The sequence below is a fragment of the Canis lupus genome, chromosome 20 (genome assembly GCF_011100685.1).
Source record: "Canis lupus familiaris isolate Mischka breed German Shepherd chromosome 20, alternate assembly UU_Cfam_GSD_1.0, whole genome shotgun sequence".
Lineage (NCBI taxonomy): Eukaryota > Metazoa > Chordata > Mammalia > Carnivora > Canidae > Canis > Canis lupus.
Window position 1 is genome coordinate 57,175,107 of NC_049241.1, and position 271,714 is coordinate 57,446,820.

A 271,714-nucleotide genomic window follows, 5' to 3' on the forward strand; every position below is an offset into this window, starting at 1 on the left:
GAAAACAGATGCTCGCACACCCATGTTCACAGCAGCATTATTCACGGTAACCAAAGTGTCCACTGGTGGATGAAGAGATGAGCAAATGTGGCCCACCCATACGATAGGGTAGTAGTCAACCCTAAAAGGGAGGGAAATTCTAACACCTGCTACAACATGGATGGACTGAGGACTCTGCTTGGAAATAAGCCGGTCACAGTAAGACAAATCCTGCAGGACCCCACTCCCAGGAGGTCCCCAGAGACAGAGAGGAGATGGTGGGAGCCAGGGCAGGGGGTGGGGGGTCCGTGTGGGGTGATGGAAGGTTCTGGAGACAGTGGTGGGAGTGGGTGCCCTGAGCTATGCACTTAGAGATGGTTACCATGGTGAATTTTATGTTGCGTGTACCTTACTGCAATTAAAGAAAAACTGTTGCGGGAAGTCAGCAAGGAACGGATAGAGCAGGAGTTTGTGCCTGTCCTTGTGAGTGTGAATTCCAGAAAGAGGGGTGTTCGGTGCTGGCTCAATGCTCCACGGAGTAGAGAGCAGTAAGGCCGTGGAAACAACAGCCTGGCTGGGAAGTGATTATAAAGTACTATATGGACACAGTCTAGAGAACTTTCTAGACCCCTGTCAACTCCTTGAGGACACACATGCACCTTCTGTAAAGCCTCTGCAAACAGTTGGCACAGACAAGGCATTTGTTGCTTGAGGGAAAAGCTGACAATTTGCCAAGGAATAAATTGTCAGTGTGCCTATATCAGCTTTGCAAAAAGTCGGCTAAAGACCCCCAAGTAGCCTCTCTGGATTGCTTTATATTCCATTTCATGCTGAGAAACAAACGCAGAAGGCCAGACTGATGAGAGGCTAATCATCGTCAGTCTCCAGTCATAAAGTTGAGTCACTTTAAAACCCAACTTTCAGGCAGCCCCAGTGGCTCGGCGGTTTAGCGCTGCCTTCGGCCCAGGGTGGGATCCTGGAGACCCGAGATCGAGTCCCATGTCGGGCTCCTTGCATGGAGCCTGCTTCTCCCTCTGCCTGTGTCTCTCTCTCATAAATAAATAATCAATCTTTTAAAAAAATAAAATAAAACCCAACTTACCCCAAACACTCATATTTCGAAATTGAAGTAGGCTTCTGGCCAAGATGTGAAGTTCACTAGGACTTTATTTATTTTCATTTAGGACTTAAAAAACAAATCTGCCAAAAACCAAATCTGCCTGTTTAGATAGATCTCAGTTTCCACTGAGATGTAATGGAGACAAGCTATCTTACACAAGTGGGCAGCTTACTTAAGAGAGAAGGTTCCAGAAGAACCTTCACACCCTTAATCTCAGACTACAAGATATCTTCTAGAATGTATTTTATTTTTTTATTTTTTGCGAAGATTGGGGGTGGAAGAGAATGGATGACAAAAGCTGAGTGCAACGAGGGAAGATAGCTGATTAAGAGAAAATAAGAGAACACAAGACGGCGATTGCTGGCTCACACAGTGATCTTGAGCTGAGAGAAACCCCTTGACAGGATGAGGCAGAGCTTATTATTTTTTTTTTTAAGAAACGGAGGATAAGTTACCACCTGCGCTCAAGAGATACATGAGAACACCCCAGACAGATCTAAAGAGTGAGTGTGCAGTTGTAAAATAAGAGGAATGAGCAGGCAAGAGACTTGCTGTTCCCAGTTACGGGAATGATTGGTAGAAGCTTCAAGAAAGACCTGCACCGGCTCTAAGGTCTGCAGTGTGCACCACGATAGAGGGAAGGAAGAGCAAAGGGTCTCTGGGACGCACGACAACAGCCCAGAGCATGCAGAACGGAGTTGGGAGCCGCGAACTCTGGCGTCTCCAACTGGACCCTGTGGCTTGACCGGCATCCAGCTCAGAGCATTCTTTGGCCCAGGCCAGAGGCGAAAGGCCTGACACTCGTCCCAGCTCAGCAGTGATGGGGTGACACTGGGCAAGTCACTCCCGTTTGGGGTGACCAGTCATCTCAGGTCACCTGGGACTGTTGTAGTCATAAGCTGAAATCAGGACACCTGGCCACCCTACTCTCCGTCTGCACCTGCCAGGAGGGTCTGGAGCCTTTCGGGGCTCCCCAAGGGAGTGCTGAGCAAGAAGACATTGCAAGCTGAGCCATGCTGGGAACAAGGCAGGGACAACCGCCTCCAGCCTCCCGATGATGCCACGGAGAGTCTCGGCTTAGGGCCAGCGTGTCCTTAATGCTACTCTAACCCTTGCCAATGACTGTTTTCAAAAAGAGGGCGTGAGCTGTGGGCGCACAGCCTTCAGGGAGGATACCCAGCCCAGGGCCTTGGGTGAAACGATCGGGGTGCTGGCCTCCAAGGCAAAGTTTAAGAGGGACACCTAAAACCTCAGTCAAGATCAATATTTTCACACAATCTTTTAAAAATATAAACATCAACACCAAAACAAAAGAATCCATGAACAGCACATTGACATCGGACCCGAAGACAGGACCCGGACTTACACCTGCAGGACCATCTCCCCGACCCGCCTCCCAGGCCTGTCGAGGCTCATCTTTGTTAAAATGTTGATATGGGGGCACCTGGGGGGCCCAGCGATGGAGCATCTGCCTTTGGCTCAGTGTGTGACCCCGGGGTCCTGGGATCGAGTCCTGCATTGGGTTCCCTGCATGGAGCCTGCTTATCCTTCTGCCTGTGTCTCTGCCTCTCTCTGTGTGTCTCTCATGAATAAATAAATAAAAATCTCAAAAAAAAATAAAAGATTGATATGTTGCTTGTCGGGAATTCCCCTGCGTTCACTTGATATTTGGGGACATTGCACTACAACGTTATTTCCTGCAGTCACTGAGAGTCCTCCTGCCCGTCTGTCTGGGGTGGGTTTCCTTCCCTGTACGTATTTATTCATTGTCACTCACCTCCTTTTGTTTTCTACTGTGTGTTGCAGTGACTAAAAAAAAATTTTTTTTTAAATAGACCATTTAAAGAAGATTTAATGAGTGTCCTCGTGGCCTCCCTGCAGGTACGTGCCCTCCCCTCCGCGATGCCATCCAGTCTTGCGGTTTTAATAACATCCCTGACGTCTCCCAGCCACACTCATCTACTGAATTGCAGACTTGGGTCCAGCTGGCTCCCAGGACCTCCTTCTGGGTGACCCAGGGTGACCCGGCGGGCCCTTAGCGCCTGGTGTTCAGAGCCCTGGGCAGCCTTGTCCCCCCTCAACCCCGGAGTGACTTGCTTCTTCTGCCCAGTCGAAGGCTGCAGGCCTGTCCCTGCCGTGACTACTGCATGATGTAAGGCTCCGTCTTAGCAGCCTGGAGCTAACGACCCCCTCACGGCCTAATGAACTACGTGGCCATCGAGGAGAAGCCCAGATGTCCCCTAGGAGCCGAGCATGGCCACCAGCTGGCCGGCTGCCAAAGCCAGGCCCTCCCTCATCTGCCGGCGACCCCAGTGAGCCTGGAAGCAGGGCCTTCTGCGGTCTGGCCTTCAGTTGAGAACGCGGCCCAGCCAGCACTCGGATGGTGGCTTCGCATGACCCTGAGCTCGGGGCCCCACTAAGCTGTGCCCAGACCCTGGACCCGCAGAAACGGGAAGGTGCTAAGTGCCAGCTGTTCCAAGCCCCACATTTGTGGCGATTCGAGGGCAGGGGAGCTGCTCAGATCTGATGCACGTCACTGAACCCTATAGCTCTCTCAGCCCCTGCACACCAGCTCCCCCACAGCTTCCCCGCCTCGGGCAGCACCTCCCAGTTTGTGTCACTCAGACCCTAACCCCTGGGGTCCACATGACCCCTTGGCACCATCCGAGTGCCTGGAAGTGCTGTCCCCCCACTGCTTGCCCCGGAAAGTATCCAGAACTGGCCCACGCCTGCCGGGCACCACCCAGGCCTGGTCACAGAGCTTGCTGCCTCCGTGCACAGCAGCTCAAAGCTGAGTCGGGCCGTGTCCCCTCTGCTCAATCCTGCCCACGGCTTTCACTTTAGGGCAAGATGCCCGCGAGACCTGATCCCACCACTCCCCGCTGTCTGTCCTCAGCTCCTCCTTCCTCCCTTGCTCCAGCTCCTCTCTCCTCAATCACGCAAGGCACGATCCTGCCCCAGGGCCTTTGCATCTGCTGTGCCTGCCGCCTGCCACGCTGATCTATACCCTCACGGCAGATGCCTCCACTCGCCCTTCCACGTCCCCACTTTATCTGTTTCCTCCTGGATTGTGCAAGCTGCACCCCCGGCAAGGCAGTGCAGGCCGGCTTCTGCCAAGGTGCCGAGCCTGGACTTCCCTGGGTCCCTCTGGGAGACGTGGAAGCCAGGGAAGAACACCTGGCGCGTTCTCTTCAATCTTTAACCCAATCCTGGCCGAGCGAACAGTCCTCTCGCTCCACAGGCCGGGCCCACGGCAACGGCTGGGAGGTCGCTCCTCAGAGGACCGCAGATCGGCTGGGAAGACGCCACCAGCGAGGAAACAGCATTTCCCACGGGGCGGGCGCCGCGCTGAACGACAGTTAGGTGCACTGTCCCATTTCTTCGACGCACGGCCCCAGTCCGCGCCCGTCGGCTCCCGGTGGGGCCCGTCCTCCTCCCTCGGCGCCAGCCGGCCTCGACGTCTCGCTCCTAGCAGGCGGACCGAAGCCTCGGCCCTTGGGGGGGAGCAGCCGCGGAGGGTGTGGGGTGCATGGCTGCCGCAGGCTGAGTCACAGGCCGCCTGCCGTGAGGATGCTCCAGCTGTGTCTCCGCTAGCGGGTGGCGGAAGGCGTTTTACACGCGGCCACGCGGGCTGACTTCCCCGCTGCTACTGTCACCGGAGACCCCGAGCCGGACTCCCCGAACGAATTACCCACAGAAACGATGGGATAATAGTGTGTATGTTGTTGGTTTGTGTTTGCTTGTTTGTTTGCTTGTTTGTTTGTTTTAAAGTACACCCTAGCCCCAGCGTGCGGCTCGAACTCACGGCTCCAGGATCAAGAGTCACACGCTCCACCTGAGCCCGCCAGGCGCCCCGACACGTTTTGATTTGCTCACTTCTAGAACAGTTTGCCACGCAGCATCCATTCGCTCCCGTGCAGGCCCCCGCCTGTGGGGTGTTGTCCGCCCCCTGGCACCAAGGTTTGCTGTCGGTGGCCCGTCCGGCCTGCTCCTCATGCCCCTTGGCCCCTCATCCTTTCTGCAGGGCCACCTGCCCGCTGCAAGTGCTCCCTCCGGCCGCGGCCGCTTGCACCGAAGTGCGGGTCCAGCCTCCGGGAGGAAGGGAGCGCCGGGTCCACCGCGGTCAACCGTCCACGGAGGTGAAGCCCCAAGGGCTCCCCACCTCGGACCCTCCTCTCTGCCCCCCTCCCCCGGCCCTCAAGAGATGCCCCCGGCACCCGGACCCTCGCATTCCAGCTCCAGCCTGTGGACTGCAGCATCCCTCGTTCCCCCGCAGCCGCTCCTGGGGCCACACCCCTCCCCGCCTGCCGCCCCCACTTCGTGAAATAAATCGCTCAGCGAGCCTGTGGGAAATTTAATAAGCTCCGGCTCTTCTTTCCCCCCTTTTTATCTGTGGACTTTTTGTTAGGTTTTCATGGGAAGAGGTGTTTGTGAGAAAACTATCTGCAGTGATGATATCATGTCCTCTCTTCATTAGTAAGACCACAGGGGAACGGGGGGGGGGACCCCGTAGGGCGCTGGCGGGGGGAGCTGATACACGCGGGTGATACCCGGGAAAGCGGATAAAGACTCGCTGATTAAAAAAAGAAACCTCCCACGACTTACAGCTTGTGTGATGTAAAGTTGATACAGGTCCTAAAATGCCGGGTTGGGGGGTCCCAGGCTGGAGCCCCGAGCGCTGGGGGGCCCTGAACAAGGCCACCGAGAGCGCCGTGGCCACGCCACCTGTGCTCTGCGCCCTGGCGCTGCGCTCCCGAGGGCCTTCCCACGGGGGAAGCTGGGTGCGGCGCGCCTGCGGACCCTCCGCGCCGTCTTTGCAACTGAAATTATTCCAAGATCGTGGTTTTTAACGAGGAGAGGTAAAGCAGGGGAAGCGACAGAGCCGAAGGCAGGCATGAGCCAGTGCCCCAGACTGTGTTATCCTCCGCATTTAGAGGCACGGATGTTAAACCACAAGGCTGGGAACAGCCGTGTCCCCGTCTCTACTTCTGGGAACGGGGTGAGCTTAGGAAGAGAGGAGCAGCCAGGCCTGATACTGGCCTGGGCCTCCCAGGGACCCCCGGCAGGGGAGCGGCGGCATGAGGACGCCCATCTTCTAGATGAAGAAACTGAGGCTCGAACAGACTCCCTGTCTCCTCTCTGCGTCTCTGCCTCCCCTCCTTTCTTCCATACACACACGGTCCTTAACATTCCAGGGATTTCCTCCACTTTGCTGGTGGCTCCTTGTCATGAAGTGGGCCACTGCCCCCCATCCCAGGACCCTGCTGTCCAGGTGGGGCAGGTGAGCCGCAGAGACGGCACCAGGAGCTTGACGCCCATGCCAGGGTGCAGGCTCAGCTCCCGGGGCCCCAGCCACCCCAACCTGGCCCCGTGAGAGCCCATGTCACAGAACCCCACAGCCGCGTCCACATGCACCCTGCCCGTTTCTCCTTCCTGGGCCCACGCGCATGAGAAGGAAGCCCAGACGTGGGCACCCACCTCCCCTGCCTCTGTGCTCCTCCAGGACGGGCAACGCACCCGCCTCTCCCTCTGGGTGCCTCCCGGGGCCTCGGCTCGGCCACCGCTTCAGGCTCTCCACGGACAGCCGTGGTCACAGGAGTGGTTTCCTGTCTTCCAGCCACTCGAGGCAGGCGGTTCCCACGAGGAGGCACCAGCCTGAGCAGAGGGCTGCCCAGCACCCTGTCTGAAGACCCTCCAGCTCAGTGCTGCACACCCTGGGCGTTCACAATTCTGCAGACTGTGTGGACTTTGCACAACACACACACACACACACACACACACACACACGTGCACTCTCGCCAGCCTGGGGCTCGGCGCCAGAACGAGCTGCGGGGTTCACTGGCTTCAAGTAGGCGCTGCCGTCGGACCAGCGCCAGGGGCATGACTTCTCATTTGGTGGGACAAGGGGCCCGCAGCGTGCTCACGGGGCCTCCTGTTGTGCCCCAGCCAGATCTGCGTGCGTGGCGGTGGTGGCGCCCCATCCTCCAGACAGGGGAACCCATCAGGAGGAGTTCCCACCCCCTACCCTGTGCACAAGCTCGGACAACGGCCAGCAGGAGCTCACACAGGCTCCCAGTGCAATTGCAAATGCAGACACACACAACCTCACACGTGACACACACCCGGTGGCACGACCATGCACAGTCACGCGCTATTGCCTTGCACCCTCACACCTACGGTCGCACGGTGACACAGATGCACCATCCCGCACACCCGCACCTGCCCGGGGCCGTGGGGTGTGCGTGGCCACGTCCTGCCGCCGGGATGCAGAAAACACGAATCCACTTACCTGCGGGTTCCCGGAGTCTTTCCCTCCAAAACCCAGCACGTACTCGGGCTGGAGGGCTTGTGCTTGATGCGAACACAGTCCCCAAAGCTTCCGGCACCGCCAGACACCGCGCCCCCACCCCAGGGGGCCCAGGGCGGTCAGGGTGGCCCTGACATGGGGGTGGCGGAGGGTCCGCCCAGCCGTGCTCCCCACCCGCCGCACAGCCCTGACGACAGCCTGTGTTGGTGGCATCGTGGAGTCAGAGGCCCCCTCGGCAGGCACCCTTCCCTGTCGGGGACCCCGGCACCCCGCCATCTGTGCTCCCGGGCACTCGGATGCTGGCGGAGGGCGGGGGAAGCAGAGGGGCTCCGGGCCGGCCCCGCAGCCCTCACGGGCTCTGCTCCCCGTGCTCCCCGCGCTGCGCCGCCCCCAGGCTCCCCCCACAGGCTCCCGGCCCCGTCGGGGATGGAGCATCCGGGGCCGGAACGCGCGCCCCTGGGCTCCGCTCCACAGCGGCTGCGGCCGCCCCCGCCCCTTCCGGAGACCCCGACTCACCTCCGCGACCCGCCGAGGCCGCCAGCGGAGCCACCTGCGGAGCTGGAGCGGGAGCTGGAGCCGCGGGCACCAGGGAGCCGGGGCGGGGCCGGGGGCGGCACCTGGCGGGGCGGGGCGGGTGGGGGCGGGGCCCTCGGAGCCACACAGGTGCCCCCGCACAGGTGCCTCCGCACAGATGTCAGGGGAGGCCAAGGCCACGGGGCAGGGGCAGGGGCCGACGCCGGGCAGACAGCTCCCCGAGGGGTGTGTGTGAATAACCGGATAGTTTAAAAAATAAACTTGCTGTGGAACAGCTTTAGATGTACAGGGAAGGCTGAGGATGGTCCCTGGGCCCCCCGAGCTCCGCCCCGTTCCCACCCTAACGTTAGTGCCACAGGGTCACAACCAATGAACCGACAGGACCCGTTATTGTTAACCAACATCCACACTTTATTCAGATTCCTGGTGTCCCTGACACACGTTCTGTGCCCGGGGCCCTTGGGGCGGCGGGTTTGGGGGGCCTCCAACCTGATGCGGGGCGCAGTCGGGGGTCGGCGTGCTTCTCATGGTCGGGCTGGGGCAGTGGCCCGGCCTCTGCTGGGACGCAGCCTCCACAGCCCGCGGCCCCCCAGCCTCCCCCTGCTTGCTTCCCCGCCCTGGCCCAGGAGAACACGCCCTTCGTCAGAACCATCATCTTTGCTCACTTTGGGGAGTTTTTGAACTGTCTTCAGGGACCAGCTGTTTTACCACCATTGGTGGCAACGTCCTCATGCCCTAAGTGCGACCTTACTCTTGTGGGAAGCACTGTGAGCCTTGGGGAGCCGAGCACAGTGCTGGAGAGGGAGCGATCCCTCCGGTCCCAGCTGCCCACAGCGTGGTCCCATTTCCTGAGTGCGTGTAGGGAGGCCGTGCAGGAGCAGCTGTCACACCTCTTGGCTGAAGATGCAGTTACAGCCCCAGAGGGACGCCAGTGACACGACCAAGGTCACTGGGTGCCAGCATGTAGGCCAGGACTCCAGAGCTGTGGGCTCTTCCCGCTGCCACGCCCCTGCTTGAGCCAGGACAGTGGGGAGCAGCCGGCCTCCTCTCCCCAGGGCAGCCAGCGCTGGGACCTTTCTAGGACTCTTGCCCCCTCACCTCTGGGTGACACCGGCCACACCTTCCCCACGTGGCCAGCGACCCCTGGCCCTCCCACCACCCACACTCATCTCCTCACTAAAGGCCCCACCCGCCTCCTCCAGGTGGCCTCCCTTGATGCATACTGTCCCCGAAGACAGAGGCAGGCATGGACTTGTGGCCTGTCCTCCCTCCCCAGGCTCAGCCACCTGGCGCAGGTGGGGCCGGGGGCCTGGCACACAGTAGGCACTGGACGAAGATGGACGGGATGAACGCTTAAGGAAAAACAAGTAAGCTCTGGAGCTCGTAAAAGAACACCACCGTCCTCACAGCACCGTTCCGAGCCCGGAGCTCACACGCCGGCGCGCAGCTGTGCCCGCTGCAGAGCAGGAACACGGCCCCCCCAGCACCGACTCCTGCTCCCACCCCCGCTGTGAAAACCAGCGCGTGGGGCCCTCCCCTGGGCACCCGCTGAGCCCACCGCCAGTCCAGGGGGAGGGGGACTGCCGGGCCAAGGCGTGTGCCCACCAGGGCCCGGCACCACCCGAGCACCTGGGCCCAGGGCTGCCTGGGAGGAGTCGCTACGTCTCTGAGTGTCGGCCGGCCCCACGCAGCCAGGTGGAGTGGCCTTGGAGCCTGGCCTTCTCTCCCGTGGACGAGAGGTTGGTGGCCGCCACCCGACACCATGGGCGGCAGGGCCAGGGGCCGGGGGGCTGCCGACCTCTGCAGGCCCTCGCTAAGAAAAGGCTTCACCTTTTTGACCCCTTGAAGAATAAGAGGAAGCTATTTCACAACCTGTGAAAACCACACGGAACCCAACATCCCCGCGGCCGGCAGTGTTGGCCGTGGCCACGCCCATTTGCCATTCGCTGTGACATCTGGGCTGCAGCAGTAGGGCCGACAAGTTGTGGCAGTGACCGGGTGGCCTGGAAGACCCTGGACACCGGCCAGCCGGCTTTTCACACGACATCCGCGGGCCCGCAACAGGCGACTCCCCACCGCGCATCTCAGATAATCACGGAGGAGCTAGCGGTACCCGAGACACGGGGGCAGACGGAGCTCCCGCCAGGCTTCCTTCCACTCTCAAACGCCGTGTGATTCAGCACCCCGGCCCCGCACGGCCGCTGGCTTCATCACAGCCCAGCTGAGCGCTCTGCGGCAGGCGGCGTAGACTGGCTCCCACACCTTGGGGCACGTGCCCCGCCGCAGAAAAGACGAGGGCTGAGCGGCAACTATCAAAAGCTGTGTTTAATTGTAAGATTCAAACAGAAGCGAGGCAAAGACTGCAAATGGAAACTTCAGGAGCGAACATCCGCCTTCGAATCCCTTGATGTTTGTTTGTCAAACACGGAAAACGGAGAGATCCTGGCTCTACGCTGTCGTACAAAATGGCTTAGAGTAACGCGCGGGTCGATGTGGGAACGGGTCCGCTGAGACCCTGTGTCCCGGCCTGGCCTCCAAGTTGGAGGCTCTCAGGGGGGCCGGCAGGTCCAGCTGGTCTTCCAGAACCCAGGTCACCTGTTTTTTTAAGGGACACACATAAAACAGGCGGAAGACTTTTTTTTTTTTTTTGAATCAACATCATTTCTCCGTAGAGCAGCATGGCTAACAAAGGCTGTGAGTCTGTCTGGCGCTGGTATTTTTTGGAATGGATCATGGCTGACCCCGAGCCTGCTGTCTATAACTGAGAGCAGACAGACGGGGACAGAGCTGGGACCGCATGGCAGGGGGAGGGGTGGTGGTGGTGGTGTCTGTGCCTTCATTTCACGTCAGTGGAAACATCTTTCCGAGCTCGAGTCTGGAGGCTGCATGGACAGGCGTGTGCCACGGCATGGGGGCCACTGACCTGAGGCCAGTCCTACTGCAGCATTTCCATCGTGACGTTCCGAGAACCCTGTCAGTGAGGTAGAAGACAAAATGCCAGTTCCAGAATATTCTCCACATTCCAGAAGCTCCCAGGGTTTAAATCGTAAGTGCGCTCGCCTGGCCGGTGTTGTTCCCAGAGGCCGGGCTGGGGTGGGGTGGAGACGTGCAGATGCCGTGAGAAGGGTGGGCTCCCCCCCCCCCCCGAGTCCCTCTAAGCTGAAAGATAAAATGGAGCCCACAGGAAAGCCACAGCCGCTGTGCAGGGTGCGGCCTGGCGCCCAGCTGCCCCAACCAGGGTGGTCCCAGAGACTCACACCCAAGAGGCAACACTACCCCGAGTTCAACAAGTCGTGGCCGTTAATTAGCAGGCGGAGAAGCTGGAGCGCAGGTCCGGGCTGATGGAAGAGGCGGGGGGCCCACCGTGCGTTCCCGCTGGGGCGGGCGCTGCCTGCGGCCCCTGCTGGGCCAAACGCAGGTCTGACCCCGGCCAGCCAGCCTGCAGCCTGAGCGTGGCCTGAGTGCGGACGTGGGGGTGCAGACCACCCGGACTGCAGAGGCTCTTGCTGGCCAGCGTCCGTGGGAAGGCTGCAACCTCAGGGAGGCAGACCCCGCCCTCCGGCCCAGGCACAGCGCCGGCGAGAACCTGAGGGAAGCGGCAGCGTGAGAAGCACCAAATGTGGGCAGATCTGCAGCCGTGGGCGGTCGTAGGTGGAGCTTCTTGCCCTTTCCGAGGAAACTGAGTCGATGGCAAGACCATGGAGCTGGGCACTCGCGTGACGGTGACCTCGTCGGCTGGGGTGGGGGCACGAGGGGACTCGTGGCAGCCACGCGAGCTGGGAGCAGGGCTGGAGAGGGTCCGGGGTGCAGCTGGGCTGGGCTCAAGGAGGAAGAGCGGGGGCGTCGGCCAGACCGGAGCACCAAGTTGGGGGGCCGGGCAGGTCCTGCGTCAGGGTCTCTCGGTGCAGAGGGGCAGCAGCGAGGCCCTTGAGTCTGCGCCATCTCCTAGGCCGAGGTGCCTACCACGCTCGTGGGCTCAGGGGCGTGGCCCTCTGGGCTCACAGGCTCCTGGGGGGATGCTCCGGCCCCAGTCTCCTCGGGCACAGACAACTCCGGGGGCTGCCCGTGGGGCAGGGGGCATTTGGCCAGTTCTTCACCTGGAGGCGGCTGGGAGAGGCCAGTGTCTGAATCCTTTCGAGGCTGCGGGCTGTCGGCTGAAGATGGAGCCCAAGGAGACTGAGGTAGATCCTTCTGTAAGAGAAGAAGCCCCAGTCAGGTGAGGGACGGGGCCAGGGAGCCTCGGGGGGGGCAGCCTGGGGCAGAGGAGGGGTCACCGTCCCTGGGGTCCCAGCAGCAGACGGGCCACAGGACGGCTACCCGGGCAGAAACCCCGACGCCAACATCTCCAGCTGGGCCCCACCTCCTGAACCTCCCAGAACCAAGCCACCTGCTCCACAGCGAGGCCAATGTTCCTCGGGACTGAGACCCTGTGAGGGTGGTGGGCTGTGAAGCTTCCCCGAGGGCCCAGGGGGAGGGCGCAAGGCCCGTGATCGGGTCACGTCATCTGGTTAATTATTCGGGGTGACCTGGAGCCCCACGCTGTTGAGCATCGCCGGGACGCAGAGGACACGCATCTCAACTTCCATCAAACTTGACACAGTCACGCCACGCTCAATGGGCACTGCCCTGGGGGCCGCGGGTCACGCTCGGAGATGCCAAGGGCCCTTCGAGCTCCCGGGTTCACTGGGGCAGAGGGAGGCAGCCGCACCCCTGCACCGCAGGCCAGTGCCGTCCCTGGGGCACGGTCACACGTGACCGTATCCCTTCACTTTGAGTGCTCTATGCTACGTTAAGAGGGACCTCCTCACCCCCCTCTCCTGTCACCACACCAGTAGCAGCCACAGAGCCGGGAGCCGCCCGTGCGGGCAGCGTGCTGAGCCGAGCAGCTCTGTGGGGACATGCCCGCTCTCAGGCCTCCCTGCCCTCCTCCACCCGGGCCCGAGGACGGCTGCACCCCGCGCCGCAAGGAGAGCTCCGGCGGCCCCCCAGGCTCGGCAAGGCATTCCCGATGGCGGAAACGGCCAGAAGCCAACGTCCAATCAGACGGTGCTACTGCCCCTTGGGGCTGGCTCCCTTAGAAAGGGCTGCTAGCACCGTCCTCGAGCCTCGCCCGAGACGGCCACAAGCACGTCCCCTCCGCTGGACAGCTCTGAGCCATCCAGGCCACATGGACACGACACCAAAGCAAGACCTTCTGGGAACAGGGAACGCTGACCATGGGACACAGGCTGTGGGGCTTAGTGGTGAAACTAGGAGGTTTTACTCAACTTTAATTCTAGTTAGGGCTTATTAGGTTATTACTGCTCGCAGACAGTCATAGCAAACTGGTATTCACCGCAAAGCCGCTGCCCGTCCAGAACATGCCCAGCTCCCTGCGCCAGAGCGCCAGGGCGCAGCTTGTGATCAGTGTGCAGGGCACCAGGTAGAGGAGGGCGGGCTGGCCGCGCTGCATCAGGGCCAACGCCATGAACGTCACCAGGAGGCCGATGCCATAAGCTGGAGAGAGACGGGCATGGTGTTACCTCGGCGGCGGCCCCGCAGCCCCACACCGGCAGCCCCACACCTGCCCGTCACAGGAATGCCGGTGGACAGCAACGCAAGGGCACGGGGTCAGGGAGGCAGTGTCACCGAGGAGCGCTCGGGGCGGGCGGGGGAGTCGGTGCCTCCGCACACGCACAGACCCACTGGCTTCTTCCAGGACGCACGCTCCGCCCGCCCCACTGGGGTGGTCAGGCAGGCGGGAGGGCAAGAGCGCCCACAAGGCATCGGGCAGGAGCAACAGGGCAGCCAAGGGGAGGGGCCAGGTGGCAGGTGCACCCGGGGTCTGGGCCCGCAGAGGCAGCTCGTTAGAAAGGTGATTCTAAGTAAGAGCAACACGTGAACAAAATCAGAAAAATCTGAGCTTCGATAAGGGAACTGTGATCGTTCAGAAGGACGTTCCCGCTCTCGTGAAACAGCTGGAGAGGCTCTGCAGGCTGAGGGGTCCGCGGCCTGCTCCCTGGGCGGCACGAGTGCTGACGCACACACAGCCCGGCGTCGGCAGGTGCCACCCCGTGGGCAGGACGCAGCCGCTCCTCGTCCTGGTCCTGCAACCGCAACCTGCAAACACCTCGGGAAGCAGCTACAAGCCGGTCTCCAGCGCCTGCTTCCGCCCGTGGCTCCTGTCCGACCCTCACCTCGGGTGCCCCAGTGGAAGGGCCGTGCGGAGAAATCTCTAGTCATCACTTACCCCGCGTCCTAAAGAAGCGGCTCGACAGAAGCAAACTACGGAGGGATAAAGGCTGGCTGCCTATAAAAGGTCGGCAGTTTCAAGGTCGAGGACCACAGAAACGATCTCAACGGCCGGTTCTCGCACACAAAACCCCCACAACTGCACCAGGAGGAGGCTCAGGGATGGCGAGTGGGGGACAGACGGCAACAGCCTGATGGTCAGCTGGGTGGCCCTGGGGCCTCCTGTCCGCTGGGCTGGCTGTGGGGCCTGTGCACACTCCCCCTCCCAGGGGCAGATGAGGAGTCACAGCGCCTCTGGCCTGGGAAGGGGAGGGGGGCCCGCGTGCGCAGGGACAAGCGCCATCGGGCCAACTCGCGGCCCCTCCCGAGGCGCTGACCAGAGGCAGGCAAGCCAAGAGGTTTGGGAAACGTTAGGAGCAACCGGGGCTCCAGGGGAAGGGTCACTTCTGTGTAAATGGCTTTGGCCATCAAGGTAATAAGCAGGAGACAAGGACAAAAACGGAAAGATGTGGAAGGAGAGTCGTGGGGAGGCGCAAGGAAGGGCGCGATGCGAGCCCACGCCTGGGGCCGGCCTCGAGGGCGCTTACCCACAGTGCAGGCCACGAAGTAGACCCTGGACGACTGCACCTGGATGTCGAACCTGTGGCAGTACGCCACGAGCAGCCCTGCAGGAGAAAGGCCGTGGGCCGGATGCCAGGCCCGAGCCCGTGACACCACCGGCAACAGCGGCTGCTCCTTCAGGAGGGCCCCGCGGAGGCGGCTCAGGGCTCGGAGGAGGGGTCGCCGCAGGTGCAACCGCAGCAACATGGGAGCCCGGGGGGCTGCCCAGCTCCCCTGCTCCCAAGGACCCCCCACCCCAGTGTGCCCCCCCCCCCAGTACCTGGCACCAGGATGTCCCCGAAGCCCAGCAGGGAGAAGGGCCGGTCACACAGGGCCAGTGGCGAGGCGTTGAGTCTGGGCACCTTCAGGACCATGGGGAGCTGGGGGGGCAGAGAGGCAGCCGTCTCGGGGACCTGGCCAAGCCCACCACTCACCTCGGGGCAGTGCCTCGGCCACGGGCCCACTCCCTACCTTCTCGTGGGTGGCCGAGTCCGAGGGCCCGGTCGCCACCTCCACCATGATACTGTTCCCGCTCTAACAAAGGGGAGGACGAGTCAGGGAGGGGGCACGGGAGCAGGGGGTGCAGCAGCGGGGCACGGGCAGGGGCGCCCACCTTGGTCAGGAAGGGCGTGATGAACACAAAGAAGACGTCGTAGACAAAGAGCACCAGCAGCAGCAGCGTGCAGGCCTGGGGGGGGGCGGACGACATCCTGATGGGCCAGGCGGCGGGCCAGAGAGCCCCGGGCGCACTGACCCCCAGGACGTGTCCCACCCCGCACACCCCCCCGGGGCTCAGGTGGGCCCACTGGGACAGAGCCGGGTGGGGGAACTGAGCAAATCCAGTCCCGTCCCCGGGACCACAGGAGACGAGCCCTGGAAGCTGCTCCAGGCCAGGCTGTTAGGTTCCTGGGACAGGGACGCCGGGAGGCGCGGGGCTCAGCGACACACACCGTGCACCCCGTCGCTGTGGGTGTGGGGTGATGAGCCCGTCACGTCTTCCCGCGTACTTCTCAGTCCCGTCCAGTGGCCTCGGCTGGCTGCCCACACCCGCTCGTCCATGCGTGCGCTCACCCCGCAGCAAGTTAACCGCGGCACAGCGGCCAGCCCCGGGAGGAGCCCTGGCCTGCAGCGCCCCCAGGGCCAGGGTGCCGGGCATCCTCACAGCCTGGTGGTCACTGGCAGGGCCGCCATGTGAGAGGCAACAGGAGGGACGGAGGCACCCAGACCACGCTGCCCAGGGACGGCCAGGGACGCCGCCCGCCCACGGCACGGTCCCATCTGCACACCCCACCCCCCAGCCAGTGGGCCCACATCCTCGGGACCCTCACCTTGAAAGTGGGGAGACGGATGGTTTTCAACATGTAGAGACAGAAGGCAACGCCCAGCGCGTCCTGAAGGACCCAGGCCCACCTGGAAGGCAGAGCAGCGGTCACCCGCTGGGCAGGGACTCCGCCAAGAGCCACGACCCGCCGGCCGCTCCTTCCTCGGCCACCTCAGCTGCTGAGTTGCCCGAGCTGTCCGGGCCGGGCCCCTCGCGGCGCTGGGCACAGGGGGGCAGCAAGTGGCAGGGGCAGGGCTGCAGCGACCCCCCACCCCGACACCGGGGCAGCTCTTGCACCCACATCACAGGGTGGCACGGGGGCATCGTGCAGCTGCTGGACTCAAATTTCTCTTCAAAAATATTTTTTGGACAATTTACAAAAGCAAAACTCTCGCCCAGTCAGATTCCACATCCAACCTCTGGGCCCCTGGAAGGCGGAGGGGACGCAGAGGCAAGTGCGTGACCCCAGCACCACCAGGGAGCCACCACCGCGGGGCCACATGCATCGCGCAGGCTTGCCCGGGCCGCCCCCGCCTGCCCCGGGTCACTCATCAAACCGGGACGAAAACCCCTCCCAGCTGGGGCAGCCGTGAAGAACAAAGAGAAGATTCGCAGCCGCCAGTGGGCGCCCGGACGCGGCGGGAACACGGCCCGCTCTGAGTTTATAGACCGGAGCAAGTCTCCTGGCTGGAATCTAGCTGTGAGAGCTCGAGTTCTCTTTGTGTACAAAGGACTCAAAATATTTTCACGTTTTCCTTCTGCCAATTAAATCTGTCGCGGCTCCAAACGGCAGCGCAGCCAAGAACGGTTAACTGCCTCTGCAAAGGCTCAGAGGGAGCGCCAGATGGCGTGAGGGGCGGGCGGCGGCGCGGCGGCCTCCCGGCACCACCCGGCGCCCTGGGCGCCATGGCGGGGGCAGCGGCGGGGGCAGCGGGGCAGCAGGTCCCACCCAGGCGCCCGGAGGGCCCCGCTCGGGGTACCCGGGGCCGGGAGAGTCTGCGGCATCCCGGGCCCAGACGCCCATCACCGCCGCTCACGTGGCAGCGGGACAAACCCAGTGACACGGGATGCGGGCGGCCCCACACGGCCCTCGCTCGCAGCCCGGGCGGGGACAGGGAGCGTCTGAGGACAGCCCGCGGAGGGGGTGGCACTCACTGGTCCTCGTTCCGGAAGATTCCCCACACCACGCTGACGGCCAGGCAGAGCAGTGCGAGCAGCAGCATGCTGACCCGAGGGCGCTTGTGGAAGTAGGGCAGGCTGTTGTCGGGGACCCTGGGGGGGCCATCAGGGGCGTCATCGCAGCCCCTGCCCCCACACCCGGGCTCTGCTGAGGAAGGGCCACCCTGCCCTGCCCCTCCCTCCACTGCCCCTTCCCTGTTAACACTCCTCCCTTCTCCCCCTTACGGTGTTTCCAGAAGGGACCCCCAAGGGCAGAGCAGAACGGAGCGGGGGTGGGCGCTGCTGGGTGGCGGCCCCTGCCGCGGACCCCGGGGCAGCAGCTCACCCCACGGGCACCCGTCTGACTTTCGGCGTTGGCCACCGGCCCGTGAGAACCAGACCGGGCGTCTGGCAGGTGAGCCACCCCCAGCCCCGGCCTGGACCACCAGTGCGTGCGGCCATGTGACCCCGCCCTGCACCCCCGCCCAGGACCGACAGGCATCCACGCCGTCCCCACGGGGCCTGGGCTGAACGGGACGTGGGGAGACGGAGGCCGGGGAACCACAGCCACTTCCCCACTCGCCCTGCCCCCCAGGCCAGGAGCCCAGCCTGACTGGCCACAGGACGGGGGTGCGTGGCCCCATGGAAGCAACACTTAAGAGCTTCAGGGGCCGGAGGCCGGAAACCAGTGGGGGCGGGCCAAGGAAAGGCAGCGGGGTGGGGTGTGAGTGAGCAGAGCCGTGGGTGCAGGGCCGGGCAGGGGCCCGGCAGGGGGGCTTACCTGCACCTGCCGAAAGGCAGCCTCTGGACCAACGGTGCCAGGCAGCTATAGAGGCCCGTGGACGACGACAGACAGAAGATCCCGATGATCACATAGACTGTGGGGAGGGCAGGCACTGAGGAGGGGGCCGCCTGGGGTCCCCCGTCCCACCCTGAGGAAGGGCTTCCCGCCCACAGTTCGCTAGGCTCCCCTACTACGGTGGACTGGGGACCTGGGCCTCAGTTTCCCCAGGGTGAGCCAGGGGACGCACCGAGTTGGTCGTAGAAGTAGTAGAGCAACACCAGCATGGAGCAGCACATGACCACGAAGACACAGATCATGACGGGGGTCACGTCCACCGCCTCATCCTCCTGCTTCTCGGGCCCATCGTCCCGCTTGTGTTTCATGTACCTCCTGGGGAGGCACAGATGAGTCCAGGGAACACCCTCCTGGCCGGCGCAGCACCCAGGCACCCAGGGCCCGGGAACGGGGATGGAGAGGCAGGGCCGAGGGGCACCCCCTCCACACCCACTGCATGTCCTGGCCGTGCCCTCAACCAGAGCCTGCCTCGGCCCCAGGGACCTCACGAGAGCGGGTGCTGAGGGGCCGGGAAGTGCGCCCCCAGCCCCGAGAGCCAAGCTGGGACGGCCGCTCTGATGCACAGCGACCGGAGCCCCTCATCCAGCACTGGGCCACCCGTGGACCCCCCTGTGCTGGGCACTCACTTCTTCACATCCCGGCTCCCAGCCCAGTAGCCCCCGAGCGCGACGGTGCCAACGGCCATGACGAAGATGATGACCATGTTGTAGTCCAGCATGGGCTCGTTGGGGGCGTACAGCGCTGCCCTCACTGCTCGGCCAAAATTCTGCATCAGAGAATGCACCAGAGCTCAGGGTTGGGGCCACCGTCCCCTGCCCCCCGTCACCCCAGAGAGCCGAGGCCCGCCCACACGTGGAGCGGGGCCCACAGAGAGCCTGTCCGGGGGGCCTCCGAGCCCCATGCCTTCACCCGCCACTCCCACCCCAAAGAAACCAACTCTGGTGGATCTAGCTTCCCACGAGGTCAGGCGGAGGGGCCCCTGCATGTGGGGGACCCAGCCCTAAAACTGGACGCGCGTGTGTGCCTGTGGGAGCGTTCAGGTGGCCTGGGAAGCATCTAGTGGGCCCAGTGGTTCTCTGGGGAGAGCTGTGAAGGCTGCAGTCAGGATGGAAACGTGCAGACGCTTCCACAAACACTGAATATTCCCCTTCTGCTCGTGTCTGGAAGCTGCCAGCCCCTGACCTGGCTCCCCAAACCGTGGTGAACACAGGCCTCTGGTCAGACAGGGCCGGGCGCAAGCAGGGCCGGCCAGCCTGGCCCGGGAGCCTGGGCGCTCTGACCTCTGGGGCCGGTTCTCCGTCCCCGCCGCTCGGTGGCACCGCCTGCCCTGTCACAGGAGGCTGGTGACCGGTGGTGGCAAGAACCAAACACCCGCCAGCCCCGGTGGGCGGCCTCGCTCCTGGGTCCCCTGCCCACCATGGACTCACGGCCCTGGACCAGCTGCAGGCCGGAGGAGGCAGCAGACCCCACCTTGAAAATGTCCAGCATGTCTTTGTAGCTGAGCAGGGCCACGGGAATGCCAATCTCCTCATACTGTGTCTTGTTGCCTCCTGGGGGGACCTGGGGGCCGAGGAATGCAGGAGGGACGTCGTGGCTTACCAAGGCCCACCCCGACCCCACGGCCTGCAGAGCCAGCCCTTTTGGAGGGCGCCAAGGGGCTGTGTGTGTGTCTGTCTGTCCCTCTGCTGAGGGAGGAAAAGCTCTCTTCACTTGCAGGCCTGGGGACAAGTCGCTTAGGAGCCAGCCCACCCTGGGCAGCCACCTGCTCCTCAGGAGTCACCCCCCAGAGCTCCGCCCCGAGGCCCTGGAGGACGAGGACGGGATCCAGCATCCCCAGAGCCCCCAGGACCACTCTGGGATACGCCCCCCACCCCAAGAGGCCTGAGTGCACGGCCACGAGGCCATACCAGTGTCTCCTTGCTGACGATGAGCAGCCCGCGCGCCCCGCCGCCCTGTGCCAGCCGCACTTTCTCATAGAAGGTGCAGTTTCCCCGCGCCACCAGCGGGATCTGGTTGCTGAAGCCTTTGGTGGGGAGGTCGGGCGGGGAGCAGAGCACAGAGGCCGTCCAGTCCCGCAGCTGTAGGAGAGACTGGAGAAGGTGGCGCTTACACCAGCTGATCTAGAAGAGTCCGTGGGGGGGTCGCCTACACACACATCCGCACGAGCCCGTGCACACACCCAAGTGCAAGGCTAATGGGGGGCGGGGAGGGGGAGTCCGTTGGCAACCCTCCCAGCCTCCATGGCAGGTGGGAGTGGTGGCCACAGGGGGACAATCACCCGCCAGCCCAGCCCCACCCCTCATCCCTGCAGGACCCGTCAGCCAGTCAGCCCCAGCCCAGCACGGGGGGCTTGGCCAGTGACCCCTGGCGGGGGCCGCTCAACAATACCTGGACATCTTTTGATTCTGACCAAGGAAGCCAAGGCCCAGAGAGGTTAGGAGGACCAGAAGCCCCCTCCCCCCCACCCCAATGACTTCCCAGCTGAGGCCCTTGCTCTGTCCTCCGAGGGGGTCCCTGCAGGATGAGACTTCTAGAGCCCCTCCAGAGACCAGGCTGGGGAGCAGAGGGTGCAGTCAGTCAGCAGGACAGAGCCGACCCCAAGTGTGGAGGGCGCACCCCAGAGCCCCTCCAGGCCCGCCGACCCCCACAGGGAAGGGCCCCAGCGGGCACTCACCGCTTTGCTGAGGTCGTGTGGCAGGTGGGCCCACTGTGGGTTGTAGAGGATGCAGTAGTCTTTGCCTCTGGGGCCCCCTGTCTCGGAGACCACGTGCACCATGCCGTACTCACAGGCTACCTGGAGCGACAAGGCAGCAGTTGGAGAGCTGGGCACGGGGCTGGACGCCCCAGGAGCAGCAGGGTCCGAGGCAAACAAGGACACCCCACCACGCCCAGGGGTTGGGCTGGTTTCCCTCCTCCTACAGGACAGAAGGGACACCACCATACACATCTTCTGGTGGAGAAAACACGGCAGGGCAGCAAGCGCAGGGCCGAGCTTCCCAGGGAGACAGGTGCGGACTGCGGTCCTGCCAGGTCCCCTCCCCGCAGCTCCCATGGCAGGACAGCACCTCCCCACTGGGCCCTCCCAGGATCGACAGGACGGGCAGAATGAAAACCCTGCGGCTCTGTCCCGATGGGGACACGGTGAGCCAGCAGATCCATCCCCAGGCCCTGGGTGGTGGCCAGAGGCCAGGGCCACAGGACGAGGCACGAACTTCCTGCACCCCAGCAGGTTCGGGGTTGCCCTTGACCCACAGGCTCCTGGAATAACCACCCACTGGCCACTGGCTGGTGAGGCCAGCCGGCTCCAGGCCCCTCGTGCCACACCTCACTTTCCAGGGGGGCCTCGGAGCCCAGGGCACAGGCCAGTGGGATCTGGGTCCGGGCTGACCCCCCACTCGGGGCGTGGCAGGAAGTCTGAAGGGGGAGCTTCCTTGGGGCTGGGCACTCTGAGACTCGGCGACAGAGAAGAGTCCTGGGGACGCCACCAGGGCGCGGCCAGCACCCCCCGCACGACCCCGACCCAGCAGAGCCCGTCTCCGCGGCCGCCGCCCGGCTTCTGGGCCCAGGATTCCGAGGAGGAGGAAGGAGGAGCTGGCAGCCAGGGTCGTGGTCGCCCTTCCACGCCCCGCCGGGCAGCAGGCTGGGGAAGGGCCGTGCCCGGAGCATCACGCGGACCCAGCAAGCTCTGTGTGGACGCAAAGCAAGGCACAGGGGCAGGAGCCAGAGTCCCCGAAACCCCGACACCCCTCAAGGTCAGTGCGGGGCCGGCGCCTGGGACGGAAGGGGCAGACTCGCCTTCTTCCTGCCGAACATCAGCTTAATCTACGTGAAAAACCATCATTTCCCACAAAGCCGCCCCACTCCCTGCTCACCTACGTCTCCCGTGGGGGCCACTGCGCCCTCCCCTGGAGCGGCTGCCGGGCTGCGGGCGGGCCGGCGTGCAGGTGGCCCTCTCCCGCCCCCTCCCCTATGCTGGGCTCCGGCCGGGCCGCAGAGCCCCCCACAAGCACACCTCCCAGTCTCAGGAGGACTTCGTCCATGGCAGGTCACACAGCATCTGGGGCCCAGGTCTTGGCTGCTCTGCCCCCGGCCGGGCTCGCCCCAAGTCTGAGCAGCTCCTGGGGCCTGCTGAGTGCGGACGGGTCTCAGGAGAGCAGCCGGGTGCTAGGAGCCGAGGGCGTTAGTCCGGCCAGCGCACCCCAGGGGGCCCCACACACCTCGGGCTCCCCTTAGGCTGCAAACGCCTCCAGAAAATTCTACTCCTTGGAACCCCTAGAATCTGCCAAGGAGAAATGCCTATAGCCGCTTGTCTGACATCAGATGCGTGATGGGGTCCAGCCGGCACCGCAAGGCACACCCCTGGCCATCGGGGCCCAGGGTCCCGATGCCTCACGGCTCCCAGCACCAGGAGGGGGCACTGACGGGCTTCCGTTTGGCTAGACCCTCGGTGGAAGCACAGCAAGGCCCCAGCTGCTCCAAGAGCTTCTCGCCCCGGCCCTGGGCACCTTGTGGTGGCGGCAGCAAGGAGACCCCAGGGCACCCGAACACACAGCCCGGAGGCTAACAGCGGGCACCGAGTGCACGTCTTGCCCTGCTCTGGGGTCCCTGAGCACCACGCTTCCAACTGGCACCGCTGATCTGACGCTTCGGCCTGGCGCCTCGAGTGAGGCACTGAATGCCACGCGGACGGCTGGGGGTGCACGGAGAAGCCGTGCTTACGGGTGCTGAGCTCCCAGGAACCAGGTTCCTGAAGGCAGGGCTGGGGGCTGCCCAAGGCTGACCCGAGGTCTCAGAGCCCCTCGCTAAGGCCGTGCTCTACCCCCACCTGCCCTGGACAACCTCCATGCGCCTCACGTGTCATTTCCTCCATCAGGGGCAGTATTAGGAGCCCTCTCTTCCTGGGGATCCCCGAGTGGCTCAGCGGTTTAGCGCCTGCCTTCTGCTCAGGGTGTGGTCCTGGAGACCCTGGATTGAGTCCCGCATCGGGCTCCCTGCATGGAGCCTGCTTCTCCCTCTGCCTGTGCCTGTGCCTCTCTCTCTCTCTCTCTCTCTCTCTCACAAATGAAAAAAATCTTAAAAAAAAAAAAAGGAGCCCTCTCTTCCTTTCTCCCTGCCAAACTGTCTCCCAAGGGCACCCCTCAACCTGGCTCTAAGTGCTGTGCCTTCTAATGAGTCACCCCATGCTCAGAACCCCCTGGCACCTCCTTACCATAGATGAATGTGGGGAATATAAGATCCCTCAACCCACAGGCCTCATGTACCCCACCTGTGCATCTAAATAAAGATTTATTGGAACACAGCTGCCCCATTCTGCATGCAGGGCTTCTGGCTGGTCTCAGCTACCACTGCAGAGCTGCGAGGTTGCAAGGGAGACCGTGTGGCCCACAAAGACAGGAATAATCGCTGTCTGGCCTTTTACAGACACGCTTGCTGACCCCTGTTCTGTGCGGTCCAGGTTGTGGATGAAAAAGTGTCATTTGTGTAAAACGGGAATGAGTAGAAGCTGCTTCTCTTTTAAAAGGTCATTTGAAAGCACAGAAGCCCACCTCATGGACCTCTCCCCACAATCTGCACAACCCGCTTCCTGCCAGGAAATCAGCCCATACACACGTCAAATGCCAGAATACAGTTTCCTCCCCACGGAGTTAAAGGAACCAGAAGTTCTTCAAAAGGACCCAAGGCTGCACATGCCCGTCAGTCTAGCATGGCCCGTCCCCATCTGGGGAGCCAGAAATCTCTGGGATTACCAGACAGGCCATTTTCTGACACATCACAATCACCAAGCAGGTTCAGGAACTTCTAGAGAAACCCCACTCTGGGGTGACCATGAAGGCATTCCACATCTGGGGGTTTGAGAAAAGCTCCTGGGTTCCGGCTGGAAGCAGTCATCCTTCGAAGACTTGCTAAGTTCCCTAAGAAGATGGAGAAGTGAAAACCCAGGAAGTTTGGAAAGAGATGTTGAGCCAGAGGAGGAACAGGTGGAGGAGGGGAAGGCAGGTAGTAGAGGGAGCAGGCGGAGAAGTGGGGGGGACAGGTGGCAGAGGGCAGAGGGGAGAAGTGGAGGAGGAGTGGGGGGGGCAGGTGCAGGAGGGGGAGAAGAGAGGAAGGAGGAGGTGAGGGCACTGACATTACTTCAGATCTGCTGAGTAACAGCCCCCCCTCCAGCCTTTATGTACCAGGGAAATGTGTACATTTAGGGGATTCCTCATCCAGGGTCACAAAATGGTAGCAAATGAATTTAGGGCTGCCCGCAAGCAGCGTCCCACGCAGTGGAAAGCTGGTCCTATTCCCAGGCACCAAGACCCAAACTTCCACAAACAAGCACACCCACCCACCACAATGCCATCTGTCCTATCTTGGGGCAAACAAACACACAGACCCAGGCCCTGGTCCATGAAGGGTCAGCACGAGCGCTCTCACTGCACACCTGGACGCTGTCCTCTGCTCACGCACAGGGCAAAGTTCAAAACCCTCAGCCTGCCGGGAAGAAAGTCCAGACACCTGAGCACCGTGAGCCTTCCACACCTGCCCCTGACCGCCCCGCCCGGCCCCCAGCCCAGGGAGGCCACAGCTTGGCCTGCCCCTCACCCTTGGCCTCGGAGCCTCGCCTACTGCACAACCCCCTTCAGCCGAAGAGGAAATCCCAGCCTCCCTCAAGCACACCTGAAGGGTCTCCTTTGGGGTGTCATCTTTCTCAGGTCGTAACCATTAAACCACCCTACACACCAGCCAGAGGGGACTCTCCCCCTGCTCAAAATAAGTCATCAGCTCTCACCCCTGCTCACGCTGCTCGTCACCAGCAACACCCTCCCTCTGCCATCCGGACCTGGCAACTCCTCTTCACCCTCCAGAACACCCCTTAGGTGCCACTGCTTCTGAAACGCCTTCCCAAGCAAACTGGGTCCGTCCCTCCACGGTGCTCCCGTTACCCTGCGTCCACTTCTCACTTTGCTCTCATTCAAAACGTCCCCGCCCTCAACTTGCCGAGAGAGTGCTGAGGAAGATGATGGAGCAGGGCCTGGCAAACAGCGGGGGACGGGGCCTCCCAGGGAGCCTCTCCGGAGGGGGGTGGGGGCAGGGAAGAACTAGGAAGGATGACCAGGGGCATTCCGGGGAAACGGGGAAGACCAGACGGAGGCGGAGCGCCTTCAGCAAACTAGGAACAGGAGGGGAAGCGTCCCAAGCCGCCCAACCACAGAGGCCTCCCACACGCGCTGGAAGCCGAGGGGCGGCTCTCATCTGGATGCAACCAGACCTGACACACTTTCAGAGACATCCCTCCTGCTGTGCCGCCCATGGACTGGGGGGTGTGTGAGACGCAAGTGGCCACCGGAGGCTACAGGAGAGAGATGGGGACCTGCGGCGGGCAGCTCAAGGTTAATGGGACACCACTCCCTGAGCTGCATCACCCAGGGAACCGGGGAGGGAGGACCTGCAAATACAAAGTGCGCTTAGGAGGATGTCCACCCCCCGGCTGGCAGCAGGCCCCCCGCTGGCCCGGAGACCTCTGACCCCAGCTGCCCGAGGAGGAGCACGCTGCAGCTGTCACCCCATGAGCATCACCGCCGAGTCCTCACTGACGTCTTCCTTTTGCAGATGAGCAACTGACGCCCGAAGCTGGGGCCTCCCTTGCCCAAGGTCACGCAACAGAACACGGGGCGGCGGTTGGACCCCACTCGGGACGCGGGCTCTCGGCCGCTCCCTGTGGGGAACCGGGGGCCACGCCGGACGGCTTACCGCAACCACGCGGGTGGGCGCTAACCTCGCGCGGAAGGGGAAACTGAGGCTGGGGGCCAGGCGGGGGGCGTCCCCGGCGGCGGCCGGGGGCCTCGGGACGGAGCAGGGCCTGGGGAGCCGGGGGGCCTCCCGGACTTCAGACCCAGGCGCAACTGGGCGACGCTGCGGCTGGGGAGGGCTCCGGGGGGGGCCGGCCCGCAAGGTCACGGCCCGGCTCCCGGCCCGCGGGCCACCGCGCGGGGGGCGAGCAGACCCGAGGCTGGCCCCCAGGCCAGGCCGGGCGGGGCTCCCGCGGGGCGCGGGGCCCGGGGCGGAGGGACCGGGCGCCGCAGCCGGCGGGGCCGGCGGGGCCGACGCAGCCTCACCTGGGTCGCGAGGAGCAGGAAGGCCGCCGCGAGCCGCGCCAGCGCCGCCGCCGCCGCCATGTCAGCCGGGTCGAGCCGCAGGCGTCGGCAGATGTTTCCCAGCAACGCCCCGGCGCGCCCCGCCGCGCCTGCGCCGTGTGCGCTCCGCGCCTGCGCACGGGGGCGGGGTCAAAGGGCGCGCGGCGGCGCCTGCGCAGAGCGGCGCGCGGCGGCAAGATGGCGGTGAGCGCGCGGCGGGGCCGGCTGGGCGGGCGGCGTGGGACCCGGCCGCGCTCTGCGCCTCACGCGCTCTGCTTCCCCCGCAGGACAAAGAGAAGAAGAAAAAAGAGAGCATCTTGGACTTGTCGAAGTACATCGACAAGACGATTCGGGTGAAGTTTCAGGGAGGCCGCGAAGGTGAGAGCCCCCCGCCGCCCGCCGCCCGCCCCGCCGCCCGCTCCCCGTCGACGGCTCCGGGAGGCGAGCAGGGTGGCGGATGCCCGGGCGCAGGCCGGAGCGCTTTGCTGGGAGGACTCGCGACGGCCTCCGTCCGACGCCGTGCACGCGGGGAAACTGAGGCACGGGAGGAGCTGCAGACACCCCGAAGCGGCCGAGGCGCAGGCGGGGTCCTCGCTCCGAGGCAGCCGCCCCCGCTGGTCCCCGCTGGTCACTGACCCCCGCCCCGGCTCCTTGGGCTCCGCACTCGTGACCCTGACGCCAGCCAGATTGTTCGGGGCTGTCGGGGCGCTGGGGGGAGGGGAGCAGCCAACCCCCGGATGCCGCCAGATGCCAGGACATGCCTTAGCTTGGGCACCCCAACCAGGCATCTCCCTTGCCGAGCCGCGGCCCGGTGTCAAGGATGGTCCAGAGGGGCCTGTTAAACACAGGTGGGCCCTCCTCTGGGCCGCCCGGTCCCTCCCGGGGAAGGGGCAGCCTTGCGGAGCTCTCAGCTGCCACCAGGCTGTGACGTGCACCCGCCTGCTGGGCTCTTACCAGGCTTAAAACACAAGGCTTCTCTGGGTGAATGAATTTCAAAGATCTCGGGAGCTTTCTCCCACTATTCACGAGCCAGGGAGCACCCCACCTAGGAGACGGCGCAGAGCCCCAGAGGGTTTCGTAGGCAGAGGGTGCAGGAGCAGACGCTGGATCGCTTCCGGCAGGGTCCCCCTCCTCTGGGGGATGCTGGGGGTTCTTTCAGGAAGACTAGCTCGGGAGGGCTGACCTGGAAGTTCCAGGCTGACTGGTGGAGATTGCATTCCTGGGAGAGCTGCAGGTGCGGCCAGGTTAGGTATGAGGCCGCGGTGGGGTGGCCGGGGCTTGGCACGAGTGACGCCGTTGGGAGTCTCTCTTTCTAACTCCAGGTTAACTCCACAGTCATTTTTCTGCTCTCAGCTCAGGATTCTTGTTCCAGGAAGCCTTCCCTGATCCTCCACCCTGGGCCCCACGCCTTTGGTGTCAGCTCCTGGTACCGTCTGTCACCGTTCCCCGCTTTACGCAGTAAACACGACACCGACCTCTGCATCTTTCCCCTGGAATAGTGAGGAGGGCAGGAGCTGGGCCCAGTGTTGCTGGTGCGTGTAGGCAGTGTGGCCTCTGGGGTCCTAGCACCAGGCAGCTGGAGTCAGAGCCACAGCTCTTTGGCGCACTGGCTGTGGGACTTCGGGCAGCTCACCCCGCCCCCCAGGGCTCCATTTCTTCACTCCCCCCACCTCACCGGGCGGTGGTGAGGATCACAGGGTTGGAGGCACCTTCGATGTGGTTTCTGACACAAGCAAGCACTTGAGCAACATTTCATTTCTTCAGCTGCCTCTTTGCTTTCGTTGTGTTTCATGAGACAGTGACCCAGATCCTTTCTCCCGGAGATGTGGACGATTGGGTAGCATCGGCGTGGTTAACAGCGCGGTGCCTGCAAGTCTAGGTAGCCAGCAGTGGTGAGAACTTGAACCCGAACAGATGTTTGCTCTGTCTGCGCCGTGCTGGCTCTGGGACCCGTGAAGGAGACACAGCTCTCGTTTCTCAGGGTGCTCATATGGGTTTTCTACGCTGTGTAGCAAGTTGCCACCACGTTAGCAGCTTACGCAACATGAATTTATTATCTTGTGGTGTTTGTCAGGAGGAGTCTGGGTGCCTTGGGCTCAGGGGCTCAGGTTGCACTAAAGGAGTGTCTCAGACGCCCTGTTGGTTGTGGGCAGGGTTTGGTCCCCTGCGAGGGTCCTACCCCTGTAGGACCAGGGTCCCCGAGCTCTGCTACAGGTGTCCTAGAGGCTGCCCGCCGGCCCTGGCCACAGCACTGTCCACAGCATGGCAGTTTGCTCCCTCAAGGCCAGTGGGAAGATCCCTCTCATGCTTTGAATTTTTTGACACAGTTCCTGTTCCCCTGAGCTCATCTGATTAGGTCAGGCCGGCCGAGCAGAATCTCTTTAGGTGAGCTGAGAGGGCACTGATTCTGGGACCGTAATCACACGTGCCCGTTCCTTCGTCTTTATCCTCCTGTAACCTAATGGCAGGAGTGGCATCCCGTCCTATTCACAGGTTCCCTCCCACACTTGAGGGGAGGGGTTCCACTGGGTGGTCACCGGGGTCAGCCCCATTTTAGAACTCTGCTCGTGCCCCACGGAGGAGGGCAGACCCGCAGGTGCGGCCACAGTGCCCGCTGCCCATAAGCTCGTCGGGGAAGTGTCCTCGGGACCTTTGTCTTGCGGGCGGAGGGGAGGTCAGTCGGGGAGAGAGGAAGGCACAGAGCCAGGCGATCTCGGTCACGGCTGGAGGCGTGAAGGCGCCCTGAGCCGGTGAAGCTGCTCACAGGAGCGCAGCAGGCCGGGTTGGGCCCCCACGCCGTGGTGCGCAGAGCTGTCGGTCCCGTCCAGCCCCGTACTCCCCGCAGACACTACAGCAGCGCGGTGGAGCGTGGTGGGGGCACCCCTGCTTCGCCAGCTGTGCCTGGGCCGGGAGGCCTGAAGGCCGGAGGGGCAGGGCTTTGGGGCGCGTCCCTCTGGCCGTGTAGGCGCCGCTCCTCTGCGCATGCGCGCCACTGCTGGTTTCCGTATGGCTCGTGAGCTGAGAACGGTTTTTACGATTTCAAATATCTGAGAAACTGAAGCCATAATTGCACGTTTGTGTATCCAAGTGTCTGCAAGTCGCCTGGCTGCCCCCCTCCCCCAGGCCGAGCACGTGGTTGCCACGGAGAGCGTGTGGCCTACACTGTGGAGAGGTGGCCAGTCGCTGGCCCTTTGCAGGAGACGTTTGCAACCACTTTCTGGTGGGGGTGGTTTGGGGTCCTTGTGGCTCCCCTTCCCTGGAGAGGCCACTCCCCACGTCTGCACCGTGCTGGGGCTGAGCCCCCTGCCAGGGGGGGAGTGCCCCCACCTCTGTGCACCTGTCCCCAGAACCACTGCTCATTACTCCTTTCCATTTCTCTTCTGGGTGTTCCTCCAAGCCAGCGGCATCTTGAAGGGGTTCGACCCACTCCTCAATCTCGTGCTTGACGGCACCGTGGAGTACATGAGAGGTGAGCACGGCCCCGGGGTGCAGCAGCTCCCTGCGGGACCTTTCTCCTGCCCCACACCCCCCCAAGCCACCCCTACGTGACCGACGCGGTGCTCACGAACCAGAGAGCCGGTCTCCCTTGTCCCCTGATGTCCCTGCGTGTCCCTGTCACCCCAAGTCCCCGGACCCTCCGCAGCGCCTGCCCATCTGCCGGCACATTCTCTCGGGAGGCATTCAGGAGACGCCCAGACCTAGGAGGGAGGCAGGGGACTGTCTGTGTTACTCTGGCGACGTCAGCAGGGCTGCTGGAGAGGCCTCTTTGTGGGAGAAGCGTGGCCGCAGCTCAACAGCCAGCGCCATCAGGCCTCCTGTGTGCCCTCTTTCTCCCCTCCCCATCTGGGTCCACTAGAGGTCAGATGGGCTCACCATGCTGCACCCCCCCACCGCCCCCGCCTCCTGGGCCAGATGTCTTCCTTCATGAGAGGACAGCCCCACCATGTGGGTCCGTTGGGAAAACCCCGCAAGAGGAAGCAAGCCAGTCACTTTGGTGTGCGCTGGCCCATGTGGCCCCGGGAGCCCACGCCTTCTTGTCTCAGCCCCAGGACAGCCCCCCTAGTGGGTTCCAGGAGGGATCAGGCCCAGAACACTGGTTACTGCTGCACCATCTGTTGGGGAAGAGCTGTACCCCAGACCTGGCCTCTGGCGCACTGGACCACCTGGCCATCCCCCAACATCCTGCAAAAGCAATCGCTGTTTTCAGCTACTGTCATTGCCATGGGGACCTCCTATCCCACCCCTAACTGCTTGTGGACCTGGGACAAGCGGCGCCAGACTGATTTTTATTCCAGCTGCATGTCATAACGTGGTCCCAGGACCTCTGCTGGCTCAGGTGCCGGGGTCCCCAATTAGCATCATGACCCAGCATCTCCCACACCAAGTTCTCCTTTGGGAGTAGGGTGAGGCACTTAGCCTGCTGCCCCAGCCGGCAAGGTCCTTAGAGCCACGCGCCCCACCCCCATCTAGCACACCGCCATCCCTCAGGTCCTGGAGCCACCTGGGGGCCATCTTACTCCTGCCCCTCCCTCTTGCTCTGCAGACCCCGACGACCAGTACAAGCTGACAGAGGACACCCGCCAGCTGGGCCTGGTGGTGTGCAGGGGCACATCCGTGGTGCTCATCTGCCCTCAGGACGGCATGGAGGCCATCCCCAACCCCTTCATCCAGCAGCAGGACGCCTAGCGGGCGCAGAGACTCGGGCTGGGCTGTTGGAGGACTCGGAGCCCCCCCCCCCATGCCCACACTGCGTGCCACCATAGGAACAGAACTCTCCTTTTTGTATGGGTTATGTTTTTGTTTTCTTAATAAAACTGCAAACCTCAAATGTTCCGGAGCCCCAGAATCTTGCTTTTAGCCTTGGTTTTTTTGGCAGGACCTGCTCCCAGAGATTGGGATTCGGTCCAGCAGAGTTGTTGAGCCCTGAACACAGTGTGCTCTGGGCCTTGGGGGCTCAGAGATGCCTGGAGCCCCCTGGAGCATCATAGCAGGTGTGGGCCCCCCAGGCCAGCCTGTGGGTCCAGGAGAGTGGATGGGCCACACACCTCAGCGGGAAGACCCCAGAGGCCCGCCCCTGCCTCTGCTCTGTCCTTACAGTGCCTCCTGACCCGAGCTGGCATGGGCCCCTAGAGCCAGGGCCTTCTGGGTCATGCGCTGCTTATGGCCATGGCCACACAAGAACAGAACAGCCAGATGGTCGTGTTGGCCGGGCCCCCACGGCTTCTCCCCTCCCCTCAGTCCCGCCCCAGCGGCTCCCTGAGGGCCCTTCCAGACCCCCACCCTCACTGGCCAGCTCCAGGTCATCCTCAGGAGTGCCTGTCCATGTCTCGTCTTCCGTGACCCTTGCTTCCTAAACTCGGGGTGCTTGTTAGGACTCCCCACGGGGGTGTCCCTCCCTGATTTGTCACCCAGGAGGGCAGAGAGGGGCTGTGGCCCCGTAACCCCTTCACTGCCCATGGGGGACGTGCAGGAGGCCAGTAGCAGTCGGGGCTGGATGGGCGCATGTACCACCCGCCTGGCATTGCCACCAGAGAAACCGAAGCCAGCTGGCCTCCAGCTTATCGTGGGGATCTGGGCTCTGAGGCTGCTGCTGGGAACTCGGTATCAGCCACGTGGCCTCTCCTGTGCACCCCTCTCCTCCCTCCCGTCCCATCTCCCCGCCGCCTCCGGCAGCTCCCTAATCAGAGGCCTCATCCCGGAGCCAAATCCTCAGCAGCTGGACAGTGGAGGGGGTAGGCGCTGGGCCAGCTGCAGGCGGCAGCCCCCGGGGAAGGCTGTGACCCAGAATCTGCACACCCAGTGTGCCGGCATCCTGCCGGCCGGGCCTCTGCCCTTGTGACAGTCGGGGGCCTGCACCGTAGAGGGTCCAAGACCTGGAACATCAGCTCTGGTCACTATGGAGTTGGCCCAGAAGCCTGGACCCCAGGGGCGGGGTGGGGCCCGGTGGGGCAGCCAGAGGCCAGAACAGGGCTGCCTGGCCTCCAGTCCCTAGCCTCTACACACCCAGGGCGGCTCGGCCTGGTCGCCCCCTGCCCCGCCGTCACACACCCCTGCGCTGCCCACCACCCCCCGCCCTCCCCCACCCCTCAGCAAGCGGTGAGGGCAACACCTGCTGTCCACAGCCACAAAGTCCAGGGCTCAAGTCTCCTCCCCTGGTGGCCGCGTGGCTTAGCAGAAGTGTCCCCACCTCTCTGAGGTCCCATCGCGTAAGTTCAAGGAGAGGCATCACGTACGGACTCCGGCCGGACGCGGGGCCGCAGCTGCGTGGGGCCCCGGTTAGCACAGAGCTTTGCATTCAAGTCTGAAAATGAGAACAGGATGCTCTGGGGCCCTGGAAGGAGGGAGCCTCGCCCCTGGGGGTCAGACAGCTCCCCAGGAAGGGGGACAAAACGGGCCTGTCCCACTTAACCACACTGTCCTGGACAGTCCGTTCGACCTGGTTTGTGAAAGACGAGACAGCCTCGCGGCCCGTTACCGGGGGGTCCGCTACGAACTCGGCTTCCTCTGCCCAAGTGTAAAGCGACTTTCTACAAAGAGGAAGCTCTCTCCACTCGATGCAGTAGGGCCACCCGTTCTCTGCAGCTGTCCCCAGCCACAGGGGGAGTCTGCACCCCTCAGATCCCGGGGACTCGCTCTGATGATTAGGGCTGTGGTGGCGGTGACTAGGAATTTAGAGCCGCCTCCCTCCCCCCATGACGTGGACGGCACCCAGCCCGAGGGGCCCTCGCGGGAGCACCGAGGCCAGCGCCGACCGCCCGTGGCCGTGTGAGGGTCGCACACGCCCGGCCCAGGCGCCCCCGCGGGGCTGAGAGGCCCCCTGAGTCAGCCGAGATGACAGCAGCAGAGGAACGTGCAGCCCGGCCCCAGAATCACGAGGGAAAGTAGTCGGATGCCGCTGAGCTCGGGTGTTTGTGACGCACGACGGGCCTCAGACTCGCTGACAGTGAAGCAGTTGGGCGCAGATACGTGTGCTCTGACCCCATTTGTTCTAGACGATGGCGGTGAGATAGACCTCGTGTTTCTGTGCTTTTGTTTTTTTTTAAGATTTTATTTATTTATTTGAGAGCAAGAGAGAGAGCACGAGCAGAGGGAGGGGCAGAGGCAGAGGGAGAAGCAGGCTCCCCCTGAGCAGGGCGCCCGACACAGGGCTCGACCCCAGGACCCAGGATCATGACCCGAGCCGAGGGCAGATGCTTCAGCGACGGAGCCCCCCAGGCGCCCCCTGTTTCTGTGCCTTTAAATGTATAGAGAAAGATCCGGAGGGATGGTGCTGCCCTGAAATTAAAGATGGTGCTGGAAGGGGGGTGTCAGCCCCTTATTAATGTTTCAACGTCTCACAAGGAGAGATTTAATATTTAATATTACATTGAAATGTTAATACTTTGCGAGGAGCCAGAGAAAGAGAAGGCCAGAAACCGGGAGGTGCAGGGGGAGACGGGAGAAACCGAGCAGGGAGGGGGTGAAACGAGGGCAAGGCCAGCGGCAGGCGGGCAGGCGACACTGATCCCACCCCCACCCTCCGCACCTCAGCCGGCCGCCGGGCCACGCACCGGCCTCGGCACACGGTGGGCGCTGCGGCCGCGGACAGGGCCTGGCCCTGCCCCACGTGCACACGGTCACCCCGGCCCACGGCTTCCGGGTGCGGACCGAGAGGCCTTGGCTGTTGTCGGCCGAGGCCCTGCTCTGGGAGGCGGTGCCGGCGCCCCCAGCAGACGCGGGGGGGGGGGGGGGCAGGCCCCAGCGTGAGCCCAGGGCCCCTGAGATCCCCGGGACACCGCCCCACGGCAGAGCCTGGAAACTTCCGAAGGCGGGCAGGATGGCGATGCTGCTCGCGGTCAGCGCTGCCCGTCCCCACCTGGTCCCCAGCTGCCTGGCGCGGTGGCTCTGGTAGCGGGTAGGCCGGTGCGCACCGCCTGGTTCTGCTGGGCTGCCCCCCGCGGCCTCTCCCCCAGCCTTCCCCTCCTGTGCTGGGGCGCAAGGCTGGGAGGGGGGCACGCAAGGGGGGCGCACAGGGAAAGGAAGTAACCCCCTGCCCTCCCCACCCCGGGCCCAGGAGCTCGGAGGGAGCGATCCCCTCCTGCTCACGCCGCCAAGGAAGGACCGCACGCCGACCGCCGAGCACCAGCAAGAGGACCCGGATGGGCCGAGTAGCGTGGGACCCTCCGCCGTGGACCCGGAGCCCCCCACGGCCGCCAATGCCTGTTCCCAGGCCTCCTGGCCCGTGAAACGGGCGAGCACTCAGTCGAGGACCCGGACGTAAGGGGCTTTGCACACGGGCGAGCTTGCAGGCGGAGGGGCCGGCTCCTTTAGCGGCTGTTTGTGGGGCGCTGCCGGGCCGGCCTCCTGCCGCCCCCTGCTGCCCCAGGCATCCTCTGACACCCCCGCAGGGACCCGGAGACCGCCCATCTTCCGTGACCACTGTGTGCCGCGTGGGACATCCACCCGCCGGGGGCTCCTGAAGCCCCCCCCTCCACTCCCCAGGACTTAGGAGCCCGGGAAGGGCAGCGGGTGGGAGGTGCGGGCAGCTCCACAGCCCGGTCCCCGTGGGGAGTCTCTTGGTCCTGGGAGGGGCGGCGGCGGAGCCTGTCACCCGCACTGTCCGGGGGGCACTGAGCTCAATGCAGGAGCAGCGCCTGAGGGGGGTGCTCTGTCCCGAACGCCCTGCGGCGGGACGGGGTGTCTGGAGATGCAGGGACCGGGAGCCCCACGGGGCCTCCAGGCACCTGGGCTAAGCCAGTGTAGGGACGGGCCCCCCAGGCCTCCCCACCGGCTTGCGAGGGGCAGGATGGGGTCCTGGGGGACGCTGGCCTGGGGCCGGGAGGAATGTGCATGTTAAGGCCTGGAGGCCTCGCTGGGCTCTGGGTTTACTGGGGCACTGCCGTTGGCAGGGGTGATTATTCTTGCCCTTCAAAGGGGTTTCTTTTTTTTTTTTTTTTCAAAGGGGTTTCTACCAGCGTTACAAACCGAGCCCGTCCGGCGGTCCCCTCGTCCCGCATGTGGGGATTAACCAGATCCTGTCCCTGCGGGAGATGGTGCAAGGCAGGACCTGCTCGGGCCATAGGCTGGCCCGGGAGAGGCCGGAGCCTCTGCGCAGCTGAGAGTAGCTCCCGGGGGAGAGGGAGCTCCCCAGCCCCTCCATGGGGGCCCATGGGGTGGCCGTGGTCTTCTTGGGAACGTCCGGAAGCCTCGGGCCTGTCAGCCAGCCGTGGCCATGACCGGGGAGAGGTGGGAGCGCAGCTCCTTTGGGCCTGGGGCTGTCCCTCTTCCAGGCCCCCATCCCGTGGCCCGTCACTGGCTGAGCCCCGCAGCCCTCCCGAGGCTCTGGGTGCACATTCGTGGGCGATCAGAAGAGGACGGGATTCCCCTCCTGTCACACAGCTCGCTGGCCTGGTGACACAGCCCTCCATGCCCTCCCGGAGGCTCGGCCGTCTGAGGTCCCCGGCAGGTGCGGGGGTGGCAGGCGGCCCGGCGGAGCAGGTGCAGAAGCCCCGGGTCACGGCGGAGGGCGCGAGGCCCCCGGGCGGCCTTCCAGGCGAGATCGAACGTCTGCGTCAGGCCCGGGAAGTGTTGGGTGGCGGGTTGGGGGGGCCGGGGCTAGCGGCGCCGGCTGGGGCTTGGGTTGTGCCGTCCCTCCTCTGGGGCCCTGTGTCCGTGGGGGTCGCCCCCGGGGGCCACGCAGGCAGGACGGAGGGGCTGTGCGTACGCGGCCCCATGTGACAGTGAACACCACCCCTTTATGGCCAGACCTCCTCGCCCTCCGGCTTATCCTGGGGCCAAGCCGTTTTGCAAAATGGGTAAGCATCCTCCTGCCCAAGTGGCCCGGCCGGAGCTGGTGGCAGCGTTTCCCGATGCATCCTGTTGGGGGGGGACGTTGGGGATGGACGTGGGGGTCTCCCACGGTCTCCAGGGACAGCACCCGGAGCCACGGCCCGCCTGCAGAAATGCTCTCTGACCCTTCCAGAAACTCCTGGTCACCTGCGTGCGGCTTCGGTGGGAAGGAGCGAGTGTCCCTCTCTTGCTCAGGGCTGGAAATCGGTCCCTCGCAAGTGCTCCCGGGCCGGCAGGTTCCCGGGTAGGCGGGAGAGAGACCACAAGGGAGGAACGCGGCCCCCCCCCCACCCCTCGCCTCCCCGCACAAGGGAGGCGGGAGGGGGGGTAGGGGGGGGAGGGCTTGCCCACGCAGGGGGTGGCTCACCACGCTGTGACCTCCTGCCCGCGCTCCGGACATGAGTTGCTGGAGCGGGTGCGGAGGGGCTTGAGGGCAATCCGTGCCCGACCCGGATGTCACCAGAGGCTCGGAGCCTGGTTTCGAGGAAGGATTCGCGGGCAGCGGATGAAGGGGAGGGTACGCGGGCGGGCCCGGGCTTGGTCTCTGTCCATCTGTTAACGGGGGACACAGCAGCCCCTCCCCGGGCAGGGATTTCTTGGGAGCACAGTGTCGCGTCTTTTCTCCCGTTCGTGGTCGTGGCCAGGGCCTCTGGCCCTCCTAGCCCGCTCCGCCTCCTCACTGGGATCCCCCTCCTGGTTTCGGAGCACTGCCCGGTGAGGCCTCGTGCGGCGGCTCTGGCTCTCGGGGAGGGGACGCTGTGCACCCAGGGCCTCTGCTGCCTGCCCCTTCCACACCCCGCCCTGCTCCCACCATCCCCCGCCACCTGCTCAGGCCCCAAACCTCGGGGTCCCCCTGGGTGCCTCCCTCCCTGCACATCCCATCCATCAGCAGGTGCTGACAAGCCTCCCTTCGGAATCTATCCTGAAGCATTTAAGGAACAAATAATAGGGACGCCCGGGTGGCTCAGCGGTTGAGCTTCTGCCTTTGGCCCAGGGTGTGATCCTGGAGTCCTGGGATCGAGTCCCACGTTGGGCTCCCTGCGTCTCTGTCTCTCTCTGTGTCTCTTGTGAATAAATAAATAAATCTTTAAAAAAAATTTGTAAAGGATGAAAATGGAATTGTTGGATTTGGGTTTTTTTTTTTTTTAAGTCCTGATATGTTAGATGTGGACAGAATCACACACGTCAGGGGTGTACTGCGGCGGAGCCTGAGGCGCACTCACGAAGCCCCAGGGCCCCCGGGCGATGGGTTCGTGGGGGGTTCGCTGTACGACGCCCTCGGCTTTCGCTTGTGTTTGAGAATCTCCAGGGGCACCCGGTGGGCTCAGCCCATGGAGCATGGGAGTCTTGATCTTGGGGTCGCTGAGTTCGAGCCCCACATTGGGCAGGGGGGCCTATTTAAAAAAAAAGAAAAATAATAATAAAATTTCTTTTTTTTTTTATAAAATTTCCATAACAAACCGTGATCGTGCACAAGCAGTTCTACTGGGATCTGCAGGGGAGGCTGTTAATTTCCACGTGTAGCAGAGCAGAGTGTGTGGGTTTTTTTTTTTAATTGTATTTATTTATTAATGAGAAGCACAGAGAGGCAGAGGGAGGCAGAGACACAGGCAGGGACAAGCAGGGGGGAGCCCGACGCGGGACTCGATCCCGGGACCCCAGGGTCACGCCCTGGGCTAAAGGCGACGCTAAACCGCTGAGCCACCCGGGCTGCCCAGAGGGTGTGTTTTTAAGGGTGGAGGCTGAATTCCATTCTGAAACGAGAACATGCTCCGCGTGAGATGTCCTGCGGCAGGGGGACGCTTCTCGAAGTTTCCATGCTTAGATCCCTCCCACGTGGCCACACAAGGCCAATCCTCATGTCCCCCACCCCACCCCTGCCTAGAATCCTCTGGGCCTCCCTACTTCCCTTCAGAAAAAGCCTGAGTACCTCTTTTTTTCTTTTTTAAGATTTTATATATTAAAGTCATCTCTATACCCGACGTGGGGCTCAAACTCACAACCCTGAGATGAAGAGTCACACGCTCCATGGACTGAGCCCACCGGGCGCCCCCGAGCGCCTCTTCATACTCACCTTTTCTTGCTCCCTCGCTCTTAGATTTCCAGTCGCACTGTCCCCTTGTTGTGACTTTGTTAAATCAACAATTCTTTTTTTTTTTTTAAAGATTTTTATTTATTTATTCATGAGAGACACGGGCAGAGGGAGAAGCAGGCTCCCCGCAGGGAGCCCGATGCAGGACTCGATCCCAGGACCCCAGGGTCACACCCTGAGCCCAAGGCAGACGCTCAACAGCTGGGCCACCCAGGTGCCCCTAAATCGACAATTCTTCAGCAGAGCCCCGGGGCACTGGATGGCGAGCCTGTTTCCATGGAAGGACCGGAGAAGTTCAGGAGCCCCCGGGCCCGGGGGAGCCGGACAGGGTGCCGGCAGTGAGAGCGGCAGGACCGGGCACGTGCCTTTATTAGGGTCCATGGGTTTTGGGGTCCCTGGGCTTCAGCTGAGGGACAGCAGGGGTTTTGGTGGACTCGTCAGGGTCCTAGTTAGGGGGCCCCTGGGGAAACCCCCCCGCGGTGGGGAACCTGTTGATCCCAGGGGGGCCGTGGGAGTCATGGCAGGGGCGGGCACTTGGTGTGCCCCAGATGCGCCCCCGGGGCGTGCACCTGTCTGAGGGGCCGATGCCAGGCTAACCCTCCCCCCCCCGGGGACCACCAAGCCAATCAGAGTAGACACCGAGGCAGCCACACGGAGCCGCGTGACTCAACTCCAGACCACCCTCCCGTGACACTCGCCTTGCAGCCCGGACCGGGGACCCCTTTGTCTCCCCAGCCCGATCACGGAGCTGCGCCTGGGGACCCGGCATCCCAGGTGCACGGCGCACAGCGTGCGGAAATGCTGACCCCGTAAACCATACCCGATAATCGCTCCTGGCCGTTGAGCGTGGAGCAGTCGGTCTCGCAGGTACGACCTCCCCGTTCGTCCTCTGACAACCTGGAGGGACTCGCTGTCATCCCCACGTTGCAGGTGAGGCCCCACCGCGGCCCAGAGAGGTTAGGTCCCCAGCTCGAGGTCACACCGCGGGGACAGGTAGGTACCTGGGGCCCAAGGCCTCCGTCCCTGCGCGCTGGCCTCTCGGCAACCGATGACTCCACTCCAGCTGCAGAGGGGAAGCCGTTCGTCCGGTGCCACACCTGCAGCTCCCAGGCCGCCCGCCCCACAGCCTCCCTCCCCGGCCACGACCACCAATCCTGCGCATCATGCTGGAGGGAGAAGGCACGGGGAGAAGGGATTTTAATTTTATTTAATTTTTTAAAAGATTTTATTTATTCATGAGAGACACAGAGAGAGAGGCAGAGACACAGGCCGAGGGAGAAGCGGGCCCCCTGCGGGGAGCCCGATGAGGGACTCGATCCCGGGACCCAGGGATCACTCCCTGAGCCAAAGGCAGGCGCTCCACCGCTGAGCCCCCCCAGGCGCCCCAGGGATTTTAATTTTGGAAACAATTACTGCCACCTAAGGGCTCCTGCTGGCTTTCCCAGGCAGCAGGGCACGAGATGGGTGAGCCCGTGACCCAGGCACACCCCACCCAGAGGGACACAGCAGGGCTCCAGGAGCCCCCGGGGCAGGCCGCCACCTCCATGTCCCCCCCAAAGGCTTTCCCATCTGCAGCTGTGCTCTCCTCCAGGGTGGTCCACCTCCACGGCAACATCCCCAGCACAGGTGGTCGTCACCCTGGCAACCAGGTGCTACCGCCCACCACGTGGGAGGCCTGACCCACCCGGATTCCACACGGTGCCCTTCCCCCGCTGGCACCCTCCTGCTGCGGATGCTGGGCGCACCTCCCCCACCCTGCTAGATGCAAAGGAGCAGCAGAGGCCAGCGTGCACGCTCTAGCTGTTTGCTGAGCACCCACTGTGTGCTCTGGGGACACGGCAGTGCGTGAGACAGGCACGGTCCCTGCACTCTGCAGGCGCTGCCCTGGGACACACCGCGAACAGAAAGGAGAAGACGAGCTGTGGTTGGCAGGAAGTGGTAGGTGCCGAGAGGAAAACTGGGGTGCCACTTCCCACTCAGAAACCCCAGCTCGGGCAGCTGGGTGGCTCAGGGGTGGAGCATCCGCCTTCGGCTCAGGGCGTGACCCTGGGGTCCCGGGATCGAGTCCCACGTCGGGCCCCCCGCAGGGAGCCTGCTTCTCCCTCTGCCTGTGTCTCTGCCTCTCTCTGTCTCTCATGAATAAATAAATAAAATATTAAAAAAAAGAAACAGCAGCCCCACCTCTGGGAGCCAGTCCACGGCCGTGAACAACACTTGGGTCACTCAGCCCTTCAACCAGTATCTACTGGACGCCCGCTGTTCCCAGAGCCACGGCAGCAAAGGAGGAAGCGTCCATGATAAAGAGGATAAATCAGTAAATTACAGAGTATCTAAGTGGGGAGAGCACCCGGAGCAGGCAAGGGGCGGAGACGGGAGCCAGGGGCGGCGGGGAGGACGGGTCTAAGGGCGCTGCCGAGGGAACAGCCGCGTGCGGGTCCTGAGCCGCCGCCGAGGCCTCCCTGCCCGCCCCGCAGCCTGGCGGGGGCAGGATCCCCATTCGAACCCCAAACCCCAGGCCGTGGTTCCCGTCTACCTGTCTGCCTGCAGGGCTGGCCCCCAGCGCCCCTCCTCGCAGAAGCATCCCTGCCCCCCACCCGCCCGGGTTGGGCACTGGGTGTCTCTGCTGAGATTTCCACCCGCTTCATGATTATTTCATGAACCTGCTTCCCCCGCCAGCCGCGGTGAACCCCCTCATTTCCCGGAGCGTCTCCCCCCTCCAGCACGCGGCCTGGCACACCATAGGTGCTCAGTAACGCTCTCCTCCGGGGGTCCTGGGAAGTGGGTGTCGGGAGGGGCAGGTGTCACAAGGGACACCCAGAAGCCCGGGGAAGGGAAGTGACCACCCGAGGCCGCATGGCAGGCCCGTCACGATGACTCGTCTGTGCGGCCCAGGCTGCTCCTGGGGGTGGGGAGCCGCGCGGGAGGGCTGCCCACATCCTCCTTCTGGACCTCTCTGTGGCCAGGAAGGGAGCCACCCCACCCCCCGTCCTGCGGGGGGCCCTGGCCTGCGGCCTCCCGAGATGCAGTTTCTGGGCCTCCAGCCAACGCGACAGTCTGGGAACAGAGCCTGCTTGAGTCACAGGTGGCTGAGCGGACGCCAAGCTGCCATCCAAGCAGCTGGGAGGATGCGGCGGGCAGGGAGGACCGGGGGTGGGAGAGTACAAGGTTACACACCCGGGGCCCTCCGCTCACGGCCCTCCCTGGGGACAATGTCATCTCCCAGCCTCGATTTGCTCATCTGTGAAATGGGACCGTGAGCACAGTGAGCAGCAAAGGGCCTGCGTTTAAAACGAGCTGAGCACTGGTGTTCCCAGCCCGATGGGAGTGAGGGTGCCCCCCCACCCCCCGGGGCCCGCCGGACTCCACAGCGTGCTCACCCCTGGCTGGTGCGGGACAGGCCTGTCCTGGAGGCTAGGACACCCCACTCCTAGTCCCATTCCTGCCCTGTCTTGCTTCCACGTGGGACCCGCCGTATCCCACCTGGCAGATGGAAATAGGGACCCTGCGCTCCGTGACTCTAGCGTGTGTTCTGACAAGTCGCCTCGCAGCAGGTGAGGCGCCTCCGGAGCTCAGGGGCACCCACGGGTCCCCACGCTATTCACAGGAGGTCCAGGTAGAAAGGCTCATTCTTCCGGCAAACATCCGCTGAGCACTCTGCAGACTGCCACGCGGGGTGAGGGCACAACGGTGGGAAAGCCCGGTCACTCACACGCACGAGTGACTGCAAACTGGCCAAGGAGGGATGAAGGCAGAGGGCAGAGCAAATGCAGAGGCCCTGAGGCTGCTGGCAGCAGCGCAGGCTTGAGGAAGAGCCGGCCCTGGGGTGGGGGGATGGGAGGAAGGGGCAGGCGGTGGGGCCCGGAACACACTCAAACACACTCGGACTTCACACTTGATCCCCAGGGCAAGGAGCCCTGGTGGGTTCAGGAGCACGGTGGTGCGGTTTCCCGGGGAAGGGGCTGAGGCAGTTGTGCAAGGGCCTGGTGGTGGTGACCAGGACTGAGGGCCTGGCAGGGCAGGGAGGAGGGGGGCAGAGCCGGGAGCAGCCCAGCGGACCCCCCCCTTCCCTGCACCGAGGCCTCCACGCACCCACCAAGGCTTCGGCCCCAGGGGTCCTCGGGAGCCCGCCCCCCCAGTCCCTGCGGCCACGCCCCCTTCCAGCCCCCATCCCTGCTCCCGCCCCCAGGGCCTACCCGTCCCTGCCCCGGGGCCTGCCAGCCCCCACCCCGTCCCAGCCCCCCTCCCAGCCCCTGCCCCCTCCCTGGCCCCCCAGCCCCTCTCCCAGCCCCTGCCCCCTCCCAGCCCCTGACCCCCTGCCCCCTCCCAGCCCCCTCCCAGCCCCTGCCCCCCCAGCCCCCCTCCCAGCCCCTGCCCCCTCCCTGCCCCCCCAGCCCCTCTCCCAGCCCCTGCCCCCTCCCAGCCTCTGACCCCCTGCCCCCTCCCAGCCCCCTCCCAGCCCCTGCCCCCTCCAGCCCCCCCAGCCCCCCCAGCCCCCGGCCCTCCCCCCACCGCGCGCGTCCCGGCACCTGCGCGCACGTGGCCCCGCGCGCCCCGCACACCTGCGGCCCCGGCGCCGCGCACCCCAGCCCCGAGCAGGCGGCGCGCACGGCCAGCGCAGCCCCGCGCGTCCCCGCGCCGAGAGCCGGAGCCGGAGCCGGAGCCGGAGCCCGGAGCCCGGAGCCGGGAGGGCGGCGGGGGCGCGCGGCGGGGGCGCGCACGGCGGCCCGGGAGGCGGCGGCGGCGGCTCGTGTCGGCTCCGGGCGGCCCCCGCGCCGCAGCCCGCCCGTGTCCGCGGCGGAGCCGCCCAGGTGAGTGGCCGCGCCGGCCGGCGACCCCGCTCCGCCCGCGCCCCGCAGTCCCCACCCGCGCCCCATCCCCGCCCCGGGGACCCCCGCCCCGCGCGCCCCTCCTGGGCGCGTGGCTCCCCGCCAGGCCCCCGGCGCTGCCCCTGGAAACTTTGGGGGCCACTCCCCAGGCGGGGGTCCCCCCGCCCTTCCCCCGGGGCGCAGAGGAGCGGGGAGCGGGGTGGGCGTCTGTGTGGGGCAGTGGGGCCGCTGGAAGGATGCGCCCCCTTCCACGGGGAAGAAGGGAGCGCTGGCTGGGTCTGGGGGGTGGGGGACGATGAGGATGAAGGCTTCATCCCCGCGGCGTCGGGTCCAGCCCCAGCCGGGAGGTGGAGATGCCGGGGAGGAGAAGGGGGCGCCTGGGGTCCACACCAGGATGGGCTCCATCCCTGGGGCTGGGGACAGCTCAGCCTGCTGGGGAGGTATTTGGGGGCGCAGGGCTGAGCCCTCTGCACCGCGGGCCTGTGTCCAAGCAACACCAGAGATGGGGTGGGAAGCGTCTCTCCGTCCCCTGGGGTGGGCCTGGGTGACCCCTGGGCCTCTGGGGCCTGGCCAGTGAGGCCACTGAGCCCCATTCAACAAGTTGGGGTGGGGGGGACAGCACCTTGTGCCTGGGTCTGGGCCCAAGGAAAGACCCGCTCCTTACTTTGGAGAGCGCCTTAATAACTGGTTTCCTCAGCATGTTCTCTGGGCACAAAAGACTCGGGTACCCTGGCTCCCCACTTCTGGGGTTTGGGCGCCAGACACTGCATTATGAACAAGCAGACCCTGGTGATTCCAGATGTGAACAGAGAGGGTCGAGGACCTCTTGCTTCTGGCAGGGGGTGGGGGGTGAGAGGGGGGCATCTGGTGTGCCACGGCTGCAGGCAGGGGGACCTCTGGGCCTGCAGGTCTGTGAGACCTGGAGCAATCCAGCAGGGCTCCCTGGAGGAAGTGTGGAGGCTGGGAAGGTGTGTGGCATGTGCGTGGCAGGAGGCAGAGGACACAGGGTCTCAGCCTGGGTGAGGTGGTAAGCCAGCGGGGGGAAGGGTCATGGCCTGGGCATCTCTGGGCCAAAGCAGCAGCCGGCCGAGGCAGGGTCCCAGCTGCAAGAGCCCCCCGGGCCGACCCCGTGGGCTCCTCCCTTGGACGCAGCTCCACCTGGACGACACGGGGTGACAGCCAGAGACTGCCCAGACGCGGGGGCTTGGAAGGGCTAACCCTGCGTCGCCCTGGCCTCCTCCCCACCCCGCAGCAGCCCGAGGCAAACACCCCTCTCTGACCCCCAGCGCTGAGGCTGACGAGACCCCACGCGTGCGGGCTGGCGGCCGCCCTGCCCTCTCCCTCCCCGCCTCAGTTGCTCCTCCGTAGAATGGGGGTGGCTGCTCCTCGCCGCCCCCGGATGGAGCCCAGGATCGGAAGGTGCGTCGCTGAGTGGGCACGGAGAGCAGACGAGCGGCAGCAGCTCTGCTGCGCTTCCCACAGGGCTGTCATTCCCGGGCACCCCTGAGTCACCACTAGTCACCAGGTAGACACCTCCCGGGGAGCTCTCCAGGCAGAGCCTGTCCCAGGTGGGCCCCGAGCGAGCCACCCACCACCCCCACCTGTCAATCCCGGGCCGCAGACGGGCGCCCTCTGCCCTCCAGTAGCGCTCTGGAAGTTTCACGGAAAGGGGTTGGCGTCAGACCCAAGTTCAAACGTTGACTCTTGAGCTTAGTGACGGTAGGGAGGCGAGCTGGACCACTCTGACCCTCCGTCTCCTTTTCTCCAAATGGGCTTTATTCCCACCACCAGGGCTGGGCTCGAGGGCAGCCGCCCCGCGCTTCGCGGTGGGCACGGACAAAGTGGTTCTGGATCCAGAGGCCTCACCGGTAGAGGCCAGCTGACAGCGCCCGTGCGTTCGCTGGCGGGGAAAGTGGGTCGGGAGGCCCCCCGGCCCCCCGAAGGGTGAAGGGACTAACAGCAGACGGAGGCTAATTAGGGCTTAATGAATTGTCACGGATGGAAGCCCAGGAGGGCCTGGATCTAGGACGGAGGATGCTCCGAGTGGGGGAGGGGGCAGGGTCCGCAGCGCGTCCCTGAAAGCAGACCTGTGGCTGGGCCCCCACCTTCCGAGTCTGTCTAGAAGGTTCACCGGGGGATGTTTCTAGGCCCCTCCAAACCAAGCTTCCCGGGCGCCCTCCTGCCCCAGTCGTGGTGGGGGCGACGGGGGTCCCGGTGCCGAGCTCCCACCATGTCTCACCTCCGCTGCTTCCCCACCCCCGCGGGTTCAGCTGCTGCCTCGGGGGTGGGGCCTGGCTGGGCATCACCCAAGGGCGTCTTTAGCATCCCCCCGGCCTGGCAGGGGCAGGAGGATGTGTCCCCTGTGGCCCGGCCTGGGAGAAAGGGCGCTCAGAATAGGGCAGATGGGTGGAAAGCGCTAGGGGTCTGGCCAGGTCGCCTGTGTCCAAGGCAGAGGGGCCCGGGTACCCCCGCCACACTCCGCCTCCTCCCCGGCTTGAGAGCTTTGTGGCGAATCAGCCCTGGACAGTTTGCGGGGGAGGGGAGGAGAGGTCCCCGTTCCCCAGGTCCCGCCATGGTGGACAGATTTCTGATGCTCTGATGGTTCTGGGCTCAGAAGTCCTGAAACCCAGGTGTGGGCAGGGCTGGTCATCCCCCCCCGGGGCCCCAGGGAGACCCCCTCCGCCTTGTCCCACGTCCAGAGGCGCCCCCTCCCCGGCCCGCAGCCCCTCCTCCGTCCTCACGCCAGCAGCCCAGGGCCTGCCCGTCTCTGGGGCTTCCCCGTCTGCCTCCCTCTCGGGGGGACCTGATGAGGACGCGGGGACCCCCCCAGACATCCAGGACAGTCTCCCCATCTTGAGATCAGCTCATCGTTACCCTCAATTCCGTCGGCAAACAGAATCCTCACGGCCACTCGGGGACAGACACAGGTCCCAGGGTGCGGACACGGGCTCCCCGGGGCGCCCGCCGCGATCTCCCGTAGCGCGGCCTGCAGGTGGCCTGTCCCTACGCCTTCCCCGCTTATCACCCGTCCACAGAAAGGCGGGCGTGTGTCTCTTTTGTTCAAAGCCATTTGCCTCAAGAACTAGAACAGCACCTGGCACGCGGCAGGCGCCCGCGAAGCCCTTGTTGGACGGACGGACGGACCGACGGACGAGTGAGTGAAGGAGGCGAAGCCCTGGCCGGGCGCAGAGCAGGGCGGAGGACTCGAGGCTCCCGACCCCGCCAGCACCCAGGGCCGACTCTTCCAGAAGGATCCTTTCCACAAAGCACTTCTGGGCTGCCCTCCCCCCGTCAGCCTGGGGGTGGCTGCCCTCAGGGCCGCGGGGGAGCCCCTTTGACAGAAGAGGAACCCGAGGCTCATGAAGTCTCTGCCCGAGGCAGGCGGGCGCGCGGCCGGCCCCCAGGAGCTCCGGGATCCGCGGGTCCGTCGCGGGGTTCGCGGGGCGCCAGCCCAGGGCGCGCGGTGCCGCTCTTGGGACATGGGCCCCCGGGGTGACGGGGTCAGGCCGCGCGGAGCAGACGCGCCTCAGGCTCTCGCTCGGAAGCCCTCCTGGCTGCCGCTGCTCCCGGCGCCTCGGTGGGGCCCAAGCCCCCCAGCCCCCACCCCCGGACCCCGGGCCCCGGTCCCCAGCCCCCACCCCCCGCCCCCAGACACGTGCACGGCCCCCAGCCTCTCCCGCCTGCTCCTCAGGCACCCGGCTTGTTCCCACGTTGGGGATGTCGCATCTGCGGGTCCCGCCACCAGGAACGCCATTTCTCCTGGCTGACCCCCCGCCTACCGTTCAGGCCTCGGCTCCAAGAGGCCTCCCAGCCTCCCCGGGCCACACCAGACAAAGGTCAGGCCGTCACACACCCACACTTGTCCCCAACCCTCTACTTGGTGTATTCATTTCCGTGATTCTTGTTCCCTCACTCACCCGACGCGAGGGAGGGAACCTCAGGGAGGGAACCAGACACAGGGGACCCCACGGTGTGCGAGTCCACGTGTGTGACACGTGCAGGACGGGCTCCTCCATGGACGGCGAGGGGGCTTTGGGGGGGCCTCGAAGGGGACGGGGAATGACTGCTGATAGGGACGGGGCTATTTTTTGGGCTCATGGAATGTTCTGGAATCAGATAGAGGTGATGGTTGCATAACACCGTGAATGAGCCAAAAGGCACTGAAGTAAGAAACTTGAAACGGGAAACGTGCACGCGTGAAGGCCCGGCACCAGTCAGGTCTCCGGAGGAGAAGGGCGCTCCGGGTGTGATGGGGTGGGGGTGCGGGAGGAGGGGTGCAGCGGGGGCGGCTCCCCATGGCCGGGGCTGGGCCGGGGGCACTGCAGGCCCCCCAGGAGAGGCCGGGGGATGCGGCGGGGTCCCCGGGACTGGAGCTCAGGGGCGTCATACTGCCCGAGACACAAAACTAGGCTCATCATGGTAGTTGCTGGTACTTAGTTGGGGAGCCGGAGGAGAGCACCCCCGGCCCGGGCAGGGAGGGAGGGTTTGGAGCATAGGGTGGGCGTCACCACCCCCCAAGGCCACGGCCCGGAGCAGGGAAGGGGCAGAGACAGGGTAGGAATCCGTCGCCGCGCCCCCGGCCCCTGCGGAGGGGATGACAGGGCGGCGCTGGGGAGGGTTCCGGAGGGGACACGCCGGGTCACTGCGAGAGCGGCCGCGGGGTGCGGGGGGCCAGCCGTGCTGCCATCCCCGGGTGACTGTGGCTCGGGCGTCCGGGGACAGGCGAGGGCCGGAGGCTGCGGCCCAGCGTCCTGCCAGCCCCGCTGCGGCGTCACCGCGTCACGGTACGGGGCCCCCGCGGGCCGGCCTCTTGTCGCCCTGTCCTTCCTCCCCGGGCTCGTCCTCCCCCGTGTTCTGCGGCTTCTGTTTGGTCAGATTTCTTTCCAAAGTAAACACAGCTTAAAAAATTTAAAAAGTCCACGTTCCCATCTGGGCCCGCAGTGCCGCACCTGAACCGGCCTTGGCAGATGCTGTGCCCCCCACCCGGGTGCCCCTGAGCCCCCCGCCCCCCCCTTTCCTGGAGTGCCCAGCGGCGGTGGGACGGGGTGTCGGGTGGAGGGCGGCAGCGGCGAGCAAGTGGATGCAGCACCACAGGCTCTCCGAGGTGGCGGAAGCAGGTCCTGTGGACTCTGTAAAACCGCGTCAGCATAGCCCCGAGGCGCCTGGGGGGCTCAGTCGGCGGAGCCCGTGTCGCCTGATCCTGGGGGTGTGAGCTCGAGCCCCACGAGCCCCACGTTGGGGGGCAGAGATGACTTACAAATAAAAGAAAGACGGAGAGAAATAGACCAGGATGGGGACTGTAGTACAGAGAGTCACCAGGGAAGTGACACGGGACGAGACTCCGATGGAGTCGGGGAGGGAGTCATGCGGGGAAGGTGTTCTGGGCAGAGGGAACATCACATGCAAAGGCCCTGGGGCAAGACCTGGACGAGCGCGTGGGAGGAACAGCCAGGAGGCCTGGTGTCTGGAACAGAGTGGGTGAGGGCGAGAGAAGGCGGGGGGGGGGGGGGGGGGGGGGGGGGGGGGGGGGGCAGGGAGGGGATGGAGCAGGTCGTGCTGGGCCTTGGGGACCTAATTATATAGTAGGGGGGGAATTCTCTGCTCCAGAAAGAACCGACCAGGCAGCTCTGTCCCCACAAGGAGCCTGGGTTTGGGGGCTGGCCCATGCCGCCCGCCCCCTACTCGGAGCAAAGCCGGAGAGGCCCCAGCTCCCTCCGAATCTGGCTGTCGAGGCCCTGACCCCAGTTCCTGGGGTGGGGAGAGGACGGTTACCCCTCGACCACAGGGAACACGCAGGCTGGCCAGGGACCTGGGACGAACCTCAGGGCCAGGGACACGTTGAAGGGAGGAGGTTTCCAGACACGTGAGATGGGCGGCCGAACAGGGGGCCGCCCGCCTCGGCCCTCCTGTCCCCTCCTGGGACGCAGCCTGTCCGTGTGCTGGGCAAGGGCAGCAGCGCGGGGAGCGTGACCTAGAAACACAGCCTCGGAAGGAAGTTTGCCTCTGGGGAAGGGCTGGTGTCCCCGCGATGCCCGGGTCAGAATTAGGGACAGCTCCGCCCCCGTCCTGTGCCCCAGCTGACCACCGCTCGCTCGCGGGGCTGTTCCGTGTGCTACGTGAATTCCCAGGCATGTGTGGGGCGGGGGGGGGCACCTGCACACGTACTTATGTGCCTGCCCCAATGTAGAGTCCAGTCCGGTGTTCCGTTTCATTTTATTTTGCCATAAATAGGATTGTAGCTGTCCGGCAATCCGGATTTATCTTATTTTGTTTTATTATTATTTTTTAACCCCTAACTGCATCTCTGCGGTCTTTCCTTGGGGGTACATTCAAATCTCCTAGATTCCATGGCGACCAGGGATTACGGGTTTTTTTTTTTAATCCCCTCCTGATGAGCACTTAGGTTAGTCCCATTTTCCCTCCTTATAACCGGACCTCCGCCGTCTTCCTCTACCGACACCCGCGCATCTCCTTGACTCCGAAGCAGGACGCGACCCGGAATTCGGCCGACCCCCTGCAGATGGCCACGTAGGCGGGTTAGCGCCAGTTTTTCTCGGTTTCAGATGACCCCGCAGCCAGGCTGCCCGTCCCTGCCCGTGTGCCCCCTGCACGCGCTCGTGCCGAGGACACACGGCTGCTCACTGAAGCCGTCACAGGGCCGCACAGAGGCAGCGGCTTGAATACACGGGGACGTATTCCACCGTGTCCTGGCGGCCAGAAGTCCAAGTTCAAGGGTCCGCAGGGCTCTGCTCCCCCTCACGTCTCTGGGGACGGGTCCTTCCTCACGTCCTCCGGCTCCCCGTGGCTGCTGCTGCTCCTCGCTGCCTGCGGCCCCCAGCAGCACCCTCCAACCCGCCGTCGCGTGGCCCCTGCCCTGTGCTTCTGCGTCCACGCCTCCCCTTTGTGTCAAAACAACCGGCGAGTGGCTGAGGGCCACCTGACGCCTGCGACCTTGTCTGAACCGGATGGGTCCTGCAAAGTGCATTCACCCCCACCTCCCCACCCCCCGGTTACATAATTCATCTCCGGCATTAAGCAAGCGGGCCCTCGGGGCCCCGTGGGTGCTCCTTCCCCACGGCGTCCCGGACGGCGGGAGCGGGCCGCACAGATGTTCAGCAGATGAGGGCCTATGGCCTGAGTCCCCGCGGGAACAGGGCTCGTGGGCCCCGGCAGGTGCTGGGGGGGCTGCAGCTGCTAAGGTGCTGGAAATGGCCGGCTAGTGGGCGGCCCCCTCCAGCTGCTGTCTGGCTGCACCGTCCGCACCCGCACCCCCACCTGCACCCCCAGGACCAGGGCTGCAGCCCAGCAGTGGAGGGAGGAATAAGGAGGCGGGGGGGGGGGTACCAGCAGGCCCAAGGACCGTCCATGCCACACGCCATCTGGCCACCCACCCCCGAGGCCGGCTCTCACTCCTGCTCAGAGCCTTTGCACTGGCTGTTCCCCAGCCCGGAGCTCCCTTCCCCAGACGCCACGGACGCTCCCCTGGCCATCCTCCGGGTCTGCGTTGGCCTCCTGTGAGCATCACAACAAAACACCACAAACCAAGTGGCTTAAGGCGACAGAAATCGATTCTCTCCCCGCTGTGGACATCAGAAGTCTGAAACCAGGCCCTGCAGGGCCACGTCCCCTCCGAAGGCTCCAGGGAGGATCCTCTCTACCTCTCCCAGCTTTTGGTGGCTCCGCACAACCCCCGGTGTTCCCCGGCTTATAGACACGTCAGCTCAGTGCCGGCCTCTGTGTTCACGTGGCCTTACCTTCTGCTCAAACGTCACCGTCCCCGGTCTGCAGCTGCGCCTCCTTCCACCCTGACTTCCAGGCTCTGCGGAGGTCAGGCCATGGAGACCACGGGCTTGGCTTGGAGAGGTTACGGCCCCTGGGAGGAGACCGTGACCAGGGCTCTGAGCTAGGTCATGGTCTCATGTGGTGGTTGGCCCGGTGCAGACACACAAACAGGGAACGGAGAGAGGGCAAGATGGGTGCGGGACCCGGTGAGGCCTCGGGGCGGGGTGCGGGGGGTGGGGGGCTGGCCAGGGGGAATATTTGGACCAGCCCTGTCCCCACCGAGAGGATGTAGCCAGCCGCAGGAGGGCAGGGTCTACGGCTGCCTGCGCTCCTGTGTATTGAGAGCCGGGCCGACAGGAGGCACTTCATCCATGTTTGGGAGGGCTCGGACCCCACATTGTACGCTGTGATTGTAAAGTTCTCCTCCAGTTCAATAAACACTCTCTCTTGTGGTTTTTTTTAAGTGAGATCAAGTTCACGTAACATAGAATTTGCCCTTTTAAAGTGTACATCTCAGGGGCTGTTAGTGTATTCGCAGGGTTGTGTAACTATCAGCCCTGCGTGGTTCCAGAACATTCTCAGACCCAAAAAAGCCCTGTCCCCATCAGCGGTCACGCCCACTAGCCTGCCCAGCCCCGTGCCCCCACGGGCCCCTTCCTGTCCATGGACGAGCCCATCCTGGACGTGTCACAACGTGGGGCCTCCTGTGTCTGGTTCCCTCCCTGCCCGTGGTGGCCTCAGGGTCCTACGCGTGTGGGCGCATCGCTGCTCTTGGTGCCGGAGGGACGTGCCCGTGGGTGGTGGACATGCGTGTGTCCTTTGGATGCACGTTTGGGCAGTTTCCACTTTCCAGCCATTAGGCATGCCTCCGCGGTGAACCTGGGTGTCCAGGCCTTTGCGCGGGCGAGCGTCCAGGTCTCTAGGGTGCACGCGCCCCGGGGCGGGACTGGGGGCCCTCGGGGGATAGATGCGTCCTGCGCGCACTGCCAAGCGGCCCGGGCGGGCCGGGCGGCGGCCCCGGTGCTAACGCTGCCCCCCACCGCAGGTGCCCACGAGGATGGTGGCGCGGCCCTAGGCCCAGGCTCCGCACCATGACCTGCTGGCTGTGCGTCCTGAGCCTGCAGCTCCTGCTCCTGCCCGCGGCCCCGCCCCCCGCCGGCGGCTGCCCGGCCCGCTGCGAGTGCACGGCGCAGACACGCGCGGTGGCCTGTCCCCGGCGCCGGCTGACCGCCGTGCCCGACGGCATCCCGGCCGAGACGCGCCTGCTGGAGCTCAGCCGCAACCGCATCCGCTGCCTGAACCCCGGCGACCTGGCCGCCCTGCCGCTGCTGGAGGAGCTGGACCTGAGCGAGAACGTGATCGCGCACGTGGAGCCGGGCGCCTTCGCCAACCTGCCGCGCCTGCGCGTCCTGCGGCTGCGCGGGAACCTGCTCAAGCTCATCCCGCCCGGGGTCTTCACACGCCTGGACAACCTCACGCTGCTGGACCTGAGCGAGAACAAGCTGGTCATCCTGCTGGACTACACCTTCCAGGACCTGCGCAGCCTCCGCCGGCTGGAGGTGGGCGACAACCACCTGGTGTTCATCTCGCGCCGGGCCTTCGCGGGGCTGCTGGCGCTCGAGGAGCTGACCCTGGAGCGCTGCAACCTGACGGCGCTGTCGGGCGAGTCCCTGGGCCACCTGCGCGGCCTGGGCGCGCTGCGGCTGCGGCACCTGGCCATCGCCGCCCTGGAGGACCAGAACTTCCGCAGGCTCCCGGGCCTGCTGCACCTCGAGATCGACAACTGGCCACTGCTGGAGGAGGTGGCCGCGGGCAGCCTGCAGGGCCTCAACCTGACCTCGCTGTCCGTCACACACACCAACATCACGGCCGTGCCCGCGGCCGCGCTCCGCCACCAGGCCCACCTCACCTGCCTCAACCTGTCGCACAACCCCATCAGCACGGTGCCGCGCGGCTCCTTCCGAGACCTGGTGCGCCTGCGCGAGCTGCACCTGGCGGGCGCCCTGCTGGCGGTGGTGGAGCCGCAGGCCTTCCTGGGGCTGCGGCAGATCCGTCTGCTCAACCTCTCCAACAACCTGCTGTCCACGCTGGAGGAGAACACCTTCCACTCGGTCAACACGCTGGAGACGCTGCGCGTGGACGGGAACCCGCTGGCCTGCGACTGCCGCCTGCTGTGGATCGTGCAGCGCCGCAAGACCCTCAACTTCGACGGGCGGCTGCCGGCCTGCGCCACCCCGGCCGAGGTCCGCGGCGACGCGCTGCGCAACCTGCCCGACTCGGTGCTCTTCGAGTACTTCGTGTGCCGCAAACCCAAGATCCGCGAGCGGCGGCTGCAGCGCGTCACGGCGGCCGCGGGCGACGACGTGCGCTTCCAGTGCCGCGCCGAGGGCGAGCCGGCGCCCACCGTGGCCTGGGTGACGCCGCGGCACCGCGCGGTGACCGCCTCCAGCGCGGGGCGCACGCGGGTGCTGCCCGGGGGCACGCTGGAGATCCAGGGCGCGCGCCCGCAGGACAGCGGCACCTACACGTGCGTGGCCAGCAATGCGGGCGGCAACGACACCTACTTCGCCACGCTGACCGTGCGGCCCGAGCCGGCCGCCAACCGGACCCCGAGCGAGGGCCGCAACGAGACGCAGGCGGCCGTGCGCTTCCCGCTGGACCTCACCACCATCCTGGTGTCCACCGCCATGGGCTGCATCACCTTCCTGGGCGTCGTCCTCTTCTGCTTCCTGCTGCTCTTCGTGTGGAGCCGCGGCCGCGGGCAGCACAAGAACAACTTCTCGGTGGAGTACTCCTTCCGCAAGGTGGACGGGCCCGCCGCCGCCACCGGCCAGGGGGGCGCCCGCAAGTTCACCATGAAGATGATCTGACCCCGCGCCCACCACCGCCGGCCGATGGGCACCTGTGCGTCTCCCAGAGGCCGCGCCGCTCCCGGCCGAACGTCCCCTTTTTTTGTAGAGACCCAAGCACGGGGCTGTTTTTTCATCAGGACGCATCTTTTGCATAGTTTCTCAAGCATTTTCTAAAAGTTTCACCGTGTCTTCCTGCCCCTGCTGTGGTCGCTGAGCTGAGTGCGGTGGGAGTATGGTGCGAGTTCAGAGACCCCAGAGCCCTCACTGTGGGGGGTTCGCACCCCGTGGCTGGGGCGTGGCGCACACACACACACACACACAGCGTGCACCCGGGGACGGAGGTCTGCATCCAGGACGTGGGGGGCCGCCCAGCCCCCAGGGGAGGCACGCGAAAGCCTGCACTGGTCACACCTCACATCCAGCACACAGGTGGTCACACCCAGGACACACTCTTGGACACACAGCTCCAAAACAGAACACACACATCTCCACCCGGCTGACCCTAAACAGGTGCCCCAGGCTGCAGACCTCACCTGAAGCGTGCAGGGCTCTCGTGAGAGCACAACTCACACCTGAGACATACCCACTCACACTCAGGACACACCCAGCTCACACCTGGGACACACAGACCACAGCTGAAACACACAGCTCACACCCGGGACATACCCAGCTCACACTCGGGACATTCAGTTCACACTCGAGACACACACAGCTTAGACCCAGCTGACGCTAAACATGTGCCCCAAGCTGCAGGGCTCACCGTGGGGACCCAGGGCTCTCGTGAGAGCACAGCTCACACCGGGGACAAACAGCTCATACCTGGGACATGCACAGATCACACCTGAGACACACGGAGCTCAAGCCCAGCTCCTGCTCCACTGGCCATCTCTAGGGGTATCTCAGGGGCTGGACTGAGGTCTTCCCAAGGAGGTGATGCCCCCTGGGGGCCCAGCACACGGCATGCCAGCCCATGCCCCGCCCCCAGGCTCCCCCCAGGACCCACTGGCCCAGCAGGGCGGGCTACCCACTAGGAGAAGCCATCATCCCCACTTCCCCACCACCCCCAAAAGCTGCCACTCCCTTCCTCTGCCCACGCCACACCGGAGGGGCAGCCGCCCTGGCCCCGGCTCAGAAGCATGGTTACTGGGGTGTCCCCCCTCCAGCAAGGCAGGTGGAGTGACCTTCAGTCACACCCCCGAGCCAGCCTCAGATGCGCCCCGGTACAGCCCTGCCGTGCCCAGCCCTGTGACCCACTGTGCATGTGGAGACAGAGGCCAGGGAGTGTGGGGGGTTTCCCGGGGGTCCTGTTCAGTGCACTAACAGGGCAGCAAGGGAGAACAAGACCGGGGCGGGGTGCAAGCTGCAGGGGGTCTGGACCTGGGCTCTGGGGAGCAGGTGGCAAGAACTAGGGCCGGGCACACAGAAGCTCGGGTTAAGAAAGAACTTCCCTGAGGTCACTGCCCTGTTACCCTTCAGGTAGTGAGTTCCCCCGTCACTAGGGGTAAGCAACCACAGCTGACGTTTTACAGAAATCCTCAGACACCAGACAGGGTCCATCCGTGACCCTGCCTCTCCCAGGCTGATGACTGCCCCCCACCCTCCACTTGGGCCAGATGACTGACCATCACTGGAGGAAGGGGCACAGGAAATAGTGTGGGTGGGAGCCCTTGACTAGTAGGGGGTGGGCCATCCACCAGGAGGTTAGGACTGTATTTTTTTTTAAGATTTTATTTATTTATATATGAGAGACCAGAGAAAGAGAGAAGGGGGCAGAGACACAGGCAGAGGGAGAAGCAGGCTCCATGCAGGGAGCCCGACGTGGGACTCGATCCCGAGTCTCCAGGATCACGCCCTGGGCTGAAGGCGGCGCTAAACCACTGCGCCACCCGGGCTGCCCCTAGGACTGTATTCTTAAGGACCTGTAGGAAGGCAGGAAACCAGGTCTGTTCCCCGCCCAGGTGTGCACTTAGCCGGGGCCGAAGACCCCCCGGACCCCCCTGGCGTCCTCCTCTGTAAAACAGGCCCCAGGTCAAAGGCACTGCTGCACATACGGGGAGCCCAGGCCCGTGGCGGGCTTGGTGGTGGACTTGGATCCTGGATCCTTCAAGGTCTTTGCAAGATGAGCCAGAGAGGAAGCCGGGTCAGCCCTGGGGGCTCGGAGCACAGGCTTCAGGCCGAAGTTCTCGGGGCTGCGCAGCTGGTCCTGCTCCCACAGCATGCAGCTGCCGCCCCTGCCTTGGCCCCACTCGTGGCGGGACGTGGCGACGGCCGAACGGGGCGTCCGGCGACCCCAGACTCCACCCGAGTTGGGCAGAACCGATTGGTTTTCTCCCTTTACATCCTCCTGACCTTGGTTGCCATGACAACCCCAAGGGCCCCTCAAAATGACATCCAAGTGCCTTTAGCATCATCAGCGACGGGAGGAGCGTGTTCTCAGCAGCGTTGGGACCTGCAGAACGGCAGCGTATTGGGATCTCCCACCCCCCCGACCACCCCCATCCCGACATGAACCAGGACCCCCCCAGGCCCCTCCTGCTGTATTTGGTTGGAATCCAATAAAAATGAAGCCAATTTAATAACAGACTTCAAATGGTTGTTGTTAATTCTTACGGGAGGAGTGGGGCTGTGGGGGGCAGGGGGCCGTCTGACTCCAGCCCCAGCGCTGGCCCTGAGTCACCGGGGAGAGGGGGCAGGTGGGGGCAGAAGGACTTGCGGTGATGGCCTGACAGGTGGCATGTCGGGAGCGCCCATGCTGTTCTGAGTGCCGTTCCCGGCTCTTGTGTTAACTCCTTCCCCACAGGTGACAGCCTGAGCGCTGGGGCCTCTTAGGATCTCACTTTACAGATGGGCAAAGCGGGGGGGTCAGGGGATGGAGGGCATGTGCCCAGAGTCCCCAGCCGAGGGGAGGTGGGGTCTCCCCGCTGTCCTTCCCCACCCCACTCCAGGCGGCGGGTGGGGGGGGGGGTCCCAGCAGTCTCCCTGCTTCTGGAGGCTCAAAGGCAGCTTTTTTTTTTTTTCTTTAAGATTTATTTACTTATTTGCATAATCTCTACACCATCCCAGGAGCCTCCCCGGCTCTGGTCCTCCCACAACAAAGGCAGGAGGAGCCTTCCCTGGTTCAAACCAGGTACAAGGCCCAGGATTTCCTGAATCCCGTCTTGTGCTTGGGGTGGGGCTGAGGGGTCCTCCTTCCAAACCAAGGACCCAAACCAAGGAGGTGCTGCTCAGAGGGTGTCCATGGGGTCCCCCCTGAAACACAGGACACGGGTCCAGTCGGCACACCCGGCCCGGAGGTGGGGGTGGGGGTGGCCGCTGAAGATCCCTGCCTCGATGTCCCCTGCGGGATGGAGCGGGAGTGGTGTGCAGCGTCCTCCAGCTGTGGCCGCGCACCACGCTCCTCCGCGGCACAGACCGGGTTTCCGCGCCTCCAGGGAGACCCCGGGCCGCGCACCGTGACTCCGGTAACGAAACTTAATGGTTTAAAACAACTGAGATTTACTACCTGACAGTTCTGGAGCTCGGAAGTCTACAGTGGGTCAGCGGGACTGGTGCCCACCCCCCGGGGCCCCAGGGCGACTCCCACGTTGATGCCCGGTCCCCACGGAGAGGGAGGCGGTCCCCTTCCTGAGCCTCGGCGGGGTGCCCAGCGGGTGTGAGCTGTGCACTCTGCTCTCCCCTCCCGCAGAGGCCCCTGGGAGATATGGGGCCAGGCCACCTCGAGGCAGGTGGGGGCTCCCCACGCGCCACCCGCCCACCATCCTGCCTCATCCTGGGTGCAGAAGTCCCTGGAGGTGTCACCCTGGTCCCAGCCTGGACCCCACCCCACCCCCCGCTTGGCCACGTGGCCACCACAGCCAGGCTGGGACCAGGCTGGGGGGGCGGGAGGCAGTGAGGCCCTCACTGCAGGCACAAAATCTGAGCGGACGCCCAGAGCTCAGCCATCCAGGTCAACGTTCCATAAACAAAATTAATTCACGTCCCAGATCCACAATGAACAAAATATCCATCTTTTATTTTATTTCTTTTTTAAAAGATTTTTATTTATTTATTTATGAGAGACACAGAGAGAGAGGCAGAGACACAGGCAGAGGGAGAAGCAGGCTCCGTGCCGGGAGCCCGATGCGGGACTCGATCCCAGGACTGCAGGATCACGCCCTGGACTGAAGGCGGCGCTAAACCGCTGAGCCACCGAGGCTGCCCAACATCCATCTTTTATTTATTTATTTATTTTTTAAAAATTATTTTATTTTATTTATGATAGTCACAGAGAGAGAGAGAGAGAAAGGCAGAGACATAGGCAGAGGGAGAAGCAGGCTCCATGCACCGGGAGCCCGACGTGGGATTCGATCCCGAGTCTCCAGGATCACGCCCTGGGCCAAAGGCAGGCACCAAACCGCTGCGCCACCCAGGGATCCCCCATCTTTTAAATAAAAAATAGGATCTGCCCTGCCATGACCCTGCCCGGCCCGGTTCTAATAAAACTTCATTTACAAAAAGAGCCGGGCGGCCCGCGGCCGCGGTTAGCCAACAAGGTTCCCTAAAGATCACACGAAAAGGCCCTTTACCTTGATCACGGAGTGGGGTGTTCTGGCCTCGCCTTCCATTCCGAGCCCGGGTGCCTGCCCTGCATGCGTCCCCGCCAACCGCGGGCAGAGCCAGGAGCTGGCTGGGCGGCCCCAAGGGCCTCACGACGGGAAGAGCGAGGGCGGCGGCCAGCAGGCGTGTGGGCGGCGAGGAGGCCGTGTCCCGGCACCTGCCGCCCCGCCTGGGGCCTGGGGTTTGTGGAATCCGTCCCTCCTCTGGGAACCCGCACCCTGCCTCCCGTCGCGTGGCTCCAAACCCACCCAGGCATGGGGCGCCCTGCCGATTAAGGCTGGAGAGCGTCAATTCTATCCTTTCGGGGAGCTGAACACCCGAAAACAGAAGATACGGGATCAAGTTAGGGAACCGCATGCTGGAAACGCCACGGGGTCAGCAGGTCAGTTTTGCCCAAAATGTGGCCGGAGGGTGGGGGCGGGGGGTGTGGGAGACGTTCACAAAGTGGCTTAACCTGCTTCCCCCTGCCCAGGGCCTGGTGGGCACGGAGCGCCCCGCGACCAGCCCCAGGACCTGTCACCATGCCTGGGCCGGCTGTGCGACCGCGCATGGATTCCCTACCCTCTCTGGGCTCAGCGCCCCGAAGGGAAAGAGGGGGCACAGGGAGGGAAATCCAGCCCCAAACACGCTGCAGCTACGATGCAAACGTGCCGCTGCGACCGTGCACACGGGCGGCTCCTGCTTCTCCCTTCGGAGCTGGGGCGCCCCTCACGCCCTCGGCCCGGCCCGGCCTGGCGAGCCTCCAGCCCAGACACAGCTGGAGCGCGGGCGTCGGGGCCCCTGGATGTGCACCGTCCTTGCTTTTCCACGTGTGGCAATTGTCGTCTACCAACGTCCCAGGGCACAGGAGGCCCCGGTGGGTGGGGGGCGGCGAGGGCGGCGGGCGGCGGGCAGCGGGCTCCGGGGCTTCTCCGATCCCCGCCCCCCGCAGAGGGGGAAGGAAAGCCACGAAAGCCACGCAGGAAAGAGGCGCCCTGGTGGTGGTCTCGCTGCCCAGCGTGCCCGGGGCTCCCTGCCCTGGCCCCGGGGGGAGCCCAGCATGCGGAGGCTCCCCCCGACCCCCCCCGGTGTTACCTCTGGGACTGTCCCCGTGTCACAGCCCCCGCCCCAGCTCAAGGGCCGCGGCGGGCGGCGAGCCCTCTGCCTGGAATGCCCTTCCCATCTTCGAGGGAGGCGTCCTCTGCGGGCAGGCGGGGGGAAGTGATGCAGCGAGCACCCCCCTCCCTGCGGTCTGACGGTTGCACGGTGCTTCCGGGCGGCCGCGGGCCACAGGTCAGCCTGGCAGGCCCCAGGCGGCAGCTCCCCGGAGGACCCCCCACCCTGGTCACTCCAGTCCTGCAGGTAGGGCCCCCGGGGGGTGCTGGGGCTGGGAGTGGGCAGAGGCAGCACCTGGAGGGTGGGCAGGGCGGGGGCCCCAGCTGCTGAGCTCTGGGAAGGAGGTGCCCCTGCGCGGGTCCCTGGGTGCCGTCCTGCCCCCCCACCCCCCATGGTCCACCCTCACCCTCGACATTCTGTTCTGTCCACGTCACAAAAGCACAGGGTCCTTCCTGAAAGGTTGAGGGGTGACTTCCCTGCCTCCCCTGCCTGGAAGGGAGCCCAGAGAGGGCGACGGGCCGACCCAGGGCTCCAGCGGGTCAAGGGTGGGAAGCAGACGGAGACTGTCCCCCACTCGTGCCTAGGTCCCCGCCCTGCTCACCACCCCCACGTGCGTGCCCCTACGCCGGCCAGCATGAGCAGCCCCGAGCCACCGACTGGGACCCCCGGGCCTGACGCCCCCACCTGGCCGACTCAGCCCACCTACAGCAACCTCGGTGAGCCCCCGGGGCCCGGCTGGGGGACGCGGGACGGCGGGGCAGGGGGACCCTCTGCCTGAGGGCAGCTGAGCTCCCTTCTAGCGGCCAGTTCCCCACCTTTCATAAAACGCTGCTAAAAAGGGGAAAAAAGCTGGGATGATGGCGTGTAAAAATGAGGAAGCCAGAGTTCACAGAGGTGTGGTCAGGTGGCCAGCGCCACGCAGGGACCCGGGGTTGCCGGGCGTGGGCCGGACACTTCTCGGCCTCTGATGCATCACTCCTGTCCCCTCCTCTGTGAATTGGGGGCGGCCTCCGTAGCCCGTGGGGCGCGGGCCACTAGCATTCTCTTCACTCTGCAGACCGGGCAGTCCCGGCCGAGGGGTGGAGACGGGTGCCTGGGGCCGTGCTAGGGTCCTCACCCCCTTCCGTGCTCCTCCCCGCAGGTGAGGTCCGCGCCCAGCTGCTGCCCTCCAAGGCCTGCCGTCCCCGGGCACCTGGGCCCCCCCCGACCGACCCGCAGCCCCTGCCCCCGCCCCTGCCCAAGAAGACGCTGTGCAGGACCCGCTCCCTGCCCATGCACAGGGTCCCCAGCACCAGCCCTGCCCCGGCTCCGGCTGGGCAGCCTCGGAGGCCTTTCCTGGGGTCCCACAGTGTGGACGAGAGCCAGGCGGCCAGTGACAAAGCTTGGCCAGCCTGTCCCCCTGCAGAGCCGCGCTTCGGCTCCCTGGACACCTCGCTGGGCGCCCCCTGGTACGACCTGCACCGGCCCGAGGCCATGCGCACCATGCTGGAGGCGCGGCAGCTGGAGGGGGTCCGCGCGGTGCGGGCTCGGCTCCGGGCCCGGCTGCTGGGGGGCCACCCGGGCCCCTGCCAACCCGGCCACGGCTTCCGGCTCCTGGACCGCTCGCCTTGCGTGGAGAGCGGGGACGCCCTCTACTACCGCATGGTGCGGGTGGGCGACGAGGCGTGGCACATGCTGGCCGCCAAGGTGAGCCCCGCCACCGCCCGCCTCCTTGGGCGCCTCCCCAGTTTCCCAGCTTGGGCTAACGGGGCGCTGCAGCTTGGCCTACCCGCTTACTCTGCAACTAACGCCAACTAACACGCTCGGCCCCGGAACCACGTGTCTGAAGCGTGGGGCCGTGGACACGCGAAGCGCCTGCGCATCCCAACCCCACACGCCTCCCAGGAGCCCAGGAATCCGCACTTTAACCCGTTCTGCAGTGAACCGTGGCGGCGCCAGGCGGCCCCCGAGCTCACCCGCCGCAGCCAGCTGACCGCCACCACTTAACTACCCTGCGACCGTCCACATGTCATCTGGGCGCCCTGAGCCCCGCTGACTTCAAGGCGCCTTTACCCACCCAATCGCCACACTGACTTTACGGTGCAACTATCACCATATTTGTCATAACATCCTTCCACTTTAAAAAAAAATATTTTATTTTTATTTATTCATGAAAGACAGAGAGGGAGAGAGAGGCAGAGACAGGCAGAGAGAAGCAGGTTCCATGCAAGGAGCCCGATGTGGGACTCGGTCCCGGGTCTCCAGGATCACGCCCCGGGCTGCAGGGGGCACTAAACCGCTGCACCACCAGGGCTACCCTCCCCAGGTGGTTCTAATGTAATTCCCAGAGCTGATGCTCCCCTGACCTTCTAGAAGGAGCTTCACTGTCCAGAAGGGCAGTCGCTGGCCGGGGTCACTTCTGAGCACTCGATACAGGGCTGGTTCCAACTGAGATGTGCCCTGACCGTCGACTATTCCTGGGTCTCGAAGACTAATCTATTAGTGTCAAAAAATAACCCTAACGTAAAACATCTCAGGGATAGCTTTTATCTACGCCCACAACCGTTGCATGGTAACCTATTAGGTATATGGGGTCAAATAAAACAGAGTATGAAAATTATGTTAAAAAAAAAAAGAAGGGATCCCTGGGTGGCGCAGCGGTTTAGAGCCTGCCTTCAGCCCAGGGCGTGATCCTGGAGACCCTGGATTGAGTCCCGCATCGGGCTCCCTGCATGGAGCCTGCTTCTCCCTCTGCCTGTGTCTCTGCCTCTCTCTCTCTGTGTCTCTCATGAATAAATAAATAAAATCTTAAAAAAAAAAAAAAGAAAATCATGTTCACACTTCTTATCAATTTCCACATGTGGCTACTGGAAATGTTTAATTACACGGTGGCCTGGGTCGTAATCCTACTGGACAGGCCGGCCGTGGCACCTGAGCTGCCCTGTCCCCGGCGCCTCTGGCAGGCAGCATTTTGACCCCCGAACACCATGCTCCTCAGCGCGGCTTTCCTTGAAATCGCGCCGGCGACACGGCGACAGGCATCCGAATGAACATCTAACTCCTGGAGGCCACGCGGCCACTGGGCTCCCGAAGCGCCGCGGGGGCGGGTGGCGCTGGGCGGGCTCCCCGTGGTCAGGCCCTGATGGCCCCCCCTTTGCCCCTCAGGTGTCCAAGCCCGGAGCGGAGGAGCCCCACCCCTGGGGCCTGGAGCTGCAGGCCTCGCTCGCCCCGCACTTCAACCTGCAGGGCCTGTGCGGCCCGGTGCCCGAGGGCGCGCTGCCCGACGTGCCCTGGAGAGGCCCGGTGGTGCTGGCGGCCGAGGTGCCCGAGCTCACGGTGACGCAATGGCTGGAGGAGGCGGGCAGGCGGCAGCGGCCCGAGGAGTTCCCCTGGGTGGTGGCCGTGCTGCTGCTGCAGCTGACGTCAGCCCTGGAGCACCTGGAGGCGCGGGGCGCCGCCCTGGCCGAGCTGCGGCCTGAGAACCTGCTGCTGGTGGCGCCCCGAGGCTGTGCGGCCGCCGGGCCCCCGCGCCTGCTGCTGGCCGACTTTGGCCGCGTCCGCCCTCGGCCCCCGGGCCCCCCGGGCGCCCACGCGCTGCAGCTGGGCCGCCTGCTCCGCGCCCTACTCGGCCCCGCGGAGCCCTGCGCCTCCCCCTTGGCTGCGGGCCTGGAGGCTCTGGCGGCGCGGCTGGGCCGCTCCCGGCCCTCGGCCGCCCAGGCGCGGGGTGCGCTGCAGGCGCTGCTCTGGGGGCCCGGGCCCGAGCTGCACCGCCAGGGAGCCCCGCTGGGGCCGTGGCTGCAGGTGCGCCGCGCGCTGCTCGTGCTGCACCTGGCGGAGCGGGCCTCGGCCGGGGAGGCGCCGGGCCTGGAGGACTGGCTGTGCTGTGAGTACCTGGCTGAGGCCACCGAGGCCTCTGTGGGCCGCGCCCTGGCGCTGCTGTGGGACTGACACCCCGACGGACAGGCCCTCCCCAAGCGAGCGGACAGCCTCTTCCAGACGGGGCCGGCATGAGGGCACCTCCTCTCCAGCGCCCCCACTCCCGCTTCTACACCGGGGACTTAGGCCCAAGGCCTCCCCAGGAGAGCGGGCCCGGCGTGTCCCGAGGCTTTCCGATGCCAGGACCTTCCAGCAGGCGTGAGGCTGCGCTGGCCGCGCTGGACTCCCGTGTGCACCGTCCTCCCGAGAAGGTGGACGCGGCCTCCGTGTCTGGCCCCGGAGCACCCCTTGTGCTGCAGGTGCCGGTCATTCTGAGCGCATCCTTGTCAGGACCTGCTTGGGGTCCCGGGGGTAGGGGACGCTCCTAGGACCTGAGACGCCCGAGCGTGGCCTCGCTTCCCCGCGCTCCACCCTCCGCGGCCTCCTCGCTGCCCTTCTGTGAAGCTTGGTTCTGTGCAGCCGCCAGGCCTTCGCGTGGCTCTTCTGTCCAAGCAAATAAACTTGCCGCTCCTGGGCCCCGTGGCTCCGCCTCCTGTCGCCCGCCCCCGCCCCCAGCACCTGTCAGCACCTGGGGGGCCGCCACCTGACCACCTCCCCTCCAGGCTGTGGGTTCCCGAGGGCGGAAGCCAGGGGGGTGTCGACGCGCACACGGGATGGCGGCATAAACCGGCAAGGACGACGCACGGGGGAACCAGAGGGACAGAACAGGGCCTCGTTTACACCGCGGAGGAACACACGAGCCCTGGGGGGTGCCACTGCGCCTGCCTGGGGCCTCCAGTCACGGCCCTCACTTCCCCGCCCCCGTCAGGTTAGCCCGCAGGTATGACAGGTTCCTGGGCTGCTCAAACATCCCCCCTGGCTCCTTAGTACCCAGGATACAGTGGGCTCCTCCCCAGGCTCCCCAAGCCCCGGCCAACCCCGCCGGCCACACTGCCCACCCTCGGAGCCTCCTGACCTGCGGAGGAGCACCCTCCCCTCTCCTCGTGGGCTTCACACTCCTAGTCATCCTTCAATACCCCAACTCCAAAGCCCTTTGTCCAGCCTTGACTCCCCCCCAGGCTGGGGGGTTGTGCAGCTCTGCGTCTTCGGACTTTGAAGGCTGGCCCCGTCCTCAGGCAACATCCCGCCCCAGCACGATACTCCCCAATCCCTATGGGTTCTTTTCCTGCCCCATAGAAGATGCCCTTTCCCACCCCCACCCAGCCCAGGCCTGGGTGTGAACCTCTGGCCACGCGCCCAGATGTGGCCAGCAGGTGGCGCTGCGGCCCTGCCCAACGTAGCCTTAGGGGGCCCCTGACCCCAGCCCACCCTCCAGCTGTGGCCCTTGCTGGAGCTCCTGTCCCAGCACTGCCCCACAAGGCCCTCCCCAGGGGCCGCTGTGCACACGGGGTCTACACAGGTGCTAAAGCGGGGGCGCAGGACCAGACACCCCACACAAGTCCCAGGCAGCAGGCCTGGGGCACAGGTCGTGGCCCAGGGCAAGCAGAGGGAACTCTGCCAGCAGCCTTATCTGGCCCTCCCAGATAAGGGCACCAGAGACGCCAGAGCAGGGGAGCAGGAGGCCCAGGTTCGGGCGGGGCAGCCTGACACCCGGAGCCACGCTCCACCCCCACCCCTGGAAAGGACCAAGGACTGCTGGGAAAACGAGGCAGGGTCAGAAGTGAGAAGTGAGGGGGTCAGGAAGCTCAGGACATCCCCCCGCCCCCAAGCTCTGCAGCCCCCCCGGGGTGGGGTCGGGGGGCCGGGGCAACACCACTGAGCCAACACAGTCTTGGAGGTGTCATCACTTTTATTCAGTTTTCAGAGCACTAGAAGGGTAGATTAACACCTATCTTTTCAAGGTAAGAGACCTAAGATTTCCAAGAGCCTTCAAATAAGAAACTCCTCCTCCAAATACAGGGACAATCGGAATCATCTTAAACCAGCAATAAAAAAGTAAAATATAAACTTTTATTTAGAATTAAAGCAAATACTTCAGTATCACAAACACAATATTAAACTTCAAGAAATATACCGCTAATTTGGAGTGAGCGTTTATTTGCACAATTACAACATGCGGACAAACCCAGCAGAGATGAGCAGGCCTGCCGTCGGCGCCCCCAGCACAGCCGTCGGTCCGCCACCCGCACAAAGCACGACAGGCAAAGGGACCGCGGTCCAGGGCTCCGGCGGCGGCAGAGCACAAGGGCCGCAGGCGGCACTGCCACTACTCCTCCTCTCCCGAAGACTCTCTCTCAAACGTGTAGGCCATGAAGCAAGCGTCGGGTCTCTTGGGGACAAGGGGATGCCCCGGTCTCACAATCTCAAAGCCCAAAAAGCTGAAGGTCCGGAGCAAGGCGGCTGCGGAGAAAAGGCAGTCAGAGCAGCCGCAGGGCCTGCGGGACCCTGGGCTCTGCGCCTGCCTGGCACCTGTGGCCGAGCCCTGTGCGCCCCGTGCCCGGCACCCCAAGGCTCCGCCACTCAGGGTCCAGCCCTCCCCTCTGCAGCCCCTACCTCTGTCATCGCGGTTCTTATGGAAGCAAATGAAGACGTGGGCGGCGTGCAGCTGCTCCTCCGCGAACTCGAGAAGAACTGCGAAGCTGAAGGGCCACCGTCAGCCCCACCTGCCCGCCAGGGACACCGCCCCCCCCCCCCGCCTCATTCCCAGGGAGCACACAGCGCCCCTACCCCCAGGGTCAGAGTCCCCCAGGAACCGCTGCTCAGTGTGCAGAAAGAAACCCCCCCACACCCCGCGACCAGGCGGGCAGCCCAGCTCCACCCCAGCCCCGCCCTCACCTGTCCTTGCTGCCCTCGGGCAGGGCGCCGCCTGGGATCTCGATGTAGAGGCAGCCGCCGCTCAGCACCGCTCTCCAGTTAATGTGTTTGGAGCCCGTGAGCCTGGTCTGGACGTTCAGAATCCTCGTCTTGCTGTTAGACGTTAGTTCCTCTGTTACATTCAGCCGATTATCCTGCAGGAGGAGAGCGCTCTATCCGCACCCCAGACACCTGCCAAGTCTCCCCACAGCCGACACTTTTGCAAAACCCAGAAAAGGAATGAGAGAACCGCCCATCCCCGCACCCAGCGCACTGCTGTCTGGACGCGGGAAGGGGTCTCCGGCCACGTCCAGACCTCAGCGGGCGCCCCCGACCCTGCAGTGGAGTTAAAGCCCTGGGGCTGAAAGGCAGGTGCACACAGGTGCGCGCCCCGACACCCCCACCCCCACCGCAGCCAGAAACGGGGGTTACTTACAGAGTAAAATAAATTAGCTGAAAGATTGTGATCCCTCTGACTATTCCCTCGCCCACCTGGGATCTTCAGGGGTGGGTGAGGGACATCAGGAGCACCACCGAGGCCCTGGACCCAGGTTACTACAGCAGTGAGGAGACACCCTGGAACTGCGAGAAACGGGGCGCTCAGCCCGGGGAGGCGCCCCCGGAGCCCCCCGCGCCCCCCACGGGCGGCTGTTTACACCGGGGCCCCGCCGCTTCCGCCTGTCAGGGCCCCGGCCAGCGCCGCCCTGCCCCCCGCCCTCACCGCCGCGCCGACCCCTCCGGTGCTCGCAGCCACTTCCCTTTCCCACTCCGCCCGCGCGGACTTCCCCTTCTCCCCCCGCAGCCCGGCGCCCGCTCGGGGGACAGCGGCCCCGGCCTCCCGGCCTCGCGGGCCTCCCTCGCCTGCGGCGCCCCTCCCGCGCCCTCCCCGCGGCCTCGGGGTTGCGTCATCGCGACAGACGCGGCCCCGAGGGAGGTTTTCACAATCGGCGCGCTCGGCAGCGCCAGCAGCCATTTGCTGCGCAGTGTAAACAGGCCCCGAAGCCGCCTCCATTTTGCACGGCTCGCGCCGGGGCCCCCCCAGGCCGGCCCGTCGTCTCCGGGCCCAGCGCCGCGTCCCCGCCCGCCGGGGACCCGGGCACCTGCCGCAGGCGCGCGTCGTCGGGGAGCGCGGGGCCCGGAGCCCGCGGGGGGGGTGGGGGGGGCGGCCCCCCAGGAAGGCCCCGCCGCCGCCTACGTGGCGCCCCGGGCTCCGCGCGTCCTCGGGGGTCTCGGGGCGCCGCTCCCTCCGCGCCCGCGGCCGACCCCCGACCCCCGACCCGACTCGGCCTCGGCCCCCCCGCCGGGCCCCCGAGGCGCCGCCGGACCGTGGCCGCCCGCCCGCCCCGCCCCGGCACCTCCGCGGCCGGCTCCCCGCGGGCCTGCGCCGCGGCCCTTCTGGAAGCTTCGGGCGGGGGCGGGGCGCTCACCTCTCGCTGCTGCGGCCTCCGCGGCTGTGCAGGCTGAGGAGCGGCATGGCGCGGGCGGCGTGGACGGTGGCGCTGGGTTTATCCCCTTCCTTCTCTCTGGCGAAGCAGTGGCTGTTGAGGATCCGCTGCAGGGAGGATTTCACCATCCGGCCGCTGGGGTCCGAAACCAGAAAACCTCCGCTGCGCTTCTCCGCGCCGCCGCCGCTGCTCGCCGTTCGCAAAATGGCGCCGCCGCCGCCGCCCGCCTTTATAGGCGCCGCGCCCGGGCCACGCCCCCACGCCGCCTGGAACGAGGCCGCGCGAGGGGGCGGGGCCTCGGGCCCCCCGGGAAATGCAGGCGTGCCCGCCCCCCTCGGCGTCCGATTGGTGGATGGGGCCGAGTGGGGCGTGGCCTCGGGGGCCCCGCCCCGCCCGCCTGGCTTCGCTCCGCGGGCGCGCGGGGGGCGGGGCGCCGTGGCGTCGGGAACCGGACGCGCGCCCCGCCCCCATCAGCCGGGCCCGGGGGCTCCGCGGGCTTTCGGGGCCTGGCGGGGGCCGCGTCTGCGCCGTGGCCCTGTCACTGTCGCCAAGGTCCCTGTCCCCAGCGGGACCCCCCCCCCGGGAGGCCGGGGGCGACAGAGGCCCCGTATTCGCGGGCAGGGGTCCCAGGGCCCCCCTCTGCGGGGAGGAGGTTCTGTACGGAGGATACGCGGAGTTAGTGAAATCGTGCGTGTCGCGTCCGGGCTTAGCCAACCACCCTCCTGCTCGCAGAGGAACGCGGACCCTCCCCGGTGGACGCGGACCTTCTCCGGGTGGACGCGGACCCTCCCCGGTGGACGCGGACCCTCCCCCGTGGACGCGGACCCTCCCCGGTGGACGCGGACCCTCCCCCGTGGACGCGGACCCTCCCCGGGTGGACGTGGACCCTCCCCGGGTGGACGTGGACCCTCCCCCGTGGACGCGGACCCTCCCCGGTGGACGCGGACCCTCCCCGGGTGGACGCGGACCCTCCCCGGGTGGACGTGGACCCTCCCCCGTGGACGCGGACCCTCCCCCGTGGACGCGGACCCTCCCCGATGGACGCGGACCCTCCCCCGTGGACGCGGACCCTCCCCGGGTGGACGCGGACCCTCCCCCGTGGACGCGGACCCTCCCCGGTGGACGCGGACCCTCCCCCGTGGACGCGGACCCTCCCCGGGTGGACGAGGACCCTCCCCGGTGGACGCGGACCCTCCCCGGGTGGACGTGGACCCTCCCCCGTGGACGCGGACCCTCCCCCGTGGACGCGGACCCTCCCCGATGGACGCGGACCCTCCCCCGTGGACGCGGACCCTCCCCGGGTGGACGCGGACCCTCCCCCGTGGACGCGGACCCTCCCCGGTGGACGCGGACCCTCCCCCGTGGACGCGGACCCTCCCCGGGTGGACGAGGACCCTCCCCGGTGGACGCGGACCCTCCCCGGGTGGACGCGGACCCTCCCCCGTGGACGTGGACCCTCCCCGGGTGGACTCGGACCCTCCCCCATGGACGCGGACCCTCCCCGGGTGGACGCGGACCCTCCCCCGTGGACGCGGACCCTCCCCCATGGACGCGGACCCTCCCCGGGTGGACGCGGACCCTCCCCGGTGGACGCGGACCCTCCCCGATGGACGCGGACCCTCCCCCGTGGACGCGGACCCTCCCCGGGTGGACGCGGACCCTCCCCCGTGGACGCGGACCCTCCCCGGTGGACGCGGACCCTCCCCGATGGACGCGGACCCTCCCCCGTGGACGCGGACCCTCCCCGGGTGGACGCGGACCCTCCCCCGTGGACGCGGACCCTCCCCGGTGGACGCGGACCCTCCCCCGTGGACGCGGACCCTCCCCGGGTGGACGCGGACCCTCCCCGGGTGGACGCGGACCCTCCCCGGTGGACGCGGACCCTCCCCGGGTGGACGCGGACCCTCCCCCGTGGACGCGGACCCTCCCCTGGTGGACGCAGCCCCCTCGGGCAGGAGTCCCAGCCCTTGAAGGCCGAGCGAAGCCCGCCGACCCCGCACCCACCGACCAGGACCCGCTTCCTCTCTGGGTTTACATTCCGGGCACCAAGGCTGGGAGCCTGTAGATCTGAGGCAACTCCTGTATGGTTTTTTGTTGTCACAACTCCCGCCTCGTTTTTATCTCGTTTATCTCAATCTGCTGTGTCCACTTGGGCTAGAGACACACACTTTCCCCAAAAGGACCTTGAATGATTGCAAAACCCTCAGAAGCTAAGTCTGCAAACACGGCCGAGTCCCTGTGTGTCTCGGAATCCCCTCGCGGGGGGCGCGCCCCTCATCACCGCTGCTACTTCCAAGTACAGGGTCTTACCTACGGTTCCGTGTGTACACTGGGAAAACTCCGCAGACTCAAGAGCCCAGGGCGGGGGGCAACCCGGGAATGTTCCTGGGAAAGAATATTGAATCCCTGACTTTGATTTTTTTTTTTTATTTATTTACTTATTTATTTATTTATGATAGGCACACAGTGAGAGAGAAGGAGAGAGGCAGAGACACAGGCAGAGGGAGAAGCAGGCTCCATACTCCGGGAGCCCGACGTGGGACTCGATCCCGGATATCCAGGACCGCGCCCTGGGCCAAAGGCAGGCGCCAAACCGCTGCGCCACCCAGGGATCCCTGAATCCCTGACTTTGTTTACAACTGCAGCTCGTGGTGCAAAGTAAAAGCAAGTGAATTCTTAACTTTCCGATGGTTTTGAATCGTGGCGCAGAGGCGCCCGGTCTCACGGGGAAGGCTCCCTGCGGGCCCCCACCCCAGGGTGCTGCTTCCTTGTCCTCACTACTTGTAGGATTGTCGTCTTCCTTATAACGTAGGCCCCGGGCTTCTCCGGGTTGCGAAATGCGTTGTTTTGCGGGGGTTTTGCGTCTTGATGGCTCCCCAGCATTTGGCACAGACCAGTGATTCTGGGCCAAGAATCCAGAATCCAGAGCTGCCGCTGGTCACGTGGTCATGTGGTGTTTACCCCCCATGAGGTCAGAAAGCGACAGAGGTCACAGCTGCCCCCCAGCGCTGGTGGGTTGGAGAGCATGTGGGGCCCGCCCCCCGGAGGAACCTGGTGGGGTGAGATGTCCCGCCAGAAACCCAAGAGGGTCCCTTCTTCGATGACAGGCATTGCAGGTTGCTGGCCCGAGTGCTCTTTAGTTTGGAATCCTTGTGGGTGGAAAGGGGGGAAAAGCATAGCCTCTTAGTAAAAAACGAGTTTCAGCAGCTTGCAGAAAAGCAGAGATCAGAGAGAAAAGGGGGCGCGTGGGGGGTCAGGTAGGGCAGGGCATCCGAGGGCGCCCAGTGCAGGGCAGGGATGTGAGAGCAGCAGCCCTAGTGTCCCTTGTCCTCTTCGGAACGGTGGGCCCCGGGTCTGGGGGCACTCCCTCTGCCCGGGGAGGCAGGAGGGACATTTGTGGCCGTGCTACCGGCTGTGGGTGCCGGGAGGGGACTGAGGCCCCCGCCTCCACCGGGACCGTAGGCGCCGAGGCTGGGTCCGAATGTTTCCAGATCTCATCCGGCTGCGGGATCCCGGGCACTGGTGTCCAGGTCCTCGGGCAGGAACACGTCCCCACTCTGCCCAGGCAGGCCGGGCAGGTCTGGGGCCCGGTCACCTCTGGTCCCTAGCGCTCGATGCCACAGCTGCCCCCGTCGTGCCAACCACAGCACCGCTGCGGGTACAGCTGCAGATGCTGCGTCTGTGAGGAAGGACGCGTCCCGTCTCCGAGGACCACGGCGGGGAGGGGGAAGAGGCTGAGGGTCAGCACCGGGGCTCAGGGCCGCCTGCCCGGGCTGGGCTTGCTGGGGACCGAGAGTCCCATCAGGCTGGCCTTGCTGGAACAGGCATCCGTGAGAGGTGACGGACTCCCCCAGACCGCAGAGTAGGAAAGAGGGGTGTCAGGGAGGACTTCTAGGATGTGTCACCTCACATGGTCTTGCAGAGGGGAGCAAGTGAAGGCCCCAGGGTGGGGGTGACCCGGGGTTCCCGGGGGCCCGGTGTCTCACCAGGTCCTCCCGAGAGGGTGGGAGCCCCAGAGACGGGCAGACCCTGCGCTACTGACGGTGAGGACGGAGGAGGGACCACAGACCATGGAGCTGATGCCTCTGGAAGGTGGGGGGTTAGGAGCGGGTCCTCCTGGGGCCCTGGGGGGATGAAGGGGTGACCAGTCCTGCTCGCGCCTGGGTTTCAGGACTTCCGAGCCCAGAACCATCAGATCCCTGTGGTTTGAAGCCACTAAAGTGGTGGTGACCTGTCACAGGGCCCCGGGGGGCTCCCACGTGGAGTGAAGGGAGCCCCGGCTCAGGCTCAGCCACGGGTGACGTGTGACCATGTGGACTTCAGCCAAGCGCGGGGATCCCTAGTTCATGCCGAAGTGTTTCAATCTTTACATCCGCCTTTATTTTATTTTTTTAAAGATTTTATGTATTTATTCATGAGAGAGAGAGAGAAGTGGAGACACAGGCAGAGGGACAAGCAGGCTCCCTGCGGGGACCCCGACGCAGGACTGGATCCCGGGACCCCAGGATCACGCCCTGGGCTGAAGGCAGGTGCTCAAGTGCTGAGCCCCCCAGGGATCCCCGACATCCACCTTTAAAACAAAATTTAGAAAGTGAGACGGAGCCGCGGACACAGGGCTGGGTGGGCGGGGGTGGGGGGGTCCGCGGCAGAAGTTCCTCGACTGTTCTGCGCATCTGGCAATTCCCATAATAAAGTAAGAAAAGTAAGAAAAGAAGGAGCTCAGCCTCGTCCTGTCACGTCTGGCCTGGCCCTTCCCGGGAGCGAGCAGCGGGTGAGAGCATAGGAGCCCCCCCCCCGGCCCCCCGGGTCCCACCGCGGCCCAGGAGGCCCGGCCCGGGCCGTGGCCCAGTAGAGCGCAGGCCGCCGGTGGCATCGGGCAGCTCCGCCGGGGCCGGGGGACACAGCCGCGCAGGGCTCATCTCCAGCCTCCACGGCGCACACCTCCCGGCTTCGAGCGCCTGGACGCCGCCCGCCCGCAGCAGCTTCGTCGCACGCGACGAAGGTCTCCTCGAGGGTCTCGGGGTGGGGAGAAGCGGAGCCACAGCCGAGGCCCGACCGCAAGGGCACGGATGCGGTTTCCCGCCCGCATGGCCCCTGCTCCGGGTCCGAGGTTGTCTGCGGCTCTACGGAATTTCAGTGGCTAAATACGGGACCCGTGGGGCGCCCGGGGGCTCGGCCGTGGGGCAGGTGACTCTTTGTCTCCGGCTTGTGAGTCTGAGCCCCACGGTCGGCATAGAAATGATTAAAAAAATAAATAAATAAAGGGGCACCGGGGGGGGGGGGGGCCCAGCGGTTTGGCTGCTGGAGCCTGCTCAGGTTTCCCTGCGTGGAGCCTGCTCCTCCCTCTGCCTGTGTGTGTCTCTCTCTCTCTCTCTCTCTCTCTGTGTGTCTCATGAATAAATACATAAACTTAAAAAAATAATAATAAACCCAAGAGCAACGGATGTTCACTGAGGAAACTTACTGTATACAGGCCTATTTCTTACTGGATCTTTTCTTTCTTTTTTTTTTTTGGATCTTTTCTTTCTTGTATATTTTTAATATCTGTATTTATACTATGTGTTAGTAAAATATTCTGTGTTATATACATTTTATATACTTAGATATTTATAAACATATATTTTGCTGCACCTAATTTCATGTGTTTCTCTATGTGCCTTATGCTATGTATTATATTTATAACAAATGTATATTCTAAAGAATACATTTATTTTCTATCTGTGTCTTTGAACTAATATTTTGTGACAGGTTTGTTCAGAGTTTGTATACCATGCAATATTCTCATTTATTTTATTTTTAAAATTTTGTTTATTTTGGGCGGGGGCCAGAGGAAGAGAGAATCTTTTCTTTTTTTAAGATTGTATTTATTTAACAGAGAGAGAGAGAGAGTGCGCAAGCAGGGGGAGCAGGAGAGGGATAAGCAGACCCTCCAATGAGCAGGGAGCTCGACACAGGGCGTGATTTCAGGGCCCTGAGATCATGACCTGAGCTGGAATCAAGAGTTGGATGCTTGAATTACCAACTGAATTACCCAGACCCCCTGCAATACTTTCGTATAAAGAGTACAATTCGGGGATCCCTGGGTGGCTCAGCGGTTTAGCACCTGCCTTTGGCCCGGGGCACGATCCTGGAGTCCTGGGATCGAGTCCCATGTCGGGCTCCCTGCTTGGAGCCTGCTTCTCCCTCCTCCTGTGTCTCTGCCTCTCTCTCTCTCTCTTTCTCTCTGTGTCTATCATAAATAAATAAATAAATAAATCTTTTAAAAAAATAAATAAAGAGTACAATTCAATCATTTTTAGTATATTCATGGATACGGGCAAGCAACACCACAGTCAATTTTTGGACGTTCACGTGTAGGGTTGGCAGTGGTGGGCACGGAGTCCTTCTATGTTTAGCTTTTCAGGAACCACCAAACTGTAACATACACTTAAGGGAAAACAAAGTGTGGCTTACGAAACGCGATGTTCAGGTGTTCACGGACGATGGCGGTATTTTTTAACAGTTGTTTATTCATATGAGAGAGAGTGAGCAAGCAGGGGGAGGAGCGGTGGGGGTGGGAGGACAATCTCAAGCAGATTCCACACCGAGCACAGAGGCCGACACAGGGCTCCGGGTCACGACCCTGAGATCACGACCATGAGATCACGACCTGAGATCATGACCCTGAGATCACGACCTGAGATCAAAATCTGAGCCAACACCAACAGCCGGGCGGTTTACTGATAGCCACCCAGGCGCCCATGATGGTAGTTTTATTTTATTCTTTTTTAGGATTTTATTTATTTGACAAAGAAAGAGAGAGCACTAGCGGGGGGGGGGGGCAGAGGGAGAAGCAGACTCTCCGCTGAGCAGGGAGCCCCTTGTGGGACTCGATTCCAGGACCCTGGGATCACGACCTGAGCCTAAGGCAGAGGCGTCACCAGCGGAGCCCCTAGGTGCCCCACGATGCCAGTTTTTAAAAAGTGAGTATGCAGGCGTGGCTGGCTGGCTCAATGGGTAGAGCGTGCGGCCCTTGATCTCGGGGTCGTGAGTTCGAGCCCCGTGTGGGGTGTGGCGTCTATTTAAAACACAGAAATAAGCTCGCTTCGGCAGCACATATACTAAAATTGGAACGATACAGAGAAGATTAGCATGGGTAGGTTGGTTCAGTAATAAATGTGAGACCTTTCAGCTGAAAAAAAAAAAAAAACACAGAAATAAGATTCTGTAAATAATATTAAAACAAAAGCTACACACGCGCCGGGAACGAACACTCCGGTGTGAGGGTGTCTGGGTTTGGACCGGCGCGTGCTGCACGTGCTAGAAACGGTCTCTCTGAGCTCGTCTGCATCATCGAAATGTTCGAGTTTCTTTTTCTTTTCATTTTTTTTAAGATTGTATTTATTCATAGAGACACAGAGAGAGAGAGAGAGAGAGAGGCAGAGACACAGGCAGAGGGAGAAGCAGGCTCCACGCAGGGAACCCGATGTGGGACTCCATCCCGGGTCTCCAGGATCACACCCTGGGGCTGCAGGTGGCGCCAAACCGCTGCACCACCAGGGCTGCCCAATGTTCGGGTTTCTCTGTGTCACAAGGGACAGTGTGAGCCCTGCTTTGGGGTGCGGGAGGCTGCCGGCCTCAGCTACGTGGTGGGCAGCTTGGCCAGGTTTCGTGGTTGCTCCTGGGGACCCCTCGGCAGCTCAGAGTTTGAGCGGCCTGGACCCACTGCCCCTTGGAGACCCTGGAGCGGCCCAGGCTGTCCAGCTGCAAACGCCTGGGTGCAGACCGAGGATGTGACTTTGCATCTTGAGAGGGGAGCCCAGAGCCGCCCAGAGCAGGGGACCCCGTGTCCCTGCACAATCACTTGGGGAGCACGAGGGGTCCAGGTGTAGGAGTGTCTCGGAGCCGCTGTGACCATGAACCACAACAGGGCAGCCGAAAGCAGCTTCTGGGGGGGGTGGGGAAGCCAGTGGGGTGCAGCTTCCTGGGGGCGTCCTCCCTGTCCCTGCAGCCCCTGGGGGCCGCGTCCCTCCCCGCCCGCTCCACGTCATCTTCTCTTTCAGGGACGCCATCCTGGGGATCGGGGCCACTTCGCCCTGCGCGGCCTCCACTAAAGGCAGCGCCCCGTGTCAGTCTGCTCGGCCGCAGGACGGCGTCACGGGCCCACGGGCTGGGGGCACGGGCTGGGCTTTGGAGGCCAGAAATCCGAGATCCAGGCCCGGGCCCGTCTGGCGTCCGGCAGGGCCCCCTCGCTGGCTGGTGGGCGGCCGTCGCCTCCCCATGTCCGCGTGTGCTGGGGGGCAGGGGGCTCTCTCTGGGGCCCCTCCCATGAGGTGCTGATCCCTTCCACGGGGGCTCCACTCCCCGGGCCCGCTCACCCCAAAGGCTCCACGTCCATGTACCATCGCACCGGAGGCTGAGTTTCAACATAGAAGCTTTGGGGGGCACAATGTTCAGTCTACAGCTGACGCCCCAAGGTCACAGTCTGAGGTTCTGGGTGGCAGGACGGGAACAGAACCCTTTGGGGGTACGATTAACCCACGATGCGCAAGAGGGGTGTCGGGAAGGCCGAGCTCCGGCACAGGGCCTCATGCGAGCCCCCGGGGGACCAGGGAAGTGCGGGGAGCAGGTCCTGGGGGGCGACGGCGTTCCTGCCCCGGCGGAGGCCCGTTCCCCACGCAGGTGCCTCAGGCTTCTCCCCATCACAAAGGACGGACGCCCGGACGCCAGGACGCCCAGACTTGGCCGGGCTGCCATCCGGGGTCTGTGAGTCCGCAGCCGCTCTCCAGCTCTGACGCCCCCCCCCCCCCCCACCTCGTGTACCGGGGTCTAACCGGCCGCCGGCTCTGCTGCGGGCGGTTCGGATTCCAGACGGGAGGCCCATCGCCCTCTGTGGCCCATCGCAGCGTGGGGGCCTGAGCAGCATCCGCCACGCTCTCGATGCCAGGGGCACCCACGGGGGACGACCCCCGCCCCGAGGGGTGCAGAGTCGCTCCTAGCGGAGAACCACAGACCTACAGCGACAGATGTCCTATCCCATCACAAATTTTAGAACATCTGGCTCAAGTGGAGGATTTAAACGCTTCTTGATGCTTTCGGGATAAGTTTGTGACAGTTGATGTTAGGGTTTGGTTTGTTCGCACAGCTCCTGTGGGAGGGGGTTACATTTGGGGGAGGGGGGCCCTCTGGGGGGCCCTGGGGGCTCAGTCGGTCGAGTGTTCGTGATTTCAGCTCAGGTCGTGCGGTCGAGTTGGTTGGGTTTTGGTCATTCCTGGGTGAAGTGGTATTTCAAGATTCTACATAAGCTCACAGGGTGTATTAATTCAACTATACTACATGGAATTCATTGTTTGGGTTTTTTTTTTTTTTTTTAAGGCTTGTTTATTTATTTAGAGAGAGCACGTGTGTGAGCAGGGGAGGGGCCAAGGGAGAGAGAATCCTCAGCAGACTCCACGCAGAGCGCAGAAACGACGTGGGACTCGATCTCAAGACCCTGACATCATGACCTGAGCAGAAATCGGGAGTCTGACGCTCAAATACTCAGGCGCCCCTGGAACTCACTGTTATGCAACCTCGATTTGTCTTCACGCATTTTTTTAAAAGATTTTATTTATTTATTTATCAGACCCACACACAGAGGCAGAGACCCAGGCAGAGGGAGAAGCAGGCTCCATGCGGGGAGCCCGAGGAGGGACTTGATCCCGGGATCCCGGGGTCACGCCCTGGGCCAGAGGCAGCCGCTCCACCGCTGAGCCCCCAGGGGGTCCCTATCTTCACACATTTTAATGTTAGCAACTGTACTTCCATTTACGGGAGACCCGTGTGGTCCCTAAAGTCTATCTCGTAGAGCAGGTGTTAAGAAAGAAGAATTGAAAGCAGGGATTCAAACACGTATTTGCACGCCCTGTTCACGGCAGCTGAAAGGGGGAAGCAAATCCAGTCCATCCACAGGGGAGCGGGGACACACGGTGAGACCCGTCCACACCCGCGATACGACCCAGCCTCGGCGGGGGAAGGGGCCCCACACCTGCCCCACGTGGATGGACTCCGAGGACACCAGGCTCAGGGAGGGGACCAGACACAGGAGGCCCCGCGGGGTGGGAGTCCACGTGTGTGACACGTCCAGGACGGGCTCATCCACGGACGGGGAGGTGGATGGGGGGCTGGGGGGGCCGGGGGAGGGGGGAGATTGGTTAACAGGGAGGAGGGTGCTTTTGGGGTGAAGAATCTTCTGGAGCTATGACGGTAGCGGCATGCCAGTGCCCGCGGTCATCGAGCAGTTACGGAATACGGATTCTAGGCCCGACAGCTGGTGCCTCGCCCCGACAGCCCTCGTGCCCCAGGTGCCCCCCTCCGGAACAGGGACAAGCTGCTGAGCTGGGCACACACTCGGGGCTTCGGGGGCCTGCCGACCACACAGGAGACACAGCAAGGTGACCCGGTGACCTCCTTTCCTGGGGCTCAGGGGCACCAGCAGGGCTCTGCGCTGCCGGGGGGGCGGGTGTCACCCTCCGGCCTCGAGGGTGCCCCCCCGCAGTGGCCTCCCGCCCGCCCTCCTCCCCTTTGCTCTCCGCCCGCGGAGCCGATTGGGCCCCGCCGCTGCCCCCGGCCACCTGTCGCTGCCCGTCCCGGCCGCTCCCCGAGCTCCGACTGCCAGGTCCCGGCAGCCGTGCGGTAGGTGGGCCGGGGAGGCCTGGGCAGCGCGGGGGTCCGTGGGGTGCGTGGGGGTCCCCGCTCCTGTGGCTGCCCCCCTGCAGGCCTGGGGGGCACATATCCGCTGCCCCAGGGCCTGGCTCCAGCCCCGGGGGGGTCAGTGCTCTGAGCAGAACCGTGGGGACACAGCAGCGCCGCAGCCAGGCGCCCCGGAGGCCCAGAAGCGCGGCTCTGGGAAGCGGCAGCCGCCGTGGCCCCCAGGCTGCGTGGACCCGTGGCTGGTGGCTCCGTGTGGCGGGTGGTGGCGGGTGGCCCGGCCCGCACAGCCCCCCAAGCTCCCAGGCTGGGCCCCGCCCACCATCGGGGCCAGAGGGGGGCAGGGCGTGGCTGCAGGGGCTCCTGGATGCGGGGCTGGGGGCGGCGGGAAGGGCTTGAGGCTGCGAGACCCCCGGGGGCAAGGGCGGGGGGGCTGGGGGGGGCGCTGGTCCAGCCGCTGGCCTTCGGCGCCAGATAAAAATAGTGGCTGGTCTCAGAGAACATGAGCTGGCCCTGGGGCCGCGGCTCCGCTCCGCTCACCTGCGGGTGACCTTGGGTGGGTCCCAGCCCTCTCTGGGCCCCAGCAGCCCCTGCGAGCTCAGGGAGGGGCGCTCTGCGGGGGGTGGGGGGCGCTGGGCCACACCCACAGGCGCCTGAATTCGCCAGGTGAGGGAGGCTCCATGTGTGGGGGCGCCCCCAGGTCGGCCGGGCCGGCAGGGACCCAGCGAGTGCAGGATGCCGCTGACCCACGATGCCCCTTCCCCAGCCACCCCCCCAGCTCCGATCCCCAGCTCCGATCCCCAGCTCCGATCTGGGCCCCGCCGTCTCCATGACCACCAGGGCGCTGCAGGAGCTGGATGGAGGCCTGGGCAGCAGCCAGGCAGGCGAGGACCTGTCCACACCGGCGGCCCCCTGCCCTGCCCAGCCCCAGGACGACAGGGCTCGAGGTAACCCCGGAGGGCGGGCAGGAGGGTGCCCCGGGCCCGTCCTGCTGCTCACGTCACAGGCCAGGACTCAGAGGCCCACGTTGCACTGGCTCAGACTTGCCCCCCGCTGCCGAGCCCTGTGTCCACGGGGGTGCCTTTGGGCGTCTACACGGAGCCCCACACACATGGGTCCTGGGCCACACGGGTCGGGATTCCAATCCCAGCTTGCGGGCAATGCGCTAGGTGCCTTTGGGCAGGGCTGCGGCGCCTGGCCCAGCGGGGCCCAGCGGGGGGGGGGAGGGGCCTGCTCGCGGCTGGGGGGGTGTCTCATGACCTTGCGTCTCCCCCTTTTCCTACAACAGCGATGCCCAGGCTGGTGGACTCCAGCAGCTGGCCCCACGTGAGTAGCCGGGGTCCTGGGGTTTGGCCAAGGGGTGGCTTTCCTACACCTCCACGGGAAGGGTTGGGGCTCTGTTGGTGGGGAGAGGGGAAGGAACCCTCCCCCCGGGGCCACTGATGACTCCTTCTAGGATTCTCAAGAGCTGGCAGCTGAGGGCAGCCCCGCAGGTGGTGCGGATGGGCGGCCCAAGAAGACAGAAAAGGAGCCTGTGGCCAAAGTGGCCCCAGGACCCGGGAAAGAGAGGCTGAAGGCAGGAGCAAGTAGGTTTGCAGAAGGCAGGGGTGGGGTGGGAGAGGGGCCGCATCCGGCAAGGGGGGCAGGCCCGAGGGGGGCAGGCCCTAGGCTCGGTCTGGGGGTCTAGGGGGAGGGGAACAGGATGTGGTGGGGCTGCAGGCTGTGTGCTGTCCCCCCGTCACCAGCTGTAACTACCAGGGCTGACCCCTCAACTGACTCGTGCTAACGCGGCCTGCGTGCTGTGAGGCTTCAGTGAATTACCTTCTAGACTGTTCTCTCTGTCCCAGTGAAGCTTTGAGGCATGCAGGGCCCCTCGTGCAGGGCGCCCCGGACAGGGCGCAGCAGACTTTGGGGTGCAGGGCTGCCCCCGGGGCTGTGCCCAGCTTAGTGCTTGCTCCCTGCAGCCCCCCGGAGCCCCGCGCGCAGGAAGGCGCAGGCCTCGCCGCCCCCCCAGCGGCCACCGCCACCCCCGGCCCCCAGCGACGAGCTGCCCTGGGGAGACCTGTCGCTCAACAAGTGCCTGGTGCTCGCCTCCTTGGTGGCGCTGCTGGGCTCTGCCTTCCAGCTGTGCCGGGGTGAGCCTGCGCCCCGGGGCCCGCCTGCTCCCCTCCTCCCTAGCAGGGACTCGGTGAGGGGGCCTCGCTCCCCCTGCCCCACTGGGCGTGGTTCTGGCTGACCTGGGGTGCCCCTTCCCGAGGGGGCCCCCCCTCCCGCACTGGATCTTGGTGCACCTCTCTCCTCCGGGAACAGGTGCTCACCCCTCAGGGCCCTTGCCCCCCACGACTGGCCCTGGGAGCCCCCCATTGGCAGTGCGTCCCCGGGAGCTCCTGCAGCCCTTTTGCATGTGGAAGGAGGGGGACATGGAAGGCAGGGGGCGCCTTGGCGGAGGCGGGGGGCCTTCCCCAGGAAGGACTCCCCTCCCCTCCTAGATGCTGTGGCCGGGGACGCAGCCGCGCCCGCACCTGTCCCTGAGCCTTGGGTACCGCGCAGCTCGGCCCCGGAGCGTGCATCGCCCCCGGTAAGCGCTTCCTGCAAGTGACCGCGGGCGGCGGGGGCGGCGGGAACCGGGCGGGGCGCGGGGAGGGGGGAGCTGACCGCACCACTGCACCCGCTGCAGCCCAAGCCCAAGCCCAAGCCCAAGCCCGAGGCCTGGGCGCCCCCGGCGGGACCGGCCGCGCCCCCGGCGGAGGCAGAGGACAAGGCCGAAGCCGCGGGGAGCCCGGAGGCTGCAGAGAAGGCTGCTGGGGACGAGCGCGCGCCCACGGAGCCGGCGCGGAGGGAGAGGCCGCGGAGGGAGAGGCCGCGGAGGGAGAGGCCCCGGGCCGCCGGGGAGCCGCGAGGAGGCCCGCCCCGGCGCTGGGAGGCTCGCGAACAGGGCCGGCGGCCGTGGGCGCGGGACCCCCGCGGCCCAGGACCCACGAAGAGGCCGGCCTGGGACTCCCCGCGGCGCGCGGACGAGGACCGGCCTCGGGGCCGCAGGAAGCACCGGGCGCGCAAGGGCCGGGACTGAGCCAGGCCCGGGACCCCCCCCCTCCGGGACGCCGGGCGGTGGCCCCGCGGCTCAGCCTAATAAAGCGAGTGCTGCAGCCCCCGCGCCTGCTCCCTCGAGCCCCGACGGCGCGGACGCAGGTGCGGGCGGGAGCGCGGGGTGACCCGGCCTGGCCGCGCGGGCGCACGTACACGACGGCTGCTGCTTGCTGCTCTTTATTGGGGCGGTGGCCCGGGCCGACTCGGGGTGCGCGGGGCCGCGCGGGGTCACCGGCAGCCGCACTCGGTGGCCACCATGTTGGGCACGTGGTGCGCGCTGATGCGCTCCTCCGACAGGCTGATGAGCAGCTTGCCGCCGTAGGCCGTGGGCACGCAGCAGGGCGGGCGAGCCAGCGCGGCGCCGCGGGCCTGCATCTTGAGCAGCAGCACCACGTGGTTGCCGTAGCGCGGGTTGCGGTCGGACTGCGGCCACCCGCACGCGCCCTGGCAGTTGTTGGCCTGGTAGGTCTCGGGGATGAGCACGGAGCGCTCGGCGCGCAGGTCCACGCTCAGCTCGCGCAGCGCGCAGGGCCCGTCGGCCGCCCCCGCCCCCGCGCTGCGCTGCGCCCGGGGGGGCCCGCCCCGCTCCCGCCCGCGCCACTCGGCAGCGCAGGCCCTGCAACGCCTTGAGCAGCAGCAGCGCGCGCAGCGGGCCCCCCGAGCCCCCCGAGCCCCCGAAGCCCCCGGGCAGAGGGCGAGCAGGCGCTCCAGCAGCGGCGCGGCGGCGGGGGCAGGCACCCGGGAGCCGCGGAGCTCGGCGGCCGCGGCCGCAGCTCGGCGGCCACGCGCAGGGCGAGGCCCGCGGCCCAGGGCGCGGACGCGGGGCGGGGCGGCGGCGCGGGGGGCCCGGCCGCGGCCGTGGGGGGTGGCAGCAGCAGCAGCAGCAGGGGCTCCTCGCCGCCCAGCAGGCGCTCCTGTGTCGCGGGGTCCGACAGGTTGAGCAGGCCCTGCGGGAAGCCCGCCAGCGCGCCGGGGTCCAGGGCCAGGCGCGGCGGCGAGGCGGGGGTCGGCGGCCCGCGCAGGGCGCGCACCAGGCGCGTGAGCGTCTCCAGGAAGGGGTCTGCGCTGGGAGGGGGCTCCGCGGGCTCCCGGGAGGGCCTGGGAGGCGGAGGAGGGCGTATGGGCGGGTGCGCGGGCCCCCCCACCCCCACCCCCACCCCCACCCGCACCCCGGGCCTGCGCACACCTGGGCGGCGGGAAGGGCACGAGGTCCAGCAGGCCGCGCGCCGGCACCGCCGTGGGCCCGGGCAGCCGCAGCACGAGCAGCGCGGGCGTCATCCGCGTGAAGCAGCGGGCATCGGGCCCGAACAGCAGCTCCTGCAGCTGGGGGGTGCTCAGCGGGGCACCTGCGCGTCCCGGGGCACAGCTTAGTGCTCGGGGGCAGAGCCCACCCGGCCCCACCCGGCCCCGGCTCCCCATCTTTGAGCGCCTACCGTCTCCTCGGGCGTGCACGGTCAGGGTGACCCTAGGGCTGTGCCAGGCCCCCACCGGGTGGTCCAGGGCCAGCACCAGGTAGCGCGTGTTCCGGGACCGGCAAAGGTTCTGTGGAGATGGGGGCTCAGCAGAGCTGGGGTGCGGATGCCTGTCCTGCTCTGCCCACTGCCCTTGACCGTCCTTCAGGATTCCAACCGGGACACCCCTATGCCCCGGGCGCCTGGCGGGCTCAGCCGGGTGTCTGCTTTCAACTTGGGTCATGATCTCAGGGTCCCAGGATCAAGCCCCAAGTCGGGCTCCCCGATCAGTAGGGAGGCTGCCATCCCTCTCCCTCTGCTCCCCTCTCACTTGCACACGTTCTCTCTCAAACCCAAACACTGCATCCTGGGCCCGTCCTCTGCTGGGCAAGGGCTGCCCCATCCAAGCCCTGGTACCTGGGTGCCTGGCAGTCCAGCCCCGGTGACAGCGACCTCAGGGCCTGGCCCAGGGTAGAGCACCAGCAGCGCCAGCTCTAGGGGACTGGCTCCTCCAGGTGGGGGCTCCTGGAACTTCAGCGACAGCGCTGGCTCCCATGTCACTGTGGCCACGACAAACAGGGAGGGGACACCTGAGCCACTGAAGCCCAAACCCCTCCCCGAAGCCTGCCTTCCATTCCTGCAGGGAGAGCCCCCACCCCGACTGGGAGCCTAGGGGACCCGGTGGGAGAGGTTTGGCACCCCGATACGGGTAGCCCGCAGGGTGGGGGGTAAGGCTGCCACCTGTTACAGTGGACTCCCTGGGGATCTCCCTGGGGGAAGCCACTCCCTACAGGGGGACTGTCTGCGCCCAGGGGCTCCTGAGGCCAGGCCACATGTCGCGGGGTTGCCTGGTATGCGGGAGAGGCACTCCCTCTGGCTCCCTCGTGGCCGTGGCGAGGGGAGAAACACGTTCCCTGAGAAGTGTGCGAGTGGGTGGCTTTGGGGACTTGGGAGGCCCTAGCCAGGAACGTAAGGGCGCCTGGCTCCTGGGCCATCGGCGTCTGTCCCCGGGAGGCTGGGGACGGCTCTGGAGCACGGGTGCGCTTAGCACCCCATCTGGAGCGTGGCAGCGACCCCCTCCTCGGGAGACCGGAGCCAGCGCCCGCCAGCTCCAGGCTGCGCACCTACCTTCCTCCAGGTGCAGCACCACCAGCCGCCGCCCCCCGGGCGCCCCCAGCCAGGCTTGCAGCTGCCGCAGGGAGAGCTGGGTGGTCCGGCCGTCGCTGGCGGCGCAGGCCCCGAAGGTGGCCAGGTCGTGGGGACCCCAGCGGGCTCGCCGCACGGCCTCGAGGAAGGTGTGCTCGTAGCCTCGGAGGGCCCCCGCCACCCGAAGCGGGGGGCTGCTCCCGTTGCCTCCCTTGTCCAGGGTCACCAGGCACAGGGGGTCTTGTGGGGCGCTAGGCGGCCAGTCCCAGTCTGGCTGGAAGAGGAGACCCCCAGTGCCTGTGGCCGGCTCTCCGGGCGAGGCTGGGGTGCCCGAGACCTCACCTCCGGGGGCCTCGGCTCCCAGCAGGGGCCCCATCCCCGACAGCGCCAGGGCCAGCGGCCAGAGCGCCAGAGCCCCCATTCCGGCTGCCGCGAGGGGCTGGGCTGCTCCGGCTTATATGGGCGAGCCCGGGAGGTTTGTGCCCGGGGAGGGGGGGGGGGCTGCCTCCTCCTGGGATGTGACCTTGGGGGCCAGTGCCTGGCGCCCCACCACGGGCCACGGTAGGCTGGGAAGCCCGCTCTCAAAGCCTCTTCTGTTCCAGTCTGGCTGCCTATCTTACCCGCGATACCAGGGACAGCCTGTGACCAGCTTGTCACACTGTCCTTGAGCTTTTCCTCTCCGGAGGCGGGAGCGGGAACAGGAGCGACGCCGCAGACTATCAACAGCTCGGGCATCAGAGGTGGGGGGGCCTGGCCCTGGGCAGAGGACAGGTGCCCCAGAGGACTCTACTGGCTGATGGGGACCCCATGGGTGGGCGGGCCTGGGCCGCAGGTGGTCCCCCCGGCTCAGCTGGGGCTCCCCGAGCACACGCTCACTGTCCCCGAGAGTGAGAGCCACTGCTGGCTGGGCCTGTCCTCAGCCACCAGCGTCCTGTAGGGCACAGGGACACAGACACCGCATCGCGTACATTGGGGGAGCACTGTGGTGTTCGCTGGCGGCGATTGCCCCCCCTCCCCCGTTGCCCCCCACCCACCGACACAGCAGTTCACTCGGGTCACGAGGGGAGGTGTTTAATGAGCGCTGGGGACACGGTACAGCCCAGTACGAGAGCACCAGGCTTAGCTCGGAAGGAAAACACCAGAACACACGACACCCATCTTGCCTGGAGAAGGGGCTGCTTTTCAGTTGGCTGGGGGAGGGGGTGGAATGTTCCCAGGGCCTTCGGAGGGCAGTGGGGGCCTCAGCATTGGGGGCATGGGAGTTGGGGGGTGCACCCCAGGATTTGAGGGGTGAACTCCAGGAGGCTGGGGGTGGACCCCAGGAGCTGGAGGGTGGACCCCAGGAGCTGAAGGGTGGACCCCAGGAGGTGGGGGGTGGACCCCAGGAGGCTGGGGGTGGATCCCTGGGGCTGGTGGGTGGACCCCAGGAGCTGGAGGGTGGACTCCAGGGGCCTGGGGGTGGACTGCAGGAGCTGGTGGGTGCACCCCCGGGGCTTGCGGATGAACAGCAGGAGCCGGTGGGTGCACCCCCGGGGCCTGGGGATGAACCCCAGCAGATGGAGGAGGATGGACTCCCGGAGCTGTTGGGTGCACCCCTGGGGCCGGAGGGTGGACACCAGGAGCAGGTGGGTGGACCCCAGATGTTGGTGGGTGGACCACCGGTGCCGGGGGGTGAACCCCAGGAGCTGGGGGGTGGACTCCTGGTGCTGGAGGGTGGACCCCAGATGTTGGGGGGTGGACCCCTGGTGCTGCGGGGTGGACCCCAGGAGCTGGTGGGGGCAGCTGGGGAGGGCCCGGAGGCCCTGAGGGAGCAGGCCCACTGGGTGGCATGGGTGGCAGAGGCAGGCCTCCTGGCGGTGGTGGGGGCAAAGACTCTGGCAGTGGTGGCCGAGGGGGCAAACCATTCATCAGGGGCGGTGGGGGTCTCTTCACCCCAGGAGGCCCAGCAGGGAGGCTCGGCGGGGCTGGTGGCTTCTCCATCTTGAAGTGGAACTGAAGGAAGAACTGGACAGAAACACAAAGGGCTGAGTGGGGCCCTGGAGCCCAGGGTGAAGGACAGGCCAGCAGGGCAGCCACCGAAAGCCCCAGAACTGCCCGGACCCAGAATGACTTACCTGCTTGGTTTCCCGATTCCAGTGAGTCCAGAACTTGCCTTCGGCCTTATCGATCTCCCTGCTTGGCACCTGTGCAGGGAGTGGAGGCAGAGGGGCCTCAGGATTCGGCTCTGGGTACCTGACCTGGCCCACGTCGCCAGCCGGCCACCCCGGGGGAGGGTCGTGGTCTGTCTGGGCCCAGGACGAGGTCATGGGGTCCCTGACCAGCCTGGGAACGAGGGCTTCTTACGGCTAGGGGCACCTGGGACCTCAGGATGTCCCTCCCCAGCCTGCCAGAGCCAAGGACCCAGGTGGGGCACCCGTGAGTGGCTGGAGGGACACTCCAGCCTCGTTGCCTGCCCACGAGGATCGGTGGACCCCGCCTGCACTACCTTGAAGGCGATGGTCTCGTAGGGCTCAGCAGCCATCAGCAGGTACTGCCAGCGCCGGTCCGGAGGCTCGATCCTCTGCTCGTAGGCGGACATGAAGCGGTGGCGGGGCATGATGCCCTCGGCGATCTCAGGGTAGTCGATCTGTGGGGACACAGCAGGTGGCAACGCCGCCTTTCAAGGGACCCTCCCTCACTCAGGATGGGACTCCAGGTTTAACCTTACCTGGAAAAGGAGGCTCTGCTGGCCCATCTCCGTGTCCCTCTGCTTGGTCACTGCAACACACAAGGGTCTCAAGTCCCGACTAGCGTGTCCCCCCGAAGATAAAGGACCGTGGCTGCTGCCCACGAACGGGAGGGCAGGACACTAGAGGACACCAGCTGGCTGATACACCAGAGCTACCTGCAGTCCACGCCCAGGGCCAGGAGGGTCCCCGCGTGAGATCACACAGGGAGGGGTGTGGGCAGGAGAGTGGGCTCTGCGGCCCTCACCTGCAGGGCTGGGACAGCACGATGTGGGTGCAGTAAGGCTAGCGATGCCCGTACCCGGCTTCTGGGAGGCGGCCCTCTTCATCAGAGGCCAGTGGCCGTGCCCACACTTCCAGGCTGCTCTCCGTCCAGCTCCCAGGCACGCCACACCCTCCTTCAGCCCTCAAGCGTCCCCCTACTTTAATCAGGACAGACACCAGGTGCCCTATTATGGCCAAAAGGCCTCTAGTGGCCTCCCCACAAGGATCCTGGCATCCGAGCCCTAGCTTATGAAGCACAGCTGCACGGCTCCGTCCTGCCTGGAACGCCCGTCACCCTCGCGGCGTCCCTACCCTTGGTTAGGATACCTGCCTGGTAGTTTTTCCTTTCCTTTTAGCTCCCAGGAACACAGTCCCCTACATGCGGTTTCTTACACGGACCCCCTGCCCCACCCCACCCCGAGGTCAAAAGAAAGGGAATCGCTGACCCCCATGGCCACACACCCTCACTAGGACTGTAAAGAATCCCCAGCTCCCGAGACACTGGAATACGGCGCAGGGGAGCCACGGCACCCTGATGGGTTGTTTGGGAATGTTCACAGGAGAGGCGGGGCCGGGGCACTAGCGGGGTGCCCGTAGCGGTGCAGGTGAGGGAGGGCCCCTGCTGCGACGGCCAACGGACAGCAGTCCCGGTGGCTCACGGACAGGGTCGGGGGTCTGTGCCAAAGGCTCGTTCGCGTGCACCACCAGCAGCAGGCCAGACCACACTCCCAGAGTTACCTTTGTAGCCCGGGCGGCCAATCTTCACAAACTTCTTCACCTCCACCTTGACCTTTTCTGGTGCCGGCTGGGCGGGGGCCTCCTTGGCCTCCTTGGCAGCTCGCCGGGCCCTGCAGGCGGGACGGACACAAGCGCTGTGGCCCCTCCACACAGGCTGCCAAGGCCACAGGCCCAGGTGCTGGGAGCTAACCAGCCTCCACATTGACCTTGGGCTTTGTCTGGGAGGCGAGTGGCGTGGGGGTGCTGGCTGGGGGTCCCAGGGTTTGCCTGAAGTGGGGATGGGACAAGGTCGGGGCACCTGTCCCTTCTCATCACGTTTCCCACCGTCCTTTACTAGGGAGTCTCCGTGAGCCCTCATCTCTTTCCCACTGTGTCACGGAAGCCTCACACCCCAGCAAGACCGGTTAGCTTAACCACTCAGCCCCGAGGCACGGCTGGGCTGGGCTGCTTCTAGCGTGGCTCGCAAGGACAGACCCAAGTGCGCTTTGTGTACCTCGGAGACCAGACACGGCCCTGGAAGGAGGCGGGGGTACTCACAAGTTGGTCTGATGCTTCTTCCCTTGGGTATGCGCAAGGTAACTGCCCTGGAGCGGGAAAAGCACACACACAGCCCAAGTGAACGGGTGGGCAGAGAGGAGCCGGCCTGTGTTCACAGGGCCCAGCGCGAAGCGGACACCGGGTCACCGCGGAATCAACAAACTCTAGCAGGTCCACATGAAGTGCAATGAGACACATGCAGAGTGGGACAGAGTAGGTCTGCGAAGGTCCGCAATCACGGGGTGTGGGACACGGCAGGTCTCGCCGCCTGTCATGGGAGGGCGCCTACTGGACCTGGCTGGATGGTGCAGACTACTTGGCAACCGCTGGCAAACCCAACGGTGCACACACCCTGTGACCCTGCGCGTCCATGCTGACCGCAGCCTAGGGGACCTCTAGAGAGCAAGGTGAACCCCATGTGTTTTGGGACCACCAGGGGGACGCTGGGCCACGTTTGGGGATGTCTGTGGTCGTCAAGATGAGGGATGCTGCTCAGCACCCCCCAGAGAATGACCCGGCTCTGACGTCAGCAGTGCTGAGGGGGACAGACCCTGACACGCAAGACTGGCTGAGTCAGCACCACTTGTACACGCGCTGAAAGACCATCAGAACATTCCACAGTGTGCAGAAGACCAAACGGAATCTATTTGTCACTGAGTGGGTCAGGGCAGCCTGAGCGCTAGTTATACCATCGTGGGACAATGTACGGTCGTTCAAAGAAATGAGCTAGAGCCACACTAATGAGATCTCAAAAACTGAATCCAGAATGTCTGGGACGGGCCTGCCCCACAGCTGCAAGTCTAGTTCGTGCAGGAACGGCAGTGACGACGCTCAGGGGAAGCACGCCGGAGGGGCCCCTGGCGCACCACAGCGGCAGCGGGCTCTGGGGGCGCAGGCTGAGATGGGGGGCACTCAGGTGAGCGAGCAGATCCGGGCCTGTTGCCCTCGTTGTTGCCCTGAACAACGTCCCAGAATTAGCAGGGAGAGCACGACCAGGATGCGGACGGGCACAGAGTCCCGCCTGAGCGGGACAGGCGGCACCTGGACCTGGCGGCAGGAGAGCCCAGCCCGGAACTAGGGACGCACCTCGTTGTTGTGCAGGGTCAGGCACAGCTTGCACTCATATGAACCCAGGTGGTTCTTCATGAAGTAAGGGTCCTGGGGAGGGAAGCACACTCTGTTAGCACCCATCGCGCCCCGTGGTCCCCACCTGCTCCAGGAGGGGCGAAAGCCTTGTCTTTGTCCAAGAGGCACAGACCACCACTTGCTGGCAGAGAGGGGCAGCTGTCCCACTTTGGGGCAGGTGTTCCGAGGACAAACAACTAGGAGCAGCCTGTGGCCTGGGCCCCCGCAGGGCCTTCTGAGGCAGCACTGTGGGACCACCTGGGCCCCCGCAGATACAGGCCACCTGGCAGGGCTGGGGGCCACCAATGCTGGCCCCCGGCCCCACCTCTGTGGCAGTACTGGGTCCAGAGGGAAGCAGAGTCACGAGGGCACTGTGGGGCGTCCACCTCCCGGGTCAGGACAGGGACAGGTGGCTAACCCCCCTGGGATTCCAAGCACCACCGCACAGGCCAGACACAGGAAGAACAAAAGCAAATGGGTTAAAACAAAGGCCCATAGAGACGCTTGTCTCGGCGTGCAGGGCCTCCTCGGCCAGACGGCTGACTTTCCACAAGCACTCTGACCTGAGGCACAGAGCACACCAGTTGGGGCTCAAACCCTACCTCCTCTGCCCGGGGGCCCTGTCATCTTTGGCAGTGGTGGTCCTCCCTTCTTTCCTCATGAGGATGGTAACACAACTGACCTCAGAGGTGACGCTGGGAGCTTTGGGGGTGCCTGGCACATGGTGAGGGCTCAACACATCTCACAGAGGTTCAAAGTCTAAGGGAAACCATACTCTGACCCTTAGGGTCACAGCCAGTGTGACACTGCCCCTAAGGGACACTGGGTGGTGTCTGGGCCTGTGGTTGTCACAACTAGGGTGCTCCTGGGCACTGAGTGGGTGGGAGCCAGGGACGCTGCCCAGCTGCCAGAAGTGCCCAAAACAATCTGGCAAACAACCTGGCCCTAAATGTCCGCAGTGCTGGTGGGGAGACCCTGGTCCACCAAGAGCTCTGTACACCTAAGTAAAACACCGCCCTCTGACGTTTACAGCTAGATCATCAAGTCACGCGACGCTATCATGACCCTCACCACTGACAGTTCTCCACATCTCCGGTAAATCAAACAAAACCAAAAACTTCAAGCAATAAAAAGACCCTTTGAACAGCAGGTGGGCTCTGGGGTGGACAGGAGGAGCTGCTCTAGGTCAAGGGCTCTCAATTACGGACCAGGACTCCAAAGCTGAGAGCAGGGCCAAGGGCACCAGGTGCAGGGAGAGGGGGTAACGTGGGTGGGGAGGCCGCCTGCCCACCCGCCTGCCCCTGGTTTCACCAACCTTGTTGATGTCGATGGTCTCCAGGGCCAGCTGCCGGAGGCGCTCCCTGCGGTCTCGATTGCTCTCCGAGGAGGAGGCCACGCCTCCACTCCCGGTCTTACCCCCAGGGCGATGCTGGAAGTCCATGGTGAGGGCCTTGGGGCTTTACCAGACTGGCAGAGAGACCTGCAGGGCCAAAGGGGAGGCTGTGAGAGCGCAGGACTCGGCAGCTGCTGCTGGGGCAAGTGAAGACCCCCTTCCCAGCCTCCTCTTCCCTGCAGTAGTCTGAGGGCCCGGGTGAGCCGAGCACACACTAACTGGAGTAAGAGCGAACAAGGACAGGTGGGGTGTCTATGAATGACGGCGCCGGGGGACTGAAGAGGAAGCCACTGCAGTCCGAGGAGTATAAAAGCTTGAGACCCAAAATGGCAACAGGGAAGAGGTGGCCAAGTTCTCTAGCAAGTCTCACCGCCTTCAGGAAGCCTTCGTGGACTGCCCAAGTGTTCGGTGTCCTCGCCTCTGAATTATTTCCACTTGTCTATGTTTACTTTCCCCAAACTAAATTCTACTTCTGTGGCTCGGCTGTAAATCTGCTGAAGGCAAGGAAGATGCTACCTACCTACTTCTTCTGCCCAATGCACAAGAAATCCAAGACCTACTTGTGCCCAAGCAGGACTCTCCTGAGTCCTAAATAGCCTGGTTCCACTCCCTGCCACCACGCTTCCCAAGTTCTTTCAGGCTCGGCTCAGATCCAACCTCCAGGCACCTCCCTCTGCCCTCCAAACACGTTCTCTCTTGACTTGGGTAAGATCAGCCCCAGGCCCCTGGCGTAAACCCACGGTGTCTTGTCCCTGCAGAGCTGAGTTCATGGAATGGGGCTCAGGAGTGAATATGACCCCACAAAGATGTCTCCATTCTAATCTCTGAAACCTGAGGATTTGGAACCATAAATAGCAAAAAGGACCTTGCAGGGGCGGGCAAGTCCAGGTCCCTGAGGTGGGGGTGACCCCGGGATCCTCCTGAGAGGGAGGCAGAGGATGGAAGCCCTACAGACGGGCAGACCCCACGCTGCTGGTGGTGAGGACAGAGGAAAGGCTGTGGGCCAGGGAGGTGGCACCTCTGGAAGTGGGAAAAGGCAGGAGCAGGTCTCCCTGCCTTTACACTTTAAGAAAAACAACTTCAGGATTTATTTACTTATTTTAAAAGAACAGAAGAGAATAGAGAAGCAAAGGGGTGGTAGGGCGTAAAGAATCTCAAGCAGACTCCGCACTCAGTGCAGGGCCTGAGGCAGGGCTCAATCACGCAACTCTGAGGTCACGACCTGAGCCGAAGTCAAGAATTCAACCCTTGATGACTGAGCCACCCAGGCACCCCCCCCCCCCACTTCAGACCTCCAGAACTGCTCAGCAATAGACCTGTCGTTTAAACCACTAACTCAGGGCAGCCTGGGTGGCTCAGCGGTCTAGCGCAGCCGCCTTCGGCCCAGGGCCTGATCCCGGGGTCCTGGGATCGAGTCCTGCATGGTGCTCCCTGCATGGAGCCTGCTTCTCCCTCTGCCTGTGTCTCTGTCTCTTTCTCTCTCTCTGTGTCTCTCGTGAATAAATAACTAAAAATCTTAAAAACAAAAACAAAAAAAAAAAAACACCAACTCTGTGGATTTGCTACAGGGGCCATAGGAAAGTAGCACATCGGGTATGGCCTGCAGCGTGACTCGGGTCGGCCCCTAATGCTATCGGATCCAGACCTCTCCCTCGCTTGGTTCTTCTTCCCTTAATGAGCATATGAAGACCTCACACCTGGGAACCAGCAACACGACCATCCTGAAGGCTGACAAATCAGGGGATTATACACATCACAGGGTCAGACTTTTCATTATACGAGCCCACCCAGAGCTGCCCACTTTTAAGTTTTGTCAGGCAAAGCATGAAAAATAAGCACCATCAACTATGGCAATCACGCTGTGAAACAAACGTTTCACTGTAAAAAAAAGGAGACTATGACACCAGGAGAGCCCTCTGTGCCACGCTCAGTGAGACCAGGGAACACTGCACCCCAACAGCCACGGGGGCCTGCAGCCACGGTCTGCCCAAAGCTCTGTGGTCCCTGCAGACAGACCTCACGGGAGGCCAGCACTGCCCCACCTGCTGGCGAAGCACCTGACTGCCCCTGAGGGAGACTCAAGGTTTCTGGGTGAAGCGATGAGAGGGATGCCTGTGAGCGTGGAGGGACCGGCCCTCTCGCCTCCACTGGCAGTGGGGATCGGGGCCTGGGAGGTCTCTTTCCCACAGGTCCACAGGGACTTCCAGGGCTCCGTGGAGAACAACACCCAGCTTCTCAAGGCTGTTACAGGAGGGCGTTCACCTGAACAATGAAAACTGGGTGCTTTTAGGGGTGGGAGTGTGCTCTGATCAAGTCAGCAGCCGGCCAACAGGTGGATGAAGCTGCGCCTGGCGTCACTAGTCAGAGAAAGCTGCAAAGCAACAGCACAGTGGGACGGAACCTCATCCGATCGGGGCTGCTGTTCCCACAAAGAAAACAAAGGCAGTGTGTGCTCCCCAGTTTGGCTGGGACCCAGGGGCCAGGACAGAGACATGCCCTCACTTCCTGTCACCTGTTCTAGCAGTGACATCTCCAGAACACCCCACTGACCCAGCGGTGGGGAGCCAGTAAGAGCCATAAGACTGACTTGGAAAGTAATGTGTTAACAAAGCCAGGAGATCCCCCCCCCCACCCCATCTGGTGAGGATTCCAGTTCCTTGTTAAGCCATCAGATAAGCCCCTCAAATGCTAGTGGCTGGCTGGGGCAAAGGCAACACGGGTGTTGCAAAAAGGGTCCACGTTTAGAGTGACGGGCTCAGGAAGACGGAACGCAAACACTGAGCTGGTCACCAAGTTAAAGGGAAGCAGTAGCCACTGGAGACCCAAGGTGCCAGTTGCTTGTAGCCCACTGCAGAGTGTTCCTGGCCTCCCCAGGGGAGGTCATCCCCTACAGGAGCCCAGGGGCCCTCACCCGACTGCCTGGGTAGGTTTTACAGTCTCAGAAGAACTGAACAAAGGGCCGCTCCACTTAGAGGGGCAGGCACAGAGGGAGAGAGTTGGAGAGCCAGGGAGTGGAGTGAGGGCCAGGCTGTAAAGAAGGAATTCCATGAACACCTGCCCTGCCCCTGCAGCTTGCCCAGAGGGTCCACCTGGAGGTCCCCAATCCAGGGACACAGTGAGAGCACGCTAGAAACGGTATTCTCAGACACTGACAGTGGGAGTCCCCTGCACCCCCAAAGAAACCTAGGCCTGTCTGGTTTCCTAGGCCTGCTGGGCAGTGAGACTCGCTAGGTTAGAGTCTGGGAACTCAAACACAGACACATCCGCTAGCCACCCCCCACCCCCCCAGGCAATGTTAGCATCCTCCTTAATTAGAGGGTGAGAGGGGGGATCCCTGGGTGGCTCAGCGGTCAGGGCGTGATCCTGGAGTCCCGGGATCGAGTCTCACGTCGGGCTCCCGGCACATGGAGCCTGCTTCTCCCTCTCCTCTGCCTTTGTCTCTGCCTCTCTCTCTATATATATATCTATCATAAATAAATAAAAATTAAAACAAAACAAAACAAAACAGGGTGAGAGTTACTACACCTCCAATGCAGAGCACGGCACCAAAGGTTAGCAAGGGCAGTTAAAACCCAAACCCAAGACCTTTGGAAACAGCTGAACTTAAGAGCTTGCGGGTACAAGTCAAACCAACCTTTTACAAAGAAACGCAAAACAGGGGGGAAAGTAAGAGAACAGGACTTAGATGAAATTTCAGAGCGAGAACAGCAAGAAGCATGGAAGGCATCCTCAAAGAAATCTGAAAGCATTCCCAAAGAAAGGGAAACAGCCCGGGCCCGGGGCTTGAGAGAATCTCATTGTTCGGACGGAAAAAAGGACAGAGACCCCCGTGGACAGAGACCATCGGGAGGCGCGGGTGGCTCAGGTCGTGACCCCAGGGTCCCGGGCTCCCCGCTCAGCAGTCAGCCTGCTTCTCCCTCTCCTCCCCCTGCTTGTACTCTACCTCCCCCTCTCTAATAAACAAATACAAATCTTTTTTTTTTTTTTAAAGATTGTATTTATTCATGAGAGACACACAGAGAGAGGCAGACACAGGCAGAGGAGCAGCAGGCCCCCTGCGCGGAGCCCGATGGGGGATTCGATCCCGGGACCCCGGGGTCACGCCCTGGGCCGCCTGGGGGCCCCAAGAGGGATGCTCAGTCTAGAGCTTGTTACCCTAAATTCTCAGCACGCACGTTCGCGGACAACCGAAGTCAACGTCAGCCCCGGGACGCCAGGGCGCGGGCCCGTCGCGGGCGCCCCCTCGGCCTCCCCCCCCCCCCCGACCCGCCGCCAGGGACCCCACGGCGCCGCCGGGCCCCGACCCGACCCGCACACTTCCGAGGAGGCGGGACTCGTCGGGCCCGACCCCGCGCGCGGCCAGGGAGCTGGGGCCCGGCGGCGCCGCGAACCCGAGAGCCCCCCGCCCCCCGCCGCTCCCGTCCGGGGAAGCCAGGGCCCCGGGACCGCCGCGCTCGGCCAGCCCGGATCCTCACCCCGCGCGACTCCTCACCCCGCGCCCGCCGCTGCCACGAAGACGTTATGCGCAGGCGCGTCGCGGGCTACAGAAGCGCTTCCGGGGGCAAACGGTGGGGTCTGGGGAGAGGGGTGAGGGCTTCCCGTGTGCGCATGCGTGCTTCGCCAGGCGAGGCGGACCTGATGCTCGAGAGGGCGAGGAAAGGGGGCGGGGCTGGGAATAAGGGCCGGAACTCGGGAGTGCGCGTGCGCACCAGGCTCTCCACGCCTAGCGGGCGCCGGGCCGGTTTCCGCGGGAGGGCGGGCGTGGGCTCGTCGGTAGAGGGCGCCACGGTCGTGAGGCTGCCTTCCTGGGTTCCCACCTCGGATCCAGCTGACTGCGTGGTTATTTATAACGGCCGTCCGTGTCGGCCGGTATCGCGTGCTCCCCCACGCGGGCCTGGCTTAGCGCCGCGCGCCGGCCAACACCACAATGCGTGTCTCGGGGCCGCGCAAGCGCAGTGGCCGCGACGGCGCTTCCGGGACGGCACTGTAGGACTTTTTTGGCGCGAGAGGGGACGGCGGCCGGGAGGGCGCGGCCCGCGCTCCGCGTTTTGGGTCCTGGCAGCGCCATGCGCTACAACGAGAAGGAGCTGCAGGCGCTGTCCCGGCAGCCGGCCGAACTGGCGGCCGAGCTGGGCATGCGAGGCCCCAAGAAAGGCAGTGGTGAGCGGGCCGGAGCGCCGGGCGGGCGGGCGGGCGGGCTGGCCGGGCGGGGGTGGGTGGCGGCCGAGCCCGCGTGAGCCCGCCCTGTGCCCGCAGTGCTGAAGCGGCGGCTGGTGAAGCTGGTGGTCAACTTCCTCTTCTACTTCCGGACGGACGAGGCCGAGGTAGGCCGACGGGCGGGGGTCGGGGCCGGGAAGAGAGCGGGGGCCCGGGGGGCGGGGAGGGCGGGGCCGGGGGAGGGGCCGGGGGCGGGGCCGGGACAGGTGTCGGGGCCGGGAAGGGAGCGGGGCCTGGCGGGGGGAGGGGAGGGCGGGGCCGGGGGGCGGGGCCGGGACAGGTGTCGGGGCCGGGGAGGGAGGGGGGCCTGGGGGGGGGGAGGGGAGGGCGGGGCCGGGGGAGGGGCCGGGACAGGTGTCGGGGCCGGGAAGGGAGGGGGCCTGGGGGGGAGGGGAGGGAGGGGCCGGGGGCGGGGCCCGGACAGGAGTCGGGGCGGGGGGAGGGGCCGGGAGCGGGGCCCGGACAGGTGTGGGGGGGGGCGCGCCGGGCGGGCTTTGGGGTCCGGCGGGGGCGGGGGCCCGGGTCCCCACGAGGCCGGTCCCCACTCGCCCCCTCCCGCAGCCCGTCGGAGCCCTGCTGCTGGAGCGCTGCAGAATCACCCAGGAAGAGCCCAGCGGCTTCTCCATCTGTGAGTGCCGCGCCCGCCCTGCCCCTTCGGCCCGGCCGCGGGTCTGCGCGGAGACAAAGTCCACCCTTCCCTCGGGCTGCCGGGGTGCAGCTCCTCTAGGACCTTGTCTCCTGTTGGGCAGTGCTGCACTGGGCTGCCGGGCCCTGCTGTGGGCGCCCTGGGGCTGGAGAAGTGACGTCATTGGGCCTGCGGGGGATCCTTGTCGGGGAGGTTGTCCCAGGCGAGCCTGGCTTCCGGGGTGGCCGGCAGCTGGCAGCGCCCTTGCCTCTGCAGAAGGACTCCTAGGGTGTTCGTGTCCCCCCTTCATGTTCTCGGGGACGTCCTGTGCCGCCTATTCTCCCCTGACTTATTAAGTAGCCGCACTCTGAAGGGTTCTGTATCTGGGCCACAGGCTCTAGGGTTAGGACTGGAACTACTGTGTGGGGGGCACCATTCAGTCCACTCAGCCGCTGGGAGTCGTCTTGGCCTGGAGGAAGGTGGAGGCCCGTGGGGGGGCTTCGGAGGGGGCGGCGGGCAGTGAGATGGGACAGACAGACCGCTCCCTCCGCAGGCTTCATGGAGGACCCAGAGAGGAAGTACCACTTTGAGTGCTGCAGTGAGGAGCAGTGTCAGGAGTGGATGGGGGCTCTGCGTCGAGCCAGGTGAGGTGTGGGCCTGCCCAGGGGCTGGGGAGGGGGGGGCCTGAGTGAGCACATTCCACTTTCTCCCCCAGCTACGAGTTCATGCGGAGAAGCCTCATATTCTACAGGAATGAGATCCAGAAGATGACTGGCAAGGTGCGCAGGGGGCAGGGGGCAGGGGGCCGGGCAGCGGCCTCTGGGGCCCCGGCTCATGCTGCTGGTTCATCCACACAGGACCCCCTGGAGCAGTTCGGCATATCTGAGGAGGCCAGGTTCCAGCTGGGTGGCTTGAAGGCCTGAGTTGGGTGGGGCTCGCCACCTTTTCTACTGGGACTGGAACAAGCACTCACTCCCTGTTTTCTCCAGGCCCTGGGTGTCCTGGTCAGGCCTGGATTTGCTGCAGCAGGTGCTTGGCTTAAAGACTTCAAAAGCCCACGATGGTGGCGGGGGACGGGGGCAGGTTGGACAGACAACCCAGTAAGCCCCCCTATGCTCGTGCCTCGGGGACCCCCCTAGACTGGTCTGGTACCTGTTGGTGCCACATGCTGCTACCGGGGGACAAGTGTCCACTCCTAGAAGCTGCGCCCAGCCCCTTGGGCACGTCCATCTGGGGCCTGGCGGCACCTGAGGCTGGCACAGGTCTCCTGCTCTGTGCAGGCTGAATGTACAAGGCCAGACGATGCTGTGAAGGGCGTGGGGGCCACGCCTCTTGGAGCCACTGTGAATCCTCCTCCTGCTGATGGGGCAGCCCCTGGCCAGCCGCCTCTAGGCGGACCTGGAAGCATTTGCTCTCAGGCCAGCGAGCTTGTTCTGTTCAAATAAAGGTACCTCTTTTTCACATGGGACGGTGCTGCAGTGAATGCAGGGAGGGGCTGCTGGACCCGGGTGGTTGGAGCTGGCTCCCGAGGGCAGTGAGGCCTCAGCGGGACGGCAGCCTGCCCCAGGTTGGAGGTTTCCATGCCCAGGAGGAAGGGCTGGGCTGCCCCAGTGGAGGGCGAGACCTCGAACCAGGCCAGGGAGAGGCAGGGAGGCAGGGATGTAGAGAACAGAAGGGTGATAGGATTAAACCCAAAGATGATCTGTGATCCCAGGTCTTAGACCTCCCCTCGAGTATAAGCAGGACATCAAGAAGGGTTTTGCCGACGTTAAAGTCCTAAGTTGGTTGTTAATTTAAAAAAAAAAGTGTCCTGGGATCCCTGGTGGCGCAGCGGTTTGGCGCCTGCCTTTGGCCCAGGGCGCGATCCTGGAGACCCGGGATCGAATCCCACGTCGGGCTCCCGGTGTATGGAGCCTGCTTCTCCCTCCGCCTGTGTCTCTGCCTCTCTCTCTCTCTCTGTGACTATCATAAATAAATAAAAATTAAAAAAAAAAAGTGTCCTGGGTAGGCCTGACCTAATCAAGTGTAAGCACTGGGGGCCTGGGTCTCCCTGAGGTGGGTGCTTGCTGTCAGCCCCGAGGAGCTTACCACTTCTGCTGGGAGTCGCTGCCCTACCCACTTGGGGCCCCCGGCCCTCATGGCTCTCACTTGCTGCATCATAACCAGAAAGAAACGCTGCCACCAGACCAGGTTCAAGTGAAAACAAGTATTTTATTACAGCGCCTAGAGGTGGAAATGCAGAGTGCATTGGATTCTCTTAGGAAAAGAGGGTCAAGCCAGCAGCCCAGGGAGGGACAGGCCGCGCCAGCACCCCCAACTGAAACACAATCTACCAGAAACACAAAGCAAAGCCCCGACTGAGTTACAAATCAAGGTTGAGAAGCGTGGGAAACAAACCAGTGTGGCTGGACCATGGGAATGGGGGGGGGGGGGGTAGGAGGGGCACATGAGCCTTAGAGGAATCACAGTCCGTAGCTGCAAGAGATGGCGAGCTGCCGGGAGGGCCGTTTTCACTGTTAGGTTTTCCTGAGCAGAGCCACCCTGCGGCCTAGCTGACTTCCCTGAAGTTGCCCGCTGTCAGAGGCGGCACCGGGCTCCGTGCACCAGCACGCTGCCTCCCCTCCCGCAGGAGGCCGAGGGGCTAGCCTCGGCGCCAGGGGCAGCTCGGCCACCATGGGGTGACCCCAAACACGCAGTGGCCTGTATGTGAGCGCTCGTGTGTGCATGTGAGCGTCTCGGGAGACCCCGTATGGCACGTCAGCAGGAAGTCCCACGTGAGTGACCGTGCGGGCACTCCCTGAAGTGATGCAGTGTGGTGGACACCAGGAACTCGTGCTGTGACCTCTCCTCTGTCCACCCTGTAGCTTTCTGGGGAGCCCTGTGTGCCTGACCCAGGTGGGTGTGTGTGTTGGGGGGGGGGGACCCTCTCAGAGATGCCAAGTAAGCACTGCTCTGTCCTGGGGCCAGGGTTCGGGGTTCACAGGTGAGGCTCAGCACCTTCACACGCCGGGAGCACCAACCCAGAGGGAGGGAGCCAGGGCAGCCAGTTACAGAAGGACGGGCCAATTTCAAGAACCCATCACAAGCACCATCTTCTGCCTCAACTATTGCTCTGGGCCAGGAACGTGACCCCCAGGGCAAGCAGGAAAGCAGGGCTCGGGCAGGCCCCTGCTCGTAGAAAGCAGGGGTCCAGATGACTTCCAGAATGCAGTCAATGGCCAGACCCACCTTGCACGCATTGGTCTGCCTTTAGGAGGCGGCTGCAGGCAGAAGAGTGTTTTGTGGTGGCCCTCTGTGGCCTGCGCGCCCCAAGCCTGCTGCCTGCCCACCAGAAGGGCCAGCCCCGGACTTGCCCCTGGGGGTCAGGAGGAAGCAGGCCCGGACCGGACCTCAAGGCCTCAACTTGAGCATCGGGCTAAGCCCACCTCTGGAAAGAGGCAAGTTCCCTGCATTCCTTGGTGGGTGCAAGCACCTGAGGACAGGACTCTGACCTCACCTACTCAGCCCTTCCTAGAGCACCCATCTCGGGACCCAGGTCCCCCTGCCAGGACCGTGGCTGACGCTGGCCCTTGCAGGGGACTAGGGGCTTCAGGACGCACCCTTTTGAAGACCTTGTACATACACAACACTGGTCAGCGTGGGGACACAGGACTGGTCACAGACTGCTACACCAGCGGGCTGGAGAGACCTGCTGGCAACCTCTGGAAGCATCCAGAACAGCTCTCCTGGCTTCACCCTGGTCTCCTGCCCCCAGTGCATTCACTCCCAAGCACCATCAGAGCTGCTCCGGGGTGGGGGCGGCAGGGACGGGGAGCAGCAGCATGGACTGGCCAGAGGGACTTGGGCGGGGCGCAGGGCCTGTCCTCTCTGCCCCCAGGAACTGCGGTGGCGCAGTCTGGGGCCGAGGGCCGGCCCTGGGCCCATGCCACTGTGTGCACTTGAATAAATAGAAAGGTTTTCCCCTCACTTTTCTTTCTTCTTTAGTTTACTGTGCATTATACAATCTAAAAATAAATGAAGTCAAGTCTATGAAATTTATAAATTTTCATCACATCTCTATAAAATACTGTCACTCATCAGCGTGACTCTCTTCTGTACAGACACACCAGGCACCCACAACTAACCTGCCCCACGTCACCGGCCCACGTGCCGTGAGCTTGCTACACGCTTTGGTGGGCTGCGGCAGGAGCCCGAGACGAGCAGAGACGGACAAAAAGTAAATGCACTTGTCGCACCAGCCAGCCCCGCCGCCATCGGGAGTCGGGTACCAGACCTTCCTCAAGCACCACTCAGAACGCGTCCGCGCGGGACTGGGGAGGGTCTGACCGTCCCGCGCCCGCCAGCCGTTCCTATGCCAAAGGCGCTGATCCCAGGACTGAGGGGCCAACAGTCTGATGGGAGCCGTTCACAGTGATGGGGCGGGGGCGGGTGCCCCCCTGGGGAGCGGGCCTCTTCTGAGGAATGTCACAACAGAGCGAGCCACCCTCCGCCTGGAGACAGCCATGCCTTTGGTATAGGAAGAGTGGCGGGAATAAATAGGGCAGGCGCCTCACGGCCTGCTTTTGGCGTTGGTCAACCTCCAGTCAGCACCAAGGGGACGAGGCGGCGGCGAGGCCTGCGTCGAGATAGCACCGGACCGGCAGTCAGCGCGTCCGCGGGCGGGCCAGTCCTTCGGGTGGACGTCTTTTATATAGATCCTCTCATATATAATATTTACACTTCTCAATAGGTTGCCTTTACGACTTCGGTGGAGTAAAATAAGTCAGAGTTGTTTATACTTTTTAAAAAACGATAAATACTTTATCTAAAACTATGGACAGTACGAGCTGGAGCCAGGCCCCAGCGCCTCCTGCAGGTCTGTGCAGCGCGGATTCACAGTAGAGCCTCGTCCCCGTCCGTCCTCGCCGTCCTCGCCGTCCCGGGGCCGGCCACCTGCCCCGCCGGCCCAGCCTGTCCTTGCATAGGTCTCGCGGTTGAGGTAGAAATCCTAGTTACCTGCAGAGACCAGCGCGGGAGGAAAGGCAGCAGAGCATTAGCGTCTCGCTCTCCGGGGGGAGCCCAAACATTCCCCCAGGCCAGGGAACCAAAGCCTCCTACGGACAGATGGACGGCGGACAGACAGAACATGGTCGCTGCAGACCGCGCCTTTCCTGCCAGGGGCCCCCGGTGCCACGGCCCTGGTCCACTGAGAGGCAGCAGGTCCCCGTCCTCCCGTCCTCCCCAGAACCTGGCACCGAGGCCCTACCCTGGCCCCCACATGCCAGGCCCTGCTCGTGGTCCAGCCCAGGGAGAGCGCCCGTGACGGCTGCGGGCCCGGGGGACAGAAGGCAGTGGTCCCCTGCAGGCCAGGACCCGGAGCCTGCCGCCCAGGTGCTTGCCCACGCACACCTCTGACCTCTTCAGCCGCTCCGGCCGCACAACGCCTTCTCTGATGGCGTGAGGCCACCGCGCACGAAAGCTGCCCTACCTCCTGGGCTTTTCCAACAGGATGTGGCCCAGCCCATCCCCGGACCTCAGGTAAGGCCGTCTGCTGCCCAGCACCCTGACTGAGAGGCCATCGGACCCCAGCGGCCCCACGCCTGTTTCCACTTAACCACGCGGCAGATGGTCACGGACGGCCCGCCCCAGCGCCGTTAGCACCTGGCCTCCCCGCTCGAGTCCCGGGCCCAGCGGGCCCCTCGCCCCCGGGCCACCAAGCAGCACCAGCAGAGGCCGGCCGGCTGTCCCAGGGCCCAGCCCCTAACGCGGACACGCCGCCAGCAGAGGAGTGGACGGAAACCCTTCCTGAAGGCCTCGCGGCAACGCTCCTCACCCGCTTCCAAAGGCGGGCCCTTCCTACACTGCCTTGCACCGACTCCACACTGACCGCCCGAGGCATGGGCCCCGTTCCTTGGAGCGGCGGGAGCTGTGCCGTGGCCACCACGACAAAGCACTGCCCACAGCCCAGGCCTTTGGCTCAGGAGCCTGAGGCACGAGCACCGAGTCTGGACGGCCCTCTACGCCTTGCCTTCTCTTAAAGCCCTCCAGGAAGCGTTCAGAGACACTGGCCACAGGAGGCCGAGGAGCAGGCAGGCGGCAAGGCCGAGCTCTGGGCTCCCCTGGTGGCCCCCATCCCTGGCCGCTGCACACGTGAAGCCCGAGGGTGCTGATGGGAGGCTCGGCCTAGAGGGGATGGGCCAGGCTGCCAGCCCTCTCCCCGTCGTCCTGCCACCTCCACTGGGCAGGGGCCCACAGGGGGCCCATAAAGGGCTGGGCCGGGCAGCGAGAGCTGGCCACTCCCTGGAGCTCCACGGTGGCTGCTCTTCTGCCCCAGAGACCGGAACACACTGCCAGCCCTGCCTGGCCACCCGGTTTCCCTCGCCTCCCTGTGCTGTCTTCCCTTGCACCTCTCAGAACCGTCTCCACCCGAGGCAGAACAGCCTGGGTCCCCTGGGGCCCTCCTCAGAGCCCTGCGGGCCCGTCCACTGTCTGCGGAAGGAAGGACAGATAGTTCAGGGTCTCGTACGGGCCCCCTGGTTGGGCTCTAGCCTTACCTTACAGAATACGAACTGCTAGCTAAGCAAGGTCTTTATCTCGGCTTAACCCCCGCAAGGCGCGCGGCATACGGAGGCGGCATGCCAAGGGAAACCCACACGGCAGACGGCCCCGTGGAGCTGGCCTGCGGGATCACGGGCGCGGCCTGGGCCAGGGCCAGCCCGGGCAGGGGCTGGTGGTGCACCGTGAAGGAGGGGCGGGGGGCCTTGTGCGGGAGGGAGGCGAGCTTGATGGACAGAGAGGCGTTAGCAGGCTGCAGAGAGGCGGCAGAGGAGGCGGGTAAGAAAGCCTGGTTAGCTGGGAGGGACGCAAGGTTCTGCAGAAGCACGGGCTCAGAGTTAGCCGGGAGCAGCGCGGGGGCAGGAGGCAAGGCGGCGTTAGGGGGAGGGGGTGCGGGGAGGGCGGGCTGCCCCGGAGGGGGCGGGGGCGGGGCCTGAAAGGAAGACGCGGGGGCGCTGGCCACCGCCTGCAGCGGGGTTAAGCTCAGCGTGGCGCTGCGACACGCAGCCCCGCTGCCGAAACTGGCTCCAAACGGATGAGCGGAGGCGGAAGGCACCGCGTGGTTAAAGACACCTGCAAACAGGAGAGAAAAACTCAGCTTCAACAGGTGGGCACTCTCCAGTCAAGCGCAGAGAGACACAACAACAGGGAAGCAGACAGTGGCCGCAGCTCCGCGTGCGTCGCAAGGGCAGGGGCAAAGCAGCAAGCAGCAGGGGCACGGGCGGCCAGGTGCAACTTACCTGCAGGGCAGCGCCGGGCCGCACCCCCTGTGGGCACGCCCACCCGGGCTCCCAGCCGCGGGACAGGGCCTTGGCCGCCTGTGCCCAGCAAGGAGCCAGCTGCAGAGGTCTGGGACCCCAAGGGGGCCTGGCCCGGCCCGGCCACGTGGCTCCTCTCCACCCCTACACGGTGCCACCATGCAGCAGGCGCTGTGGCCGCTCACTCTTGCCCAGCGCCAGCCCCCAAGGCTGCCCAGAACCCGTGGGCTGTGTCAGGTCGGACAGATGACCTCCACGGGGAGGAAACAAAGCCCTAGTCGTGGCGCCAGCTCTCCTGAAGGTACAAGGGACGCCGTCACAACCAGAGGGCCTGACGCAGGCCGACTCACGCGTGAGTGCTCTGCCCACACCACAGGCACATCTGCATCTCACGAAAAGGAACGAGGTGGCAGGTGCAAAGTGGACCCAAGGGGACAGGTGGGCACAGCCTCTCGCCCCTTAGGGGGCCCTGCAAGGGAACCTGGAAAGCAGTTGTCATTAGCCCAGTGGTCCAGGAGGGCGACGGTGTGCGGCCCACAGGACCTGAGAGTCAAATGGGAGAGACGTGCGTCTGCCTACCTCCAACTGCGCCGCCTGCCACCCCCGAGGAAAAGCTGCCCATGGCGTGCGAGTTGGTCAGTCTGGTTGCAGCGGACGAGACGTGCACCAGGCCAGCAGCAGCCGGCACGGAGCTGAACAAGGACTGCAGCACGGATGAGCCCAGGTTGGCCTGCAGGGACATGGGACCCAGGGCGAACTGCGGCCCGGGGGCGAAGGTGCCCAGGAAGGGGCGGTGAGTCTGGGCAGATGGGGCCGCGCTGACTGCCGAGGATGCCACCGTGGCGAGGCCGGGGCCGCTGAGGAGGCCCGCGGGAGGCACGGTGGCAGCAGAAATGAAGAGGTTGTGGCCATTCTTCAGGTCGGGCTCGCGGTCCCGGCCCTTGGTGGGCTTGCTGTGTGTCAGCGAGGCCTTGTCCGGGGGCCCGCACACTGGCAGGCCCAGCTCGCCCGCCTCCCTGCCCTTCGGGCCGCCCAGTCCGTCCAGCTGCCTCTTGTTCACAAAGGCGCCGGGCTCTGTGGCACCGCCCTCCTTGCCCCGTGGGGCAGGAAAGCTCAGGGGTGCGCCCAGGCTGGCTGCCTCGGGGACCTTGTGGGAGAGAGAAGCACCATCGCTGAAGCTGTGTAAACTGAGGTCGGCGGCCAGGCCCCCGCCGAAGGCGAAGCCATTGGGAGGGTTGCTGCTTGGGCTCAGCCCACCGGCCCCTGACAGAGCGCCGGGAAAGCTTTTCCTGGGGTGGGCAGCCAGCTTGGTGTCGGCCGAGCCGGGATCATCGAGGGGAGGCCGGAAAGTGAATAGGGAGTTCTGGCTCAGGGCGGAGCCGGCCTGCAGCGGGCTGTCGGCGCACTTGGCCAGGCCGAGGTCGGAGATGGGCGAGAAGGTGGACTTCCACTTGCTGCTGTTGGTGGGCTCGCTGGCAGGGGTCGGCTTCCTCCCGGCCAGGCCACCACCTGCCGAGGAGAGGCAGAGCCTGTGAGGTCCAGGGTCCGAGAGCCACTCCCTCCCACCAGAGGAAAGTGTGCCATGGAGCCCAAGTGCCTCTGTTGGGCGGTCAGGTGGTTGAACAGGACGAGGGTGGGAAGGGACGGGGAGCTGCAGACGGGAGCATCTGTGCAGGGAGAGCATGCAAGCACAGAGTGTCAGACTCTGGCCCGGTTCAACCAGGAGGGGATGGGACTGCCTTCCAGGGACTACGGTCCATTGGAGCGGCATTTAGCATCATGCAGAGACAATTCTGGAAGCCCAGCCCAGAGTAGTTGCTCCTGAGGGTCAAGGCCACACCCTGGGTCACTTTGAGCCTGGGAGTCACAGGCCAGGGTGCACAGCTACTCACCGCTTTCCAAGGTTTTTGGAGGGGATTTGCTTTCTAAGGAAATTGTTGCAATTTTTCTTTCGATTCTATTAAGAAAAAAATAGATAACAGATGTTTGAAATCCATTTCCACGCTGACTGCCCAGGGAGGGACAGAAGCAGGCCGACGCACAGCCCGCCCGGCCGCAGACTGCTCTACAGGGGACTGTGACCACCAGGCAGAGCAGGATACTGCCCACAGGGGACAGTGCTGAGAGCTCGGGAACGGGGGTGTCACTTCCCTTCACAAGTTGCAGGTGGGGCCGCCTGTTTTAACTTGCCTCCCAAGCTCTTTGTCAAACCTCAAAGGCTTGCTATAGCCACAGGCACTACATCGTCTACGGCGTGTCACCCACGTGACACGTAGCACACAGCACCCTAGAGCAAGTGGGTACTTGCAGTGGTGCCAGGCCATAAAACTGTGTATACTCTACGTGTTGATACTGTCCACGCACATCCCGAAGAACACCATGACCTCCGGAAACACGAGAAAGCGGCGGGAAAAAATCTGGAAACTCCAAAGTCGGACATTCCCAACACAAAAGAAAAGCACTGAAGTGCAAAATTTTTAAAAACATAATTTCTGTATGTGGAAGTGGAACAGAACAGAGTCACCTAAACAAGACACCAAAGCACAAGCAATGAAAGAAGACAGAAATGGAACTGGATCAAAATTTAACACTTTTGTTCCTCAGAGGACACCTGAGAGAACGTGAAAAGAAAATCCAGAGAAAGGAAGAAAAGATTCACGGATCAGGTATCATATAAAGGATCACGTGTCAGGGCGCCCAGGGGCTCGGGTGGTTGAGCGTCTGCTTTCGGGCCAGGACGTGACCCCGGGGTCCCGAAATCGAGTCCCACATCAGGCGTCCCGCACTGGGCTCCCCGCAGGGAGCCTGCCTCTACCTCTGCCTGTGTCTCTCATGAATAAAAAAATAAAATCTTTAAAAAAAAAAAAAAAAGGATCACGTTTCTAGAACATATAAAAAACTCTTATAACAACAAAAAAGGACCCGAACAGACATCTCTGCAGACAAACAGCCATGAGCACACGGGAAGACGGGCAACACCACTGGTCAGAAGAGCTCCCCTCACACCTGCAAGAATGTCTACTAGGTTAAACTCTTGTGTAAATTAAAAACATTTTCTGAGGTTTTATTTATTTATTTAACAGAGTGCAGAAACGGCAGAGAGGGAGAAGCAGGCACCCCGCTGAGCAGGGAGCCCCACACAGGATTTGATCCCAAGACCCCAGGATCATGACCTGAGCTGAAGGCAGATGCTTCACTGACTGAGCCCCCCAGGCACTCCTATTTTTTTTTCTTTTTAAGATTTATTCATTTGAGAAAGAGAAAGAGTGCATGCATGTACACAGGCACATGAGCAAGGGAGAGGGGAGAGGCACAGGGAGGAGAGGGAGTCTCCAGCAGACTCCATGCTGAGAGCGGAGCCCAATGCAGGACTCCATCTCACAACCCTGAGGTCATAAGCCAAAATCAAGAGTCGAACATTCAACAGACTGAGCCACCCAGGGGCCCCAACTGTAAACATTTTCAAACAAAAACAGGTGTATGAAAGTTCACAGCAGCGTTATCCCCAGGAGCTAAACACTGGACACTCCCCAAGTATCCACTGGCATGTAACGAATGAACACAATTATATGTGGTTTGTCTACACCCGGGATACGACCCAGCCCCGGGGAGGAAGAGGCCCCAACACCTGCCCCCACATGGACGGACCCCAAGGACACTGGGCTCAGGGAGGGGACCCAGACCCAGAAGGACACCTCCTGCAGGACCCCCCTCCCAGGAGGTCCCCAGAGGGGGTGGTGGGAGCCGGGGGCGGGGGGTCAGAGTTAACGTGCACGAGCTTCTTTGTGACACGGTAAGAATGTTCTAAAAATGATACCGGTGACATTTGCACAATTCTGCGAATATACCAAAAACCACTGGATTGCACTCCCCACACAGGCAATGTGCTACGTGAACCAGATCTAATCAAGCTGTTACATATTAGAAATCATTCACGATCCAACACTCCAGATGTGCAACATCGACGTGAACTGGGGAACTCTGCTTTCTCGAGCCCTTTCCTGCTGCAGCCGCCCACGCTCCCTTCATCTGTTCTAACCAAGTGACACTGGGGTCAGGAACGAGAAGGGACACGGTAGCCCCACGCCCCGGGGGGCTCTGGGCCCAGGGGGCGGGCTCTGGCCTGGATGCTAAGTCTCAGGCGGGAAGACTGCTGGGGCCCTTCACGAGCAGCTTCTTACAAGTAAAGGTGAAGAGTCTCGGGCCACTGTCCACATGGGGACGGCTGCTCTGTGGAGCCGTGGACGCAGCTGAGGGCCCACGGCGGGGAAGCGCCGAGGTCAGGACCCCTACGCCCCCCAACTGACAGTAGTGCGATGCTGACTGGCCTCTGCCCAGGCGCTGCCCTGGGAGGTCCCACCTCATCACGAGGGCCTCTCCCCCCGGAAGCCCCGCCCGGCTCCACTCACCTGGCACTGCCTGGCTCGTCCTCGGAGCCCTGCTCCTCATCTGAGGTCAGTGGGGAGTAGTGGGCCCCATTGGTCTGGCTCAGGGGCTTCTCCTTCTTGAGAATGGGCGGCTGGTCGTTGTCCTGGTAAGGGACAGGGGAGCTCTTCAGGCTCTCGGGGGACGAGATGGCCGTGATTTCCAAAGGCTGGTTAATGTTGCTGACCTGAGGGACCAGCACAGACACAGCACAACCCTGTCAACAGGCTCCCCCGAGCACCGGCACCCAAGGGCTCTCCTTGGCTCCCCCCGCTCAGACCACTGGGAACGGCTAAGCCTGCCCTCTGCCTTCAGAGGAAGGTGGCCTGTGGCTGGCCTCCTGGCTGTGCTCCCGGGGCCTGTCTCCTTGGCCAGGCTGGGAACACGAGACACCACGGGCAGGCACCTGCCTGGGCCGGGTGGGCCGCCGTGCCCTCCCCACTGCGTCCCTGCCCCCGAGCCGCCCCTGGCCTTACCATAGAGTTGAGGTTCAGTGGGGACCCTGAAGACTGCGTGAAGAGGCCGGCAACGGACGGCAAGGCCCGACGCTTAGGCGATACGCCTGAGCTCAGGCTCGGGGTCCCCGCCGAGGCCCGCTTTCTCCTGCCCCGCTTGCGGCTGTCCGACCCATGGCCCTGGCTGCTGTCCCCGCGGGCACCCGTGGGCAGAGGGCTGGGTTTGCTGGGAGGCGACTGTTTGGCACTGCTGCCACCAGCTGAGATGGTAAAGACAATCCTCCTCTTGGCTTCGCCCTCGGGGTCTGAGAAGCCCGCCTCGGACGGAAGGTCCCCTTTGTTGGCATCGGGGAGCGGGCCCTGGGCGACACTGCTGAGCCGCGGACTGGCACAGAGCGGATGGGCGGGTGAGGCTGCACCGGAGCCACGGGACTGTGGCAGCAGGGGCGGGTGCTGCGGGGTGGAGCTGCAGGACCCCATGCTGGCGAACAGGCTTCCTGAGCCAGAGACCTCGTCGAAGGCGCTGGGCTCTGCTCCAGGAGCCAGGGGCGCTGGGCTGCCTGCCAGGGCCCCACTGACAGCCACCGAGCCCGTGTAAAAGCCTGCCGGGAGGGACAGGGTTTCTCAGGGGAGCCTGGGCCAGGGTGGCCGAGGCGCCGTGAGCCACCCGGCCCTGCGTAGCCTGTGGGGGCCTCTGCCAGCAGCAGTCAGAGGTCTCAGCTAGAGACCCGGCAGCCCAGACGCCACAGCAGCTGGACAAGGATATCACCAAGTGGGTAGGGCAGACCGCCCGGGCTGAAATGCTGCCAGAGGAAGCGCGTGCTCGTCAGGACACCCCAGGCCAAAGCCTCATGAGATGTACTGAGGCCCAGACGAGAGCCCCCAACCTCCAGGGCTCTTTGTGCTGCTGCCCACAGCCCTGACACAGTGCAGACCCCATGGCCGGGAGGACGGGGCCGGCTCAGAGCCTGGTCTGGCTCACCTAGGGTGCTCACACCCCTAGCCCGTCCTGGCTCCTCCCCCTTCCAGCAGCAGCAACAGAGGCTGGGGAGGGCTGGGCCTTGGGGAAGGGCCAAGGGCAGGGACCCAGGAGCCAGAGGAGCACTGACCTGCAGGAGTTGAGGCAAGGCTTTTGCTTCCAGCGCTGTGGGTGTTTGTGCCCATCTGCTTTTCAAGTGTGGACGAGGACTCTCGGGTCTGCGGCACAGGGCTCGGGGTGCTTCTCTGCGGAGAAAAAGTACACACTGTCAGCAGAGCCAGGGCTGAGGGTGAAAGTCAAGGAGGAAGACCCAGACATCGCCACAGGATGTGCAAAGGGCCTGAGGCAGGGAGAAGAGCAGGTATGTAAGAGCTGATGTACAGAAGGGGAAATGACCTGCTCAAGGTCTGAGCGCTGTGGGTAGCCACCAGAAGGTTCTGACAAGGTGAGGAGCAAATATCTGACTCGGGTTCCAAAGGACTGTTCTGGCTAACAGCAAACATCAGGCTGGGGACGAAGGGAGCAGGGATGTTAATGACGGGCTGCAGCTAGGATCCAAACTCCTACGTGGGACGGGATGAAGATACACCCCCACACAAAGCCTGTGTACGCACATTCACAGCAGCGTGATTCGTAACGGCCAAAGGCGGAAACAAATGTCCACCCTCAGATGAACAGATGCACAATGTGGACAAGAAGGTCACTGGGCTGCCAACAGGAGTGAGGTGCCCACACGCCACCTTGCGGACCGACCCCAAGCCCACAACACTTATGGAGGGAACCAGACACAGGAGGCCCCACGGGGTGGGAGTCCACGTGTGTGAATGAATCTGTGAACAGGTAGCGGCCGCGGGACTACGAACAGACTAAATGCCACTAAGACGTACACCTTAATGGGTGGGTGGTCACAATAGAGGAAGGACCGCATCACACAGGATCACACTGCTCACGGGTGCACACACATGAGGCAGGACGAAGGGAGGCGGCCTTCAAGCTTCTACCCAACCTGGGGTTTTATTCCCTCTCCACCTGCACACACCACCTTCCACAGAAACAGATCCGAGGTAAAAATGGGAACATATTGTAATGAACTCTGGATCCTGGGCTCTGTCTGGGGGCGTTGCAGTACGCTCCAAACATACAGCATGCAACCTAACAAGCAGGCCTCACAAGGAAAAAACACGATGAGACCCCTCTGCGTACACATGGCGCTCTGGAACGCACACTCCTCGAGCCCGAGGCCCCGGGCCAGTCCGACCAGGTGGCTGGCACCTTCCCTGCCCAGCGTCCACTCACCACTTTCTCGGCGCGGCTGGGCAGCACCACACTGGCCAGAGGGATGCTGACGGGCAGCTTACTGGGCTGCACGGTGCTGAGCGGGATGCTAACGGGCAGGCTGGTGATGGCCTCTCCGCTGCTGGCATAGGCACGCTCCTTCAAGCCCTGCAGACACACCACCAGACCGGCCTTGCCCCTGCTGACCAGTAATGCCCGGCAACCAGCAGCCCCCGGAGGGCAGGGAGGAGAGTCCTTACCCCCTAATACCCAAGCACCACCCAATGGCTCCTCCTCCTGAACTCCAGGGCCCTCACACCAGTTACTTTCCCACAGTCTCTCTCCTTCCTATCCTTTCGGGTGACGGCTCCCCCACAGGAGCTCTGCAGCAGCACCACTTCCCAGGCTCATCCTGACCCCCTACCTGGAGGTGCCTCTGCCCTGAGTCCTCTGCAAACTGGCCTGGCCCTCACCTGGAAGGCTCCTGCTAATGCCCCTACTCAGGACACCTGCTGCGCACCCCCCGCAGCCTGGGCCCTGCCCTCACCTTCTCGCTGCCCCTCTCCCCTGTCATCTGTAAGGCCACGGGGGACGAGGGTCGAGGGTCCTGAGGGCTCAGCTTGATGCCGTTTGCGATGCCAGGGCTCTGGTATGGAAGGCCGTTCTCCTTGGTATGCTCAGCTCTGGAACAAGACACATCCATGGTTTGCTCTCTGGGGAATCGCCACCACCATGGCTTTGCATCTAGAGTTGGTGGCCGGGCCTAGCAAATACTCCAAATCTCTTCCAAACAGCTGAGCTCTCACTCAAAAGACCCCAAGGTGGCCTGAGGGCACCAGAGCAGGGCTAGCAAGCTCTGAGTGCAGACTCACCGCGGGTGCAGCTCACTGGCGGCTGGCTTGCCGCTGGTCGCGTGGTCCTGGCTCAGGTGACGCCGCAGCACCAGCTTGGCCGGGGAGAGCCTGGTGTAGTCGGGCAAGGCCAGGCCAGACATCTTCTCGAGCCTCGACCGGCTGCTGTGGCTGGGGGTGCAGGGTACGACTTCCTGGTCCAGCGGGGAGGCCAGGTACTGAGGCGTGTTCTGCTTGGATGAGGGCCGGCTCAGCGCACTGCAGAGCTCGTAGTTGGCTGCGTGGCCGTTCATGGAGAGCTCTGGGCTTGCGCTGCTGAAGTGGGGCAGAGAGAACTTGGAGCAGTCCAGGTCGAGGTGCAGTCGGCTGGGGTCGGCCTCCAGCTCCCGGCCCAGGGCGCCCTTCCCACGCAGGTGCGCTGACAGGGCCTCGTCTGGAGGCACACAGGACTTGAGCTGCAGGAGCTCCTGCTGCCGCTGGCTCTTCTCCAGCTCCACGATGCTGATCTGCAGGGCGAGGCGGGGGTCAGGGCTGCTGCTCGGCTTGGGGGCCCGCTCACACCTGCCCCGGGCCTGATGACAAGCCGGCCCAGCCACACACCCAGGGGAAGAGCCACGCGCCCAGCCCAGGTCAGGAAGCTCTGGGGTGAACGGCACGCAGAGACCCCGTCTATGCCTAAGCAGGCTACAGACAACCCGTCCATTAGAAACCCCGGCACTGCGCTTCCTTCCCGGCACTCGGGACACCAAGCATTTTCTCTTTGATTTCTCAGCTTTCTTTGTGATTTCCCCCATCACCAACATGCCTCCTGCCTTCATTCCACAGGGGCTCAGCACCCAAGAGGCTTCTCTTATGGACGCGTCTCCTGCTGGCGTGTCCGCAGAAACAAGGCCTGGCTCTCTGCTCACGAGGCTGGCAAGCCTCTCTTTCATGACCCGCAGGCAAGGACACCTGGGCCACAACCCTTCAGAAAGCAGCTCAGCCCTGTACCCCGGGATCTTAAACCACTTGCAGGCCCGCTCTGAGGAGTAGGTCTTTAAGACACACATACTTAAAACGAGTCTTCAGTGCAAAACAATTCATTGTGACATTGTTTTGTAACAACAGAACATTTTACAGACCCTGACGGCCCAATGACTAGGAAGGCTTCACGTAAGTGGTGAAGCCAGGCTGGAGAGATGCCAACCTGACAGGAGGCCACAGCCTTGCAAATGGAGCATCCCAGGACCAATGATGCCCGTGCCACACACCCTGCTGTGGTCCTGCTGCCCCCGAAGGCTACCCAGCCAGTCAGCCAGCTCTGGGAAACCTCAAGACAAGACAGACCTGTCCGTTTCCCCTGCCCTCCCGGCCTGTTTCCCTGCAGACCTTGGCGAACACGTTACTCTTCTCGCAAAAAGCCCAAGCCGTTAAACCTTGGTGCTCAAGCACGGATCCCCTCAGGGGCGGCTTCAGAAATGACTCAGCAGGGAGCACTGAGGCAATCCTAGGTTTTGAATGGGGCCCCAGACACTCTGGGCGCAAGGGAGCCCCTCCAATGCTCAGCCCATCGCTCCCCTCAAGGCCAGACAGGGATGCCCAGGCTGCCGTCACTGCAAGACCAAAACCAATACCCCGTCCTTGGGAGCAGAATGGCTCCTGTGGGTCAGCTGATGGCATCGGCCATGTTCCAGCCACTGCCATGGAAGCCCTGATAGGAGCCCCCGCTATGGCCGCAGCGCCCACCTGCAGCTCCAGGCAGTGCCTCTGCTTCTCGGAGATCTGGCTCCTCAGGGCCTGCTTCTCCTTCAGCAGGTTCTCCAGGGACAGCGTGGACCAGTCCAGCTTTAGCTCCTCACACCGAGCCTTGAGCTGTGGGGACAGGAGGTCGTGGTGGTGAGCCCTGGCCAGGCAGAGGGCAGACCTCTGCCCCGGGAACATGTGCTGCTGTGGGGAGGGTGTGGTGGGGACCCTGCAGCCCGGCAGAAGGCAGACACTAGGGGCCCTGGGGGGAGACATAGCAGGGGTGTGGGCCCGTGTCCCCGAGGGCCTATGTGCCTGAAGAAGAGAACCTGCCAAGGGAAGGCCAGGCTGAGGAGGCAGCCCGAGGATGAGGCCGTGGGTCCCCATAAGAACACTCAGGAGGAGCAATGTGAGGGGGCCCTCAGGATGGACCAGGGAGGGAGGCCTCATTAGAAGGGACTTTCCTGCACACTCAGTGACATGTGCCTGGTTCCCAGAGGAAGAAGGGCCCAAGAGATCTGTACCCTGCCCGTGGGTACATCGAGGAGACCAGCATGGGGCGCAGGATACCCAGGTGCAGGCCACCCAGGAAGCCCCGTCGAGGGAAAACATCAGAGTCTCTGGAAGGGCTGTGGGCCCCACTGGTGCCAGTGTGCTCCAAGGGCCCAGGAAAAGGCCTTGCAGTCCTGGAAAACTGGCAAGCACCCTCTCATGCTCTCTGTCCAGGGCCTGGTGCCCGCCCTCTCCCAGCACCCACCAGCTGTAGGCTCTGGCTCCTCAGCTCCCTGTTGTCCTTCTGCAGCTGCTCCGTCTGTTCCCTCAGCTGCTGATTATGAGCCGAGATCTCCTTCTGTGCCTGAATCAGGTCGTTGTAGGTCAGCGCCTTCACTCCCAGCTGGGGACACACGACAGCAGAGGTGGGCTTTCACGCAGGAGTGCGGTACGGCAGGCAAAGGGCAGGCGGAGGCTCAGTGGGCTCGAGCCACCAGGGACTGGGGCTAGGGGGGTGGCTGAGGAAAGTCACCAATAGGACGTACAGTGGCCCAGGAAAGGAACAAGGGGATGGCCCAGAAGCACAAACCCACGCCAGCAACCCTCCAACTACACTCTCACGTTCTAGATCCTTCTATCAGAAAACGTAAAAAGGCAAAGCACCAAGCAAGAAAAAGTCCTTCCAGACCTCAGAGCCCTGGCCTGTGCCCTGCCCCTGCCCATCTGAATCCTGTGCCTGGGGCCCTCTGCTGGGCCAGCAAGCCCAGGGGGGCAGCTGTGGTCTCTGGCTCCCCTACCTCATCCAGTTTCTGCTGGAAGAGCCTCTTGATCTCCTCTTTCTGGGCCTGGCAGTGGCCAAACAGCTGCTGCGCAGCACCTAGCAACCGGGCGTTCTTCTCCTGCAAGGACAGAGCATGGTGACGACAAGGCCCTGTCCCCACCACGTCCCTTCTCACAGAGGGCCTGCAGGAGAGAGGCTCAGCAGGACATGCCCCAGTCCAGGAGGCCGATGACCCTCAGCGATTCTCACTGGTCAAGAGCGTTCCCACCCAGTGAGGAACGAGACTCCAAGGCCTTTCTGAATGCAACAGGGACTGCACATGGGCCAGTGAGGAGACTGCCACCTCTCTCAGGGCCAGGGCCCCTCCTGGGAGGGCGGGGCCGTCCATGCCAGCGGGTGGGGCACGGAAGCGGCCAGCACAGGGCAGAGCTCACCTTCTCCTGGTCCAGCAGCTGCTGCAGGCTGGCCTTGTACTGGGCGGTCTTGGTGTACGCCAAGAACTGCAAGTACTGAATCTTGAAGGATTCTAGAACGGGTCAAGCACACGTTAGCGCGGACATGATCCCACTGAGACCAGCAGGAAGGAGGTGGGCAGTCCTTCAGAAACAAGTGTCGGAGGGGCTGCCACCACCCGAGGCTGCGAAGAGCGTCTGTGTCACTGCTGCCATCACGCCAGGGCCTTCCGTCCCCACCCTGGGCACCCCTCATGGCTCCCGCCACCACCACCCCAGATCTTCTTCCAAGACCATGCGGGTTTCAGTTAGTAAATCTGCCGCTTTTCTTAGCAAACACGTGCTGCTGATGCTGACCCGAGAAAACCACCAGCTCCCAAAACGTGAAAAGAGTTTCTTCTACCCAATTTTTAGAAACAAGCCGCAGCTTCATCTAGTCCAGCAGCATGGGCACATACACACTCCGCTCAGCCACATGGGACACCAAGCTCAACCCCCACACAGCCTTCCCAACCCAATGCCGCAGACATGGGCTGGGTGGATCCCTGGGGGCGTTCCCGGTGCTGGGGAGTATGGAGCAGCATCCCGGGCCCCAACCCAGTCACCACAACCATCCATGTCCCCAACCATGACCCCGTGTGCCCTGGGGCAGACATGTGCCCTCTGGCAAGCTCGTGGGCCCGGCTGACTGTGGCAGCACAGACCCTGGGCCCCCGTGACCTAGCAGCACAGGGGCTTGCTGGGGAAGGTGTGTGGGTGTGGCTCACCTAGCAGCTTCTGCAGTGCGGGTGGGGTGGGTGCCAGCAGCAGCTGGTCAGGGGGGTGCCGCTGCACACTGGGAGGTAGCTGATAAAACGGGCTATGAGGTGACTTGTACGCATCTGCAGAGAGACAGAGCAGCCACGTGTCAACAGCAGGCCAGAGTGCCCGCACACTTCCATAGACCACTTCAGGGAACTGGCCAGCTCATTAAGACATGAGACAACACACGGTTCCTAGAGTCCAGAGACGTGACCAGACACTGGGCATCTTGGCACTTGGAGAAGTGGAGTCGAACACCTGCATGGCCTCAGAAAGGCCCATGAAGCCATGTCCCTTCGGTGTAACCTTCCTCAGAACCCAGGGTGGCAGGATGATGGGAAGGCCCCCATCGCAGCTGGCTCTCGGGCAGACCAGCTAGGTGTAGACAGGCACGAAGATGCCCCACTGTGCCCCCAGAGGATCTGAAACGTGGGCACCCCACCACTCGGCACTGCCGCAGGGGACGGGACAGGGACCCCACTCATCGTACCAAGACAGGGAGGCAAGGGGAATGCCGGGACCAGCAGACTGCATGCCCGAGGGGCCCAACAGAGGCTGGCTCACCCTGCGGCGAGGGCGCTGCCGTCTGAGACGCGGCCTGGGCATGCAGGAGGTCCAGTGCAGTTTGGCTCTTCTTGGGCTTACGCTCGGGGTTTGCAGTGCTCATCTTCTTGGGACGCCCACGCTTCCGGCCGGCCATCTTCCGCCCCTTCTTATTCAGCTTCTTCTTCCGGGCTTTGGAGGGAGACGGCTTTTTGATGGTGGTTGCCCCAGCCTTTTCTTCCTCGGCACCAGAATCCTACCAGATGGGAGGTGGGGGACGTCAAGGGAGACCCAGGCCCTGGTAAGTACTGCGTATGCCCAGACACGGGAGCCCTCCGTGGGGTGCCGGGGGCATGGGGCAACAGGGCGCGCACTCACCATAGGGGTGTCGGCAGGCACAGCAGCCTTGTTCTCGGGCACCTTGGTGGGAGTGGTCGTGTTGCTCTTGTTCTCTCGCTGCTGCCGGCGCCGAGCTGCCTCTTGTTCCTCCTGGAAAGCAAGTGTCAGCCGTGTCTGCAGAAGGGCCAGCTCCACAAGGGCCCCTCCTGCAGCTCCAGGCGCACGGCCAGTCCAAGCTCGGCTCGTTTCAGCACAGGTGAGGAAATGGAGGTGCAGAGGAGCCGGAGAACATGTGCAGGCACGCACACCCCCGGTTCTGTCAGAAACCAGGCAGCCCTCCAACCATGGATGGTACAGGACCCTGGTGCTAGGGTGGGAGGAGCCACCCTGGCCATTTCTTCCCTCCTGTTGGCAGCATGCTTCCCCAAACCAAGGAGGGCCCGTGCGGCAAAGAGCATTCTCCTCCGGGAGGAGACACCACGGTAAGGGGAAGCACGGTGCCAGCCAGCACGTTAAGACTCAAGTGCCCCTAAATACAGTAGGAAGGACACGGGAGCCTAGGCGGTCAGAGCTGGCCATCTCTGAGGGGGCCTCCCCTGCTTGGACACTCGTCACCAAAAAGCAAAGCTCCTGCCCAGACAGCCACTGAATCCGGACGCAAATGAACAGCGGCCATGAAGCCGCAGGAGGGAGTGCCAGAGCAGGAGCTGGAAGGGACACGGGAACCACAGCGGGAACCAGCAGCCAGAGCCATGATTCAGGCCGGACAGCATCGCAGAACATTCCGGCCCCTCTGGGTTTCAGGTCAGGACAGCGCGAAGGCTGTTCGCTGTCCTGGACTTGGCTCACTGCGTCAGCCAAATCCCATTTAGAGACTCATTCAACTCATTCCCCAAAAACGTGATACTGAAGCTTCTGAAGACGAGGCCGGTGTGCCCCCAGGCCCCTGTCACTCACACCAGCTCCTGTCCACAGGGCCATTCACAGCTGGCTCCCCCCACAAGCAGGGAACACATGTCTTTAAGGCAAGGAAGAAACACACTTACCCTGAGTTTTGGGTTTTTCAGACTAGAAAAATAGTTTTCAAGCTAAAAAAGAAAAAAAAAAAGAAAACAGAGAAAAGAAAAATTCGTATTAGAAATCAGTCCCAAACCCTGTCAGGATGAAACCAACCGCCCGGGCCTGCTGACAGCAGACAATCTCATGGGGCAGGGCGCAGTTTAGCAGACAGACACCCAGCAGGGGACGCACGGCTGCCCTGACGCCCTCCTGCTCGGGGCCCCCACAGGGTGAGCCCCTGCAGACCCCACAGCGCCGTCCCCTCATACCAAGGCGGGGCTGCCGCTTCACAGGCCATCTGGAACAAGGCTGCCGTGCCCAAGGGCTGAGGGCAAGCCTGGGACCCCAAGCTCCTGACCCACTCCCTTCCTGCTGAGGGCCGGCTGTGGGACCCCCCGACGTGGGGCACTCACTATGGTGCGGTCGATAGTGTGCAGGTAGTAGGAGACCGGCTTCCCCGTCCAGGACACCGAGCCTTTCAGGGGCGAGAGCTCCACAACGCGCATGATGGTGCCGATGTCTGCGCACAACGGGCTGTGGTTAGGGCCCGTTCTGCGCCTGGGGTGAGAGCGGGCCCTGTGTAGCTTCTGGGTGCCCCCCCCCCCACGAGACGCCGCCAGACGCCTGGGCGAGGTGGTCCCAATGAGGTAGGAAGGGACAGAGATGTACAGCCCGGCCACTGGAGGCACCTGGCCGCCAGCATGCTCTGGGTCGGGGAGGCGTCCACAGCGACCCCAAGGTGCTTGTCCAAGGGAAACAGTGACAAGCACGGTTTGGAAAGTACTTTGGAAAGCACTTGAGGGACAACTTAACAACAATGTGGCTACGGGAACTCCCAGCAGCCCTGAGGCCCCCAGGCTCCCTGCCGCAAGCCCCTCCTATGCAGGGACAGGGCCGCTGCTGGGCTCAGGCCAGTCACAACAGGAACACAGGGTGCTTGGTAAAGCTATCCGAGTCCTCATGACCTCTAAGCTCCGCCCCGGGCCACTCTGCCCCCAGGGGACACAGGACCATGTCTGGGGACGTCTGTGCTTGTCACATGGGGTGCTCCTGGCACCGAGGGGGTGGGGCCGGGGCCACCCAGAGGACGACCTGCCCCGATGTCTGTAGCACCAGGGGCACAGACCCACACTGACGCCCGTCAGGTACTTAAAATCGTGTGTCTTAATAATTCAGCAACACAAGCCTCACTTACCGCTCAAGTTTCTGCTGTTTATCCGGAAGTTGAGAGGTGCGAAGGGCTTCGAGGACACAATTCTGCCGCCTGAAACACAAAACTAGTTACTGCCATTCGTCGGGAGAGACCTGAACGTGCACCAGAAGCAGGACAATGGAGCTTGGAGGAGGAAGCGGCAGCCCCAGGAGCAGTGGGGCAGCAGCGGCACCGAGTCCCCGCAGAACCAGGAGCTGCCTTCCCACGCAAGTGTGCCCCATGGATGGCTCTCCTGTCTACACATGCCCCGGGCCCCGGGCTGGCCCTGCAGCGTTGGCCGCAGACCCAGAGCTGCCTGCAGGGTCACGCCGGCACGGGGCGGACACCCCTCGGTGAGGACACACTGGGAAGGCTGGCGCCCCCTCCGCCGTCTCTGTCCTCGTGTGGACGAGTCCCACAGTCAAAACTGAGTCTGAGGGGCAAAAGCAAACCCTACAGTCCAGATGACACAGACACCACCTGACCGTGTCATCGGGGCAGCCACACAGACAGCAGTGGTTCTGCGGGCTGAGTTCTAAGGAGAGAAAGAAGCACAGAGGAACCTGCAGGCTCACCAGGGAGCTCACAGTGCATCTGCCCCAAGAACACTGTAAATAAATACAGGCACGCTCACAGAGACCAAAGTTCTCAGCAGGAAGGGGAAAAGAGCCACAAAGTCAAAGAAAATAATAATAATGTTACGTTTAAGTTGGCAAAGTTCATTTGAATCCATTTCCACGTGCACATGCACAAACACTCCTGCCGGTGACACCCAGCCACCATCCTAAGAACTATCCCCAGCAGGAGCAGAGGATGATGGGCGCAGCGCTAGACCGGGCCACGTGCAAGGTCAGGTGGCAGCCTTGTGCCAGGGAATGAGTCAGAGTCAGGGACTGCCGGGTCACATCAAAAGTCTCAGCGGCCAGAGGCTGAACAGAGTCCCATGGGACACTTAGAACCCTCAGGGCCTCTGAAGAGTGTGGTGCCAAGTGGGATGAACCCTGAGGTCCCCTGGGTGCTCCCATTAGGAAGACACCACCCTGTGCTGCCCACATGGCAAGGGCCAAGGGAGCTGGGAGGGGCCCCTGAGGGCACGTCGCTACAGGACCACAGTCAGGTGGCTGGGGACTGCAGGGCTCACAGGCAGTCCCACCCCGTCAGGTCCCCCAAGCCTGCCCACAGAAAACCACAAGGGAGAGACCAGAGCAGCAACACCTCACAAGACAATGGCCCAGATGCCCAGCAGGTGCCATCAACAAATATGGAGGAGCCCTGCTCTAGCAAAAGCCCACCTGGCCCCTGGCCCGGCCCAGGATGAGACAGTCAGAAGGAGGGCCCTCGGGTGGGCGGCAGGAGAGTGACAGGTAGAGGGGCCCTCCGTTCTGCCCTGATGGGGGTGCACAGCTCAGTGCCCAGGGAAGCCACTGACCACTTGCTATCATAAATGATCGGGACTAACCTGGGCAGCATGTGTACGATCACCTGCATGCAGAGCCACGTGCACACGACACACAGCTGTCAGTGCCGAAGGCAGCTGGAAACCACCTGTGGCTGTGTGACCCTTTCACTTCCTTGAAAAGTTTATAATTTTTAAAAATATTTTATTTATTTATTCATCAGAGACACAGGGAGAAGCAAGAGACACAGGCCAAGAGAGAAGCAGGCTCCCTGCAGGGAGCCCGATGCGGGACTCGATTCCAAGACTCCAGGATCACACCCCAAGCCGAAGGCAGACGCTCAACCCCTGAACCACCCAGGTGTCCCCCCTTGAAATGTTTTGTAATGAGACGTGGGGGGACACATCCTGTTCCTCTCTCCTAGGAACACAGATGAGGAGAGCACGCAGGGCCTTCCTAGGACTAGTGACAAGAGGCAGCTGGGACGGAGCAGGGAAGGTGCTATGTACACAGGCTTCTCCCAAGTTGGAAGTGCCAAGGTCATGTTGAAGCCATCTCAGAATCTAGAAAACCTGCAGCAGCTTTAGCAGTTGCATTAGGAACTGCAGTGACTGGCCAAGGATGAGGACACTTCCTGGGGCTTCTGGCCCAGGCCCTGGGAAGGACACTGCTGACCACAGGGCCCAAGCGCGCAGACAGCATGAGAGCCGCATATACAACCTCACACTAAGGCCACAGCCCGCGGCCCACTCCTCCAACAGGGAGTGCCACGCTGCGGGCCGGGAGGCCAGGCTCGTTCACACCAGGAGGACCCTGAGAAGGACGGGCACCCGAGGTCAGAGCCCCGATGAGGACAGCAGCAGCCCCTGCCACTCCACAGAGCCTGGCTGCTGCTAATCCTCGGAGTTTGTGAGGGAGTCCATGACTGGGGTCCGAGCACTCGGCTGGAAGCCTGTGCCTGCAAGCAGTGGATTCCTCTCTCTCCTCAAACAGTGGGCGATGACCAAGGACTTTGGATTCAGAGTGTCTCCAAGCTAGGCCAGAAAGTCTCCCAAGACTTTCTTCACATGGAGAAACGAAAAATGCAGCAGCCAGGAACCCTGGACACTTGGCTCAGTGAAGACACACAGCAATAGGCATGAGGGTGCGGACAACCAGGCGACACGGCCCTCATCCACGGGAGACAGACGGGAGGACCCACGGAGGCCCATGCGCTCCAGATGGTGCCCAGAGTGACCTGCACCCGGAAGAAGGTACAGGTGTTTCTATCTTCCCTCTAGGAGCTCACTGAGTTTTCCGTCCTGTGCTTGGAGTCGGAGCACACACACTGCAATCCAGTGGCAGTTACAAAGGCCTGAATTGGTGTTCAAATGAAACTAGTTCACTCTCACCTACTTAGAAAGTTCTAGACTAGACGATCTCATCTGGCTGACATCCCAAATGCACGAGGGTTTCTGGCACAGCAAAGGGATAGGAGACACCTAACCTGCGCTGCCTGGTACCTGGCCATGGCCCTGATCCCTCACTCCTGGCAGCTAAGATGGAGCACGAGGGAGCCCCCTCCCCCTGTCCAGGCTCTGCGGGGAGACTGTGGGAGCAGGGCACGTGGCCCCAGAGTACACGCCCCTCAGGTGCAGAGGGAGTCTCAAGGCTACCACTCAGGGTGGCCATTCTCAGGTACACCACGGGCCGTGGGAGCAGCCAGGGACAGCAGAGTGCTCCCCGGGGAGGACTGCCCTGCTGGCCAGACTGTACCCCAGCACACTGGCCTTAGACTCAGCTTACTAAAATTCAGAAAACAAACTTCTACCTAGAAGGTTCAGGCCAGACTCAGAAGAGGACCTCACTCTACAACACCACCCACACAATTCCAAATCCAGAAACCTCCACAAGCACAAGGAAAACTCAATCCTACCTAAATGCCAACTGACTCTCAGGGAAGCAGCCTGGCTGGAGAACCAGAGCATGGGCTTTCGAGCTCCTTCGGCGACCTGCCCCTCTGCTGTGCCCAGCAGCTCCACGGCAAGTCCGGGACTCACACACGGCAGGGATGGGAAGGCAGAGGACGGCAGCAGGGGCGGCTCTGGCCAGGGGATATGGGCCCACATGTGGGAAAAAACCAGAAAAAGCCTAAGAGGCCCCTAGGTTAGGGTCACCAGACAAAACGGGTGCCAGTCGAGTTTGCATCTCAGGTCACAGTTCAGTCACCCTCCAGCATAAGCTTGTACCGAGAACATCCTTATCCTGACAAGCTCCTTGCTGCCTGCAGGATACCTGAGTGTAACTGCAGAGCCTGAAGCCCGCTTGTCAGTCTGGCCACCCACCCCGCGATCCCTGGGCCCAGGGGCAGCTCCCGTCACAGACAGGGCAGGGTTAAGGGGAAGTACGTTACCTTCCTTCATGTTCGCAAACCGCTCCTTCAGCTGGTGATCCACCTCAGGACCAAAGGCAAAATTATTCACAAATATAACACTGCAAAATAATATTCCAGTTGAGTAAAACGAAGGTTCCATTTGCACACATGCACAGAGTCCCAGTGCACGCCACACCTACCGCCTCCACCGCCAGCTCCCCCAGCCTGGGGACGGGACCCGGGCCCGCAGGGCATGACGGCTGCCCCTGGGACGTCCCTGGGGTGGAAACACGGACAGCTCAAACATCACCCGGGGACACAGGGATGAGGACACCTAGGCAGGAAGGCAGCAGGGACAGAGGCCACACTTGAAAGTGAGCCGCCTGAGGACAGGCAGGACCAGAGGCAGAGCCCTGCCAGGGGAGGCGTGGCTCGCCCCTTCCTTCCTTCCTCCTGCTCTCTCTGGCTCTCTCTGGCACCGGGGTCTGAACACGCCAACCTGGGTGGCCAGGGAGGGACTGCCCCACCTTGGGCGTGCAGAGGCGCTCTCGGGGCGGCTACGCTCTACTAGCAGCTGTGCCACCGGTCCTCTCGAGTCCCACGGGTAAGCAGCTCCCCACTCGGGCAGAGGCTGTGCCCTCCCTCATGAAGTGCCTGCCTCCAGATAAAAACCGCGCAGCAGCGAAAACTATGCCGCAGAGGGCAGAACTGCACCCAGGACCTTTACTTCGTCTTTTGCAAGTGACAGAAGACAGAGTAGGCTGATGGCCGTCCCCTCGCTGCTTGTTTTGAGTCTCGACAGTTTAAAATCGAGACGCCTGGAAACCATCACAGCAACAGGGTGAAGTACAGTCACAGAAGACCTGATCAGAGCTGGAGCAGACACCGGATGGCAGCGGGCAGAGCGGCGGGGAAGAAATGCTGAAGACGTGGATCAAGCCCAGCACGCTCTCCCTGCGCCACCGCACAGCAAAGACAAGGACAGGGGACTCTAGGCTGGGACACGCTCCGACAGGGAGTGAGGCTGGCCTGTCCCAGTACCTACTCAGGGACGGAGCCTGGGAAGGCTGGACACCAAAGGCTCAAGATGGCAGAGGCCATGACAGGGCATGTGCCAGCCAAGGCCCCAAGGACAGCTCTGATGGAAGAAGGGTGCTCCAGAGGCAGCTGCCCCCCCACATCTCATTCACGAGAAACCAGCAGCAGAGACAAATGTCCCCAGCAAGAAGGGCTGGTAGGGGAAGAGAAAGGACACCCCTGCTAGGAAGCAGAGCACCCAGGGGGACGTCAGGGGGATGCTCTCCAGTTACCAAGACCTGTTTCCACTCTGCCTGCACGAAAAGGGGCCTGGGGGACAGTGCATGTTCCTTGAGCTCTCATGTTGCCAGGGTGACCACAAGATGTGACACCTCGGCCTGGATGCTGCTGGCCAATGAGGGTGGGGGTTCCTCCCCACTGACAGGAATGCCCACGGGGTTAGCAGGAGACTCTCGGGAAAAAGAGGAAGACATGGTGAGCAAGGGAGAGCAAACTGGACCCAATTCAGATGAAGACTTCTCATGGGAGAGCCACAAAGGAAGATGCTCTGGAAAGAATAGGACACAGCTCTCCCTGTCAGTAGACAGGTGGGAACTACGGGGCAGCAGGAGGTAAGTAAGCACACCTGAAGGACAGACAGGGAGAGGACAGATGGCAAGATGCCCCCAAAACAGTGGACTACCGTTGGCAGAGCAGACTTCAGCCCAGGAAAATGGCTCTGGGGCGTGCAACACCTCTCGGGTCCCCGGGCTTCCAGCATCTAGGCTGATGTGCCAGTCCATGACCTCACTGCGGCACCCCCAGCCCAAGGCCAGGGGAAGGGCTGCAGACCAGCTTCAGGCCCACAGCAGGTCTGTAGGAAGGCGTGGGCAGCGCCGCAGCACCCCAGATGCACGGGACAGGACACCACTCTACCGCTGGGTGCAGAGAAAGAGCCCTGCCCCTGCACCCCGCCGGGAGAGGCGTAGACACAGCAAGAACCCACACGCTGAGCACAAGGCCCAGATGGTAGGGAAGCGCCCTCCCAGACGGGCAGCCGGGGGACTGGCACGTGTGAGCGTCGAGCCACACCTGTCCCTGCCCTGGGGCCCTGGGACCAACCCCCGGACCACCTGCTCTGCTGCAGGCGAGGGACAGGGAGACAAGGACCCCGCCAGCCTCCACCAGCCTCCTCTCCTGTGTGAACCGCAGTGCACCCCGCGGCCTCGCACCCTCCCCGGGGGCGCCTGCCCGGCCAAGCCCTACCTTGTGTTGGCAATCCGCTCTCTCCACTCTTCTGAGAGGAAGTCGCCTCTTTCCAGCTGAAAGGAAGAGAACAGGAGGGAGGCTGACTCAGGAGGCCTCACCCGGCCTCGCACCCTGCCCACCCACCTGCCCGCGGAGAGAAGATGAAATGAGCGCAGTCACTGAGGTGGGGAGGACATACGACCAAGGTGGCGGCGGCTCCCGGGGTGAGGGCCCCGCTCTGGCAGTCACTGTGCAGCGACCCCGAGCGGGAAGGGAGGTTCCAGCCACGCCAGAGGATGCGCTGCAGAGTCACACAGAGCCAGGTGGGGGCGAGCTTGGGGCACGGCCACGCATGGTTCTCAGCCAGCTGTAGGCCGGACAGAGGCGGGCTGGCAGGCCAGGGCAGCACACAGAAGAGCTGTCGTGATTCGGGAGGCGACCAGGCCACAGAGCACTGTCCCGGGCGCCCCGGCACCGCACACGGTGAGGCCAAGGCTTGTTCTCTGACCCCCCGCAGCACCAGCCTCCTGGGGGCTCACTCGCTCTTCAACGCCTGCTCTCCACGCCGCGCATCCCAGCACACCAGCACTGTGACGCCCGGAGCACCCAGTTCTTACTGACCAAGGTGTCCAGAGCTGTGGCACTCAGTGAACCAAAAAGTTGAAGTCTAATTTTATTATTCTTTAAAAATGCTCAGCATACGCCAGAGAGAAGCGAGAGTATACATCCCCACAAACCTGTGCACGCCCGGTCCTGGCAGCACAATTCAGAAGAGCCAAACAATGGAAACAACCCAAAACTTCCATCAGCGTGTCCACTATGCACAGGCACGCCCCCCAGCGCCAAGCAGGAGTGGGGCCCCCACACGCTGCCCCGGGGACAGACCCCCAGCCCATGAAGCTCAGGGAGACAACCAGACACAGGAGGCCCCATGGGGTATGACACGTCCAGGACGCGCTAGTCCACAGACGGGGAGAGGGTTAGGGGAGCCGGGGGGAGGGGGCGGGGTGACCAGGAAGGCCCACTCTCCTCACGAAGACAGCAGGCACCCACTGGGGCAGTGGACCTGCTGTCACTCAGAAAGGGACCGAAGAAAGACCGAGCAGAGACAGGCCTATGAGCACTGCGCCCCAGTGCAGAGGCTGTGCACCAGGGCAGAAGTAGCTGCCAATCCTATGCCCTCCAGCCCATGCAGAGATCCCACCTAGGGTGCAGGGGGATCAGGGGAGGGCACAGCCCACCGAACGCGCTCAGGCACCGGGGGTGTTGCCCACACCCTAGCTGTCGTTATCCCTAAACACTCTCCCCACTTATGGAGCTTTCTGAACCTGCCACTCTCCCCAAGACAGCCTTGCTAGGCCTCAGGAGGGACTCAAATCCAATTTTACTAGTGCTGTACAAGAGAGCGCTGGCACGGCGGGCCCGAGACCCCTCCCCAGACGCCCTCTGCTGCATCTGGAACTGGATGCCCAGCTCCCGCCACCTCACAGGCTGAGCCGTCTGTGCAGACACGGGGTTCGTGCTGAGCACCTGCTGCCCTCCTGAGCCTGGGGTCCCGGCCGAGCCGGGCAGAGGGCCCCCCGAGACCGACCCCCGCAGAGAAGCTGGGCGCCGGGTCTCTGCCAGCCCCGAGACCACACCTCGCACACATACTCACGGCTCGTGTTGGGGGAACTGAGCGTGTCCTGTGGGTCACCCGGGGGAGGACCCTGGGAGCTCGAGCCTGGTGTCCCCGCCCCGCCCCCCCAGGCCTCCACCCTGAGCTCCTGTGCTTCACATCCTCTCTGTGTAAGGCAGGGCCACGGGGCTGACTCGGTCAGGTCACTCTCTCTGACTCGGGGCCTTCAGGCACTTGTCCACATGGCTCCCCTTTCCTGGGGGCCCCCCTCTAGGCCGTGCTGTCAGGCCACGGCAGCACTGCTGAGCCAAGGCAAGAGAACAGCCCCGTCCTAGGCGCTGCCCACCATGTCCTGCTGCAGTTCTGCTCCGGGCATGGGTTGCCCGTGATCCTCCAGGAGGGACTGGCTGGCTGGGGCACCCGAGTTAACAGTGGCCTTCCTGTGCCCCTGCCCAGGGACCCCGTGCCTGGCCCCAACACCACTGGGCCCTCCAAGTAGGAGAGGGCTCTGGCACACACAGGTGCAGAGGGCTTCAGTCCCCCACCTCCTGTTCCACAGGCACCACAGGTCCACTCGAGGCCCTGGGCCAACAGGCAGGGCTAGGGCGGGACACAGGTGGAGTGTGGGAGTGTGTGCAGCCACACACCCCAGCCACTGCAGTCCCACAACAGGGTCCTGGAAGCTGTGTCCATGCCTGCATGGAACACACACACTCTCTGGTCGGGAAAAGAGCACAGCTTCCAAGAATAAGAGACTGAGGTCAGCCCCACCCAAAATCAGGGGGGCAAGAGCCACCCATGGGCAGCCCTGCTACTCAGCTAACATGCCAGGAGCTGCTGCAAGTCCACAGACGCAGGAAAGCTCAGTCGAACCACCAGACCCTGTCTCTTGGCAGCACCCGCCTCCCAGAGATCCAACTCCAACCGAGACCAGAGCAGAGGTGGGCCAGAGCTTCTGAGATGCATGGGGCCCCAGATGACATGGCCCAGGCACCCCGAGGGCCACACAGATGCCATCCTGACGTGGCCAAACCTGGAGGGGTGGCAGGTGCCCAGAGGGAGGCCCCTCAAGGCCCAGGATAGAGAGTCACCGGACCATGAGTACGGAAGTGCCTCAGCACAGGCCAGTCCACAGACACCCTAGCACCATCCCCACGTGGCACCTCCTTGAGGCCACAGCTGCCCAAGGTAACAGACTCTCAATGCACGAAACCTACTGTATACCAGGCCCACTGCCAGGCGCCGCAGCATATGGGGCTCATTGTCAACAGCACGGTTACCGTGTTACAGGGCTCCGGGGGCCTGGATGCCAGCCTGGGCAGGGAGCTGGACAGAGAGTCTCCCAGGTAGAGGCAGCACCCTGAGGTGACACAGGCCTGCAGGCAGAAGCCATGCAGAAGGAAGGAATGGGGGCTGTGACAGGAGGAGGCCTGTGCGCGGGCAAGAAGGGCCTGGCGCCCAGGCACCACTGCGCGGCAGGACGGGGAGGTGGAGGCCGAGGCTGGCAGGGGACCCTGGCTGGGCGGCGCCTCTGCAAAGGCAGGGGGAGCGGGAAGGGGGGGAACAGAGGAGGCGGCGGCCGCACGGGAACCCTTGGCCTCCAGCAGCAGGCTCTAGGCCTGGAAGCACACACTGGGCTATTTTTAGACTCCTCTTGGCTCTGTTTCCTCTTAGATTCTTAAGTAACAGGAGCAGGACTCTGTCCGCCAACAGGGACGCCTGGTCAAAGCCACAGAAAGCTGGGGGAAGGCCTCACAAGACCTAAGACATAAGTTCCCGCCAAATTTGGGTATTCAGCAGTCAGCACATGCTCCCCACGCCCCCCGGAGCCGGGCTGCTCGAGACAGGACACCCTCTGGAAACAGGCAACAGAGCAGCAAAGGCACGGCGGTTGCCTGTCCTGCGGCCAGCTTTTTCCACACACCCACTGCCAAGGTCGTGCCCAAGTGTCCTTCAAGCCAAATTCTATTCCCAGCCACCTCACAGGGGCCACGGCAGGGCTAGCGAACAATCTACACCACACGAGACCTAAGGGATGAGACGGTTTCCACATGGGGAGGCCCGTGTGCCGACCACCACACCACGAGGCCCTGATGTGCCACTCACCCCAGACAGAGACAAGAGAAGGAAGGAGGACGGCGGAAGGAGAGGTGGCCCTCCCAGGCCTTACCCCTGCCCCTTGCCCCAGCCGTGAGGAGCATGCCTGAAGCTAAAACCAGCTACAAACAAAGTCCTGGAAGCCCTGCCTGGAGTACCAACGGCCATTTCTGAGAAACGTGGCACAACTTTTACACTGAGGGCTGGTGGCTGTTTGGCCTTCTCATCAGAAATAAGAAGTAGTTTAAGATGGGGAAACCTCCATTTCAGGAAGTCATGGACTCAGGAAAATGCGGGAAGCAACTCCCTGGAAATGGAGGCCAACTGGGCTTCCTGCACACGCAGCCGGAACAGCAGACACCAGGGAGCCTCAGACGTGGGGGCACGGGAGAGCACAAAGGCCGGACCGCTCGCCTTTCACACAAGGTAGAGAATTCCAGAGGAAACTGCCCCAGGAGACAAAGAGGAGAAGCCGGGCCCCAGTCTGGATATGCAAGTCCTGGCCCAGAAGAGCAGAACAGAAGCAAAGGGACACCCAAGGACGTTACAGGACGGACTACGGGCCAGGATCTCTCGTGGACGCAGACGCAGACGCAGTCTCAACAACACAGGTGAAAACCACCATGCACCACGACTGGGCGGGACTGACCCAACACACAAGGCCGGCTGGACACCCAATGCTCGCCACATCAACAGGCCGAAGAAAGATCACAGACAGGATTGCATCAACACACTCAGAAAAAGCATTTAACAAAGTCCAACGCCCATTCATAATGAAGATTCTCAGCAAATTAAGAAGGGGCTGTGTCAACCTGATAAAGAACACCCACAAAATACCTACAAACTCACATCACCTCCGTGGTGAGAAAGTGGAAGCTTTCCTGGTAAGATCAGGAACAAGGCCACCGCGCCCCTCTCACCACTGCTTTTTGGCAGCACGCTGTACATACCTGCTGTTACGCTGGCTATGCAGTGAAACAGGAAAAATAAAACATATGCAGATTGGGAAAGAAGACGTAAAACTGCCTCTGTGCACAGATTACACGATCATCAATATAGAAACTTTGAAAGAATCCAGAAAAACAAACCAACCTTCATCTAATAAGCCATTACGGCAACGTTACGGGGTAAAGGTGTTCCCATTTGTGACCATGCAATGTACAGAAGCCAACTGCTTTCCTGTACATCAGCAACGGACAAGCGCAATTTGAAATAAAAAAGACAGTATCGTTTATACAAGCACCAAGACAGACAGACACACTGACAGACTTAGGTATAAATCCAGCAAAACACGTACAAGATCTACAGGAGACAAAACACCAAACTTAGATGAACGAAACCAGTGACAGACTACAAAGCGAGGCAGGCCACGTCCAACGGCAGGAAGACGAGATACTGTCCAGGGGTCAGTTCTTCCCAAGCGGACGTGCAGATTCAATGCCATCCCGACCCCAATCCCTGTGTGCTCTGAGATGGATACCCACAAGCTGACTCTACAGTTTATCTGGGGAGGTGAAGGCCCCAGAGCAGCCAGCACCACGTGGAAGAAGACCCAGGCCAGAGGACGGGCGGACGCTGCCCGAGTGAAGACTCGCTCCAGAGCCACGGTAGGCGGTTTGGGCTGCTGAGGGAGTGAACAGAGAGCAAAGGCTGGGCAGCAGGGCAAGGGCAGGGCTGCACTCACGGGGCACAAACAGGTAGGCCTCCACGTGCAGACAGAAGGATCCAGGGGCCAACCCCACAGCCTCCCAGTCCCACACACGAAACAGAGCTGTACGACTCCCAGAAGACACCAGGGAGCAAGTGCGGGTGACATCGGCCTTGGCGATGACTTTCAAACACTACATTTGTGCAAGCAGTAGCCATCAGGGCTGTCCTGAAGAAGGGGAAACCTGCCCTCTCCCTTTTTCCCCACACCCCAACCGACCCCCAGCCTGTGATCACAGGCTTTATTCTAGTCTCCTAACGCAACAAAGAACATCGATCGGTTCCAGCTCAACAGTCAACGCCCCACGCGATGGCTTGCTCTGGGCTGGTGACAACGGAGAGTACAAGAGGTGAACGCTTGTAAGACATCTCCAGGAAGGAGGAGCAACAGGGCTGGCCGTGGAACCAAGTGGAATCTCAGTGGTTTGGGCCTCGAGCTCTGGGTATGTGCAGGTAATGACCTGAGATGGGGAGAGAAGGATGAGTTAAAGATCCGGTCTGGACACACTCTGTCCGGGTGTCCCCGCAGTGGCCAAGTGGGTGCAGGCTGTACGGCCGCAGTGTATCCACAGCAACAGAGAGTAAAGGATGAGGCTTGGGCCCAGACACGTTTCAGGCCGTGACCCAGATGCCCTGGACAGGAGGCCAGGGGTCTGGAATGCTGTTCGGCCAAGGAACATGGGCATCGCAAGGCTGGGCCGAGCAATGGAGGCTGAGGCACAGCAGCAGCCAAGAGAGCTGGGGGTGTGTGCCGCCCCAAACCTGAGCCTGGCCAGGAGGGACTCACGCTCAAGGTCTCATGCTGCCAGGAAGGCAAGAAGATGCTACTGAGCTGGCCAGCGGACAAGGGAAGAGGCCGCCTTGTCCATATCCCACTGCCCAGCCCTGCGCTGCTGCCACAACACACGCATGCACGACATGGAAAGAGGGCCCCTGAGACCCACCAGGTGCCTGGAGACACGCTGCACACGATTGCCTTGGTGCAGCTGAGGGCTGGGAGAGAGGGGCGCCGCCATGTGCCACCTCTGCTGTCAGAGAGTGCGGGGTAGGTGCAGCTGTAGCCCCCCCAAGGAGGCCCAGAAAGGGTGGAAGAGGCAGGAAGAGAAGAGGGTACTGCTGATGCCGAGCGGGCCTTCCCCCAACAGCACTGCACGCCCAGCTCGGCCGTGCACACCGCGCTCCACGCAGGGAGGGCGTCCCCAGGAGCGAAGAAGAACGGCGGGTCAGGGGAGGAGGAGGCACGGAAATGGAGCTGGATCGTTAGCCGCAGGGGCATGGAGCGATGGCACTCACTGTGTATTCTGCATGCTTTTTTCCATACCATTTCATCCACTTCCTGAACTCTCGGTCCATGGTCTGCAAGGGAATGATCCGACAGCCCGTCAGCGCCTCCCCTCGGCCCCTTCCTGCCCCCACCCTGGGACAAGCTGGGGCTGCCCACCTACCAGCCCTCAACACAAGCCCTTTGAGAAGCCCCAGATAAGTCTAGGGGTCGCAGGGGAGGACACCCCGTGGCACCTGCAGCGTCCACCAGAAGTGTGGGTCACATGCTCTGGAGGCCTTTCTGGAGACGCATCTACCCCCTACAGACCCCATGGACCCCACCCCAGGCAGACAGGCCGAGCGGTGATGCCTGCTGACCACGGTGCGTCTGGAGGAGACAGGCCCAGCCTGGGGGAGACGAGGCTGTAGTCCTTGTTGGCAGCACACGCAGTGGGGCCCAGATGTGCATGCGGAGACCCAGCAGCCCCCAGAGCGCCCACCTCGTTCTGTCTTCCCTCCCAACGCCCCATGGGTCATGGCAAACAAGGTTCAAAATAACAGACACACACACATGCACACACACGTGTCCCACTCCAGAGTCACTCACCTCCGCGTACTTGGCTGGGATGTCAGCTTTCTCCACGCCATAGTGATGTTTGCAGTTGGTGGCCGCGGCGACCTGCAGCACAACCTGGCCCACTCCTTCAGAGAGAGAGAGGTACTGTCAGACGTACCCCCCTAACACAGAGGCGCCACCTACGCAGAGTCGAGGCCCCAGCCAGGCGGGTGCTGGCCATGGGGGTCAACGGACAGAGGCTCCTGGCTCTCCAAGAAGGTGCCAAGCACTCCCTAAGGTCAGTGAGGACAGGCTGGTGAGCTGAGCCCCCTCCAGGGGATGGCCATCTGGCTTACACTGCCTCGTGCAGACAACACTCCAGGGCTCCTGCAGTGGGAACCTGCTCTCTGTCTACGAGACCTACGTGGCATCAACTGTGCCGACACAGCTCCCCGAGACTCAGTAACACCTCCGGAAGGCTCCCGCGTTACCACCGCGGTGCGGCACGGCTGGCCAAATCTGAAATCACCCTGAGAATGCTCAGCATTGACTGGGGTTTGATGCGGGATTGGAGGTTGCGGGAGAAGCCCCCTGCACACAGAAACAGGGTCTCCAAACCACTGTCATCTGGTGGCATCACTGGGCAGCCCAACGAGCAGGCCCAACACACCAATACACCCAGCTGTCAGCGTCACGAGGGGCAGTCTGCAGGTGCTCCAGCGCCGCTGCGACACCATGTGCACCAGGAAGCTCCTTCCACTGTTGTGCCTCTGATACGTTCCGGGAACCTTTGAGTTCACACTTTGAATAGAATATACTCAAACAATAAAAGTAAGCACACCAGGGTGTTCGGCTGGCTTCCTTGGAGTACAAAACTCTCAATTTCAGGGTTGTGAGTTCAAGCCCCCCATTGGGGGTAGAAATTACTTAAATGAATAAAAAAAAAACTTAAGAAAGCGAGAAAGGGGGGGGAGGGAGGGAGGGAGGAAGGAAAAAGAAAGAGAAGAGAAGAAAGAGAAGAAAGAGAAGAAAGAAAAAGAAAGAAAAGAAAAAAGAAAAAAGAAAAAAGAAAAAAGAAAAGAAAAGAAAAGAAAAGAAAAGAAAAGAAAAGAAAAGAAAAGAAAAGAAAAGAAAGAAAAGTCCCACTATTTAGAAACACAGAGTAAATGCCAAGGCCCATAGCGAGAGGATGTAAGGGTCATGGACAGCGATGTGGAGGGTGTTAAGAGCTGGGTACGAGAAGCTGGGTGGGTACTTTTCAAGATTCCTAATTATTTTTTTTTTTTTTTAAGATTTATTTATTTATTCATGAGAGACACACAAAGAGAGAGAGAGGCAGAGACACAGGCAGAGGGAGAAGCAGGCTCCATGCAGGGAGCCCGATGTGGGACTCGATCCCGGGTCTCCAGGATCAGGCCCTGGGCTGAAGGCGGTGCTAAACCGCTGAGCCACCTGGGCTGCCCCTAAATCTTTTAGTACAGGTAAGTTCCATGGTCTTTTAGATAACTGATTTTAGAAGCACATGAATTCTTTTTTTTTTTTTTTCAGAGAGAGAGAGAAAGAATCCCAAGCAGATTCTCTGCTAAGTGCAGAGCCTGACACATGGCTCAATCCCACGACCCTGAGCCAAAACCAAGAGTCCAACGCTCCACCAACTGAACCACCGAGGCACCCCCGAAATATACACATTTATTAAAATGTGAATTTAAGTTAAATTAGAAAGGCTCAAACTAATGATGACATCAAACAAGTCCTCATCTGGTGTGCTGGCCCTTTTCCAAGCACCGAGGCCAGGCCGGTTTCAGACGGGACTTTGAATCTGCAGCACAAGGCTCTGTGTCAACCAAGGTCACATCCAGGTGGCAGAGCTGCCCCAGGGGAGGGCTGTGCACAGGGTTCCCATGTCAGCCCTGTCAGCTGGGCACGTCCCACTGGGAATCAACCAAGCCGAGGTGTTTGTTCAGTAAAGCTTATAGTTGATCGTGCGGACACCTGCGAGGCTAGGCCGAGGCCAGGCCCCTGCCCTCAGGAGACGGGAGATGCTGGTGCCGGAGGACCACCCATACACAAAGGAGGGGGCGGCTGGTGAGAGCCGGGGAGTGTGCAGGAGGGGCGAAGGCTCCCAGCAACATGGGGGGCTGGTCTGAGGTGGTCACTGGCATCCCCTCTGAGCCAAGAACAAGTCCCACAATATGAGTAGGGGTGAGAGACAGGGAGGGGCCCTTGAGAGCAGGAGGAACTGGCCTCTCCTCTGCACAGAGCACTGGCTTGCTGCACGGAGGGGCAACTCCCCGTGAGGAGCTGTGGGTGACACAGGGTGGTGACCGAGCTGTCCCTTCCATCTCCGGGGGCCTGGTAGCCTGGCGGTGCTTACAGCACGTCTGCTCACACTCACCACTGCCCAGGTCCACAAACAGGTCATCCTCGGTCATCTTGATCTCGTCGATCATCTGTGCGACCAAGTCAAAGGAGGTCTCCCCGTACACCTCCGGGGAGAAGGGCTCATAGTTGTTGAGCTTCTCGGGGTCCGTCACCGAGTGGTTGTACACCTGCTGCAGGATGTGCCTCAGGAGCCCGTTGGACGGCCGAGTGTTCAGTTTCATGGGCTGAGTGGTCCCCTTCCACTAGGACATTAGATAAAACACCAGCACATGTCACATAAGTGACGGCCCAGGCCCGCACCCTGTTCAGCTCATGCAGCCCGAGGAGGGAGTCGGCCCTGGGGCGCCTCTGAGGCCTGGTGCCCTAACCTTTCAATCTGCCCACTTTAGACTCCCGGCAGCCGTCCTTCGGCCACCTGCAGCCTGTGACGGCAGCACCGATGGCTCCCAAGGGCCCTCCCAGCCTAGGGCCAGTCCTCCGCCGTGCAGGTGAGTAGCGGCTGCCCACTTTGAGCGGCCCAGGTCAGCCCCAGGCCCCACCTTCTGCCCAGGACAAAACCAAGGGGAGGGCTCTGGACCAAGGCAGTGGGTGGGGACCCACACAGCTGACACCCAGAACTTCTGTGAACCCCGGTCTCCGGCACAGGAGGCCCAGACATGCTCGTCTGACTCAGCATCCCTCTCCCCTCTCATCAGTAACAGTGATGGGGATGACTGCCAGGTCCTCGGTGCTGCACGGCCCAACACCCTGCCATAGCTCCCCTGACAGCAAGGCTCTTGCCAGAGAACCGCCCCCTCACCAGGAGCCCATGCTGCCTAGACAGTGAAACATCCTTGGGAACAGGAGTGACACACTCACTAGAACCACTTCGTGGCGGGGCATAACCTGGCTGTCTGTTCTTTGCCAAGCGAAGGCTCCCCAGACCCCAGCACGGCAGAGAGAGAGGTGAGGACAGAGCGCCAGGCCTCTCCATAATCAGAATGTCCGAAAGGGAAGGCAGGAAAACACTCCTAACACAACTGGCTGAGGGACAGGAGAAGCCCCGGGCAGGCCCCTGACCGCACCCACCTGTCTCAGCCTGTGGGGACGGGGCACCGATGTGAAGGTACATATGCACTTGAGACCCTGGGGATGCCCACCCAGCATGCTGGGGACAGGGACTGAGAATGCACCCCACCCCCAGCCTGCTCCCAACAGCAGCACCCCAGGTGCCTCCCACTGGTGGTCAGCAGTACCCGGCCCCACGCCACAGTGTGAACCCCCACACTCCGGGGTGGTCGGCAGGGGTCTGTGAGGCGTGTCGTTAAAACCACCCAGGAAACTTGATGGGCAGCTGGGCTGAGCACTCCAGCACATGCCCCCGATAAGCAGAGGGGTATGAGGGGAGGACAGAGGCCACCTACCAGCTGGTGGATGCTGTCGATGGCACGGTTGTATTTGTCACAGAGCCTCTGCATGCTTTCGAAGCTGAAAAGGCAAAGGAAAGGCGCCGGTCACTATGGAGCTCAGAACAAGCCACAGGGGCCTGGCGGGGCTCTTGGGGGGCGGGGGGTGGACGGCTCATGGACAGGCAGAGCCAGCTCTCCCCTGGTGAGAAGGAAGAGGTCACACGTGCACAGCAAGGCTGAGCCAAGAGTCTGGGGCTGAAGCAGTCTGGCTACGTGGCCAGATCATGTATCTCAGGGCAGCCTGCAGAGACCATGGATCACGGGTCAACGGTGTGCCCAGCAGGTGTTAGGTGAGAAAAGGGGCTCTGCACAGCCTTCATGAAGCCCTGCAGTCAGGACCCAGGCCGGCCCTGACTCCCCACCCAGTGGGCTGGGCCTACTGCCCTAGGGCAGTGTGCATGAGCCTTACGGGGTCTTCCTTCCCTGGCTGGAGGGGGCCTCCATCTCGGGACGGTCATGGGGGCCACCCAGCAGAGGAAAGGGCCCCCTACTCTCAGGCTGGCAGAAGAGGACACTGCCCAGCACCTGCCCCTACAGTTTCCAACACTTTCAAAGATGTAAGTAGCATGTTATTAGAGGCCTAATGAGAACCTGCTTGGCAGTTTTTCAGTGAGACCGGACTCTCCCAAACCTATCATTTTTACTCTAGATATGACTTTCAATGAAATCCCCTAACCCAGGACACTGTACAAAGCCTGGGGACATCTGCAGACATTCTGGGTGCTCCTGGCATGGAAGGGGTGGGGCCAGGGATGCTGGTCTGCCTGTGACAGTGCCCGGGATGCCCCGCTGAGAGGGACCTGCCTGATATGGGAGAGTGCAGGGGTGGGGGGTGGTGGGGACACACGCTTCACGTGTCTGTGCTGTACTGGAGAGGGAGTCACCCAGGGGGCTCTTTCTGTAACACCTACATGCGTATACAGCAGCAAGGAGGCTCCCTCCCTGAGCTGGACGCCAGGAGCCCGGAAGAGGCCCCTATGCACATGGGACACAGGAAGCAATGACCACACAATGGCTTGGGGACACACATTGCTCCCCAAGCCACCGCCCCACTGTCTCCTGCATCTTTGCTGGTGGCCTGCCCTTCATCCCTCAACCTGTGATCCCTGGTTTCTCATGCAGCCTTCAGGGGAAAACCATGGCACTACTTTTTAATTCTATTTCCTTGTGGTTCCCCTCGCCCTGGACAGCTGTGAGCACCCAGGCCTCGCCCCCGCCCTCCCCCACCCCCAGAGGAGGCCTGCCCCTAGAAGGATGCACAGACGCTGTAGCAAAACTACCCTCATGAGATCCACCCCAGGAGCTCACGAGCACCTTCCCTTTACAACAGAAGTAGAAGGATTCAACTAAGCTGGCTCTGCTATAGCAAGTCCAAGGTCTCCCATACGACAGCCGTGATGGAAAAGCGAGAGAAGTGGAGAGCAAGCAGGAATAGCAGCCGCTACCAAAGCCTGATGGGTCCTCACAAAGGACAGTGACAAAGCAACCCCCAGGGTAACGTGGTGAAATCAGGACACAGGACAGACACAGGTGCTGCAGGTGGTTTAGCCACCTCCCCAGCTCAGTGCCAAGCCAGGTGGAACCAGGACGCAGGAGTCCACAGCCCCCGCAATGCTCTCAACCCTGGAGTCCAGTGTCTGGGTGACACTCCTTCACCCTCCTAATTTGTAAAATGAAAGATCCAAGACCTGTGACCCCTGGTTTCTCATGCAGCCTTCAGGGGAAAACCATGGCACTACTTTTTAATTCTATTTCCTCGTGGTTCCCCTCGCCCTGGACAGCTGTGAGCACCCAGAACTCGGCCCACCCCAGAGGAGGCCTGCCCCTGGAAGATGTACAGACGCTGTGGGCGGGCCCTGCCGCCACATTGCCTGAGAGAAATGGGGATGCCCCACCACAAACCTGACCCCGCGGCCACACTAGGCCCTCGGATGGATGCCTCCAGACTGGCTGCCCACTGCCCACTTCCAGTCTTTCCTAAGCCATCTGAGTACAGGACGGAAGAACCTCAAACACCCCCCCTTCAAATAACTTGTAGCAAAACTACTCTTAATAGCCCTGGCTGCTCCTGGCCAGGCACAGAGCAGTCAACCCATTACTGAAGGTGTGTTTCCCTGGCCAAATGGCTAATGTCCAAACGTCAGCGCTTGGGTACACTCTCACCCTGGAAGCGGGAGAGGTTCACTCCAGTCCTCAGTGCGGGCCCATGCTGCCAGCTGCACGCACACCACGTGACACTCTGGATGAGGAGTGAGCATAGTTTTCTTTCTCAAATGCTGGGCTCATGATTAAATGGGGAACAAGGCAGGAGGCCAGGGGACCGGATCGGGGCTGACAAACAGACCAAGAAGCCCTTCAAACACAAAAGCAAGACCAGGTGAACACCCCACCTGGGAGCCAGGTCCTAGTAGGGGCTTTGGGCCTCTTCTGGGCTGCACCCCTTATCAAGAGCAAGCTATCAAAGCCCACAGATGACTACAGTCCTTCAGGGAAGACTTCAGTGCCGATTCTAAGCCTGCCAAGAGCTAAAACGGCAGGAGCACGGAATGTCAGCCTTCCTTCTCAAAGAGAAACAAAAACTCCAGGCAGGCATTCCAGAGATGGCCTCGCCCTTCTCCACCCACAGAACTCTCCTCTGAGATCCAGGACGTGCCTGTAGGAAACTATGAGAGGTAGCCAAGGGGCTGGACACACAGTGACAGACCAAACCCAACTGGGCCCCAGACGGACTGGCCAGAGCCCGAGCCCTGGGAGGCCAGCACAGAGGCTCCCGGGTGGGAACGCTGGCTGCTGGTGACCGCCCGCAGGGAGGACGGCCACTCGGCGGCTAGCTCAGCCTGACTTCACACATACCAGGCGCCGCTTCCGCAGTGTGGCATTTCCAATTACGTCCTTGCTCTGACAGCCTCTGCCAATATTTGATAAACATTTCCTACCAAAATAACTTTGTGGAGGCGACAGCCAACTCTAAAAGGAAATTTCAGACCAGCTTGCACCGTCGAAGAAGAGCTGATCAGAGGTTGTGTCCCCAGCAAGCATGGAGAGGCAACTCGGGCAGAGCTCTGCTCACCTTTTGGTGTCGTAGTCGATTAAAACGTAATTCTCCATAGCAAGCTTGAGGTCTGGGATCTCTTCACAGACCCATCTGAAACACAAAAAAGCAGAAACAACAGTGAAGAGTATTCTTCACGCTCTATTTTTTACTCTCAACTGTGTCACTGTTTACTCCCAAACACTTAAAAAAAAAATCCTCATCATTCAACTCAAAATGCACAAGAGAAACTAGTGTAAGAGAAAATGCGCATTACTTCAGGGTAAACCATGTGATGCCATGGATGAAGCTGCGCTTCACGCGCGGTCTGGGGAGCTCCCGTCCCTGTGTCACTGTCAGCTGCTGGGGGCTCCTGGGGGCTCCTGGCCCATGAGGGACAGAGCCAAGGAAAGCAGCCTACTTCGGGCAGAGAACCTGGATGGCAACACGTGCACCGGGAGCCAGCAGCTGTCAGGCCATGCGTTACCCAACCCCAGGACACGGGGGCTTCTTCAGCTAACACGCTACAGTAAACAGACACAGAGGGAGCCTACACAGTAAAGGACAGAAACACACACCTGCCAACCCCAAGGCGTCACCCTTGCTGGATCCCAATGCAACCCTGACAAAGAGCCTCGGGAGAGGAGTCGATGCTACAGATCTTCCAGAGAAAACACGGGACGTGATGGAAAACGTCCTGCCAAGGGATGTGAGGACTTAGATGAAATGAACTAATTCCTGGAAAGACACATGAGCAAAACTGACACAAGAAGAAAGGGAACAGCCCTGAGCCTACTATACACCTAGATTGCCTCGCTGCTCAAGCACGTTCCCACAGACACGTCAGGTCTCGCTGGCCTTGCTGCACAGTTCTACCAGACATTTAAGCAGGAGTGACACTAATCGTTCTCAGTTTTATGAGGCCAATGTTACCCTGATACCAAAACCAGAGGGAGGCAAAACTGGAGTAGAACAGGCTATCTACCCACCAATATCCCTCATGAACACAGACACAAAAGTCCTCTAAAAACACTAGTAAACTGAAGTCAGCAATACATGCTAATCAGGTGGGGTTTATGGCAGGAAAGAATCACTACTCCTCACCTTACCTAACAGTATAAAGGGTAAAAAGTGATCATCTCAACAGATACAGAAAACGTCTAAGACAAAACCCAAGCCCCAGGCAGGATAAAAACTCTGAGGAAGCAAGAGGTGGAGTGAGGTGGGGCTGTGACCACATGCCCACTGTCCTGCTCTGCCTGTGGCCTCCCTGCCAACTCCACTTTGTGGGGACGCGAGGTCTCCAGTAGGAGGGAGGGATGCCCTGTGCTGTCCTATGGGCGTCCCATATCCCTGTGTCCCTGTGTCCTTGAGCCAGACTCCCTCACCAGAGCAGGAAGCAGGTGCTGAGTCCAATTAGCAGTTTCCTTCATCATCATGTCCCACCAGTTCCCCCCAAAACACACACACACACACACACTCCCACCTCATACTCTGGAGCCCCTCCCCACAAGACCCCTTCACACTCACAGTCACCAGAGCCAATGCCCACCTCCAAGCATCAACCTGCCCAAGGGTCCCTCTAATACATCCGAATTTTCCCTCCCTTCCCTCCTCATGAGCATGTCCTTGCGGTAAACTCTCTGCTCAGCAGCACACATGGTGCACGTCAGGAGACCTGACAGTACAGGAAGGTACAGGTCCTACGGATGCCACCACACCACTGGTGCAGGACTGAGCACTCCCAGAAGGGTGGGGACAGGCAAGGACACAGGCCACCACCATTTCCCTTCAACACCCTACGACAGGCCCCAGCCAGCAGCAAGTGGCAAGAAAAATAACTAAACAGTATAAAGACTAAAAAAGAAGAAGCGAAACGTCTCCATTCACAGACACACAATACGATACACAGGCCATCCCCTAAGAATTTATATAAAAGCTTCTAGAATTTACATGAATTGAGCAAGGTCACAAGACATGAGGTCAATGGGCAAAACTGAACTATGTATGCATATACCAGCTCCGAAGAATTGTTAAAATTTTTAAATGCCATTTAAAGTAACAGTAAAACATAAATACCTAAGGATAATTTTTTAAAAGATTTACTTATTTATTTTAGAGATAGTGCATTCAGGGGCAGGGCAGAGGCAGAGGGAGAGAGAGAATCTCAAGCAAGCTCTAGCCCAGCGCAGAGCCCAACCCAGGGCTCGATCTCACAACCCTGAGATCACAACCTGAGCTGAAACCAAAAGTTGTATATTAAGTGACTAAGCCACCCAGGCACCCCATTAGTGATGAATTTAATAAAAATTTTCCAAGACTTCTAATATTGAAAACTATAAAACATTGCTGAGACAAATCAAAAATGAAGGAAAGCAAGGGAAACTATGTTCATGGAACAGAACACTCGACGTTGTTAAGATGACCCTTCTTCCTGGACTGAACTGCCAACTCGAAGGAATTCCTAGAACAAGCCCAGTAGGCCTGCTGAGAAACAGACAAGCTGATTCTACAACTAACATACAAAGAGAATCTATGAGAGCCTACATAATCTTTAAAAAGAACACTGTTAAAAGATTTAACTGCCTTATTTTGAGACCCACTGTAAATCTCCAGTAACCAAGAGAATGTGTTGCTGGAATACAGAAGAGAGAGATCAATGAGCCAGAGCACAGAACAGAGGCAGACTTACATCTCAACGGGCTGACTTCTTTTTTTTTTTAAGATTTTATTTATTTATTCATGAGAGACACACACAGAGAGAGGCAGAGACACAGGCAGAGGGAGAAGCATGCTCCACGCAAGGAGCCTGATGTGGGACTGGATCCTGGGTCTCCAGGATCACACCCTGGGCTGCAGGCGGTGCTAAACCGCTGCACCACTGGGGCTGCGCCAATGGGCCTGCCCTCAACAGGCTGACTTCTGATAAAGGCACCAAGCCAGTCTGATGGGGAAAAGGAAGTCTTTTTTAATAAATGAAGCTGGAACAACTGAATAGAAAAAAAAAAAATGAATCTTAATCCCCACAAATATAAACCCCCATTTGACATACACAAATATCCATTCACAATTGATCTTAAACCTGAACACAAAAGCTGAAACTACAAAGCTTCTTGAAGAAAACAAAAGAGAATACCTTCGTAACTTGGGCAGGAAAAGTCTCCTGGACGTGACCCAGAAGAGTAACCACCAAAAAATGAACTGACACACTGAAGACGTCCACTAGTCAAGTGGAAGCAGCACTATGCGTAATACAGTATTCTCATGGGGCACTCACTGCCAGAATATGTCAAGAATTCTCACAACTCAGCAAGAAGAAGACAAACAACTCCATCTCAAAAAATAGCACAAACTACTCTCCAATAAAAAGAAACCAGAGCTCCTCAGAGATGTGGCTGATTCAAAGGTTTGGAACATGGGAAATTCAAGATGACTCTGAAGCATCTGTGGTTCTAGAAAGTGAGGATGTACTCAGGAAGGCGGGGCAAGGACAGGGCACACACCGAGAGAGCCCCAAATGGCCAGCAGAGGAACAATGTGAGTGACAAAATAGCAGTAGTGGGTTATAGCCCACAGAATGAAATAAATACATATGGAAGAACAGCTCTTCCTTATAGAAGACTCGCAGTCCAAAATGTGAAGAGAATGAGGAGAGAGAAACCCACCTTTAGAACAAAGCAGTAACCAGCCACGGCAGGTGAGACCCACCTCTGGACACCAAAATCTGCGGTAAAAGTCCAAGGAAAGATGAGGTATTTACATGGTCTCCAAGGATCTCCTCCAAGGTATTTATTAATTAAAAAGGGAAAAACACTGGGCAGGGGGATGGGTAACTGGGTGATGGGCACTGAGGAGGGCACTTGATGAGATGAGCACTGGGTGTTACACTATATATATGTTGGCAAATCAAAATTCAGTCAAAAAAAAAAAGGAAAAACACGGACTACACATCAGAGAAACATGGTAGACCGGGTGAGCAAGGTTAAGGTCACCACAGTAAGACAAGGCCTGCACTGAGGGCTCTTATCATGAACAGAGACTTTTTGTCAAATGCTTTTTTTGCACCTGTTCCCTATCATTCAGAAACACACCACAGATACTGTTATTTCGTTCATAAACACCTCAGCACTCATCTGTAAAACTTAAAGACTACTTCTTTTAACACAACTACAGCGCCATGCTCACACCTAGGAAAAACAATACCAAGGACAGCAGGGAATTTCCTCAAACTCAAACAGACCATCTATGAAAACCTAGAGCTTTTACCACTTCTACACAAAATTGTGTTGATCCTAGCCAATTCAATAAGGCAAAGAAAATAAATAAAATCATAAAGACTGAAAGAAGTCTTTATGTCATAAAGACATAAAGAAGAAGTGAAACTATCCCTATTCACAGATGATATAGTTATTTCTACAGCAAGTCCTAAGAAATCTACAAATCAAGTACCAGAATCAATAAATTTAGCAAAAGTCATGGTTAATATATGAAAATCAACTGCATTCTTATTAGCAGCAGGCAAATGAAAAATAAAATTTAACACAGAATCTCATTTACAATGGTGTCAAAAACTTAACTACCTATCTGGGACTAAAGCTAACAAAAGGTGTTCAAGATCCCACACTAAGATAAAAGAGCACTGCTGGGAGAAATGTGGAAAGATCTAAGTAAGCAGAAAGATATACCATGTTCATGGGTTGAAAGATCCAGTATTGGAAGGCTCAATGGCCAATCTCCAAATCACTATTGATTCAATGCAATTCCTGACAAAATTATGCAAAAATCAACAAGCTGATTCTAAAATTCATATGGAAATGCAAAGGAGATGGAATAACCAAAGCAGTTGGAATAACCAAAGCAGTACTTATTATTATCATCATTTTTTCAAGTAAGCTCCACACCCACTGTGGAGCCCAACATGGGACCCGAACTCCAACTCTGAGATCAAGACCTGAGCTGAGATCAAGAGTTGGATGTCTGGGATTTTTAAAAAGATTTTATTTATTTATTTGACAGAAAGAGAGAGAGAGAGCACAAACAGGAGGAGCACCAGGCAGAGGGAGAGGAAGAAGCAGGCTCCACGCTGAGCAGGAAGCCCCACGTGGGGCTCTATCTCAGAACCCCGGGATCATGACCCAAGCTGAAGACAGATGCTTAACCAGCTGAGCTACCCAGGTGCCCCAAGAGTTGCTTGTTTAACTGGCCCACCCAGGCACCCCACCAAATTACTATTTTAAAAGAAGATCAAAGGTGGGGAACTTACTCTGCCCAATTTCAACATTTACTATACAGCTAAATTATTTTTTTTAATTTTTTTTAATTTATTTATGATAGTCACAGAGAGAGAGAGAGAGAGAGAGAGAGGCAGAGACATAGGCAGAGGGAGAAGCAGGCTCCATGCACCGGGAGCCCGATGTGGGATTCGATCCCGGGTCTCCAGGATCGCGCCCTAGGCCAAAGGCAGGCGCCAAACCGCTGCGCCACCCAGGGATCCCAATACAGCTAAATTAAGCAAGTTTTTCTCTGGTGAAAGAACACAGACGTGGGTCAGCAGAACAAAACCAAGCCTAGAAATAAACCAACTCCTACACTGTCAACCGACTATTGACAAAAGTGATAAGGAAATTCCATACAGAAAGGGCAGTCTCATTAACAAATGGTGCTGGAAATATTGGACACCCACATGCAAAACAATCAACTTCAACTCATACCCTGTACCATATGTCAAAATTTACTCAGAATGAACAAAAAAAGTTAAATAGAAAACCTAAACCATAAACCTTCTAGAAAGCATAGAAAAAAATGCTTGTGATCTCAGATTTGGCAAATATTTCTTAGGAGGCAGAAGACACAAATTATAAAAGAAAAATGTGTACAAACTGGACTTTTATTAAAATTTAAGCTATCTATGCTTCAAAAGACACTGTTAAGAATATGAAGAGGTAAGCCAGAGACTGGAAGAAAACATTTGCAAAATACACATTGATACAGGACTAGTAACGAGAATAGGTAAAGAATACTTAAAATTCAATAGCAAAAGATAGAGAACATCATTAATTATTAGGAAAATGCTTATTATTATTATTATTTAAAGATTTTTTTATTTATTCATGAGAAACACTGATAGAGAGGCAGAGACACAGAGGGAGAAGCAGGCATCTTGCAGGGAGTCCGATGTGGGACTCGATCCCGGTACCCTAGGATCATGCCCTGAGCCAAAGGCAGATGCTCAACTGCTGAACCACCCAGGCGTCCCAGGGAAATGCAAATTAAAACCACAGCGAGATACCACTACTCAGCTCAAATTAGACCAGCACAACCAAACCATGTCAATAGCACATGCTGGTGCGTTGGGGAGCTACTGGGACCTTCCTGCATGATCCCTTTGGAAAACATCCTGGTAGTTCATCTTAAAGTAAGTTGCTAGAAAACCCAGCAATTCCACTCCTGGGTATTTGCCCAAAACAAACAAAAAACATATCTACTAACAAAACCCACGTGAACATTCCTAACAGCTTTATTTATAATCACCAAAGTCAAAAACAGCCCAAACATGGACATCAATCTGGTGGGATGAACAAACTATAATTCCCTACAGTGGAACACTCCTCAGTAACAGAGGTAAAATGACTAAAAAATTACACACAACAACAGGGAGAATCTCAAAATCATGTGCTGATTGAAAGCAATCGGGGGAGAAAAACGTATGCACAGAACGAGTCCATTGGTAAAGTTCTAGAGCATACAGAGTAACCTGCAGTGGCAGAAAGTGGGTCGGGGCTGCCTGGAGACAGTGGCGGAGGGAAGGTAGCAGGGGACGCAAGGAGGCCCATGTGGCTGACGGAGACGCCCGCTACTGAGGCTGCCTCACACATGTGCGCACACACCCACATCGGTCAGAGCGTGCACCGTGCCTGCCTATGCTTTCTTGTACTCCCACTGTATCTCAACTGCATCTTTTAAAAGTATAAACACAGAAAAGACTACAGTGGATGGAGGTACAGATGACACTTGAGTGGCAATGAGTGGGTCACTGTGAGGCTACGTGGTGAGTACATGGGTTCGTGACAGCCTCTGCCTACCACTCTATCTTGCTGGGAATTCTCCATTATAGAAATTAAATTAAGAGACCATCTCACCAGTGAACAGAATTTGCAGAGACAAAAAGGAACAAGGTGACGTTATTTTGAGACTCAGGACGTGAGGCTCAGGCCACGGCCAGCTCCAGGAGAGGACAAGCCACAGCAAACAAAGGGCTGGCTGGGCAGCTGCAGCACTGGTGCTGACCCCCTGCAGCGCAGGGACAGGCACCCTGCTTGGCGGATGAGAAACCGGCATAGAGGCCACTGGGGCTCACGCCAGGCCACCTGACTCAGAGCTCTCCTGGTAACCACAACACTCCCACTTCCTAACCAGCAACCTTCTTTAAAAATAACATAAATCAAACTAAGGCAACTAATTAACACTATTGATTGCTTTCAGGCCCACCCTGCAACATTTACACGGATTATTTCATTTAAATTGAAAACAATCTGGCAAGGAGGCATTGCGTGGCCCCAAGAGCAGAGCACGTAGGTTCACTGCCCAGCTACCACGCGGCAGGGAAAGGACTCCCATCGCAGCTGGACCTCACACCCCACCTTTCTCACAGGGCACCAGAGCCTAGCCCTGCCACCGGCCACTGCAGGTTCATGCAGACATCATGACCAGGGCCCAGGTGGTTGCTACATGGTTAAGGATTAGGGGGACCAACACAGCAACCGAGGCCAAAGCCACACATACACATGAACGGCTTTAGTGCAGACGCTCAGAGAAGGATGGGGTCTCTGAACACAGACGTGTAGAGCAAGCAGCAGTTACAGAATTGCGCCCAGCAGCCACGGCCAGCACTTCGGGGGTCCTTCCAGACCCCAGGCCAGCACGGGAGAAAGCCCACCAGAAACAGAAGGGCAGGCAGCCTTCATGCAGGTTCCGTCAAGGCCGCCTGCCTGTGCTCGCTTCGGCAGCACATATACTAAAAAAAGGCCGCCTGCCTGAGGGGGTGGGGGGCAGACCTTTTCTCCGCACTCAGAGAACAAGCCAGCGGAAGGCTGTCCAGGCTACCGAGGGCAGGAGCAGCCGCAGGAGAGCTGAGTCAGCACCAAATCCAAGAGGGGGGAGAGGGAAGCAAGGTGGAGAGGGGAGGTGAGAGCCCCCAAACCCTGCCAGCTGGGCAATTCCCTCCCCTTCCACAAGAAGAAGCCAAGGCTCAGAGAAGCACCGAGACCTGTTCGGAGCCACATGCAGACGACCTGGACTCCTCTGACCAAGCTGTCACTGCTTCTCAAGTCTTCTCGAGGTGCTCGCCGTGGAGCCACGGAGGGCAAGGCGGGGTCAAAGGCAGGTAAGCCCAGAGAGCACAGGTGGGGTGGCCTGCCTGGGGGCCCACCCTGTGAGGCCCCGCCCACCCCGGCAGGTGCCGCACTCACCGGATGGTCTCGATGATTTCATGAGCAGCATCGTGGTGTTTGTCCTGAAAGACAAAGGGACAGGGTTTACACCCTCCAGTGGTGCAGGGTGCGGGGACCCGGCAAGGCCAACGGACAGCCCCAGCCCGGGGCATGAGAGGCTGCTCTGGGACCCCTGCCCACACTGGACACACTACCCCTGAGGAAGACCTGTTCCAACGGCACTCCATCCCGCAGCGGGCAATGGGGAAGGGGCCTGGGATAGTCTATGCCCTGACCCTCCTGTCCCCACCCCGCACCCACCACTCTGCTGACCCCCACCCGCACCCCCATGTGCTCCTGCAGCCTGGAAGCCACAGTCCTGGCTCTGACTTACTGAACCTCTCCAAGCCTCTGTTTTCCCATCTGTAAAATGGGGAAACACCAGTAACACAACAGTAGCGTGGCCGTCCTCCCATAGGAACACAGACTAACCCCACCACTGATCAGGACAGGTCCCCACCATGCCCGCTGCACAGGGCTCACCACTGCTCCTTCCTCAGAGGAGGCAACTGAGTGATCTGGGCAGCCAACTGACTCCAGACCTTGCAGAAACCAGGACCAGATGTCCCGAGAGGCCTTTCCTGGCCCTGTCGCTCCCTGATACAAGCTCTGGAGCACTCCGCCACTGCTCCACAGAGGGTGTATACACACCCTGCCATTTGCACCACCTTACAACAAACGCCTGGGGGCAAGAGCCTGGGCTGGGGGGGCCTAGAGCAGTGCCTCCCCCACATCCTTCAGTAAGTGTCAAAACAACTCTGAGTACCCGTGTGCCCTAACCTTGCTTCCATAGGGACAGCTCTATCAGGATAGAATTCTCACAGAACAGAGCTCGCCCACTTCACGCACGAAACTCCGTGGCATTGCAGAACTTCCAGGATTGTACAAGCAATGCACCAATTCCAGAACCACCCTCATCACCACAAAAAGATATCCTGCCCCCAACAGCCATCACTCCCCAGCCCCTGGCAATCACTAATCCACTTTCTACCTCTGTGAAAGTGCCTGCTTCTGGACACTTCACATGAATGGAATCACACATTGCATGGCATTTTGTACTAAGCCTTATTTTTATTAAGGCCAATGAAGAACCATCCCTTCAGTGTTCTTAATAATGTCCTCCAACTAAGGATCAAATGACAAACGTTACTTGCAGTCCAGTTATTTGGATGTGGCACGGCGGGGGGACAAGACAGCAAACAGGCAGCCGGCTTGGGTGGCACCGTGCAGCCCAGTGGACCCAAACGAGGGGCACCTGACTGGCAGCATCAGCACGATCTGTCAAGTCAGAAACTTGGGCTGGGGACTGCCAGTGGGAACCAGCGGCCCCAATATCTCATGTCAGAAGACATATGGCAGCAGCTCTGCTGGGCACGTGAAGACAGCTTTGGCCCAACTTCAAAAGATCTGAAAAGAACGACGGGAATTGGCAGGAAGGAGAGCCGCCTCGCAGGCCCAGCACTACATGCACTCGGCCTTCTGACACAGGAGCCCCGGCTCTATTGGTGGGCCATGCCAACCTGCGCAATACCCTCTGGGTCCCAGGGAAGCGGGAACACACCCACTGCTCCGATTCACTGGGAGGGTGGACAGGAGTGAAGAGCTGGGTGACCCCACAAGGGAACATAGCTTCTCTGCTCATCTTAGCCTCTTCTTCACACCTCCTGCCTCACCAAATGCTAAGCCCCTCTCACCTGAGCACCAGCGGAACCTTCAGAGTCCCTACAAACCCCTCGTGGGCATTTCCCTACTATATCGTGAGACGTTTGGCACTATATTGTGCTCGGACGGCTTGCCCAGAAGCCCACGCCACTGAACACCAGAGTGCCCCATGAAGTGCCATCCTTCCACATAGCTTGACCAGCGGGCGTCCAGGCCCATCACTGCGCTCACCTATCAGCTCAGCCCGTGGCCCTCAAGATCTACACCTGCCATCCAGGCAGCAGCAAGGTGGGAGATCTGATAGCCACAGCAGTGGGAGTGCCCGACACACACATGGAAGTGTGTAACATATCCACTGAGCTCAGGTGTGCCAAGCCCTCTCCATGTGCATGGCCAGCAGTCCATTTTGCAGATGGAGACACTGAGCACCAACTTGCGCAGAGAGCCACAGCTCTCACGAGGCAGCGGTGGGACCTGAAGCAAGACCAGGAGACAAGTGGCACCCAATGCTTTGGTGAGGAGGGTGCAGGGCAGAGGGGAGGCAACCACAGTCCCTGCCTGGCAGCGACACACCCACTCCCAGAATGATCATGTTAACCTCCGCTTTATGGAGGTGGGGACAGGTAAGTTGCACTTCATCCAAATGAAACAAAGATGCTTCCAAGGACAGCATCAAGAAAGCGGAAAGACAAACCACAGAATGAGAGAAGAATTCTGCAAGTCCTCTCTCTGGAAAAGCATCTGTGTGGGTCACAGGCATGCCTCACTGGGCTGCACTGTGGAAACGGGGTGCTTTTACATGCTGAGGGCTACAGCCCCCAGGACGAGCACATCTATTAGCACTGTCTGTCCAACAGCAGTTCCTCCCTTTGTGTCTGCATGTCCCATTTTGGTAATTCTCACAGTATTTCAAACTTCTTCTTGTTATATTTGCTATGGTGACCCGTGATCAATGATTCTATCTCATTGAAAACTCAGATGATTAGCACTTTTTAGCATAGTGTTTTTTCTTTAAGAAATATACATGGTCTCTTTTTTAGATGTCCATCATACTATTGCACACTTACTAGATACCATACAGCATAAACATGACTTTTATATAACTGGGAAACCAAGTAATCCCCATGAGTCATTTTACTGAGACATTTGCTTCACTGTGGTGGTCTGGAACCAAACCAAGACCCCCGATGTGTGTACATGGGACTCGAACAACTCAAAATAAAGACAATAAGGCCATTAAAACATGAACTGACACGGTCACTGCTACAGAGAAAATACTCCAATGGCCAGCCTGCAAGGACACAAAAAGACGCTCCACCTCCTAAGCCAGAAAGGGACACAAATCTAAACCGCAAGAATGGCTAGAGTCAAAATGATGGCCACTAAGTGTTGGGGTGGGGAAAAAAGAGCCTTCACACCTGGCTGGTGAGAATGTAAAATGGTGCAGCCACTGTGGAAAGCGCCCTGGCAGTTCCTCAAATATTTAAACAGAATTTCCATATGGTCCAGCAATTCCACTCCTAAGTACACACCCAAAAGAAACAACATACATCCACACAAAAATCTGTATGCGCACTCAGAGCAGCAGCATTCCTAACAGCCAAAAAGTGGAAATGCCCCAAGAGTGTCCATCGACAGATGAACAGAAAAACACAACCTGTCCACCAAACACACACATCACTCGGCTGCGAACAGGAGTGAGACTCCCACACACACCACCCTGGGAACAGACCCTGAGCCCACAACGCTCAGGGACAGAACCAGACACAGAAGGCCCCACGGGGTGTGAGTCCACATGTGTGACACATCCAGGATGGGCTTGTCCCGGGGAGGGGGCTTGTTGGTGCCAGGGAGGAAAGGAGGATGGGGTTTCTTTGCAGGTGACAGAAGGTTCTGGAATTGATAGTAGTAACAGTTGCACAACTCTGTGAATATTGCACACTCTAAATGGGTGAATTGTCTGGTATGTGAATTATACCTCAAAAAAGCTGTTAGCAACAAAAAAACATCCAAAAAGTGATGCTGCCAATCATTAAAAGCACTCCCTCACCCCAGGAGGAAAATATTGCGTTTCTAAGACACTCAAATGATGCCCCTACTGTGCTGCTGTCCTGCAACGTTTAACGAAATTTGATGAAACCTAGATTCACAGTCTTGGCAGGAGCTTACCTGACTCCCGGACTACCTGTCCTGAGAAGCAGACAGGACACCACGCTGTGTCACGGGGTCTACAGAGGAGACCATCAACTCACACAGCACAAGGACAAGCAGCTGCAGAGGTGATGAGCTGCAGACATTAGTCTGGAACTTTCCACCAATTCTCTCTCTCTCTCTCTCAGATCACTCTCTCTAGGGAAGCTGGCTGCCAGGTCATGAGCAGCCCCACAGAGAGGCCGATGCAGTAAGGAGCTGAGGCCTCCCTCCCGCCAGCAGCCCTGCAAGGGCACCAGCATGACCGGCTCATCTTGCCCCCGTCCAGCCTTCCTATGTGCTGGCCTCTGTGCTGACGGGAGAGACCCCTGCGGCAGGACCACCCAGCTAAGTCAGCTCTGGGATTCCTGACCGCAGGAACCATCAGAAAATAAATGCGTGTTGCTTTAAGCTGCTCAACTTTGCTTAATTTGTTAGGCAGCCACAGCTAACCAATACAGATTTTGCGTCAAGGCTGAGAAGCCAGTCTGGGAGCACTGCCTAGGAGAAAAAGTTCTACAGTAACGGGACTTGACGGTGATTCTAGAAATGCCTGTAACGGCAAGGGTCTGTCTGACTCAAGTCAGCACCGTAAAGCTACAAAACAAGCTGCAAAGCCCTGTGAAGCTCCTCCCGAGCGCAAGGTAGGGGCAAGCACGCTGACAGCAGCCCTGAGCAGCCGCTATGCAGCAGACCCTTGCCAGTGCGGGGCTCACACCACTCCGCCCGTCCTCACAAGAACCCGCCGCAGCCTGCCAGGCTGACTCGGCTCACACCACATCCCGTGGACCTGGAAAGGCAGAGGTGCCTGGAATTTGATCTCATCTTGTGAGAAGATGAAATCCAGCTTTCCCAAAGCTTTAAAAGCAGAAAAAGGGAAGAAAAAAGTTTGTAACTGTGACTCCAAAGGTTTCAGAATGATCCTTTTAGGGACTGGCCAGCTGCCACTGGCAGCCCTGAGACGTGTAATTTAAGATGCAATGATCACCATAAATGATTCAGAAAGTCCAACCTCTTGGACACGGGCTCTTCTTAGTACTCCACAGGCCTTCAGGAGAGAGACCAGAAGCTGACCTGGAAAGGTTAGAACAGCCCCTAGGAAGCCTGGATTTATGAGCAGCCCTTGTGTTGTGACCCAGGGATACCCACCCCTCCTCCATCTCAGGAGCTCTGGAACCCTGGGTCTGCGCCCCAGCCCCAGGGTCCCTACAGCCCACCCACCCCCATTCGCACACACAGCCCACATCCCCAGCCTGGCGCAGGCCACAGCAGGACGGTGTGTTTGCTGAATTGGGGACGGACCCTCTCTTGTACCGCGAGTTGCCTCAGAACATCCGCAGGGAGCAGCGGGAAGACGTTCTTCCACATGAGCCCTGCTGAGCGAATGCAGCTAACTGGGAAAGTGGGCGGCGAGAGGCCCTCTACTTTGGGGAGTCCGTGAAAACAGCTACGACAAGGACAGCATGTTCCTGCCTCCAACCATACGGCGCGGAGGGGGACAGTCATCACATCCGGAGCAGACACAAAACTCCTCGCCAGCTCCGGTGGCCCTCATGTCCTCAGCACTGCCCGGCAAAGACGGTATGAAGGGAACACGTGCAGAGGGACAGAGCGTGGGGGAGACCCCGGCTGTCACACTAGCCCAGCCCAGCCCCCTCTCGTACCCCGAGGACAAACCCGAGAGTAAGCACCCAGGACAGCAACCCCAGGTCTGGCTCTGCCACCAGCCTGTCTCCAGCAGGTGTGCAGTTCCCCCTCTCAACACAAGGAGTGTGGACAGGAGCGTCTTTCAGATGCCCTTGTGCAAGGCAATGAGCCCAGGCTCCCGAGCACTTGGACCTCCTTCACTCTAAACGTCCGCACAGCTGGAGGGCTGTCTGTGCTGAGGGCGCACGGTGAGAGGCGGGGTGCAGAGGCAAGAGGTGAACAGAGGAGCATGTGCACAGGGAACCCGCCCACCAGCTCCATTCTCCTGACTGCCGTTTGCAACAAGAACGACACCCAAAGAGCACCCTCTACCCCCAGCAGGAATCACAGCGGGAGGGCAGAAGCCAAGAGGTCCTCTGAGGCAAGGGTCCTACACTGCGCCAACTGTCAGAACCCCCGGGGAGGCTTGTGAAGCACAGATGGGGCCCACGCACAAAGTCTCAGATTTGGCAGGTCGGGGGTCTGGGAATCTGCATTTCTAACAAGTTCCCAGGTGATGCAAACGCTGCCAGCTCCAGGACCCACTCTGAGAGCCACCACCCTGAGGAACTGTGGACTATATTCATGTGCACTGTGACACAGGAATTGCCGTGGACAGGAAGCTGATGTGCAAACAGCCCTGAGGAGTAGAGAAGGACAAAGAATGAAGGTGGGTGATGGCACACAGCAGAAGGTCTGTGTCTGTCTGCCTCGGTGGCAGGGCTTTGACCGTAGAGATTTAGTCGGAGGAGTGAAGAAAGACACAGTGCAAAATCAACAGGCGACCGGGACACTCGATCCAGGAAGAAGACCAGAAGGCCGTGGCTACAAAGCCCAGTCAGGTGGAGAGCACAGGGCCCAGGGGCCTGGCTGGGGTGTGTGCCCGCACACCTGGTACCAGGGGCAGGAAGCAGCATGATGTGGCACCTGCAGGACCTGAGAATCAGGAAGGGAGAGGCCTTCACGTGAAAATGAGCAGATGCAGGAGCGGCTGCAGACAGCCCCAGGTGTCTGCACACCCCCAGCAAGGGAAGAGCAGGGTAGCAACAGTAGGGTGCCTGCCCCGTGGGCTCTGGGAAGGCGGTGGAAGCAAGCCCCGCCAACCATACCTGAGGATGAGACAGGCCACCGCCAAGGTCGCACAACAGCCGCAAGCCTCGTATAGGAACGCAAACCCAGAGCGCCACGCCAAGCCAGGGCCATCACAGGCGGGGGAGCAGGCACGGCCAAGTGAGCTGGGTCTCCAGCCAACACACTTCACAGAGTAAGAAGCTCCACAAAGACACCAACACGGAAGCACTCCTGGGGTGCTGGAGGAGCCAGGTGCTAAGACACAGGGAGCCGGCAAAGAACGCAATGTTTGTGCTCCCTAGACGCACGTGCTAGAGCCCTGGCTCCCAGTGGAATGGTGTGAGGACACAGGGCCTTTGGGAGGTGACTAGGGTTAAGTGAGATCACGAGGGTGGCACCCCTGCTGGGATTAGTGCCCTTGCAAGGGGATGAAGGGACCAGAGTTCTCCCTCTCTGTCCCGTGGGGACACAGGGAGAACGTGGGGCCAGGACAGGGGCCCTCCCCAGGTACCGACCCTGCCGCACTGTCATCTGGGACTGCCGGCCCCCAGGACCGTGAGGCATCAGTGTCTGTGGTACCCTATTGCTGCAGTCCGAGCAGCTGCGACAATGGCCCGGGGCACAGACTGTGAAGAGCCAGCTTTCACAGGGTGACCCAAGAGGAGAGGGGGCGATGAGGAGCTGGCCTTGGAGCAGCGGGCCCCAGCCAAAGGCAGGGAGGAGGACGCACGTGGAAAGGCAGCAGCCCCAGCAGAAGCGGCAGCTGGGAACGTGGGATTCCAGCCGGCTCAGCACCCAGGCCCTGAACCTCGCTGCCCATCACCCGGGGAGACGCGGGCGGGGGGCCTCCGTGCCAACCACCACGCGGGGACACCGGCCCTCCGAGCCGCGGCGAGGCCCGGGCAGCCCACAGCTCCCCGCCCGGCTTCCAGTGCAGCTCCACGCGACCGCACAGCAGCCACGGTCCTCCCCTCGACGGGGCTCTGCGAAGGAGCCAGCTCCTCGGACGCATGGCGGGGTCCAGGGCTGGGGCGAAGAAACACAGGGGGAGCCCGGACATCCCGCACACCAGGCAGCAAAGATGGGGCTGTGGAAGGGCGCAGGAAGGCCCTGGGCCCAGGAGGAAGCCTGGAGGTGCTCCCAGGGGCCAGCTCAGAAGGTGAGCGAGAAGGTGACCAGACTGGACCCAGGAGTGAAGGCCACACGGAGGCTCTCACCGTAAGTGAGTAAGCAAAAAGCAGAGCAGGTCTTCCCAGGGAGGAACTCCCAGGAGTGGGATGCAGGGAAGAAGAAAGGCAAGGTCCCCAGGGTCCTGGACAGCCTCAACACACCCCTCCCTGGGGCTGGACAGGGGAGAGACCTGGCACCGTCACCCCGACCAGGGCTCAGGGTCAGCACCGTCTGCAGTGAGCCGAATGGACGCCAGTAGCCTCAGGGGATCCCCGAGGAGACAGCGTCCAGCCTGGGGGACTCCTACCATGGCACGATGGCCTCCAGCCCCACACAAGGGCCCCCTGCAGGGTGGGCAGGTCATGACAGGCACCAGCTTGCCCTTAATTGTGAGGGACTGGCACAGGTTGTAGCTGAGGACACAGGACAACTGAACAGTAAGGAGACCCTGGGCTGGACCTAAGCAGACACGGACACGGGGAGAGAGAGTCAGGAGCATCCTCAATGCTGAGCCACGGCAGGGATCCTGCTGCCACGGGCAGCAGAGTAAGGGGTAAGGAACTCTCTTCTATTTGTACACCACTCTTCAGTCTAAAATCCTTTCCAGGAGATCCCTGGGTGGCTCAGCGGTTAAACGCCTGCCTTCAGCCCAGAGCGTGATCCTAGAGTCCCGTGATCTAGTCCCACATTGGGCTCCTTGTGGGGAGCCTGCTTCTCCGTCTGCCTCTCTCTGTGTCTCTTGTGAAAACAAATTAAAATATCTTAAATATAAATAAATAAATAAATAAATAAATAAATAAATAAATAAATAAAATCCTTTCCAAGTGCAAAAAGTTGCACAGGAAGGTCAGACAGAAAGTTCTCCAAACGCAGACAAACCAGAAAAGTGCTTTCAGGGTTTGCATGTGCTCTGCGCACATGCATGGCGCTCGGCCCACTATCAGCCTGCGCTCAGCTCACCCTTGCCCTCGCCCTTGCCCTCGCTCCTACCCCAGAAGGTCTTCCTATCCACCTGATAGAAACACTGCCTGCTGCCTCCTTACTTGGCAGGAACACTAGAAAGATAAACATAATACAGTTAGGGGCACCCAGCCGGCTCAGTCGGAAGAGCATGCAACCCTTGATCTCAGGGTCGTGAGTTCAAGCCCCACGTTGGGCCTAAAGGTTACTTAAAACAAACAAACAAAAAAAAGGCGTATTTGCAGTCTTTTGAATATATTAATGATTCCACTCTTCCCCCTCTGAAACTTTATATTCCTCAACTCAGAAATAAGGAAAACATATAACATAACATCCACATTAAAGAATATACTAGATCACAGTCTGACTCTGTCTAAACATCTCAAAACTCAACATGGCCAATTTGCTCTTAATAATCACTTTAAATTTCATCCAAAACCTGTCCTTTCACAGATATTACGACACGGCCCTGTGACAAAACAAGCGTTCATTCCTAATCACTGTAAAACGGAGAGTGCCACTCTGGTCTCAGTTCACGATTAAGCTACGCAGTTAATTTATGGTTTGGTCTTCACATGGCTAATTCAAGCATTTATAGTGATAGCACCTTTTCCAGTTCAAATAAGCAAGAACGCAGAAATAGGCACCATATGTACAAGCAAGTGAAGAGCAAAAAACAGTAAGAAGGCTGGGGGTAGGAGGGTATTAATCCACCCTGGAGGTCAGCCTGGAGGAGAGGAAGGTCAATGTGCGGTGCCCAGAGCAGGCAGGAAGACTCTGCGAACTCCCCTGAGGCAGAGAACAGCTACTGATGGTGGTCTAGGAGGTGAACAAGGGGTCAGGTCTGCGGTTCACACTTATCCTTCAGGATGGAGTGCAGAGCGGGGCAGGGCGAGAAGCGGGGCATGAGGGGCTGGGCAAAGATGGTGGCTCAGGTGCACCAAGGCCGCTCCTGTTCAAACACGGTTACCCATCTCCACAGCATTAAACCAAGCAGGGAGCCCTTCTGCAGGAAGGCTTGCAGTCTGGAAGGAACAGGACCGCAGATGGGTCTTGTAATCTCTGTGCGCGGCTCCCTCCTTTGTAAACCGGAGCCCGTAGGGACACACCTATGCTGAGGAGCCCTCCTATCTGAGCCAGTCCTTCTCCCAGACCCACTCTCAACTGTCTGGGTCTTCAGACACCACATAACCACACAGCGAGACATCTGCGCGGGGGAGAAATCTCCCAGCTCACAGCCCTGGTGTCTACGCAGCAATGGTACCCCAGGGGGCTCTGGGCCTGCTGTCCGTAGCAGGAGGCGGCACAGGGAGAAGGTGACAGCGAGGCAAAACATCCCAATTACGCAGAGACCCACACGGTGACTATGGTTACACTGGGGCACCTGCCTGGGGTGTGCTGGTTCCTGAGCTGAGTGACGAGGAACAAGCCACTACCCCGCGATGAAGCATGGGATCCGTGAGAGCAGCAAATGCGCTCCCAGTAGCTGCAGAAAATCGGGTTCACCCAGTCACTGGTTTTGAGCTTCACTAGTCTTAAGGACTAAACTTAACGTGGCCCCTGAAATAATGTCACACTGCAAAGGGTCCAGAATAAGGGCAGCTGATGCTGCTCAGATAACTTCTCTCGGGGGAGGAGGGTGCCAAGCCAACCACTCACCTGTGACGCATCCTGGCTCTCATGGAATGTTTCTGCTCTGTGACGACAGCCAGCAATGACTCACCAGGAAGGAGGCCTGGGCTCCCGCCACCACCTCCGCCGCACCCCTCTTCATGGGGCCATGCTACCCAGCACCAACTGTGACCTGTGCAGGCCTTGCAACAAACAAGGCTTCGCAGAGGACAGGGCCACATCTAAAAGTACCTGGCCCACCATACCTGCAGCCCCCAGTGCTACAGGGCAGGAGAATCCCGCCCAACACCATCCCAGCAGCACGCCCGGCCTGTGGTACGGCCATTAGCACAGGATCATGAAGAGGCACTCCACTGAAAGAATCAATACACGAGACCCTCCAGTCACAGCAGAAAGGGCCACAGGGATCCAACAAGGCCAGCCCTAAATACAGCTTGGGGTGTAAAGAGGGAAAACCAGGGAGGGCATGCTGAGGAAAGCCTGAGAGCAGTCTGAGGGGCCAAGCACAGGCTGGTATGGAGGCATGCACGCCCACCCCGCCGCTCAGCCCAGCCAGAAGGCCAGAGCAGCCGGGCCCATCAGACCTCACTGAGGCACCAACTCAGTGGTTCACAGCCCCGAGTGCTGTGCTAGGAGGTCTCCAACAAGCAGGGGGTCTGGAGGAAGGAGCCCCCACAAGGAAGGAGTGTGGAGCTGCGCCATCCTAGCAGCACCCACTGACCACCTAGTCCATCTAGTTAGGGGAACATCACTTGGCCATAAGCAGGAGCCAGGTGCCCACACATGCCACCCTGGGGACGGACCCTGAGCCCACACGCTCAGGGAGGGAACCAGACACAGGAGGCCCCACGGTGTGTGAATCCACATGTGTGACATGTGGCTCGTCCACACATGGGGAGGGGGCTCATTGAGGCTCGGGACAGTGAGTGGGGTATGAAAGCTGATGAGGATAAGTTTCCTTTTGGGTGATGGAATGTTCTGGGACTAAAGATGGCAGTGGTATGACCCTGTGAATGGACTAAAGTCCAAGGAACTGTACTTTAGATGGACAGATGGAGTGGCGTGTGAATTATAATGCAGTAAAGCTGTTACTTATAAACAAAAACCACAAGACCCACCGCTGCCCCTGCATCCTGCTGACTGTCCTCCTGGCCCCTCCCTGTGTCTCTTTCTCAACCAGCCCTTGCACCTGGCCTCTGTATTGGCACACAGGTCTGGCAGACAGCCCCGACCCCAAACCAGGTACTACAGCCCAGCATTCGCCCTCAGAGCAAGAGCAGACCAACCTGCAATGAGCCACATGCAGATCAGGGGAAACACAGAACCCCGTTAACCCCTTAAGCAGATCACAGCAAAACAACCGTCCAGAGCAGAAACCAAGCCCCCTGCGGGCTCCTGGTGCCCTGCAGGCCACGCTTCACCCCCACTAGCTGTGCCCCCTCTATCCCTAGCCCTACCACAAAGCCCAGAAAGCCCTGTCCCTCAGCGCCCCCAAAAAAGTATTGGGCCTTTAAATGACAAAGTGTTGTCTGAGCGAACATCCATCACTCACCCCTGTCCGCACCTGGAGTGAACCTAATGCTTTCTAGGCATTAGCCCACACACCCCCACGACTAGCTGAGAGGAATTCAAGCCGCACCCGAACCCTCTCTAGAGAAGAGGAAACTGAGGCTTAGGGTGGTTGCACAATAAAGCACAGAGCCCTTGACCTCCCGACCTCCACTGGCAGCACCCCAGATGCTGAGCAACGGACAGGAAGAGGGACCGGTGCAATGCAGGGGAGAGGGCCTGAGAGGCAGAGGCCAAGGAACAAGGCCCAAGGGCTTGGAACTAGAAGGGTGGATCCAGGCAGGTAGGGGAGAAGACTGGATGTGGTCAGGAAGAGGGGTTAGGGGAGCAGAGGAATGGCGAGGCACTGAGGGACATACCAGAGCCACACGTGGGCCGTGGAGTGGCAGAAAGACACACACACACACCCCCGAGATGCGGCAGGTCCTCGGCAAATACACAGAATCAATGCCATGGGCTTGGGCTACGGGGAGCCCCTGCCAGTGGGAACGGCAGGGACAGCTCAAGGGGACAGGGAAAGCAAGAGACAGTCTTCTGCAAGTACAACCCTGACCCAGAGAAAGGAAACAGGAACATTATTCCCACAGGCAGGGAGCCCCAGGCACACTCTGCAGGGGAAGTCAGGCAGAGTAAGAAGTTCCCCAGGAGAGAAGTATGGGGCCAGGGCCCAGCACTCCCAGAAGCAGACTGTCAGCAGTGGGCAGGTCCCTGTATTCAAAAGAGAACCCCAAAATGCTTTGTTTCTTGTTTGTTCCAATACCAACGATACGCTCATCTTGCTCTCTGGTTGTAAGATGTCACAACTGAGGGAAGCTGGATAAAGAGAACACTGGACGTCTCTGTTATTTCTTTTTTCTTCTTAAGAGTTATTTGAGAGAGAGAGAGAGCGCGCGCGCGCACGCACATACACGCATGAGTGCACTCAATGGGGGGGGGGGAGCGAAGCAGACCCCTCGCTGAGCACGGAGCCCAACAAGGGGGCTCAATCTCATCACCCATGACTACATGACCTGAGCTTGAACCAAGAGTCAGACATTTAACTGACTGAGCCATCCAGGTGCCCCTGTTCTTTCTTATGGGTTCAAGTGAATCTATAATAATCTTGAAATTAATAGTTTAAGAAAAAAGGGGGAGAGCTCCCAGGGGGAGACTAGGCAGGCCGGTCCCCTGCAGCCCTGCCACCGCCTCCCCTCATGAATATCCGAAGTTCCCACTCCCTGGGTCTCCTACCCATCTGGAACAGGGGACCTGCAGGCATTTGGATCCTAGGGACCAGACTATGAAAACTAACAGGCACATATGACATAAAGGCTTTCCCGATTGTCCCGCCCCGTTTAAAGCAGCTACTCCGCCCACACAAGGTTGGGTAAGGGTTAATCTGCCTTCCACCTGAGTGCGGATTAGGGAGAAGGCTCACACAAGAGGAGGTCAGCGTCAGAAAATATTTTCTGAGTCACAGGGAGGCTCACTCTGGCCGCCCACTTCAGCTACTACTCATCGCCCTGCATAAAGGGCATGACTGCTCAGAGGGCATTCATCAGAGAATCGTGGGCTCCCCAGAGGAAGCTGTAGGCGGGGACAGTCACGCTGGGGCTGCTCCCCCGCCCACAGGCTTAATAAGTCATGGAGGGGATGGACCACTCCACACGCCCTCGCAGGTTCTTGCCCTGCTGCCAGAGAGCCAAAAATACCACCACCTCCCTTCCAGTTGAGACCTGGTTTTCCCACCAAAAGCAGGGCCATGGTGAGCTGCAGGCAGGTATCCTAGAACTTGAAGTCATGGAAGGAGCAGAACTCAGCCTGCCCCCCTCCTCCTATTTATCAATTTCCCAAAAACTCTATTTCTGCCTATTTGTCAATTTCCCCAAAAGCCTGTTTCTGACTGTAGGCATTTCCCAGTGTGGGTGGTTGTGGCTGTCCCTACTTCCTCCCACAGACGCCCCCACCTCCAAGAAACCACCCATACCTTCCCCAGGGCAAAACCAGGAGCCCCTCCCTCCAGGACCACCTCAGCTGACAGCCATCTCTGCGGTGGCAGCGTAACTGCCAAACTTTTGTGTTTATAGATCACCTACTTCCCTACATTTATAAGTTTCCTGGGGATGGGAATACCATCTACTGCCCTCTGCATCCGCAGGGACACTAAGTATCCGGTAGGTGCCGGCAGAATGAATGGATCCATGAACAAACAGGCCCCGTCATTTCACGCAGGCAGTCAAATGATAATCCGATCTTCTGAAAAGTTAACTTACGAAGCTGTCCGTTTTCTTAACGTGTTCATCACTGAATCGTCACAAAACGAAGCCTCCTAAAAGGACTGCCCCTCCCTCTTCATGAGAAGGCAAACTTCCTCCTCAGCAGGGATACAGAAAATTAACAGACTTCACTACAAAGCTGTAGCAAGAGCGTTGCTTGCCACTGCAGGGAGCTGAAGACTTTGCGGGGCCCACCTGCTCACTGGCCTGGCAGTGGACAGCCACACCAGGAAAAGGCCTGCGACGCCAGGCAGAACGATGCCCTCCCCTGCCAACCGGGGGGCCTGGCCGGTGAGGGAAAGACACTCCGTAGTTCAGAACCACCGACCCCTAGAAAGCCAGGTCCCGCCAGGTCCAACACAGAAGGCCTTATTTACAACAGGCACGAACCGCCGCAGCCTTGCTCTGCTCCAAGTTAAAAACGGTGATGATGGATGGGGATGATGCGGCTGCCTGGATGAACTTTCACCTGGGTATCCAGAGCCTGGACAGTGGGTCCCGGGGCGTTTCTTCACCCTCCCAGGACTCCGCAACGCCGACCGGGGGGGATGCACAAATGTCGCACGCAGCCTCACAGGCCTCACCGCCCTGTCCTCCTCCTGAACGCTTCCCAACACGGAAAGTCAAGTTCATGCAGAAACCTGCCTCCACATGCTCGTAGCAGCTTTATCCCTAACCACCACCCCCTACCTGCAAGCATCCCCATCCCGCGCGCGCGCTGCGGCCCAACACCACTGGCCAGCACAACATGGAAATGAAAAGATGGGGCTGGACACGGCCTTCCCATACCCACGGCAACACGGCTCTGCGCAGCCGAAGCAGCCAGAATCAAAGGCTGCCAGCTGCTGATTCCGTTTATCGGACTTTCTGGAAAAGGCATAGGGACAGAGAGAGCGGCGGCACCCGGCAGCAAAGAGGCGAGCTAGCTGGCGGCAAGGGGCGGCCGGCCTCTGCTGTCTGCTGGGGATGCATCTGTCAAAACTCCCAGAGCCGCGCTGGGCTAAAGAGTGACCGTGCTGCCTGCAAGCTGAGGATGAAAAAAAAATAATAATAAAAATAACAATAATAATTCGGTTTTAAAGAATGCGCCGGCCAGCCAACGGGCGCGTGCGGAGCGCTGTCACTAGGGCGGAGCGGCGGGGGCCGGCGGGACGGTTGGAGTTTTGAAGGTTCTCCCCAGTTTCGTCACCTCGGACGTCGGTCTTCCCGCCTTGCGCAGGGCTCGGGCGGCCGGACGGACGGACACGCGCGCGCACACGCACAGACACACGGACACACGGGCGCTGCCCGCCGGAAAAGCCAGGGCCCGGGCTCGACCTCGCCTCCGGCCGCAGGAGGAGCAAAAATAGAAAAACTCCGGCGCGCGCGGCGGGCTGGAAGCCGCGAAACCCCGCGGCGGCGGAGGGCGGGGGCCGCCGACCCCGACCCCGACCCCGCCCCCGGCCGCCGGCGCTCCCCAAAACCTGACACCCCCGGAGCGCGCGAGGGCCGCGGCGCGCGGGCTCCCCCGCCGGGCGCCCCGAGGCCCCGGCCCGTCCCCCCCCGCGGGTCCCCGGCTCCGCAGCCCGGCGCCCCCCGCGCCCGCGCCCGCCCCGCCCCGCAAACGGCCCTCGGGCGGGGGCTCCGCGGGACCCGGCGGGGGCGGCACTCACGTAGACCGGCAGCGGCCACGGGTAGACGGCGGGCTCGGCCCCCACGGGCGACTTGAGCCTCAGCTCCAGCTTCTCCCCCATGTCGGCGCGCGCGGCCGCCGCACCATGCTAGTCGGGCGGCTGGGGGAGGGGCGCGGCGCCGCCGGCGGGGGGCGGGGCGGCGGGCGGAGGAGGGCGGGCGGAGCGCGGGAGGGCGGGAGGCTGAGGGGAGGGGGCTGGCCTGGGCCTCGGCCGCGCCGCCGCCGCCGCCGCCGCCGCCGCCGCCGCCGCGCTCCCGTCCGGCCCCCGGCTCCTCTTTGTGGTCACAGGCCCGGGGCCTCCAGCGCCGCCGCCATCTTGGGCCGGCGTGAGGCGAGCACAATGAGCCGGGGGCCGGGCCGAACCATTCGCCGCGCGCGCGCGGGGGGGGCCGGCGCGAGGAGGCGGCGCGCGCCCGCTGCCCCGCCCGCCGCGCCGCGCGCGCCCCCCCCCGCCGCCCGCCCCGTGGGCTCGCCCGCACGCACGCACGCACGCACGTCCTCGGCTGCCCTCGGCCGCCCCCGCCGGCCCGACGCGGGGACCCGGGGAGACCCCGCGGGCCGGGGATGACAGGCTCGAGCCCCGCCCCGGAGGAGCGGGGGCCCCTCCCTCCGCGCGCCCGGGGCCGCCGCGACTCCCGCCGGGCCGGGACGCCCGCCGCGCGCGCTGGACGGAGGAGCGTGTGCGGGGGGCGCCGGGTTGCCGCTCGCTCGGTGCGGCGGCCTCCGGGCCCTGGCTGCGGCGTCGGCTCTTCCCTGCGGATTTTCTGGCTGGACGTGAACACGACTCAAGTCCCTCAAATAGCAGTATGTGCGGGTGTATAATACGGAGCTGTGCGTTTGTGCGTGTGCGCCATGTGCGGTGCAGGTGTCTGCTCACAGGCGTGCGCGTGTCGCGCCCGTGTGTACCTATGTTATCCGTGCAAGCCTGTACACACAGCGCGTGCCATGCCTGCTCACCTGTATGTGTGCACACATCTACATATGCACCTGCGTGCCGTGCATGCCTGTGCCTGTTGTGTACGTGTGCATATGTCTGCACATGTGCATTGCATGTTTTATGCGTGTGGGTGTGTTGCACGTGTATACAGGCCGCATGCACACCTATACGTCTTTGTGTGTGTGTGTGTAGACGCGCACGCACAGACTTTCTACGGATTCTCGCGTGTCTGGAGAACCCTGATACACCTGTTATAATGGAGCCCCCGCTATGTGTCAGCAAGGGAGCCACACACACCTGCCCCTTCGGTACCTCCCTGAGGTGTCACAGCTTCCCAGGAGCGCAGGTGATGGTGTCCGTTCTTGCCAGGTGAGGAGCCTGAGGCGCAGTGACCTGCCCAAGGTCAGGCAGGTGGAAGGTAGAGCTCTGACAGCGCCGCAGTACCGCAGTGGCCGCCCGATGCAGAGGGAAAGAGGCGAGGTCCGAAAGACCAGCTGCAGTAGCTTCCATTTATTGGAAGCTCTAGACCAAGGCCAGGTAACCGAGGGCATTAGAAGTCAGGACAGTGGTTACCCCAGGGGTCAGAGGGGTTACGAAGGGACATTCACCTGTGAGAAGGTATCTGTCCTGCACTTTATGTAGGTCTGTCAATACAAACCTTTCTAAAAACAGCCCTGGTTGCTCTGCAGAGAATGGGTCCGAAGTTTGGGTGGGGCGGTAAAGGAAGAAGCAGGAAGAGGAGTGGGGGGGCCAGACGGTTACCCAGGTGACAGGGAGGGAGGGCTCCGGAGAGGGACAAACCTCCCATGGATCACACAACCAACCTGAACTTTGTGAGCTCAGGACAGCCTGCCAGGCCCTAGAGACGAGGGTTAGGGTCCCCAGCCTGAGGAACCCAAAGCCCAGAGCCACCCCTTGTCCTCCCAGGGTGGAAAGCCAGTCAGTCATCTCGGGGTCCCCGGCTCTCAGGCTATTTTTAGCTTCCATCCGTCCCATAGGACACAGAGGCAGCCAAAGCATGTGTCTCAGGAAACACCCTCTCTTCCTCCTCCCTCCTCCCGCCTCCTCCATCTAGTCCCCTCCCTCCCCTCCCTCTATCTATTATCTACCCTCTCCTTGCTGCGCAGAGACCCCCGACCAGGGACCTTTCAGACGCTGACTCCGGCAGCCAACCAGAGTGGCCACAGACAGCTGCTTCCCATCCCACCCCTCCCCTGCCTGCCCCCCACCATCTGAGGGATGTCAGGCCAAGCCCTGGAGGAGTGCGACCTTGGCCTGGGGCCATCAGCACGTGCCTTTCCCCTGCTTAGAACATTCTTCCTAAGACTCCTCCCTCTGCCATTAGTCTGGTTCTCTGTTCACATCCTCCAGAATCTTCCTGGACCCCACAGACAAGGTGGGGCCGCAGAGTATGCTTTACACCTGCTCCGTACCCACAGAATTCCAATCCTGGCCCACCCTTCCCTGCCGGCTGACTTTGGGTGAGTCTCTGAACCTCTGCTGATTTCCTCATTTGAGCAGCTGATGCCAGCAGTCCCTGCCTCAGGATGTTTGAGAGGGTTGAGTCAGTTACCACAGAAAGTGCTAGAACAGTGCCTGCCTGGTACAAAGAAGTTATTTGCCATCAGCATTGCTGTTGGTACCGTTACAGTGGTTCGTAGGGTGACCTGCCATCCAGTTTGCCCAGGACTGTCCCAGTCTTGGCACTTGGAAACATGGGGAACCCCTCTGTTCTGGGCAGAGACGGCTCATTAGTCTACTGAGCATTTAACTTCCACCCCCACGCAGCTGGAAAGGAAATCTCTCCCACCTGCCTTCCTTCCTGGGAACCTTCACCCGTCCACTCATCTCTTTGCTCACCTCCTTTATTCGACAAGCATTTCTTAAGCATCTGCTACAAGGCAGGTCCTCTTCCAGATGCTGGGAACATAGCAGCCCGGACAGTGGATGGAAACCCATGCCCTCACAGAGCTCGCGTCCCAGAAAGGGCAGCAAACGATAAGCTGGTAAGACTTAATTTAGCATGTGGGGATGGTGCCGAGGAGACCACCGAAGAGAGGGAGAGGGAGAAGGGGCAGCTTTAAATGCAGGTCCTGAAACGAAAGGGGCCCACACGGGCTGCCCCAACACAGCTGCTCTCACCTCAAGCAATCCTGCCCCTCAGGGGACACTGGGCCATGTCTGGGGACATCTCTGCTTGTCACAACTAGGGGTGAGGCTGACATCGAGTGTGTGGGGCCAGGGATGCTGCTCAAACCCCACAGCGCCCAGGACACCCCCCCAGAGAACAGCCTGGCCCCAATGTCAGCAGTGCCGATGGGGAGACTCTGCTCCAACATTATTCTGACCAATTAGTTCCCCTAGAATCCTGCCAGGGCGGGGACTCCATCAGCCAAGGGACTGCACCCTTGGAGGTGATGTAGCGAGAGGCAGCCAGGCCGGGCTGAGACAGGCCCTAGGGATGAAACGACAGGCGTGTGCGCCCATCCACATGGCCCTCAGAGCTGGAGAGGTAGTGCCGGCCCCCCACACACTACAGACTCTGTCACCCGCCTGGGGCTGCTAGCTCTTTGCAGAGTCACCTCTTCTGGCCACAGAAGTTCCCCGGAGTCGACGCTGAGATCAAGGACTCGAGTGCAGGTTGATGATTTGAGAGGCGCAGAGAAGAGCCTGGCATGGGGGAAAGTGGGAGAGGGAGAGACAGGCGCGCTCTGCCACCAGCGGCTGCAGTGGGACCCCCACCCTTGCACAGGCACTGGGGATATGCAACCGCAGAGCTGAGCTTGAGCCCACCAGGGGTCAGAAGGGCTGGGTGCCCGGAGGGGTGAGTGTGCTTCGTGCCCTGAGCCATGCACTTAGACACGGCTAAGACGGTAACTACACTTACATTGGTAAGCATTTCATGATGTATATAATTTTCAAATCACCTGTACACCTGAAACTAACACTATAGCATGTTAATTATGCTTCAATAAAAAATAACGTTTACCATCTTAATCATTTAAAAATTTTTAAGCATATTTTATCGCAATTATATTTAAAAAGTGGAAGCGAATATAATCATGATAACCAGCTTTGCAGACAAGGATAGGCCTCTGTCCCAGAAATATAGAACCCCCTGAGAACCCTCTCTCGGTATTCCTGTTGTGTCATTTGCTTTGTCCTAGGGTCAGTGAGATCACTCTTGGCAAGAGTGGGTGCACGGATGCATCTGTGTGACAGGGAAGGAGGATCACAAATCTGTATGCCAAGTTAAAGGTCATCCAGCAGATGAAACTTTAAAAAGTGTCCTCATGGAGAAAGATGGACACGATAGGTTGTATTTAAAAGAGCAGGGTGCAGATTAGCATGATGAGCAAGTTCATATTTGTATTTAAATATACATATATACGTATATAGGTACGTAAACATACTTGCAAATACGTTGCTCTGTAGGTTAGCAGTTTGGACCGAGCCCAGATATTTCTCCTGCTGGTCTTGCCTGGGATTTATTCACATACATGTGGCCATTCAATGGGCCAGTGATAGGCTGGTTGGTTTAAAGGGCTTCAGCTGGGCTGGCTCACCTCTACTTTCTGGTCTCATCTTCCAGTAGACGAGCCTTAAGGTGTTCTAATGTCAGTAAGAGGATAAGGATGGAGGCTTCCAGGGGCACCCGCGTGGCTCAGTCTGTTGGGCATCTGAATCTTGGTTTCAGCTCAGGTCATGATCTCAGGGTCGTGAGATCGAGCCCCAAGTCAGGCTCTGTGCTCAGCGTGGAGTCTGCTTAAGACTCTTTCCCTCTGCCTCTGCACCTCGCCCCTAAAGTAAATAAATGGGTTAAAAAAAATAAAAAAGAATGGAAGCTTCCAGACCTCTTGAAGTTATTTTGAGAGACTTTAAGGGCACATACTTTCTCTTTTAAAGAGGGTTGGCTTAGGATAGGGTCTAAGCCAGCCCACTTTCTTATTTTTGTAAAGTTTTATTGGAACACAACCATATGCATTCATTTGCACATCAACTACCACTGCTTTTCCACCACCACTGCACAGTTGAGCCAACATATTGACTCCCTGGTCCTTTACAGAAAGTGTGTCAGCCCCTGATATGAGGCACAAGCACACTTGCCTCTTGGAATCAGCTGCCTTGCCATGCATGCCTACCACGCATGCTTGCAGGGGGCTGGGGCAGAGCACCCCCGTCCCCAAATGTAACACCCCCTCAATTTTCCTGCACCATTTGGCTCCAGGGGCTGTGGTTTGCTGATCCTCTGGTTTAGGTTATGGGAGCTCAAAGCACAGCAAACAGTGGATTACCTCCCCATCCTTCACCCCATGCAGGATCCCAGCCCTCCACTCTGTAACTCAGGTATTTTCTTCTAGTGGAAATTTAGCTCATGACCATTTCCACTACACTGATGGCTTTTATGACACACCCCACAAGGCCCACAAATAGTTTTTTTTTTTTTTTTTTCTCATAGTAAAGACCAACAAGCACAGGATAACATCTGATTGCCAGATGCTCTGGGAAATCTCGGTGAATTCACCAAATTTTCCCCAGCAGGGAAATGGTGAAGCTGCCAGCTGGTGGGGGCCCACTTTAAAGTCAGAAGTAGCAGCAGTAATAGGAGAGAACGGATTCCTTCTGCTCCAGGATCCGGGTCCCTGTACCTCGGAAGCCCAGGGTTTTCTGAGTTCCCTGCAATAAGACTTTTTCACAACTCAACCATTTCCAATTATTGAGCACTGACTGTATGCCTGGGCTAAGCCAAGCTCTCTATACACAATCTCACTTGATCCTGCAAGGACCCCGGGGGGGGGGGATATTCTTTTTGTATCAGTTTCCTATGGATGCTGTAGCCAAGAACCACAAACTAAAACAACACAAATTGGGCAGCCCCGGTGGCACAGCGATTTAGCGCCGCCTGCGGCCCGGGGTGTGATCCTGGAGACCCAGGATCGAGTCCCACATCGGGCTTCCTGCATGGAGCCTGCTTCTCCCTCTGCCTGTGTCTCTGCCTCTCTCTTCGCTCTCTCTGAATGAATAAATATATAAATCTTTAAAAAAATAAAATAAAATAAAACAACATAAATTTACTGTCTTACATACATTGTATCTCTGGAGTACTCTGAGTAAAGCACCAGGCTAAAACCAAGGTGTGGGCAGAGCTTTGCTCCATTCTGGAGGTCTAGGGGGAGGATTCATCTCCCTGCCTTTTGCAGCTTCTAGAAGCCGCCAGCATTCCTTGCCTCATGGCCTTTCCTCATCTCCAGGGCCAGCAGCAGCTCCAGCTGCTACTTCCCTGACCATCTTCCACTTTTAAGGAGCCTTATGATTACCTTGAGTCCACCCAGACAATCCAGGATAAACTCTCATTTTAAAGCTAGCTTGTTCACAACTTCAAATCCATCTACAACCTTAGTTCCTTTTGCCACGTGACCTAACATTTCCATAAGTCCTGGCGATTAGGAGGTGGACATCTCTGAGGGACATCTACTTTGCAGGTGAAAAAAAAAAAAAAAAACACTCAGGCTTGGATGGGTTTAGTGATTACCCGAGTCACAAGCGGCTAGTCATGGTTGAGCTGGGTTGGTCTAACTCCAGAGCCCAGCCTGTTAACCAGGGCTGCGACGTGCAGGATGCCAAGCGCCTGTGGGCAGGAGGAAGGCAATGCAGAGCTGAACATAGGATTCAGAAAAGCAGGAACCCAGTTTCTCACTAAGGCAGATCTACTGGAGAGCTCTCCACCCCCCAATAAAGTTCCTGGGGTCTGAGGTTACATCTCTCTCACCCACTTTAGTCCAGGCTCCTGCATCCCTGCTCCGCGCCCACCCCACCCCCGGTCCCCTCGCCCGCCCCAGGCCCCTCCACACACACTCTGGCAGGATTTGGCCGTTTAGCCTTTTCTGGGCAGCTTAGAGCTCTCCGTGGTACTGAAACACTCCCCCCATGCCCTCCCCCCCCGCCCCCCACCGCTTCCCTTTCACAGCCAGGGGGTTGGGTCTCTGCTGTTCTAACTCCTACTTGTCTTGCTAACTACACCCCAGGACTCCGTTTTTTTCCAGGTCCTTACTGGGCCTCGAGTTGGGGGGTGGGGTAGAGAGGTAGTTCTAGGGCAGCCCAAGAGCTTAGAGCTTTCCTGGAACCTCTAAATATTTTCACACTTGGAGAGTCCCAACCGATGAGCAGTAAGCAGATCTGTGATTGAGGAGAGCCCTCCCTTTACTGACATATCTCTTAGGAATTATGCAAAGCACTCCTGGACAACCTCAAGTGTCCAAGTTTTGGCCTCTAAAAATTATACCAGTTGTTTTGAGCATGCTGATTCAAAACAAAGGACAAACAAACAAACAAACAAAGAAACTATTCTGTTATTGTGACCACGTGGCAGCCTCCAGAAACCATCTATCTCGTCAAGCACATAGGATTCTTGGAGTCTGCTGGTGCTGCTGTTGCTGCTGGTTTTAATTGTGGCAAAATACACATAACATAAAATTTGCCATTTTTAAGTTTACATTTTGGTGGTATTAAGAACATTTGCAGTGTTGTGTAACACCACCATCTATCTCCAAAACCTTTCATCATCTCAAGCTGAAATTCTGTCCCCATTAAACACTTACCTCCCCCAACCTTTGGCTCCCACCACCTACTTCCTGACTCCAGGACTTTCCCAATTCTATGTCATTTTTGGTTCCAGGATCCCGTCCAGGAGACTGCATGATATTTAGTGGTCATGTCTTCTTGAGCTCTTCTTGGCTGAGGCAGTTGCTCAGATTTTCCTGTTTGTTGTTTTTTTTAAAGATTTTATTTTAAATATGTTTTTTTTTATTTTTATTTATTTATGATAGTCACAGAGAGAGAGAGAGAGGCAGAGACACAGGCAGAGGGAAAAGCAGGCTCCCTGTAGGGAACCCAATGTGGGATTCAATCCCAGGACCCCGGGATTACAACCTGAGCCAAAAGCAGACGCTCAACCACTGAGCCACCCAGGTGCCCGATTTTCTTGGTATTTTTTTGTTTTTGTTTGTTTGTTTGTTTGTTTTAAGATATATCATCCATTTTTAATTTTTTTATTTTATTTATTTATGATAGGCACACAGTGAGAGAGAGAGAGAGAGGCAGAGACACAGGTGGAGGGAGAAGCAGGCTCCATGCACCGGGAGCCCGACGTGGGATTCGATCCCGGGTCTCCAGGATCGCGCCCTGGGCCAAAGGCAGGCGCCAAACCGCTGCGCCACCCAGGGATCCCTGTTTCTGTTTTTTAATGACCTTGACAGTTTTGAGGAGTGCTGATCAGGCATCTTGTACAATGTTTCTGAACTGGGGCCTGTCGGTGCTCTTCTTATGATTGGACTGCAGTTATAGGTTAGCGAAAAAGATGACAGAGGTTAAGTGTCATCCCAAATGAAGGGTCCATTCTAGGGGATCCCTGGGTGGCTCAGCGGTTTCGTGCCTGCCTTTGGCCCAGGGCGCGATCCTGGAGTCCCAGGATCGAGTCCCACATCGGGCTCCCGGCATGGAGCCTGCCTCTCCCTCTGCCTGTGTCTCTGCCTCTCTCTCTCTCTCTCTCTATGTCTATCATAAATAAATAAAAATAAATCTTAAAAAAATAAGGGTCCATTCTATCAATATGACTTATCACTGGTGATCTTGATCACCGGGTTGAGGTGTGTTTGTCAGATGTCTCCACTATAAGTTATTCTCCCCTCACCTCTTTCCATTTGTTTCCAAGCTGCTATGCATGCCTCACATTTATAAGTTGGAAATTATGCTCCCTCTCCTTGAGGGTTGAGTATTTATGAGAATTGTTTTTGAATTTTTCTTCCTGGGAGGTCTATTTTTCCACTAATTTCTTTAATCACTTATTTACATCAATATGGATTCATAGATATTTATGTTATAATTGAGTTTAATCCAACCTGGCTGTATTTCACTACAAAAATTGTTTCAGCTTTGGGCACTGGGCTTTCAGTTGGTTCCTGCGTCCTGTTGACATAACCCCATCTTTGTAGTGGATTTGTTTAAACACTGACTTCCTGGTACTACAAGATGCTCCACGCTCATGTTGTGTATTTCCTCAGTCTAGAAGCAGCCATCTCTCCACGGAGTCCTGGTTCCTTTTGTTGGAGAATGGTATTAGAAAATCAAGGTCTGGGTGCGGGGTGCCACGGACTTTAAGTCTTCCAAGTAATGGGACAGAGATATATGATGTGAGTCTGTATGAATAGCTTCTGTTCATCACATTAAAGATATGGTGCAGGGATCCCTGGGTGGCGCAGCGGTTTGGCGCCTGCCTTTGGCCCGGGGCGTGATCCTGGAGACCCGGGATTGAATCCCACGTCGGGCTCCCAGCATGGAGCCTGCTTCTCCCTCTGCCTGTGTCTCTGCCTCTCTGTCTCTCTCTGTGTGACTATCATGAATAAATAAATAAAATCTTTTAAAAAAATAAAGATATGGTGCAGGGAGATGCCTGGGTGGCTCAGCAGTTGAGCATCAACCTTTGGCTCAGGGCCTGATCTGGGGGTCCTGGGATCAAGTCCCGCATCGGGCTCCCTGCAGAGAGCCTCCTTCTCCCTCTGCCTCTCTCTCTCTCTCTCTGTGTCTCTCATGAATAAATAAATAAAATCTTAAAAAATGAAATTAAATAAATAAATAAAATCTTAAAAAAAGATACAGTGCAGGGAGCATCTGGGTGGCATCTGCCTTTGGCTCAGGTCATGATCTCAGGATCCTGGGATTGAGCCCCACATCGGGGTCCGTGCTCAGTGTGGAGTCTGCTTCTCTCTCTCGCTTTGTTGCTCCTCATGCTTGTGCTCTCTCTCTCTGTCAAATAAATAGATAAATAAATAAATAAATAAATAAATAAATAGTTTAAAGTTTAAAGATATAGGAGGGACAATGTTGTTCTCTAAAATCAGTTTCATTGGTGGGAATGCAACATCTTGCTCTTGTCTGGAGGGTCTGAACCCGCTAGGTCAAGTTGACCCATAGAAGTAGTCTGCATTTCCCATCCAGGTGAGGAGCTTCTAGGCTGTCTAGACACAACATCACACATGACAGTTTCCAAGGAAACAAAACTCCATCTCCGCAACTTAGCCCAATCTTAACACCAACCTCTTCACTCATAGCTCTGGCTAGCTTTGAGCCCGTCAAACTCTGCTTCATGTAAATATTACCCAAACTCTACTTTTCCCTCAAATCCATCATCTCTTTCCTTCCCCCCCCCCTTTTTTCATGAGACACTCCATACATCCTCTATTATGTGGTCTCATATGCTGTGGCAAGTTAATAAATCTAACTTCCTGGGACCACAGTGGAGTCCCTGGAGGTCCGTATCAGATGGGCTTTCAGCACTGAAGCGGACAGTGGTGGGGAAAGGGTTATCCTGAAACACAGAGGAAGAAGCTGGGATTAGCTGTTGCTAACGTGAGATGAGCCATCCAGTAGCTCCAAGCCACAGTTCCAGCATGAACATAAAGAGGTCGGTACGTTGGTTCATTGTTCAGACTTCCAGGGGATGTTGGGATCATTCAAGAGAAGAGAGGAACGAGACATATTTCTCTCTTCTTCATGGGAGGAGAGAAGGGAAAGAAACAGGGGGAGCAGGGCTACAGTACAGGCGGGAGCAGGTAGGACCAGGATCCACAAGCCAGAAGGGCTTTAGCGCCCAGGCGGGGATGGAGTCCTCACAAGCTTCTCCCCTCTGTCATTCCCCCGTCCTCCCTGTGAACCGTCTGCGGTAGGGAGTCTCTGGAACCAGCATCGCCAGATCTAGCAATTAAATATACAGGATTCCAAGTTAGAGTTGAGCTTCAGATAAACAGCGAATAATTTTTGTAATGTAAGTACGTCCCAAATATTTAACAGGACATGCTTACAGTTAAACAAAAGTCAGTGTTCACTGGAAACTCAAATTTATTTTTTTAAAAGAAATGAGCTTTTATTTTTTTTATTTATGATAGTCACAGAGAGAGAGAGAGAGAGAGGCAGAGACACAGGCAGAGGGAGAAGCAGGCTCCATGCACCGGGAGCCCAACATGGGATTCGATCCCGGGTCTCCAGGATCACGCCCTGGGCCAAAGGCAGGCGCCAAACCGCTGCACCACCCAGGGATCCCAAGGGAAACTCAAATTTAATGGGCAGTCCTGTATCTCAGGTGGATCTCTCTCTTCCCCAGAAATGCAAACACCTGCCACAGGCACAGGGGGGCCTTTGGGGGAAGTGGCCCCCCTCACTTTTGGGGGCCGGAGCAGCTGTATTTACTGTCATGTGATGCTGTCATGTGATCAGAGTTCCTTCACAGGGTTTGGCTCCCTTGCCAAAGCATCCAGCCCTGTAGGTTGGAGGAGCAGCCTATCGGATGGGCGGGATTTCCAGCCAACAGAGGCCTTGGACGGTGATGAAGAGGCCCAATCAGAGCTTCCCTCTGTGGGATTTTTGAAGGTGGGACACGGAGGTTGAAATATGAGTTCAAATCCTGTCTCTGCTGCTTAGCAGTTGCATGTGGTGTGGAGGAGGGGGGTCAATCTTTGATTTTTTTTTTTAAAGATTTTATTTACTTATTCATGAGAGGCAGAGACACAGGCAGAGGGAGAGGCAGGCTCCCCTCCCAAACCCCATGCAGATGTACCAATGGTCCCAGGACCTTGGGATCTTGCCCTGAGCAGAAAGCAGATGCTCAACCACTGAGCCACCCAGCCTCTGATTTCTTTTAAAATTTTTTATTTATTTATGATAGTCACAGAGAGAGAGAGAGAGAGAGAGAGAGAGGCAGAGACATAGGCAGAGGGAGAAGCAAGCTCCATGCACCAGGAGCCTGATGTGGGATTCGATCCTGGACCTCCAGGATTGCGCCCTGGGCCAAAGGCAGGCGCTAAGCCTCTGATTTTTATATGAACCACGTATGGGCATCAAATGATGTACCATGGACAAAACTTAGAACAAACGCTCAACGTTTATGCTCATTATCGCCATTAGCAATGTCAATATAATGAACACCTTTGCCCTCCTTTCTTCCCATGAGATTAGGCCAACGGGGAATAGCATGACCGCGCTTCACAGCTAAGAAGACAAGGACGCGCTGTCGGGTTGTGTTCCTGGTGGAGCGTTGACTGGGACCAGGCCCCTCAAGGCTTCCTAGCCACCTCCCAGGAAGCCTGACTTGCACTTCTGTTGCCACCTCACTTCTGCATCCCCCCAGCAAACCCGCTGCCTGTGGTTACCAGGACCACAAGTGATGCAAGATGATGGCTTCATTGCTGGGACCTCCTCCCCAGCTAGCAGGGCATTGAAACAGCCTAATTGGTGTCTCTGGGGGAAGTAGGGGGGAGGTACCAAATTGTTCACCCAGGAACCGGGCCTAGCCCTCGGGGACTCCTCCCCACACAGGCACACTGGGAAGGTGCTTTCTCAGTCCCAATCGGAGGACTAGGATGCAGGGTAACGGGGGAAGGCCGCTAGTATCCAGGTTCCTGGTCTGCCAGACAGGCACGTAACAATCACGTATATGCATGTGTTCATTGAATAAACATTGTTGACAGAACCGAGTGTTGGCGGGAGCAAATAGTGCTGGAAACCTCAACCACTGATGCGGGGATCATAAATTCAGATAACTGTTTGGCATTATCTACTGAAACTAAGCATAGACATAACCCATGGCCCAGAGATTCTACTCCTGGATGTGTGGCCAGGAGAAATGAGAGCACATATCCATTAAAAATATGCACACGCATGCATATAATTTAGATAAATTACACATCATCAGAATGAAACCCTTTTGCGCCTTAACAGAACGCCAACAAGAAAATGAAAAAGACAACCCACAAAATACAAGAAAATATTATCTGCATATCAGGTATCTGATAAGGAACTTGGATCTAGGATATATAAAAAACTCTTACAACTAACTCAACAATTTAAAAATAATCCAATTGAAGGGCACCTGGATGCACCTGGCATCCCAGGGTCTTGGGATCCAGCCCTGCGTTGGGCTCTCTGCTTCTCCTCCCTCTGCCTACTGCTCTGCTGACTTGTGTGCTCTCTGTCAAATAAATAAAACCTTTTTTAAAAAGTAAAATAGGGATCCCTGGGTGGCGCAGCAGTTTGGCGCCTGCCTTTGGCCCAGGGCGCGATCCTGGAGACCCGGGATCGAATCCCACATCGGGCTCCCAGTGCATGGAGCCTGCTTCTCCCTCTGCCTGTGTCTCTGCCTCTCTCTCTCTCTCTCTGTGACTATCACAAATAAATAAAAATTAAAAAAAAATTTTTAAAAAAATAAAAAGTAAAATAGAAATAATCCAATTGAAAAATAGGCAAAGGATCTGATAGACATTTCTCCAGAGAAGATATACAAATGGTCAATGAATGCATGAAAAGATGCTCAATATCATTAGCCCTCAGGGAAATGCAAATCCAAAGCGCAGTGAGTAATTGCTTCGTACCTACCAGGATGTCAAGAATAAAAAAAAAAAAACAAAAACATAATATCAAGTGTTGGAGAAGATGTGCAGAAACCGGGACACTTATACCCTGCTGGTGGGAACGTAAAACAGAGCAACTGATTCAGAAAATAGTCTGGCAGTTCCTCAGAAGACTAAGCATAGAGATATCGTATGATCCAGCGATTCCACTCCTATGGAAATGCCTAAGAGAAATGAAAATACGTGTCCACACAGAAACTTGTATATGGATGTTCACATCAGCATTTTTCATAATTGTCAAAAGTAGAAACAATAGAAATATCCATGAGTGGATGACTAGGTATGTGCACACAGGTGCATCACTCGGCCTCAAACAGGTGCAAGGCGCCCACACACGCCGCCCCCGGGAAGGCCCCCGAGCCCACATGCTCAGGGAGGGAACCAGAAACAGGAGGCCCCACAGGGTGTGAGTCCATGTGTGTGACACGTCTAGGACGGGCTCGTCCACGCACGGGGAGGGGGCTTGGGTGGGGCTGGGGGCTGGGCAGGGGGTGGGAAATGATTGCTGATGGGGACAGGAGTTTGTTTTGTGCAGAAACTGTCCTAAAATTGGAGTAGCGATGTTTGAATAATTTTGTGAATATACTAAAAACCACTGAGTTGTACATTTATTTTTTTTTAAATTTTTTTTTTTTAATTTTTATTTATTTATGATAGTCACAGAGAGAGAGAGAGAGAGGCAGAGACACAGGCAGAGGGAGAAGCAGGCTCCATGCACCGGGAGCCTGATGTGGGATTCGATCCCGGGTCTCCAGGATCGCGCCCTGGGCCAAAGGCAGGCGCCAAACCGCTGCGCCACCCAGGGATCCCTGAGTTGTACATTTAAAGGGGTCCATTTTATGGTATGTAAATCATATCCTGTGAAATAATAGCAAATATATATGTAGGTCTCTGTCCCCCAGTTCCTGTCTAGAGCTCCTAAAACTCTTGAATTTCCTGAATGAGAAGAGCGCCTGGGAACATCTTTTGTTCTGCTATTGAGCCTCTGTCCCCAGTTCCTGACCCTGAGTACCTAGATCCCTTGGCACGTCCTGAGTGATAGAAGCATCTTTTGTTCTAATGAGATGACCTGGTGGGCTCCTGGATGGGAGCAGGTCACCAGAGAGACCACGGGAAGCTTGGAACTTTCAGGGCCACCCCGCCGGCTCAGTTGGTGAGGCGTCTGGCTCCTTGGTCTCGGGGTTCTGAGTTTGAGCCCTACACTGGGTGTAGAGATTGCTTTAAAGATAAGACCTTTAAAAAAGATAGAAGCTTGGAACTTTCAGCCCCACTCTCACCCTCCAGGGAGGGAAGAAGGGCTGAAGATTGAGCTGATGATCAATCATGGCTATGTGATGAAACCTCCATAAAATCCCCTAATTACCAGGTTTGGGGAACTTCCAGGTCAACGAACATGTGGTGGTACCAGGAGGGTGGTGTTCCCTGGGGAGTCAGATTGTAGGGCTCCCGGCTGATGTCACACCTGGTGTCAGAGTGTTGTCAATCTGATCGTATGAGAGTTAAAGAGACACACACAGGAGGGGGTGGGGTGAGTTTTCCTAGGCACGTCTTTTTTTTTAGAAAGATTTCATTTATTTATTCATAAGAGACACACAAAGAGAGGGGCAGGGACACAGGTAGAGGGAGAAGCAGGCTCCCTGTGGGGAGCCTAATGCAGGACTCAATCCTGGGACCCGGGGATCACACCATGAGAGGAAGGCAGACGCTCAACCGCTGAGCCACCCAGGCATCCCAAACATTTCAATAGCTGTTATTTTAAAAGAGGGAGGGAGACACGATGGCAGATGTGGCTCCTTGTTTCATTCTTCCATGTTCCTAACCCCTCCCTGTGTCAACACACTGTCAGGTGAGGCTGAAATTTTTCTAACTGTAGGAAGTATGTCCCTGCCCCATGGGGTGAGACACCCCTGACTTGCTCTGGCCAATAGGATGATAACGGGTGCTCAGAAGTCGCTTGGGGAGGGACACGGCCCCTGGGTGTGTAGCCTGGCGCCGGGAGGGAGAACAGTGACATGTGGAGCTGGCAACGTGCTGACGTCAGCTCACACTGGCTCATAAGGGCTGATTGTTAAATATTTAGTTATTTTGCGGCCTGGGTTTTAGACACAGCCAGTGTTAGAAGTTAGGGTATGTAAATGTACACTTAAACAAGCTATATGTAAAACAAAGGTGACCAATACTCAAAACTCACTATCCCCATTCGTTTTACCATTCCCTTGGTGTTATCATGTGTTGTTCATGCTTCAGATTATACAGATATAGGCAGGTTATAGCTTCAGGTTATTTACATCAGTTGCATCAGAACTGTCCCCTTCAGATTCGTATCTTGAGGCCTAACCTCCAGTGTATTGAAATTTGGAGGTGGGGCCATTGGGGGACTGATTAGGACATGAAGGTGGAGTCCTCATGAGTGGGATTGGTGTGCTTATAAAAAAATGGCCCCAGAGAGCTTCCAGCATCTTGATCTTGGACTTCCTCGCCTCCAGAACTGTGAGAAATAAACATCTATTGTCTATAAGCCCCCACCCCACATTTATGGTATTTTTGTTACAGCAGCCCACCTGGCCTAGGCAGTGTGTAACGGCCTGCCACTGCTCACCTCTTGTCACATTCGGTGATGTCACAATGGTCAATTGAGACAAGCCACAGTGGGAGTATTTACACCACAGAAATTGACAAAGGTGACAAACACCTCCATCCCCACCCCGGCCCCCACCCCAAGGACGGCTATTAAACATTTACCAGCACACCCTGTGTGGAAGGCACATGGGGCAACATGAAGCTTGGAACCAGGAGCAGCTAAGTTAGCTCTACTGATGCCCAGCACACCTGAAGATGGGAATAGACAGATTCCTGTCAAATAGATGATTATTGCCTGAGTTTGGTGTAGTTTGTTACACAGCATTATCATGACACTTGGTGACGGATACAACAGGTGTTCACCTTATTGGCCTGAGAGAGCTTCAAAGCAGTGAAGCCGAGTGCAGAAAAGAGTCTGTTAATGGTGACACAGTTGAGTCCAAAGGTTCCTGGGAGCAGGAGACAAACATGACACCTGAATCCATATATGGCAACTTAATTAGCTATGGAGTTTTGGCTCATTGACCGCCCTTCTCTGAGCCTCTGCTATCAGGAGCAAAAATTGCAATGACCCCCACCCATTGTCTTGAGGATCAAAGTAGAAGAACACGTGTGGGGTATGGCACAGGCGCTCTATGAACACTCCTGTAAGGTGACGCCTAGCCGCCTTGCCCAGCTCACCTTCTACTCCCCTCCTCACTTACACTCCAATGACACCAGCTTTCTCTCCGTTCTTCCACCATGCTGTTTGTTCTGATCTTTCACTTTGTCCTAACATCTGCGTGGTCGTTTCCCCCAAAACTTCTCTTGGCTGTGACTTGGCCCTCCATGTCTGTTCACTGCCAAAGTCCGTACACGGTCTACACTCAGTATGTTGTTGAATGAATGGATGAATAGACAGAAGCACGGACAGATGGGAGGTTTGTTGGATGGATGGATAGATGAGGATGGATGGATGGATGGATAATGGATGGGGTGGATGGTGGATAGGTGGATCTTGGATGAATGGATAATGCATGGATGGATGGGTCATTTATAGGTGAGAGCACTGATTTGAGGCTGGAGCTGGAATTGATGACAGATGCCCAAACCTCTGGTCAGGTTGCCATGCTCCCAGCTCCCAAGCCAAGATCATTTCAGGGAAGGGCGGCGCCATGTCTGACCCTGGCTAGCACTGCTCTCTGCTGGCTCTCCCGGATATTGCAGGCAGCCCACCAGAACCAGGTAGGTAAAAATTGGCCCTTGTCAAAACCATTCTTCAGTACACTCTGGAGGTCACAAGTCCGACTATGGTTTCACTTGACTAAACCCAGGTGTGGGCAGGGCTGGTTCCTCCCAGGGGCCCCAGGAAAACCTATCTCATGCCTTTTCCAGCTTCCAGAGATGCTACATCCTTGGTCCACAGATCCTCCTCCATCCTCACAGAGAGCAGTGTAGGGTCTTCCCATCTCTTGGACTCCCATCCTCTGCCTCCCTCTTGTGTGGACCATGTAAGGATGCTGCATTCCCTCCCTACAGGTAGTCCAGGGTCATCCCCATCTCAGGGTCCTTATCCATAAATCCCTTTTACCATATGAGGTGGCATAGCCACAGGTCCCAGAGATCAGGATGTGGGCATCTTTAGGGGCCATTATTCTGCTCACAACAGCATCCGAGACATGTTGGTAAGTGAAGGCAAGCAATAGATTAGCATGCTCTTATTGTATGAAAATGCATCCACCCCCAAATGGAACAAGTAAAGATCAGCATGCATAAATGGAGAGAGAGGGTCTGGAAGGAGACATCCTCAACTGCTAACAGTGGCTTTCCTCTGGGGAGAGGGTATTGGAGCATGAGGAGAAGGGGCTTTGAGGAAGGCTGTGAGATAGAAAAGCCAAAAGGTATGCAATGTCCCAGCAAGTCTAAAACAATACATGCCATAAATACTAAAATATCAGATGAAAAATAGGATGGGAAGGAAGATATTATGCAACCTCAAAATATCTCCTCTAAGATATTTACTGATTTTAGAGGGATATTTTAGGGTTTTCCAGATATCACTAATTTCCAATTCAATTACGTTGTAGTCATGAAACATTTTGTACATATTGAGACCTATTTTATGACCCAGCTCATTATCTAATCATCTTGATGAATATTCCGTGTGTTTTTGTTTTTAAAGATTTTATTTATTTATTCATGAGAGACAAACAGAGAGAGAGAGAGAGAGAGAGAGAGAGAGGGGCAGAGACACAGGCAGAGGGAGAAGCAGGCTCCATGCAGGGAGCCCGATGAGGGACTTGATCCCAGGTCTCCAGGATCACACCCCGGGCTGAAGGCGGTGCTAAATTGCTGGGCCACCGGGGCTGCCCTTCCTGTGTATTTGAAGAGTGTACATACTGCTCTTTTTGGCTAATATGATAGTATTATTCAAGTCTTCTATATTTTAACTGATTTACTACTTACTCTACTAATTACTGAGAGAGGAATGTTGAAATCTCTTGCCAGGGCACCTGGGAGGCTCAGTGGTTGAGCATCTGCCTTTGGCTCAGGTTGTGATCCCAGGATCCCGGGATCAAGTCCCACATTGGGCTACCCGCAAGGAGCCTGCTTCTCCCTCTGCTTATGTCCCCGCCTCTCTCTGTGTCTCTCATGAATAAATAAGTAAAATCTTAAAAAAAAAAAAAAAAAGAGTGCAGCCCCTTGAGTGCACCCAAGAGGGTGGCTCAGCGGTTTAGCGCCGCCTTCAGCCCAGGGCCTGATCCTGGAGACCTGGGATCGGAGTCCCACGTCGGGCTCCCTGCATGGAGCCTGCTTCTCCCTCTGCTTGTGTCTGCCTCTCTCTCTCTCTCTCTCTCTCTCTCTCTGCGTCTCTCATGAAGAAATAAATTACAATTTTAAAAAATGATAATAAAAAATTTAAAAAAGAACTCTCTTGCCATAATTGTGGATTTGATTATTTTTTCTTTTCATTCTAGTCAGTTTTGCTTCATGTATTTTGAACATAGTTATTAGGGGAGGATTATTATATCCTCTTGGTGAATTGACCCCTCCAACATTTTGTAATCCCCTTCCTTATCCCTGGTAATATTCTTTGTTTCAATTTTTTTTTTCTGATAAAAATTCAACTACTCCAGATTTCTTGAGTACTATTGGGATGGTGTATCTTTTCCCACCTTTTACATTTTTTTCCTGACAATGTAAAATCCCCCTCAACTTGTAGCATTTCCTCCACAGCTTTATTGAAGCATACTTTACATACAACTAAATTCACTTACTGTAAACTTACATTTTGATAAGTTTTGGACTTTTTTTTAGATTTTATTTATTGATTGAAGAGAAGCACAGAGAGGCAGAGATACAGGAAGAGGGAGAAGCAGGCCCCCCGCAGGAAGCCCAATCTGAGACTAGATCCCGGTACTCTAGAATCATGCCCTGAGCCAAAGGCAGATGCTCAACTGCTGAGCCACCAAGCCACCCCATTTTTGGACTTTTAAAAAAGAATATTTATTTATTTATTTAGAGAGGGAGAGAGAGAGTGAGGGAAGGGACAGAGGGGGAGGAGAGAGAGAATCCCAAGCAGTCTTGTGCTGAGTGTGGAGCCTGATGCAGGGCTTGATGTCACTACCTGGGATCATGACATGAGCTGAAATCAAGAGTCAGATGCTTAACTGTCTGAGCCACCCAGGCGCCCCTAGTTTTGTCAGTTGTTTATGGTTGTATAACTATATCACAATCACCAAATAGCACATTTCCATCACCCCAAAATTCTTTCTCCTTTACAATGAACCCTCCACTCATCCCTGGCCTCAGGACATCAGATATATTTTCCGTCAATATGTTTTCCAGTGTTTTTTGAATTACATAGAATGGAAGCATACAGTATGTAATGTTTTGAATCTGGCTTCTCTCATTTGGTATAATGTTTTTGAAATTCATCCAAGTTGTTGTGTGCATCAGTTCATCTATTATTGTTGCTGAGAAGTATTCCATTTGGATGGACATGCTATTTTTTTAATCCATCCATCTGTTGATGGATACTTAAATTGTTTCCACATTTGGGCTATTATAAATAAAGATGTCATGATCATTTGCATATAGGTCTGTGTTTGGAAATATGTTTTAATTTCTACCCAAGAGAAATTCTCTTGGGCAGATACCCAGGAGTGGAATTGTTGGCACATATAGTAAATGTATCTTCAATTTTGTAACAAACTGCTAAACCATTTTCCAAAGTGGTTGTGCCATTTTTGTTTACTCCAGCCGCGTATGAAAGTCACAATTGTTGTGCATCTTTGCCAATACTTGGTGTTAACAGGCTTTTAAATGTAATCTTTCTTTCTTTTTAAGATTTTATTTATTTATTCTTGAGAGACACAGCGAGAGAGACAGAGACACAGGCAGAGGGAGAAGCAGGCTCCCTGCAGGGAGTGTGATGCGGGACTTGATCCCAGTACTCTGGGATCACAACCTGAGCCAAAGTCAGTCGCTCAACCACTGATGCTCAACCATCTTTCTAATAGATGTATTGTGATATCCCATTGAGCATTTTCTTAATGACTAATTATGGCAATTATCTTTTCATGTGCTTATTCAATATTCATAATCTTCTTTGGTAAAATTGAGCTGTTCAAATCTACTCACCTACTTAAGAAATTGGTCGTCTTATTTTCTTATTTTTTATTAGCATTTAATTTTGTCACATATATGTATTGTTAGTACTTTCTCCTCTTGGTACTTACCTTATCATTTTTTTAAAAGATTTTATTTATTTATTCATGAGAGACACCCAGAGAGAGGCAGACACTGGCAGAGGGAGAAGCAGACTCCTTGTGGGGAGCCCGATGCAGGTCGTGATCCCTGAACCCCAGGATCGCACCCTGAGCCAAAGGCAGATGCTCAGCCACTGAGCCACCCAGATGCCCCCACATTTCTGTTCAGCCATTTTCCTTCTATCCAAAGAACATCCTTTGACATTTCTTTCAATGTCAATCCACTGATCACAAATTTCCTTGGTTTTTATTTGTCTGGAAATATGAGCTGTATTTGCTTTGAAAGATATTATTGCTAGGTAAAGAATTTTAAAGTTTTGTTTTGATTGTTTTGTTTCCTTTGGTACATGAAAGTTAATACTCCATTGTCTTCTGGGGTGAATTGTTTTTATTAAAAATTTCTGTCATTTGGGGCACCTGGGTGGCTCAGTGGTTGACTGTTTGCCTTTGGCTCAAGTTGTGATCCCGGGGCAGGGATCGTATCCCACATCAGACTCCCCATCTTCTCAATGGGGAGTCTGCTTCTCCCTCTGTCTACCCCTACTCGTTCTCTCTCTCTCTCTCTCTCTCTCTCTCCTCTCTCCCTCTCAAATAAATAAAATCTTTAAAAAATAAAAATAAGGGCAGCCCTGGTGGCTTAGCGGTTTGGCGCCGCCTTCAGCCCAGGGCGTGATCCTGGAGACCCAGGATCAAGTCCCACGTTGGGCTCCCTGCATGGAGCCTGCTTCTCCCTTTGTCTGTGACTCTGCCTCTCTCTCTCTGTCTCTAATAAATAATAAATCAAATATTTTTAAAAATAAAAAATAAAATATTTTTTTCTTTATCTCTGGTTTCTAGTACTTTGTTTTACTTTTTAAGGTAATCTCCATGCTCCATATGGGCCTTGAACTCATTACCTTAGATCAAGAGTTACTCAATCCCTTGCCTAAGCCAGCCAGGTGCTCCTCTGATACTTTAATTATAGTGTGTGTGCGTGTGGTTTTTCTATGCTTATCTTTCATGGCATTCTTTGAGCTTTTTAGACCTCTGGGCTTATGGTTTTCATCATATTTGTAAATTTTTTTTGCCATTCATGGTTTTTTTGTTTGTTTGGTTTTGTTTTTTTGTCCTTCCTTTTCCCCCTTCTTATCTGGGACTCCAATTATATGTATGTTGGATTACCTGATGTTATCCTGTAGGTCACTGAGGTTCTGTTCATCCTCTAAGCATTTTTGTCCTCTGTATATTTCATTTTAGCGCTTTTTAAAAAAGATTTTATTTATTTATTCATGAGAGACACATAGAGGCAGAGACACAGACAGAGAAGCAGGCTCCATGCAGGGAGCCTGGCGTGGGACTTGATCCCGGGTCTCCAGGATCATGCCCAGGGCTGAAAGTGATGCTAAACCGCTGAGCCACCGGGGCTGCCCATAGATAGCTTTTACTGTAAGTATGTTTTTATGTTATATTCATATCATATTATCAGTATGCATTTATATTACATATTATATAAACACATTTATATAAACCTGTAAATATATATTTGTACTATTTTTTGTACTATATTTTACCATAAGTACACTTTTATCATAAAATCCTTAATTTCACCAATCTGTCCTCAATATCTACTCTTTTGCTAATTCCATGCAGTGAGCATTTTTCATATTGTACTATTTGGGGCTAGAAGTTTATTTTTATTCTCCCTGTTTCTCAGCCATTGTTTTTTGCCTGGACTAGTGAAGCTTCACCACATGCACATGCAGTGACCTTCAGCCAAAGACTTGTGGGGGCCCCTTTGAAAATATCTTTCTCAAGATAGTTCCCTGCTCTCTGGTACATTGTCCTAAAAGTTATAGCCACCTTGACCTCCCTCATCTCCCATCTTCGTCCCCTCACTTCACAAAACCACTGTGTTTTGTTGGGTTTTCCCTTCTGACCACAGCCTGGCTACCACCTATAGGCAGAATCCAGGAGTAACAGTGGGGCTTGTTTTTTCCCTTCTCTCGGGTGTGATAGTCCCGTACTGCCTATCATAGGCTGTCTGAAACACATCATCTCATATATTCTGTTCAATTGTCTGGCTGTGCAGGGTGGGAAGACAATTCCCATTGCAGTTACCTGCTACATTCTTTTTAACAGCTGGTCAGGAATCTCTTCGCACAGATATGCCAGAACTTAAGCATCTAGTCTCCAGTTCTCCTATGGACAGCTGTGTAACCTATGAGTTACTTAATTTTTTAAATTATTTTTTTGAGAGAGAGAATGAAAAAGAGAGAGAGCATGTGCATGCACAAGTTGGGGGAGGGGCAGAGAAAGAGGGAGAAGCAGACTCCCCTCTGAGCAGAGAGAGCCCGATGCAAGTCTCCACCCCAGAACCCGAGACCATGACCTGAGCCAAAGAAGGCAGATGCTCAACCAATTGAGCCACCCAGGAGCCTCGAGTTACTTAATTCTTTTTATCATAGATTAGGTTTTCCTGTAATTGAACTTCACGTTAGTAGAATCATGTCATGCACACTCCTTTGTGTTTGGCTTATTTTATTCCACACTGTGTCTGTGCAATCTATCCATTTTGTTCTGTGTATTAATAATCTATTATTTTCACTGCTGCAGAATATTCTGTCATATGACTACCACAAGTTGTGCATCCATTTTCTGTTGGGGGACATTTGGAGTGTTTTGGATTTTTGACAAATATAAGTGCAGCTATTGTGAACGTTCTTATCCAAGTCTTTGGTGGATGTATTTTTGCATTCTTATCTGGAACAATAATGAATTTTCTGAGTCATAAAGTATATACGTTCCACTTAAAACATACAGCCAGTGGTACCTGGCTGGCTCAGTCAGTGAAGTGTGCTATTCTTGGTCTCAAGGAGGTGAGTGCAAGCCCCATATTAGGCATAGAGCCTACTTTAGAAATAAATAAATAGGGGCGCCTGTGTGCTCAGTTGGTTGGGCATCTGCGTTTGGCTCAGGTGGTATGCTGGAGTCCTGGGATCAAGTCCTGCATTAGGCTCCCTGCGAGGAGCCCACTTCTCTCTCTGCCTCTCTCGCTCTGTGTCTCTCGTAAATAAAAATCTTAAAACACACACACACACACACACACACACACACACACACACACCACCACCACCACAACATACAGCCAGACAGATTTCCAATGCAGCTGTGTCATTGTATATTCCTCTCAGGAGAGTAAAAGGAAAATTCCAGTTGTTCCACACCATGTCAATGACACTTGGTACCGTCATATTTTCCGATGTTAGCCACTCTCCTAGTAGTACAAGGGCATCTCGTTGTTTAAATTAGTATTTCCCTACTGACCGATGACCTTTTCCTTTATATCTTTTGGCCACTGGTATGTTTTCTTTTTTCTTTTTTTTCTTTTGCATGTTTTCTTTTGTGAGGTGCACGTTGGTCTTTGGCCGTATGTTTTGTTTTTTTTTCTCCCCCCCCCCCTTTTCCCCCCCTGGCCGTATGTTTTTACCCGGATTGCTGTTGTCTTAGAGATTTGCAGACACCTCTGAGTTGTTCTGCTGTTTCTGTGTATCCACACTGCAGCCAGCAGTCCTCAGCTAATGCACACACTGCCGCTCTCTCACGCAGTCTGGGGCTTCTTTGCTCTGCAATGGTGCATCTGGAGGGCGGGCGCCACGTGTCTGGTCCATCAGCCGCCACCCCTCGCCGCCCCCGGGGGAGCCCATCGCGCCCTCATAAAGGTGGGTCCGACCGATGACCACGTGGGAGTGCCCGCCCCGGGCCTCCGCGCGTCTGCCAGTGGGGATGCGCATTCGTGTGCTGTCCGTGCCACTGGGTTTTGTGAGACACGCAGGAGCCATGGTGTCCGCTCGCCGCAGCGTGGGCCGTGAAGACTCGCAAGCAGGGTCAGCCCCGCGGTGGCGAGAGGGCGGAGCTGGTTTCCTTCCCGGGAACTTGCCAGAGAAGCTCCACGTGGGAGCCCCGCCCACCGCCGGCCCCACCCACAGCTGTCACTTAGCTGAGGGGCGGGGCAGGGAGGCTGCTCCTGGGGGGGCGTGGTTAGACCCCGAAATGAGGAAGTAGGCGGGGTTCCGGGGGCTCTGACCAATTAGAGGCCAGAGCCCTGAGCCGGAGGGGGCGCGGCTGCGCGGACGGCGAGGGCGTTGTCTGCGTTTCCATTGGGCGGCCGGCGTCGCCAGGGAAACGTGGTGGCCCGGAGGTGGTGGGGCGGGGCTTCCTCGGGAGGCGGGGCTTCCGGGGGCGGGCCGCCGAGCCGGGGAGCCCGTCGTCAGCTGACCCGCCGCCATCTTGTCCGCCATTTGCCAGCGGCGCGGCGCGGGGCCGGAGGGGAGCGGGAGTGCGAGCGCGGCCTGCTGAGCGGGTCGCCGCCGCCGCCGCCCCGCGGACAGCCGCCGACCTGGCCTGGGAGCCCGCCCCGCCGCGGCAGCAGGCAGCGCAGCGCTCCGCGGGCGGCAGGCGCGGCCCCGGGGCCCCCGCACGGTGCCCCGCCGCGGGCCCCCCGGGGCTCGAGCCCGGCGGCGGCCGCCGCGATGGCCCTCAAGATGGTCAAGGGCAGCATCGACCGCATGTTCGACAAGAACCTGCAGGACCTGGTGCGCGGCATCCGCAACCACAAAGAGGACGAGGTGAGCCCGGCGCGCCGCGCGGGGCCGCCTGGCTCTGGCCGCCCCCGGCCCCCGCCCCCCGCCCCGGACCCGGACCCGGACCCCGACTCCGGTCTCCAGCCCGGCCTCCAGCCCGCCCCCGAGGCCCCGCTCCGTCTCGCGCCGCGCCTGCTGGAGACCCGGGCCGCCCCTCGCCCGCTTCCTCCGCCAGCCTCAGTTTACCCCCGAGGGCCGAAGACGGCCCCGGACGGCACCCGAGCCGCGGTTCGCAGGACCTCTCGTACCCCCCGTGCGTCGGACCAGCCGCCGGGAGCCTCCCCCCGCCCCGTGGCCTCGGTTTGCCCGCTGGGCCATGGACGCCCGCCTCCCCTCCTGCAGGTGGCCGCGCCGGAGACTTCCAAGGGCCCTCGGGCCTCCTCCGCAGGGCTCCGCACTCCTGGGTGGGGGCCCCGTGCCGGGATGCGTGCGCGTCCAGGGCGCTCCCCGGGGCCCGGTCCGGAACCGGGCCTTGCCTCCCTCCTGCGCCCGTGTCCCCGGGAAGGTGGGGCCGCCCCTCCCGGGCAGGAGGCGGACAGCGGGAGCCTGATTCGAAATACGGAAGCCGCGGAGGGGTCCTGGAATGGGGAAGCCGGCTTCAGCTGGAGACCCGAAAGCCAGGGGAGGGGAAGCTTTTCCAGAAGTGGAATCGCCGCCGCGGGCACCATTTCCTTCCCTCCGCCCCTCCCCCAGCCTGTGACCTAGATTGGAGAGGAGTGGGGGACAGTTCGTGGCTCCCCGGAGCCCACTCCCACGCGAGGGCCGTGAGCGGCATCGCGCCTTTCTGGACCGGGCGGGGGGCGGGGAGAGGCCGCCCCGAAGGGAGAGCAGCCCTTCGGCGCCCAGCGGGCCCACGACCAGCCGCTCCCGCCGGCCGCGCCATGGCGCCGGGAAGCCGGGCAGAACCGGCCGGGAGGTGCGGAGCGGCGGGGAATTCGCCCGGGGGGGCACCCTCAGCCTGGGCCCTTCTGCGGGACCTGAGTTCCTGCTGCGCGGTTGCACGTTTTCCGAATGGGCGTGACCTCCCCCTGAAAGTAATGGGGTTGTTTTAGGTCGTTTCCATCCTCCTTCACGACCGTGGCTGCCCTGGGGTGTGCGTGGAGTTAGAGGCTCTGGGCAGCAGTGTTGGTGACTGTGGCTCAGGGCTGGCCTCAGTGTCTGTGACTTGGAGAAGTAGCCGGCTGGCGAGAGCGGCCGGCCGCCTCGGAACACGCTCACACCCTCAGGTTTCCTCTGGCACTGGTTGACCTCCTGATTGTTCTCTCTGGGGAGCGGGTGTTACTGGGCAGCCTGTTCTGGGATCCTGGGGAGGGCCCGTGGCCCACTCCAGGCAGGGCGCTCACTTTAGGGCTGTCCCCGGCTGTTCCCTGAGCCATACTCATTCGAGAATCGCTGGCACCATCTCCACCCTTGGGGCCCTTTTAACGGGGATGTTGGGGGGTGGGGAGGCTGCTGTCGGAAGTCTTCAAGGCCAATCTCCTGCCCCCGACCCGTGGGCAATTCCCAGAGGACACGGCGTCTTGGTGCCCTGGTCTCCTCACCAGAAGACGGTGGTGGTGATCGGGAGGCTGGTTACGGAGGCCTAACTTCTGACCCTGGGTGTTGTCTACGCCCCCATGCACGCAGCAGATGACCCTACTCTTCTAGTTCCCCACTCTGGTTCCAGTAGGCTCTTCCCGTCTACCTACCGCACCCCAGCAAGGACGTGTGTTTTTGCAGGTCTGTAGTTCCTGCAAAGTGTATTGCTTATAATAGATTTTTAGCTTAAAGCTTCTGTGTGACATCCTACGAATGAGGCTCTACGGGGACTTGAAAACCCCATGAGAATGCAGCGTGATTCCCAGTAATTTAATCGTGTGACTTGGAGAAGTAGATGGCTGTGATGTTGGGAGACCTGTGTCCGGCTTCTTGGGTCTATTTGACTGGGTGAGGTGGGGAGAGCCTCCCTTATAAAGTGCAGGGAGAGCCACCTCCCCACCTTGCATGCTTCGGAGGGTACAGCAGATGGTGTAATGGGGGCTTCTGTGAGCACCAGAGCACCCCATGAAGCTGTCTCCTTGGCTGTTTCCAAACCTCAGCCTGCATCCACTTAGTCGGTTGTGAATTCAATTTAGTGGGTTACGTTAAAAAAGAAACTAGGAAATCCCAATCCGTACGCGACAGAGTAGCTGCTGTTTGTTGAAACTTATTTCAGCTTTTAACTGTGTGTATGCGTACGTACTGGGTTACTATGGAAATATGTTTCCTAAAATGAGTCCAGAAAGCTTGCAGAACTGGTCTAGTTCATATGTTTCTAGGGTACTTGAATTTATTTTGAATCTGAAGGTGTCCTGAAGATAGAGTACAAGTGATGTCGGCAGGTAGGGTGAAATCCACTTACAGATATCCTTGCTTCTAAATTTTGGATATGATCGGGGGAGAAAGACCCAAATGACTTCTCTAAGTTTATTTTAGGTAGGCTTCATATTTGGAGGAAAGCTGTTTTTTTAGTCTTTTTAAGTTGCAAAGTCATACCCATACTTTAAAGATATGCTTGGTGTTTATTAAAGAAAAAGAGAACTTCCTTCCTGTATATGAGTTTGGACTATATGCTTTGAGTGTTTTTTCTGTGCATAGAAATTGTGGGCAATTCTGAGTGCCTGTTAAGAATCTCTTTTGCATCCGGGACACCTGGGTGGCTCCATGATTGAGTGTCTGCCTTGTGCTCAGGGCGCAATCCTGGGGGTCCGACATCGGGCTCCCCGCAGAAAGCCTGCCTCTCCCTCTACTTATGTCTTTGTCTCTCTGTGTCTCTCATGAATAAATAAATGAAATCTTAAAAAAAAGAAGAAAGAAAGAAAGAAAGAAAGAAAGAAAGAAAGAAAGAGAGAGAGAGAAAGAGAGAGTCTTCTGCATCCTGGGACACCCACCCGGCCAGCTCAGCCTGTAGAGCCTGCAACTCTTGATCTCGGGGTCATAGAGTCTGTGCATGTTGGGCATAGAGTTTTACTTAAAGACTCTGTTCTTGCTGGTTAGGTAGTGGTCCTTACTGACTGCCGGATACAGTGGATCCACTAGTATCTGAGTAGTGTCAAATTGTTTTTGCTTGGGTGTAAACATTTCCATTCTACTTAACTGGAGTTTCAGAACTTTAAAAATTCAGTTTGCATAATGTTTTGAAATAAGATGTAATCAGAGATTAAGATGGAGCTGTGTGGAATTGCTGTGGAATTACTGCATTGTTTCTGACTTCGACCTCCACCCAGGAGGTTGGTAATGGGGCCATGCAGGCCATGGGGGCCTATGCAGAACTGGGGTCCACTCCAGGGACGGTTACTGCAGTGTAGGCCAGGTTTGACCTGGGTCAGCTACTCAGGGCTTTGTGGCTGTTTGTAAGAGGTTCTTTTTATTTTAACAACTTCTAAGGATAATTAGATCCTGTTTGTGCTGTTCTCTTCCTTTAATAAAATGGGTCATTACTTGAAATCAGGGTCTTTCCCCTCGGCATTACTGACATTCAGGACTGGATCATTTTCGGGGGGATTCCAGGCACTGTAGGGGCTAAGCAGCATCCCTGGCCTCACCCACTTGATGCCAGGAACACCCCCCCACTTGTGACAACCACAGATGTCCCCAGACATTGCTCAGGAGAACTCCTGACCCACATTGATAAGAAAAATCTCCTCAAATTCCCTAATGCTCTTCCCTTCATCCATGCTCCCTGTGTACCCCATATTGTCGCCATGTGGACCCTATGAGATTGTGATATAGAAATACATATTTTGGTCTTTGTCCCTGGCTCTAGGAACAGAGCTTCTAAAATCTTTGTCATTCCCTAAGCAATAAAGTCTTAGGAACATTCTTGTTTACGTGTTTGGTCTCCACCCCCAATTTCTTTTCTTTTTTTTTTTTTTTTAATTTTTATTTATTTATGATAGAGAGAGAGAGAGAGGCAGAGGGAGAAGCAGGCTCCATGCACCGGGAGCCCGACGTGGGACTCGATCCCGGGTCTCCAGGATCGTGCCCTGGGCCAAAGGCAGGCGCCAAACCGCTGTGCCACCCAGGGATCCCTCCTCCCCCAATTTCTGACCTTAGTGCCTAGATCCTTTGGCACGTCCTGGGTGATAGAAGCATCTTTGTTTTAGCGAGATGATTTGGTGGGCTCCTGGATGGGAGCAGATCACCGGAGAGACCATGAGAAGCTTGGAACTTTCAGCCCCAGCCCCATCTTCTGGGGGAGGGGAGAGGCCTGGGGGTTGAATTAATGATCTGTCCCACCTGTGTGAGATGCTCTGTGAACATCTCTAAACTGTAGGCTTGGGGGAGAGTCTTGGCTGGCAAAAGCATCTGTGTGCCGGGAGGGTGGCGCGGCACAAAGCGACTCTGCAAGGACAGGGGCTCCTACACTTGGGATCCTTCTGGACGCCTCCCTGTGCACTTCACGTGGCCGATCTCGTCTGTATGTTTGTCCTAGCCTTTGTTATGTACTCAGCTGCCAAAGGCGAACAGGCGCTTTCCTGAGTTCTGTGAGCTGCTCTGGCAAATTAATTGACCCTGAGAGGAGGGGGTCATGTGAACTCGTTTATAGCCAGCAGTCAGAGCACAGGCGACAGACAGGGGGCTGGCGTCAGAGGTGAGGACAGTCATGTAGGATGAGCCCTGAGCTGGCAGGTGTCCCTCCCAGGCGGGGGAGCCCAGGAAAACCCTCCCCAGACAGGCACGCAGAGCGTTTTCTAGATTTGCTTTTTTTTTTCCTGACCTTACAGATTGTGAGGTTGTCGTGCATAGGATGTTAGATAGTTTAATACTAGAGTTCCCTGAGTGTAATTTTCTTGCTTTGGTTATAATTTTATCACTTACACTTGCGTCCCTAAGCAGTCTGCGAACTTCTACCCAGAGCACACAGCTGTCTGGCACCCGGCCCCTTGCTGGCCCTCTGCTGTAGGGACCCCTCCTTGCAGCCCCCTCGCAGGGGGCTCACAGCATCCATTCTGGACATCTGGGGGTGGGACTGCTGTTGTGCGGGGCAGGAGCTGCCTCCACCTTGCCGGTTGCTGTCACTGCCCTGTCACCCGCCTGCTGGAGTGAGTGCTCATTCCCTGCAGCAGGCCGGGCACTCAGGCCGGGAGTGCCCAGGAGCACATTTGGATGGTCAGAACCTGCAGCGCGGTCCCTTCTGAGTCCCTGAGTCCCCGACCACATACAGCTGGGCATGCTTTCCTCGGTGTGTGACCATTTGCATTCCCTGTGACATTGCCTCGTGGGGGCTTTGGTTGCTTTTTCTGTTTGGCTGCCGGTTTGAAGAGGCTGCCTAGAAGGGCCCACTGAGGCTGCAGGCACCTGTGTAGCCAGGCCGGGGCAGCTGCAGGGACCAAGGCTTGGGCTGGGGTGGAGTCTGCTTTGGACCCAGCCCCGTGTGGCTTGCCCTTGCACTGCAGCCAGGAGCAATGGGAGCGGCGGGCGAGGGAAGGAAGGGCGACCTAGGTACGCTTAGGCCAGGTTCTTTTCCTCTACTATGGGGCCATTGTGGGCACTCACTCGCTGCCAGGAGCTCCCCCAGTCAGGACAAGCACAGATGTCACGGTCACCCCCCCCCACACACACACACACCCTCTGTTCTGGGAGATCTACTGGTTCGGGACTGGAGGTGGGGGGTCCAAGGTTGGGCTTCCCCCACTCCCAGCCGATCCTGCTGTGCCCAGGGCCTGTGGGGGCACAGAGACGGCAGGCACGCCCACCTCCCTATCCCTCCTGGCCTCGGCTTCCCCAGGGCTGCTTCCATAGGCCAGAAGTGCAGCCACATACTATGGTTCTGTCCCTGCTAGGCAGGCAGCCAGGCGCATGGTGGGGGGGACCCCTGGTGTGTAGGGGTCACTTTCTGCCTGTTTGGAATCCACAGGACAGACATTCTTTCAGTGGAAGGACTTAGACCTTTAACCTATCTGGGCAGCTCTGTTCGCTCAGCTGGGTGTCTGGTGGCTCCTGGGGGGACTGGGTCTCTAGGGTCGGTGCTTGCTGCAGGGGGAAGGGTGCTGCTTGAAGGGCACGGAAGAGCACGCCCGGCACAAGTGCCCTGAGCCCCTGTGTAAAACCGGAAGCAGCAGGTCCACCCAGCTCACGTGTGGGATAACGTGTTGGGATTCTGATGATCTAAGGTGGTTTTTCCTTTACGCAGTTTTATTGGGATGTGATTTACATACCATAACACTTATTTGCTTTAAGCTTGAAGTTCAGAGAAATATTTTTAAATTTCCATTTATGGGGCAGCAGGGTGGCTAAATTAAGCGCCCGACTCTTGGTTTTGGCTCAGGTTGTGATCTCAGGGTTGTGAGATGGAGCCCTCCCTCAGTGGGGAGTCTGCTGGAGACCCTCCCCCCCGTGCCCCTCCCCCTGCTCACACGCACTCACTTGCTCTCTCATAAATAAATAAATAAATAAATAAATGAATGAATGAATGAATGAATATTTTAAAAGATTTTATTTATTCATTCCTGAGAGACAGAGAGGGGCAGAGACACAGGCAGAGGGAGAATCTCAAGGAGACTCCCCACCCAGTGCAGAGCCTGCCACAAGGCTCCATCCCAGGACCCTGAGATCACGGACTGAGCAGAAACCTTGAGTCTTTTTTTTTTTTTTAAGATTTTATTTATTTACGAGAAACAGAGAGGTAGAGGCATAGGCAGAGGGAGGAGAAGCAGGCTCCATGCAGGGAGCCCGAGGAGGCACTCAATCCCAGGACTCTGGGATCACGCCCTGAGCCACTCAGTACTCCTGCACCTATGGCTTTTGAATGGTGCTCCCGCCCCTTAGGTGGGCCTTGCTACCCCTACTGAGAGTGATGTGGGCCATGAGGGTGGTGGGAAAGACCATGACTGTGCACAGGGTCTGAGAGCTGACTGCAGAGAGGAGGTGCCCCTGAGGTGGGAAGAGGGGCAGGACAGGGGTGGGGTGCTCACTCTCTTCGGTTGCTGGAACTGTGGTGGATCTGGGCATCTGCGTGGGGCCTTTGGGTTTGTGCTTCTCCAAGGTCGCCACAGCCAAATGGGGTCGAAGACAGCAGCCTCTGTTGTTGCTTACACTTGAATATAGCCAGTAGAATTTCTTTTCATTTCCTCACTGATTTACTGCATTTTTGGGTTAAAATGATTGAAATGATGGTGATGGTAGACAGCAGCCAGGTGGTCCTCTGCAAAGTGGGTAAAATTGTCACCACCCTGTTCCAATTGTGTTGATTTGAAATTTTGTGGTCTGAGACATTCAAATAGCTTGGAACACTGATTTAATTAGACTCCTCAGGGATCCCTGGGTGGCGCAGCGGTTTGGCGCCTGCCTTTGGCCCAGGGCGCGATCCTGGAGACCCGGGATCGAATCCCACGTCGGGCTCCCGGTGCATGGAGCCTGCTTCTCCCTCTGCCTGTGTCTCTGCCTCTCTCTCTCTCTCTCTCTCTGTGACTATCATAAATAAATAAAAATTAAAAAAAAATAATTAGACTCCTCAGTAGGATATTCCTTGTATGCTAGGCTCTCGTGGGCTCAACCACGTGAGGGGCCCAGAGGTCAGCAGTTCTGTGACCTCTGGGCCCCACGTTCATGTACATTGTGGTGTGGGCTCCAAGTCTCTGAGCCGGGGAATCAGTGGGGCCCACAAACAACTCTGGGGAGTGACAGAACCGGCACATTTGGAACAGTCCAGAGAACCTCTCAAATATGATGAAGCAAGTGAGGTGCCCTTTGACAGGTGAGCTGGTCTGTCCAGCACTAAAAATGAGCTGTGCAGCCAGAGACACAAGGAAGCCACACACCATGTGGCTCCAGGTCTAGGATCTTCTGGAAAAGGCAGAGCCGTGGAGGTGGTGACAGGGCCCACAGTGGCCGGGGTGGGGACAGTGCTTCAGCAGAGTAGGGGGTCTATGGGCCAGGGCCTCCTCTGGGCCATGCGGTGACGGGGGCTCGGTGTCCGTGACATTCATGCAAACCCACAGGGCGTGCAGCAGCGATGGTGAGCCCTGGCCACCTGCAGGCTGTGGTTGGTAATGTCCTGATATTGGTCATCACCTGTCACACATATTAGGCTCTGGCGGGGATGCTGGTAATGGGGGAGGCTGTGCGTTTACAGGGAGATGGGGCCTTGGGAACTTCACCTTCCACCCCATTTTGCTGTGAACTTAAAGTTGGTCTTAAAACAAGTCCAGGGTCCAGCCCATGGTCTTCGAGCTGCCTGCACCTCAGAACCAACTACAGGGCTTGCAAAACCCACTCTGGACCTCACCCTGGATGGAGACCCTGACTCTGGTGATCCAGGGACAGCCTAGGAATCTGTTGTGGGGTTTTGTTTGATTTTTGTGGGTTTTTTTGTTAGATTTAAATAAAGTGCTCTTGGGAACTCTGCTAAGTGGCCAGGTTCGAAATGGCTATGCTATTTTATTTTATTTTATTTTATTTTATATTTTTAAAGATTTTATTTATTCATGAAAGGCACAGAAAGAGGGAGAGAGAGAGAGGCAGAGACACAGGCAGAGGGAGAAGCAGGCTCCATGCAGGGAGCCAAATATGGAACTTGATCCCGGGACCCCAAGATCATGCCTTAGGCTGAAGGCAGACGTTAAACTGCTGAGCCACCCAGGGATCCCCATGAAATGGCTTTTTTAGAATAGACCTGAGGAGTTCCTGAGTGAGGGAAGTTTGTATCCTTTGATCTAGGTTAAATCCTCTAACAGAAGACGATGTGGAAAGGGCATGTGTTTCAGCCCTTGATTTGCTCTGTGCTGAAGTGTGAGTTTGCACAGAATAGGCTGAGGTGTTTGAGAAATTGAATCATACTTGCACCTCTAATTTTTTTTCTTTTCCTTCCTTTCTTTCCTTTTGTCTTTCTGGGTGTGTGTGTGTGTGTGTGTGTGTGTGTGTGTCGGGGCTCCTGGGTGACTCAGTTGGTTAAGTGTCCAACTCTTGATCTCAGTCCAGGTCTTGATCTTGTCAGGGTTGAGTTCAAGCCCTGAGTTGGGCTCCACACTGGGCCTGGAGCCTTAAAATAAGTAAATGTCAATGGTATTTAGTCATCTGTACCTTAGACTTTTTTTTTTTTTTTAACTTTTTCTTTTCTTTTCTTTTCTTTTCTTTTCTTTTCTTTTCTTTTCTTTTCTTTTCTTTTCTTTTCTTTTCTTTTCTTTTCTTTTCTTTTCTTTTCTTTTCTTTTCTTTTCTTTTCTTTTCTTCATGAGAGAGAGAGAGAGAAGCAGAGACACAGCCAGAGACACAGGCAGAGGGAGAAGCAGGCTCCATGCAGGGAGCCTGATGTGGGACTCGATCCCGGGACTTCAGGACCATGCCCTGGGCCATAGGCAGGCACTAAACCGCTGAGCCATCCAGGGATCCCCTGTACCTTAGACTTTAAAGTCTTTCTAATTTACATTTTTAATAGAATTTTCTAGATCTAGATTATGTCCACATGCCCTTACCATTTTTGTAAAAGGGGAATGAATACTCTGCTGCTTTGTTAGCCGTGTTGTGTGTGAGTAGAAGGGGACTATGATCTCTGTGCTTTCTTTACCTTCCCGTGAGGTAACACTAAAGTCCTCCTGTGTGAGCAGGAGACAGATTCTTCTCTGTCCTTGTCACTGTCCCCCCTTTTCCTGTCTGCAGTAGTCACAAGCTACGAGCTGTTTTCCCACCTAAAAACTAACATTCAGGGCAGCCCGGGTGGCTCAGCGGTTTAGCGCCTTCAGCCCAGGGCGTGATCCCAGGGACCCAGGATTGAGTCCTGCGTCGGGCTCCCTGCATGGAGCCTGCTTCTCCCTCTGCCTGTGTCTCTGCCTCACTGTCTCTATCTATCTCTCTGTGTCCCTCATGAATAAATATATAAAATCTTAGAAAAAAACACGTTAAGGCAGGGCCTTCCTGAAAGCCACTTCTGTGAGTCCTCCCGGCTGAGTGCTCTGAGCTTCGGGGACAGTTGTTGGCGAGCTCCACACAGCTGCCTCTATTCCCTGGGGATGCTGTCGTTGGGTAGAGGATTCAGACCAGCAGTTTTTCTGCCGTTGCAGTGCCTCCATTGTTTCTGCGACAGCGTGGAATCCTTTCTCCCTTGTAGGTAGCCCGTCCTTTCCCGCTGGCTGCTTTCGAGATTTTCTCCCAGGGTGCCTGGTGGGCTCAGTTGGAAGAGCAGGTGACTCTTGCTCTCAGGGCTGTGAATTTGAGCCCTACGTGGAATGTAGAGATTGTGTAAATAAATTTTAAATTATTTTCTCCTAATTTTCAGGTTTTGGCAGTTTGACTTGTTTGGGTGTGATTTTCTTTTCATTTTCCATCCATGGGTGCTGAGCTTGAACCTGTAAATTTATGTCTTTCATCAAATTTGGGGAAATTTTAGCCATTAGTTTTTCAGATATATTCTGTGTCCCACCCTTTCCTTTCCTGGAACACAGTTATGCGTACATTGCACTGTGTCCCACAGACCCTGAGGCTTCTGTCCTGCTTGGATGGCTTTGTTATCCCAACTTCAAGTTCACTGGCTCTCTATCAGTCTCCACTTGCTCTTCACCCATTCAGTGACTCTTGTTTCAGAAATTGGTTTTCAGTTCTAGAATTTCCATTTGCTTGTTTTGTATAACCTGACTTTCTCTACTGAGATTTTCTCTTTTATTCTTGATGCGGAAATTTTTTGGTCCATGAGAGCATAGTTACAATTGCAAAGTTGAAATCTTTGGGTGTTAATTCCATCATTGGGGCTAGCTTGAGGCCAGTGTGCATTGATTGTCTTTTTTTCTGGAACATAGTAGTATTCTCCTGTTTGTTATTTTGAATAGCTGGCTCTTATTCTGGATATGGTGCCCTGGTATATTGTAGAGGCTCTAGACTCTGTTGTGCTTTCTGAGAAGTACTGACTGGGGACACATTACTTTAGGGGACAGTTAGATTGCCCAGCTGAAGCTCCAGCTCTGCCTTTGTTGCCGTGGGCAAGAAGCAGGTGAAATGTCCATTTTTCCTAGCTTTTGCTGGACTGTGCAGAATGTGCCGTGCATGCCTAGTTCTGGGGTCACCTGGGATTCTGGCTGAGTTTATATGCCGAGTGTGGGCACCACCCTCACCCCCTTTCCTCTGGGATCTCCATCCTCGCTTGGCAGCTGCTATGTTTGCCCTAGTCCCTACTTTCTTCTTGAAGCCAGGAGACATAGGTCTCAGCTACTCTGTAGGGTGCTGGAGATAAAAGCCACGAGAAACATGATGCCCAGTGCTTCTGTGGGAGGCTTGGCCTGATGGGAGCTGCTTGGCCATCAGCAGGAGTGGACTGTGCCCGGTGCTTCTGAAAGTTGGCAAGGCCCCTAGACTGTTGGGAGGTCATTGTGTGCAGGTAGACCGCCTTTTATTGATCCAGCAGCAGCAGCAGCAGAACATTTGCGCTTCTCCTTCAGATCTGTAAGGATTTGTGCTGCTCTGTCCATTCAGGTGCCGTTTTTTTATTTGTTTGTTTGTTTTTAAGAATTTATTTATTCATGAGAGACACAGGAAGAGAGGCAGAGACACAGGCAGAGGGAGGAGAAGCAGACTCCATGCAGGGAGCCTGATGGTGGGACTCGATCCCAGGAATCCAGGATCATGCCCTCCTGAGTCGAAGGCAGAAGCTTAACCACTGAGCCACCCAGGCATCCCTCAGGTGCCGGTTTTTGTTTGAACACCTGTTTTGGGTGTTCTTGGGTGTTCACCTAGGAGCAGGACTCTGTTTACTCATCTGAGGACCTGCTGGAGTGTCTTCCTTCCCTGTCATCTGTGTGTGAGGCCTGGTTTCTCCAACACCTGTGGCTTTTTGTTCTTGCCCTTCTAAATCATTAACAGTCATGACCCAGGACGCAGGAGGAGCCATCCGTGCACTGTGATGGGAACTGAAGATCCCTGAGTGGGATTTAGTAATTTGAAGCCTGTTGGGGGGATATAGTGACACTTGTTCCATGGCCCTGACTCTCAATCATAAAATATTCATAATATGTTCTGTGGCTGAGAGAATGCTCGGGGAGCTCCTTTCCCCGTGAGCCTGTGTTTCAGGCAGCTGAGGGTCTCGGGCTGGAGCGGGCTGTGGTCTGGGGGAACGTGAGCGGAGGGTGTGGGGTCGGTGTACAGGGCCCTTGGAGCAGGAACTGCTCTTGTGGTCTCCACCTAGGTCTCTTGGGATGGTGCTGCAGGGGCTGACCCTGGAGTCCTGGCCCTAGTGGACGGCTGGGCACTTTCTAGCGGTTGTTGCTGTAGGTCAGGTGATGGAAGGCTCCGTGTGCTTCATGAGTGCCGGGCTCGCTGAAGCGTGCGGCGTTGGTGGACAACTTCACTGAGCAGGCGGTGGCCACTCACATCCTGGGTTCTCTCTGGCATTGCTGTGACTACGCCTCTGCGTGTCTTCGGGGCAGGGCTGATCGGAGCCTTGTGCCCTGCTGCTCCCAGGAGGGCTCGTCAGGGGCTCCAGACCTCGTGTCAGAACCGTTCCTGATCAAACCTGTTTAAGTGGTAGACACGCTGAATTTGTGAGGAAACCCAAGGGAATCCTAAAACATATGTTCCCACAAACACCGCAGCTTGGCTCACAGGAGTTGAGAGGTAGGAGAGATGCTGGTGGCCTGTCCACATGTGGCAGGGACATGCACACAGCGAGTGTGTGTCCCTCGTTGCAGGAGAGGCAGCTGGGGGTGACAAGCTCAAAAAGGGGGCGAGGAGAGGGCTAGGTGTTGAGCAGCCAGTGGGGCGTCGGCCTTGAGGGAGCCCATGAGGTGGGCAGGAGCCAAGGATGCCAGGTGGTGGGACCTGGGGGTTAGGTCCCCACTTGTGCAAGTCTGTGCAAGTTGTTAAAAGGTTAAACTAGAGATCAGGAAAGATTTCTGTGTCTTAACTTCCTGTGTTGAAGCTATTCTTTTTAACTTTTAAAACTTTTCAATGTAGAAAATGTCAGCTGGGGCGCCAGGCTGGCTCAGCTGGAGAAACATGCAACTCTTGATCATGGAGACCTTGCTGTCAGGTCATGATCTCTCAGGGTCATGAGTTCAAGCCCCACGTTGGGTGTAGAGATGGCTTAAAAATAGTCTTTCAAAAGAAAAATGTGAACTATAAACACAAGTTGGGAAAATGGAATAAATAGATCTTGAGGCACTTGCTCCCAGAACCCTCCTTTCCCCTTCAGGAGGATTGTGAGGGAATCCTGGGCATCTTACACACCGAAATGGCTTTTTTTTTTTTTTTTTAATTTTTATTTATTTATGATAATCACACAGAGAGAGAGAGAGAGAGGCAGAGACACAGGCAGAGGGAGAAGCAGGCTCCATGCACCGGGAGCCTGACGTGGGATTAGATCCTAGGTCTCCAGGATCGCGCCCTGGGCCAAAGGCAGGCGCCAAACTGCTGCGCCACCCAGGGATCCCTGAAATGGCTTTTTATAAAGATTTATTTATTTTAGAGAAAGAGGGTGAGAGCACGCATGTGTCAATGGGGAGCATCTCAGGCAGACTCCCTACTGAGCCCTGAGCCCAACTTACGGCGGGGCTCGATCTCATAACCCTGAGATCATGACCTGAGCTGAAATCAAGAATCCAGCGCTCAACTGACTGCGCCACCCAGTAGCTTTTTAAAATAATGGTTTTTAAAAATAAATAAAATAACATTTTTATTAGATATTCACACACTATGCAACTCACCTATTTTTTTTTAAAACATTTAATTTATTCATAGAGACACACAGAGAGAGAGGCAGAGACACAGGCAGAGGGAGAAGCAGGCTCCATGCAGGGAGCCCGACGTGGGACTTGGTCCCGGGTCTCCGGGATCATGCCCTGGGCTGGAGACGGCGCTAAACCCGCTGAGCCACCAGGGCTGCCCTACAACTCACCTATTTAAAGAGTACAGTTCCGTGGTTTTTAGCTAGTGCGTTCACAGCAGCACAGTCAGTTTTAGAAGATTCTATCACCCTGTCCACCATAGCACCCCGTGCTCCTTCCCCAGCACCCACAAACCTCACTCTGGATGGGCCTGCTCTGGATGTTTCACAAAGAAGGAATCACACACTATGTGGTCTTTTGTGTTTGGCTTCCTTCTGCAGTAGTTATTCTTAACTGTTCTTGTCAGGCACTAGCAGTTTTTCAATTATTTTTCCTTTTAGGCAAAATACATCTCTCAGTGCATTGATGAAATTAAGCAAGAGCTGAAACAAGACAACATCGCAGTAAAAGCAAATGCAGTCTGCAAGCTGACCTACGTAAGTACCGAGGACTGTTTGCTCAGGGGACAGCACTTCAAGGGACTGCCCCCTCCCACACCCATGCAGCGGTCAGGCTGGTTATCCATCCTTCCTTCCCTTCCCTTCCCTCCTGTTGTCCACCCATTTACCCACTCACCACCCATTTCTACTCACCTGCCAAACGTGGATCAACAGTAGCTCCAGGCACTGGCTTTGGCACACAGGACAAATTCTCAGAGTTGAGGGCGGGCATGCTGTGATGACCCTGTGGCACAGGGCATGACAGACCGCACCTGGACTGGGCCAAACCCCCCCTCATCTGGCCTCTTCTCTGGTCACATGGGAGGGGGAAGGCTTGCCAGGGGGATCCCATCACCTTGTACCTTTTAGGAGGAGCAGGTCCACTCATTGATAGGAGTTTTAACCAATGCTCGTGGATGCTGGCATTTCAGCTGCAGATGCTTATCCACCGCCTCTGTGATTAACCTGTCCCTGTGTGAGGACTAGCATCAGAAGAAATGAAATCCTCCAGGGTGTGTGTTTGGCAAGGCCCACCCACTGGGAGTGTGCGTGGTGTTTGCTTCTCCGCCAACTGAGACAGAATGTTGAATGTTGGGGTTTAGGTCTTGGCGTGTGAATGGAAATCACTGTGCCTGTCTTTCCAACAGTTACAGATGTTGGGATATGACATCAGCTGGGCTGCCTTCAACATCATAGAAGTGATGAGCGCCTCCAAGTTCACATTCAAGGTGAGGCAGATGAGCTTGCTGTGGGACCTGAACCCTGTGATGACGGGCAGAAGGGCACAAGGGTGTCCCCTGGCGGGAGGCGAAATGTGGGATACGAGCCTCAGTGTTGTAGTCTTAATTAATTCTATCTACATGATGTTTTTCTTTCAACTTTAAGGGAGGTCTGTGAAATGATGGGTTCATAGGGTTCGTTATATATTTTGTAATATTAGTTTAAATAAAGTTATAACTCTATCCCAAAACAAGCAAACACCGTCTCACACAGAGGCCACCATATGCCCACCGCCCCAGGGCCTTGTAGTGGTTTCTGAGCATTTCCCTTCACCTCAAGGGGGCCCTGCTCGCGAGTGATCTGGGGAGCTGCCTCCTTCTCACTTGATAACGTAACGTGAGTGTGTCTCCCATTTTAGTAAATATTTTGCAAAATGATTGTCAACACCCACAGCCCATTGGAGAGCATTGTGTAGTTTCCCTGGGTTGCAGCGCCCACCTGTGGTCACTGCCTGGGTCAATCTCGGGCTCCTTCTGGCAGATGCAGTTGTCCTGCCTGCGGGCTACTCTTGGTGAAGAAGGAAAATGCTATAGTCGCCAAAATTGGGGAGGCGCTGTGTGCACGCATTAAAGCATCACGTACAAGTACACACGTGACGTAGATGTCCGTGTCGGCCTGGCAGGGAGATCTGAGTGCTAAGAAAAGCCAGCACTTAGGATGACTTCCATATTTGATCCCAAGGGCAGTTCCTGGCTGCCAAGGAGGTAGTCAGAAGACATGCTAGGAAGAGGACTGGATGGTGTAGATGACCTTACAAGACCTTTTGTGTTTCAAAGACTGCATCCTCTGAGCTCTAGGGGGGCTCCTCCTCCTCCTCCTTAAAGGACTTCCTGCCATCCACCCACCTGTGGCCCCGCAGCCTGCTGTAGGCTGGAGCTGCCTGGCCCAAGAGCTGCTTGGCACAAAGCTTGAAGCTCAGGGGATGGGCTAGGGCTACTTCCTCTGGAGTGTGCAGCCCTTGTCTCATGTCTGACGCCCTCATGTCTGACTCACAGCGGATCGGCTACCTTGCTGCTTCCCAGTGCTTTCATGAGGGGACCGATGTCATCATGCTGACAACGAACCAGATCCGCAAGGTAGGCAGCTCTCCTGCACCCACGGCCGTCAGTGGCCCTCACTGAGTGCCCTCATGTCACCTTCTCCCCGCAGTGTTCTCCATGCTGGCCTTTCTGGTGCTCCAAGTGAGCAGTAAGTAGAAGCACTGAGGTCAGCAAGCTCTGGCTATTCTGGCTATTGTGACCCCTTCGTAAGCCTGTGGCTTCTGAACACGGTGCTGCTATTGTCAGAGGACACCCGGAAGTGGTGTAGCTGGTGTGTGTGTCTGCTCTCAGGCACTGGGCAAGACCAGACAGTTGCTAGACGTCCCTCTTCCCTCACTGGTGCCTCTGGGTGCTGGCAGGCTGGCTCCTGGCCGCTCTCCTCTGCGGGGGCGTGCTCACTGAGGTTGCACACCCTTCCTAGTGTGGACCTTTCTGCCCACTGTGTCTTTTTTTTTTTTTTTTTTTTTTTTTAAGAAAGTGTATGCTTTGGGGTTGGGCAGTAGGAGGGGAGCAGAGGGAGAGGGTCAGCAGACTCTGTGCTGAGCGCAGAGTCCGACTGGGGCTCCATCTCACGATCCCGAGATCATGACCTAAGCCAAAAGCAGGAGTCAGACACGTAACTAACTGCACCACCGAGGCGCCCCTACCCACTGGGTCTTTTGAGTCCCCATACGTATGTCTCAGTCGTGTGGAATTATTTTGTGTCTGGAGATGGTCTTGAAGATCACGAGTAATAAATTTCTTCATTGGCTGTAGAGCTTTGAGCATCTCCTGTGGTGTAATGAGGGGGAGAATCCGGCTCGGCTGTGGTTGGGTGTACAGGCCAGACCACTTGAGTTGTGGTTGCCCCATAGGGGGACCTGGTGACCTAGGCTGGGCTTCTGGACAGGTCCCGCAGCACTTGGGCAGCACAGCACTGGCCAGGGTGTATCTTGGCACTTGGCACAGGACAAGCCGCTGGGCTGAGCACGTGAGCCTGTGGTTCCGAGGCCGCCAGCCGTGGGTCAGGTGAAGCGGCAGCACAGGGCATCATGGGCGCCATGGGGCTGAGGGGCACGCTCAGCTGGGAGCAGTGATGGGGTGTGTCACGGGAGGGCAGCAGGAAGAAGGAACATGGGGGTCTCTGGCCCAGCTTGGGTTTTCCTGCAGCCATCTGGGCACAGGCGTGTCCCCTACCCATCCTTTTGTAGCCACCTCTGCGTAGACATAGATGGCTCCTGCCTCGGGCAGAGGTGTGCTCCAGGCAAGTCACCTAGATCTGCTCTGCTGGGAGACGGCGTGAGCCTGAGACGTCCCCATAATTGAGCAGAGGACACACCTGCCCTGTTAAAAAATATTGTTCTCCATTTTTGTCCCTGATGTTTGTGGTCGGCATATGCGTCATTACCAGTAAACCTATGACTTCTGGAACGGCTTCTGTGGACCGTCCCTGTCCCCCACCCCTCATCCCCTTCGGTTGGAGCTCTCCCCACTTAATGGGGACCTGAGTGTTTTCTCCACAAAACTCCATTTCTGAAAAGCCCTATGGTGGCTCTTCCCTGGCCCTTTGTAAATCCTGCTGTATCAGGGGTCTGGCTGTCTGGGCCCCGACACAGTCATGTCACGTCAACCTGGGCTGGAATGGATTCCAGAAGTCAGTGTTTTCAGGTTATTATCGCAGTCTAGGAGGTGACCTATTAAAGTGCCTCTCAGTGTGTTTTTACCACGTCTATGTGAAGTTTGGGAGTTCCTTAGGTAGGAAAGTCTCCCTGGAGTGAGTTTGTGATGCGGATGTCATTTTGCTGGTTTTGAGGCAAGGCTGTTCTCTGGTCAGTGCAGTGAGAACAGCACCGAGTGACCAGAGGTCTGGGGTGGGGGTGCCGTTCTCATGGTGGATTTTCCTGCTCACCTGAAAGGTGAAATTCGGGCCAGAGCTGCCCTGCCTTTGGGAGGAATGGTCCTGGCTCTCATGGAGGAGAAACCCCAGTAGAGGCAGAGGTCCCGGGTTCTGCTCTGCCCTCATCAGCCTCCTGGGGTTCGCAAGCAGGCAGTCACCTCGAGAGCTGGGCGCTGGTGCCAGCTCAGCCCCAGTGGTGGCGCTGGGATACCGGGCTGTGCCTAGTTGAGGGCAGCGCTCACTGTGTGCCTCGCCCCACGGGGCCAAGACAGCCCTCCCTTTGCCATCCTGGTTCTTTGGTGACAGAGCCTGGAACTGGCTGCTGCTGGTTCCTCCTCATGCAGGCCCAGCCCCAGGTCCCGAGCTGGGAGCCGATGACGCACAGTTGGCACCTGCCTGCTGACCCCTCTCCCTCCCTTTCCAGGACCTGAGCAGCCCCAGCCAGTACGACACTGGCGTTGCGCTGACTGGCCTGTCCTGTTTTGTTACCCCAGATCTTGCCAGAGACTTGGCCAACGACATCATGACACTGGTGAGTGAGTGTCCCCAGCGCCCCTTGGTCTTTGCTCTGTGACATGATTTGGTCCATTCAGGGCCTGGAAAACCAAGGTTAAGCATCACACCGAGAACAGAAATTCCCCCAGATGAACTGGGGATCTAGTTGCAGTGTGTGTCCCTCCCCTATGGGATCTGGTCTCCAGGCCATTGTCGCCCTTACATTCTTTTCTCGCCTCCTTTCAAATAGTCCTGCTTGGGGATGGAGGTGGGTGGCCCTGGGGCGAGTGCCCATGCCGCGCAGTGCGTGCCCCGTCGGCTGCCGCCTCCCTGCAGCAGGGGTGCCAGTGGTGGCTCGCAGGCTGTGCGCGCACAGTTGGCGCGGTCCTTCCTTCCTGCTTGGTCCCTGACGCCATGTGTTCCTCTTTGGCCACAATTTGACTTCCTGTGCTTCAGTCCATCTGAAGGGCGGAAGCCCCAGCCAGTGCTGATCTCCCGGGTGTCCAGAGCGTCTTTCTAAATAACGTGTCCTCTCAGGAGTCGTGGTCCTTAAGAGGCCTGTGGTACACCCGAACCACCTGACTGGCAGGCCTCTTCCCACTGGTTTTATCCAGGCAGATCAGAAAGGTGGCTCCTTTCCTCCCTGGAGAGTTCTGTCCACACGGGGTCAGCCTGTTTGCTGGACAGATGGATAGGTCCTGGCTTGTGGTTTCAGACCGTACACGCTAGCAGCTTCTAGTCAGGGGCCGGCACACCACAGCCCTGCCATGTGCTGGTGGCCACCCATTGTAAGTCGCTTTGCCCACCCGCTCACTTGCTCACGTGGTGTCCCTGGTGGCTTCTGCGGTGCAACAGCAGCACCACAGATGCTGCCCTTCAGGCCCAGACAGCGTGCCGATGCCGTGCTGGCGGAAACAGCCACACTAAGTTGGGGGACTTAGCTTTCTTGGGGTGTGGCTCCCCGGGGCCCTGACAGGTGATAAGTGCGCCCCCCTGAGGGCAAGAGGCCTTCCTGGCCAGAGAAAAGTTCCAAAAGGACAAGGGCTCCAGGATAGTCCCATGTAGAGGTGGGGGAGGCCTGGGCAGCTCTTGGCATCCTACTTGGGGGACAGGCCTTTGCAGCTGGAGGAGTCAGGCCAGCATTGACTAGCGGAGCCTCTTTTTTCCAATTAGGGTCCCCTCCCTCCCTCTCTGTCCTTCATTGGGTTCACGTGAGTCTGAGAAAGGGCCTTGGCCTCTGCAGGGCAGGTCTGAGGTCACGGACATAGGGAAGCTGGTGTCAGTTCCATCCAAGACCCTGTTTTATGATCCCTGTGCTTGGGGCAGTGAAGCAGGTGCGCAGGCCTGACACCAGATGAGCTGGAGAGAGGGTTTCCCTCCAGGTGATGGAGGGGAGACCGGGGTGGGTATGGGGGGGTGAGGCGTGGCTAGGGGAGACGGAAAGACCTGGGTGGTGGGGGAGGGGAGGGAAGAGCAGGAGTGTGGAGGGGAGGCTGACCGGCCCTCTGCTCCTGCAGATGTCACACACCAAGCCATACATCCGGAAGAAGGCTGTGCTGATCATGTACAAGGTGTTCCTGAAATACCCCGAGTCGCTGCGCCCTGCTTTCCCCCGCCTGAAAGAGAAGCTGGAGGACCCTGACCCTGGTTGGTTGATTTATGATGGGACAGCGGGGCTGCAGGGCTCCACCAGCATCTGCAAAGGACTGGTGGAGGGGGTTGCAAGGAAGGAGTTGAGGGGCACTAGGTCCTGGGCCCTCCGTCCTGGCATCCCACCAGACGGCATCTCCTTACTTCCTGGCTCCATGAGATGCCAGGTTTGCCTTCTGCTTTCCCTGCTCTGGCCCCAGACGCCACTTCCATTTCTCCAAGGAACCTGGTCCCATTTGTTGGTGTGGGATGTAGACATCAGGCCCCTCGCTGCCAGGCAGTAGACACCCAGCATCCACGCAACTGTACCTGGCTGCCTGGCTGGCTGTCCACACGTTAGCATTCACGGCTTTATTCTGACACCTTGATTTAAGTCCCTCACCACAGGGCTCATGCCAGCTTTCTACCTGTTCTCTGTAAATCCTTCTCTCGTCAAGGACTCTCTGGAGTGAGCACACATCGGACAGGTTCTCTAAACAGGAGGCAAGGTCCAGCTTGTTCCAGTGGAACCTGCCTTGTATCAGGGAGAATGACAGAGTGTGGAAAGTTCTGATAGGGGAAGTAGGAGCCAAGGTGGCAGGTGGGGGGTGCCCTGCACCAGAGTGACTTTGATCCTGCAGGGGGCCAGCCCCAGACTCAGGCAACTCGTGGTTGGTGCTTGAGCTACCCCAGGTGATGGGCATGGTGCAGGCACAAAGCAGAGGTCCCTGCACTTGGGGTGACTAGCCAACTGAGGAGGACCCTCCCGGATAAGGGTGCAGCCCTCATATCGATGATGCTCTTACTGATGACATGGTCTCCCCTTAACTTCAAAGGGGTGCAATCAGCAGCAGTCAATGTCATCTGTGAGCTGGCCAGGCGTAACCCCAAAAACTACCTTTCCCTCGCCCCACTGTTCTTCAAGCTGATGACCTCCTCAACCAACAACTGGGTCCTCATTAAAATTATCAAACTGGCAAGTAGCCCTCCCATCCTTCCCTTTTCTCACCGCGTGGGAACGCCCTGAGTGTACGTGGGTGGGGGGTTGGAGTCAGTGTTGTTCCTGCCCCCAGTGACCCACTGGCCTCTCTTGTCCCTAGTTTGGTGCTCTGACCCCTTTGGAGCCAAGGTTGGGCAAGAAGCTGATTGAACCTCTCACCAACCTGATCCACAGGTGAGCACTTGGCCCCCGCGTGACTGCACCATCTGGCGTGCGCAGGCCTGCACTCCCTCTGGGCACGAGGACCCTGGGGAGAGTCTCAGGGTCAGGAAGCAAACACCCGCCATGTGATTTTGCTCCAGGGAAGGAGCTGTGCTGCTGGGGCACCCGCTGGCCCTCGTAGGACACTGGGGGCTGGTCTGTCCTTTCCCTGGGAATCAGCTTTGGAAACCGCAACAGTAAGAGCAAAGAGAGAGCCCGCGGTTATCCTCTAGCTCATGAGTAGACGTAGGTTGTCTGCTGCAAGAGCTATAGCCGTGTGTTACTTGTCGGTTCTGGAGTGTTGCAAGAGCTCCCACATGGCTCCAGGGGCCTGCACTTAAACTGTGGGAGCTTGGTGGCAGGTGGCACAAGAGCGAGCTGGGGCCCGAGGCCACATCAGACCTGGAGCTGTGTGCCCTGCGTGAGGCCCCAGCCTCCATCCCTGGGCTTACAAGCAGATCAGACAGTGAAAGGTAATTGGGTAGAACTGGCGCTTGGGCCTGAGATGTCGTTGGTTTTAAACGCCCCCCAGCACTGCTGGTGTGGTGTGGCCCTGAGGTTTTCAGAGGAACTAGCAGCAGGCCCTCAGTCTTGTGACCATGGATGTGGATGGGCTAATGGTCCCTCGTCTCTGGGACATGTGGCAGCACCGCACTCGGGTTTGAGTGACTTGGGATCCAGAGTGTCACCAGTGAGGAGGTAGGAATGGAGTAGATGCACCTGGTGCCCGCCCTCAGTTGTCACCCTGGCCATGCTCGCCACATCCCCTGAGAGTGGCACTGCAGCCATGGACTTCTCTTGCCTGTGTGTGGCCACGTCTTACTGCCCCCTGCCCCTGCCCAGCCCCCAAGGTAGAGCTAGGTGGTGAGGGTCCTGGGTTGGGACAGACGTTTAGTGAAGTTTTTCTTCACGGGCATCACAAGATGGAAAGATTCCAGGAATAGGCTCCACTGGTGGGAGCATCAGAAGCCACCGTTGGCAGTTAGAAAGGGAGACTTGTGTCCCTTGGGGAGTGCTGTGGACCTGGGTGACAGCGGCGTGCAGCGGGGGCCAGCAGGCATGTGCTTTCCCTGCATTCCTCAGGCGTTCTGGTTCTCACGCCTCTGCTCTTGTTCCTTCTCCAGCACGTCTGCCATGTCCCTTCTCTACGAGTGTGTGAACACCGTCATCGCAGGTGAGGGGCTGGCCACCGGGTCTAGAGTGGGCGGCTGTGGCACGTGGAAGGCCCTCCCCACTCCCACCTGGGCGTCGAGGTGGGGCCCCGTGGTGCAGGGAGGATCCCAACTTTCTTTGCCCCCTGTCCCTGCCACCCTCGTCTGGAGCCCCTTGGGAGGTGTGGATGGCTCGTGGCACATCTGCCCCCTGAGCCCCCTGGTCCCAGTGCTGCTGGGACTGCCCCCTGCTGCTCTTGGCCACTCGTTCCTCTGCCAGCAAGACCATTTTCCCTGAGGATTTTAGAGCAAATCTCAGGCACTGTGCTCTCCCCCCGTGGATTCTTAAGCGCAGGAACCTACTATGAAAAGGTTTCACGAGCTGGGACCAGGAGGCGCTCCTCAAAGTCTCCCTGGAATCCCGCTGAGTTTGAGTCAGTCTCCCACCAAGGGCCACACACAGCATCGGCTGATGTGTTTCACACACTTGACGAGCCTGACTGCCCATGTGATTGGTTTGAACCAGAGTCATGGCCCACGGGGTTTACCTCCTCGGTCCCTGCCTATCTGCCCAAAGTTGGGAAGCCAGCCTTACGGTCCTTCCTCAAGGCCCTGTGGGGACTTGAAATTCCACAGTTCACAGGAAACCAGCCAGGGTCCACACTCCACGATGACAGCTGTGTGGGCACGGAGGCTCAGTGGCACAGTGGAGAGGAAGGGTGGGCATTTGGGGCAGGCGAGTGCCCAGAGGCAGCAAATGCAGAAATTGGAGAATGAGTCTGTGTGTCTGCAGTGGTCGGTGGGGAAACGGGTGCAGCAGGATCAGTGCTGTGCTTGGTGATGGTCAGGGGGCTTGGGGGCATAGGGCGAGGCAGCAGGCCTGGCAATGCCTGTTTGGTGGGTCTCAGGAGGTTGTAAGAGCCAGGCAGGTAGGGTTGGCGCGGGTTCTGTGGGACTGCCCTGGACAGGGGTGCCTGCTTTGGGGCTTTGGTCTGTGCTCAGCAGCCAGATGCTGTCTGGTCAGCCAGCCTCTCAGGAGAGCAGTCCGCCCGACAGCTCCCGGTGTGCGGTGTTTCTGGCTGCTGGCCCCGAGTGAGTGAGCCTCTGCACGCCTGGTGAGGTGTGGGGACTTCCTGAGGCCAGGTTTTCTGTTTCAGTGCTCATCTCCCTGTCCTCTGGCATGCCTAACCACAGCGCTAGCATCCAGGTATGTCCTTGCGTGCATGTGGTGGTCCACCCCGCAGCCATCACTCACACGTGGCACCCTGCTCTGGGCCCTGGCCAGCTTGTGTCTGTGGAGTTGACAAGCCAGGGGTGGGGGGGACACGAATGTTAGTGCCCCAGAAGTTACTGACATGTCATTGTGTGCTTTGGGGGACATTCCACAAGCATGTGTCCCTGTTGGTGGTTGCAGGCAGCCATCATGCTGGGTGCTCTGCGGAGTGGGGCCCGGTATTCTCTGTCCCTGCCTGGTCCCAGGAACCCTGGGCTGGATCAGGGTGTGAGGCGGGCCTGGGGTCACTGACTTCACTATTGTCTCAGAAGGCATGACCAGTGTCACCATCCCCTTTGCAGCTCTGTGTTCAGAAATTGAGGATATTGATAGAAGACTCTGATCAAAACCGTGAGTCCCTCCTCCCTCCTCCCTCTGCACACCCGTAGGTCCTGTGTCTCTGTAGCCCTGAGGTCCTTGAGCTTTAGGAGAGCAGGTGCTTGTGGTGAGCTGTGTGGCCTGGCGTGTGCAGGCTGATACTTGAGCTTCAGGAGTGTTTTAAAGACACCAGCCTTTGGTGGCCTAGTTATGGCCCCTGCACCCACTCTCCTCGTGCGTGCGGGGCATCCCTGCTGCCGTCTTGGAGTGGGACTCAGCGGGTAGGGCCGGCTGGAAAGGTGGGCCCTGGGCAAGGTCCTTGAGCAAGACGTGGCTCCTCCAAGCCCCAGTTCCAGCGCGGGGCTCAGGGAGGTCAGTAGCAAGCCTCCGGGTGTGGCCCGGAGCTGCCGGTGCCGCTCCTCCAGGGTCTCCTGTGAGCACTTGGTCCCGTGGGAGTGCCCGCGGTTTCCTGGGATTGACAGGGTGCTTTAGCTGTATCTCCTGGCAATCCTGGCACTTCTCCCAAAGAGTTTAAAGTAACCCTGGTGCACCTTGCTGGCTCGCCTGCAGGGGTCTAGCCAGTCACGCGCCCCCAGGCAGGAGTGGCAGGGGCTGCTGAGGACTCTGCATTTTTGTTTGGTGCAGGGGCTTCCACGCTTGTGCTGTGTGAGGCCAGATAGTAACTTTTCTCAGCTTTGCCGGCCCTGCATCGTCTGCCACTGTGCCAGCGGTGGGCACGGCCGTGTGCCTGTGCCAGTGGCGTTCACAGAAACGGGCTTCGAGTCAGACCTGGCCCGTGGCCTGCAGTTCATCACTGTAGCTTCAGAGGGTTGTGTGTTTGGGTTGCTTTAGGGCAGTCACACCTGGTATGTGTGAGGTCCCTGGGCGTGCAGGGCCTGGAACTTCTCTCCCAGCACCCATCGTGCCACTTACGACCCCTGGGGGCCCGCATGCAGCTGGTTCTGACCGAGTCTAGGTTGTCGGGCCCGGGCTGCAGACCCGGCCTCGCTCTTTCTGTGCAGGCCCTGAAGCACGTGAGGGCGCATCCAGGTTAACTGCATCTCGCCATCTCTGCAGTGAAGTACCTGGGCCTGCTGGCCATGTCCAAGATCCTGAGAACACACCCCAAGTCTGTGCAGGCCCACAAGGACCTCGTCCTACAGTGTCTGGATGACAAGGACGAGTCCATCCGCCTACGGGCCCTCGACCTCTTGTATGGAATGGTGTGTGCCCCGCCCCAGGCCTGCGTGCCCTGCCCCAGCTTGGTCTGGCCCCTCCCTCAGCAGCCCCCTTCTCCTCATCCCCCACCCCCCAGGTGTCCAAGAAGAACTTGGTGGAGATTGTCAAGAAGCTGATGAGCCATGTGGACAAGGCCGAGGGCACGACCTACCGCGACGAGCTGCTCACGAAGATCATCGACATCTGCAGCCAGTGCAACTACCAGCACATCACCAACTTCCAGTGGTCCGTGCCCCACAGCCCAGGGGGGCGGGGGCTGGTGCCAGGGGCACTCCTCAAGGGCTCCCTTCTGCAGGTACATCAGCGTCCTGGTGGAGCTGACCCGGCTGGAGGGCACCCGCCACGGCCACCTCATCGCTGCGCAAATGCTGGACGTGGCCATCCGCGTCAAGGCCATCCGCAAGTTTGCAGTGTCGCAGATGTCTGCGCTGCTCGACAGCGCCCATCTGGTGGCCAGCAGCACCCAGCGCAATGGCATCTGCGAGGTGCTCTATGCAGCCGCCTGGATCTGCGGGGAGTTCTCCGAGTGAGTCGTGCAAGTGGTGCTAGGGGCCACCTGTGCTCCCTGGAGCGAGAGGGGTGCCAGCAGACCTGTGTCCCTGGTCCCCTGGCGGCTGCCCCAGTCTCTCCTTCCTGGGGCTTTCTCTCTGCTGAAAGAGCTGCTTTAAGCACATGTTTTCCTCCGAGAGAACAAGCGAGAAGCTGGTCACAGTGTGGCCCAGGATGGCTGTGTCGTAACCCAAGTCTTGCAGCCAGAGAAGCTTCATCACTCTTAATTGTGCTGTCAGTTTGGTTTTGCTTGCTATTAATCATTCTTTTCTACGGGTACTTTGTGATCGTTCCTTTGTCTAACTTCCTTAGAGTTCTCTTCCTTCTCTCCTGGATGGGGGGAGTGTGTGCATGTGACCCCTGTAGCGGGGCGCCCGCAGGGCTGGCAGCCACAGGGGTGGCGTGCTCATCAGGCCCTCCCTGTCTGCAGGCACCTGCAGGAACCCCATCAGACCCTCGAGGCCATGCTGCGGCCCAAAGTCACTACCCTGCCCGGCCACATCCAGGCCGTGTATGTGCAGAATGTAGTCAAGCTGTACGCGTCCATCCTGCAGCAGAAGGAGCAGGCCGCAGAGCCAGAGGCGGCCCAGGAAGTCACACAGCTCATGGTGGACCGGCTGCCCCAGTTTGTACAGAGTGCGGACCTGGAGGTCCAGGAGCGGGTCAGTGTTTCTCCGGGGGCTCCCATCTCTGGAAGAGCCCATATATTGTGCTTGCGTCTTCCCAACGGCGGCCAGCTTTGCCTTTTCCCAAGGGCAAGGTGCAGAACTCTGTTTTCCAGGGCTCCGCCTCAGCCTGGGGATGTGAGCAGGTCTGGGCCCCCGTGGTCGGGGAGACTGTGTGTAGTGGTCCACAGGTAGAGGCCAGGGAGGGGGTGGGTGGCGAGAGGATGAACAAGTGGGAGATGCTCTGACATTGGTCTTCGGGGGAAGCATCTAGTTGGCAGCAGGTTTCTGGGTGGGAGTTCAGGGTGGCAGTGTAGGCATCCACGGCCAGGCTGCTTCTGATGGCCTGTGGGCTACGTGGAGCTTGTGGTTACCCAAACTGCACGTCAGCATTGAATGCCACTCGGGTCCAGGTGCACTGTGGTTGAGGGCAGCGGCAGGACAGGAGCCCAGCTGGTGGCCGTGGTCCCCATGCATCCATCTGGGAGCCACACACCAGCAGAATCCCAAGTCAGAACCTGCAGAGGACCAGCCGCTGTGAGGCGCCTGGGTGTCTCCTGGAAGGAGGCGCTGCAGGTCACTTGGGGCCTCACAGGCCCGTTCAAGGGCTTTTCTCGGACAACCGTGCTCTCTGCTCGTGACGTTGTCTCATCTGTGGGCCTGTTTCACTCTTCAGCCTCTTGCAGACTGACACGGAGGCTGGGGCTGGTTTCTTCCTCGGCGCATGCTTCCACGAAGCCCATGGCTTCTCTGAGCTTTCCAGACATTTTCAGTATGGCTCGGGCAAGGGGCAGCCATGCTCGCTTTCCCTGGGCTGGGCATCCACAAGGTCTGAGCAGTTAGCTGTGACGCTCAGTGGCCTTCAGGGCCAGTTCTCTCTGACCCTTTGTGACTCCTCTGTGGTCCCCTCAGGCGTCCTGCATATTGCAGCTAGTCAAGCACATCCAGAAGCTTCAGGCTAAGGACGTGCCAGTGGCTGAAGAAGTGAGTGCCCTTTTCGCTGGGGAGCTGAACCCGGTGGCTCCCAAGGCACAGAAGAAAGTTCCAGTTCCTGAAGGGTGAGCTGCACAGCCCATCAGAGGGTATGGGCCGGGGTGGCAGGAGGGAACTGCAGCAGGGCGTTCACTGGTGTCTCTGTCCCAGTGGCTGGGAAGTGGATGAAGGCAGCCCTTGCCTGTAAACTTCGGGGCCTTGTGAGCCTGCACAGGATCGTCAGGACACACAGGGATCATGAGGGCCAGCCCTGTGCCGGGGGCCCCTAGACGAACTGGGATGGCTGTGATTTCAAGTAGTGGCCTAGTCTTCGTGTCCTTGTTTCCAAGAGGACGGGGTGTTCCTGATGCACATGCTGCTTTGAGTGTCCAGGGCCAGGCGCACAGCCTGGAGCTGCCTTGTGACCTCACTGTGTCTTATAGCCTAGACCTGGATGCTTGGATCAATGAGCCACCCTCAGACAGTGAGTCTGAGGACGAGAAGCCCAAGGCCATCTTCCACGATGAGGAGCAGCGCCAGGCCAAGCAGCGGCAGCCTGAGGCGGATGAGGAGGAGCTGGCCCGGGTGAGCACTGACCCATGGAGGCAGGGGTTCATTCACAGGGGCAGATGGCCTCACTCAGAGCACAAGTGACTACACAGTCGTATTGTCCTCTGGGCAGCACTGAGCTACCTTCTGAAGACTGGTTGGGGTTTGTTGAAATGGGTAGTAGCGTCTCTTGAGGCCAGAGCTCCTCAGAGAGAGGCATGGGGGCTTTGCTCCTTTCCTCTTGGGTGCGGGATTTACAACATGCAATGTGGAGATGGCCTGGAAAAGAACAAAGATACTGCGGCCCCCCAGCTCCCCACTGCACCTTGTCTGGCTCCTTTCTTTCTGAAATACGGGGTCCCTCTAGGAGCTCCTCCTCTCCTCATGACCTGTCCTGCCCTTGTCCCACCCCTCTGCAAGCTGAACCTTTAGGCAATGTGATCTGACTCCTAGCTCAGCTCTTCTTTGGAGCTGAGTGGCCTCAAATAGCTCACCCAGCCTCTCTGAACTCCCATCCTTGAAACAGAGCTGGTCATCTCCACCTCCTGAGCTCCTTCCTGACCTCAATCCTGCTGTGGTCTTCCTATTGGCTAAGGGCTAACAGTAAAGTTCTGTGGCTTCCCAGGCCTGCCTGGGGCCGGGAACATGGAGGTAGCCCACGCCCAGAAGGGAGGGCATGTGTTCCACCTGTATGTAGTCACTGACATGTGTCTTGACTCCCGTCCCTGCAGCGTCGAGAAGCCCGGAAGCAGGAACAGGCCAACAACCCATTCTACATCAAAAGTTCCCCGTCCCCCCAGAAGGTAAGACTGGTTCCAAGTCGTCCTGGTAAACATTTCCTCCCCCACAGCCTCATAAGAGCCCCGTCCGCACTCAGAAAGACAGCAGAGGTATCCTCTGCAGGGTGGCACTTCATTGTCACAGTTGCAGGGTGGCACTTCATTGTCACAGTAGATCCATGTGACCCAACTGCCAGGTGGGTCCTGCCTACAACACCGAGTGAAGGCAGCGTTTAGATCATAACGCAGGTGGTACCCACTGTCTTTGTCCACATCCTTCACCCGCTGGGTGCCCCCCAGGTAGACCCGGCTGCCCATGAGTAGTCTCTTGGTTCCCTCCTCTGGGATTACCAGGTAACCTCGTGACTCTGCTCAGCCTTCTCAGGGGCCACAGATGGCCCCCACCACTCCTGCAACATCTGGCTTTCTGACTCTGGCCATCCTGGTGGGCGCTAAGTACTCGTTAGGTACAGGCCTTATATCTGGCTTGGGCTCATTTACATAGACAGGCCAGTCTCCCAATCTAGCCAGCCACTCTCCCCACCATGCCCTATTGGAGCTACAAGGCCCCAGGCCGTCTGCCTCTTTTGTGCTGGGCTGCAGCCCCTGCTCAGGCATCCCTCTCTGTCCTACCTGTTCTGTCCAGTAACACCCTGATGCTTACTTCTCCAGCGGTACCAGGACGTGCCTGGGGTGGAGCATATACCTGTGGTGCAGATAGACCTCTCGGTGCCCCTGAAGGTGCCAGGCAAGTGTTTGCATGGGCAGCATAAGCCCGCCCCAGGAGTTCCCATAAGCGAGGGCAGTGGGAGCTGAGTTCAGGTCCCAGATGCTGTCATGGGCCAACCTTGAAAGCCTCCAGCTTGGCATGCTAGCTCTCTGCTGCACCCCATGCTGCTTCCTTGGCTGGGGCAGGTCCCAGCTTGGGGGCTGGACAGGAGGCACGAGTCAAGGACCCAAGTGTCTTTGCACTGTTGCCACCTCATTTTTTCCCCAAGCCCTAGCTCCCCACGTGTCCCTGCTGCCCTGGGCCTGCACGTCAGCATTCTGAAAGCCTCTGCCTCCAGGCAGCCAGAGGGGTGGTGCCTACACGATTCCTCACCTCCCTCCAGCACAGACCACAGAGGGCTGTGGGGCCCCCTTCCTGCTGAGTCTGTGGGGGCCACCCGCCCCCACCTGGCTATCAGGGCAGCAGCCAAGCACCGGGTCATGTGCACACCCGCAGGGATGCCCATGTCGGACCAGTACGTGAAGCTAGAGGAGGAGCGGAGGCACCGCCAGAGGCTGGAGAGGGACAAGAAGAGAAAGAAGAAGAAGGACAAGGACAAGAAGGGCAAGCCTCGGCGCCACGGCTCCCTGCACACAGAGAGCGACGATGACCTGGCCCCAGCGCAGCAGGTGGACATCGTCACCGAGGAGATGCCTGAGGTCAGCCTGTTAGGCCTTCCCGTCCTTCCGCTTCTGCTTCTTCTATGGCCCAGGGAGGCTTGCAGCCAGCACTCGCTGTGCACCAGGCTGCAGAGCAGGGTCTCGAGCTGTGAGCCGGAGACCCTGGTGCATCCCGACCTCACTGTCTGCCCCAGATGAGCTTCCCTCGTGGGTGTGGGCCTTGCTGTCCATTTCTGAGAAGGGGGTGAGGGGCTCCACGGACCCACCAGGCTCGGGACTGGGCGGACTGGACGGTTTTCCTTTCTTCCCTCAGAACGCTCTCCCTAGCGACGAGGACGACAAAGACCCCAACGACCCCTACAGGGCCCTGGACATCGACCTGGACAAGTAAGTGGGGGCAGCCCGGGGCAGCCCGTGTTCTCCAAGTCCCCATGTTCTCCAAGTCCCCGTCTCCACACTCTGTGACCCACCCACCCTGCCCCCAGGCCCCTAGCTGACAGCGAGAAGCTGCCTGTCCAGAAACACAGGAACGCGGAGACCTCCAAGTCTCCTGAGAAGGAGGACGTCCCCGTCGTGGAGAAGAAGGTCAAGAAGCCCAAGAAGAAAGATAAGAAGCACAGAGAGAAGGAGCGAGAGAAGAAGGAGAAGGGGAAGGAGGCGAGGGTGGAGAAGGAGGTAGGTGGGCCCCACAACCCCCCATGCTGAGCTTCACGTCCCTCCGTGTCCGCACATGTGGTCCACCCGTGTGGTCACACCAGGGGAAGGGTTGCAGGTTTAGAGAAGTATCTGTGGGTCGTGCTGCTTTCTCACGGCCTGGCGTTGAGACACCTGGGGCTGCTTGTTCTCCTGGCGGTGATAGAAGCACCTCCGCGGCCTCCCGACCTGACATTGTGGTCCGCTCCCTGTGTGTTGGGGTCCCATGGAGCTGAAGCCGCCCTGTCTGGTCGGGGTTGACCCCTGCCATGCTCTGCAGCCTGTTCTGCTGTATAAGCCAAAGGCCTGTCTTCCTGTGGTTTCAGGGCGAGGACTTGGATTTCTGGCTGTCCACCACGCCGCTGCCTGCTGCAGCCCCGGCCCCGGTAAGAGCCCAGGGGGCAGCTGTGATGCATGTGCCTCTCCGAGGTGTCCAGGGACAACTCCTCTGGCTCTGTCCTCCGCAGGGCTGTGTGGGCGTGGGGCACCCCTGCACAGATTTGGGCCAGCCTGGTCCCTTGCCTGAAGTCTGGCCCAGTCAGTGGCTGTAGGAACAGCCCCCAGAGCTCCAGCCTGGCTCAGGCCTCTGCCAGCTGCCTGCGCTTTGTGGTGGCCATGCGCACATGCTGACCAAATGCCTGGTGTGCTGACGCAGATGGGGTCAAGATGCGGTGGGGGGTGGAGGACACCCCAGCCTGGGCCCTGGCTACCCCCTTGAGCCCCAGCACCCGGCTCCCTGCAGGAAGAGCCTGGAGTGAATGCTGTCATCACTGCCCCCAAGGAAGAGGATGAGGAACCCCAGAGAGAGGAGCAGGGTGACGAGGAAGATGATGAGGACAATGAGCGGGACCCTGAGAAGGTGAGGATGCCTACCCTGGGTGTCCTGAGTGGACTGTGGGGAGAGTTATTGCTTGCTGCCTGACTATGATGCGTGGAGGTCCTCAGGGCCTTCGGGGAGGCATCCTGTTGGTGTGTTTCTGGGCTTTTAGTTTTCATGATAGCGTTGGTATCACTCGCATGCTGTGAAATTTCTTTTTAAGGTATGTGATTCAGTGCCACAGAGTATATCCACAGGGTTGTGCAGCCGTTCTCTTTTTCTAGAACATTCTATTAGCCCAAAGGAAACCCCATCTCTATAAGTTGTCGCCCCCACGAGCCCTGTCCCCGTCTATGGAGCCTGTTCTGGACATCTCACATATGTGGACTCACACACCGTGGGGCCTTCTGTGTCTAGTTCCCTCCCTGGGCATCCTGGGCTCGGGGTCAGACCCTGGGGCGGCATGTGGGGGCCCTCGCTCGTCTATCTGCGTACCCACTGAGGTTTCCGCCTTTCACTTGTTGGGAATTGTGCCCCTGTGAATGTGTGTTCTCATCTGTCTTGGGAGCACAGTGAGGAGCTGGTGTCGGGCGTCCTGCTGGCCTCCCCGGGGGTGTAACCTGTAGGCAGGGACTGTCTCACTGAGCAGTGGGTCCCAGGTCCTCACCCCTTCCCCGGGAACCTAGGGCCTGCCGCTCTGTCCGCTCTGTCACATGTGCTCCTTAGCGCAGCCCACTGATCCACGCCTCAACCCCCGTGACACATGGGAGCGTGGCCCGAGAGCCGCAGTGTGTGCCGTTCCTCAGGGGCCCCACCGGTGGGAGGAGATTGAAAGCAGACCATGATCTATGTGTTTTGTTCCAGAAATCTTCCAAGCATAAGAAGAAGAAGCACAAGAAGGAGAAGGAGGAGAGATCTAAAGACAAGAAGAAATCCAAGAAGAAAAAGCCTCCCGGCGACGAGGCAGCAGAGCCTGTCGAGAACGGCGCGCTTGATGAGGAGCCCCTCCCGGTGAGGGGTACTTCACTCGCCTCCCGAGGGGCCCCCGCAGCCCGCCAAGGCCTCGACACAGGGAGACACCCGAGTCTAGGAGCCGCGTCTGTGGGCCGGCGGCAGTGGGGCCTCTGGGCGCGGGGTTGTGGGGGAGCCCTGGGAGCTCTGGGCGTCAGGGAGGTGGCGCTGCCATGTGGCTGGAGTCCCTGAGGTACAGGCTCATGTTGTCTAGGATGCAGGGGTGCACTTGCCCCCTGGTTCTTTCAGTCCCAGTGTTTCCCACCTGGAGCGCTCCGCAGGTCGCGACAGGCCCTGTCCTGTGGGCAGCCGCCGCCCTCAGGTTCTCGCTGGCCAAAGCTCAGTGTTTCTCTTTGTTTCCAGCCCATGTCCAGCTACTGCCTCCTGGCCGAGAATTCCTACATTAAAATGGTGAGTAGTATGGGTATTTGAGGGTGCCAGGGTCCGGGGTAGGCTCTGCGGTCCTTTCTCTGCGTGTGCAGAGAGGGCAGTCGGGTGTTGGGGACAGTGGACCCTCCCAGGGCTTCTGCTACTAGAGCCTCCCTCAGTGGAGCCTTTCTGGGGGGAGAGGCGCATGTGGGTATTTCCTCCTGCTGCATGGGACCACGATGTGGGTGGGCCGGGATTGGCGTGATGGCTGGCCTCCGCCAGGGACAGGACAGGGGCAGCTTGAACTATGGGCGGCACAGGAATAGCGTTCTTGCATAGGGATTCGGGTACTTTCCCTTCTCAGAGGCGGTCCGCCTTTGCACGAGTGTCACTGGCACTCCCGAGCCCCTTGTGTGGGGCCAGGCTAACCCCGACCTCGCCCTGCAGACGTACGACATCCAGGGCAGCCTGCAGAAGGACAGCCAGGTCACCGTGTCCGTCGTTTTGGAGAATCAGAGCAGCAGCTTTTTGAAGAACATGGAGCTCAATGTGCTGGATTCACTCAACACCAAGCTGGCCCGGCCAGAGGGCTCCTCCGTCCATGACGGTGTCCCGGTGCCTTTCCAGTTGCCCCCAGGTGTGCAGGCCACGGGCAGGACGTCCAGGGCTGGGGGGAGGTCGGAGGCTCCTGCTGCACCCTCTCTGCTCGGTCCTGGGACACCCCCCGTCCTGTCACCTGGTGTCCCTTGGACTGAGCCCAGCTTTCTGACCAGCGTGGGGTCACGTCACTGCCACCTGCCAGGGTGCCAGACAACAGCCAGGCACCGCCCATGCCACACTCAGGCCCCACTCTTCCTCCCCTCCCCAGGCATCTCCAACGAGGCCCAGTTTGTGTTCACCATCCAGAGCATCGTCATGGCCCAGAAGCTCAAGGGGACCCTGTCCTTCATCGCCAAGGTACCAGGGCTTGAGGTGATGGTGGGAGCCCACAGGAGGGCCCTGCCTCCTGCTCACTCTCTGCTCCTGCTCCCGCAGAATGACGAAGGCTCCACCCACGAGAAGCTGGACTTCAAGCTGCACTTCAGCTGTACCTCGTACTTGGTCACAACACCGTGCTACAGGTGTGTGGCCACACACACCCCTTACGTTCACACTCTGCCGTGAGCCGGCAAATGTCCTCAGACCTCAGGCATGAGAACGTAGGGCGTGTGAGTGCCCAGGTCAGCTTGGACCTGGTGGCACGGACAGCAGATGCTGGTTCTCGCAGTGCCGGAGGCTGGCCGGCCGTGATGGGGTGTCGGCAGGGCTGGGTCCTCTCCGTGACCCTCTCCGTGGTATGTAGACCGTGCCTTACGACATGGTCTTCCCTGTGCGTGGGTCTGTGCCTTGACCTGCTCTTTTTAGGGCATTGGTTGTATTCCATTAGGGCCCTGTTTCAAAATACAGTCAAATTCTGAGGTCCAAGGGTCAGGATTCAGCACAGGCATTGTGTTGGGGGCATGGGATAGCCCATGACATCTCAGGGACCCTCAGAGACCTCAAGCTGCAGGTGCCACCCAGGGGCGGGGCTGGGGAGCCTGCCTGTTGTCAGCCTCTCTGCCCCGTGTCCTTCCCACAGTGACGCCTTTGCCAAGTTGCTGGAGTCTGGGGACCTGAGCATGAGCTCAATCAAAGTCGATGGCATTAGTATGTCCTTCCAGAACCTTCTGGCAAAGATCTGTTTTCATCACCATTTTTCTGGTAAGAGGTGGGACGTGGCTTGTACGCCTGTGGGGTTGCCCCTCTGCCCCCTGCGGCCCAGCTCCAGCCTCACTGCGCACCCTCCGTTGCAGTGGTGGAGAGAGTGGACTCGTGCGCCTCCATGTACAGCCGCTCCATCCAGGGCCACCACGTCTGCCTCCTGGTGAAGAAGGTGAGCCCCGGCCCACATAGGCGCCCCCGGCCCCGTCACCTTGCTGCCAGAGCCAGCCCTTGCCCTCCAGGCCCCGACGGTTATTGGGTTCCAGCGTGTGGCTGAGGGCCAGTGGGCGTGTGCCCCCTCCTGTGTCTCCTGGGAGACACTGTGCGTAGGGCCTGGGCTTGCTTGCTCCTTTCCTCGGGCGGCTGGGGGCGGTGCCGGTCCTCCTGCCAGGTTTACCTGCGTCCTCTCAGGTGAACCCGGGGTCATGTGCTCTCCACCTGAGCTGGCAGATCCACGTGGGTAGAGTCCTTGGTTCTCTTCTTCACCATCAGCGGGTCTGTAGGGGTGTCTTCCCTCGGTCCTGCGTTGGCAACGTGTGTTCCAATTTTTCTTGGTCTTCCTGGCTGCGGGTTTATCAGCTGCATGTTTTTCTTAGCTGTGTTTCTGGGGGTGCCTGGATAGACCTCCAACTGTCGAGCTCAGCTCAGGTCTCTATCTCAGGGTCACCAGATCAAGCCCCACGCTGGGCTCCACACTAGGTATGAAGCCTACTTCAAAACAAATGAAACTACCTTTTTAGAAGTTTTGCTATTTTTAAGCAATACATAGATTGTTCTATTTTCTTCCTTTTTGTTTACTCTTTTATATGTTGGTTTAGGTGGAAGCTGAGACTCTGCTCTTCTCATGTAGAGATTAGTGCTGTCCGTTTCCCTCAAAGTAGCACTTTAGCTTAACCCCACAGATTTTTATAGGTTCTGTTTTCGTAATTCTATACATTTCATGACATTTTCTGTTTCCAGTTCTGTGACCCACAGGTTCCTTAGACCTGTGGTGTTTAGTTTTCCAGCATTTCGATGGTTTTCTACTCCTGATTTCTAGCTTGACGCCACCCTGGTTGGAGGATGTGCTGCTTCTGATTTCGGGTCTTTGAAAGTATGGAGATTTGTGTTCTGGCCACAGATGTGGTCACCTGTGGCGGGTGGTGCTCCGTGGGTGCGTGGAGGGTCAGGGTTAGGGTTAGGATCAGTCCGTCACTGTCACTGGGCCCCGCATGGCGATGGTCTCCATTCCTCTGGGCCCTTGCAGGCAGTCTCGCTGGCTCTGTGGGGTCTGTTGGCAGATGCGTTGATTGAGCGTCATGGCGTCTTGACCCACAAATGTCTCTCTTCCCATTGGGGTTTTGTCTGCTGTCAAGTCCTTTATCCAAAAAGCCACTCTTACTGTCTGGTGATTGGTGTCGACGTGGCGTTCCTTACCTTCGAGCCTGACTTTACCATGCTGGTGGGAGTGCTCTCGGGTGCAGTCCACGGGGCCATGTGTCCTCATGGCTGGGTGTGGTTAGACCACGCTAGGGTTTCCTCCTCCTTTCTTCTCCATCTGTGCCTACCGTTCACCTCTGCCCTCCCTCTCCTGTGTCTTGGGCTCAGCATTTGCCCCCCACCAGCCCCTCAGCCTCCTTTCGTGGGACCTGCTGTCAGGGATCACAGGACAGCTGCTGGAGACCCTCAGCCCCAGTGATCACAACCATCTGCACCTGCCTCCTGGTGGCTCTTCTAGAACAGGCCTGTGGCTCAAGATCCTGTCCCCAGGACTAGTTTTGGTGGGCGCGTTAGCCTGGACAGACCTTTCTCTAGGTGCTTTAAAATCACACCGTTTTCAGTTGATCTCACGGTCATGAGTTTGAGCCCTGCGTTAGGGGTAGAGATGACTTAAAATGTTTAAAAAAAAAAAAAGTCAAAAAAAAAGTCTAGGGCAGCCTAGGTGGCTCAGTGGTTTAGCGCCACCTTAGGACCAGGGCATGATCCTGGAGACCTGGGATCGAGTCCCACGTCTGGCTCCCTGCATGGAGCCTGCTTCTCCCTCTGCCTGTGTCTCTGCCCCGCCCCCCTTCTGTCTATCTCTCAAGAATAAAATAAAATCTTAAAAAAAAGTACTCTCTTGGCACTGGGTTATTCATGTCCCTGTGGTATCCCAACAACAGGGACGTGTGTTCGCATTCTTAGAGTGTCTGCGGCCCGCCTCCCCACCCCTACCCTCTGTCTGTCCAGGTGAGGCTGTCCTTCGGCCCGGGTTCCCAGATTCTCTTCTCTGTTGTGGCCGTCTGCCATCAGTCTCACCCAGCGCATGTTCCATGTTGAGGATGACGTGTTCACATCTAGAACTTCCATGGAGGAGGTGGTTCTTGAGATCTTACATTTCTTTGCTGAGGTGTGCTGTTTGCCTGTGTCAGTGACATTCGGGGATCCTCACAGTAGGCTTGCGGGCCTGTGCCAGATGGCCCCACAGCTGCCTCATGCTGGCCCGGCCGTGGCTGTCTTTCCTGCTGAGCTGAGCGGGGCTTTCCTGGGTCTTTGGATGCTGAGTCACTCGGGGCTGTGTTCATGCTGTGGAGGGCGTGCGCACAGGCTTCATAGCCTCTCCTGCTTGTCGGGGCTGCTGCGTGTGGGCTCAGCCCCAGGCTGGCCCGGCCATGATCCCGTGGTGCGTGTGCTCGTTAGGGTGACATCTACACATCCCAGTGCTGGGGAACCAACCCGGTGGCTCACAGACAACTTTACAGACTGCTTTCCCCACGGTCCTCCCCAGGACCTTCGAGGCTCTGGATGCTCCTCCCGAGGTCCCCCAGTGAGGATGCGGGCTTTTGGCATAATTCCCACGGTCTGCTGAGGCCTCGCGCAGTGCCGGATAGGGGTTCTCCAGTTCCAGGGTCGGGCCGCCCCACATGCCTCGACCAGTCTCCTCGCTGGTTCCGGGCAGACATGCATCTGACCCGGGACCCCTCCCTCATTTAATTCTCTGAGCACAGAAGGCGGCCTCGTGAAAAACTAAAAGGATGAACATACCATCACGAGGCAATATCTTTGTGTCGTATTTCAAAATTCCCTGGTGGTTTTTCCTCTTCCAGGGGGAGAAGTCCGTATCAGTCGACGGGAAATGCAGCGACTCGACGCTGCTGAGCAACTTGCTGGAGGAGATGAAAGCCACGCTGGCCAAGTGCTGAGCCCAGCCTGCGGCCTCGCCGGGACAGGGCACCCACTGTCGACGTGGCGAGGTGACATGTTGCGTTGATGTATCCTGTCGTTGTTTTTACTTTGACTCTTTGCACTCTCTTTGGCGAGAAACCCGGATGCAGTCCCCATTGGCGGGGACTCCAGTAGCTAGGCCGGCTGCCTGAGGAGCAGGCCTCACCGCCATCCAGGCCACGGGCGCTCGGTGGCCAGTGCAGGGCGGCGTGTCCTGCTTCTGTGAGGCCATCCGAGTCCCACGAGGCGCCTGGATACCCTGCCTGGAGGCTCCTGCTCACCACAGAGACACTCCCTCCGCCCTCTCCGCTGTGGCCAGAGGGTCATGCAGGCTGCTGTCTGTTGTGTTCTCTGCGTCCTACTCGCGTGTTCGTGTGTCAGACGGGGGCTGCCACCTGCCATGGAAGTCCAGTCACCATCCCTGACGGAGCACAACCTGCACCCTTTGGTTTACAGTTTTTTTCCTGTTCAGTGAGATGTGTCTCCGTCAGCATTGTTTGGTGAGTGGTGGGACTGTTGGGGATTCCAAGTCCTTCCTGTTGCTCAACGCTCCACAGGGTTGGTTCCACGTCGTGCCCGCAGCTGCCGGGAAGGCTCACTCCTGGGGTGGTCCCGGCCCCTGGAATGCACCCCACGGAGGGGGCATGGGGACCCCAGGCCACGCCCATGAGATGCACTTCCTCAGAGGTGATGGTCTTCAACGACGTTATGACTTCCTTCTGACGAACACTGTCACTTTAGCATGTAGAGTAATCTATTACAGAATCCTGTGCGGTGATTCTAGAACCTCAAAATTGTATGATGTGTTATATAAGAATTGATTTGCTATCGACATTCCCAGATAAAGGAGAGAGACATATCACGCTGCTGTAATGATTTTGTGTCAAGATGATCCAATAAACTTGTAAAACATGTTTATCTGTTGGATGTCCTGCCCATGCCAGCGTGTGGGGACCGCCTCACAGTCCTTGAGCAGCCCTGTTCCCTCCTTCCCCAGGTGGTGGAGGTGAGGTCATCCCCACAGCGTCCAGGCGCCTGAGCTTGGCCAGTGTGGCAGGGAGCCGCCTGAGCCCACCCATGGGGCTCTGGGAGGCCCACCAGCAATGCACAGTGGGCATGCCCTGCCTTCCCTTCCCAGGGGACCCCACTAGGGCAGGCTGTGTGGGCGATGGTGGGAGGCAGGTCCTACTTGTTCTAATTTGCCACATTTCCGCTGGCTTTACTGACACGTGGACAAGAGACAATTCGAGACAAGTAACGCTGGGTGGGGAGATGGAAAGCTGGACGGCTTGTCGAGCTTGAATCCCACGCTGGAGAGTGCGGAGCCCAGGCCCAAACAATCCCCGGCTTGGGGTGCCCTCATGAGACCGGCCTTCGGCAGCCCACCTTCCACCAGTGTCCCTGTTTGAGAATCACCCACCCCAAACACCAGCCACAAAGCTTTCTCACTCTTCTCAGTGGAAAAAAGCCACGTGTCACATATTCAGGCCAGATCCCTTGCTGGCCCTCGCCTCCCTCCCCAGGGCCAGGAAAGGTAAGCCTGGAGGGGCACACCCCACAGTGATGGGGCAAGGGCTCTGCTGGCCCCGCTAACCAGCCCTCGCTCCCAACACCCATCCCCTCGGATGGGCACTTGGCCCAGGAGACTGTTCTGCACAGCTGCCAGGACGTCATTCTCAGGTGCCCTGCGCAACTTTCCTGACCTGCATGGACCCGCTCTGGCAGCCCTTCCAGGCACTAGGCTGCATCCTGGTAGGACCCTAGTTCCCAAGTCCCTGCTCGTCTACATCATGCCATTTGGAGCCCATCTCTCTCAACCCACGTGGAGGGTTTGCAGAAGGAGAGGACACAGGTGGACTCCTGTGCTCCTGTGGCTCAAGTTTAGCGCAATGGGGCGTGAACCCCAAGAGGCACGAAAGTTGGCCCTGGTTTGTACCAAACTGCGGCTCGCTAGGAGTCCTCAGGAGCACCCACCCGCTCCACAAGCTTGGTTCCGTGCAGAAAGTCTGCCCAGCTGTGTTCAGACGGATTGCGGTAAACGGGCACGGACAGCCCTGGGGCCCCAGCCCCCGTTCCCTGGACAAGGATGCGCCGTGATGAGAAACGTGAGGGACATTTAATCATTGCATCTAATAGCTCTGCGACCCCGCCCGACAAAGCCGCACACTGCTCCCGGCCCAGCCCCAGGCTCTGATGGGAGTGCAGGGGCTCAAGGCAGCGGCAGGCCTGCTCCATGGGGTCAGGCTGGGACAGTCCAGCTGAGTCTGGCTCCACCTCAAGGCTAGGGCCGCTCTGGCAAACCCGGTGGTCATCAGTGCTGGGTCAGGCACTCGGAAGCATTTTCTAGAGTCAGGTTGGCCAGGTGTGGGGGCTCAAGACATGTAAAGCTTGGTGATATCAGACTGTTGGGGAGACATAGGTGCCCTCAGCCCCTCTGCACCCGCCTTGCCTCCCCGCCCCCCAGCCCAGGGTCTTCGCTGGAGGCCTGGGGCGCCGCAGGCAAAACCCTCCAAGCTCAGTATGGAGGCCTTGGCCAGCACTGGGGTCACACCCAAGACTCCCACCAGAGGCTGCAAAAGTGGGGGGCAGCCCTTGGGGGAATTGGCCATTGTGTTTTGATCTCTCTGGCTTAGGCTCAACCCTTCGGTATGGAGCCCCCCCCCGCCCCAGAGCCCACCCGGGGCCTCACAGCCCGCTTCCCTTTGGGCCACTCACAAGGCTGGAGTGGTTCTGTGTGTCGTCAGGAGGAGAAGCAGCTGATGTTTATTCATGAACTGATCACTTGGGTGTGGTTGCAGAGGTGACATCGGGGTTGTCCCAGGTGCATAGAGATCCCTGCTGGCTGTGGCTGCCCTGTCCAACTGTCCCTGTCTGTCCCCAACTGGGAGGCCCCCATTCCACCCTTTTCCTGACTGTCCCACATCCCTTTCAGAAGACCCAGCCAGGGTTTTGGGGAGGCACGTGGGGTGCTTACCTTGTTTTGGTGTCCTGTCTGAAAGACACCACAGAGTCCCAGTTAGCCTTAAGCTTTAGGGCCTGTGGCCCCCTGGTCCCTCCACTGGGCCAGATCCATCATGGGGGGGCCCTCCCCAGCTCTGGCCACTGTCCTGCCCCCTGTGCAGCTGGGGTCCTGAGCACGGGGCCAGCCAGGTACTGCCTCCTATGGCTGCCCTGGCACATACTCACCCACCAGGACTCACAAGCACACTGCCTCTGATAAAACTCACGTTGTGTTTGGGGACAGGGGACTTACTTGTGCCACTTATTTCTACAACGACAGCAGGGTTGGAATCAGGTAACACCAGGGTTGGAGCTCACGGTGCCCTCCCGGAGCCCAGCTGCCCCAACTCACATGTAAAGGAGGAGGCCCTGTACGGCTGTTTCCCACTGTGCTGACGACCTGCGGGCACACGGGCGTGGAGATGGGGAGGCCCCGGATCCAGAACCCAGGGCTCACGGACAGGCCCCCACCGCGCCCCCCCCCCTTGGGGGGCTGGAAGGCCACAGAGGGTCAGAGGAGGATCCCTGGCCAGCCCGCCCCCACCCCAGCCTGAGCCCTACTCGCAGTTGTAGCCAAAGCAGACGACATGCGAGTCAGTGCAGTTGATGCAGGAGATGGTTTCGTACTGGAAGATGCCTGCAACACAGGAGAGGCAGCCACGGGCTCCCCCGCCTCGGCCTCCAGGGCCGCCACCACCACTGGGTCCTCCGGGCTGCACAGGGGCTCACTCACCACAGTGGCGCTGACAGTCAATGCGGCCTGTGGGGACAAGAGGACCGACCTGTCCCTAGCTCCTGCCCTCCCCAAGGCTCACCCTGGGTGGCCCAGCCTGGGACGGAGCCAACTGCTGGGGCAGGGCGGCAGCACTACTCACCCAGGCCTCCAGGCCCGGGCAGGGGGAGGTGGCAGGGAGGCGCCGGGTTTATCCAAGGGACCTTGCCTCGGGGAGCTGCCCCTCTCCCCTCCGGTGCCCACGGGCCCATTCATGTCCCTCCAGCCCCAGCCTCCAAGGGACTCCTGAAATAATACAGCGGCCCTCCCTGTGCTCACTTTCGATGATGGCATTCTGGATGAGATGCACCTGCTCCCGGAAGATGGCTCGCAGCTCGTTGGGAAAATATCCTGGTGGGGGTGGGCGGGTGGGCAGGAGGGAGGTCAGGCCGCGGCGGCGGGCGGAGGGGAGCCGTCCGATTCCCGCGCGTGCGGCCGCCCCCTTACCGGGGAAATACATCTTCCCCTGGTACAGCTGGTCCATCTTCTGGTACACGGCGTCCGCCACTTGGTCCAGCTTCTCCCGGGCTGGGGGCGGAGGAGGCGCGGTGAGCGGCCCGGCGGGGGGCGGGGAGGGGGCGCGCCCGGGCGGCCCCCCACCCCCGCAGCCCCACCGCCCTCACTGATCTCCGCGGGGATGGCCAGGTGCAGCTCCTTCATGGTGTCCCGGCTCCAGTCGGCGAGCAGCGAGCCCGACACGGGGATGTCGCCCACCCACCAGGACTTGAGGTTCACGTGATGGCGGTAGAAAGAGAACTTCTCCGAGAAGTTGCCGTGGCAGTGCAGGCAGCCGCGGGCCAGCGCCGCCGTCAGGCCGAGGCACAGCAGCAGGGCCATGGCCCGCCCGCGCCCGCCGCCCGCCAACCAACGGCGCCCCCCGCCCCCGCCCCCGGCGCAGGCCCCGCCCCGCAACGGACAACCGCAGGCCCCGCCCCCGCAGGCCCCGCCCCCGCAGGCCCCGCCCCCAGGCCGCGCCCGACGCATGCGCCCGGGGCACACGCAAGCTCCTCCTCCCGGGCGGGCGCAGGCCCGAGGACCCGCTCCGCCTTCCCGGCACCGCGCAAGCTCCGCCCCTAGGCCGCGGGCACCAGCCAATGGCGTCCCGGCCCGTTTCCGGTTGCCCGGCAACAGGAGAGCGCGGCGGCGGGGGCGCCCCTTCTCTGGACCTCGCCCCCCTTGGGCTCCGCTTCCGGGGAGGCCCCCGCCGGTAGCGGAAGTTCCTCTGCCTGGGCGGGGCGGCGGCGGCCGGCGGTGCGCGCTGTGCTGGTCGGCGGCGGAGGGGACGGGGCGGAGGACGCTGGACACCGGACAGCCGCGAGCGCCCCGGCTGGTGGGGCGTGACCGCAGGTGAGTCCTCGCGGGCGACCGCGGGCGGCGGGGAGGCCGGGTCCTGGGGGGGGGCGACCGCGGGCGGCGGGGAGGCCGGGTCCTGGGGGGGGCGGCCGCGGGCGGGGGGAGGCCGGGTCCCCGGGGGGGGCGACCGCGGGCGGCGGGGAGGCCGGGTCCTGGGGGGGGCGACCGCGGGCGGCGGGGAGGCCGGGTCCTGGGGGGGGCGACCGCGGGCGGGGGGAGGCCGGGTCCCCGGGGGGGGGGCGACCGCGGGCGGCGGGGAGGCCGGGTGCGGGGGGAGGGGGGACCGCGGGCGGCGGGAGGCCGGGTCCTCGGGGGCGACCGCAGGCGCCGGGGAGGCCGGGTCCTGGGGGAGCGACCTTGGGCAGCGGGGAGGCCGGGTCCTGGGTGGGGGGCGACCGCGGGCGGCGGGAGGTCGGGTCCTCGGGGGGCGACCGCGGGCAGTGGGGAGGCCGGGTCCTGGGGGGGGGCGACCGCGGGCGGCAGGGAGGCCGGGTGCGGGGGGGGGGGGGGTGACGACCGCGGGTGGGGGCAGTGCCTGCCTGCACTCGGTGACTGTGGGGCCGCCCACACACGGCCCCAGCCAGGCCTCCTTGCTCCCCGCTCACCGCACTCGGAGCTCGGGGCCCTTACTCGCCTGTTTTAGGGGCTGAGCCGAGCCTGCGGCCATACCTGGCGGTCCTCAGGGCAGGGCCTGCAGCCTCCCCGACGGCCCAGTTGACTTGCCGAGGACTGGTGGTGTCCCCGGGTGTTTGGGGTCACCTGTCCGGCTCTGTTCTCAGAACACCCTGGACCCATGGACTGACCATGGGTGAGCTAGTGGGCGTCCTGGCTGCCCCCACCCTGCAGACACCCAGCTCCTGCTGTGTGCCTTCCCCTCTCACTCACCCCTCCAGAGCGGAGATGTCGGCCTCAGCCGCTGGCCCCGTGTGGCTACAGCCCTTCAAGCCCACCTCAGCTAATCGGGGCGCCCGGCACAGACACAGAGCACTTTTTTTTTTTTTTTTGAAGTCAAAACGTCCGTGATAATTTCAGTTTCCAGGAGGTGTTGAAATGACATTTTGTTGTTTTTCGGTCAAATGCAATACAGTATTAGTGTTAACTTCACCTGTTTCTTTGTACTTTTTTCACTTGATAGCAAGGCTACTGGGAAATTTTAAGTTATGCCTTTGGTGCAGGTAATATTCCTAGTGTTTTCTGTGACATTCCTTCCACAAACGTATGTCCTGCTTTGGCGGGATTCATTGTTTTCTGTGGCTTTAGTCTTAAACAGGGCAAGCTACTCAAGGATTTAACCCAGTGCTGGGTGTATTGTAGTTGAATTGGTGTTGGCTATGATTTTTTTTTTTTGCTGTTATAATTTTTTTTTAAATATTTTATTTATTTATTCATGATCGACAGAGAGGGAGGGAGAGAGAGAGAGAAAGGCAAAGACACAGGCAGAGGGAGAAGCAGGCTCCATGCACCGGGAGCCCAACGTGGGATTCGATCCCGGGTCTCCAGGATCGCGCCCTGGGCCAAAGGCAGGCGCTAAACCGCTGCGCCACCCAGGGATCCCTGTTATAATTTTTTTTTAATTGCGCTTATTTTTTGGAGCAACTTTAGGTTCACAGCAAAACGGGGTGGAAGTTCCCCCAGGCCCCATCTCCCCGTAAATGCACAGCCTTCCCCATTACCAGCATCCCCGCCAGAGCCTGATATGTGTGACAGGTGATGACCAATATCCGGACGTTACCAGCCACAGCCCGCAGGCGACCGGGGTTCACCGTCACTGCTGCACGCCCTGTGGGTTTGCATGAATGTCACAGACACCGCGCCACCGTCACCGCATGGCCCAGAGGAGGCCCCGGCCCTACAGACCCCTGCTCCACCAAAGCACCCCCCCCACCCCGGCCACCGTGGGCCCTGTCACCACCTCCACAGCTCTGCCTTTTCCAGAAGGTCCTAGACCTGGAGCCATGGGCTGTGTGGCGTCCCCTCCATGTCTGTGTCTGGCTCAGGGGTTTTATTTGAGCCTCTCTAAAGGGAGAGCACGGCCGTATCACCCTTACGTCGCTCAAAAACCTGAGTGCGGTGTTTGTGAACCCGGCGCCCGGGTAACCGGGAGTTGAGTTCTAGGTGCACCTCCGTGTGTGTGTCTCTCTCTCTCTCTCTCTCTCTCTCTCTCTCGGCAGAAGCAAAAGTGGTTATTTTAGTTCCTCAGGGAGGCCTCAGAAATGCTAGTTCAGTTCCTGGACTTTTTTTTTCCGAACGATTTTCAGTCTGTTCGCAGCCAGGACAGGCGACAGCCATCGATCGGGTTTCCGGGAGCTGCTCTCCCTTCTCCAGCGCCTCATCAAACGGAGCTTTAGCAGAAATTCCCCGAGCAGCCGGCTCAGAGCCTGGGCTTTTTCTCGGGGAAGTTCGAGACATGCCCCAGCTGGAGAGCCCTGTTCCTCATTTCCTAGAATTTCGAGGTTCAGATTACTTAAGCCGAAAAGAGGCAACAGCAGCTTCAGAATCCAGGTTCTGGGAAGGAGGTGGGCGTTCCTGCGTCTCCTGAGTCCAGAACAGGGCGTGCGTGGCGGGGTCTCTCTCTGCGGGGAGGGGGTCGTTAGGGCCGTGGGAGCTGAGCGCTTGACGCTGGGAGTACCCTGGGGGTCCCCACACGTGGCCCAGCGTCCCCGGGGGCAGAGTGGTGGGCGCAGCACCCTGGACAGAGGGTGGCCGGGAGTGGGCGCGCTGTGTCCCCTCAGAACAGGGTCTTCTCAGCGGCGAATGCGTGTCGTGGGTGTCCTGTTGTTAGTCGCCGGCAGGGGCTCTGCTGCTCCTGCCCTGCCCCTTGTGACATGCGAGACCCCGGGCCGGGCCCCCGAAGAGGTGCAGCGGCTCCTCAGCGGACGGGGGCGGCCCTGGTGGCTTGCCGCCTTTCATCTGCCTTCTGTCCCCCACCCCCACCCCCAAGACAGGATTCAACCCATGAGAGAAGGATGGGGAGTCACTGCTGATGGGCACAGGGTTTCTTTTGAGGTAGGAGAATGTTTTAGGATTATGGTGATGGTTGCACTGCCCTATGATTTTACTAAAACCATCAAATTGTACACTTTAAAAGTTATTTGTGGTACGTGAATTGTATCACAGCGGGTCATAAAATAAGAGGATCCGCAGGAGGGCGGGACCGCGTAGGACCCCTTGAGAGCACCTGGCCTGCAGTGGTCTCAGCAAACCGCTTCCTGCCTTCCTGCATCACAGATTGGGGAACTTGAGCCCGGAAGCAAAGACATGAGGGCCTGATGCCAGTAGAGCACCACCCCCGTGGCAGGTCGGCAGGCGGCACCCTCTGTGGTCTTGCAGGACGGCGGGGGGCCTTCCCCCCGGGGAGCAGGGCTGACATTTAAACTGCAGCTATGGGGAGCGGCCTTCTGGGACGGGACAGATCGGGGCCCCAGAGCATCCTCCCACCCACCGCGCCCAGGGGCTCGCCTCTGAGCTTGGGGTCTGTCCCCTCCTGGTCCCCCGGCCCCAGGGCAGGGTCCCCGTAGTGGGGGGTGCGTTAGTGGCCAAGACAGGATGCAGAGGCACCGGAAGGAAGTGGCAGCGCCTCCCCGGGAGGTCATGCAAGGCAGCTGCCTGGAGGAACTGTGCTTTGTTTGGTTTTCAGAAGAAAAAGGAGGGGGGGGGCAGAGGGCGTGTGTTGGGGCCGGGGAATTTGTCATCTTCATCAGTCTAGAAGTTTCTAAGTACCGCCGGGCACATGTCCGAGGGAAGAACCTGGCCGTCAGCAGAGCCCTGAGCCCCAACAGGTCTGTCCCACTGAGGACAGCGCCCGGGAAGAGCCGGTAAACAGGGTGGGGCTGGCAATGTGGGGTCACCTCCAGGCCGCGGGGTGTCTGCGTCCCATAGAAACCTGCTCCTGAGGGGGATTCTGGACATTGGGGAAGTTTCCTAGAAAATGGTTGCTTCCACTTAAAAAAACCCGCACTTTCTAAGATCGAGGGCAGGAGCCCTGTGAACCACCCCCTCCCCTGGCCCCGTTGCCTGAGCCCAGCTTCCAGAACTGCCCTGGGGCGCGTCTGGTCCCCGCATGGAGACACCGCACCCCCCAGCCTGCTTTTGCCCCCCAGTCTCAGGTCCCCAGGTGCCGTGGTTGCGGCTGAGGCCCCGGAGCCATGTCCGACAGGCCCCAGGATGAGAGGCCCCAGCGGGCACTGGCGGGTGGCACTTTCCCCCGTCCGCGGCGGCTGTCAGGGTGCGGCTCAGCTTGGGGTTACATAAGGGGCCCGGAAGCGAGTCGATGCGCAGGAGCAGCCGGACAGGGACGCAACCCCCACCTCGTCTCTCAGGCGGAGGGTGTTTGCAGGTTGAAGTAAGCCCTGGGATGGGGAAGTGCCCAAGCCCTGCTGTCAGGCGGCTGGAGCAGAGGTGACCTGCCCTCCCGGTGGAGGACGCTGGCCCTTTACCTGCGCCAGAGTGGCCTAAGCGTGGCCAGGTTTGCAGGTTAACCTCCGGGACAGGTATGCAGGCCCCTTGGGCCTTACTGGTCCCAGGGGGCCCCGGGGATCGCCGCCGGCCTGCCCAGCACAGCCGCCGTGGTGTGAGGGGTCCTGGGCCGCTGCCCTGCGCTCTCAGGCACCGCCTTCCCGCCGTGGGGCTCTGGGTGCCCCGGCTGTGCCCATCCACCGACACCAGGGAGGGTAGGCGGCCGGGGCCCTGGAGCTGAGGCACCCGTGCAGTTCTGTAGAGGCCGTGCGGAGGTGCGGGGGGGGACAGTGCCTGACACTGGCCGGGGGGCGGCGACGGACGCCTGCGTGATGGGCAGGTGGTTCGCTGCGCCGGCTGTGGCCTGGCAGAGGAGGCTGGCTTCACCCACGCGCCCGGGTTCCCGCTCTGGCTCGGCCCTGTCCCCGCCACCTGACTCCTCCTCAGCGGGGTAGCGCTGAGTCACTATCTTCCATACGGGGTCTCGGCCGGGGGACCCTGGGCAGGGTCTGGGGACGGACGCCTGTGGTCCCAGGATGGGGCGTGCTGCCCCCCCCCGATGTCCGCAGGGCCCAGGGGGCCGAGCCAGTCGGGGCCCGTCCTCCCTCCCGTGAAGTGTGTCTGCCGCGTTCCTCCAAGGGTCCCGGGAAGTGCCCGGCAGGGGTCAGCCGAGGTGGCAGGACGTGGTGGCGGCGGCCAGAGCCAGCCGTGGGGAGGGCGGCCCCCGCGCTCTGTGACAGGCCCGCGTCCTCCTGCTCCGGAGCTGGGGCTGCCGGGAGCCGCCCCGCCGGTCCTCACGGGGAGCTTCCTCCGCCACCCGCGCCCGCGCCTTCCCCGTCGTGGGCCCAGTGAGCAGGGGTGGGGCGGCTTGGGCCCAGAGGGTGTCACTTAGGCCCAGGAGGGAAGCTCTTCTTCCGCCCCTTTGCCCACCGCGTAGTCACAGCCCCGTTAGACGAGACCCGCGTAGCCCGCAGCCCACTCACTGACACACACAGCTCCGTTTTCAGGACGTCCCCAGCCTTGCACAACCACCGCCGCCGTCTGCTTCCACGCCATCCTGTCACCCCAGGGGAGCCCATCCCCGTCAGCCGTCACTCCCCTCCCGCCACCCCTCCCTGCCCGTGGACAAGCCCGTCCTGGACGTGTCACACACGTGGACTCACACCCATGGGGCCTCCTGTTCCCTCCCTGAGCGTCGGGGGCTCGGGTCCGTCCCCGGGGCGGCATAGGGGGGCCTCACCCCTGCTCACGTGGCCGACAAGGCCTGTTCGTGTGTTCACCCGTTGCGGGACGTGGGGGTCGTCTCCAGCCTTTGGTGAGAACGTGAGTTGTGCCGCTGCCACCGTGTGTGCACGAGTCTCCTTGTGGATGTTTGCCGTCGCCTTCGGGGTGGCCCTGGGGTAGCTCCGCCTGACCCTGGGCTGTTCCCCGCAGCAGCCGTGCTCCCCGGTTCCAATTTCTGCACGTCCTCACCAGCGCCGGCGATTGTCCTCGGTGCTTACAGCCGTTCCCGGGGGGCGGTGGTTCCCTCGCCTTCCCCGGGGCTCCTGTTGTCCTCAGCCGCGCCTCCGTCCCCGGGCTCACCTTCGGGGTCCCTGTGGTTCAGGCTGCTCAGGTGGGCTTGGCCGCTCCGCGCAGAGAAGGGAGCGAGTAACCTGCTCCCGGCCCACGAGTAACCGGGTCTGGCTGACGTCGCTGCTCATCAGGGGGTCGTGCGTAGCCAGTGACAACTGGCTCCTCAGTTTCCTGGGGCTGCTGTAACCAGTGACCACAAGTTCCGTGGCCCTAAAGGAACACGGATCTGTCATCCCACGGTTCTGGAGGTCACAAGTTCAAAATGCCATGGACGGGGCTGGTCCCCCCGGGGCCCCAGGGAGACCTGCCCCGCCTTGTCCCGCGTCCACAGGCACTGCCTCCCCGGCCCGCGGCCCCCCTCCGTCCTCCCCGCCAGCACCGCGGGCTCTCGGGGTGTCTTCTCGGGGCGGCGCCTGCAGGTGTCCCGGCGAAGCTCCTACTGCCCATTTGCTGGGAGCAGGGCACCTGTTGTCAGCCCTTCGTCTTTGCCCCGGGGCCACTGTGGGCGCTCACCGGGCCCCGCAGGAGTCTGGGCCTGGGGTCCCTGGACCTGGCCCAGCAGCGCCCGGGCTCTCATGCTCTTCCCTCAGCAGGGCCGACGTCGAGCCGGCGCTCTCTGCGGGGCCGCCCTGGTTCTGGGGGGTGAGGGGGGTCCCCACAGAAGCAGGTGTGATGAGGGAAGCAGAGGTTGGAGGGTGCGGGGCCTCCTCTGGACTCGGAGAGGCAGGAGCCCCCGGGAGTCCCATTTCAGATGTGGAGCCTCCGGAACTTTCTGATACTACAGCTGGGCTGGTAGGAGCTCTGGGTCTGCGGTAATTTGCTGCGGCACCGTGCTGGGTCTGGAGGGGCACTGCCCGCTGGCCCGAGTTAGAGGAATGAACCCCACCGTTGAAGCAGAGAAGCGGGGTGGGCACCGACTAACATACATGGCTGCACGTGTGCAGGTGCACGATGTGGCGTGGGGCCACGGGCGGGCCCTTCCTCTTTCCTACTCTCCACACACTTCCCCTTCTGCACCTTCCCCCCGGTGAACTCCCAAGACCCCCACCCCGCCAGCCCCTGGGGCGCCTGGCCCCCCCAACCCCGGCCCCCGCTGTCCCAGCGCACCGCACACTCCTGGGAGCAGGGCGGGGGGCGGCACCACCGTGGCAGGGTGGGGAGCACACCCAGCCCGGCAGGGTGGCTGCATCCCCAGCATGAGCCTGGCCACCGCTTCATGCGCCCCACCTCATCCTTCACGCTCTCTGACGTGAGCCGGGTACTGTCCCACGGAACAGAGGAGGACCCAGCGCAGAGAGACAGCAGAGGGAGGGGCAGGGGGTGGGCTCTCGCGGCAGGACCTCATCCCAGGGAAACCAGTGAGGGTGGGTGTCTGTGTGGTCCCGTGTTGGTCAGACAGGAAGAGCAGATGGGCTTGTCCAGGCTTCTGGAATGGGCCCTGCAGTGGAGAGTGTCCCCCTAGAATTCCAGTTCACCTGTCGGGAATGGGGGCTCTGCACACATCCTCGGGTGGCGAGATGAGGGTGGGCCCCGGTGCAGCGGGGAGATTAGGGTGCAATGCAGAAACACAGAAATTATCCTTTCCCAACTCTGGAGGCCAGACCCCCAGCCAGGCTGTGGGCAGAGCTGGTCCCTTCGGAGGCCGTGGGGACAGTGCTCCAGGCTTGTGCCTGGCTCTGGCAGTGCCGGCCCCCCTGGCGCCTCCACCCTCGTGCAGCTGTCTGCCATGCGCCTGTGTCTCCTTTTATAAGGACGGTTGTCATCGCACCAGGGACACCTGTGTGATCCAGGAGGCGCGCAGCCCGAGATCCCTGATCGTGTCCGCACAGAACCTTCTTCCAAATGAGGTCCTGTCTGCAGGCCGTAGGGACATAGACGACTGTCCACGGAGGGCGCCGCTGACCCGCCGCGCTCTCCCTTGGTGCCTGCAGATCTCCAGCCCCTGCTGCCGTGCGAGAACGCCTCCGGGCGTGGGGAGGATCCACCGGCTCCGGCCTGTTGGGAGCTGTCTCTGCATCTTCTGGTCTGAGGCAGTGGGGACCTGCCACGGACCATTTTGTCTGTGGAGCAACTGGGGCCCCCTTGGTGGATTGAATGTCACAAGTCCTGGGAGCGCCCCGATCCGCCTCCTAGTCCTTCCAGAGCAGGGTTTCCAGAAGCAGGTGACGGTTCCTCCCCTTTCCGTGTTCCAGATCTCCGGGAAGCCGTGGGGTCCAGCAAGTCTCCCATCGCCGCGGCGCCTACCTGACACGGTCGTCCTGCCTGGGCCCCTCCACAGAGGCATCGCCAGGGAAGGGGGCCGAGATGTCCAACCCCTTCCTGAAGCAAGTTTTCAACAAGGACAAGACCTTCCGCCCTAAGCGCAAGTTTGAGCCGGGCACCCAGCGCTTCGAGCTACACAAGAAGGCACAGGCGTCGCTGAATGCCGGGCTGGACCTGAAGCTGGCCGTGCAGCTGCCCCCGGGCGAGGACCTCAACGACTGGGTGGCCGTGCACGTGGTGGACTTCTTCAACCGCGTCAACCTCATCTACGGCACCATCGGCGACGGGTGCACGGAGCAGTCCTGCCCGATCATGTCGGGCGGCCCCAAGTACGAGTACCGCTGGCAGGACGAGCACCAGTTCCGCAAGCCCACGGCGCTGTCGGCCCCCCGCTACATGGACCTGCTCATGGACTGGATCGAGGTGCAGATCAACAACGAGGAGCTCTTCCCCACCCACGTCGGTGAGTCGGAGTGGCTGGGGTGGGCCACGTGGGCACCGGGAAGGGCAGGCCCCACTCGCTCTCACGTCGAGCCAGGATTCACATGCCCGCCGTCTACCCGTTTAAAGTGTACAGTTCAGTGGCATTTATAGTATGTTCGCAGAGTTGTGCAGACCATCACTGCTAGTTCCAGAACATTCCACCACCCCAATAGCATCCCCATAAGCCATCATCCCCACCGCCCACCCCACCCTTGGCTCCCACCACCTCCTCTCTGTCTCTGTGGACGGGCCTCTTCTGGGGACCTCCTGGAAGTGGGGTCCTGCAGGAGGAGTCCTTCTGGGTCTGGCGCCCTTCCTGAGCATCGTGGGCTCAGGGTCCATCCCCGGGCCAGCGCGTGTGGGCACCTTGCTCCTGCTCAAAGGCGAGGGATATGCACCCGTGTGGTGGACACATTCTTTTTTAAGTTAAGGGCCCTGAGACAGGAGATGACCCTGGATGTCATCACAAGGGTCCTTGTAAGAGAAAGACAGAGGGAGGTTGGACACGCGAGGGGAGAAGGTGGTAGGACAACGGGGAAGGAGGGACGGGCCATGAGCTTAGGAATGCCAGCAGCTTCCCAGGGCAGCAGGGGCACGGGTTCTCCCTGGCGCCTCCGGTGGGAACCATCCTGCGGTCCCTCAGCCCAGTGACACTGACTGAAAACCGTGAGAGATGCACATGAGTTCTTTAAGCCGCTCAGCCGGTGGTGGTTTGTGACAGCGGCACCAGGAGCCACCCACAGCCGTGGATTTCTGTCACCATCAGTGCTGACACGGCGTCCCGGAACCCCGGCCGGGCAGACAGGTCTCAGGCCCAGCTCTGCACCCACTCGTTCCTCCCCTGGGCCCTCACTCAGCATCTGCACCGCGGAAGGGCTGACGCTGGCAGAGGCTTTCGAGGGACTATCCAGGGAGAGGCCACCCCCGGCCCGGGATTCCCAGCAGTCCCTGCTTCAGGTCGCCGGGGACGTGGAGAGCCCCAGAGGCCATGTCATTTGATTCCCAGCCTTGCTAGGCCCCGTGCGAGTCCCACCAGGTCCTCAGGGGTCAGCACCCTAGAACTCGAGACGCCCAGCCTGCCCCGCACCCGGGGAAGGTAAATTCCAAGTTTACCAAAGAGGATGCTGGGGAGAGGCAGGGAAGAGGAACTGGCAGGTGGCACACGGCTGTGCAGCAGGACTCTGAGTCCAGGCTGCCGGCCTCGCGCAGCCCTTGTTCCCCAGGCGCCCGTGTCGGGGGCCTGCCTGGCCTGGGCCACCCCTGCCAGCCCTGTTTCAGGACCCCAGCCAGGCATTCAGAACAACGTGCTTCCGGCAGACGGCCCTGTCTCTCCGCTTCTTGTCTGTGCCACTGCCAAGAACCGTGTGGCCGGGCAGAGAGAACGGGTCCACGTTCAGTGTGGCTCCCGTGTTGCTTCTGTTCCCGCCTGTACACCCCTTAGACCTCGCCGTGTCAGGCCAGCGGCTGGCACACTTCTCACACTTCTCATGGGGACTAGCTAGCAAATCCTTCCAGCCTCGCAGGCCAGACAGTCTGTCTTGACCACTCAGATCTGCAGTGTAGACCGAAAGCCACCAGAAGCAATTTACAAACAGGGGGCTCTGTGTTCCAGGTAAACTTTATTTATAAGAGCAAGTGGGAGGCCAGGTTTGTACCCCTGCACGAGAGACCATTGTGAGCGTGTGCAGTGGCGTCCAGGAACAGTCTACTCTGAGCCCATCCAAGCCAGGCTACCCGGGATCGCCGCCGGGGAGTCCCGTGCTAGGAGAGAGGCGCAGGGCGGTGGCCTTGGACCAGGGCCCCTGGAGGTGGCTGACCCACCCCACGGCCTTCAGCAGCTGCTCCTCAGGTGCCCACAAATGCGGGTCGAGGACGACCATCAGGCTTCATCCTTGCAGAATCGAGTGGCGGGGAAAACAGGTCTCAGTGATGCCGGACAAACCGTCCAGGGGGTTCGTGGCCTGGGAACTGGGCCTGGTCGCCGTTCACCGATGCTTGTCAGCACGAGCTGCACACAGGCGCCCCTGCTAGGGCGGAGCGGCCATCTGGGCCCAGCTATGGAGGAAGGGGCGGGCGGGGGGCACCGAGAGGGCACAGGGTCAGGCTGGGCCTGTCTCACAGCTCACGGAGCACCATCGCTTTCCCGCTCGCCTTCTGTTCCACGCACGTCAGGTCAGACCTCCCCCGGCGGAGAGCAGCCACCTGGGCCCCGCTGTGGGGGTGGACATCCCCGTGCGCCCCGATGAGTGCACTGTTGTCCGGATCGCGTGTGCTGCCCCTGGGCTGTTAGCCCGTGAGCCCCCCAGGTCACGATGGGGCCAGTGTGTTCTTTCCGGTCCCGGGCACCCACCCGGTGGTGCCGAGTGTACCCCGTCTGTATGGGACGAAGTCGCATGATTGAGGGATTGAGGGGGTGCAGAAAGGAGCACTGGGGCGCCTGACACACAGGCTGCCAGAGGGGCTGGCACGGGGGCTCCCCTGGTCGGGGCGTTTGACCACAAGGAAGGGAAGTGAGGAAGACACTCCTTAAGCTCCATGGCAGGAGTGAGCACACGTACACGTGCACAGCAAAGCTGCGTCGATGCTCGAACGTAGATGACGCTGTGAAGACGCACTCGAGGCGGGCAGACCCCTGTGAGGAGTATCAGACGTCAGGAAACGTGTTTTTGTAGGTCGTCCCGTTCAATTAAGAAGAGCAAGCAGAGCTAGGAATAGAAGCGCACAGCCCAGAACCGGCGGGGGGGTGGTCAGCGGGGCCCGGGGGGGCCGCAGCCTCCCTGACCCCCGCCCTGTGTGCAGGCACGCCGTTCCCCAAGAACTTCCTGCAGGTGGTGAAGAAGATCCTGTCCCGGCTGTTCCGCGTCTTCGTGCACGTCTACATCCACCACTTTGACCGCATCGCGCAGATGGGCTCCGAGGCGCACGTCAACACCTGCTACAAGCACTTCTACTACTTCGTCAAGGAGTTTGGCCTCATCGACACCAAAGAGCTGGAGCCGCTGGTGAGCAGGGCGGGCATCCGGCGGGGGCGGCGGGGGACATGGGGGTCCCCAGGGCCCGGACGCCCGGCTTGGTGGGTAGCCTGACATGGAGAGAGGGAAGCGGAGGCAGGTTCTCTGGGTCTGGGCCCAAGTTTGACACGGCGACAGTGGTGTGGCCACTTGGATTCCGGCACACGGGATCCACCCACCGGGCTTGTGTCTGGTGCTTTTGCTCCCTACTCCGCGGGGATGCGGCTGCGCGTGTGAACCACCCTTCCCCCCGCCCCCGACAGGCAGAGGCCCTGAATCCTGGGGCTGCTGTGCCCTTGGGGCCCCCTGGGAAGGTCACCCCGCCCCATAGCCCAGAGCCATCCCAGGACGGGCCCCGGAGTCGGCCGCTCCTTCCTGCGGCTGCACCCCCTTTCCCTGCGGGAGACCCTGGAGACCTGGGTGCTGACCCTGGGCGGCCCCGTCTCCCCTGCCCACATCCTCGCCTCCTGCCTGGAGAGCAGGCAATGATGTGTTTCTAACTGAGGTGAAAGTCACATAAGTAAAAAAAAAAAAAAAAAGTCACCTAAGTTAAAATTGTCAACTGAACAGTTCAGTGGCATTTAATACATTCACAAGGGGCTACAGCCATCACCTCTGGTTCCAGAACATTCCGTCGCCCCAGAAGAAGCCCCATCCCCATCGGCAGGCACTTTGCCAGCCTGTGGCAACCCACTCTGTGGCTGTGGATTTGCCAGCTAGACCCGTGTCCACCGCAGCCTGGTGACGGGACGGCTCAGGCAGCAAGGGGGGCTCGCTGGGCCCCTCCCCCAAGGCTCCCGCACCTTGCTTTGGGCTTTTAGCCAGACCTGTGAGGTCAGAGGGCGGCAGGCAGCTGCCCTCCAAGTTCCTACCAGCTGCTGCCACTGTTCCCCAAGGTCAAGAACATCCCCCCAGGTGAGGTCCCAGGGTCGTTCCAGCGGATAGGGCATCTCCCCAAGCATGGAAATGCTAGAATGTTCCGAGGGCCCGCTGGGTCTCTCTCAGCTTGTTTTTTTTTTTTTTTTCTAAGATTTTATTTATTTATTCATTAGAATACACGGGGGGGGTGGGGGGAAAGAGAGAGAGAGAGAGAGAGAGAGGCCAAGACACAGGCAGAGGGAGAAGCAGGCTCCATGCAGGGAGCCCGACGCGGGACTCGATCTCGGGTCTCCAGGATCACGCCCTGGGCTGAAGGCGGCACCAAACCACTGAGCCACCCGGGCTCCCTGGTTTTCTTTTCTTAATAAGCATCCTGATCCCTTGTTATTTCTCCCACATCAATGCTCAGAGTTCTTTTTTTTTTTTTTTCTTTTTAAGAGTTTATTTATTTAAGAGAGAGAGAGTGAGCATGTGCAGGAGCCGAGGGGAGGGCCAGATGGGGAAGCAGACTCCCCCCGTGACAGGGGTCCCCCGCATAGGGCTCGATCCCAGGGCCCCAGGACGGTGACCTGAGCTGAAGGCAGGTGCTCAGCCCGCAGAGCCAGCAGGCGCCCGATGCTGAGTTCCTTCCGGGCCAGGCGGAGGCCGAGGTAATGCGCAGGAGCCACGACCCCCGCAGGCCGTGTGTAAACGAAGCGGGTGGTGATCTGCCCGCTGCCCCTGGGCCCCGCGGCTTCCGGGGTCTGTCTTGTACAACGTGGCGGGAGGGGCGCCTGGGCGCCTCAGTGGTTGAGCGCCTGCCTTCAGCCCAGGTCGTGATCCTGGGGTCCCGGGATCGAGTCCCGCATCGGGCTCCCCGCACGGAGCCTGCTTCTCCCTCTGCCTGTCTCTGCCTGTCTCTGGGTCTCAGGAATAAATAAGTAAAATCTTTAAGAGAAAACAAAAGAACGTGGCAGGAAGCCTTCACACCTAGATTTTTTGCATTTGTCGTTCGTCTGTTGGGACAGGCTCCCGCGGCTGCCGTCCCCGGGTGTAAAGGTTGTATCAGGGTGACCTGACGTCCTGCTTGTTGTTAACAGAAAGAGATGACCGCGCGGATGTGCCACTGAGAGCCCCTCGGCCCCGTGGTCACTGAGGCAGTGCCCAGGAGACATGCTTGAGGGCCGTGTCTCTGGAACATGGACCCATACTTTCTAGAAAGCCCCGACAGTGAGCGAGCCCGGCGCCGTGGGTCTGCACGCAGCCACCCTGAGCCTGACTCCTTGGCAGGCGTCGAACTTGAACTCCATGGTTCTATGTGTGGAGCTCCTGGGAGAACCCACTTTGTGAACCACTTGCACTTGCCCCGTGGACCCACTGGACCGGCCTCCACATGCAGCCGGTGACCCTGTGTCTGCTTCGCGACGCCCACGATGACCTCGCACCTGCTCCCCAGCTTCCCTGAGCCCCGTCATGGATCATGAGCGATTGGGGTTTTCTCCCTGTGAGCCCCCCTCCCCCTCCTGAATACACGGGGTGACTCTCCCGTCGGACCCTCTCCCAGGCTGCAGTCTTTACAATTTTGCCAAATATTTAGCTGGAGTCAGCCTTCCTGCAGATGCCTGACAACGTGATGTGGAAGCCGTGTGTTTGCGTGGCCCTGTGTGGGGACGGGACCCCAACCCCAGCACCGTCTCCTGTGGACACTGGGGCGGTGGCCAGGGCTCTGCCTGGGGCCGCACGGAAGTGACCACAGGAGCCCTGTCCTGCCCGTGCCTCCTCCCCGCCCGCACGCAGCGTCCTCAGTGGCCTTTTGCCGAGGCAGCCCTTCCAGTCTGGACTGCACCGGCTCCGAGTACCTCTGGCTGCGTGGGACGCTCTCAGGGGCGAGGGGTGCCATCACCCAACACCAAGCAAGTGCAATTAACGTGACCTTGGCCTCGGTCCTTCTAGAAAGCCCCGGGTCCTGCTGGAGGAGGCCCGGCGAGGCAGCCCCCCCAAGACCCGAGATGCGCGTCTGATTGAATGTAGTCAATGCAGAACCTCGGCCGAGCACCGCAACCACTGTGTCCCGGGGCTGCGGGCTGTCCCCGCAGCCCAGCGGGTCGGGGAAGGTGGCGGGGACTCTCCCCACCCTCCCTGCCCACGGGTGTTCCCACGTGAGCATCAGAATAAATTGCCGCCTTTGTACCTGGGGCTGCTGGTCGTCATGTCTGTGTCCCTGCCCGAGGCCTGGTGTTGGCCACGTCACTGTCCTCGTCACCTGGGAGCCCTTGTCCCCATGCTGAGGCTTGGGGGCCCATCCGAGTGCCCCCGCGTGGCTGAGCCGATGCACAGAGTATCATGCGATGAGGATTCCGGGGGGTCAGGGGGCTGTGGGACATAGGTTCCTGGAAAACAGGCTGAGAACGTGAGGACGGCACCTGCTCCCCGGCCCGCCGGTTGCGTCTGGGGCCTTCCGGGCCCTTCAACAGGATTCTCGCTGCGTCTTGCTGTGCGCCCCACGCAGGGAGCCAGAAAACCGTGGTCCCTGTGCAGGACAGATCGGGAGGGCAAACCAGCTGGGCCGCCGCCAGCCAGCCCTGGCCCAGAGCCCCTTGGATCCGATCGGGCCCCTGCGGGGGAAGAGTGGGAGCAGGTGGGGCAGGAGCGGGCCGCGCTGGCTGTCACCCCTAGAGGGCGCGCCGTCCCGTGGGAAGGAGCCGCTTCCCGCCACCAGGCTGTTTGGCAAGACCTCCTCCAGGGCCATTGTTGCCTTCCCCGCTGATTTTGCAAATGCACCACAATTTCCAGAACCCACTAAGAATTCGGGAGCTGTTGTTAATTGTAACGTCCCCCCAAACACATCCCCATCCTGGTCCCCCGGGAACTGGGACTTGTGGCCTCACGTGGCAGAGGAGACCTCGTCCGAGACCCCGTCGTGGGGGTGACTCTGGGTTCCTGGGGGGGCCGACGTCCTCACCAGGTCCCCCCAAGAGGGAGGCTGGGGGGGAGCCCCAGAGGCGGGCAGACCCTGCGCTGCTGGCAGTGAGGACGGAGGAGGGGCCGCCTCTGGAAGGTGGGGGGCAGGAGGGGGTCCCCCTGGGGCCCGGGGTGGGGGGTGACCAATCCTGCCCACACCTGGGTTCTAGGACTGAGCCCAGAACCATGAGAGCATCAGTGTGAGCGGTTTAAGCCCTGAGTTGGTGGTGACCTGCCTGTGGCCCCGGGAGGCTCTGACCCCCATTCTGTGCACGGGATGCCTGGCACCCCTTGCCCTGGGCCCCTGGGAATCAGGTCGGGGAGGCCAGCTCCCAAGGGCTCCTCCGTCTGCGCCCGGAGTCACTCGCCCTCACAGGGCGGGTCACCCCAGAACCTGCCCAGCCGGGAGGGTGATGGGGGACAGGTGTCGGCGGCCTTGCTTGGACGAGCCGGCGGCGAGGGGCTGTCGTCCCTGCGGCTCCAATCCATACCCTTCCACGGATGTGACACAGCAGGCGGCCCTGCCACAGGGGACGGAGCCGCGGGCTGAGGCCGTCCCCCCTCAGGAAACCCTGTTGCTGGAAGCTTCCCCCCGGGGGCCACATCATCCCTAGACCCACGCTGGCCTGCACCCCGGGCGGCGTCCCCAGCCCCCGTTGCTGTTCTCAGCAGCCGCTGCCGGAAGCAGAGTCAAGGCGCCGACGGGCCGAATCGCAAGAACCATCGGCTAAGTCCGACTGTGATGCTGGTTCCCGCCGGACCCCCGAGTGGAGGGGCCGCGTGTGGCCACCGAGGGGGGGCAGTGGGGCCTGCAGGAGCCGGGCGGTGTGCACAAGCCCATGCACACCTCCCTCCACGCAGAGTCCTGCACCGTTTGGGTCCCCAGGACTCATCAGTGACAATACATTCTCCTCTAATCAAATCTTTACAAGTATCCCCGATTATGGTTATGGTAAAATGCCAGGGTTGGCGTCTGTGTCAGAGGCAGCACGTCATGGGGCGTTTTGATGAGTTGTGACATAGCCTGCAGTAGGGGCACCAACGTACACTTCCACCAGCACATTTCATGGATCCCGTTTCCTTATGTCCCCCTCCCAACCCTGGATGTTAGGCCATGTGACATTTACCTATTTGATAGGAAAACATCCTCACTGCATGTTGACTATTGATATTTATATATCAATATCTTTTGTCCATTTTTCCATTGGGAAGTCATCTTTTCTTATTGATTTATAAAAACTCTTTACATATTGAGCTTTACAATTTTTTTTGGTAAAATTTTATTTATTTATTCATGGGAGACACAGAGGCAGAGACACAGGCAGAGGGAGAAGGAGGCTCCCTCTGGGGAGCCCGATGAGGGACTCGATCCCAGGACCCCAGGGTCACGCCCTGAGCCAAAGGCAGATGTTCAACCACTGAGGCACCCAGGTGTCCCCTAGACTTTTTAATATGCTTGTTTATAAAAGCTTTTTTATATATAATCTGTCATGTGTTACACAAATTTCTCCTGGTTTCTTGTTTATCTTTAACATTGTTTATGATTATTTCAGCATACTTTTTCTCCTTTTTTGGAGCTTTCAGTTTTGGTAATTATCTTCCTTAATGTTTTTTTACCCTTGGTGACAAGCTTACAGACTTGGGCTGGGAAAGCCTTTATGTAAATATTCATCTCTGTTTTCCTCTGGTTCTCTATCCTTTTTTCTTCTTTTTTTAAGATTAAACACTAGATAAGTTTCACAGTTTAGTTTAGTTTTATTTATTTCTTAGAGACGGGGGAACACCTCCAGGAGGAGCAGAGAGAGAGAGAGAGAGAGAGAGGAGACTCCCCACTGCACACGGAGCTGACACGGGGCTCAGTCTCACGACTCTGAGATCATGACCTGAGCTGAAACCAAGAGTCGGACGCTCAACCCACTGAGCCACCCGGGTCCCTCACAAATTTGTTTTAAATAACAAGGAACCCCCTATTCCCACACAGTGTGACCCTTCCGCACAGACCAGAGACAGAGACGTTACTTACTCCCGCGGTGCTCCGTGTCTGCATTTCCTAGCAGTTCGCTCCTCCCACTGCACTTTTAATGGACCTTATAAAAAATAAAATAAAATAAATAAAAAAATAAATAAAAAAATAAAATAAAATAAAATAAAATAAAATAAAATAAAATAAAATAAAATAAAATAAAATAAGATAAAAAATGGACCTTATGAAGTTAGAGTACTTACAACGTCCGGCAATATCAATTCTTCACTATTATTGTTTTTTAATATTTTCTGGTCTATTTTCTTTTTTTTTTTTTTTCTGTTTTTTTTTTTTCTGGTCTATTTTCTAAGTCATAGTCCAGATGAACTTCAGGATTACTTTAATAATTAATTAATTAATTAATTAATTAATTAATTTTGCTTTGATGATTTTGATGGAAAAGTGTAAATTTGCAAAACACCATGGGCCCAGGTTCATTCTGGAACATGCCCCCTGTGGCCTCACGCACCTCTCCTCTCCTGTCCATTTACTCCAACCACGCCCAGCCCTTTGTCATTTCCAGCACGTCGCAGCTCTGCACACTGCACTTCCTTTTCTTTTTTCTTCATAGGATTTTTGAAATGGATATATGTGACATTCTGTAAAAATTGCCATTTTAAAGTACACAATTCTGTGGTCGTTGGTACAATGCCCAGCTGTGCAACCATCACCATCAAATTTCAGAACATTCCATCACCCTAAAAACGAAAAAAAAAAAAAAACTGTCCCTGTTAGCTGTGACTCCCTCCCCACACCTCCCAGCGCCTGGCAGCCACGAATCCACTTTTTATCTCTATGGATGTGCCTATTCTGGATATTTCATATCCACACATTTCTTTTAAAGTTAATTCTTAGTTATTTTGGGTTGTTGTTACTATGAGTGAGATGTTTTTCCGTGACGTCTTTTGTTTCCATTGTACTATCTAAATGATTATGTTCTGAGATATGTAAGAAGTCTCTTGATTTTGTAAGTTCATTTAGTAACTGGCCTCTTTTCTGAATCTTAAGTTGATTCTCCCGGAATTTCTAGACAGAGATCCACATTTGCAGGTCATGTTAATTGAATATATTCACTGGTTTTTTGTTGTTATTGTTTTTGTTTTTTAAAGATTTTATTTATTTATCCATGAGAGACAGAGAGAGACAGAGAGAGAGAGAGGCAGAGACCCAGGCAGAGGGAGAAGCAGGCTCCATGCAGGGAGCACCATGCGGGACTCGATCCCAGGACCCCGGGGTCACGCCCTGAGCCGAAGGCAGATGTTTAACTGACAGAGCCCCCCAGGCGCCCCCATAATCCTTTTTTAGGAGCAGAATCAATAGATACCATTGCATAGATGACCGTACTGGCAAAATTAAGTCCAGTATGCTCATATAATGCACATAAATATGTATAAATGTTTATATATTCATACACACACATAGTTAATCACCAAAAAAGTGTAAAACATATATCCTTTTTGATTAACTAGGGAGACAAAGACAGGAAAAATAGCCTCCACAAAAGATCAAAATTTCAGAAAACAGCAAGGATAAATTTTTTTTTTTTTTAGATTTTATTTACTTAAAATATTTATTTATTTGGAGAGTGTGAGAGAGTGTGTGCAGTCGTGAGCAGGGGGTTGGGGTGAAGGACAGGGAGAGGGAGAGTCTCAAGCAGCCTCCCTGCTGAGCGTGGAGCGGACCGGAGGCTTGATCCTACAACCCTGAGATCACGGCCTGTGATCAGGTGGGTGCCCCACCAACTGAGCCACCCAGGCGCCCCAAGGGTGAATATTTGAAAGCATGACACAAGATTAGGTCACGGAATCAAACTCATCACTTGTGGATCAGGATGGACTAAAGAGCCCGCGGCCTGTTCCCATAAATACGGCTTTATGGGCACACAGCTCTGCTCCCTGGCCGATGGCGCGGCCGCTCTCGCGCTACAGTGGCAGAGCGCCGCAGCTTCAAAGAGACCCCTTGGCCCCACAGAGCTGAAAATAGCCACACAGGCTTTTCCAGAAAAAGTTCGCCACCGCCTGATACAGCGATCCAGGCTGATCCTCCCGTTAAGGTAGGAGAACCTCAGGGACGCCCGGGTGGCTCAGCGGGCAAGGGCCCGCTTTCAGCTCAGGACGTGACCCTGGAGTCCCGGGATCGAGTCCCGCGTCGGGCTCCCTGCATGGAGCCTGCTTCTTCCTCTGCCTGGGTCTCTGCCTCTCTCTCTGCATCTTTCATGGATAAATAAATAAAATCTTAAATACATATATATATATACACGAGAACCTCACATGGAAGTCAAACCCAAATCTTCACACTTTCTTCTTTTCAAACAAACCCAGTGGTCACGGTTGCACAACTCTGAATATAGTACAGACCCCGCGCTGCGTGCTTCCAGTGGGAGAAATCTTACGGTATGTGATTTCAATCCAAATAAAGATGTGATTTAAAAAAAAAAAAGAGAGACATAGAATAGTTCAAAGCAGTTCAGGCAAAGATTTATCAAAGCAAAGCCAACCATGAGAAAGCAGGGGTTGCAAAACAAAAAAAAAGAGAGAGAGAAAGCAGGAGTTGCGATATTAATATATACAAGACACAGTACAGTTGACCCTTGAACAGCGCGGGGTGGTCTGGGGCACTGACCCCCCCATAGCTGAATATCCACATACAGCTTCTGACGTCCCCCAGACCCAAGTGCTGGTAGCCTCCTGTTGCCCAGAAGCCTCAGCGGCCCCACCACAGTCCACTAACACATACCTGTGTTACAGGTGTCACACACCGTGCTTTTTACAACAAGCTAGGGAAAGACAATGTTATTTCTTTTTTTTTTTTAATTTTTATTTATTTATGATAGTCACAGAGAGAGAGAGAGAGGCAGAGACATAGGCAGAGGGAGAAGCAGGCTCCATGCACCGGAAGCCCGATGTGGGATTCGATCCCGGGTCTCCAGGATCGCGCCCTGGGCCAAAGGCAGGCGCCAAACCGTTGCGCCACCCAGGGATCCCGGGAAAGACAATGTTATTAAGAAAAATCACAAAAAGGGGATCCCTGGGGGGCTCAGCAGTTGAGCATCTGCCTTTGGCTCAGGATGTGACCCCGGGGTCCTGGGACAGCCGGCCGCCCCGCGACCCGCCTCCACGCTCCTTCACAGACCAGCAGCGGGCCGGCTGCTGCTGCGCCCAGCGTGATTCGATGTCGTGGGCAGGCTGCACAGGTCACCCACTCGCGGTGAGCAGTTCGATGGTATTTGGCACACTTGCAGAATTGTGCAATCATCACCTGCGTCTAGTTCCCAGAGATTCTCACCACCCGAAAAGCGACCCGGACCCCATCAGCCATCACCCCGCACCCCCTCCCCAGCGTCGGGGGCTCGGGTCCGTCCCTGGGGTGGCGTGTGGACGCCTGGCTCCTGCTCGCGGCCGGGGGGATGTGGCCGTGGGTGGCAGGTGTGTTGCGTGCGATCGTGAGACTTCCCAGCCGTTGCCACCTTGGCTGCCCCGAGCCACAGGCAGGGTTTGTGCAGGTCTGCTGTTTACACTACACGCTGCTGACCTTCTGATGCCACTGCCGGTCACTGCCCGGGGGAGGGGGGGTGCGTTCCTAGATATTTCTGGAGCCATCTGCCCTTCTTTCCAAACCAAAGACAGACAGCAGATGAAAAACAAAACCGGCTGCTCCACTTTGCTGGTCCCTGCTGCGGGCCTCCCGCCCCCGGATGGGAGCCCTCCTCTCGGGGGGCCCCGGGACAACAGCTCCGCCTGTCCCGAGCAGACCCGGGCCGAGGCTGGCCCCCCACGCTGCTGCGCCGCCTGGGGTCCGCTGAGCTCACACTGATGCAGCGTCGGCCCTGGGCTGGAACGTGGGGCGGAGTCAGGCAGCCACCTGGGGCCCCGCCACCCGGGGATCCCCGCCACCCTGGGGGGACCCCAGCGCTGACCCTCCCTGTGGCTGCTCCGCCCGCCCGCCGCGCCCCGGGCCCTCCTGCTGGCCTCATGAGGGACGGGCACCACTGGCCAGGACCCCACAGGGGCGGCCCGAGCCCAGGTCCCTGTACAGGCCCCGCACCTGTTGGCCCTGAGTCCTGTCCCCACCCCGCGGAGCAGAGCTTCCTGCCCGGGACCCCCGACGTGGGCCGCCCGCCAGGCCAAGGCACGGGCGGGCCTCGGGGAGTCGTCCTCCCCGACTGAAGAGTGGCCGCAGCAGTGGCCCGGGCAGCCGGACCTGCTGCTCTGTCCCTGCGGCCACAGGAGCCACAGCGGGCCCCTCCCCGGGCGGCCCCCGCGGTCAGGACGGTCAGGACGCGCTGACTTCCCGGGGCTGCCGCAACAGACCACCAAACCCCGTGGCTTGAAACCACTCGCCTTCCAGGGTCACAAGGCCCTCTCAGGGGCTGCTCCTTCCAGATGCTCCAGCTCCAGGAGAGAAGCCTTTCCAGAGGTGCCCCCTCCGGGGCGCACGGCCCCTCCCTCCGAGGTCACAGCCATCTAGCACCCAAGCTGGTCCCTGGGGGACGGAGAGCCCACCCTAGCGGTGCCGCCATCAACCCTGAAGAGTCCTGGGCACGTGGACGAGCTTCCCACTGGCCGGGGACCCTGGGCGAGCGTGGGGACCATGGACTGCTGACCGGGAGGGACGTGATGGGCCAAACAATTGAGGCGCCTGGGTGGCACAATCGGACGGGCACCCAACTCTTGGTTTTGGCTCAGGTCATCATCTCGGGGTGGTGGGATCGAGCCCCACGTCGGGCTCTGCGCTCAGCGTGGAGTCGGCTTGAGATTCTCTCCCTCCCTCTTAGCGCCCTCTGCACTCTCTCTATCAAATATGTAGACGTATTTGATATATATACAAATTTTCTGTGTATCTTTTTAGTCTTTGAAAAATATGTATACATATATTTTTAAAAGAAATTACTTTTTTTTTTTTTAAAGATTTTATTTATTCATGATAGTCACAGAGAGAGAGAGAGAGAGAGGGGCAGAGACACAGGCAGAGGGAGAAGCAGGCTCCATGCACCGGGAGCCCGATGTGGGACCCGATCCCGGGTCTCCAGGATCGCGCCCTGGGCCAAAGGCAGGCGCCAAACCGCAGCGCCACCCAGGGATCCCTAAAAGAAATTACTTAACGATAGTGGTGTGCTTTCTTTTTTCATTTCGGTTCATTTTGAACTAGCTGTAGATGAGAGAAAAGTTGCCGAACCGGAGCTGGGAGTTTCCAGATCTACCCCACTCAGGGTCCCCCAAAGCCGGCACCCTCCATGGACCTTCCGTGGCCAGGGGACAAGGGTCAGAGCAGGACACCCTGGGTGATGGTGTCGGAGGAGGCTGGGCTGGGGGGGATGGAGGGACAGGAAGGCAGGCCACCGGGAGCTGCATCCACATCCCAAAGCCTGACAAGGACCGAGGACCCTGCCCCCAGATCTCTGCATCCTGCCACCCCTCCAGATAGCCGGATTCTTGGGGGGCCACCTCTGGGGACACTCTGGGCCTGGGACACGAGGCAGTGAGCGGTTTGGGGCATCTCTTGGGCTGCAGCCAGGTCACTTCTTATCCCCGATCGGGGTTCCCGTGGACCTGGACCAGCTGAGCCCAGGGTGGCGGGACACTGGCCGTGCACACTGGCCCTCGCAGCCCACGAGGACCACATCTTCACCGCCACCCTCCGCTCGCCGCCGTGGGGCAGAGAGCCGAGGGGGCCCTGCCTGAGCGAGGAGACCTGAGGTCCTGGGGAACCGACCCCCTGGCCCCAGAGGTGGGGAAGGGGCCTTGGAAAGGCCGTCCTGGCCCCGGCGCACACAGTGGCGCCGCATAAATGCAGGAGTCCCCTTCCGGGAAGCAGCGGGCTGCGGATGCGCCACTCCCGTGCCCCTGATGCGCACTTGAGGAAACTGAGGCTCAGGGAGACCCGGGGTCCCGGCTTCCGGGCAGCGCCCTCGGTCCTGAAGTCAGGCGCGGAGAGACGGTCCCTTTAATAGGGGCGCGGCCCTCCCTGCGCGGCACGGAGGGCAGCAGCCCCATTGGCTGGAACCGGGCCTCGGCCACGCCCCCCGCGCTCAGTCCCTGGAATCCTATTGGCCCAGCTCCAGGACCCCGGGAGCCCGGGCTCCGCGCCAGGTTCGGTGACGCAAACGCGTTGCCCGGCAACCGCTCCCGCCTCCGGGCAGAGGGGCCCAGCCCCGAGCCAGGGCGCAGGCGCGGCTGCCGCGAGTGCCCGGGGCGCGCGACCCGGACCCCGAGCCCTCCCTGCCCCCCAGGGCGAGGCCGGGCGGGGCGGACGGGGAGGAGGGGTCTGGGCGCCGCGGGGAGGGCGTCCTGGAGGCTGGACCCCGGGCCCTGCCCAGCCGCCCCGGCCCGGGTCCCCGCGCCCTCCCAGCGCCCTCCGTGCCTCCCTCCGTGCTGCACCGGCCTCGGCCTCGCCCTGCTCATCTGCAGAATGGGAGCTCGGGGCGCCCAGGCCTGTGCGAGCCCCCGGGGCTGTAGATGACCAGATCCAGGCCTCCGATGACCGACCTCTCTTCTGTGACACTTGTGGAGGTCGGGAACGGCACACAGGACCGCGGGCTAAAACCCCCTTCGTCCAGGGCCCCAGGGAGACCCGCCCCCTCCCCCCCACCTTCCAGAGCCGCCCCTCCTGCGTCCTCGCCAACAGCAGTGGGGTCTGCCCGCCGGGTCTGCCCATCTCTGGGGCTTCCCCGCTCTGCCTCCCTCTGGGGGGAACCTGGTGAGGACCTCGGGCCCCCCGGGAATCCCGACTTCAGGGTCCTATGTCTCATTTGCAGAGTCCCTTCTGCTGCTAGATTTCATGCCCATGGTCCCAGGCATTAGGACAGGATGTCGGTGGGACTGAGCTGTCCGCAGCCGGAGCCAGCCCTGCCCTCTGCCTGGCCCTAGGGGGAGTGGGCATCCGGGTCACGAGGACACACAGGGCTCGGTGCCACCCCGCCCGGAGCGGCCTGGCCAGGAGCTGCCCCAGGGAAGCAGCCTCCACCGTGCCCGCCGTCAGCCAGCAGGGACAGAGGCCAGGAGGCAAGAGGGCCTGGGGCAGGTGACCTGAGTGGTGGCCCTGGCACAGCATGGGGCATCCCCTACCTCTGCCTCCCTTGCCCTCCCCGCCCCACCACCTGTCCATGCCCCTCCCAGGACCTGCACACATGCCTGAAAGCCCCCTCGAAACCGGGGGCCTGGCTGGGAGTGGGAGATCTCACTTTCCCCAGAGCCACCTGCGTGTCCACTGTCTTGGCCCACGGGGCAGAGAGGAAACAGGACGACAGGCCAAGGGCCCATCCGCGGTCACTGGGGCACAGTGGTGGCCCCGGCCACCTGCTGGCCCGGCCCTGCCAGCCCCCAGCCTCACCCGGCCCCACCTCGGTGGCTGACCCCGGAGACAGGACGGGCGCGGGCCCACGGCGCCCAGGCACCCTCAGCCAAGCAGGCCGCCCGGCCACACCCACGCCTGCTTTCTCCTCTCCCTGCCCTCCCCGCCCCCACGGAGGACAGCCGCCCTGGCTCCATCCCCAGGACTGCTGAGCCACCGGAATGGAGCGGGTTGTGAGTCAGTCAGCAGGAAGGGACACTTACAGCCACTTGCATCAGATGTTCCTGCCGCGTGGCCCCACGGCCAGAAGCCCCAGCTCGTGACCCCAGCTTCTCTGGGGAGCTCCTGGGGCTTGGGGTTCCTGTCCATGGATGGCCAGACACGGAGGGACACGTGGAGAAGGCACAGGCTGGGTCGGGCGCCAGCCTCGGACTCCCAACTTCACGTGTCCCCACTACCTACAGCCACCAAGTGCCAATCCTGGTCCCCACACCCTGATACCCCTTAGAAGCTACACAGGGACCCAGGTCCTCCCGCACCTGTGCGGGGCTTTAAGGCAGCCCTGTGCCCCCTCTGAGTTTCAGGCCTGGCTCTGGGTAAAGATCGGGAGCCCCAGCCCTTCCCTCAAATGCACTGGCTTGTGAGGATACTGCAGACACCCCGGCGCCGGCCCCACGGCCCTGCCCCACGCACGGCCCGCTGCTCTCTCCCGGTGTGCACGCACCTGCTGGTGCCAGGTACATAAGAGCTAGCTTTGGGGCCCACCACCCCCCACCCTGCTCCCACGCGTGCACAGACCCAGGCTCGGTGCTTCTCTAAACGCGCACGGACACACATACACACCTGCATCTGCTCGTGCTCCCACACACCCACACCAAACCTGTGCCTCGTTTTTAGCGTTGGGGGAGAAAGGTCTTTACCATCACCTCCTGGCCGCGTTGTCAGGTAAAATACAGGAACCAAGTTACATTTGATTTTCAGGTGAACAATACCTGGGATATGCTTCTGCACGGGCTTTCACTGAGAAGTGTTCATTGTTTATCTGCGGCTCGCGTGTAACCAGGTGTTCTGTATTTTATTGGGCTAAATCTGGGCGCTCTGTCTGCTGGGTCGTGGAGGCCCTGAGCACCCCAGGGCACCCCCCCCCCCAGGAGGTGAACGCTGCACACCCAAGCCCCTGGATCCCAGGGCTCTGGCCACTCAGCCAGGCCAAGGAGGGGGTGGTCAGAGAGGGCAGCACCCATCACAGCCTGCTTGCCTCCTGGCTCAAAGGAAGCAGGGCGAAGCAGAGGCCCTAGGGTGGAAGTCAGGGCCTGCCTGGTGCCTCCTCTGGGGTTTTGGGGGAGACCCCACCTATGACATAGGTGAGCATCACCCTGCAGAAGCCAGGGGCTTCTCAGGGCCCGATGGGCAGAGACTCAGAAAGAGCCGGGTCCCTTCACCTCTCCTACCTCTCCTCCCGAGCCCCCTACAGTAGCTGGGGGAGGGGAGCGGGGAGGCGCGGGAGGGGAAGCCCAGGAGCGAGGGAAGTGCTGCAACCCCTGCAGCAGGCTGGCCTCAGCCCCTGCTTCCTGCTTGTCCGCCTTTTTCAGGCAGCCTCTCCATCCTAACTGGCCCCTGGTCCCCCAGGGCCACCCTGAGCCCCCTCCCAGGCTGGCTGCCCTCCCTGGTACCCGTTGGGTTGAAAAGTATCCTCGTCCAGGGCCCTACCTGTCCTGGCCCCCAGCTCTCTGGCCTTTGCCTAGGCGGGAACCAGGGATGGCACCTCTCGGCCTCCCAGGGACGGGCACCAGGAGCTGGGCAGGTGAGGAGCAGGGGCCAGGGCCTAGTCCTCCTGCCTCACCTGCCACCCCCAGGCAGGTCAGAGGCGGGCGAGGGGTGGGTAGGCGACTGGCTCACACCTCTCAGCCCTCCCTCCCTGGCCCCTGGGCACCCAGCTCCTCGGAATGGGGCCTTCCTCCAGGAAGCAGGTCGGCCGCCTGGATCAGCGGCAGGCCCACAGCAGGACGGGGCTGAGCGCCCCCGCTTCCCCGTGCCCACTGGCGGCCCCACTGCCTCGCCCCTGGCCAGCGTGACTCAGGCACCAGGCGCCTGCTCCGAGGCCAGCCCCAGTGCTCAGGCCTGGGGGCTCCGGCACCCCTGGGGGGCTCTGACCAGTCCTGCTCAGGGGGTGCGTGTGGACCAGTTAAGCACAGCTGTGCGGAGCCCTGGACACACCCGAGTGCAAGTGCCTCAGTGCATCCCGCTGGTGCCGTCCATGGCTCGGGGTGGGCACAGAAGCCCGGGCCGTGTGCCCATCCCAGGTGCCCCCACCCGTGTAGAAGCGCCCGTGCGTGCAGCACAGCCCACCCCTGGCACTCACACCAGGGTGAGCTCCCCTCGCGGCCCCCACCGTCCCACGCACAGGGCCGGCGATCGCAGGACGCGGCTCACCGGGTGGGCAGAAGCCATGGCTCTCCTCCGGGGGTGAGCCTGCCCCCCAGGGGACACTGGGCGGTGTCTGGGGACCCTTGTGGTTGTCGTGACTGGGGTGCTCCTGCGTCAAGGGGGCGGGGGCCTGGGATGCTGCTCCACAGCCCACAGTGTGCAGGGCAGCCCCCAGGTCACTCGTGCTGAGCAGGAGGCCTGCCGGAAGGCCCCCGAGGTAGCGGCCACCTCCCTGTCTCCCAGCTAGGCGGTGCCCGCAAGGGGACCACGTGGTCAGGCTGCCTGAGCGCGAGGCAGCCAGTCTGCATGGTGCCCAGGGCTGGGCCTGGCTTCCGTCTTGGGGAACACAGCTGCCCCCACTGGCTGCGCTCCAGGGTCAGGCTCCGGGACCGAGCCTGCACCCTGGAGGTGTGGCTGCACCTGCAAAGACGGGCGGGAGCCAAGGCCCTTGTTCATTTCTGTTCCCTGTGGTGGGTGTGGACGGCAACCCCACGCAGGTCCACACGTGACGGCGAACACAGCCAGACGCCCACCCCCACCGGGGGGACAGAACTACTCTAGGTGCTGGGACACCTTCCCCAGAAAGGTGTGTCCACGACCCACGCCTCGGAACCCTGAACGTGGCATCTGGAAATTGGGCCTCGGTAGGTGTAATTCGTTCAGATGAGGTCGCCCTGAGGCAGTGACGCCAGAAGAGGGGTGGAGAAGACAGCTACCTGAAGGTGAGGCCGGCCTGGGGGAGGGACGGGGACCGCCAGCCATCACTGGAAGCTGGGAGAAGCAGGAGGGATCCTCCCCTGGAGGCTCAGAGGGGGGGTGGCCCTGCCGAGACCTTGATCCCCAGACTCCGGGTCTCCAGAATCGAGCATCAACGTCTGTTGTACTAAGGCTCCAGGTGTGCGGGCTCCGCTGCAGAAGCTAGCACAATCACACAACTCCTGTAGGAGCGCACACGGGCGCACACACGCACACACAAACACATCCATTGTTTTCAGCCCTGTTCCACGAGCACTTCCTGTGTGCAGGCCCCACGCTGGGCTCTGGCCGCAGTGAGCAGATCTGTGCTCTCGTGGAGCCCGCCCTCTGAGGGGGAGCAGTGGCCCAACTGTACCCACCCGAGCCACGAGCCACGCCAAAGTGCCAGGATATCTGCAGGTGACCACACGGATGCACAGAGAGGGCTCTGGCCTGGAGGCAGAGGTGGGAGGGGACAGCCAGGACGAGGGAGGATGAGGAGACTTCTGGGCAGGCAGGTCTAGCAGCCCCACCCCAGGCACCTGGAGCCAACGTGGATGTCTACACACACGCGCAGGGGACAGAGGAGGTCGGGGAGGGGGTGTGCTGGCTGCAGTCAGGTGTGGCCTCGGCAGGAGGCACAGAGGCTCCCCCACTGGAAGGGGACAACTCGTCTTCAGGTCAGCAGGGCCTGGTCGGGGGACAGCTGGCCTTGGGTGGCAGGAAGCCTCTAGCCAGAGGAGCTGAGCCCCGGAGGAGAGGCAGGTCGGTCCACCCCACAAGCTTGCACTTCCATGGGCCAGGGTACGGGGTGAGGGCTCTGCAGCACGGGCTTCGGGGACAGGGGTCACGGGGGCCCTAACCACAATGGGCTCTTTCTTGGTCCAGGGTCCCTGGTCTCCCTGAAACGCTCCTTTGCAGGACTGAAGGAAGGTCCTGCGCAGACCTCAGCGGTCCGCTTCCCTGCCAGCAGCTGGGCAAACTCTCGGGGAGTCCCCTGGAGGAGGCAGCTGGGTCTCAGAGCCTGTCGGGGTGCAGCAGCGGGACAGCCGGGGCCAGGATCGGGGCGTGCAAGGGGGCGCGGGCAGGCTGCAGGACCCATGGGGGCAGAGCCGCAGCAGCTCTGCGGTTGGGGAGCTGCAAGAGGGGCCCTGGGGTGTTCGCGGGAGGGGAGGCTGGCCGGCATCCTGGGGGCTTGCCAGGGCGCGGGGCCCGGCTCCAGGTCGGTGCCAGCGACCCGCGGGCCTCCCAGGGCCTCGGGCAGCCCCGCCTGCAACCGCCGGCCTCCCTCCAGGTCCTCCCGGAGCCCCGCGCGCCTCACCGCGCAGGCGCGTGGCCGCCCCGCACGGCCCGAGCGCGCAGCCGCACTCGGCCCCTCCGGCCCCCCGGCCCCGCCCCCGCCGTGCGCGTGTGGGCGGGGCGGGCGGGGGCGGGGCATGCGTGCGGGGCGGGGCCAAGGCCGGCCTATAAAGGCGGCGGCGGGGCGGCGCGCCCGGCTCCTCTCGGCGGCGGCGGCGGCCCAGGCGGAGGAGTCCGCGGTGGTGGCGGCGGCGGCGGCGCTGTTCCCCGCGCGGTCCGCGCAGCGGGGTCCGGGCTGCGTGTGTCGGGCGGCGGCGGCGGCGGCACTGCGGCCCCGGCCCGAGCCCGACCCCGGTGAGTGCGGCCCGGCGACCCTGGCCCGGCCCCGACCCGGTCTCGGGGATCGGGCCCCGCGGCGCCTCGGCGGCCCGGGCTCCCGGCGCGTTGGCCGCAGCCGCTCACGCTCTCCTTTGTCTGCTCCCGCCTGCAGGGTCCCCTCCCCGGCCGCCCCCCGCCCACGGGCCGCCCCCCCGGGCCCGCCGTCCCCTCCCCCGCTGGCGGGGCCCGGACAGAAGATGGTGCAGAAGAAAACAGCCGAACTTCAGGGCTTCCACCGTTCGTTCAAGGTGAGGGCCTGGTGGGCTTGGGGCCGCCGGGAGGTGGTCCGCTCGAGTGGCCGGTGGGGGGCGTGTGGCCCACCCCCAGCACCCTCCCCGGGGCTCGTGCCTGCCCCCGCCCGGCGTCGGGGGCTGCCCCGGCGGGTGTGCGCTGGGGGGTGGCCAGCGGGCCCTGGGGACTGTAGGGTCTTTCCTCCAGGAGCCTCAAGTGGGGCCGGGCCCCCCAGCTGGTGGGGGCACCTGGCTGTGTGTCCCTTGCTAACCCCAGCCGGGTGTGCACTGGTAGGGAGCTGGGCAGGCCACAGTCCAGTCCTTGTCAGCTTGGGCCTGTGGATCCGTGGGGGTCTCTCCTCCAGGGCCCCGAGGTAGGGCTGCAGGTCCCCAAAAGCCCTCCCAGGTGGTCTGCGGAACGGGGGAGTGGATTGGACGCTCCCCAGCCCTGCACCTCCTAGACACTCCAGGCCTGAGTGCTATTTCCTGTGGGAGCGGGAAGTTTCTGCGGTGGCCCCACGGCTGCAGCCGAGTCTTGGTCTCAGATGAGCGAGTCTGGGGGGGCGGGCAGGTGCTGGGCTGGGGCCCCACAGGGCTGGCTCAGGGGACGCAGTGATGTCAACGGCCGCCCCACCCCGCCAGCCGAGTTATGTAATGGCTTCCCTGGGCCTCCTTGGGCAGGGACCTGTTGCCCTGTACAGAAGGCAGGACCTGGGTGTGTGTGCAGGCGCGCGCACGCGTGTGTGTGTGTGTGTGTGTGTGTGTACATGTGTACACAGGCGTGCTCCGCACCGGGGTGGGAGGAGCCAGCTGAGATTGTTTGGGTTAGAATTCCCAGGCCCGTCCAGCCAGCATCTGGGGCCAGCGCGCCCCACCCCTGCCCACACGCCTGTCATCCGCACCCCCTCCTTGCTGGGCAGCAACAGCCTTGGCAGGTCCAGGCCTCCAGGGCTGGGCTGGAGGGGGTGGACCCAAGACGTCACTGGCAGTGGTCTGTCCGCTCCTGGGGCTGGGCATGAGCTGAGACGGGGTCAGTGTGAGGGGCCAGCACGGCGGCCAAAGCAAACTCGAACTTTCTGGATGGTTCCAGCCGCCTCTTGCCAAGGCCTGCTGAGTGGAGGCCAGAGGCCAGCCCCAGGCCCAGCCCGCCCACATTGCTTGGGACCAGAGGCTGCGCCCAGGTGGGACTGTGGCAGTGCAGGGGGTGGAGGGACACACGGGCCGGGAGCCTCCGCGCTGACCTGGCCTCCCAGCTGCCCTACCCCTCTCCTCCTCCACGCCGAGCCTGCTCCCTTGGGCCCGGGCCAGCTCCCTCCTCCCGCCCGGCCGCAGCAGGGACATGCTTCTGCCAGGCGTCTCCCAACATACTTTACCCATTTTCCGCTGGCAAGTCGGAGGCTCGGAAAGAGCAGGTGTTTGTCCTGGGTCCCCCCTGCACGTGGGGGCGAGGACACTGGAGCTGGCTTTCCCCCGGGGGTGGCGCGGCCACCCTTTCTGTCCCCGAGTCGGAGGCTGGGACGGGCGCGTGGGGTGGTGAGGGGACCCAGCAGGCCCGCGGGGGTTCTTGCGCCCTTCCTGGTTGGGACGAGCTGTGGGCAGTTTCCTCCCATCTCCCGTGGGGCGGGAGGCCCGGGGCTCAGGTCACTGGACTGAGGCGAGGTAGCCGGTGGGTGACGGTGCTGGCTGCTGTCGGCGAGCCTCCCTCTACCCGCCCTCCCAATCCCCTCTCCCGTGGGTGCCCTGGAGCCCCTCCTCCCGGGTAGAAGTGGTAACCTGGCACCTGTGGAGGAGCCTTATCGGACGGCTGGTGGCCGGTGGGCGGCCCTCCCGAGGGCTGTGTGCCTGAGTCCCCGGGGGGCTGGGTCCCCCAGCAGGCAGGGCCGGGGCCCCGACCGAGCCCGAGCCCGCCGAGCGGGCTGGCTGGAGAACTCCCTTCTCCCCGCTCCCCTGCCCCGCCGGCCTCCTAGCAACTATCTGCAGGGTGGGTGGGGAGGCGGGGAGGGCCTGTGCGTGTTTTTCAGCCGCTCCCTCTGACCTCTGCCTGCCCCCCTGAGCTGCCGGCTTGGCTTCCGGGCCTCCTGTCTGTAGGAATCGGGCCCAGCTCCTTCTGCAGCGGGTCCCTCGGGGTCTCCACGGCGCTCCTGGAGCTCCTCTGGACGGCCCTCCAGCCACAGCCCGGCCCCCGGTGTCCTGCGGCCCAGGGAGGGGCGGTGACCCCGGTCGCCCTGCATCAGCAGCACCGCTGTGCTCACGGGCCCCCACGCCCACCCGCGGCCCTGGCCCCCTAGTCTACGAGGGTTCGGGGAGCAAAATTAGAGCTGCCTCCTGAAGGAGCCTGGCTGGCCTTGGCGCCCTCACCACCGAGGCCTCCCACCTCAAGCCCAGGCCCTCGGTCCTCACCCTGGACGGTCTGCCCTGCAGAGAGCGCAGCAGTGCTGTGGGGGGCAAGGAACGGTTTCTCCGCCCCCCCAGCCTCTTCCTTTCCCAGTCGGGGTCTAGTCCCCAGTCCCAGGGGCCGGCGGGCAGCCTCCAGTGGGTCCCCGGGTCCACGAGGGGCTCCGTCCAGGGGGTGAAACAGGACTGGGCAGGGCCGGGCACAGGGCGGCCCGTGAACACCGTCACACGGAAGCGCCCGGAGGCCCATCTCGGGAGCCTCTAGAGTCCGGGGGGGACGGCCGGTAACAGTGGGAGCACAGTATGTGGCCAGGAGTGCGTGGCTTCCCCACTGACAGAGGGGACACTGAGGCCAGAAGGGCAGGGGCCCTCCCGGGAGGCCGTGGGAAAGCAGGCAGGCCGCCCCTGCTGGGAACCCGCCTGGAAGCCCTGGAAGCCCGTGACTCACCTCCTCCCACTGACCGGCCTGCCCTGCCGTCCTGCTGCCTTTGATCCCCGGCAGCCCCGGGGACCAGTTGGGCTCCGGCCTTGGCCCCATTCTGCAGGGGTGAGCAGGCGGGGTGTGAGGCATGGCCGGGGCACCAGGGTGAGTCCTGCCCGCCCTCCCCTCGCTGCATCCCTTCCTGGCCGCCCGGGGCCCATTTCCTCACAGCCCGCCAAAGCTAGGCTTTGTTCCCCTTGACTTGCCCGGTGTCCGGGCGGGGCCTGAGCGCTCTCCTCTCCTCCCCCTGCAGGGGCAGAACCCTTTCGAGCTGGCCTTCTCCTTAGACCAGACCCCCCGCGGGGACACCGGGGAGACCGGCTTCAGCCTGGAGTGCCCCGCCCGCCCTGGTGAGGGCCTGAGAGGGAGGGGCTCTGGCCCGGAGGGGTGAGGGCTGGGCTGGGCCGAGCAGGACGGGCCTCACCCCCCGTCTCCCAGTGCAGATATGCCCGCGAGCCAGCCCATCGACATCCCAGACGCCAAGAAGAGGGTCAAGAAGAAGAAGCGGTGCCGGGCCACTGACAGCTTCTCGGGCAGGTTCGAAGGTGAGTGAGACCGGCGGGGTGGGGGAGCCGGGGAGCTGGGGCTGGCCCGGGGCAGCTCTCACCGCCCCCCTGCTCCTCAGACGTCTACCAGCTGCAGGAGGATGTGCTCGGGGAGGGCGCCCACGCCCGAGTGCAGACCTGTGTCAACCTCATCACTAACCAGGAGTATGCCGTCAAGGTGAGCGCCGGCGCCCGCGTGGCCCCCCTCACCGCTTCCCGCGGCGCCTGGGATCCGGCCCTGGCCAAGGGTGGCGGGAGGAGGGGAGCTGGCATTCGAGCCCCTGGACCAGCAGCTGGGGAAAACTAGTGTCTAAAAATGGCCCTAGGGCCAGTGACTCAGGCCACCCCTGGGAATCTGGGTCAGGCTGGTCTGAGCCCCTGAGGCTGGGCAGGAGGTGACCGCAAGGACCAGCGCGGCTGAGAGCTGGGGCTTCAGTCAGAGTTGGCCCTTATCTCTGGGTCACCTGGTGCCATTTCTCAGGAGTGACCAGCGGTTCTCCATCTTGGTTACAAGCATTAGAAGGCAATGCCATACCCGGGGCCCGAGGAAGCTTGGTATTTTGGGGAGAGCAGGGCAGGCCCAAAAGAACCTCTGCTTGAGTGTTCCCCTGCGGACCCTGATCCACAGTATAGCCAGGTGGCCTGGGAGCCGTGGCCTCGAAACCTGTTTGTTGGCCAGGCCGCGTGGCCCTGTGTTCTTCCCCAGTGACCCTGCATCCAGGTGGGGTGGGGTCACAGGAGGCTGGCTGCACCAGAAGGAAGCCCAGGTGCTCCCGGGTGAGAGGGCTGGCCAGGGCCTCGGCCTTGGGGGAAGTCTGAGGATAAAGGAGGCCATGGTCTCTGCCCCGGGGAGTCCCGGGCGGGGTGGGGGCGACGGTGTGAGAGAACTGGATGCAGGGCCTCCAGCACTTTTCTGTTCTGGGTGCTTCCCTCCTCAGGACCCTGCTGGGTAGCCTGGCTTCCTGTCACTGTTGGACAGTTAGGAACGAGGCTCAGAGAGGTCTGAATAGATGCCATGTGACCCCCCCCGTAAGGCCATCCCTCTTCCTGGAGGGACCACATTTTTCTTCATAAAGTGGGGGTCCTAGCCAGATTCCCAAGAGAGAGGATGAGGCTCAGTTTACTCCATCAGAGGGGAGCTCCTGGCGTTGTGGCAGAGGCCCTAAAGCCTGGCTGCCCTGCTCCTCTGTGGCACAGGTGTGTTTGTCACCAGACAGGTGGCACAGGGCATAGGCTGGACCGGGCAGCAAATGGATGCCATGCCTGCCTGCTGCTGGAACAAGCTGGGGGACACACCACGTTCCCCTCTTCCAGGGCATTGCACTGGACAGGGAATCCCCGGGCCAGGGGGTGACCTAGCCTGCCTCATCTCCCAGTTAGAGGGGACCCAAAGACCCAGCATGGGAAGAGGTCCCCAGTGGGTGCCTGGGGCCAGGGCTACCTGGAGGGAACCACAGGCACCTTCTACCCCCACTTCTGTGAGCAAAGGTGGCTGGGGCCCAGAGTCCCTGGGTGCCAGAGGGGTTTGGAGGCAGAAGCTGGCTTCCTGAGGCTCTGGAGTCCCAGGAGACTGTGCCTGCTGGTTGGCAGGAGGGCCAACCTGAAACAGGCCTGGGCTGAGGGACCCACGCAACTGCCCAGACTGTCATGAAACTAGAGAGGTGGGACTTGGCACAGAGGCCGGTAGGGACGGCTTGGCTGGCAGCCAGGTGCCCTGAGGCTCCTCCATTCCCTGGGTGGTATGGGGGTCCACGCAGTGGCTGGCAGTCTCCTGGTCGGGGAGGGGAAGCTGTGCAGTCCCTGGGTCCCTGACACCCCACCGCCCTTGGGGTCGGGAGTGGAGAAGGCCTAGCACCTCTGTTTCTGCCTTTCCTGTCCAGCTGGTCTCTCCCCTGCTGCCACTTGGGAAACATGTTGCACATTCCTCCTGCCCCCTCCCCCCAAGCTTGTGCTGACTCCATAGTTCTAACTTCTGGCAAATTCTGGGCCCAGGAAGAGAGCTCTGCTTCCTAGAACTTAAGATCGTAGGCACGGCACAGGGCAAATTTCTGGGAGGGGTGCCTTGGGCTTTGGAGGGTCTGGCTGACCCAGCTGCTCTGTCTCTTGCCCCACCTCCTTCTAGATCATCGAGAAGCAGCCGGGCCACATTCGGAGTAGGGTTTTCCGGGAGGTGGAGATGCTGTATCAGTGCCAGGGACACAGGTAACGTGACACACCTCGCCACACAACAGCCCTGCTCGGCTTTCCGTGGATGAGTGGGCCTGAATCTCGCGTCATCCCCAGCAAGCACTTAGGGAGCACCCCTTGCGAATCCGCCTCTGCGCGGGATACCCTGGGTCAGACCTAGAGTCGGGCGGTCCTGAGTGGGCAGGGTGGAAGCACGCCCACGGCGCCCCTCCCAGCCTTTGCCTTCCTGTGGCAGGTGGGGGTGGAAAGGGTGTGCACCTGCTGGGCTGGGGGTGCACAGGGGCCTCAGGAAGCCTCTCTCCTCTTCTGCCTCTCCCAACACCCCCCACCCGTGCCCCAGGAATGTTCTAGAGCTGATAGAGTTCTTTGAGGAGGAGGACCGCTTCTACTTGGTGTTTGAGAAGATGCGGGGTGGTACGTGGGGCCTGGGTGTCCAGCTGGGTGTCCATGGGCGGTGGGCTGGGCCACCAGGGAGAGCCTTTCCGTCGTGCAGGAGCACGTGCGGGGTGGGGGCCTCGTGGGGTCTGAGCTGCTGTCCCCGCGGCAGCTAAGGGTTGCAGATTTTGAGGCCCAGGTGGCCAGAGTGGGTGCTTCCCTGTTGGGGGGATGGTGGTGGGGGGCTGGGGACACAGGTGACCCTTCCGTGTTCTCCCTCCACCACCGCCTGCCCCAGGCTCCATCCTGAGCCACATCCACAAGCGGCGGCACTTCAACGAGCTGGAGGCCAGCGTGGTCGTGCAGGACGTGGCCAGCGCCCTGGACTTCCTGCACAACAAAGGTGGGTGGCGGGCGTGGCCCCAGCGGTGCCCAGCCCTGCGCTGGCCGCCTGCCCAGGACGCCCCCCACCCCCCGCCCCCGCTGACTGTCCCCCGGTTCCCACGCAGGCATCGCCCACAGGGACCTCAAGCCAGAAAACATCCTCTGTGAGCACCCCAACCAGGTAGGGCGCCGGGGAGCCGCCTTCCCTGCGGCCGGCGGGCGCGACCCCGCCTCACCGCCCCTTCCCACCCCTCCCAGGTCTCCCCCGTGAAGATCTGCGACTTCGACCTGGGCAGCGGCATCAAGCTCAACGGGGACTGCTCGCCCATCTCCACGCCGGAGCTGCTCACCCCGGTGAGGCGCGCGGGCGGCGGGCACGCCCCGACCCGCTCGGCCCCGACCCGCTCGGCCCCGACCCGCTCCGCCGCGGTTGCGTAACCTCGAGGTGCCGCGGCCGCGCGCCGCCGAGCTGGAGCTTTTTGCTTAGCAACAGCCGCTGATTGGCCCCGCGGAGAGGGGCGGGCGGGGCCGCAGGGGGCGGGGCGGGGCCGGCTCCCGGCCGCTGATTGGGCGGCGGGGCGGGGCGGGGCGGGCACCTGCCACCTGTTGATTGGGCGGGGAGGCGGGGCTGGGCCTTGGCCCGCCTCTGATTGGCCGGGCGGGGCGTCGGGCGAAGCGGGGCCGGTGACCCTGCGACCCGCCCTCACGGGACGCCGGGAAGTCCCGGCCGCGCTGCCCTCCGCCCTGGGCCCTGACGCCCGGCCCCGCCCGCAGTGCGGCTCGGCGGAGTACATGGCCCCCGAGGTGGTGGAGGCCTTCAGCGAGGAGGCCAGCATCTACGACAAGCGCTGCGACCTTTGGAGCCTGGGCGTCATCCTCTACATCCTGCTCAGCGGCTACCCGCCCTTCGTGGGCCACTGCGGCAGCGACTGCGGCTGGGACCGCGGCGAGGCCTGCCCGGCCTGCCAGGTGCGGGGCGCCCCGACCCGACCCGACCCGACCCTCCCGTCCCCGACCCCGACCCCGACCGCCGACGCCCACCGGGGCCTCCGCCCCTGCTGCGCAAGGAACCCGACACCCGCGCCCTGCGGGCCCTTCCACCTGCACCCCTGGGGCCCCGCACCCCAGCGGCTCCTGCCCCTACATCCGGGGCCCCTGCGCCCTGCCACACGCACAGCCCCCACACCCGCACCCTGCGGGCCCTTCCACCCCAGCATCCCAGAGGTCCTGCACCTCTTGGGACCCTGCACCCCAAAGGTCCCCCCACCCCTCATCCCATAGGGCCCTGCATCCCTCAGGCCCCCTGCACCCCGCCGCTCCCCCCATCTGGGACGTCCACAAGGCAGTGCTGGCCCGGCCCTTCTCGGGTTACAGGCATTTTAGTTCCAGGGCCCGTGGGAGAAGGCAGTTGGGAGTCAGGGAGCTGCCCTGGGGAGAAGCACGGCTTGTGATGAGCAGCTTCCAGCCTCAGCCTGGCTGCGGGGCAGCGCGTCCCGGGCCGGGTCCACTGAGCGCTTGCCTGATGCTGCTCTCCTGTCCGGCCTGCGTCACTCCCAGTCACCTGGCCCCCCGGAGCCCCCCGTCCTGCCAGCAGATCTCAGGCCCCCTGCCCACCCTGCTGCCAGTGGGGAGGGTTGTGTACTTTGTCCCCGTCGTGGATCTTGCCGCATGGTTGGGCCTGGGGACCCGGCAGAGCTAGTTATGAAGCGGTGTCCTGAGGTGCCCAGCTCCAGTCCTGGCCAGTGCGGGTACGTCTTGGGTGCACTTGCCTGCAGCTGACCCTTCGCTCCCTTGTCCTCCTGTCCCATAGAACATGCTGTTTGAGAGCATCCAGGAGGGCAAGTATGAGTTTCCCGAGAAGGACTGGGCCCACATCTCCTTTGCTGCCAAAGACCTCATCTCAAAGCTTCTCGTCCGCGACGCCAAGCAGAGGCTGAGCGCCGCACAAGTCCTGCAGCACCCATGGGTGCAGGGGGTGAGTGAGCCCTGCTAAGTCCTGCCTCCTTGCAGCCTCCAGTGGGCTAGGGGGCAACTTGGAGCGCGTGTACAAGAGGGGCCAGCATCAACACCTGCAGCGTGGCTCTGGGGCTCCGTCTTGGCCACCTGTGGGGGCACAGGTGCAGCAGGAGTGTCCACCTCCTGCTGCCAGGTAGGGGCTGGGCCTGCAGGAATTGGTTTGCAGTGAACTGTTTGGCCTTGTGCCCTGCAGCCTTCGGGGCCTCATCCTGCTCGCCACACCTGGCTCAGCACACCTGGTTCGGCACAGCAGGCTGAGGTCATCCAGGTGTTGGGCGGGGTCCGCCGAGATGGGTGGATTCACAGCTGCTGGCCCTGTCTGGCTCTCTGTCCCCATCCATCCCGGAAGAGCCTGGCATTTCTTTGGCCAGCGGTCACCCGAGCCAAGCTCCCGCCCAGGGCAAGGCCATAAGGGCAAGGGTCTCAACCAGAATAGAAGTGGCCCCAGGGCTCCGTGGGGAGCTACAACTGGGGCCCTGGTCTGGAAGCAGAGCTGGTGGGGGCTGCCCAAGCCCTCTGGGAGCATCAGGAGACCCGCGGGTGGAAGGTCTCTTGAGCCCCTGCTGGGCTCTTGCCCTTCAGCCCCGCCCCTCCTGTCTCCTTGCAGTGCGCTCCTGAGAACACGCTGCCCACACCCATGGTCCTGCAGAGGTGAGGCCTGCGTGGGGTCTTGGGCCCAGGGGGCAGAGGGACCCCGAGTTGGGGGATTCACATTAAGATGCTTCAAAAAAAGACCACTCTCTTTAAATTGTTAAACTGGGAGGCCATCTGAGTGTTTGGGCTGTCTTGTGCCAGTGGTGGTGAAGGATTGGGCCTGAGCGGGGGTCCTGGCCCTGCAGGAATGTTTGGGGGGCCTGGGGCCTGCCGCTCCTCCCCCAGGGTACTGCACAGCCCCCGGGGTCCTGGGAGGATCGGGGCCTGCCCGGCAGCCACCCTCCAGCTCCTCGGGGACTGCCCCCTCCCCAGGAACAGCTGTGCCAAAGAGCTCACATCGTTTGCGGCTGAGGCCATCGCCATGAACCGGCAGCTGGCCCAGCGCGAGGAGGACGCAGCCGAGGAGGCGGAGCAGGGCCCGCCCGTGGTCATCCGAGCTACCTCACGCTGCCTGCGGCTGTCCCCGCCCTCTCAGAGCAAGCTGGCCCAGAGGCGGCAGCGAGCCAGCCTGTCTGCGGCCCCCGTGGTCCTGGTGGGAGACCACGCATGACCCCCTCCCTCTCTCTGTACATAGGTCACTCCCTCCCCTCCCCCTGCCCCCCACCTCGATCAAATCTAAAGATTTTTTTAAGCTGTTGCCTGCTGGTACCCAGTAGGCTGCCCTCCCCTGGCTGGGCTCCCAGGCGCTAAGCTCAGCTGGGGGGGCTCTTTTTATATGAGGTTTTTGCTGTTGGGTT

The 271,714-nt window shown here is 60.1% G+C and overlaps 14 protein-coding genes and 5 long non-coding RNA genes across 44 annotated transcripts in view; 12 read left to right on the forward strand and 7 right to left on the reverse strand.

Annotated features, from left to right (window-relative positions):
• Window positions 1-10,247: 10,247 nt before the first annotated feature.
• Window positions 10,248-26,335, reverse strand: SPPL2B (signal peptide peptidase like 2B). 6 transcript variants are annotated; one of them, XR_005375240.1, is made up of 16 exons: window positions 26,212-26,335; window positions 20,784-20,903; window positions 20,017-20,199; window positions 19,580-19,669; window positions 18,736-18,875; window positions 18,282-18,424; window positions 18,032-18,128; window positions 17,248-17,364; window positions 16,100-16,181; window positions 15,385-15,459; window positions 15,243-15,305; window positions 15,052-15,151; window positions 14,759-14,836; window positions 13,276-13,436; window positions 11,217-12,131; window positions 10,248-10,911 (listed from the first exon to the last, which is right to left on the reverse strand). XR_005375240.1 is itself a non-coding variant. In XM_038567892.1 (15 exons), the coding sequence occupies exons 1-15, from the start codon at window positions 26,269-26,271 to the stop codon at window positions 11,886-11,888; spliced, it is 1,755 nt and encodes a 584-aa protein (XP_038423820.1). In that variant the 5' UTR covers window positions 26,272-26,335; the 3' UTR covers window positions 10,248-11,885. The 6 variants fall into 6 exon arrangements, 4 of the variants coding, with proteins under 4 accessions (XP_038423820.1, XP_038423823.1, XP_038423821.1 ...); XR_005375239.1 differs by having other exon boundaries at window positions 11,198-12,131; XM_038567892.1 differs by having other exon boundaries at window positions 10,248-12,131.
• An 82-nt stretch (window positions 26,336-26,417) lies between these two features.
• LSM7 (LSM7 homolog, U6 small nuclear RNA and mRNA degradation associated) lies at window positions 26,418-31,057 on the forward strand. Its single transcript, NM_001287081.1, has 4 exons — window positions 26,418-26,433; window positions 26,517-26,607; window positions 29,627-29,698; window positions 30,773-31,057. Exons 1-4 carry the CDS (start codon window positions 26,428-26,430, stop codon window positions 30,913-30,915), a joined length of 312 nt encoding a protein of 103 aa, NP_001274010.1. The 5' UTR covers window positions 26,418-26,427; the 3' UTR covers window positions 30,916-31,057.
• A 7,192-nt stretch (window positions 31,058-38,249) lies between these two features.
• Window positions 38,250-42,186, reverse strand: LOC106560129. 3 transcript variants are annotated; one of them, XR_005374472.1, is made up of 4 exons: window positions 41,630-42,186; window positions 40,331-40,405; window positions 39,151-39,315; window positions 38,250-39,046 (listed from the first exon to the last, which is right to left on the reverse strand). It is a non-coding gene; the product is annotated as an uncharacterized LOC106560129 (long non-coding RNA). The 3 variants fall into 3 exon arrangements; XR_005374471.1 differs by having other exon boundaries at window positions 39,151-39,212; window positions 40,331-42,186; XR_005374470.1 differs by having other exon boundaries at window positions 40,331-42,186.
• Window positions 42,187-51,848: 9,662 nt separating this feature from the next.
• On the forward strand, window positions 51,849-56,170 carry LINGO3 (leucine rich repeat and Ig domain containing 3). Its single transcript, XM_038565346.1, has one exon. The coding sequence runs from the start codon at window positions 51,849-51,851 to the stop codon at window positions 53,625-53,627; it is 1,779 nt and encodes a 592-aa protein (XP_038421274.1). The 3' UTR covers window positions 53,628-56,170.
• A 3,242-nt stretch (window positions 56,171-59,412) lies between these two features.
• PEAK3 (PEAK family member 3) lies at window positions 59,413-63,731 on the forward strand. Of its 3 annotated transcripts, none has more exons than XM_038567898.1 (4): window positions 59,413-59,546; window positions 59,740-60,016; window positions 60,442-60,986; window positions 62,445-63,731. In XM_038567898.1, the coding sequence occupies exons 2-4, from the start codon at window positions 59,935-59,937 to the stop codon at window positions 63,225-63,227; spliced, it is 1,410 nt and encodes a 469-aa protein (XP_038423826.1). In that variant the 5' UTR covers window positions 59,413-59,546; window positions 59,740-59,934; the 3' UTR covers window positions 63,228-63,731. The 3 variants fall into 3 exon arrangements, with proteins under 3 accessions (XP_038423826.1, XP_038423827.1, XP_038423828.1); XM_038567899.1 differs by having other exon boundaries at window positions 59,434-59,546; window positions 59,885-60,016; XM_038567900.1 differs by having other exon boundaries at window positions 59,458-59,546; window positions 59,745-60,016.
• A 1,255-nt stretch (window positions 63,732-64,986) lies between these two features.
• Window positions 64,987-67,647, reverse strand: OAZ1 (ornithine decarboxylase antizyme 1). The gene is given in 5 exon segments (NM_001127234.1): window positions 64,987-65,555; window positions 65,709-65,794; window positions 65,991-66,163; window positions 66,445-66,590; window positions 67,436-67,647. Coding segments are annotated over 5 exon segments (684 nt in total). The 5' UTR covers window positions 67,582-67,647; the 3' UTR covers window positions 64,987-65,421.
• A 251-nt stretch (window positions 67,648-67,898) lies between these two features.
• LOC119864598 lies at window positions 67,899-70,133 on the forward strand. Its single transcript, XR_005374473.1, has 2 exons — window positions 67,899-68,140; window positions 69,913-70,133. It is a non-coding gene; the product is annotated as an uncharacterized LOC119864598 (long non-coding RNA).
• Window positions 70,134-77,685: 7,552 nt separating this feature from the next.
• JSRP1 (junctional sarcoplasmic reticulum protein 1) lies at window positions 77,686-81,191 on the forward strand. Its single transcript, XM_038565391.1, has 8 exons — window positions 77,686-77,740; window positions 77,970-78,106; window positions 78,888-79,068; window positions 79,410-79,447; window positions 79,578-79,707; window positions 80,086-80,256; window positions 80,611-80,699; window positions 80,817-81,191. The coding sequence occupies exons 1-8, from the start codon at window positions 77,686-77,688 to the stop codon at window positions 81,189-81,191; spliced, it is 1,176 nt and encodes a 391-aa protein (XP_038421319.1).
• Window positions 81,192-81,436: 245 nt separating this feature from the next.
• On the reverse strand, window positions 81,437-84,226 carry AMH (anti-Mullerian hormone). The gene is given in 10 exon segments (NM_001314127.1): window positions 81,437-81,814; window positions 81,816-81,893; window positions 81,896-81,945; window positions 81,947-81,953; window positions 81,956-81,975; window positions 81,978-82,306; window positions 82,395-82,554; window positions 82,642-82,750; window positions 83,077-83,219; window positions 83,788-84,226. Coding segments are annotated over 10 exon segments (1,713 nt in total).
• A 634-nt stretch (window positions 84,227-84,860) lies between these two features.
• Window positions 84,861-95,868, reverse strand: SF3A2 (splicing factor 3a subunit 2). 6 transcript variants are annotated; one of them, XM_038567908.1, is made up of 9 exons: window positions 95,406-95,868; window positions 90,511-90,675; window positions 89,157-89,228; window positions 88,071-88,117; window positions 87,534-87,643; window positions 86,513-86,562; window positions 86,291-86,431; window positions 85,920-85,988; window positions 84,861-85,809 (listed from the first exon to the last, which is right to left on the reverse strand). In XM_038567908.1, exons 2-9 carry the CDS (start codon window positions 90,634-90,636, stop codon window positions 84,988-84,990), a joined length of 1,437 nt encoding a protein of 478 aa, XP_038423836.1. In that variant the 5' UTR covers window positions 90,637-90,675; window positions 95,406-95,868; the 3' UTR covers window positions 84,861-84,987. The 6 variants fall into 6 exon arrangements, with proteins under 6 accessions (XP_038423836.1, XP_038423838.1, XP_038423835.1 ...); XM_038567910.1 differs by having other exon boundaries at window positions 95,298-95,409; XM_038567907.1 differs by lacking the exon at window positions 95,406-95,868 and adding an exon at window positions 95,081-95,230.
• Window positions 95,325-97,896, forward strand: PLEKHJ1 (pleckstrin homology domain containing J1). The gene is made up of 6 exons (XM_038567912.1): window positions 95,325-95,748; window positions 95,845-95,912; window positions 96,367-96,433; window positions 96,984-97,074; window positions 97,146-97,209; window positions 97,288-97,896. Exons 1-6 carry the CDS (start codon window positions 95,655-95,657, stop codon window positions 97,351-97,353), a joined length of 450 nt encoding a protein of 149 aa, XP_038423840.1. The 5' UTR covers window positions 95,325-95,654; the 3' UTR covers window positions 97,354-97,896.
• A 725-nt stretch (window positions 97,897-98,621) lies between these two features.
• Window positions 98,622-163,659, reverse strand: DOT1L (DOT1 like histone lysine methyltransferase). Of its 5 annotated transcripts, none has more exons than XM_038567902.1 (29): window positions 163,542-163,659; window positions 147,674-147,717; window positions 139,245-139,319; window positions 136,130-136,193; window positions 134,740-134,968; window positions 132,396-132,490; window positions 131,819-131,881; window positions 125,122-125,177; window positions 122,878-122,957; window positions 119,092-119,160; window positions 118,310-118,416; window positions 117,884-117,925; window positions 116,877-116,987; window positions 116,520-116,754; window positions 115,922-116,035; window positions 115,137-115,228; window positions 114,719-114,820; window positions 114,187-114,324; window positions 113,433-113,558; window positions 111,729-112,213; window positions 111,404-111,539; window positions 110,878-111,024; window positions 109,712-109,826; window positions 108,624-109,204; window positions 108,132-108,253; window positions 105,615-105,679; window positions 104,302-105,231; window positions 102,964-103,537; window positions 98,622-101,425 (listed from the first exon to the last, which is right to left on the reverse strand). In XM_038567902.1, exons 1-28 carry the CDS (start codon window positions 163,620-163,622, stop codon window positions 102,999-103,001), a joined length of 5,043 nt encoding a protein of 1,680 aa, XP_038423830.1. In that variant the 5' UTR covers window positions 163,623-163,659; the 3' UTR covers window positions 98,622-101,425; window positions 102,964-102,998. The 5 variants fall into 5 exon arrangements, with proteins under 5 accessions (XP_038423830.1, XP_038423829.1, XP_038423831.1 ...); XM_038567901.1 differs by having other exon boundaries at window positions 108,132-108,334; XM_038567903.1 differs by lacking the exon at window positions 163,542-163,659 and adding an exon at window positions 162,679-162,802 and having other exon boundaries at window positions 108,132-108,334.
• Window positions 163,660-164,225: 566 nt separating this feature from the next.
• On the forward strand, window positions 164,226-169,472 carry LOC106560149. 2 transcript variants are annotated; one of them, XR_005375242.1, is made up of 3 exons: window positions 164,226-164,365; window positions 164,868-165,035; window positions 165,626-169,472. It is a non-coding gene; the product is annotated as an uncharacterized LOC106560149 (long non-coding RNA). The 2 variants fall into 2 exon arrangements; XR_005375241.1 differs by lacking the exon at window positions 164,226-164,365 and having other exon boundaries at window positions 164,372-165,035; window positions 165,626-168,845; window positions 168,958-169,472.
• A 5,144-nt stretch (window positions 169,473-174,616) lies between these two features.
• LOC119864599 lies at window positions 174,617-176,023 on the forward strand. Its single transcript, XR_005374474.1, has 2 exons — window positions 174,617-174,920; window positions 175,506-176,023. It is a non-coding gene; the product is annotated as an uncharacterized LOC119864599 (long non-coding RNA).
• Window positions 176,024-188,736: 12,713 nt separating this feature from the next.
• Window positions 188,737-227,743, forward strand: AP3D1 (adaptor related protein complex 3 subunit delta 1). 3 transcript variants are annotated; one of them, XM_038567914.1, is made up of 32 exons: window positions 188,737-188,891; window positions 203,013-203,108; window positions 203,759-203,839; window positions 204,887-204,967; window positions 207,232-207,339; window positions 208,820-208,949; window positions 209,768-209,907; window positions 210,032-210,105; window positions 211,257-211,306; window positions 212,441-212,490; window positions 212,859-212,907; window positions 213,952-214,097; window positions 214,190-214,338; window positions 214,409-214,639; window positions 215,093-215,324; window positions 216,240-216,385; window positions 216,743-216,884; window positions 217,580-217,651; window positions 218,300-218,375; window positions 218,853-219,055; window positions 219,330-219,403; window positions 219,502-219,691; window positions 220,036-220,095; window positions 220,452-220,568; window positions 221,391-221,537; window positions 221,901-221,948; window positions 222,354-222,543; window positions 222,775-222,863; window positions 222,942-223,027; window positions 223,525-223,646; window positions 223,739-223,818; window positions 226,712-227,743. In XM_038567914.1, the coding sequence occupies exons 1-32, from the start codon at window positions 188,796-188,798 to the stop codon at window positions 226,805-226,807; spliced, it is 3,651 nt and encodes a 1,216-aa protein (XP_038423842.1). In that variant the 5' UTR covers window positions 188,737-188,795; the 3' UTR covers window positions 226,808-227,743. The 3 variants fall into 3 exon arrangements, with proteins under 3 accessions (XP_038423842.1, XP_038423844.1, XP_038423843.1); XM_038567915.1 differs by lacking the exons at window positions 188,737-188,891; window positions 203,013-203,108; window positions 203,759-203,839 and having other exon boundaries at window positions 204,892-204,967; window positions 207,302-207,339; XM_038567916.1 differs by lacking the exons at window positions 222,775-222,863; window positions 222,942-223,027; window positions 223,525-223,646; window positions 223,739-223,818; window positions 226,712-227,743 and having other exon boundaries at window positions 221,391-221,544; window positions 222,354-222,494.
• Window positions 227,744-228,926: 1,183 nt separating this feature from the next.
• IZUMO4 (IZUMO family member 4) lies at window positions 228,927-231,474 on the reverse strand. Its single transcript, XM_038567917.1, has 10 exons — window positions 231,225-231,474; window positions 231,049-231,129; window positions 230,881-230,952; window positions 230,563-230,589; window positions 230,391-230,466; window positions 230,182-230,229; window positions 230,083-230,097; window positions 229,804-229,821; window positions 229,545-229,559; window positions 228,927-229,231 (listed from the first exon to the last, which is right to left on the reverse strand). The coding sequence occupies exons 1-10, from the start codon at window positions 231,436-231,438 to the stop codon at window positions 229,141-229,143; spliced, it is 657 nt and encodes a 218-aa protein (XP_038423845.1). The 5' UTR covers window positions 231,439-231,474; the 3' UTR covers window positions 228,927-229,140.
• Window positions 231,475-231,795: 321 nt separating this feature from the next.
• MOB3A (MOB kinase activator 3A) lies at window positions 231,796-246,793 on the forward strand. 3 transcript variants are annotated; one of them, XM_038567919.1, is made up of 4 exons: window positions 231,796-231,948; window positions 240,177-240,709; window positions 243,529-243,731; window positions 245,699-246,793. In XM_038567919.1, the coding sequence occupies exons 2-4, from the start codon at window positions 240,289-240,291 to the stop codon at window positions 245,726-245,728; spliced, it is 654 nt and encodes a 217-aa protein (XP_038423847.1). In that variant the 5' UTR covers window positions 231,796-231,948; window positions 240,177-240,288; the 3' UTR covers window positions 245,729-246,793. The 3 variants fall into 3 exon arrangements, with proteins under 3 accessions (XP_038423847.1, XP_038423846.1, XP_038423848.1); XM_038567918.1 differs by lacking the exon at window positions 231,796-231,948 and adding an exon at window positions 235,624-235,769; XM_038567920.1 differs by lacking the exon at window positions 231,796-231,948 and adding an exon at window positions 236,297-236,444.
• A 9,171-nt stretch (window positions 246,794-255,964) lies between these two features.
• LOC106560107 lies at window positions 255,965-261,255 on the forward strand. Of its 2 annotated transcripts, XR_005375244.1 has the most exons (4): window positions 255,965-256,091; window positions 256,337-256,602; window positions 257,457-257,609; window positions 257,854-261,254. It is a non-coding gene; the product is annotated as an uncharacterized LOC106560107 (long non-coding RNA). The 2 variants fall into 2 exon arrangements; XR_005375243.1 differs by having other exon boundaries at window positions 256,337-257,609; window positions 257,854-261,255.
• Window positions 261,256-261,834: 579 nt separating this feature from the next.
• The window catches only part of MKNK2 (MAPK interacting serine/threonine kinase 2), an 11,594-nt gene continuing 1,714 nt past the window's right edge, over window positions 261,835-271,714 (forward strand). Inside the window, exons 1-13 of one of the 2 annotated variants that reach the window (XM_038567921.1) lie at window positions 261,835-261,959; window positions 265,070-265,166; window positions 265,260-265,361; window positions 265,442-265,539; window positions 267,484-267,563; window positions 267,889-267,962; window positions 268,222-268,326; window positions 268,433-268,488; window positions 268,566-268,661; window positions 269,082-269,276; window positions 270,118-270,282; window positions 270,931-270,974; window positions 271,290-271,714. The exon at window positions 271,290-271,714 is cut by the window's right edge and continues 1,714 nt beyond it. In XM_038567921.1, the coding sequence (XP_038423849.1) occupies window positions 261,909-261,959; window positions 265,070-265,166; window positions 265,260-265,361; window positions 265,442-265,539; window positions 267,484-267,563; window positions 267,889-267,962; window positions 268,222-268,326; window positions 268,433-268,488; window positions 268,566-268,661; window positions 269,082-269,276; window positions 270,118-270,282; window positions 270,931-270,974; window positions 271,290-271,527 (1,401 nt within the window). In that variant the 5' untranslated portion in view covers window positions 261,835-261,908 and the 3' untranslated portion in view covers window positions 271,528-271,714. Of the gene's footprint in view, window positions 261,960-265,069; window positions 265,167-265,254; window positions 265,362-265,441; window positions 265,540-267,483; window positions 267,564-267,888; window positions 267,963-268,221; window positions 268,327-268,432; window positions 268,489-268,565; window positions 268,662-269,081; window positions 269,277-270,117; window positions 270,283-270,930; window positions 270,975-271,289 lie in introns of both variants that reach the window. The other variant, XM_038567922.1, reaches the window with a different exon arrangement.

Coding starts and splice junctions, on each gene's coding strand:
- AP3D1 (XM_038567914.1), top strand. CDS start 188,796: ATGGCCCTCAAGATGGTCAAGGGCAGCATCGACCGCATGTTCGACAAG. Junction 203,840..204,886: donor CCTCCAAGTTCACATTCAAG/GTGAGGCAGATG, acceptor TCTGACTCACAG/CGGATCGGCTACCTTGCTGC. Junction 222,544..222,774: donor GCCTTTCCAGTTGCCCCCAG/GTGTGCAGGCCA, acceptor TCCCCTCCCCAG/GCATCTCCAACGAGGCCCAG.
- IZUMO4 (XM_038567917.1), bottom strand. CDS start 231,438: ATGGCCCTGCTGCTGTGCCTCGGCCTGACGGCGGCGCTGGCCCGCGGC. Junction 230,467..230,562: donor TGACTGTCAGCGCCACTGTG/GTGAGTGAGCCC, acceptor CCTGTGTTGCAG/GCATCTTCCAGTACGAAACC. Junction 230,230..230,390: donor TGCTTTGGCTACAACTGCGA/GTAGGGCTCAGG, acceptor GTGTGCCCGCAG/GTCGTCAGCACAGTGGGAAA.
- SPPL2B (XM_038567892.1), bottom strand. CDS start 26,271: ATGGCGGCGGCGGCGGCGCTGGCGCGGCTCGCGGCGGCCTTCCTGCTC. Junction 18,876..19,579: donor ACATGCTGGACATTTTCAAG/GTGGGGTCTGCT, acceptor TCTCTGATGCAG/AATTTTGGCCGAGCAGTGAG. Junction 15,460..16,099: donor TCCGTCTCCCCACTTTCAAG/GTGAGGGTCCCG, acceptor GCCCCCCCCCAG/GCCTGCACGCTGCTGCTGCT.
- PLEKHJ1 (XM_038567912.1), top strand. CDS start 95,655: ATGCGCTACAACGAGAAGGAGCTGCAGGCGCTGTCCCGGCAGCCGGCC. Junction 95,913..96,366: donor TCCGGACGGACGAGGCCGAG/GTAGGCCGACGG, acceptor CCCCTCCCGCAG/CCCGTCGGAGCCCTGCTGCT. Junction 96,434..96,983: donor GCCCAGCGGCTTCTCCATCT/GTGAGTGCCGCG, acceptor CTCCCTCCGCAG/GCTTCATGGAGGACCCAGAG.
- JSRP1 (XM_038565391.1), top strand. CDS start 77,686: ATGCCAGTGCCCGCGGTCATCGAGCAGTTACGGAATACGGATTCTAGG. Junction 79,708..80,085: donor GAGGCTGAAGGCAGGAGCAA/GTAGGTTTGCAG, acceptor TGCTCCCTGCAG/CCCCCCGGAGCCCCGCGCGC. Junction 80,257..80,610: donor TGCCTTCCAGCTGTGCCGGG/GTGAGCCTGCGC, acceptor CTCCCCTCCTAG/ATGCTGTGGCCGGGGACGCA.
- DOT1L (XM_038567901.1), bottom strand. CDS start 163,622: ATGGGGGAGAAGCTGGAGCTGAGGCTCAAGTCGCCCGTGGGGGCCGAG. Junction 136,194..139,244: donor ATCGACTACGACACCAAAAG/GTGAGCAGAGCT, acceptor TTGCCTTTTCAG/CTTCGAAAGCATGCAGAGGC. Junction 122,958..125,121: donor GAGCGGATTGCCAACACAAG/GTAGGGCTTGGC, acceptor ATTATTTTGCAG/TGTTATATTTGTGAATAATT.
- SF3A2 (XM_038567908.1), bottom strand. CDS start 90,636: ATGGACTTCCAGCATCGCCCTGGGGGTAAGACCGGGAGTGGAGGCGTG. Junction 88,118..89,156: donor TGACCCTGCACAACAACGAG/GTGCGTCCCTAG, acceptor TTCCCGCTCCAG/GGCAGTTACCTTGCGCATAC. Junction 85,810..85,919: donor GGAATCGGGAAACCAAGCAG/GTAAGTCATTCT, acceptor GTTTCTGTCCAG/TTCTTCCTTCAGTTCCACTT.
- PEAK3 (XM_038567898.1), top strand. CDS start 59,935: ATGAGCAGCCCCGAGCCACCGACTGGGACCCCCGGGCCTGACGCCCCC. Junction 60,017..60,441: donor GCCCACCTACAGCAACCTCG/GTGAGCCCCCGG, acceptor TCCTCCCCGCAG/GTGAGGTCCGCGCCCAGCTG. Junction 60,987..62,444: donor GGCACATGCTGGCCGCCAAG/GTGAGCCCCGCC, acceptor TTTGCCCCTCAG/GTGTCCAAGCCCGGAGCGGA.
- LSM7 (NM_001287081.1), top strand. Junction 26,608..29,626: donor GTTTCAGGGAGGCCGCGAAG/GTGAGAGCCCCC, acceptor TGTTCCTCCAAG/CCAGCGGCATCTTGAAGGGG. Junction 29,699..30,772: donor CACCGTGGAGTACATGAGAG/GTGAGCACGGCC, acceptor CTTGCTCTGCAG/ACCCCGACGACCAGTACAAG.
- LINGO3 (XM_038565346.1), top strand. CDS start 51,849: ATGACCTGCTGGCTGTGCGTCCTGAGCCTGCAGCTCCTGCTCCTGCCC.
- MOB3A (XM_038567919.1), top strand. CDS start 240,289: ATGTCCAACCCCTTCCTGAAGCAAGTTTTCAACAAGGACAAGACCTTC. Junction 240,710..243,528: donor GCTCTTCCCCACCCACGTCG/GTGAGTCGGAGT, acceptor CCCTGTGTGCAG/GCACGCCGTTCCCCAAGAAC. Junction 243,732..245,698: donor CCAAAGAGCTGGAGCCGCTG/GTGAGCAGGGCG, acceptor TGTTGTTAACAG/AAAGAGATGACCGCGCGGAT.